General features: G+C 47.0%; 2 protein-coding genes across 2 annotated transcripts; one reads left to right on the forward strand and one right to left on the reverse strand.

Moving 5' to 3' along the window:
• Window positions 1-9,057: 9,057 nt before the first annotated feature.
• LOC138279265 (vomeronasal type-2 receptor 26-like) lies at window positions 9,058-138,576 on the forward strand. Its single transcript, XM_069219392.1, has 7 exons — window positions 9,058-9,378; window positions 66,168-66,371; window positions 81,481-81,717; window positions 88,772-88,835; window positions 89,139-89,386; window positions 116,045-116,168; window positions 137,025-138,576. Exons 1-7 carry the CDS (start codon window positions 9,058-9,060, stop codon window positions 137,927-137,929), a joined length of 2,103 nt encoding a protein of 700 aa, XP_069075493.1. The 3' UTR covers window positions 137,930-138,576.
• Window positions 138,577-209,838: 71,262 nt separating this feature from the next.
• On the reverse strand, window positions 209,839-257,820 carry LOC138283067 (prostate stem cell antigen-like). Its single transcript, XM_069221214.1, has 4 exons — window positions 256,939-257,820; window positions 233,186-233,305; window positions 226,672-226,857; window positions 209,839-210,202 (listed from the first exon to the last, which is right to left on the reverse strand). Exons 1-3 carry the CDS (start codon window positions 256,988-256,990, stop codon window positions 226,673-226,675), a joined length of 357 nt encoding a protein of 118 aa, XP_069077315.1. The 5' UTR covers window positions 256,991-257,820; the 3' UTR covers window positions 209,839-210,202; window position 226,672.
• Window positions 257,821-288,358: the final 30,538 nt, after the last annotated feature.

Genomic DNA, 288,358 nt, shown 5'->3' on the forward strand with positions numbered 1-288,358 from the left:
TAACGCTGATCCTGCCGCCTTCTCGACTGTTTTCCTGCTTGTGCATGCTGTGGGGGTAGCCTGCCTCCTCTCTGCACCAGAAGCTCCGAAGAAATCTCCCGTGGGTCGACGGAATCTTCCCCCTGCAACCGCAGGCACCAAAAAGCTGCATTACCGGTCCCTTGGGTCTCCTCTCAGAACGACGAGCGAGGTCCCTCGAATCCAGCGACTCTGTCCAAGTGACCCCCACAGTCCAGTGACTCTTCAGCCCAAGTTTGGTGGAGGTAAGTCCTTGCCTCACCTCGCTGGGCTGCATTGCTGGGAACCGCGACTTTGCAGCTACTCCGGCCCCTGTGCACTTCCGGCAGAAATCCTTCGTGCACAGCCAAGCCTGGGTCCACGGCACTCTAACCTGCATTGCACGACTTTCTAAGTTGGTCTCCGGCGACGTGGGACTCCTTTGTGCAACTTCGGCGAGCACCGTTTCACGCATCCTCGTAGTGCCTGTTTCTGGCACTTCTCCGGGTGCTACCTGCTTCAGTGAGGGCTCTTTGTCTTGCTCGACGTCCCCTCTCTCTTCAGGTCCAATTTGCGACCTCCTGGTCCCTCCTGGGCCCCAGCAGCGTCCAAAAACGCCAAACGCACGAATTGCGCCTAGCAAGGCTTGTTGGCGTCCTTTCGGCGGGAAAACACTTCTGCACACTTTCCAAGGCGAGAGGGATCCGTCCACCAAAGGGGAAGTCTCTAGCCCTTTTCGTTCCTGCAAAAACCTCAGCTTCTTCTGTCCAGTCGAAGCTTCTTTGCACCCGCAGCTGGCATTTCCTGGGCATCTGCCCATCTCCGACTTGCTTGTGACTTTTGGACTTGGTCCCCTTGTTCCACAGGCACCCTAGATTGGAAATCCACAGTTGTTGCATTGCTGGTTTGTGTCTTTCCTGCATTATTCCTCTAACACGACTATTTTGTCCTTAGGGGAACTTTAGTGCACTTTGCACTCACTTTTCAGGGTCTTGGGGAGGGTTATTTTTCTAACTCTCACTATTTTCTAATAGTCCCAGCGACCCTCTACAAGGTCACATAGGTTTGGGGTCCATTCGTGGTTCGCATTCCACTTTTGGAGTATATGGTTTGTGTTGCCCCTATCCCTATGTTTCCCCATTGCATCCTATTGTAACTATACATTGTTTGCACTGTTTTCTAAGACTATACTGCATATTTTTGCTATTGTGTATATATATCTTGTGTATATTTCCTATCCTCTCACTGAGGGTACACTCTAAGATACTTTGGCATATTGTCATAAAAATAAAGTACCTTTATTTTTAGTATAACTGTGTATTGTGTTTTCTTATGATATTGTGCATATGACACTAAGTGGTACTGTGGTAGCTTCACACGTCTCCTAGTTCAGCCTAAGCTGCTCTGCTAAGCTACCATTATCTATCAGCCTAAGCTGCTAGACACCCTATACACTAATAAGGGATAACTGGGCCTGGTGCAAGGTGCAAGTACCCCTTGGTACTCACTACAAGCCAGTCCAGCCTCCTACATTGGTTGTGCAGTGGTGGGATAAGTGCTTGAGACTACTTACCACTCTTGTCATTGTACTTTTCATAAGAGAAAAATATACAAAACAAGGTCAGTATATATACACATAGCCAAAAAGTTTTGCATTTCCTCTTTTCACTCTTTTCTAAGTGCTGAAAAGTACTCCTAAACTTTCAAAAAGTTCTTAAAAGTTTTAAAAGTTTTTTTCTGTCTTTCCAAAAAGTTCTGAAAACTTTTTTCTCTCTATCACTTTAACTCTCTCTAAAAAATGTCTGGCACAGGCCAAAGTGTTGATCTGTCCAAACTTGCATATGACAACCTTAGCTGGAAAAGAGCAAGGAGTCTCTGTATAGAGAGAGGTTTGAGTGTAGGGAAGAATCCTGCCTTGGAACTGTTAATTAACATGCTTAGAGAACAGGATAAGGCCAGAGTTGGCCCATCTGTTGAAAAAGTACCTAATAGTTCCCAATCTGATTCAGGGACTCCCCCAGGAAAAGATTCAGGAAAGAAACTTCCTAGCCTGCCCATTACTAGACAATCTAGCATAGATGGTAATGATGATGAGCCACACCAAAGAAATAGTGTTGTCTCACATCATAGCAAAAGCATTTATTTTCACCATACTGGTAGTAATGTTTCTGTAAACCAAGCTGTTAAGTTGGCTTCTGTAAGGGACAGGTCTCCTTCTGTTCATTCCCATCATAGCTCTGTTTCTAGAAATGTCCCTCCCACCAACCCTGATGACAGAATGTTAGAGAGGGAACTCAATAAGTTGAGGGTGGAACAAACCAGACTGAAGCTTAAAAAGCAACAGCTGGATTTGGATAGACAGTCTTTTGAATTAGAGAAGGAAAGACAGAAGTTGGGTTTAGATACCCATGGTGGCAGCAGCAGTATTCCCCATAGTCATCCTGCAAAAGAGCATGATTCCAGGAATCTGCACAAGATAGTTCCCCCTTATAAGGAGGGGGATGACATTAACAAGTGGTTTGCTGCACTTGAGAGGGCCTGTGTTGTACAGGATGTCCCTCAAAGGCAGTGGGCTGCTATCCTATGGCTATCATTTAGTGGAAAAGGTAGGGATAGGCTCCTTACTGTGAAAGAAAATGATGCTAATAATTTCCAAGTTCTTAAGAATGCACTACTGGATGGTTATGGCTTAACCACTGAACAGTACAGGATAAAGTTCAGAGAGCCCAAAAAGGAGTCTTCACAAGACTGGGTTGATTTCATTGACCATTCAGTGAAGGCCTTGGAGGGGTGGTTACATGGCAGTAAAGTTACTGATTATGAAAGCCTGTATAACACAATCCTGAGAGAGCATATACTTAATAATTGTGTGTCTGATTTGTTGCACCAGTACCTGGTAGACTCTGATCTGACCTCTCCCCAAGAATTGGGAAAGAAGGCAGACAAATGGGTCAGAACAAGGGTGAACAGAAAAGTTCATACAGGGGGTGACAAAGATGGCAATAAGAAGAAAGATGATGAAAAATTTCAAGATAAGCATGGGGATAAGGGTAAAACCAAAGATCCCACTTCAAATCTTAAACACTCTTCAGAGGGTGGGGATAAAACTAATTCTTCCTCTTCTTCCCAACCTGCACACATTAAAAAGCCTTGGTGCTTTGTGTGTAAAAACAGAGGCCATAGGCCAGGGGATAAGTCCTGTCCAGGTAAACCCCCTGAGCCTACCACCACTAATACATCAAGCTCTAGTGCCCCTAGCAGTAGTGGTACTAGTGGTGGGACTGCTGGCAACAGTCAAGCAAAGGGTGTAGTTGGGTTCACTTATGGGTCCATAGTGGAAACTGATGTAATCAGTCCCAAGACAGTTTCTGTCACACCTAGTGGCATTGGCCTTGCCACACTGGCTGCTTGTCCCCTTACAATGGATAAGTACAGGCAGACAGTTTCAATAAATGGTGTTGAGGCCTTGGCCTACAGGGACACAGGTGCCAGTTTCACTTTGGTGACTGAAAACTTAGTGCACCCTGATCAACACATCATTGGACAACAGTATAAGATTATTGATGTCCATAACTCCACTAAGTTTCTTCCCTTAGCTATAATTCAGTTTAGTTGGGGTGGAGTTACTGGCCCTAAGCAGGTGGTGGTATCACCTAGCTTACCTGTAGACTGTCTCTTAGGTAATGACCTAGAGGCCTCAGGTTGGGCTGGTGTAGAGTTTTATGCCCATGCAGCCATGCTAGGCATCCCTGAGGAATTGTTCCCTCTCATTTCAAGTGAAATGAAAAAGCAAAGGAGAGAAGGCCTGAAAACTCAGGATCCCTCTCCATCAACAGGGAAAAAGGGTATCACTGTATCCCCTAACCACCCTACCATTCAGGATACTATTCCTGTGGTGGGAGAAACCTCTCCTGGGGTGGCACCTGTTCCAGGGGAATCATCAGCTGGCAAAGCTGGACTCCCTGAGGTGGAAGTACCTCTCTGTGGGATAACTAACATTGGTGAGAAAAAGAGCACCATTTTAGTTAACATGGAGCATCCCTCCAACCCTCCCAGAGAAACTTTAGTGCAGAAACCCTGCACTACCTCACAACACTTAGGACAGCATCCCTGCCCTAGTGTGGAGCTCATAGGACAGCATCCCTGCCCTGCTCCAACTCAAGAGAAACAGCATCCCTGTTCTCTCTTCCAGCCAGATGGACAAAGTTTTTGCCCAGCTATGGCTTTTCTGAGACAGCATCCCTGTCTGGCATTTCCATCATTACAAATAGGTTCAGTGGATAATTCCCACTGCTCTAAACTAAAACTTACTGATAGAAACTCTGAAAATACATCTTCACATTGTTGGTTAGCTAAAAAACTTCAAACAGGGTGGTTTACATCCCCACAGGGAAGTAACCATATAGTGGATGATAAAGGGAGTAACCAGTCTATTGCAGAGCTACTCTCTACTTATCACCACTTAGACAATAAAGTCTCAACTGGCCAAGGTTAGCCTTATTGTCCTTCGTTTGGGGGGGGGGTTGTGTGAGAAGGTAGCCTCTTTCTAGCCTTGTTACCCCCACTTTTGGCCTGTTTGTGAGTGTATGTCAGACTGTTTGTCACTGTTTTCACTGTCTCACTGGGATCCTGATAGCCAGGCCTCAGTGCTCATAGTGAAAACACTATATTTTCAGTATGGTTGTTATGTGTCACTGGGATCCTGCTGGTCAGGACCCCAGTGCTCATAGGTTTGTGGCCTATATGTATGTGTCACTGGGACCCTGTCACACAGGGCCCCAGTGCTCATAGGTGTGCATGTATATGTTCCCTGTGTGGTGCCTAACTGTCTCACTGAGGCTCTGCTAACCAGAACCTCAGTGGTTATGCTCTCTCATTACTTTCAAATTGTCACTAACAGGCTAGTGACCAATGTTACCAATTTACATTGGCTTACTGGAACACCCTTATAATTCCCTAGTATATGGTACTGAGGTACCCAGGGTATTGGGGTTCCAGGAGATCCCTATGGGCTGCAGCATTTCTTTTGCCACCCATAGGGAGCTCTGACAATTCTTACACAGGCCTGCCACTGCAGCCTGAGTGAAATAACGTCCACGTTATTTCACAGCCATTTTACACTGCACTTAAGTAACTTATAAGTCACCTATATGTCTAACCTTTACCTGGTAAAGGTTAGGTGCAAAGTTACTTAGTGTGAGGGCACCCTGGCACTAGCCAAGGTGCCCCCACATTGTTCAGAGCCAATTCCCTGAACTTTGTGAGTGCGGGGACACCATTACACGCGTGCACTACATATAGGTCACTACCTATATGTAGCTTCACCATGGTAACTCCGAATATGGCCATGTAACATGTCTATGATCATGGAATTGCCCCCTCTATACCATCCTGGCATAGTTGGCACAATCCCATGATCCCAGTGGTCTGTAGCACAGACCCTGGTACTGCCAAACTGCCCTTCCTGGGGTTTCACTGCAGCTGCTGCTGCTGCCAACCCCTCAGACAGGCAGCTGCCCTCCCGGGGTCCAGCCAGGCCTGGCCCAGGATGGCAGAACAAAGAACTTCCTCTGAGAGAGGGTGTGACACCCTCTCCCTTTGGAAAATGGTGTGAAGGCAGGGGAGGAGTAGCCTCCCCCAGCCTCTGGAAATGCTTTGTTGGGCACAGATGTGCCCAATTCTGCATAAGCCAGTCTACACCGGTTCAGGGACCCCTTAGCCCCTGCTCTGGCGCGAAACTGGACAAAGGAAAGGGGAGTGACCACTCCCCTGACCTGCACCTCCCCTGGGAGGTGTCCAGAGCTCCTCCAGTGTGCTCCAGACCTCTGCCATCTTGGAAACAGAGGTGCTGCTGGCACACTGGACTGCTCTGAGTGGCCAGTGCCACCAGGTGACGTCAGAGACTCCTGCTGATAGGCTCCTTCAGGTGTTAGTAGCCTTTCCTCTCTCCTAGGTAGCCAAACCCTCTTTTCTGGCTATTTAGGGTCTCTGTCTCTGGGGAAACTTTAGATAACGAATGCATGAGCTCAGCCGAGTTCCTCTGCATCTCTCTCTTCACCTTCTGATAAGGAATCGACCGCTGACCGCGCTGGAAGCCTGCAAACCTGCAACATAGTAGCAAAGACGACTACTGCAACTCTGTAACGCTGATCCTGCCGCCTTCTCGACTGTTTTCCTGCTTGTGCATGCTGTGGGGGTAGCCTGCCTCCTCTCTGCACCAGAAGCTCCGAAGAAATCTCCCGTGGGTCGACTGAATCTTCCCCCTGCAACCGCAGGCACCAAAAAGCTGCATTACCGGTCCCTTGGGTCTCCTCTCAGAACGACGAGCGAGGTCCCTCGAATCCAGCGACTCTGTCCAAGTGACCCCCACAGTCCAGTGACTCTTCAGCCCAAGTTTGGTGGAGGTAAGTCCTTGCCTCACCTCGCTGGGCTGCATTGCTGGGAACCGCGACTTTGCAGCTACTCCGGCCCCTGTGCACTTCCGGCGGAAATCCTTGGGTCCACGGCACTCTAACCTGCATTGCACGACTTTCTAAGTTGGTCTTTGGCGACGTGGGACTCCTTTGTGCAACTTCGGCGAGCACCGTTTCACGCATCCTCGTAGTGCCTGTTTCTGGCACTTCTCCGGGTGCTACCTGCTTCAGTGAGGGCTCTTTGTCTTGCTCGACGTCCCCTCTCTCTTCAGGTCCAATTTGCGACCTCCTGGTCCCTCCTGGGCCCCAGCAGCGTCCAAAAACGCCAAACGCACGAATTGCGCCTAGCAAGGCTTGTTGGCGTCCTTTCGGCGGGAAAACACTTCTGCACGACTCTCCAAGGCGAGAGGGATCCGTCCACCAAAGGGGAAGTCTCTAGCCCTTTTCGTTCCTGCAGAAACCTCAGCTTCTTCTGTCCAGTCGAAGCTTCTTTGCACCCGCAGCTGGCATTTCCTGGGCATCTGCCCATCTCTGACTTGCTTGTGACTTTTGAACTTGGTCCCCTTGTTCCACAGGCACCCTAGATTGGAAATCCACAGTTGTTGCATTGCTGGTTTGTGTCTTTCCTGCATTATTCCTCTAACACGACTATTTTGTCCTTAGGGGAACTTTAGTGCACTTTGCACTCACTTTTCAGGGTCTTGGGGAGGGTTATTTTTCTAACTCTCACTATTTTCTAATAGTCCCAGCGACCCTCTACAAGGTCACATAGGTTTGGGGTCCATTTGTGGTTCGCATTCCACTTTTGGAGTATATGGTTTGTGTTGCCCCTATCCCTATGTTTCCCCATTGCATCCTATTGTAACTATACATTGTTTGCACTGTTTTCTAAGACTATACTGCATATTTTTGCTATTGTGTATATATATCTTGTGTATATTTCCTATCCTCTCACTGAGGGTACACTCTAAGATACTTTGGCATATTGTCATAAAAATAAAGTACCTTTATTTTTAGTATAACTGTGTATTGTGTTTTCTTATGATATTGTGCATATGACACTAAGTGGTACTGTGGTAGCTTCACACGTCTCCTAGTTCAGCCTAAGCTGCTCTGCTAAGCTACCATTATCTATCAGCCTAAGCTGCTAGACACCCTATACACTAATAAGGGATAACTGGGCCTGGTGCAAGGTGCAAGTACCCCTTGGTACTCACTACAAGCCAGTCCAGCCTCCTACACCTTGGACCCGAAAACTGCCCTAGGCAACAGGTTTATCCTGGTTTTGGTGTACCATGCCACCCGCTATCCAGAGGTAATCCCTCTAAGGACAGTGACTTCACCGGTAGTGACCAGAGTTCTGATGGGGATATTTACCCGTGTGGGGTTCCCAAAGGAGGTTGTGTCTGACAGAGGCACAAACTTCATGTCAGTGTGGAGTAACCTAACAGTTTATCATCCCTTACCATCCTCAAACCAATGGGCTTGTTGAGAGATTCAAAAAGACCCTAAAAGGCATGATTACTGGCCTACCTGAGGCCATGTGGCGTAAGTGGGGCGTCCTCTTGTTATGCCTTCTCTTTGCTTATAGGGAAGTGCCCCAGAAAGGGGTGGGGTTCAGCCCCTTTGATCTCATCTATGGTCACCCTGTCAGGGGACCACTAAGCATAATCAAGGAGGGTTGGGAGAAATCTCCCAAGAAACTTCCCCAGGATGTGGTCAGTCACATGCTTGCCCTTCACAACCAGACACAGCATTTCTGGAAACAGGCCAAGAGCAACCTTGAGACCAGTCCAGAGTTGATGAAGGAGTGGTATGACCAGAAGGCCACTCTGGAGAATTCTCACCTGGTGACAAAGTATGGGTGATGGAGCCAGTAGAGCCTAGAGCTCTCCAGGACCGCTGGACTGGCCCATTCGAAGTGAAGGAGCGAAAGGAGAAGGCCACTTACCTAGTGGACCTCAAGTCCCCTAGAAACCCCCTAAGGGTTCTCCACCATAACAGGCTGAAGCCTCATTTTGAGAGGTCTGACATCAGTCTGCTCCTTGTGACATATGAGGGCATGAAAGAGGAGAGTGAGCCTCTCCCCGACCTCCTCTCTGCCAAAGAAAGTGATGGGTCAGTGGAGGGTGTTGATCTCTCTGACTCCCTGACTCCAGAACAGAGAGGAGACTGCTATGAGTTATTGGAGTAGTTCTATTCCCTGTTTTGCCTCACTCCTGGACTCACCCACTTGTGTGTCCATGATATTGACACGGAGACAGTCCCCCTGTAAAGAACAACATTTACAGGTTGTCAGACAAGGTGAAGGCCAGCATCAAGGAGGAAGTCGCCAAGATGCTGGCCCTAGGGATTATTGAGAAGCCAGTAGTCCCTGGGCTAGCCCTGTGGTGCTGGTACCAAAGGCTGCTGCACCCGGTGCCAAGCCAGAACTCCGGTTCTACGTGGACTACCGGGGTCTCAACTCAGTCACACGGACTGACGCTCACCCCATCCCTGAGCTGATGAGCTCGTAGACAGACTAGGCGCTGCCAAATTCCTCAGTACTTTTGATGTCACATCAGGGTACTGGCAGATCGCCTTGACTGAGGCGGCTAAAGAGAGATTTGTATTTTCCACGCCTGAGGGCCGGTACCAATTCCTGGTGATGCCCTTTGGGTTGAGAAATGCCCCCGCTACCTACGAACTGTTGGTTAACGGGGTCCTAGCTGGCAAGGAGGCCTTCTGCGCAGCCTACCTAGACGACATTGACATCTATAATTCCAGCTGGGAAGAACACCTGCTCCACCTCAAGGAGGTGCTTCAGGCCCTGCAACAGGCAGGCCTGACCATGAAGGCCAGTAAGTACCAGATTGGGCAGGTTTCCGCTGTGTACTTGGGACACCTAGTAGGTGGTGGCAAGGTGCAACCCCTCCAGGCCAAGATTGAAACTGTCAAGGCCTGGCAATCACCTAGAACCCAAACTGAGGTGAGGGCCTTCTTAGGCCTCACTGGTTATTACCAGAGGTTTGTCAAGGGCTATGGAACCATTGTGCCAACCTTGACAGAACTGACATCCAAGAAACAACCTAGGTTGATGAATTGGACAGAGGCTTGTCAGAAAGCCTTTGACTCCCTGAAGGAAGCCATGTGCACGGCCCGTGCTCAAGGCACCTGACTACTCCAAAGAATTTAATGTGCAGACAGACGCTTCAGAGCATGGCATATGGGCAGTTCTAGCACAGCTAAATGAGAAGGGTCTAGATCAACCAGTAGTCCTTTTTAGCAGAAGACTATTACCATGGGAACAGAGGTGGAGTGCTATTGAGAGAGAAGCATTTGCTGTAGTCTGGGCACTGAAGAAGCTGAAACCATACCTGTTTGGGACTCACTTCCGGGTTCAGACATACCACAGGCCCTTCAGATGGGTCATACAGATGAGGGGCGACAATCCTAAACTCTTGAGGTGGTCCATTTCCCTACAGGGGATGGACTTTACAGTGGAGTATCGCCTGGGGATTGACCATGCCAACGCTGATGGTTTCTCCAGATAATTCCCCATTAGCGATGAGAGCTCCCAGGACATTGGGTAGCTCTCCCCACTTTCAGCTGGGGGGACACATGTTAGACCTGACAGCCTTAGAGTGGTCACCCCTAACTTTTTCCCTGCCTCCCTCCACTTTTCGGACACTGTTTTTGCTGGTTTTAGGACTCTGTACACTTTACCACTGCTAACCAGTGCTAAAGTGCATATGCTTTCTCCCTTAAAACAAAACATGTTGACATTGGTTTATACCCAATTGGCTTATTTAATCTACTTGTAAGTCCCCAGTAAAGCACACCACATGTGCCCATGGCCTATAGATTAAATGCTACTTTTGGGCCTGCAGCACTGATTGTGCCGCCCACCTAGCTAGCCTCTTAACCATGCCCCAGACCTACCATTGCAAGGCCTGTGTGTGCAGTTTCACTGTCACTTCGACTTGGCATTTAAAGGTACTTCCCAAACCTTAAACTCCCCTTTTTCTACATATAAGCCACCCCTAAGGTAGGCCCTAGATAACCCATAGGGCAGGGTGCTATGTAGATAAAAGGCAGGACATGTACCTTTGCAGTTTCTATGTCCTGGTAGTGTAAAAGTCCTACATTTGTTTTTACACTGCTGTGAGGCCTGTTCCTTTCATAGGCTAACATTAGGGCTACCCTCATATAGTGTTGAGTGGTAGATCCTGATCTGAAAGAAGTAACAAGGTCATATTTAGTATGGCTAGAATGGTAATACAAAGTCCTGCTGACTGGTGAAGTTGGATTTAATATTACTATTTTAGAAATGCCACTTTTAGAAAGTGAGCATTTCTCTACACCTAAATCCTTCTGTGCCTTACAATCCACGTCTGGCTTGGTTAGTTGACAGCTCCCTTGTGTATTCTACTCAGACAAACCCCAAACACAGGATGCTCAGTCACACTTGCACACATCTGCATATTGAATGGGCCTTCCTGGGCTGGGAGGGTGGAGGGCCTGACACTTACATGTCAAAGGACACAAGCCTTCCCTCACACAAAGGACTGCCACACCCCCTACTGGGACCCTGGCAGACAGGATGGAACTGAAAGGGGACCTTGTGCACTTCTAAGCCACTCTTTGAAGTCTCCCCAATTCAAAGGCACATTTGGGTATTTAAGCAGGGTCTCTGACCCTAGCAACTCAGACACCTCTGGACAAGATACCACTGGAGAAGAATCCCTGAATCAGAAATTGCAGGTTGCCAAGAGGAACTGCCTGGCTGCCCAAAGGACTCACCTGACTGCTTTTCTGCAAAGGACTGCTGCCCTGCTGTTGCCCTGCTGTCTTGCTGTCCTCTGGCTCTGCTGAGAAGTGCTCTCCAAGGGCTTGGATAGAGCTTGCCTCCTGTTCCTTGAAGTCTCAGTACCAAAAAGACTTCATCCTGCAAAAGAACTCCTTGTGTGGTGAAAAATCGATGCACAGCCTGCAAGAAACGACGCACAGCCTGCATTGCGGTAAACAATTCACGGCATGCCGAACCGGAACGATGCAGCCCGGTTCCCCGAGAAGAGATTGATACAGCGCCAGCATTGTGACCGTAAAATCGACGCAGAGCCCATTGGATCAACGCACAGCCGAGGCGGAACAATGAAGTCCGACTTCTAGAGAAGAAGAATCGATGCAGCACCTGCCGCGCAATAGATTTTTCCATGCAACGCCCACCGGATCGACACAGCGCATGTGACTTCGCCCTACACGCCCAGGATTTCAAAGCATCATCCCCGGGGCGTCCAAAAATCCCGCAACCCGAAGAGGGTCCATGTCCGCGTGCCAAAAATCGGCGTAAAGCCTTCCCTGCGTGAAAAATAACGATGCATCGTCTGTGTGCGCCCAGAGAAATCGACGCACAGCTCTCTATTTTCCACGCATCTCCTCTGCTGCGGTCCTTCACGGAGATTTTGAAAGCAAACCAGATACTTTGTGCTTGCATGAGACACTTGTTGCTTTTTAAAGACTAAAGATACTTTATATCATTTCCACAGTGATATTTTGACATATACTTATAGAACCTTGATCGTTTTGACCTGCATTTAACCAGATAAATATTATATATTTTTCTAAACACTGTGTGGTGATATACTGTGTTATTGTATGAGTTATTGCACAAATACTTTACACATTGCCTTCTAAGTTAAGCCTGACTGCTCAGTGCCAAGCTACCAGAGGGTGGGCACAGGATAATTTGGACTGTGTGTGACTTACCCTGACTACAGTGAGGGTCCTTGCTTTGACAGGGGGTAACCTGACTGCCAACCAAAGACTCCATTTCTAACAGTTGTACTTTCATATTTTGCACCAGCAATGATGGTCAGGCTACAAAAAATGCCGAAAAAGCAGCCTTTGGTCATATGAACAAAAATGACAACATGTAACCTTGGACCAGAGTACTCAAGGTGAACGTATTATGCTGCTTACAACGCAGTTCCTTTTTTTCCTTTTTTCTATTGCATTTTGAAAAATGTGTTATTATGTGAGTCCATTAATAATACCACTCCATTACCACACAGTAGTGCATGCGTACAGGTAGAGAAATGAGGTGGAGCAATAAATGAGCATCTTAACAGTGAGCATGAGAAACATATTACTATATCGCTGTTGTATCCTCACAGTCGTTCCAGGAAAGCTAGAAGCTAGCAACAATGTCTGGAACATACAAGGGAGTGCAGAATTATTAGGCAAGTAGTATTTTTGAGGATTAATTTTATTATTGAACAACAACCATGTTCTCAATGAACCCAAAAAACTCATTAATATCAAAGCTGAATATTTTTGGAAGTAGTTTGTAGTTTGTTTTTAGTTTTAGCTATGTTAGGGGGATATCTGTGTGTGCAGGTGACTATTACTGTGCATAATTATTAGGCAACTTAACAAAAAAAAATATATACCCATTTCAATTATTTATTATTACCAGTGAAACCAATATAACATCTCAACATTCACAAATATACATTTCTGACATTCAAAAACAAAACAAAAACAAATCAGTGACCAATATAGCCACCTTTCTTTGCAAGGACACTCAAAAGCCTGCCATCCATGGATTCTGTCAGTGTTTTGATCTGTTCACCATCAACATTACGTGCAGCAGCAACCACAGCCTCCCAGACACTGTTCAGAGAGGTGTACTGTTTTCCCTCCTTGTAAATCTCACATTTGATGATGGACCACAGGTTCTCAATGGGGTTCAGATCAGGTGAACAAGGAGGCCATGTCATTAGATTTCCTTCTTTTATACCCTTTCTTTCCAGCCACGCTGTGGAGTACTTGGACGCGTGTGATGGAGCATTGTCCTGCATGAAAATCATGTTTTTCTTGAAGGATGCAGACTTCTTCCTGTACCACTGCTTGAAGAAGGTGTCTTCCAGGAACTGGCAGTAGGACTGGGAGTTGAGCTCGACTCCATCCTCAACCCGAAAAGGCCCCACAAGCTCATCTTTGATGATACCAGCCCAAACCAGTACTCCACCTCCACCTTGCTGGCGTCTGAGTCGGACTGGAGCTCTCTGCCCTTTACTAATCCAGCCACGGGCCCATCCATCTGGCCCATCAAGACTCATTCTCATTTCATCAGTCCATAAAACCTTAGAAAAATCAGTCTTGAGATATTTCTTGGCCCAGTCTTGACGTTTCAGCTTGTGTGTCTTGTTCAGTGGTGGTCGTCTTTCAGCCTTTCTTACCTTGGCCATGTCTCTGAGTATTGCACACCTTGTGCTTTTGGGCACTCCAGTGATGTTGCAGCTCTGAAATATGGCCAAACTGGTGGCAAGTGGCATTGTGGCAGCTGCACGCTTGACTTTTCTCAGTTCATGGGCAGTTATTTTGCGCCTTGGTTTTTCCACACGCTTCTTGCGACCCTGTTGACTATTTTGAATGAAACGCTTGATTGTTCGATGATCACGCTTCAGAAGCTTTGCAATTTTAAGAGTGCTGCATCCCTCTGCAAGATATCTCACTATTTTTGACTTTTCTGAGCCTGTCAAGTCCTTCTTTTGACCCATTTTGCCAAAGGAAAGGAAGTTGCCTAATAATTATGCACACCTGATATAGGGTGTTGATGTCATTAGACCACACCCCTTCTCATTACAGAGATGCACATCACCTAATATGCTTAATTGGTAGTAGGCTTTCGAGCCTAAACAGCTTGGAGTAAGACAACATGCATAAAGAGGATGATGTGGTCAAAATACTCATTCGCCTAATAATTCTGCACTCCCTGTATGTCTAGGACTCTTCGGACCAATCAGTATCTGGAAACTACATAACTCTCTGGTTATCAGAGGAGAAGGTCCATTGCCTGGGATCTCATAGCCGAAGAAAGGGAGCTTCTGTTCAGTGCCTCAAGTTTTGTGAGTTTCGCTGTTGTAACCGGTAGAGCCCGTTGATGATAAAGGGTCCCTATAATATGGATCAAGACACGTGAGAGGAGGTCAATGAGTTGATAAGGAGCAAAAAAGAAAGGACAGACAGGTAGATTGCAGATAATGGAGCTATCTGTGGCCAAATATTGGCGAAGACGTGGGTTGTCATTTAGTTTATAAATCACCAGATCGTGGAAGGGTGTTTCTGTCAGTGCCTGTTGTATTTCAAATATCTGATCTCTAATAATGTAAGTGAGAACACATTATAGCCCACTGCTGAGGGCTATACCAGATATTAAAGGCCCCGAATCCGAGTTGTAGGCCCGAACCGGGAGAGGGCATTTAACAACTGACAGAAGCAGAAGGGCTATAAAGCTATTGAAATATTCATCCACTCAGAGTGGAAAGGTCTACATTTTTAAAGGGAAAACAAGAAGACAAACATCTGAATGTTGGAACTCAGGGCTTAAAACAACCATTATAAGCCTGGAGCCACTCCACTGCCTTCAATGGAGCTCTCAACATTCCAATGTGCTAGCAGTCTTTCATTATATTGTTTCATACACTTTCAGTCCTTAGGTGAAATCTATAGCGCCTTGAGAACCGCACGGGTGAGTAGCGCGCTTTATAAATATTTATGATTTGATTCACTATTTAGTCTTCACAGATTGGTAAGAGTGAATGAACTGATAGAGTCAAATTGGACCACCATGATATATTGAGTTACAGTTGAGATTAGTTTTGTAATTGTAATTACCAGTAAGTTGTGATTGCTTTATATCATGACTGTAGCACATACATGAATTTTGAGTACTGAAATCTAAGTGGTGGATCCTGGGAAATAGTCTCATTTGATTAGTGTATACTAAGCTTCGGCTGTGCCACAGCTCCGATATTGATTTATTTAAGAGATAATACTAATTTATCTTCTTTATTAATCTTTTCATATCAAGTGAGAATATATTGTATGCAATTATTGCAAACAACCATTAGACATTTATCACAAGATAAGCATATTGTATGAGCATATATTAAATTCACACGGATTTATGTTTTGTGAAATATAATTTAAGCAATGGAATACATTTTTAAATATTGAAACTGCATTCTGGACAGAATAGGCGCCTCTAACAATTATTTTTTATATATTCCATTAATGTTGAATGAGAGTAACCATCACCTTAGACAGCACTTAGTGCAGGATATGATCTCAAATTACAATTTTTCTGTAGTATAACTAATTTAAACATTAATTCTTAATCATGTAAATTATCGAATTAATGTAATATTAAATTTTTTATTGATCTTTTAATTTGCTGAATAGTATACTAATTGTTATTAAATGTGTACTCATGTATTAATTGTTTTATTTAATAATTACATTAATTTATAGCATTTTTAATTATTGTTCTTGTTTGTTAGTGGATTGTTTTGGGTAGTAGGGTGAGGTGTGAATTTATTTTAAATATTTTAATTCATTTTTATATTTATTAAATTACATTTGTAATATTGCATTTTTTGTTTTTCCATCACATTTAATTATATATATATTTCTATAATGAATATATTTTTATTTAAATGTATTGAAATAGCTTTAATTTGTTAGTTATTTAAATGTTTTTTTTAATGGCATGGTATGTCAAACCCTGCCAAAATCCAGCATTGTCAATCAATCAGATAATTTCTTAAGCGCACTACTCACCCGGTATGGTTTCAAGGCGCTGGGGATGGGGGGTGAGGGGGGCAGGCGGTTACTGCTCGAAAAGCCATGTTTTTAGGTGCTTTCTGAAGGTTGGTGGGGAGGGAGTTCCAGGTCTTGGCGGCGAGGTGGGAGAAGGATCTGCCCTCGGAGGTGGTGCGTTGGATGCGGGGACTGTAGCGAGGGCGAGGTCGGCGGAGCAGAGTCGCCAAGTTGGTACGTGGAAGTTGACTCGTTCATTGAGGTAGGGCGGTCCAGTGTCGTGGAGGGCTTTATGAGCATGGACAAGGATTTTGAAAATTATCCTTTTGTTGATGGGCAGCCAGTGTAGGGATCTGAGGTGCGTGGATATGTGTTCATGGTGAGGGAGGTCGAGGATGAGACGTGCGGCTGCGTTCTGGATTCGCTGGAGTTTTCTTTGAAGCTTGGATGTGGTTCCTGCGTAGAGGGTGTTGCCATAGTCCAGTCTGCTGCTTATGAGGGCGTAGGTGACTGTTTTTCTTGTTTCTAAAGGGATCTATTTGAAAGGTTTGCGTAGCATGCAAAGGGTGTTGAAGCAGGAGGATGATATGGCGTTGAGTTGCTGGGTCATGGAAAGAGACGAGTCCAGAATGATGCCAAGGTTGCATGCGTGGGTGGTGGGTGTTGGGGGGTGGTCCGAGGTTGGTGGGCCACCAGGAGTCGTTCCATGCTGTCTTGTTGGGGCCGAAGATGATGATCTCTGTTTTGTCTGAGTTCAATTTGAGGTGGCTTGTTCAGTTAGCAATGGCGAGCAGTCCGGCGTGCAGGTTATTCTTGGCGGTGGCTGGGTTTCTAGTGAGGGAGATGATGAGCTGGGTGTTGTCAGCGTATGAAATGATGTTGATGCCGTGGGGGCGGAGGATGTTGGCGAGAGGAGTCATGTAGATGTTGAAGAGGGTGGGGCTGAGGGAGGATCCTTGGGGGACCCCACAGATGATCTTGGTGGCTGTAGACCGGAAAGGAGGGAGGCAAACTTTTTGGGTTCTTTCGGAGAGGAAGGAGGTGAGCCAGTCCAGGGCTTTGTGGTGAATTCCGGCATCGAAAAGGTGTGCGCGGAGGGTTTGGTGGCATACAGTGTCAAAAGCTGCAGAGAGGTCTAGGAGGATGAGGGCGACGGTCTCGCCCTTGTCCACTCTGGTCCTGATGTCGTCTGTGCAGGCGATGAGGGCGGTCTCAGTGCTGTGGTTCTTGCAGAATCCAGACTGGGAGACGTTGAGTATGTTGTTCCTACTGTTGCTTAAATTGGAGTGGGAAAAGCAAATCGACACCCTCCAGAATCTAACACTTTCCCTGTTTTTGCCTGTGCTGAATTGGGAATATGAATTCTAACCTTTCCAAAGTCAAAACCTCCCCTACTGTTGTTCAGGATGGAGTGAAATAGTAACTGAACCCACTCTAAAGTCAAACATGTTCCCTGCTGTTGCTTCAATTGGAAGAGTCCAGAAGTGGCCAGTAAGGTGAAAAAGTCTGTTCTCACCAACGGCATCAAGCCCTCATCCCTTGTATCCCGGGGTTTCCAATGCAGTAAACCTGCTGCACCCTCTTCTTAGAAGGGAGGCTTTGGGAAGTCACCTCTCAATCAACGATGACGCCTTCCCCACCTAAACCACAGCAGATTTCCAAGTCATTACTATATGGAACTGTCCCATAAAAGAGCTAAACATGAATTAGTATGTAAATGAACTCATCACACAAACAGACTGCTCTTTCTTTAGCAATAATTAACAGTGTTTTGTGGTGACATTTATGGGCACAGTATGGGGCATATATCCAAGCCCTTTGTGCCTCCTTGTGCCGCCCTAGCATCATTTATTTTAAGCTAAGAAGGCGTTAAGGAGGCCCCCACCATGCGTCATATTTACTAAGTGGCACAATGCATGCATTGCGTCACTTTGTAACTCCTTGCGCCACATTATACCTGCACCAGGTATAATGTATGAAGGGGGGGCATTCCCACGCAAGGAGGCCCAAACAAATGGTGCCATTTTTTCTGTCATTTCTAATACCTGCTCAGGGCAGAGGTTAAAGTGATGCTGCCGTTATACCCTAGGAGAGCACCCTGACCTTTGCTGGACTAACAAACAACAATTTTGACGCTAGTCCAGCAAAGCGCCATAATAGCGTAAAACAATTTGACACTATTGTCCTAATGTCTCCTATGCTGTACTGTATAGTAAATACAGTACTACCATGGTGACGTTAGGGGGCGCAAGGCAACGCAAGAAAAGTGGCGCATCAGAGCTGATGCACCACGTTCTTGTAAATATGTATTTAATACATAGTATTGTCCATTACCAATGCCCACACTTTCATTAGATATACATTTCAATTTGCAAAAGAAATGAGTTCTCTTAAAGAAACACCTGAAAAAGAAACCTGTAAATTGTAAAGAACACTGTGCTATAAAGTCTGCACAGTTCTGGGATGAACTAACACATTTTCTGGCTACACATCCCATTGGAGTTTGGGGGAGTGGTGCATTTTGTAATATATTGGGCAGTAACATTGATACAAACATTTTGGGATTTCGGTACATTTTAACAAGGATCCTTGGGGCACTACAGCTATGAACCTTTTAGACAGGTGGCCTTTGGTATGAGTGCCCCAGATATTTCTGACCATAGAGTAAACCCTGTACATGCAGGCAACAGAAACACACATTAGTTGAATGTACTGCATATAATCATAAATTGCAATAAGGTATACATATCCTGTACAATTTAAACAGTTCAAATCTAGCAGAATTTAAAATAGGAAACTTTACTCTAATAATTGCACAGGCATATTTTGGTGTAGTAAGCCAAATTCAAAATCTGACTTTTATTCCCCGGCACTTTTAAATAGGTGCTGATTATTACACCCAATGAATTCAGACAACTGTGGTGGCAGGTCTTATAAGTTCCAATAATGGGGGCCTAGAGGTAAATGATACCTATAAAGAATACTATGCTTTATCAAAATATGGTACGGTATAAAGACTTCTTTCCAGGGGATAAGGTGGAGTGAGAAAGCTTTCTTCGCAAGGATGCTCTAGAAGGTCCAATGGCAAATAGGACATTTTATAACTCAACAGTTTGATTACATTGTGAATAATTAGTAGGATGCTATATACATTTACATTGTGATGGTAACTTCAGTCTCGGGCAGGGCTATTAAAGTCAGTGCAGCTTTATAAACTTAAGCTACATAGCATTTCTTTTCAATTACGGGCTTCATCATTTTACTTTAACTGATCCGGAAGCAATGCCAGGGGGACTATGATGGGGAGTCAAGCCTGTCCCACATTAGCAGGCACTCCATTATAGAAGGCCTGATTTCAGGGGTGCAACATTTAAAAACTAAACACTCAATATACTTGGTGTTTCCCATTGTTTTGGTACCTTTTTCCTCTATGTCCATTATAGCACACTTTCCAGTTTGCTTAAATTTCCAGCTGTTTTAGCAATGTCCAGCTAATCTCACTATGCTTAGAACTATAATATCTAGCACTCTACATTTAGCCTCAGTTATACTGTCAATTAACGTTGTACTCTTTCACAATATCATGAAGAGGCACACATTGCCAATGTCCTTTTTTATCAAACTTTTGTTGTTTTCTTTAACAATGCATCCACCACACAACGTTGTTTCTCATAAAGCTTCTTGAACACACTTAATAACATTCATAATGTTTCCTTCATCATAGCACATATCCTAGTCTGGCTCCTGCTAGTTGGGCTCACTCTGTAAAGTCTCTTCAATGGGGTCAGGCATTCTATAGTGTTTATCTGACACCAAATTCAACCCTGTAGTCTGCTCACAAATGAGAAGGCTTCTGTGATGACAGACAGAGGCAGTGTGTGGTAGATCCAGTGATACAAAGCTGATAACAGGAGCAGGCGAGATAGTTTGTCTCTGTCTTTCTCTGTCTCAGCCCACTTCTCTGCCTCTCCGCACATTCTTTGCTTATCAGAAGCCACCTGATGACCCGAGCTCTTGTCTCCACTGGGGACTTCAGCAGAAAGCTTATAATTCCCTTTTAGACTTGTCAGCCATCCATTAAAGATTAGCCAAGTGTGGACTTGGTAATTAAATGTTTGTTACAGACAGTACCCGGAAACAAGTGTCAGGGGAGTAGTTGGAGAGAAGAGAAACATCACAATAGCCTCTTCAGGCTCCCATTTAAAAAAAATAAAATGTTTAACTAGTGTGTAGCTGTTCTGCTTAGCTTCAAATCGAGAGGGAACAAAGCCAAAGAATGCAGCACTCTTAGTCTGAGTGATGAATTTATTAAGGTACTTCGCAGATCTCAAACGAAAGCAAACAAAAATATGAACATGAGCATTTAACTTGAATGCATAAACAACATGTAGATACCAAAATCATCACAGCAGTTAAAAAATGATAGGCAGAAAAAGTGCAATACGTCAACAATGAATATGTGCAATGTATATTTATATATGCATAATAAAGATAGATAATTAAGAATTAAAATGCATCGCCATAGGGGTTGATTTCTTCATCCTTGTCAACATCAAGCCGAGGAGCCCTGGACTGCTGAGGCAGTAGGAGATCCTTCCAACATGAAATATTTTAACCTGAACTATGCATCTACATTCAGGAGAACTCATTCTAACTCAGTGCCAAGCCTCACCACCTTATATACCTTAAACAAACCCAGGAGGAAGGTTCTGGCAACCTCCCCCTCCCTTTGCGTAAGTTATGAAATTCAAGTGCTTGCTGTGCTTTCTCTATCATGTACCTTCCACCCCCCATATTTTGTAACTTTGTGCTAGGAAGAAGATCATAAACACATTCTGTGTGGAAAGCAAGCTGTACATGAAAAACCCTGCACAACTACAGTGGCCCCTGCGCTGTCTTAGCACACACCAGAACGCGAAGCAAAAATTCGTGGGTGAAAGGATAAAAAATACTCCCATGTATTTGTGGTTGACTGGTAATACACATTTATCACAAGGTGGTACCGACGTAATGGAGAATGCTCGAAGGTGCTGGGCAAGATTTGTATAGGGTACATCACATGCTTCTCCGTATTCACCCTTGATTCCCACCTCTCAGATGCTGGGGGGGTCCCAGCTAGCTGTACGACACAACTTGACACCTTGGACGACAGGGGGGATCACAACGTTGGGGGATCTTTTTGAAGAAGGGACTATTATGTCCTATGCAGACATTATGGAACTTGCAGATCTGGGACCAGGCCATTTTTTGACTTACCATGCCACTCTTCGATTACTACTTGAAACATAGGGTATTGGTGAAACACAACCATCACAGTCGCCCGTGCTGCATACTTTGCTATTAGATGTTGGCCAGAAAAGAATAATAACACTGTTATACACAGCACTGCATACTAACACTGACACCACTACCAATGGAGCACTGGCTTGGTGAAATGCTGTCCTCTCTCAACAACTTACCCCATCTCAATGGGCAGCTGTATTCAGGCAGGTAAAGGAGGTCTCCCGAAATCCTCGATTCCGATATATGCAGTTCAATTACATACATCAGGCCTACCTATCCACATATCGTTTAAGTCGCATGTTCCCCGACTCTGCGCCCCAATGCCCAAGGTGCGGGCTAAAAGCAGCAGTATTTTATCATATGGTGTGGGAATGCCCCCCAGTGCTAAATGCATAGCAGTCAGTTACTGCCCAGATTACAGAGATAACAGAACATCAGCTGATTCCTACCCCTGAGTCGTGCCTATTGGGTATGCAACCCAAAAAAAGGAAAGATAGATATCTCCATAGATTCATTGATCTGGAGTTGGTTCTGTTTAAGAGGCAATTAGCTATGCAATGGAAGGCACCCATTATGCCGGACATTACTAAGTGGTCCCATACAGTCCTGAGATGGGCAAAGACAGAGGCAAGAGTCTTGAGTTCGCTGCAAGATAAGGGCCAATCATGCATGGACGGTGAAGATTGGGATGCATTAGTGGTGCAATGGGAAGCTAAGGATGAAATGTATCCACCATGATGGGGGCTACACTACACACAACACATTTTTGGCTATACTTCCGTCAAGCACACTATAATTACAGTCATCAACAGTATTTATGATTCCACCACAAACACCAACCTGATGCCTTATTTTTCTAAAGTTCTCCTTAATCCAGCGTACATTGAACAGGCAATGATTCACCCTTTTTGAAGTGCCATGTCCACAGGAACTGAGACAGCTATATATACTGTTTTTATGTGATTGTTATAAGATCTGTATGGTATATATGCATTTTGTTGTGCAAAATGTGATGCCCAACCGACTGCCACCTCACTCCCTCCCTAAAGTTATTGTTCTATGATCTGCGATTGTTAATGTTTGTGGTTCGATGCACTAATAAAAAGATTTGAAAAAAAAAGTAGCACTTCAAACCACAACCCATGCCTGTTATTGGAGCCTAAAAGTAGTGTCCAAATCGGATTGGCATTTAAAACTCTTTGACATGCTTTAATCCCTCCTTTTTATTACATATAATTCATCCCTAAGGTAAGTCCTAGGTAGCCGTAGGGCAGGGTGCTGCATACTTAAAAGGTAGGACAGCTACTTTTTAGTTTTACATGTCCTAGTAGTGAAACACTTCCAAGTTTGTTTTTTCACTACTGTGAGGCCTACTCCACCTATAGGATAACATTGGGGATGCCTTATTAGATTTAATATGCTGTAATTGCTAAACCATTGGTGGTTATATAACATGTTTGGTATCCATTAACTTGTAATAATAAATCCTCTCTAAAGGTAAAGTCAGGTTTGTCATTACAGGTGGTTTGAAAATGCCACATTTAGAAAGTTGCCATTTTCCTTCCCTTAGCCCTCAGTGCCTGCAGCCTGCCTTAGGTCACATGACTGGGCTGAGTCTTTGTGAATTCAGCACAGACTGTCACACAACAGTGGGACAGCAGAGCCTGAATGGGCCATTAAGTGACTTGATGGGGGGCAGAGCTAGGCGCAGCCCCACTTGCACCTGAATACGCTAGGCTCTGCCACCGCACTATACCCTTAATAACCCTGTATTGTCAGTGTAGCCATCTAGGAACAAAGGCGGGGAGAAAGAAAACAGCTGGAACTTCAGTAATACTATATAAGTACAGCGATTGTGTACTTATATAGTATGATTCTAAGACTCATTTATGTACGGCTGGCCTTAAATTTGTAATAAAACTTTTGAACTAGAACTTCTGCCTCTGAGATTCATTGTGTGCCCAAATGGGTTTCACTGTTAATTTATGAAAAGGTGTTGTTTTGTTTCTCCTTACCTCTCAGAAATCCTAAAAAGATTCAATGGAACAAGAGAAAACTAGAAAAAGGGCCAGATGCATTCTCAAGTCCGAGTCCAGAGACATGTAAAACCCAAATAACTGATTTAGGTTATGATTTGCAATGTGGATGGGTGGAGACTTCGTACCATATGAACAAAGCTTTCTTAAGGTTGCAAACTGTCTGATTCGAAGAATCAGGTCATTTGAGTACACAAAAAAGCTTTTTTTAATGTACAAAGCCCTATTTGCAATTTCATAACCTAATACTGAATTGCAAATTAGGTTTGCAACTCGGTATTAGGAAGACGCGTGTCTAGGGCGTGGAAAGTTTTGGGGCGATCCGTCAAGCGGGAGCCAAGAAAAGGGGGGTCAAAAAAAGTGCATTATCCATCCCACGTTAATCTTCATAGACTCTTTAGACATACCTTCTACTCGAATAGCTGGACGGATTTACACCAAATTTGGCAGAAAGGTAGTTTTTGGGCCGCAGAACACGCTTTTTCTTATTTGGTGTAAATTTGTTCAGTACTTTTAGAGGTGCGAACACTTCGCAAATCCTCCCGATCCCGTGCAGAGATCTGATTGGCTGCTAACACTTCAACCAAGAAGTGTTAATAGCTATTTTGAGACGCAGCTTCAACTGAGTCCCAATAAAAAGGTTAAACAAAAGATATGGAGGCAGTTTAGGAATACCCCTGGGACCTAGCCAGGGCAAAAAAGCATTTTTTGAATTCATTGTTAAATTTGCAGATACATGCAAATTTTGCTGTGAATGTTTTTAAAAAATAAAGCGCGGTCTCCCACACTTGCTTTACCTTTTGCCCCCAGTGAGCCAATTCCTGGGGGCATGCTTATTTATATTGTTGAGGAGGGGGCACACAGGTCCCTCCTCGTAGGGCTTTCAAAAGCCCCGGGGACCACCTAACCAATAAAAATGTGGGGGTGCTGCACAGACGCACCCAGGCCCATGGGACACCACCTCCCTGGCGCAAGAACAAAGACATAAATGAGGGGGGGGGGCGCCTCCTGGGCCCTGGGACTGCCATCTCCAGAGGCTGCAAAATAAAATGAATAGCAGGCCCCGGGGACCACCATCTTCCCAGAGCTATGTTTGATACCTATACAGGGGGAACTGTCGGTCCCCCAGTGCCTGGGGGATCACCACCTCCCCAGGACAACATATCAAAAAGATAATAGGGGGTATCTGCAGGACCATTACCTCCCCAGGACTACAATTTATAAAAGTATGCCGGCCCACCCCAGGCCGTGGGGATCACCATCTCTCCTGGTCGATAATTTGTAAAAGTACAGGGGTCCACATGGATCCCCCCAGACCCTGTGGACCCCCACCTCCCTAGGGCTGCAATAAGATTTCTGGAAGGGGTTGGTGCAGACCCCGGCCCCAGGGATGACAGACCTCCCCAGTGCTAAATAGATAAGAAGCCATACATGGCTGGGTACGCCCAGCCCCCAGGGCCAGCTCCTGCTACCTCCCGAGGTGCCCACTCTAGGGAGGTAGCTGTTTGTTTGACAGGAGCTGTGACAGCTCCCTCCAAGAAAAAGCAAACACTCCGCTTCCAGCAAGTGGGAGCATTAAAAATGTTCCTGCTTGTCGGAAGCAGAGATTTCATCTCCTTCACTGTCCGCAGACATGCAGTCAGGGAAAGAGATGAAATTATTGCTCCCGCACTCAGGGAGCTGCTATTTTCAGCAGGTCCCTGCATGTAGGAGCAATGCCAGCTCTGCAGGAGACAGGAGCCGACTGGGACCGCGTGGGCTTTGAGGCTCCCCCCGCTATCCCCATAAGTTTATACTGGGTGCCCTGGGCACTCAGGAACATGTGGCCGGGCTCTGAGCAATTGAATACTTGAGGCCGAAATCAGCCTAGGGAGGGGAGCCATTTGGTCCTTGTGGCAACCCAATAAATATTTTAAAAACAGCCCCAGGGAGGCAGTGGTCAATGGGGCCCCAGGAGGTCTGTGCAGCCCCCCTAAGTATTTTTTTTATTGTGAAGCCCTGGGGAGGTGGTTTCCAGGGTCCAGGGGTCTGTGCAGCCCCTCCATATATTTATTCAACATTGTCCTGGTGGAATGTGGTCCATGGGGCCTGAGGGGGGTTTGCGTGGCCCTCCAACCATTTTTATTAGGTAGCCCCAGGGAAATGCTGTTCCCCAAGGGCACAGGAGTGGCCTGTGCGGCCCCCTTAAACATATATATTTAATGCTGTCCCCCTTTAAGGTCAAATCCCCTTCAGCATTACGTGGTGCGGGGTTTGAAGCTTAAAAGGAGTTTACCGCAGGGCCTGGCCGCAGGCCGTGCATGGCGCTGGGTTGGTGTGGTTAATGGGGTTGACCGCATATATGTGTGTGTGTGTTGCCCAGTAGCAGTCATTGGGTAGTAACATTTACAATTGTGTTTCCATATTTCCATAGGAAATGCCTTTTTTGTGTTGCTAATAACTCTGGCGTAGTTCGACAAGTCTCAGCTAAACTTTTTTTTTAAAGTGCTACAGTTTGATTATTTTGTACAGGGAAAGCTTTGGGGTGATCCGTCAAGAGGGGTCTGAGAAAAAGAGGGGATCACAAACCACATTTTCCCTATACATTTTAGACTACATGCCAGGCCACTGAACGGATTTATGCCACATTTGGCAGAAAGCTTGACCTTGGCCTGGGAATACTGCTTTTTGTGTTTTGGTGTAAATATGTTCACAAATTTCACACATTTTGGAGAAATTGAGGTCCAAAAATTTTTTTATATTTCGGACTGCAGATTCTTTGTGGATCCTACGCGAAGGATCTGCAGATCCGCAATCCACATGTTGCATTGTGATTGATTGGCCGCAACTTGAACAGCAAATTGCGGCCACCATCTTAGGATTTGGTCCTGATGTCCTTGGTTACATTTTTTAAAAAGGTGGAAGGGGGTAGGGTAGAGGTACCTTGTGCCGGGTGTTGTGAAGAGACTATCTGTGTACTGGAACCTGATAATTAAGAAACTTTTTTAATCATATGGTGAATTTGCAGATCCATAGTGGCGCTCAGCGAGGCCCATGGAAAAAAAATGTGCATGAAGATACATGTGCACCTTAATAGAAACACAGACAGTCACACAGACACCTATAGCCACATATGTCTTTCCATTGTGTCAGCCTTCTTCTGTAGGTGTTTTACATCTTTCACAATGTCTACCAAGCAGCAGCAGAAGAAGAAAATAAAGATGATGAAGCATGACCACTACAGGAAAGGAAGAGACATTACAAGTGAAACTAGTACAGGAAGAAGGAAACAGAAACACACAATATTGGTAACAGTACACAGCATTTCTTAGAAATATAAATAGTTAAATCAGACTTTCACAAAAGGATGTATTGAAAAAGAAAGGTACTTTAAATCAAAAAAGTCACAGAAGAGTAGAGATAGTAGAAATCGTCAGAAAGAGTTTGTTGATAGCATTATAGAAAATTATTTTGCACTCAGAAGGAGGTTATTCTTTCTGATCCTCCACCGGTAAAGTCTTTAGGTATATTGACCTCTTCTGTAAAGAAAAGTGCAGGGAAAAGGTGCAGATCACTTAGGCCAACTTTTGCAACATTTTTGATGGGGAGTAGAAACATACCTCAAGTAGCAAGGCTTAATTTAATGAAGAAAATTATTTTTAAAGCAATAACTTTTTGCTTGCTGTTGTTACAGATGGTCACACATATGAGGTCAAATAAGGTACAGCCATACTGAAGGAAAAAACAGTACCTAGAAATGTACATGAAGTAATCAAGAATTACATTTTACATTGACGTCCATCAGCTCCAGTGTACGAGTGGCAGAGAAGCAGTTCCTGTAGCATAAAGCAAGAATCAACTGGCAGGCTTAAAGTATTCTTAGTAAAGTTTCATAATGTAACTTCAAAAAAGAAAAGTGTGGATTTTCCAAACTTTAGATCCTTTAAGAGTGATAATAATTTTTAAACTGCAAGGCCAAACATTGGCTTGCCCATCTAAATACATATGTGATAGTATATTCCATCATTTTGGGATGCTATCTGTTCATTATTCAAACATGTGCAATCTAGTTAGAAGGCTATATTTTGTCACAAATCCTGTTCTACATTGAGATGTTTTAAATAAAGCTCTTTTAAATGGTGCTGTGGCTAAAATTACTAGTGTATCTGAAGAGATCCAAATATCTTACCTTGAACCAGAAAGGCAGACAGAAGTACATGAAGTATTTGTACCATTTACTTCAAAGAGTAACAATACTTGTTCTACATTAGATAACTTCAGTTAAAAAAAAGACAAATGGAAGATACATCTGCTGATATTCAAAACAAGATATGTGTTTGCTGCCGACATACTACAAAGCACAAACAAGAAAAGTAGAAATATCATGATAAAAGTAAAGAGGAAGATCTTATTAAACTTGCCCTATATTTAACTGCAGAGGCACAGCTTCATTGATGTGTAAATCAATTAGTGTGCAAATACTGTATCACTAAACATGGTAATCATGAAATGCCTGCTGGAGGTATTAACAATGACTTAGAAATGTTTCCAGTTCCTCTAGAACTGAAATATCTAAATGTGTATGATGATTTTTGATTCAAACTGTGCACCCTTTTCAAGCCATAGTTGGAATGAAGACAATACTGTAAAATTACCTCAAAGTGAGTGAGTTATTGAAAGGTCTAAAAGGAAAAGTGCTTTCACCACAATATTTTAAAGAAAACATTTACATTCTTGGGACAGATTGAGAAGTAGAGGCACCATTAGTGGTTTTTAGGAAATGGTGTCAAATAAAAGAAACAGATTTGTTAGGATTTGGTCAGTATAGACAAAGTAAAAAAGCCATAGAATATCTCAAAAGAGAAAACAGTCTATTAAGATATGGATGTTGATCAGCATGTGACTTAACTGGGCACACAGTCTAAATCTAACGAGAGTGGTCCGAGTACAGATCAACTACACTGTATTCAGAAGATCCCAGGTTTAGACAAACTATTTCTTATCTGTTTCACCTTGTCTTTGAAAGTGAACTGTGAGTGTTGTCATATGCTGTCTCCATATCGCAGTATATAACATGTGAGATCCCGTAGATATTAAGTTTGTGGCAGGCAATTCCACAATTTCATTGCTGTGACACATAGGCCCTCATGATGACATTGGCGGTAAGTACCGCTTACAGCCATGCTGAATGCCGCCAACATACTGCCGCCGCCGCGGATCACTGCTACCCATATTATGACACACACATAGCAATCTGTCACTATACAACCACAAACACAAGTCCGCCAACCCAAAGGTCGGTGATAAACTGGCGGTAGCAAAACCCACACCGTTACGCCAACAGAACTACGCCCACAACATTATGACCCATGAATCACCGCGGCGGACATTCAATGGCAGTAAACCATTGGCGCTACATACTGCTGCGCTCAAAATACATACACACACATACAAAACTACACCACATTGGACAATTCAAACTACACACACCTGACACACATACACACACCACACCCACACCACTATAAAACACACACCCACATTACCCACAACCCTTTACGACTACAAACAAGTGCGACAAGAGAGATAGCAAGACCACAGACAAGACCACAGCCACACACCACCATCACATATACACCATCCACGCACCTTACATCATAAACCCCAACACATCACCCCACACACCCTCACCCACACCACTCACACTACACTCATGGCACCACAATGACACCCTAGATTCTCTGAGGAGGAGCTGCGGGTCATGGTGGAGGAAATCATCTGGGCAGAGCCACAGCTATTCAGATCCCAGGTGCAGAAGACATCCATTGCTAGGAAGATGGAGCTATGGTGGAGAATCGTGGACAGGGTCAATGCCGTGGTACAGCACCCCAGAACAAGGGATGACATCAGGAAGAGGTGGAAGACCTACAGGGGAAGGTGTATTCCACAGCAGCAAGACACCAAATAGCTGTAAAGAGGACTGGCGGTGCATCCCCACCTCCTCCCCCACAACTCACAGCATGGGAGGAGCAAGTCTTGGAAATACTGCATCCTGAGGGCCTGGCTGGAGTCGGAGGAGGACTGTACTCTACTAAGTCAATTCCCTACCTGCATGCCATCACATACCCTCACCCTCACTCCCATCACTCCACTACATCCCACACACTCCACCATCACATCTCACTAATCCCAATGCCAAGCTCTGCATGCTGTACCAATGCATGGACACCCCTCATGGCCCTGCATGGACAATCATCACAAAAGCCTGCACAAGACAGAGAACTTACAATCCCACCATACACTAACATACACAAGTAAAAGCTGGCATGGCAAAACCTTCCATAGAGGGGAAGCCAGGGATGTACAATATGTCATACAGATTAACCATAACACATCATTTACATCCCCACAGGTACCCCAGCCAATGTCACTGGAGAGGAGGTGCCAGCACTATCCAGTCCACCAACAGAAGAGGCCCACAGTGATGGCAGTAACTCTGGTCTTCAGGATCTGGACAATCTACCTGGGCCATCAGGGACCACTGGCCAGCCGGTTACCCAAGCCCAGTCAAAGACCACCACATAGCCTCCCCCATCAGGAAACACCAGCACAGCACCCACCCAGCGTACCCACACCTCTGTCCCAGGACACATCAATCAGCAGTGTGTCCACCTGTACGGGAACCCAAGGCCACACCTCTTACACAAGACAATCAGGGACCTGAGGTAAGTGGCAGAGGGCACACGGTTCAGGGGAAAGAGGCACAGGCCACCAGGGACACTGGGAGGACTGCTGTGTGCCAGGGAGAGGACAGGCTCAGGGAACCGACTCTCCAGGAGGCACTCTCCAAGATCCTGGTAGTCTACCAACATTCCAAGGACGCGATGGGCCAGATCCTGGACAACGTGCAGGAGAACAGGTGGCTGCAGGAGGGACAGTACCAGGGGATCAGGGAAGACTTGCAGGCCATCAACAACACCCTGATCTCCATATCAGGGGTGCTGGCAGACTACGAACAGCGTCTGTTTTCAAGTGCAGACCAAGAAAGCTGTTGAAGGCGGAATTAAAGGAATTTTTGATGTTTTTTGTCTCTACATAGCTACATAAGAACTTTGATCAAGTAGAAGGGTTATATGCTGCTAAAATCTGGAATTTACAAAAATGATGACACGTTTTCTGTAAACCATTAAGAATTACCCATATAAATCCATGTAAAAAAATTCTGAATAATAGATGTGTTACCGGCTAGTAGAATTGTTCAGTCCTGAAGATGACCCACAAATGATTTATGTCTCTACATAGGGTCGAAACGTTGACTATATTGTATGTGGATTAAATATACAAGATGACTTCATGACACCTGGAATAAAGGGGTCCCATTGAAGGTGGCTTTTTTCTTAGGTTTTTTAATCACATTCTGTATATATTGTATATAACACTTTGCCACTTTAATATCACATTATCACTTTCACTGCACCGTTATTATAGGAGCACCTAATTTTGAATAGTAGAAGTTAAGTTTTTATAAGTGAAAGAATTTTTTTGCTAAAATAAATAAAAGGTGACAGGAACCAATCTGAGGCTATTATATTTCAGACACCAGGAGTATTTGTCATATCACCAACATCTGTAAAATGAATACCGAGAGGGAACAGTAAGTGGGCATTGAATTGGGAAATACCAGCATGCCAATGCCACACAGAATACAAACAAAGTCATTGAAATGTAAAGTTACACTGTCTTACCTGCGTGTCATTGGAAGTATTGCCGGGTCACAGATGTTCTGTTGTCCTCATCTTCATCCTCTGCCTCCTCATTCTCACTGTACACAGGGTCAAAAGCTGTCACAGGGGCATCTCCAGTCTCCTCCTCCTGCAGAAAAGGTACATAGCGTCTGAGGGCCAGGTTATGCAACAGGCAGCATGCCACTACTATCTGGCAGACCTTCTTGGGTGAGTAGCACAGGGATCCACCGGTTAGATGGAGGCACCGAAACCTGGCCTTCAGGAGGACAAAGGTTCTCTCAATTATCCTTCTGGTTCGCCCATGTGCCTCATTATAACGTTCTTCTGCCCTTGTCCTGGCATTCCTCACAAGGGTCAGCAACCATGATAGGTTTGGGTAACCAGAGTCACCTGCAATTATTGAGGGACAACATTTCGCCACACACTATCCTATATGGCCCACACCATACCCATACACCAACATATACTGGGTGGGAATCAGGGCTCACCTATTAGCCACACCCTGTGCCTCTGTAGTTGGGACATCTCATTTGGGATGCTGCTATTCCTCAGGACAAAGGCATCATGGACTGACCCAGGATACTTAGCACTGACATGGGAGATGTACTGATCCACCAAGCACACCAACTGCACATTCATGAAGTGAAACTCTTTATGATTCCTGAACAACTGTTCATTGAGGCGGGGGGTACAAATGCAATATGTTCTCCATCAATCACCACAATTATATTGGGGATATGTCCCATTGCATAAAACACGGCCTTCACAGTGGCCAAATCCTCAACCTGGGGAATGCAATGTAGCTGCACATGTGTTTTATCAGGGCAGACAATACTCTTGTCAGCACTATTGAGAACATTGGCTATGACATTCCTGCTGCCAAGCCCAGTGTCACTTGGAAAGAACCAGTAGCCAGGAAATGGAGTACCAATAGCACTTGCTCAAGAGGGGGATCCCAGTGGGGTGACAGATAGCAGATATCAGGTCAGGCTCCAATTGGGCACACAGCTCTATGATTGTGGCCTTGTCCAGTCTATAGGTGAGTATTATATGCCTGTCCTCCAGTGTAGCCAAGTCCACCAGGGGTATGTACACGGGGGATTGTCTCCTTCTCCTATTCATTTGCAGCGGTAGGAATCTATGGGACAAAAGAGTGAGGAGCCTGTCACAAACTGAACAATGGAGCCACAACAGTAGTTTGCATTCTGTAAACATGTAATGGGTCAGTGTGATTTGTCCAGTATGTGCCTATTTCTCCTGTGATGCAGCACTATTCCACAGGGCTGTCCCCCCATGAAATGGAGTCCACCTGTCCTGTGTGGAGGGACAGGTGGAAGTGAGGTAATTCCGCTGACGTTGTGCGCCGTGGCGGGACGCGGTCAGGAACCGCCGTGCAAATTGTCTTGGTTATTATTGGGCCCTATGGGGTACAGTGGCCAATGGTGATCTACGCCGCCGGTGACGGTATGCACCGCCGCAAACGTGACCGCTATTTTCTAACTGATCTCTCACTTGTTACCTGACCTTCCATAGGAGAGGACCTACACTGCATGTGCTGCTGTGACCTGTGCCTGGAACCTACCATGGCCCGTGTGACTGGGGAAAGGGCCCCAGCCTTCACTTCGGAGGACTTGGAGAGACTGGTGGATGGGGTCCTACCCCAATACGGACTGTTGTATGGGCCTCCAGACCAACAGGTGAGTACACTGTGGGCACGATGCATGTGGCATGAATACATGGAGGTGTGTGTGAAGGCATTGTGTAAGGGGGGAGGGATGTCCTCCTGGCTGGGTACACATTGAATGCTGGGCTATGTGTGTGCCAATAGTGCTGTAAACGGGTATGGTGGGCCATATGTGTAACTTGCTGGACTGTTTGTCTAATGGTGTTCTCCTGTCTTTATTGCCTCTGCAGATCAGCGCCCATCAAAAGAAGGATATATGGCGTGCCATCGCCAAGGATATGCGGACCTTGGGGTCTATGGCAGGCGGAGCATCCACTGTCGCAAACGGTGGGAGGACCTGAGACGCTGGGCACAGAAGACCGCAGACGCCCAGCTGGGGATGGCCTCCCAATGAGGAAGGGGTGCCCGTCGAACCCTGATCCCCCTGATGGCCCGCATACTGGCGGTGGCCTATCCAGAGCTGGATGGGCGGTTGAGGGCAACACAGCAGCCACAAGTGGGTGAGTACAGTGGCTATCATTTCAACTTACGCCTGATGGGGTGATATCCGTGTGGTGGTTGTGTGTCCTCGGTTGCCCCTGGCCAGGCCAGACATAGCAGCATAGGTCCTCTGGTGGCTAGGGGTCTGAAGGGAAAATAATGCCAACCTAGCTTGTTATCATCCACTACTGGCCAGGGCTGCGTGGGTCCCAGGTGTGCTGCAGTTGGTGGTGTGTGCCCCTCCTCATACCTGGCTAGCAATATCACTGGTAGTGCAATGCATAGTGCGTAGGCCTGTTCCCTGTGTGTGAGGGTGCTGTGTACGCCAACGGTGGTGTTAGTGCAGTCATTGATCCAGTGTATCCTTTGTCTCTCTCTCCCCTTTCTTGTTTTGTTATCCTGTCCTTATGTGCATTAGAATCATCTGGAGGAGGAGCGGAGGCACCGGTGACAGAGGAAGCTGCATCCCACAGGACCCTGGAGGCAGAGTCCACTGATGCTGAGGGTACTAATGAGATGAGGCCGAGGGGAGCACCACGGCAGAGACTGGAAGGGACAATACAGACTCTAATACCTCTTCGATGGGAGCTACCTGGTGGCGGCGGACATCTCTGCGACCATCCCAGCTACAGGTACAGCCGCCACCCCCGTACCAGCACCGACCTCCCAGCAGCCCCTCAGCGAGTTGCCCATGCCCGCTCAACCAGGAGGGTGGGCATCTCCTTCGCCCCAAGCACCTCAGGCCCTGCCCCAGTGAGCCCTCCTACCCTGAGTGAGGAGGCTATTGACCTCCTTAGATCCATCTCTGTAGGGCAGTCAACCATTGTGAATGCCATCCTGGGGTCGGCAGCCCAGATGCAACAATCTAATGCATTCCTGGAGGGCATTCACACTGGATTGGCGGCCCAACAGAGACGGATCCAGGCTCTAGCCTCTTCTCTGATGGCAGCCATTGTCCCTGTTTCTACGGTCCCCCCTCCAACTTCCACTTCCCAGTCCCATTCTCCTCAACCCCAGCCCATCCCAAGCACACAGCCTGATGAGCATGCACACAGGACAACACAAGCACCACTCTTCATCCTACAGGCACTCACACAAACACCATCCAGTTGCAGACACAACAACATCCACTATTTCCTCTCCTCTCTCTCCCCCTCTTCCTCCTCCTCCACCTCCCACCCTGTTACGTCCACACTCACACCTGCATGCACTACATCATCATCCACTACCTGCATCATCACCACACCAAGCAGAACACACACCTCACTGGCAGACACCTCCACAACATCCATGCACACGTCCCCTGTGTCCTCTCCCACCGTGTCTGTCCCCCCTCCTAAGGTACACAAACGCAGGCACTCAGACACCCAACAGCCATCCACCTCACAACAGCATACAGCCCATGCACCTGCACCCAAATCCAGCAGACAAACACCTCCAACAACCACTACCTCATTCCCATTACTTCTCCCACTTCCCTCCCCAATGTCCCTAAAAAGCTTTTCCTTTCAACCATTGACCTCTTCCCTACCCCCCGGTCCTGCACATATGGCCAGGGTATCAAGAACCCAGCCAAGCACCTCAGCCACACAGTCCACGGGCCCAGTTCCTTCCGCACCTACTCGTGGTGGAAAGGATTCCAGGCCACAAATACTGAAGGAGCCTGCACCTGCCATCAAACAGGGGAAGGAGCCTGCACCAGCCAGCCAAAAGGGGAAGGAGCCTGCACCAGCCAGCAGAAAGCGGAAGGAGCCTGCATCAGCCAGCAGAAAGGGGAAGGAGCCTGCACCAGCAAGCAAGAAGGGGAAGGAGTCTGCACCAGCCAGCAAGAAGGGGAAGGAGCCTGCTCCAGCAAGCAAGAAGGGGAAGGAGCCTGCACCATTAAGCAAGAAGGGGAAGGAGCCTGCACCATTAAGCAGTAATGGGAAGGAACCTGCACCAGCAGCTGTCACAGAGCCCCCACCACCAACCGTGGTTGTGCAGCCATCAGTGAGTGCAGGGGCTGAGCAGGAGCCTCCCACTACCTCCACTACCACCACAGTGCAGCCCTCACAGGGTGCAGGGGCTGAGCAGGGGCCTCCCACTACCACCACCACCACAGTGCAGCCATCACAGGGTGCAGGGGCTGAGCAGGAGCCTCCCACCACCACCACAGTGCAGGCATCGCAAGGTGCAGGGGCTGAGCAGGAACCTCCCACTACCACCACCACCACCACAGTGCAGCCATCACAGGGTACAGGGGCTGAGCAGGAACCTCCCACTACCACCACCACCACCACAGTGCAGCCATGGCAGGGTGCAGGTGCTGAGCAGGAGCCTCCCACTACCACCACCACAGTGCAGCTTTCACCACCGGCGGACGCAATGTGATCCAGCCTCCCTGGGCTGCTGTGTGGCCCCTCCAGAACCAGTGGGGAAGACACCCACTCCAGAAACTGTGGCCTTGCACTCCCCAGGACAAAAAGCACAGGGCATGTTGCCCCCTCCAGAACCAGTGGGGAAAACACCCACTTGAGAGACTGTGGCCTTGCACTCCCCAGGACCAAGCAATGGGCATGTTGCCCCTCCAGAACCAGTGGGCAAGTCACCCACCTGAGAGACTGTGGCCTTGCCCTCCCCAGGAAAAAAGCAATGGGCATGTTGCCCCTCCAGAACCAGTGGGCAAGTCACCCACCTGAGAGACTGTGGCCTTGCCCTCCCCAGGACAAAGCAATGGGCTTGTTGCCCCCTCCAGAACCAGTGGTCTGGTTTCCGCATCCGGCTGAGGTGCCCCCCCTTCCCCTGAGGTGCCTGCCTATTTGCCAACTGATGCCCCTGCAGTGTTCTCTCCGTATTGATGCAGGTAACAAGTGAGGCCTTGGACTTTGCCCTGCGGCCATGTGGCCTCCAGGAACTGAGGACTGGGCAGTGTCCCTTTTTTGTACATTTGTACATATCTGTTGCATTGGCAAAATTATTATTAATATTGTGTTGATCTTATTACAATCACTTTAGTAAATTCCTGTTGTCCTTGCATTATTCAGCCGATTTATGGGGATAAATTGTAAATTGTTTTCTTGGGCAGCTGGTTGTCTGTATGTTGTGTGTGTATGGTGTGTGTGTTGTGCGTGTGTGTGTCACTGTCATTTTCCTCCCCCCCCCCCTTGTGTGCTAGGTGGCTGTACTCACTGTCGTCGTCTTCACTGATGTTGGTGTTCGTGGTGGAGCATGACGTAGAATATCATCGGGAATACTTGCAGTTCTGGTTGCATGGCGGCATGGTTCTTCCCTGTGTTTCCAATGGTGAGTCCTTTAACTTCTGTGATGTGTTTCCACCAGGCTTTTGATGGCGTTGGTACCACCCCCGAAATCTGGCGGATTGTCTTGTCATAATATGGTGGGTGTAACTTTGACTTCCACATGGATGTAGGCAGCTACCGCCATGGTGACTGTGGTTTCCGCCCTGGTGGTCGGTGTGGTACATTGGCTGTCTTTCAGAGATCTTTCCGGCATGGTCATAATTTGGTGGAAGTTTCCGCCAGACTGTTGGCAGTATTACCTCTACTTTATCACCGACCACCAGGGTCATAATGAGGGCCAATGTACCATATGCTCAGGATCCTCACCATACATGTGTGCCAACAAAAGGTAACTTAGAATCTGCTGACTTCTAGGAATGGTCTGTGTCCCACTCTTTCAACTGCGCTACCACTGAAGGACCCCCCTGCCAAGGCAGCTACACTGACCTTATTGAGGAAATATTAGAAACCCTACTAGACATCCTTCGATCCTAGCGAAGCAAAATATTCATATACAATTTCAATAGATTTTAAGAAGTCCTTAAATTCAGGGACCAGGTCCAGAGAGCGGTGGATGTCATTGATCGTACAAGTACAGTACTTCACAGAACAACGGGAAACCCTAATTAAAGAGGAATATAAAATCCATTATGGTGGGATCTTAAGAATGGCCCCCTCTTATCCACAGAAGTGGACTTTACCAAGTTTGAGTCAGAATCCATATACAGTCCATTTGAAGCTATCAAGTGTTCTAATGGGGTATAGAAGGTCCATAACCCTAAGTATGTTGATGTGTCAGATCCTTTCCATTCCCAGGGAAAAACAACATCATCCATGTGCCAATGAAGGAGTAACCCAAGCTGAGAGGCTAGAATTGCAGAAGAATAAGTTCAGTGAAAGAGAACAGATCCTCCTCCATAGAAAACTCCATGTTTTTATAGCTCTAGGTCAAGACACTGGGTGGCACCTATTTTGTTAGTTGTCCCCTTTGGTCACTAAGGACATCATCTAAACTTCTATCCTCAAAGGAAGAAGAAAAACTGAAACACTATTCAGGGGAAATCTCTCTGCTGGTACAATGCAGGTCATTAGAAGGCTGGAGAGCTGCCCCCACTTATTGCACCATGTGGTGGATCTAAGAACCCAAAGCTGTTGCATCATGAACCACAGACTTTCTGGTGCATTTGGTGGGGTGAGAGAGGAACGAGAGAATGAGTGATGAGGAAATGTCTTTTATTTTGGGAATGCTTACAGATGTCCAATTAATGCCAAATATAGCAGATAATAGTCGCTGTTATCTTCACATTTTTCATAGAGCATCCCACTGACCTTCAACCCTAGGAACAGGATGGACAGGCTGAAAAGGCAAAACACTGATCCCTTGGTCTGTCTTGTAACATCAGGAAATACTGGAGGAATTGATGCAGGTCCACACAGAAACACCTTTCAGCAACCTAAGTAGTGCAAGAGGTATACAGTGAAACTATTAAACTGTGAGCAGGACCAAGATGGGGGACAATTAGGTTACCTCAGTTTTCCCACCTCATGAACACGACCCAGAAACAAGCATTATCCCTAGAGCCAGTGCCAGATAGAGGGAGAGAGGAGTTCGGAATGCACGGCAGGTGCTCGTTCTCTCCAGGGCTTGGATGGTCCCAGATTTGTGATAGATATGGAGATAAGAGAAGGTAGAGGTGCCCGATGTTGCATCCAATATGTCACCTGAAATGTAGGACAGAATTGGCCCCTCACAGGGCATAGGTGGTGAACAGGGGGGAGGTGTTCTGTTTATCTCAAACATTAAATCTATTGGCACCATTTGGCTCTAAACCACTGGATTTTTATATCACTAGCAAGATCCACACCCATGAACGGTGCCAGGCTTATCAGCACAGGAATTGCTGCATGAGTGTTGGGGAATATCCCTCTGGAGATCTAGTAATTATAAAATAAACATCACAGCAGAACATGAGAAGACTTCTGCATATAAGATATCCTATGTATTAAAGATTTAACACACAGAACACAGTAATTTCAGAACCGACATGTCTGTCGGGCTGGGGTGGGGGGCTAGACCTTTGGGCCCCACAATTTGGGCCAGAAATGGTCTTCTTCCTGTGGCCCCTGTTGGACCCAGTAAATAGAGACACTTACGGGTCATTTGATAGAGTCAGGAATTTATTGGCAAATGGGAGGGGAGAGTAATTGGGAGCCCAGGGAAATTCCAGTGTGATATCAGTGACTGGTACCAACGTGGGCCAATGGTGCAATGGGATTGGGCTCTGCAGGATCTGAGTTGGCCATCTAGGGGGCACCGGTCACCTTAGGCCCAAAAGCTTTAAGCTACTGTTCTTCCAGATAGGAAAACCGATGGTCTCAGCGGAGTTTAGGATTGGTACATGAAGTGGCTGAAGCTCTGGAACCCTGGTTCTGGGCCATCACGGCCTCCTGAACAAGGCTGACGTGCAGAGGCATTGATCCCCACTTTTAAGACACCCCAAACAGTATTTTTATACATTTTATAGCTATAGAAGCTGCTATGTTTGAGGTTCTTAAGCCAAAAGGAAAGTCAACTATAGATAAGAAATTACCCTAGATTGCAGAGACTTTATACTAAATTATTCCATTACACACAAACACACCTGCAGAACTGTCAGAGCCTAGGAGGTAGTACTATGGCTTAGGTACAGGTAATTTGGTACCCAAACATCTGGAGAATGGCACTGAGATGCAGCAACCTCTGACAAGATCAAACATATAATGCGGAAGAGGGCAGAAGTGGTGAACATGAGGACCCCGGATCAAGCAATCAAACAGCGTATGGACCCTGGCCAGGGGGAAAGCAGAACTTAATGTCCTTTGAAGTATAGGCCTTCCCTGGGTCATATGGCAAACCTGAGTGAGAGGTACCTCCATGGTTGTAGAGTGAATGGAGATACCAGAACAACCCTATGTGCACACACTTCTGGCGTGATAGCAAGGTCTCCATTGCATTAGCCTGTTCGGCCTGTGGTAAAATACAACCAAACTGACCCACAAGGCTACCAGGGAGGGTGTCCTCCTTGGGACGCTCAAATTGCACCAGCGAAGAAAAATAAATGCTGCCACATCAATGAATAGCAGTAAAGGATATAGAAGTAACATAGAGATTTTTGAGAATTCATCAAGAAGCCACATCATTAGAATGAAAGGGTCTCCAGAGAAAGTGGAAAGCACAGACATAGAAGGCTTTGAGACAAAGCTAATCCCGCACATAATCCTGTATGGTGAAAGTAGCTCAGTCAAGCCCAATCAAGTACAAAATGAGGGTTGCCAGAGAGAATATCCCATTGCATTTTGAGGGACAGCTGACACTTTTGAGCATGTCCTTCTGGTTACTATACAGGAGCACAGGTAATCACTGACTATCTAAAAAAAAAAGGCATCAGATATAGTTATAAGATTTTAGGAGGGTTTGCACAGGGAATTCGATGAATGGCATGCAAATGACAGGTAATATAATGAGCTCACAAGAATCTTGGCAGATGCTGAATGGGCGTTTCGGAAGGGGGTGGAGGGGGGCAACTAGTTCCAGTGTATTTACATGCACTGCTGTAGTTGGATGGATGAGACCAAACATTGAAGGGCATACAGGAGATAAGGATCCTTTAGAAATTATGGGAGCCTTTTGTCAGTTTCCCTAAGTACTGCCTACTGGTGCATGGTAGGCATGAAGGGAGGGACTTCAGGCTTTCTTGCAGAAGACAAGGACATCTCTGGGTGAGGCCTGCTAATAGACTCCATTCCAAGATCAAGGCAGAAACTACTGGCTACTGTTGTGGGAGCTGCGGATGTTTGCCTCTGCTGTCCGGTGGCCTGGCCTAGCATGGCTCGATAAACTGGATCAAGTACAACCTTTTCAGTATTCCACCCTCTGTAGTAGCGATTGTGAGCAGCCTCAGGCTTTTCAGCAAAGTTAGTGTGGGGATGCACAAGCTCAGCACCTAAAACCCACCCAGATCAAGCTCCAGCCCAGGGAAAGCAGAGATTGCACACCCTACACTCATGTGGGAATTTCTAATTCACAGATGTGAGTCTTAGATGTGTCAAAGTGGGTCCACTCCCTCTACGTCTTCTACCCTCCTTCTACCTCTGTGATTGTCTCAGGGTCATCAGAGTTTGTCCATAGCCTTTGATAAGTTGCCCCCACTCCTCTTAACACACATAGGGCCTCATTAACGAGGAAATGGTGCAGCGCAGTGGCCCAAGCGATCTTGTGGCGCCAAGCTGTCTCATTTTCAGAGCGCAGGGATGTGGCGTATTTAGAAGAATACTGCACATCCCTGTGTTCTCCCATGCACCGGCACTAAATTAGCTGCCTAGCACCAGTGCAGGCACTCTTGCCCTATAGTGCAATGGTGCCTGCATTGCGGGAATGATTGTTTATGTGCAGGAAGGTGTCCCTTCCTGCACATAAACAATCAATGATGGAGATTTTCTCTTTCTATGTGGACTGCAGGATGCAGCCCACATAGAAAAAGCAAAAACAAGAAGAAATTAAAGTATTTCTCCTCGTTGAGCCATGCTAGTGCCGCCCCTGGGGTAGGGTTAGTTTTTGGTGCTGCCTCGGCTTTATGTTTTCTCGTAAATCTGGGGAAGGGTCAAAATACAATGGGTGTTGCAGTGGAACACCCAGATCAACATCCATTGCACTCCCCTTTCACGCAAAGTGATTCGTATAAAGGAGCTGTATTTACAAGGCGGTGTTAAACCACAAAAAGTGGCTTAACACTGCCTTGTAAATATGGAAAAGAGCACAGCGCCACCGGAGTACCACGGAAAGTCATGCTCCGGTGGTGCTGAGAGGCATTTATTATCTGCAAGCTACTCAGTAGCAGCCTGCGAGCTACTGGTAACTTTCAAGCAACCTGTTGGAGACCCCTGCTCTAGATCATGGAGTCTCTCACCCACCCTCATTTCTAGCAGCATAGAAGCTGTGCTGGCTCGTCCTACAGTGGTGGCCTCACCAGCAATAAGTGTGACCTTCCCCATACAGCATGCTGCTGTCCTGCTGGATTAGAGCAGATGCATGGTAAGCAATGGGTCCTTCGGAAAGCTGTGGCAGTGCCCTTGGCAATGGACCATTTCCAGGCACTGATGTAGGTCAGTGCGGGTGAGACTGCAGGCCATGTACTGGTACTTTCATGAGTTTCTTGTGGTCACTTAAAGTGGGGACTCCCTGGTATAGTGCTCACTTCATGGCTGCACACTTCTAAACGCTGTCCTGGGAAGCACTGGTAGTCACCCAATCGACTGCTGCCTTTTTCAGTGCCTCAGTGCCAGGCACTATCTTCAGCACATAGTGCCACAAGGCAACAACCTCAAACCGTTTCAGCAGCTTTGCATTGGAGCACCTCTGGGCAGTGCAGGGTCCTGTAATCATTATGAGGCCCATTAAATTTGGTATTCTTTACTTCTGGGGAGCAGTCAGAACCACAACACACAGATTGACAGTGATGCATTCACTCCACACAAGCTCTTGCACATTCACACAGCGGATGCCCGAACCAGGCACTTACCCAGACTTCAGCTGGGTCTCCCAATCAACACAGAGCTCCTGGTGCTTTGGCAGTGATATTAGAGATAATTCAAGGAGATTACCCAACACACTGCTGCATGGTTGTTGCTCCTTCGAAGAATCTGCACCAAGAGATCACTGCTTGCGATTGTGTTGCTCATGTTTGTGTGTGAGCCTCTGTTAGACAGCCTGGGTCAGTTACTGCAGTCACTACCACAATCAGCTCTCCCCTACAGGTTTGGCACTCCTTTCCCTCTTACACAGGAAGGAGTCCTTGGTCACCAGAACAAGATCAGCAGATCCTCTTTACTCCAGGTGATGATCCTTCACCTCTAGACAGTCAAGTTCTCTGTGGGTGGGGGGACTTGGTCAAAGAGCAATAGCAACTGAAACAACAAGTGGGTCAGCAGTTTCCACTTTTATATGGTTTTCACAGACAGAGAATGCATTTTGTAAAGCTGCCTTCACTGAACCAGTTTTGGTTGCTTTCTCTTTCATGTGTCCCAGCCAGGCCATCTTCCTGTCACAGTCTTTGTCTTGAGTGATGCTCTGCACAACAGAGCAGTCTGCAAGTGAAGCACCCACCCTAGAGCCACAAGAGAGGCAGGGGCAGGATGCCCATCAGAAGTGACGTTTAATGCATGCCTTTAACATAGCATTGAATTCTTGTCGTTTTTTGGAACTGGTTTGAAAGTCTTTCCATATGCACTTTTTAGGAAACGGTTTCACAGCTGTTTTTTGAGAAAACTGTGAAGTGTACCACATTAAAAGACATGTTGTTGGGACACGACAGTGCTAAATCTTTGATGATTTATTCAACATTGAAGATACCCTAGATATAATTTTGCAAAATTTGCACTACTCTGCAACGTGCAGACTCTAACATTTTGAAACAAAGACCCATATTTATCAAAAAATCATGCAACGCGGCAAGCTATCTTGGTTGCTGTGTGAAAGAGAAAGGGCAGGAATGAGCTGTATGGCGCTTTCCTGTCCTTTCCTAGTGCTGGCACATTATTTACTGCCTAGTGCCAACGCAGGCACCCTGGCACAATACTGCAAGGGTGCCTGTGTGGAAGGCAGAATTGTTTTTGTGCAGGAAGGGGCACATTCCTGTACAAAAGGCAATCCTCAGAGGAGTTTTCCTCTTTCTAGGTATGCTGTAGGAAAGAGGAAACAATGAGGAACAATAATTATATTTCTCCTCGTTGTGCCTCTAAAAGGGCGGCATATATTTCTGATCGATTCTCAGCTCTACTAATGTTGGAAAATCTGGGAATGTACAAAATCCATGGATGGCTGTGAGAAAGTAGCCTCTTTCTAGCCTTGTTACCCCCACTTTTGGCCTGTTTGTGAGTGTATGTCAGGGTGTTTGTCACTGTTTTCACTGTCTCACTGGGATCCTGATAGCCAGGCCCCAGTGCTCATAGGTTTGGGGCCTATATATATGTGTCACTGGGACCCTGTCACACAGGGCCCCAGTGCTCATAGGTGTGCATGTGTATGTTCCCTGTGTGGTGCCTAACTGTCTCACTAAGGCTCTGCTAACCAGAACCTCAGTGGTTATGCTCTCTCATTACTTTTAAATTGTCACTAACAGGCTAGTGACCAATTTTACCAATTCACATTGGCTTACTGGAACACCCTTATAATTCCCTAGTATATGGTACTGAGGTACCCAGGGTATTGGGGTTCCAGGAGATCCCTATGGGCTGCAGCATTTCTTTTGCCACCCATAGGGAGCTCTGACAATTCTTACACAGGCCTGCCACTGCAGCCTGAGTGAAATAATGCCCACATTATTTCACAGCCATTTTCACTGCACTTAAGTAACTTATAAGTCACCTATATGTCTATCCTTTACCTGGTAAAGGTTAGGTGCAAAGTTACTTAGTGTGTGGGCACCCTGGCACTAGCCAAGGTGCCCCCACATTGTTCAGGGCAAATTCCCCGACTTTGTGAGTGCGGGGACACCATTACATGCGTGCACTACACATAGGTCACTAGCTATGTGTAGCTTCACAATGGTAACTCCGAATATGGCCATGTAACATGTCTAAGATCATGGAATTGCCCCCTCTATACCATCCTGGCATAGTTGGCACAATTCCATGCTCCCAGTGGTCTGTAGCACAGACCCTGGTACTGCCAAACTGCCTTTTCTGGGGTTACACTGCAGCTGCTGCTGCTGCCAACCCCACAGACAGGCTTCTGCCCTCCTGGGATCCAGCCAGGCCTGGCCCAGGATGGCAGAACAAAGGACTTCCTTAGAGAGGGGGTGTTACACCCTCTCCCTTTGGAAAATGGTGTGAAGGCAGGGGAGGAGTAGCCTCCCCCAGCCTCTGGAAATGCTTTGTTGGGCACAGAGGTGCCCAATTCTGCATAAGCCAGTTTGCACCGGTTCAGGGACCCCTCAGCCTTGCCTGGGCGCGAAACTGTACAAAGGAAAGGGGAGTGACCACTCCCCTGACCTGCACCTCCCCTGGGAGGTGCCCAGAGCTCCTCCAGTGTGCTCCAGACCTCTGCCATCTTGGAAACAGAGGTGCTGCTGGCACACTGGACTGCTCTGAGTGGCCAGTGCCCTCTGCTGACGTCAGGGACTCCTTCTGATAGGCTCCTTCAGGTGTTGCTAGCCTATCCTTTGTCCTTAGTAGCCAAACCCTCTTTTCTGGCTATTTAGGGTCTATTTCTTTGGGGATTCCTCAGATAACGAATGCAAGAGCTCATCAGAGTTCCTCTGCATCTCTCTCTTCACCTTCTGCCAAGAAATCGACTGCTGACCGCGCTGGAAGCCTGCAAAACTGCAACAAAGTAGCTAAGACGACTACTGCAACATTGTAACGCCGCTCCTGCTGCCTTCTCGACTGTTTTTCTTGGTGGTGCATCCTGTGGGGGTAGTCTGCCTCCTCTCTGCATCAGAAGCTGCGAAGAAATCTCCCGTGGGTCGACGGAATCTTCCCCCTGCCAACGCAGGCACCAAAAAGCTGCATCACGGTCCCTTGGGTCTCCTCTCACGATGACGAACGAGGTCCCTTGAATCCAGCAAGACTGTCCAAGTGACCCCTACGGTCCAGTGACTCTTCAGTCCAAGTTTGGTGGAGGTAAGTCCTTGCCTCCCCACGCCAGACTGCATTGTTGGTTTTCGCGACTTTTGCAACTTCTCCAGCTTCCGTGCACTTTCGGCGGAAATCCTTTGTGCACCCCCAAGTTGGGGTCCCCAGCACTCTAACCTGCATTGCACGACTTCCTAAGTTTGTCTCCGGCGACGTGGGACTCCTTTGTGTAACTTCAGGCAAGCACCGTTACACGCATCCTTGTAGTGCCTGTTTCTGGCACTTCTCCGGGTGCTATCTGCTGCTGTGAGGGGTTCTTGTCTTGCTCGACGTCCCCTCTACCTCCTGGTCCAATTTGCACTGTCCTGGTCCATCCTGGGCCACAGCAGCCTCCAAAAACGCTAAGAGCATGACTTGCAGCTAGCAAGGCTTGTTGGCGTCCATCCGGCGGGAAAACACTTCTGCACGACTCTCCAAGGCGTGGGGGATCCATCCTCCAAAGGGGAAGTCTCTAGCCCTTGTCGTTCCAGTAGTATTCACAGTTCTTCAGTCCAGTAAGAGCTTCTTTGCACCAACAGTTGGCATTTCTTGGGCATCTGCCCATCTCCGACTTGCTTGTGACTTTTGGACTCGGTCCCCTTTTTCCACAGGTACCCTCGATTGGAAATCCATTGTTGTTGCATTGCTGAGTTGTGTTTTCCTTGCATTTTTCCTCTATCACGACTTCTGTGTCTTTAGGGGAACTTCAGTGCACTTTGCACTCACTTTTCAGGGTCTTGGGGTGGGGTATTTTTCTAACCGTTACTATTTTCTAATAGTCCCAGCGACCCTCTACAAGGTCACATAGGTTTGGGGTCCATTCGTGATTCGCATTCCACTTTTGGAGTATATGGTTTGTGTTGCCCCTATCCCTATGTGCCTACATTGCATCCTATTGTAATTTTACACTGTTTGCACTGTTTTCTAAGACTATACTGCATATTTTTGGTATTGTGTACATATATCTTGTGTATATTTCTTATCCTCATACTGAGGGTACTCACTGAGATACTTTTGGCATATTGTCATAAAAATAAAGTACCTTTATTTTTAGTATAACTGTGTATTGTGTTTTCTTATGATATTGTGCATAATCATTTGTGGTACTGTGGTAGCTTCACACGTCTCCTAGTTCAGCCTAAGCTGCTCTGCTAAGCTACCATTATCTATCAGCCTAAGCTGCTAGACACCCTATACACTAATAAGGGATACCTGGGCCTGGTGCAAGGTGTAAGTACCCCTTGGTACTCACTACAAGCCAGTCCAGCCTCCTACAATGGCTGTGTGGGAACACCCACTCTTTACCTATGCCCGCCTCCTTGCCGCAGAGTCATGTACAAAATCGTATTTTCCAACAGAAGTCTCACATGGTCTAACACTATTGAAATAACATCAATAGTCCGCAGATTTTCACCTTCACATACACATCATTGAAAAAAGATGCCACAGCCCAGTCTCAGCATGGGCCCTTCAGATTAACACCATATTTATCAAGTACTTTAGGAATATTAGACTCTCGGTTACAAGGGCATTGTGCCACTGGAGCGTCACTTTCACCAGCCTTCCGATGGCGCAATACCTGCCCCATAGTTACAAAGCTGCGTTAAGCCACTTTGTGGCGTCAAGCTTCTTTGTAAATACGGCCCTTTTACACACATCACTTCGAGTGAAAGGGGTGTGCAATGGGTGTTGCTGTGGGCATGCAACATGACATGAGATACCTGGAGATTACGCTACAGGACATCACTGTAATGCTGGGGAGCAGACAGGACGTCACAACATTATAAAACCAAGTCTTAGCCGGGCCTGTCGGTGCATGGGGTCCTGATCCATCTGTTAAACCCAAGCACAAGGAGGTGATAAGGGGTCCTGATCCATCTGTTAAACCCAAGCACAAGGAGGTGCTAAGGGGGCCTGATCCATCTCTCAAACCCAAGCAGAAGGAGGTGCTAAGGGGGCCTGCATTTACGATTGGTAGTACAACTCCTTTTCCGGGAACGGTTCCTCCTACTCTAGGGAGATCAACACAAATACAAGTGGTCACACCTCATCCCATTTCCATAGCGGCTCAGAAACGCTTCTATGGTGATAATAGTAAATTTGGTGTTTTTCTTAATCAATGTAATTTACACTTTATGGCCAGATCAGTAGCCTTTCCTGATGATGCCTCTAAGGTGGTCTTTATTGTGTCCTATTTAGTGCTGGCCAGTGTTCTATCCTGTTCGTGGAAAACGATGATCCTATCTTACACAACTTTATAGCCTTTAAAAATACCAGGCAAAGAATGTTTGCTCGCCGCACCTTCGCACTCCGCTAGCCGTAGATAGGGCACTCCTGAGTTTGAAAGAGGGTAGCTCTGAGTTGCTTCATTATGTAACCACATTCAACCGTTTGCTTATCGAAGCCGCGTGGCCCGAGACCAAGAAGATATCCGTATATTATCACGGTTTACATGCGATGATTTAAAGGTTTTAATATCGCAACTGGTGGATCCATCTGGAGAGATGGGGCATTCACAGGCATGGTAGTAAAACTGAATTCCTGGTTAGTAGAGCGGAAATCGGAATAAGGACGTTGTGGGAGACACCAGTATCTGATACTTAGAGAAAAGCCTAGGAATGAAATATAGGAAAATACAAGGGCAACAGAACTAATGCAAATAGGTTCTCAATCAAGTCTGTAGAATTCCATGGAGTGGAAATCTGTGAGCTCCGCCCAGGCCTACTGTACAACAATTTCACATCACCTTACATTCATTTTGGCAACAGGCCTACTTTGAACTCGCAAAAGCTAAAGACAGGTACAAGCAAGTGGCATTGACCACCAGAAGCGGCTTATGTAACAGGAGACAAAATCTGGCTATCCATGAGGAATACGAAGTAAAGGTCATCTTGGATTCTGGTAGGACCAGGGGGCGATTGTACTACCTTGTAGACTGGAAGGGGTTTGGTCCCGGAAAATGCTCCTCGGAATGACTCTCTCATGTCCTTCATGCCCCTAGGTTGGTCCATTGAAGCTTCATTCAGCAACGCTAATGTTGGGTCTTCTATCTTGGAAGGTGTACTGTCTGGATTCAGGCTGAGAGCGCGTCCAGGACTTTCCACTCTTGAATATCTGCTTTCTGGTTAGTGGTATGTGACTTTCTTCAGTCAGCTTCTTCCGGGACCTGATGCATATAAAAGTCAGGTTCTCTTACCCGTAAAATATACGCCTCTTGTTTGCTTCCTGAAGCTGTTGCGGCTGCCCTAGACAATGTGCTGGGCAAGTGGTTACCTTCTCTGCTGTCTGTGGACTGTATGAGGAACAGGGCTAGGAGCTCTTTGCTAAAACACACCAGTTGCTGTGTGTCATATGTGCAGGAGCGCGCTACACCGCCATTGAGTCATTTATTTCACACACACGGGAGCACATTTGAAGTGCACTTCTTGCTGGTGTCCACCATGGAGGAGTGTGATGACACCATCTTTCCTCATCCTTTCCACACGCACCGGAGCGTGTTTCACATTGATCTTCTTGTTGGTGTCCATACGCGTAGATGAGCGACGACACCACTATATACCCATCATTCACACACAAGAGCATGTTTTCCTTGTTTGCAGAAAGGTGTCTATGCATGCATTAACGCATGGACACTGCTATTTGTCAGTTTACACATGTGCAGGAGCGCGCTTAATTTTATTGATCTCCATGTCTAAGTGCTGCTTTTGCTCATCCAACCATCACAGATATTCCCTTTCTTGCTTATCAGGTGGACATCTTTCATTAGATACGGGTGAAGGACACAGGAAGGGGGTTAACATGATTCACAGGTACTGAACCTGTTCTTCCTTGTGTAAGATTCAGCAGAGCTTACCCGCAGGGACTACTACACAGGAACACCCAGAACCTTCTCCCCTTACTCCACCTCCTTTCTTGTCTGGATTACATACAATCACAAGTAAGGAGAAAAGGGTCTGAGGAGTTTTGTTTATGTTGTCTCTGCAAGATCATGTCACAAACAGAAGGTAAGTTCCGAGTGACGTGATACAGACCGTGGCCACAGGAGGAGCGAAGAGACAGCCCAATGCGAACTGTTGACCATCTAATGCACCTTTGAAGAATACATGTCAACCATCTACATTGATAACTATGGCCTCTACTACAAATGCAATGCCTGCTTTACACCAAAATAATGCACTCCTTGCATATTATGAGTATTTGGTGCCAATTAACCGTCCACGCCACTTACGTTGGAGACATAGGACTTCAGTTTGGGTGATGCACATTTCTTGCAAGAAAACTATTTGAATTTGCCATAATGTCAGGGTAGAGTGTGTTTTGCACAGTTTCTTTACAGAGGACATCCATCTGACATTCCATGTTATGATTGCATACAATGGTTTGTGGTTAACATTAAAACAACCGTGTGCAGGGATTTTGCATATTGCGTCATGAGCAACGCAAAGTAAAAAGTGCCACACAGTAAGAGTCGAGCGGGAGGTAGTGTGACTCACACGGTATGTAACAAAGAAAAACATGCACACCCAAAGGACAGATCCCCCAAATGATCTGTCCAACCCAAGCTAAGATATGTCTTGGTACGTGGAGTTCTATAGTCCAAACCATGGGTTAGGCAATCTATAGTGGGAGTGAGCGCAGTAAACCTCCGCAGGTCCACTCATCCTGGAGATGGCCAAGGTGAACAATCTTAGATTTCAAGGAGCAACATAGTACTCCTCGTGTCTAAGGAGTATGGTGATAACATGGAGAAAACCTGCAATGGAAACCATCAATTAGTTACTTAGAAAACTACCACCAATTAGCCAATCACTGAGTTAAGGGACATGTAAAAAGCAGAGCAACCCCTATTCAGAATTATCAGATAATATCGCTTGCAGTTTATAAGGTGAGAAGAGGCACCGGACAGATTCCAACTCGGTATTGTCAGAAGGAAGGACATTGCCGAATCCTGGAGATTCAGAGAGCAGCGATGGAGTAGATGTCGAATTGTTCAGCACAGCCATCGTTGCATCATGACGCACCTGTGGATCTGGGAGGATCTGGGAGGATCTGGGAGGATCTGGGAGGATGAAGGCCCACCAATGCTGGCAATTGAGGTCCATGTCAGTGCAATCTATTACACAGCGGATTCAGAATCACTGCAGAGTCACTGTGCCATTGTTAACCAAATACTTATCTTCTCAATGCTGGGACATTGATTGGTCAGTCGAAAAGGGATTCTGTTGGCCTCCAACCATCTGGAGCTTCACAGGGAACAGCAGTGCATGTTTTACACCCAGGATCAACTGATGGGGCTTCCAAGTATTCCCCCAAGAGTATGGGTACACACTATTATAAACAAACAAGTGGTTCCTTTAGAAGAAACTTGTACACACTTTAGGATTACAATAGGACTGGTATCAAAGGAATCCACTTAAACATAAATCAAAGTGAATCAATCAAAGTAAACTATTAGTAAATACGTTGTATGCAACATTAAAATATAAAGGTTTTTTTATATAGAGTACAAATTAGTCCCACATTATATATTTCAATAGATCATCAAAAGCACAGTGCATCTTCATTCAGAGCCATTTATTTAAAGCAAAACCGATATCAAATAATCCCAAAATGTAGATACCAGTGTGATTGTTGGTGAATAATGTTGCTCAGTATATCCATCTAACCAGAAGCAGTCTCATAACTGTTGAATGTACAGTTCAGTCTGGTCATGGCCAAGATAAAGGTCAGAGTATGCACTGTCGACGTTTCAGTCTCAATTGGCTAAAATGTCTGTGAGACCATCTTCAGGACCACGGGGCAAGAACAAATCCAATAGGGCACTCCCCTGAGAAACCTAGCAAAACCCTGAAGTACCAATAAAACAGGCATAGAATCACCAGGGGTGCGTGGGCGTGGATTGGTCAGGTTGGGGATCACATTTGTTGTATATGGAGGTAAATGTATCACTGCAGTAGTGGGTGAGCGAGAGACAGAGATCCTGCGACGGGGTGACAGTCAGGGAGCTGGTGGAGAGGAAGTGAAGTCCTTCTTTCCTTCATTATTGGTGAGAATAATATTGGCATCTATGGAGCTGCCCTTAATTCTTGGCTTGACAGACGGAAGCCTAATGTTCATGAAGGATCACATTAACCTCAAGGCATCAGGGTCAGACAGGGGTGAGGGATTGTGACTCCTGCAGAGGAAGACAACTGGATGGTGCAAGGGTGTCTGCCTCGTGGGGATGGTTGTTTTTGTAGAGGAAGGGACACCTTTCTGCACAAAAGTAATCAATGGAGTTGATTTCCTCCTTCTATGTGTGCTGCAGAATGTAGCACACATATGAAGGGGAAAAAACAGGGATAAATAATGTTATTTTTCCCCAATGCGCCTCCCTTACTCCAACCCCGGGGAGCCATAGGCTTTTGACGCATTCCCAGGTTTACGATTTCTCATAAATCTGGCAATGTGTTGAATGCCATGGGTGTTATGTGGGAATACCCACTGTAACTCCCATTGCACACGTCACTAACGCAGTGTGAGGCAACGCAGTGACTTGCGCTGTCTCCCTCCATATCTACAAGGCCATGAAAAGCCATGCAGGGTGGCTTTACTTGGCCTTGAAGATATGGCTGTGCAGTTTGCACCGACAGAGTATCACAAAAGTGACACTCCGGTGGTGCAGTGGGCCTTGTAAACATGGCCCAGAGTCTTAACAATATATAGAAAAACTATTAACCCTTCCCCCCCACCACACATGTCAGCAAAAGCCTACTTAGAATTGGTCATAAAAAGAGAATCAAGAAACAGAAGAATGATCCAGAGATCACAACAAATTCAGATCCCTGAAAGAATAAACTGACAACCCACTCTTGTGTTGTCCTTCTCACGTACTTCCACCAGATGTCACCCAAGATGCTGTCACTCTCATGATTACAGGTGGCTCTGAGAACTATTGAAACTTTGGATCCCTAAAACTATATACCCACCCCACCAAACACCTAATACCACACTGGCAGGAGGCACTGGATTATAGTCCAAGTACCAGGGATAGAACCTTCCTGCCCCAAAATCGTGGTAACCAATGACCTCTTTGTACTTGGGTCAGATGAATCTAAGCAATGCTAGGACCCCAGCAAGTGTGCTGACCCACATAAAATTCCAACAAATATTTTAAAAAATGAACTAAGCCCAGGGATGAGCAGAATGGCGGAGGTAGGGTGGGTCACTCCCACCTTTTTTAAGTTATATATTTGATGAATGAAGGAATTGTTGAAGTTGCTGTTGCCAGAGATCAGTATTTCTTAATGTCTCCATGTCACAGACAAGAATACCTCCTCTCCACCAATCTCCCCTTTTACTTGTCACATTTCCCTTCCTTTTTCTTCACCGCCATAAAGGAAGAAAGCCTTGCTTGGTAGGCAGGGATACAACTCTTGTTAGTTGCAATACAATCACCAGACATCATAGTAGCTGGCCGCACTCCCTTCCTAGAGGCACCACTTCCTTATCCCCTCACCAATACTCTGTCCTCTCCCTCCCAGGGAGTAAGTAAGTTGCTAATCCTTTACCAACAAACAAACATCAGGGATGCATGTGTGACCACTAAGCTTACATGCTGCAACAAACCACTTACTCTGGTTTCTCTTAATGTGAGTAGTAGGAGTCACAGATTAGGGTGAGAGAAGTTCGCTTAATCCGCTTTTGCATAAATACACAAAATTGTGGCACAATTCATGCCACATTTTACTGCGAAAGGTGTCCTTGCGTCAGTTATTGGAGCAATGATGCATTTAAACAAGAGCATTTTGAACTACAGTCCTTTGCATTCTGTTTTTCCATACAATCACAGTATATTTTTACAGTGAATTGCATCTTTTAAGGTAAACTTTTTACAGCAAATAGCAAAGAGGGGTAAGACATATTGTTTTAAATTCTGTATAATTAGCATGAAACAAAATTCCCAAAATTATATAAATCACACCAGAGTAATTTCAATTTCGATCAAGCCTTATCACTTTATCAATCACAAGAAAGTACTATTTTACATAGCCACACTGAATAAGTGCAACAAACTGAAAAGGGGTTGGGTGGGAAAGGTCATTAGTAGTAGCAGGGCCCACGGAATGACAGAACCCTCATTGAAGTGACTGACGGCAGCTCTGCAGAGTGACATGATGTGGGACTCACCCCTCCACAAACATAAGGCAAAAGAATGACAGACTATGTTCCCTGAGACTGAAGCTGGAGAAGAAAGAGTTTGGTCTCAAAACATTGTTCTGAAATAAGACAGAACATTCCTTCACTAAAATTATGCCATTACGAGCAAGGAGAGAAGGTCAGCAAATCCGTTGTCAAACATCCCTTTGAAAGTGCTGCTGCCTGCTCAGAGTTGTAAAAATGCCCAACTCGGGCCAAAGCTGACTGTGCTGACATAGGGGCTGATTTACACTTTGTCAGATGTCTCCGTCGCAAACAAGATGGATATCCCACCCTCCGTATTCCAAGTACATTATGCTCTGGCACTTGTCACGTGGCTGACAGGACATGAACACATTCGTGATTGAATAACCCATCCACCAAAGTCTGATCCTGGTCTTAGTATGGGTTGTGATCCTTTTCAAGAAAGGGAGAACACTCTTAGAGGGTGGTATCACTATTGAGGAAATTGAAGAGGTGATTGCTGAACTACCTCACAGAAAGGCACTGGAAGCCAGGGGCCTACTCAGCACATTCTATAAAATCACCAGGCTGTGGTATCGAGGCTACCTGTGCCTGGGTAACCAGGTGGCCACTGGTGTTCTGGAATGCAGGGGTGCAATGTAGTGGGGGATGAGAGTTGGAGCTGATATTGGTGGTGTATGGAATAGTAGAATAAATATTCTTTACACTGGCCTTTGGTCCCGTAGGGCAGTTGTGAGGTTTTCATGAAAGCAGAAACCTAGTTAGAAAGGAAGTTTTCACAGAGAATTTAAGAAAGCAAGCATCATATCACTCCCAAAACCACACCCAAAACCACACCGAATCACGTGGAATGTTCTTATTATAGACTAATATCACTTCTCAATGCTTATGTCAAAAGCTATAGTATCGCTTGAAAAAGATCATTGTGAGTTGAATACATGATTCGCAAGTGGGATTCATGCCTGGTTGCATGTCCAGAAACCCTCCATGACCCTGACAAAATGTACAATGTGCTATAGAGTGCTGGCAACAGATTCAACTGAGTCCAATGCATTACCTCTTTTGTACACTAATTAGAATTTGGGTTTGTCCAACTTTAAATCCAAGGTGAAATTGCTGTACATATAAACATCAGCATAAATAGACTGGCTTCTTACAAAAACACCTTCCAAATCAGTAAGGGAACAACGCAAGGACTCTGGCATCAACTTTCACTTTGTCTGAGAAGCAGACTATGGCCCTCATTACAACCCTGACGGTAAATGCTGCTTATCGCCGTGCAGAAGACCGCCAACATACCGCTGCGGCCGTGGAATTCCGCTACAGCTATTACGATCCACAGCTCGGAATCCGCCATAATACAGACACCCACCCAAGTCCGCCACACCAAAGGTCAGTGATAAACTGGCGATAACAAAACCGACACCATCACACCAACAGGAATATGCCCACACTATCACGACCTATGAATCTACGCGGCGGTCTTTCAACTGCAGTATTCCATTGGCGGTACACACCGCCGCGCTCAAAATACACACACATTTACAAAACACAATCACATTGAACAAATCGAAATACACACACCTGCCACACATACACATACACACACCACACCCACACACCCAATCCAATACAAAACACACACCCACATCACCCACAAACCCTTACTACCAGAATTCTGATACCACACCAGAGAGAGACACCACCATAAACAACACCAGCATCAACAGACACACAACACCATCACTTGCACAACATCCACGCACCTCAAACAACACACAACAACACACCCCCTCACACATCACAACACACACCACCTCACACATCACCCACAGCACATCATGGCACCTCAACGACACCCCAGGTTCTCTGAGGAGGTGCTCAGGGTCATGGTGGAGGAAATCGTCCGGGTAGAGCCACAGCTATTCGGATCACAGGAGCAGCACACCTCCATTGCAAGGAAGATGGAGCTATGGTGCAGAATCTTCTACAGAGTCAACGCAGTGGGACAGCACCCCAGAACACAGGATGACATCAGGAAGAGGTGGAACGACCTACGGGGGAAGGTGCGTTCCGTGGTCTCGAGACACGAGATTGCTGTACAGAGGACTGGCGGTGGACCCCCACCTCCTCCCCCACAACTAACAACATGGGAGGAGCAGGTTTTGGCAATACTGCATCCTGAGGGCCTCGCAGGAGTAGCAGGAGGACTGGACTCTGGTAAGTCAAAGCTTTACTATTATATCCCCCACCCTACCTGCATGCCATCACATACTCCCACCCTCACCCTCACCCCCATCACTCCAACACCTCACTTATGCCCCACTATCACAACCCACCCATCCCAACACCAAGCCCTGCATGCAATACCAAAGCATGGACACCCATCATCAAAGCATGTCCACTACAGATACCCACACAGACCCCAAACCAAATATCACACAAGGACCAAGACAAGAAGGCAAGCACTGGAGTACAGGGTCACTCACCCATTGCACACAATGACACACACAGATGCAATTATCATGCCTTTACACCCCTGCAGGACCCCAACCCAACGTCACCGGACAGGAGGTACCAGACATATCCAGTCCCCCCACAGAAGAGACCCACAGTGATGACAGCAGCTCTACACAACTGGATCAAGATGACCAGCCCGGCCCATCAGGGACCTCGGGACAGTCGGTTCCCCTGACACTGGCACAAGCCACCACAGACCCTCCCCCCTCAGGAAACACCAGCACAGCACCCACCCAGCAGGCCCATCCCTCTGTCCCCAGGACAGGTCAATCAGCAGTGTGTCCACCACTACAGGGAACCCAGGCAAACCCACCAACCCAAGAAAATCAGGGACCTGGGGGCAGTGGGCACACAGTTCAGGGGACAGAGGTTCAGGAAAGCAGGGAAACTTGAGGACTGCTGTGCGACAGGGGGAGGACAGGCCCAGGGAACCCACTCTCCACGAGGCCCTCTCCAACATCATGGGAGCTTACCATCATTCCCAGGAGACGATGGCAACGGTACTGGCCAAGTTTCAGGAGACCCAGCGGCTGCAGGAGGAACACTATCTGGGGATCAGGGAGGACCTGAAGTCCATTAACAACACCCTGGTCACCATTGCAGGTGTGCTGCAAGACCTTGTCAACATCAGGAGGGGCACTGTGGCACAACAAGGGGCCCCTGACACTAGCCTGGACGATGAGCAGCCCTCCACCTCCGCCGGCGCTAGCGGACAGGAGGCACCGCCACAGGAACAACAGGACACCAGCACCTCACCCCATGCAGAAGGAGAACCACCCCAAAAACGGTCCCTGAGATCCAGGAACAAGACAGAGAACATTGCCAAGACCCCTGCCAGGAAATGAGACCCCCCCTGAATGTCACCCTTCTGTCCCACTTTGTCACCCTGTCCATACTTCAACTGCCATTGCTCCACTTCCTATGCCCCTTTGGACAATGCACCTGTGAAACAAATAGACTGGACTCGCCATGGACATTCCTAGACCATGACCCCACCCATTTTACAACCCCCTCCACTTATTTGCACAGAAATAAACACACTTCAATCACAAAACAATCTGGAGTCAGTCTGTGCTTTCACAAACGTGTAATTGCAATAACCATGGAATATAGCGATGTCAATTTAATTGTTCACATACCGATGTAACACAGCTGTAGGGCTGGAGAAAATATAGCAGAAGGCACAAAGTGGGACCCACATCTGTGAAATGGAAAGGCAAAGTGACAAGTCAGGGTCCATACACTGAGTGAAAATGACAGACTTATGCTAGCTCTAACAATAGTATGAGATGTGGGAGGCAGTGACATCTTCTTACCTGTGTCTCACTGGAAGTATTGCATGATTATGTTGTTTCTGTTGTCAATATTCTCTTCTTCTGCCTCCTCTTCTTCACTGTCCACAGGCCCCACAGCTACCACAAGACCACTAGCTGGACCATCCTCCTGCAGAAAAGGCACCTGCCGTCGCAAAGCCAGGTTGTGCAGCATACAGCAGGCCACGATGATCTGGCACACCTTCTTTGGTGAGTAGTAGAGAGAACCACCTGTCATATGGAGGCACAGGAACCTGGCCTTCAGGAGGCCGAAGGTGCGTTCAATCACCCTCCTAGTTCGCCCTTGTCCTGGGATTTCTCACTGGATCAGTAGCCATGACAGGTTGGGGTAACCAGAGTCACCTGCAAATGTCGAGGGAAAACTGTTAGACACACACTAACCCACAGGGACAACCCCATACCCAGAAAACTATTCACACTGTATAGGGTCCTTGTCCTCACCTATTAGCCACACACGTTGCCTCTGGTGTTGGCCCATCACATAAGGGATGCTGCTATTCCTCAGAATGTAAGCGTCATGCACTGAGCCAGTGTTCTGTCTTCCTACTTATCTCGTATCTGAGCTTACAGAACCTCTCTGGAATGCACTTCTGAGTTCAAAGAAGACCTTTATTGTTGTTAATTCTTCCCCACCCACAAGTTCTTGAGAGACGAATTAATAGACTTCAAGCACACGTTCAAATGAGTAAAAGTAGTCACAGCAATGAAAACAAAATATATCACAGTACTTCTCAGTTGCAATGTACACAGCAGATTATATATTCAATGCAAAGCAAAACAATAAAATTCATCACCGTATGAGACCTATCTTCAGCTTCATCTTTCTGGGGTCTGCAAGTTGATGACTCTGGTCAACTGCGAGAAAGAGATTATCTCCCCACATGGGAGACTGGCAACTGGCTCCAAGTTCCAGCCTGAAGTCAAGCATTGAATCTAAATCTCTGAAGCCCCAAGTCATCCTTACAAAAGCGTGCCCCCTCCCCTCAGACTCGGGAAAACAACGCAAGCCTTTGGAGACTGGCCAGATCTCCTAGACTTCTCCTCTTCCCAAGCCTGAACAGAAAGGAAAACACCAAATGTACTCTCTCTTATCAGGTCTAGTCTAGTGTGAAGAAAACAGCTTGGTTTATCTTGTGGAAAAACACAGCTTGGAAAAATACAGCTTGGATTCTCAACTGCAATGTCTAACTCCACGTTAAAGCCAATAGGCAGCTAAGCTGAATATCAAATGTAATGTCTAATATCATGTCAAAGCCAATAGGTAGAATACAGAAAATAATGGCTAATGCCATGTCAAAGCCAATAGGCTGCTAGGCTGAACAAAACATATAATGTGCTACTGTTGAACATTGAGCAACTAATATGCGCAGTGGTGAAACACAAAGTCATTGGTCAAACACAATTAATAGCATCACAGCCAGGAAATTTGGCATTCACATGGGAGATGTACTGGTCGGCCAAACACACCATCTGCAAATTCATAGAATGGTAGCTCTTCCGGTTTCTGTACACCTGTTCACTCCTGCGGGGGGTACCAGGGCACCTATGATGTTGGGGATAAGTCACAGGGCATAGAAGTCACCTTTCACTGTGGGCAAATCCTCCACCTGAGGGAACACGATGTAGCTGCGCATGTGTTTCAGCAGGGCAGACAACACTCTGGATAACACGTTAGAGAACATTGGCTGGGACATCCCTGATGCAATGGCCACTGTTGTTTGAAAGGAACCACTTGCCAGGAAATGGAGTACTGACAGGACCTGCACTAGAGGGGGGATTCCTGTGGGATGGCGGATAGCTCTCATCAGGTCTGGCTCCAACTGGGCACACAGTTCATGGATTGTTGCACAATCAAGTCTGTAGGTGACTATTACGTGTCTCTCTTCCATTGTCGACAGGTCCACCAGCAGTCTGTACACCGGAGGATGCCGCCATCTCATCACCTGCCCCAGCAGACGTGCCCTATGGACGAGAACAGCGAGCAGAGAGTCAGCCAACACTGAGGTATCACAAAATGTCATATGCACACATTTATTAATCCGCAATGTGCCTGTTACTGTGTGTATTCAAGGCCTACATTGGTGTGACGCAGTTAATATTAATGAAATGGCGGCTACCTGACCTGTAAGGTGGGACAAGGGGATATGAGGTAACTGCGCTGGCGTTGTACACCGTCGTGGTAGGCGGTCAAAGACCGCGGCGCAATCCTGCATTGGTTAACATTGGACCCTATGGGTCAGAGGAGCCAATGACGATGTATGCCGGCGTGTGACGGTACGCACCGCCGCAGACGTGAATGCCATTTTCTGTCTGTTCACTTACTTGATACCTGACCTTCAACAGGAGAGGACCTACACTGCAAGTGCTGCTGTGACCTCAGTCTGGAAGCGACGATGGCTCATGTGTCTGGGGAAAGGGCCCCTGCCTTCACTTCGGAGGAGTTGGAGAAACTAGTGGATGGGGTCCTCCCCCAGTACACACAACGTTTCGGTCCTCCAGACAAACAGGTGAGTACACTGTGAGCATGCTGTATGGGCAATGCCTGTTTGGAGTGGTGTGGATGGAAGATAAATGGGGGGGGCTGAGGCCTGCATGTGCGGACGGTGAGTGTATGTGCGTCAGGGCAAGGGTGGGAACGGGGGCCAATGAGTATGACGGTCTGGACGGGTAAAGATTTCCCTTTTCCCCTGTACTATTCCTCTAGGTCACCAACCAGAAGAAGGCTATTTGGCGTGCCATCGCCAAGGACGTCCGGACCCTGGGGGTCCACCACAGATGGAGCACCTACTGCCGTAAAAGATGGGAGGACCTTTGCCGCTGGAGCAAGAAGACGGCGGAGGCCCAGCTGGGGATGGCCTCCCAATGTGGGAGGGGAGCCCATCGCACCATGACCCCCCTGATGTTCCGGACCCTGGCGGTGGCGTATCCAGAGTTGGATGGGCGCTTGAGGGCATCACAGCAGCCACAAGGGGATGAGTACACTCTCATTCAGCTGACTCTGCACGCATTACGAGGTGTCTTCACTGGGTTCTCTAGGCCAGGGCGACGTTTGTAGGCAAGGTCCCTTGTGAGGCAGGCTATGTGGCACACCAACCCCAACAGTGGTTAGTGCCGTCTACACCTAGTCAGGCTCCTGTGACTTCCATGTGTGCAGCAATCGGGCTTAGGCCTTGTACCCCATGGGCATGGGATTAATCTAGGAAGTATAAGTGCATGGCGTAGTGCAGAGGGCTGCTGTGTCTGTTGTGTCTGCCAACGGTAGTGGTGTTGCATGCACTGAGCATGTCTTTCTTCTGTCTTCCCCCCCCCTTTTTTGTGGTCTCCCTGTTCTTGTGTGCAATAGCATCATCAGGCGGAGGAGTATTGGCACCGGAGCAGGAGGGAGCTGCATCCCACTTGGCCCTGGAGGGCGAAACAACGGAGTCTGAAGCCACCAGTGGGACGGAGGGCGAGGGCAGCTCCACGGCGGGGACAGGAGCAGACCGCAGTGACAGCAACTCCTCCGCTGATGGGAGCTCCCTTGAGGTGGCGGGCCCCTCTGTGCCCCCCGCATCAACAGGTACAGCCGCCACCCCCCCTACCAGCACCGCCCTCCAAGCAGCCCCTCAGCATGTGTCCCGTGCCCGCTCACCCAGGAGGGTGGGCATCTCCTTCGCCCCAGGCACCTCAGGCCCTGCCCCAGTCAGCCCTGCTGCCCTCAGGGAGGAGGCTATTGACCTCCTGAGATTCCTCACTGTTGGGCAGTCTACCATTCTGAATGCCATCCAGGGTGTTGAGAGGCATTTGCAACAAACAAATGCATACCTGGAGGGCATTCATTCTGGGCAGGCAGCCCAACAGAGAGCATTTCAGGCTCTGGCCTCAGCACTGATGGCAGCCATTGTCCCTGTGTCCAGCCTCCCCCCTCCAACTTCCTCCACCCATACCCAATCCCCTGTACCTCAGCCTATCCCAAACACACCATCAGACCAGCATGCACACACATCAACACACAAGAGTGGCTCAGGCAAACATAAGGACCACACATCTCACAGGCACTCACATAAGCATCATACCCATGCACACATACTAACTTCCACTGCCTCCATTGTGTCCCCCTCCTCCACGTCTCACTCCTCCTTCCCAGTCTCATCTCCACTCACATCTGCATGCACTACATCCTCAGCCACTACCTCCATCACCAGCACGCCCATCACCACACACTGCTCACGTGCACTCACCGCACCCACTACCATTCACACATCCCCAGTGTCCTCTTCCAGTGTGTCTGTGAGCCCTCCTCCCAAAGTACACAAATGCAGGCACACACCCACCCAACAGCCATCCACCTCACAACAGTCTCCAGCCCATGCACCTTCACCCAAATTCAGCAGACGTACACCTCCTACAACCACTACCTCCACTCCCAAACCCCCTCCATCTACCCATCCCAGTGTGTCTAAAAAACTTTTCCTGTCAAATATTGACCTCCTCCCCACACCTCCCCCCCGTCCTTCCCCTAGGACCAGGCTTTCCAGGTCCAAGCCCAGCACCTCAGCCACCACATCCCCAGACACAGTGCTGCCAGCAACTGCGGGGTCATGGAGTGCGCCAACCATCAGGTCTGCCAGTGTGACACGGAGCGAGGGCAAGGACATTCCACCACCTGCCAAGGTGAAAAAGGTGCCCACATCCCGGAGGAAGAAGCCGAAAACACCTGCCACCAAGGGGTCAGGGAAAACGAAAGGGGATAGTGGCAAGACACCATCAAAGGTGGGGAAGGACCAGAAACTGAAGGGCAGGTCAGGAGAGGGCATGGTGGCACGGACTGAGGGACCAGTGTCACACCTTCTGTCCACATCAACGCCAACCTGTATGGCGGAGAAAACCGCCACCTGCACCGCCACAGACCCCGCCGCCAGCACCGCCGCCACAGACCCCGCAGCCAGCACCGCCGCCACAGACCCCGCCGCCCGCACCGCCACCACAGACCCAGCAGCCAGCACCGCCGCCACAGACCCCGCCGCCAGCACCGCCGCCACAGACCCCGCAGCCAGCACTGCTGCCACAGATCAGGCAGCCAGCACCACCGCCACAGAACCCGCCGCCAGCACCGCCGCGACTGACACCGCCGCAAGCACCGCCAGCAGCTCTGGGACATCCTCAGACAGTGGCACCACCGCAGACATGGCTACCATCCCCAGTGGTCAGTCGTCTGAGGCTGGTGGTGAGTTCCATGACCCTGGGCAGCTTCCATGAAGCATCACTGTCATCACAGTTGTCACCTGCATATGGAATGCGAAGCCGCAGCAGTGTTAGGTATGCCTCTGCCTCCATGGCGTATCATCCTACCTGTACCTCGGCAATCTCGTGGCACACACACCCAGGCGAGTGTATTGTTCCAGCCACAATGCACGTGGAGCACTCTGGGCACAAAGCCCCCTCCAGAACCAGTGGAGAAAGGCATCCACTACCTCAGTCCTTGGCCGGATGAAGCACTCTGGGCACAAAGCCCCCTCCAGAACCAGTGGAGTATCTCATCCACTACCTCAGTCCTTGCCAGGATGAAGCACTCTGGGCACAAAACCCACGCCAGAACCAGTGGAGACTGTTATCCACTTGAGAGACTGTGGCTTTGCACTCCCCAGGATAAAGCAGTGGGCAAACCACCCACTGAAAAGACTTGAGAGACTGTGGCTTTGCACTTCCCAGGATAAAGCAGTGGGCAAACCACCCACTGGAGAGACTTGAGAGACTGTGGCTTTGCACTCCCCAGGATAAGGCAGTGGGCAAACCACCCACTGAAAAGACTTGAGAGACTGTGGCTTTGCACTCCCCAGGATACATCAATGGGCATGGAGCCCCCTCGTGGAGCAGTGGTGTTGTGCGTTCATCAGGCTGAGGTACCCCCCTCCCCCTGAGGTGCCTGTATATTTTCTATGTGATGCCCCTCCAGTGTTCTCTCCATTTGGAGTCAGGTATCATCTGTGGGCCTCACCCATGCATTTTGGGCCCAGTGGTCCAAGGACAATGATCGGTGCACTATCCGGACTTGTGTAGTTGGTGTACATAATTGTACATACTGGATTTTGACTTTTGACTAATGGATTTTTATTGATTACAAGCGTTATAATCATTTCCTTTTGTCCTTGCGTTCTCCCAGTGGGGGGGGTGAAGGGGTATATTTGTATTGTTGCAGCATGTATTTGTGTATATGGTGTTGGGGGCGAGGGTGGGGGTGGGGATGTTGCAGGCTGTTTGTGTGTGTCACTCTCTTTTCCCTCCCCCCTCCCCTGTGTTGTAGATGCAGTACTCACCGTGGTTGTCGCTGCCGTCATTGGAGCTCCTGGTAGAGGAGCAGGAAGACCATCGCCGGCAGTATCTGCAATTCGGGCTCCATGGCGTCCTGGTTCCTCGTGGGGTGTGGAGAGGTGAGTGTTTTCCCTTCTGTGTACTGTTTCCGCCGTGTTTTTATTCCCGTTGGTTCCACCCCAGAAAGGGTGGCGGATAGGCGTGGTGTGATAGGGTGGGTGGTACATTGTCTCCAGCCTGTCTGTTGGCGGTGTCCGCCACGCTGTTTGTTTGTACCGCCTTGGCGGTCGGAGTGTTAAAGTGGCTGGCTATGTTGGCGGTTTCCACCACGGTCGGAATCCCATTTTTTTTCCTCCGGCCTGTTGGCAGTATTACTGCCGCTTTAACACCGACTGCCAGGGTTGTAATGAGGGCCTATGTTGGAGGCTTGTCAACCTCCAATCCTGTCCAGTATGTCTTACATAGAGAGGGGTAGAGCCATGCCTGTATGGTACACTGAACACACATGTACTCTCGACAGTGGCTGAACAAGAAACTAAAGTTAGTTATGAAACACTTTTGTATGCAGAATACTCAATCGAAGTCTTGACCGCACTTCTGGACACCCATGACAGGGAACTTAGGGACGCATGCCTGAAGACTCCACACACATGGTACTTGACACAAACTAAGCTCATCAGAGCACCTTTAAGCCCTAAAGATCTCTGTTGGAGAGGTGGCTCACCAGCGTGTGGCCTATTACATGTATAATGGGCCCGCTCTAAATTACTAGTCTACTGGTAAAAAGCTTCTAAACCATATCCAACTCCGATTTTTCATCCTGCAAAATTACTCCTCTTACACCACTTATGTAGAAGATATCACCTTCCATGGGCACCACAGTACATCTCCCACACTATCCTGGGGCTAGAAATACATCTTCAAACACTGGAAGAGAGCGACCCACCAACAGTGTTAGAAAGAAGTAGTGGCCCATAAACGCAAAATGTAAAAACAAAAAGATCGGGAGGCTCTATTCATTCATATATCTGATGTTTATCTCAGTTACTGCAAGGATAACACTTAGCAGTAGCTGGGATGGAACCTAGTAATGGTGTGGGATCACCCTAAAATCTACCTCTGACTGTTCTGCCCCAGCACCCTTGATCAACAGGCCCAATGTAAATTGAGAAGAGTAATACATAAGTGTGTGGACCACTCAATAAGTTAGCTAGATTAGGAAAACCTTAAAGAATTTTATTACAAATTATTTAAAAAAATAGGGAGTACAGAATAAAAGTTAAATGTCATGAAGGTGTAAATGCAGAGTACATGATCAGAAATCAAAATTACTCTAAATCCCAAATGAGCAGCACAATTAAAGCAGAAACCAACAACATCCCTAGAGGAAAGAGAAAAGTCTCTCATAAATTGGACAGAATCTTTGGTGAAAAAGGAAAGTCATCTGGCTCACCCCAAAATCACAGCTTTTTATACAGATGTTATGAATAGGTACTAAACAAGGACTGCAAGGCTAGTGTGGTGTGAGTATTGATAACACATGTTTCACAAATCAGAAGCAGAAGCATCACCAGTGATGAACTCGTCATAGGAAGTCCAGCTAATGTGCAACATGTCAAAAGAGCGGGCTGTACCCAGGAAGAAGCAAGCTAACCCCGCAACAGACTCAAAGTGGAAGAGACCTTGAGCTATTACAACTGGAACAGCACCTAGAAAGTGTCATCCACAATGAATGCACAGCTGGGAAAATACCTCGTTACGTCACAGTGTCCTGTGCTCTGGGAAGGCTGTGGGTAAAGATGCCAACCAGTGAGACATTGATTGGAAGGGGAAGTGATCAGGAGCCAGATGAACCACAACAATCACAATGGAGACCTGGTCAAATGTGGCAAAACTCAATCACATTAATAAAGACACTTCTAAATGTCAATTCAGATCATTTTAAGGGAATGTGATTGATTCAGCATTTCTGACTATAACTCATCATAAAAATCAATAATACTCAGAATAAGTTGGTACCTAAAACTGTGCATAGGAAATATCTTGGTAATACCGCGGCAGAAACCCTACAATTATTACCGGCCTTCTTACTCCTCCAGGACTAATGCAAGAACTATCACCAAATCACCCATTTCAATATCCCAGAGACTTTTTAATATCCCATAATATGCGGCAACTCAAGCAGGTTTAGAAAATGCATCTATTACATTTTCACTCAAGAGGTTACCTGAGCATCTTCTTAAAATGACATTGATTGGGCTGAATCCGGGTGACTTGGCCTGCACTAGGGGTAAGACCTGGTTGCAAGCAGGATCCAGGGAAAAGCACTTTCCTGTGAGTAGAAATGCCAGGCTTTGGATCTCCAGTTTACAGATTGATAAAGTAGAAAAGTTAGGTTTCAGCAAGTTATATATGTGACAAATGTTCATTACTCATATTAGTTCACAAAAAGGAATTCAAAGATTTTTTTTAATCTTAAAATGTTTAATCATAGTGACATCTGAAATGTGTTACATAAGTGTGAGTGAAGCAGTTTTAAAATACCTTGGGAAAATAGAATTGCTTCAGGTATGTTATGTTTCGTATCTAGTCTGTTTTTAGAACAACTACCTCCATCTGAAGCTAAAGTACATTTTGTTAGAGTGGTGACTTTGATCCCCTCTTGGCCAGAATGTTGCTAGACTTCTTATCATGTTTCTTTTCTTTCCTTATTTGTTTTCATCCTTGCAGATCAGTTATGGGGCTCTGAACCCTGTATTCAGTGACAAGATGAGTTTTCCCACGTTTTACCAGACAGTCCCAAACGAGCTCTCTTTCTTCTCTGGAGTTGCTCAGCTGTTGAGACATTTCGGGTGGACCTGGGTGGGGATCCTGACAACGGATGATGACAGCGGGGAGCTAGCGCTGCGAGAACTGAGGGTGGTGGTACCCCAGGTTGGAGGCTGCGTCGAGTTTTCCTATATGATTCCCGCTTATCCTTCTAGCTCTGACCCCCGGAACCTCAATACAGTCATGGAAGCTGTTAGGAGATGTACGGCACAGGTGATCATTCTCTACAGCACCCCGACAAGTGTTGTTCATTATTTTTCATACCCTAAATGGGAGATGTTGCCTCGAAAAGTTTGGATTCTTTCAGTGGCTCTATCTAATACATTAGAGTATGAAATGATATCAAATATATTCAATGGAAGTCTAGTGTTTTCAATCCAGAAAGGAGAAATTTTGGGATTTCGTAGTTTTCTCCATGGTGTTACTCCATTAAAGTTTCCAGATGATTCTGCTCTCGCACATCTATGGCTGATTAATTTCTATTGCATTTTAATGGATAAGGATATTCAGAATGCAACAGCTTATTCATCTGAAAGTCACTGCTCAGGAAAGGAGACATTTCAAATGTTACTTTCGTATCACACAATGAACTATGCACAGATATATAGTGTTTACAAGGCTGTCTATGGACTGGCACATGCCTTGCATGGCATGTATTCATCTCACCCCGCAGCAGGAAAGGAAAGTGCTGCTAGGAGCTCGATGAAGGAACACCAACCGTGGCAGGTAAACATGTGTCACATGCAGAATGGAGGCCAAGGGCAGCTCTTACATTTTAACTTACTTTCGTTAACAATCTGAAAGCCTTCTCTAGGGGACCAGATTGTTAAATGAGGTGGGGGAGAGTGTACACTTAGGAAGGTGATCCGAGAAAAAGAACTTTATTCGAATGTTAGAGACAATCAGAAATGTACAGTAGCTAAATATATGTAAAAAACTCATTAAAAATGCATTGATTTACACCAATGTATGACAGATTTAACACGTAAAACAAAAACCCTCATCTGCAAGCATTAGCATGACACACCAGACCACTAGTAACATTGTATCTTCTTATAAAGGAAGTAAAAACTGCCAACTGTAGCTTTCATAATATTTACAAAAAATGTGAAATACACCAGTGACTGATGCCGAGCACCATCTCAGTGACAGACACATATGCTAGAGTTCCTGTTTCCCCTAAAGCAAAGCAAAGTAAATGGGAATGGTTCCAGGTATGAACTTAAGTAATAAAACCCTTTACCAATAGCCTGGGGCCAACTTCAGAGAGGGCTGTGGACCAGCTCAGGTTTCCACAACAGCATAATGTCTCACTGGTGGTTTGAGAAATGTATGTCCTTCCCTAGATGAACACCTATGGCCTCATTTACAAGAAAGTGATGGTTCGACATCAATGCATGAGATTTCTTGTGCCTGTCGCACATCCCTTAACGACACCATAGATGCGCTGCATTTACAATGCAGAGCTCCATGGCACACGTTTCACAGATGCGTCAGATTTTCTGATGCATCTGCTGGCGCTAGAGTGACGCATTTATGGAGTTGCGTTGTTAAACTGACACAAATCCAGCAATGGGAGGAGAGTCCCATTGGAAAAAGCCCTACGTCTATTTTACGCCTGGTCTGAACAGGCGATAACATTTTGACGCACTGAAGTCATAGAGTGATGCAATGTGTTAAGCAAAGGTTAATTTTGTGACTTTTTGTGGTTCATCTTGACAAGAATCGTGGATGTTGGTAGAGTAGGGCTTCCATCCCTGACAGCCAAAAACTCAATTTCTTACAATTACAATTATACTCTCCTTTCTTCACTGTAACAGTTAAAGAAAGTAAAAGGAAAAACCATGGGCCACTCATAGCGCAGAATGTCCTTCATAGACTCTTGTATACTCATGCCCCTCTTTCTTAACTGCTCCTGCAGCAGAAAAGATAAGTACCACAAGTTCTCTGACTCCAAGGGATCGGGTGCATAATGAGAAACTTTTCATTGTACTTGGATTGGTTAACCTTTATTGCATAATTGAGTGCTATTGATCACCTGAAAACACCCAGCACTCCTTATCCATTGTTCTAGCCCCCTGGCAGTCACTCCCCAGGATTGAACCTCCACAGTGTTGTCTGCCAGCCACAAAAGGGTGCTCTCCCCTTGTTTGGGTGGTACGACTTCGATTTCTTCCCCTCTATTGCTGCCAAGATGTTGTGCTTCCACTCTGCTGATTCCCAGATACCTTTAGGGACAGCGCATCATACTGGATCCTTTGCTTGCTTGCTTCACCTGCAGCAAGCTACCCTGTGCACTGGATCTATATTCCTTCCCTGAGCAGCACTACAATTGTCACCAGATCAGGTCTATAACTGTACACAATCCATAATATTATTATACAATTAAACATACGGGTAAGACAACCCAAGCATGCATACCCCAAAGTGACAGTGGGTGGTTTGGTGTCCCGGAGCATTTACTCACCAAGCGAGCTCCCTAGATCCCCATATCTACCATGCAGAGGTCAGATCTCTCATATATCGAGGAGAAATAGGTCTCATTCCTCCCAAGAGACAAATAGTTCTGCGAAGAGGTGGACCAACATGTAGTAGCCTCAGCCATGTACCCATGAGGGGAAAATGATGAAACTCTCCAATGGTTGATCAAACACCGCCCTCTTCAGGAAGATACCTCCAGACCTCTCTAGCCCCACAACCTCAGTGGTAGCCTGGCAAAATAGTCACAAGTGGGAGGGAGAAAAGGAAACATGACCAGAACTTGGACCTAGATGCCTTTGATAGGCTAAAAAAGGACATCATATCACACACACACTCCCTGACAGCGAACATCCATGCCCTTTACCCCTTGTACTCTTCTAACTCCATGTTTGATATACTTGACCAAGCGGACATCCTGCACCCCCCTCCTCAAAGTGGATCCTGTCTGAGAAAGAAGCCATTTATGCAGCAGCCGCCTCAGGAAGCCACTAGATAAAGAGGTCTGAGCCCACCTAACAGTAGAGTGATGGATTGGAAGGTCACGATGAAACCACAGATAGATATTAGGATGGCAACCTTTCCGGCTAAAAAATCCCAGGACTCCAAGAAAGGAATAGACTGCTCTCAACGGTCATGACAACATAAGTTGTGAGATATTGTGGGCCACAGCCCCCCTCAACAAAATCATTGACAAGGTTGATGAGGCCAAAGAATCAGGATCCCTTATCTCTTCACAGATGTCATCAGGCTGGGCCCAGGGAGCAGTAATGTTCTTAGGCAGTGATAACTGTGCCCTTTGATGAATAGGCATTGTCCACGTTTGATTAGACATATTCTCAAATTAGTGGACCTGGCCACTTGTAAAACAGGGGCTATAGTCCAGGGAAACCTGTTTGGTGATCCATTCCTTAAGGAATTGCGGAAATCTATCTCCAGATTTACATTCTTGGGTGTGACTCAAGCCTAAATTGAAAGAATAATTCTCCAACAAGTTTTTCCTTCAGCCGGTCATGGTAGAGGGTGCTCGACCTGCTACTTTTAGTCAACCTTCCCTGAGGTCAGTGGCAGGACCAATTAGGAGGATAGTTCCCTTCCAGAGTTTTTCAATACCACTGTGGTTAAAGAGACAGTTTCTGTTGAAACAATACACCCAAAACCACTACCCTTAGATATAAGGATTATCCTATCTTCCCAGTGGAAAGCAGGAGGGCAATTGGCAGCATGGCAACAATCACAAAAGCAGTCCAGGGAGTTGTTTATGCCACCCAGCAGCAGCAGGTAGCAGGGCAACCGCAGATGAGTCCTTTGCGCAGTCCAGCAGTCCTTTGAGCAGAGGCCCAGTCCCAGTTTCCAAAAGTGTTCTCCAAATCATGTGGTGAGAGCCTCTACACTTATACTCTAAGCTTGTCAAAGGTGGGGAAGCAGTTTCCAGCCAGATCTTACCAGTTTGGAGAATTTCCCTTATCTCCTACCCTGGCTCCAGACATCAGTGGGGGTAAATGAGCCCTTTGTATGAGGGCAGGACAGTGCCAACTCAAGTCTAAAGTGTGAATGACCCTGTTACACCTAACACCCTGGTCATGGTTTCCCCTATCTTTTTGCCTCTGCTTCCTGTATTTTTGACTGTTTTCTGCACTTCGTTTTTGCTGGTTTTTGGTACTCTGGGCACTTTACCACAGCTGACCAATGCTAAAGTACAAGTGCTCCCTGTGTAAATTGTGAATACAATTGGTTATCCCTGATTGGCACATTTGATTTACTAGTAAGGCCCTGGGCACTAGAGGTGCCCAGGGCCTAAATCAAATGCTACTAGTGGGCCTGCAGCACTTGTTGTGCCACCCATATGAGTAGTCCTGTAAACATGTCTCAGACCTGCCATTGCAGTGTCTGTATGCAGTCTTGCACTGCCAATTCCACCTGGCAAGCATAACCATTTGCCAGGCCCAAACCTTTCATTTTAGTACATGTAAGGTAGGCCATAGGCAGCCCCATAAACAGGGTGCAGTGTATTTACAAGGTAGGACATGTACTGGTGTGTTCTACATGTCCTGATAGTGAAATACTGCCAAATTCGTATTTCACTATAGCAAGGCCTATCTCTCCCATAGGTTAACATGGGGATTGCCTTTAAACATCTTTGAGGTGCAGTTTTCCATTCAGAGCAGATAGAGAAATGGAGTTTGGGGTCTCTGAACTCAAAATTCAAAAATACATCTTTTTGTGAAGTTGGTTTTTAGATTTTCTGTACAAAAATACCACATGTAGAAAGTGGGCCTTTTCCTACTTAACCATTCAGTGCCTCTGCTTGGCTGCTGAGTACACATCTGGGTTAGACTGACAGTTGGGCTGTTTGTGAATTGACTCTAGACAGTGGCACAAAGGGAGCTGAGGTGTGTCCTGTATATCCTGATGAGTTTTCCTGGGCTAGAGTGAGAGGGAGGAGCTGACACCTGCACTTGAAAGGGTTGTGTCTGTTCCCTCACAATACAGTCTCCAACCCCCTAGAGTGTGGCTGGGGCAGGGCAAAGGCAGAAATTAGTATATGTTTTGGACTGCTGACCCCACAATTTGAGAACACTTCTATATCAAGAGGAGCCACTGCCAAGGAGAAGAGCTGAAGAGCTGTTAGGAGGAGTACTGCCCCTTAGCTGTGTGTTCTTTGCTCGGTTGGTCTGTAGTTGCTGCTTCTGCTTTAGAGAGGACAAAGATTGATCTTTGCTGTGTACACTGCTTGTGAAGTTTCTGCAAGGACTTTTAGTGAGCTTGCCTCCTGTTCTGAAGTCTCACAGACATTAAAGACTTCACATGCCAGCACCTGGGCCCTGACTTGCTAAGCGATGCCAGAGCCAGTCCCTGGGACCTTAGAAGTGGAAGCTGGTAACCTGCAGGGAGAAATCCATGCACCGCTGCTTGTACATCAGAAAAATCAATGCAGCACCTTCCTTGCGGCTGGAGAATTGACGCAGCACCTGTTCTCAACATGGACCATTCGCACAGCGCATCGGAATTTCCCACACACTGCCCCTGGGCGTCAAAGTCTTCAACATCACCGCAGAGACCTGAGGCTGCTTGTCCGGAAACTGATGCATCCCTTCCCTGTGGAATCAACACATCCCTTACCCGTCAGAGAAAGAAACAATTTACAGCCTCACTTGTGAGTAAAGGATCAAAGCTTTGCTTGCTTTTCCGATGCCGGTGCGCCCCTGCGGTTTGTTTTTTTACGCATACCAGGTACTTCGTGCCAAACAGCACATCCATTGATTTCTATGGATTAAGACTCCTTTTACTTTAAACATTAATATCTTTGCTTGTGTATGTTGAATTTTTATTGTTTTGGTCTTGTTCGATTTAGATTAATATTGGGTATTTTTCTAAATTGGTGTGGAGTCCTTGTGTGATGTTTTCACTGTGTAACAGTATGAGTTTGTGCCTGACTGCTTGTCAAAAGCTACCAAGGGGGTGAGCAAGGGCTATCTGAGTTGTGCATCTCCCTTACCCTGACTAGAGTAAGGGTTCCTACTTGGACAGAGTGCAAACGGACTGCCAACTAGTGACCCCATTTCTACCAGACCCTCCCTCTCTGCCACCCCAGGAAGACCATCAGTATATAAATGAATGCAGATTTAACCCTGTCACACCCAACCCTCCCTGATAGATGGCTGTCTGGGGAGTATGCACAAAGTGGAGCTGTTACCATGCCCTAGACGTGGGTTGGAATCAGGATGCAAAACACCTCAGTTGTAAGCACAGAGAAATGCCCACTTTCTAAGTCGTGGGTCCCTTGTGGTCCATTTCAGTGAGGATCTGGCCTTGCAGTTTGGGCCGGACTGTTCCCATTGGTGCAGGATCAAAACTAATTTTCATAAGGCTGGGTTCAAATTGAGGTGGCATGGTGTTCTGCTCTTCTTCAAACTGAGAGGGAATGAAGTGAAAGGAATGCAAAGAATGCAGCACTTTTAGTCTGAGTAATAAATTTATTAAGGCACTTCCCAGGTTACACGAAGATAATAACGTGAGCACTCACTGTGAATGCAGCAATACATGTGCAACTCTTAAAATAATAACAGGAGTAGAATAATAATAATCAAAGAATATGCAATACATCAACAAATAATGAGTATATATCAATATATATATAGTTACTACGTATTTATGGATTCACACAGCAAAACGAAATAACAGTAATTAAAAATGCATCAACATGGGGCTTGAACCCAACATCATAATTTGCCTGCCAATGTCAGGTTGTGGGACCCTTCACACCCTAAACAAAAGAGAACACCCCCAATGGGATTACTCTCTGGGCAATGCGTCCATTCCTAGAGATGAGTTCCTTCTATCTCAGGCATCAAGTTTCTCCGCCTTATATTCTTTAAACAAGCTTAAGAGGAAGGTTCTAGAAACCCCCCTGTAGGAGGCTGACCTGGCTTATAGTGGGTTCCAGTTCCAGTTATCCCTTGTTAGTGTAGAAGAGGTGTTTCTAGCAGGTGAGGCTGATAGAAGGTAGCTATGGCAAAGCAGCTTAGGCTGAACTAGGAGACATGCAAAGCTCCTACTATACCACTGGTGTCATATGCACAATATCATAAGAAAACACAATATACAGAGTTACTAAAAATAAAGGTACTTTATTTTTATGACAATATGCCACAAGTATCTCAGTGAGTACCCTCAGTATGAGGATAGCAAATATATACAAGATATATGTACACAATACCAAAAATATGCAGTATAGTCTTAGAAAACAGTGCAAACAATGTATAGTTACAATAGGATGCAATGGGGACACATAGGGATAGGGGCAACACAAACCATATACTCCAAAAGTGGAATGCGAACCACGAATGGACCCCAGACCTATGTGAGCTTGTAGAGGGTCGCTGGGACTATAAAAAAACAGGGAGGGTTAGAAAAGTACCCCACCCCAAGACCCTGAAAAGCAGGCGTAAAGTACACCTACTACCCCCAGAGAGCACAGAAGTCGTGATAGGGGGATTCTGCAAGAAGGACAAGCACCAGCAGTGCACTGACAACGGATTTCCAGACCTGGGTACCTGTAAGACAAGGGGACCAATAGTCGCAACAGTGTCCCGGGGGGGCAGGAGCCCCGGAAACCCCGGATGAAGATGCAAGGAGGCTGCCTCCGGTTGGAAGAAGCTTAGAGTTGTGCAAGAAAGAAGAGGACTAGGGACTTCTCCTTTGGAAGACTGATGTCGCACGTCGCGATGAAGCTTACAGACGTGTTCCTGTGCAGAATGACCGCCAACAAGCCTTGCTAGATGCAAGAGTTGCGCTAGAGGTTTTTGGGTGCTGCAGGGGCCCAGGAGGGACCAGGATGTCGCCACTTGGAGGAAGAGACAGAGGGGGCACTCAGCAACTCGGAGAGCCATCACAGAAGCAGGCAGCACCCGTAGAAGTACCCCAACAGGCACTTGGAAGAAGAGTGAACTGGAGTCCACGCAAAGTTACAAAAGGGAGTCCCACCACGTCTGATGCCAACTCAGCGAGCTGGGCACTGCAGGACGGAGCGCTGGGGACCCAGGCTAGGCTGTGCACGAAGGAAATCCTGGAAGAGTGCACAGGAGCCGGAGCAGCTGCAAATCATGGGGAACACAGCTTTGCAGTCTAGCGTGGGGTGGCAAGGACTTACCTCCACCAAACTTGGACTGAAGAGTCACTGGACTGTGGGAGTCACTTGGACAGAGTTGCTGTGTGCCAGGGACCACGCTCGTCAGGATGAGAGGGGACCCAGAGGACCAGTGATGCAGTCTTTTGGTGCCTGCATTAGCAGGGGGAAGATTCCGTCGACCCACAGGAGATTTCTTCGGAGCTTCTGGTGCAGAGTGAAGGCAGGCTACCGTCAGAGCATACACCACCTGGAAACAGTTGAGAAAGCCGGCAGGATGAGGCGCTACAATGTTGCTGGTAGTCGTCTGGCTACTTTGTTGCGGTTTTGCAGGCGTCCTGGAGCAGTCAGCGGTCGATCCTTTGGTAGAAGGTGAAGAGGGAGATGCAGAGGAACTCTGATGAGCTCTTGCATTCGTTATCTGAAGAATACCCCAGAGGAGAGAACCTAAATAGTCAGAAAAAGAGGTTTTGCTACCAAGACAGGAGGTTTGGCTACCAAGAAAGGTAAGAGCCTATCAGATGGGGTCTCTGACGTCACCTGCTGGCACTGGCCACTCAGAGCAGTCCAGTGTGCCTGCAACACCTCTGAATCCAAGATGGCAGAGGTCTGGGACACACTGGAGGAGCTCTGGGCACCTCCCCTGGAGGTGCAGGTCAGGGGAGTGGTCACTCCCCTTTCCTTTGTCCAGTTTCGTACCAGAGCAGGGCTGGGGGATCCCTGAACCGGTGTAGACTGGCTTATGTAGAGACGGGCAGCATCTGTGCCCATCAAAGCATTTCCAGAGGCTGGGGGAGCCTACTCCCCCCTATCCCTTCTCAGCTTTTCCAAAGGGAGAGGGTGTAACACCCTCTCTCTGAGGAAGTCCTTTGTTCTGCCTTCCTGGGCCAGGCCTGGCTGGACCCCAGGGGGGCAGAAACCTGTCTGAGGGGTTGGCAGCAGCAGCTGCAGTGAAACCCCGGAAAGGCAGTTTGGCAGTACACAGGTTCTGTGCTAGAGACCCGGGGGATCATGGAATTGTCTCCCTAATACCAGAATGGTATTGGGGTGACAATTCCATGATCTTAGACATGTTACATGGACATGTTCGGAGTTACCATTGTGACGCTACACATAGGTAGTGACCTATGTATAGTGCATGCGTGTAATGGTGTCCCCGCACTCACAAAGTCCGGGGAATTTGCCCTGAACTATGTGGGGGCACCTTGGCTAGTGGCAGGGTGCCCACACACTAAGTAACTTTGCACCCAAGCTTCACCCAGTGAAGGTTAGACATATAGGTGACTTATAAGTTACTTATGTGCAGTGAAAAATGGCTGTGAAATTACGTGGACGTTATTTCACTCAGGCTGCAGTGGCAGGCCTGTGTAAGAATTGTCAGAGCTCCCTATGGGTGGCAAAAGAAATGCTGCAGCCCATAGGGATCTCCTGGAACCCCAATACCCTGGGTACCTCAGTACCATATACTAGGGAATTATAAGGGTGTTCCAGTATGCCAATGTGAATTGGTGAAATTGGTCACTAGCCTATAGTGACAAATTTGGAAAGCAGAGAGAGCATAACAACTGAGGTTCTGGATAGCAGAGCCTCAGTGAGACAGTTAGTCATAACACACACTAACAGGGCACACTTATGAGCACTGGTGCCCTGGCTGGCAGGGTCCCAGTGACACAGGCAAAAACAAACATACACACAAGTAAGAATGGGGGTAACATGCCAGGCAAGATGGTACTTTCCTACACCTAATATTAGATTCCAGGGTGTTAATAAGAGTCCACTCTAAGATAAAAGTGTGAAGCAGGACACCCCAGGCATCAGATTGCTAGTGTATTAGTGTATTAGTGTCTTTATCTGAATGTAAATCAGTTAACAAACGAGACAGACAATTTAGTATTAATATCTCCACACAAAATGAACTTGAACTCTCTGAAAGATGACTTCATCAGTACACGGACACTTTTTGTCGTATTAAATAGTCCATCCAAAGTCTGAGTACTCTTGTAAGAAAAATAAACATTATAAAAAATTTACCAAATAACATATAAAGGTATTACAAACAATATGCAAGAAATATTTGACACAACCAAGAATTTCAGTAATAAAAAGCCAACAAACACCTTAAACCAAGTGGATGGCCCCTCTCCTTTGGTCTAGCAGGACTTGATGAAACAGCATTATTGGCATAAAAATATAACTGTCAAAAAAGAGATGTGAAGGGGGCCTGGTTTAGTGAAACAAAATAATTTCATAGCAGTTCATGAAAGATTTCAATTCTATAAAGACCATCTTTCTAATAATCCTTCAATACTATAAGGAATTCATTATACCAGTAGGAGGGTGTCTGTTACATAATCAGAGACGCCAATAATACTTCCTGGGGTAGGGTTAAGGTATCAATCCACTTGATCAAGGGCCTCCAAACACTGAAATCTGTCTTGTAATGGTAAACCAAACTCAGGGACATCAGAAGCAGCATTCCCGGGTGATGACCTTTCAGCACAGTGATGGAAGCGGACGAAAGATGGAGGAGAGAGGTAAAACCTCAGTTGTACTACATTTAGGTGACTAGCTGTAAGTGTAAAACAACAGGATTGTAATATATATGTTTTTTGAAGACAATGACATCACCGTTGGGTTCCTTTTCTGGTTTCTTTTCTGATTACGCATGACTCATAGACATGGTTGAATTTATGTTGAATTATTCTCCAGACCAAAAGACAGCACAAACAACACTTGTAACCATTGGCTAGCAGTCCCAAACTGCTGTGCCGCAGAAAGCTCTCCCCCATGTGCCACCTCCCACGTCCAATGGAACTTGTACCCAATGCCGCCTCCAACATCCAATGGAACTTTTACCCAATGCCAACTCCCATGTTGTGGAGAAGTGTGGCTCAATGGTTAGAGTGACACACCCTAATGCATAGGTCTGTCCCGGGGCCAGGGTTCAATTCCTTCTGCGGTGGGTCTTGGGCTCAATTTCCTTGGACCTGATAATTCTTGTCTTGGTGCCAATCTAATCATGGGTCTAACTCTGGGCAATAGCTTACTTAATCTCCACAATGGTCCCAGCAGTGCTGGGATTCCTGGCTTCACCTTGGGGATGCTCAGGAGTGGGCACTTCACAGGGAAAGCTAGGAAGGGTTCCACAGCGGTATGCATACAGTGCCAAGAAGCCTGACTTACCGGTTAAAAGAGCGCTATACAAGTACTAAGTTTACAGCTTTTTTTTATGTCCAAAGGAACTTTTACCAAATGGCGCCTCCCACGTCCAATGGAACTTGTACCCAATGCCGCCTCCAACATCCAATGGAACTTTTACCCAATGCCACTTCCCACATCCAATGGAACTTGTACCCAATGCCGCCTCCCATGGTTGCAATAATATTTTCAAAAAACAACAATCACGCTTCAAAGATATATTTGTAGGACCAATACAAGCAACCCTTCTAACCATTAAAATTTGACCAGGATTGTAGGCATTAACATCCAGGTTTTTGAACAGCTTTTTTTACCTCTATTGTTTCCCCTGGAGTTTGTGGACGCAAACTGGGGACATTATCAAGAATCAGAACATAGGGGCAAGCAGCAGGATGCAAACACAGAGTTGGCATGAAAGTGTTTGGAGTTCTGCTGTCAATGTAAAGCACCCAACAAGCTCTGGGCCCTGCTAAAAATAAGATGACAAATAAGGGGGCTCTGACGTAACACGAATAATTGCAGGTATAGAAGTTGAAGGAGAGTCCTCCACCACTGTTACTTTTGGGTTGGGGGCATACAGGGTCAGAGGTGATGGGGGCATGTAGTTTACTGGAGGTGGTGGCTCTTGAGAGACCATTTTTGAGGTAGTAAGACATAACTCCAAGTGTTCAACCTGTACTAAAAGTAGATGGAATAAGCCTTTCACAGTGGAGCCAAGTTGGGTGCATAACTACTGTGTGAACTCAGTAAAGTTCAAAGTACAGTACAGCACACAGGCATCATCCTCTGCGGTAACAGGCACATCCCAGTGAGACCAGAATTCAATTGAAGTATGAGATTATGGCAAACGATGTGACTTGGATCAAAAGCAGAACTCCTCTCTGCTCAAGAGAGATTCACAGAAAATTTACAGAGTTACGGACTTTTAACGTATTATCACAAGGACTATTTAGAAAGCTGATACCGGATCACTGCTCTAACCTGCTCTAGCACAGAATGAGACCTGGAATTCAATCATAAAATGCCAGACACCTGGGGCCATGTTTGTGTCCAAGTCACACAGTGCAGCGCAACATGTCACCTCGCTGTGCTGCACCGCACAACAGGGAAAGGGCAGAAATGTGTCAAATTTAAAAGACTATAGCACATGCCTGTTGTTTCCCATGCGCTGGCAGCCTTTTGTCTGCCTAGCGCCAACACAGGTATCCTTGAGCCATGCTGCATGGCTGCCTGCTTTTCATGCAGGATTTGTGCAGGAAGAAATGAGGAGAAATAGAGATCAAGTGTAAGATTTTGGCCCATCCCCAGGTTTACAAGTTCTTGTAAATCTGGGTATGCCTCAGAATCCATAGGTGTTGCGTGCCAACACCCACACAATGCCCATGGAACACCTTCCCAAGGCAGAGTAATGCTTCCCAGTGATTTGAGCTGCAGTGCATTACTCCAGATTTTTGAAGCACACGCAAAGTGGCTTTGCATGGCTTAAAAAATCAGACTTAAGTTTGTGTTGCTCGTGCACCACACTGCGTGGTGCAAGAGCAACACAAACCCGATCATAAATATGGTACCTGGTTCTAACAATCCTAGACCTTGAAAAGAAGTACTTGTGTGAGATACCCAGCTATTGATCAACACAATCTGCAGCCAGCAGCTTGAAAAAGAGACTCATAGACTCAGAAGACCATTCTCATTGTGATAATATAAGGATTGACAGAATTGCTGAGACAGAAGAAAGAGAAGATATGATTACCCTCTAGACAGATTTTTTACCACATCTATTCAATATCAAGATGACAAGCTGTTGGGCTTTTAGTGGGCACTTAAAATTACACTTGATTCTCAAATAACTCTAGGGGGCTGATTCCTATAATTGCATGCCTGCTACGACATCAGCACATAATAATAATACTGGCAGCTAAAAAGAATAAAAATAATTTTCTATATAATGGACAATCTATATTGATATCAGTAGACAGGTCCACAAACACCAATATCATAAGGAAGAATTTCCTTGCTTTCAGGCTAGTTGGCTGATTGAAGGCAGCAAAAGTGACAATTCTCATGGATGGAAGAACAACAGAATCCACAGCCCTAGGAAACGGTAAAACTAAATCGACTTCCTCAATTGAGGTGCTGGAGACACTGTACTGCTGCATCATCGTGGTCCCGCTCCTCTCGAGTACACAAGAAACCTGATGTGTTCTAAACGTTTGACTGCAAACCAAGAGAATGATCAGGAAGAAATCAGGCAAGGAAAGCCTTGAGAAGATAGTCGAAGGGGCACATAGTGACAGTTCCCACCTGACCTTCCAAACACAAAATAAAAAACATATAAATTACTTCAGTCCGTGTATTTATTTAAAAAGATGTGACAGGTACAAGTTCAGTTAAGCGACATAGTTATGTTTCATTAATATTTAGGAACAATAACGGAAAAGCATGCGATTGTCAATGTCCCTACTAGAAACCCAATCCTGTTAAGTACAGAATAGTTGCACTACACATCAGAAGACTGCAATGCACTCTAAGACCATTATATAGTAATACTCAAATGCCTGGGATACAGGAGTTCATATTCTAAGAATACCATTAATGCTCTGCAGGAAATACACCAACACATTACACCCAGAAAATATGACATCATTCCCCATTGTCTATAAAAACATGCACTACCTAAATCTACCTTATTCATGTTATTCAAAATCAATCCCAAAGGCTAACTGTTCTTTCAGTCACTTCCCTTGAAGACAGACTCCCATTATCAATCAGCAAAGGTACATACAAGCTTCACAGTATACCTCTTCCTCAGACATGACATCGATAGATAAACCAGTGCCATTAAATATCTCTTCCCTCAATGTGCACAGATGAATCTCTTTTGTCTAAAGACATATGATCTTACAATGCTAGTGCACAAAAGGCACAGACACAGCCCTGTTACAAGAAGCCCACTTTCCAAATATTGACTACACTATGTTGAAAAGTGACCGTGTTGAAACTGTTGTAAGTAGGGAAAAGACAGAAAACCACAGTAAGTAAGGAAACAGAAAGCACACCTGCAAAGAGAGGTGGAGTCACCATAATATTAAAGAAAACCCTAACCCCATACAATACAACACACATGGACAAATCCCAAACGGCGATGTAGCCTAGTAAACTTAAAAGTATAGATAATATTCTTCATAGGATAAATGTGTGTTCCTAACACAAATAAAAGCAAGTTATTTACTCAACTAAATAACAGACTTTTAGTCAGATAAAAGTGATCCTATGATGTTAAAGTTTTTCTATTTTAAAAGTCTTCTTGGCTAGCGCTGGCCACCTACAGAACTACAAACTAAATAAGGTAAATGATCAGATTCCTATATGTAAGCAAACTTGAAGTTAATTTTGAGATGAACAGAGAGTAACAGAAGCTGAATATTTCAGATCATGGAGATTACTACATACACAGGAAAGAAATGGAATCATTTACTCAAAGAAAATGAGGAAGCTGAAAATACTGTTGCCAGGAACATACATGACTAAAAAGAGGTGGAAGAGAAGAATATAAGACGAAAGCGGAGGGCATCAATCCATAACAATATGTAGGCTTTGCACAGCTAAATAAAAAGTGCTCTTCTATGGCATGGTTTGTAAAATTGTGGTTTGAGCATTTAAAGTAACATTTGTAGAGTTACAGAATTTGCCCAATTTTTTTTAGGTCTGATACAAAGACCTTTATCGTCTCAGAAATACTGCTCACCATTGTTTTTTGAAAATGTGAATACTTCTGAAATGCCAATAAATAAATAGTGCAATAGAACCAATGCATGCCACAGCGGTAGTCCTGGATGGTTCTAGGTTGTGTGTTTAACCCAAGATCTAGGCATACACTTGATCGACTGAGCTTGTGTTTTTATTATTTAGCTTAACAGCTTCCTCCAGAAGGTACATTTCAAAACTGCTGCTGGGGATGAAGTATCTTTTCATGGCAGACGGACGCTACAAGAAAAGTATGATATTTTGAACTTTGTTTACAGTAAGCCCTTCACCTTCACAGCCTTTAAGGTTGGACATTTAGATCTCTCTGCCCCAGCGGGTCAGCAGCTTCTCATCAACCAGAGCTCCATCCGTTGGCCTTTGGGTGGTCACCACTTGAAAAAGGTTAGTGCATTATGATCCATATAATCTTTTGGCATTCAGAGGGCTATCTGAACTGGTTCAGTGTAATATCAACCATGACTCCATATTGTGACACACACTGCAACAATGTTAAACTTTTAAAGTGAAAAGTAATCTAAAGTGCAAATGCTTTGAAGCAACTTCTGACTAGCTTCTAAGAGTGTTTTTTAAGTCATGAGTCAGTGAGCACAGACTTTTAAACACATTCACTACAGCAATACTTGTTAAGTTCAAAATCAAGAGAGAGATACTCTCCAGCCCACATTCTGAACACAGTCTCTTCAGCCATGAAGGATGCTAAGAAAGATGATGATTCAGTGAAAGGGAAACAATGGAACACACTATTCTGAGCACATCCTCCCTAGTACTAATAATGCTAGTGACAGCTCAGTGAGTTAGAAGTCAGAGAGTACATCATTAGTAGCACTTTCTTCCGGGTACAAGTAGTGCTAATTCAAGTGATGATTCAATGAGTTTGAAGTTACAGAGAACACCATTCTAAGCATAACCTTTCCGGTTACTAATAATGCTGTTATTTTTAAAAGTTTTAAAAGGTGTTTTGTTGACGCAAATTAAAATACATTTGTTTTAAAATATACATAGCATAAATTGCAATGCAATAATGTTTAAATAGAAAAATATCCGCTTGTTAGAAAAACAACTTGAAATCTAATGAAATACTAAACAGTTTGGGCAAAATACGAAGGAAGAAAGAACTAAGAAATATAAGGAAAACGTGTGTTTCAATGTAAGCAATGAATACATTTATATAGCAAGGGCCAGATTTACAAGGCCCGAGCACCGCTTAACGCCACACTAGCATCATTTTACTACGCTAAAGTGGCGTTAAGGAGGCCATTCTCCTTTGCCATATTTACAGCGGCGCAATGCTTGCATTGTGAAACTTTGTAACCCCTTGTGCCACATGATGCCTGCACCAGGCATAATGTATGCAAAGGGGGCGTTCTCACGCAGGGAGGCCCATAAAAATGAAGTAGTGAAATGTACAACATTTTAATGAGCCATTTTTTGCATCATTTTTACTGCCTGCCAAGATCAATCATTAAAATGATGCACCCATTGTTGTCAATGCCACCCCCTTTACTTTGCAGGATTAGGGCCACAATTTATGGCGCTAATCCTGCAAAGTATCACAGTAGCATCATTCATTTTGACGCTATTTTCTTAACATGTGCCGTGGTGCGCCGTATTGTGTCATTAGGGGGGCGCAGGGGGTGCAAGTAAAGTGGCGTGTCACAGCTGATGTGCCACTTTCTCGTAAATCTATATAAATCTATATGTGTAATACTACAAACAAGAGAATAAATTCAAGGATGTTTGGGATTTTATTCACTACTCGGATGATGGACTTTCTTCCTTAAAGCTGAGTTATCTAATTAAAATGTGACTGGTGACCACACATGTTCTGTTCTCATTTTAAGGCAAATAGAAGAAAAATAGGACCCATCCAATCCATGGTTACGGCAGATGGCTTACCACCGGGCTTGAAAGGCTATTTGACTACAATTTTAAAAAGATTTTGGGCCAGATGTATCAAACAATTTTGCATTCGCAAACGGAGCAGATCGCAAAATTCGACCATTTGCAAATGCAAAAATGCCTTTCAAGATTTATGAAAGGCATTTGCAGTGCAATTTCAAGGAATCGCTAAAATAGCAATTCCCTGAAATTGCGACTCCATTTAGGGAATCGCAAATTGCGTTTCTCTAAATAAGAAATCGCAAATAGGGAATTCCTATTTGTGATTTCCAAAGCACACGTATCATGCATTTCCTAAATGGGAATTGGGCATTTAGGAAATGCAATTACCACCAAATCCAATTTGGTGGTAAGCATGTGCAATTTTAAAAAATGCATTATAAATGAATTTTTAAAAATGACATGTAGCGCACACATGCCCCTAGGACATGTGTGCGGTTCACAAGTCCACAAATATTTTCTGGGGGTGCATCAAATGGGCCTTAGGCCCCCAGCACCCTGGGCTTTGCATTACCTAATTTGCGAATTCCTAACAAGAATTTGTAAATTAGGTAATGCAAAACCATTCACACCTAAGGGCCTACAGGCCCACAGGGATGAATGGAGTCCCATTCCCTAATTGCGATTCAGTAGTAGCGATTGCGATTTTTAAGAAATCGCTGTTTCTTAAAAATGGATATTTAGGAAATACAAACCGGGACTTTGATACATCTGGCCCTTTGTAATTTGTAAAAATTTAACCACTATCAAAAGGTCTCCGATAATAACGTTTGATGAAAACTGTTTCCATTCTTCCGAGAGACCTCCTAAAAGCTTCCTAAATTTCCTTTCATGGTACCTTTGACTGATGCCGCTAACCATAAATGTAAATATTTAATAGTTTTAGAATTCTGAGTGTAGTCAGTAACAAGGAAATCCTGCTTAAAACAACGAGAGTTGAGAAATGACATCTCACATGTACCAGAATTTAATTAATATCCTGAAACCGAAGAGTCAGTTTGTATTTCATTTAGAAAAGCAAGTAAAGATGAGAGTGGGTTTGAAACAAATAATAAAATCATTAGCATATGCATCTGCTTTGATTTGTTTCTCTCAATACTGATAATCTTGAATTGTTGCATTACACTGAATTCTGGGTAAAAAAGGTTTCATTATTAGAATAAACAAAATAGGGACACAGAGTGACCTTTTCTTATACCACTTATAGCAATGTATATTGATTAGAAATTAACCCATGAACAAAAATAGTTGTATTAGAGGGTTGAATAAACAAAATAAATTAATTTTACAAAGTTAGAGCCAAAGCTGTTCCATTTGAGTGTTTCATGGGCAAACATACACAATCAAAAGCCTTTCCTGCATCAAGAGTTAATGCCACAAGAGAATCGTTATTTATGGGGCTTATTGAGAGTATTACAAAATGTATCATGTATTAGCAGAAATAAATATTGTTTTGAAAAAAAAACATGTTTACTCTGTGCCTAATAACGTAGGAAAAAAGGATTCTGATGTACGGCAAGGGTTTTTTTAAAACAAGATATAATCTAGATTATTTATTGAAATGAGCCTATAATATCTGCATAATTGGATGTCCTTACCCTCCTATGTGAATAAACAAATTGACCAAATCTAAAACAGAATCATCAGCTTTGCCAATCGAGGAAAAAGTCTGTATTAAGTCAAAACATTTAGGCAAAATAATGTAAAAAAATATTTTTAAAATCAACAATGAATCCATCTGGACATGAAGCTTTAGAGATATTATCTATGGAAATGTCTTTCTCTAAAAGGGAGAAATCCATCTGCATCTTAAACATATCTAAAGAGGAAGGACAAGCGTTAATCTAGTCTGCGGTCTGTAAATGCTTAGGAGTATATAAAAGTTAATATTAATTAACAAATTCTTTACAAAACTGAATCTCTCAAAATAGTAGCATTAATATTATATAAGACTGATTAAGGAAATAAAATAAATCTTTTTAAATACATCTCAAAAGAAACATTAAAGCATTCACACAATAAAAGGGAATTAGTAAAACACCATCTTCTATTAACCATAGCCATGGGCAATATGTCCAACTCAATACCAGCTGAAGCATGATTTGAAATTGAACGTCTTTCGGTTTGTAACTAATATTAGAAAAAAACATTTGACAAAAACACATAATCAATCCTTGATTGGCTATGATAAATAGGGGAAGAATATGTGTATGCCTTTAGCGTGAGATTAGAAATTCTCCAAGGGTCAATTAATGCTGTCTGTTTTACTATATTGAGGAATTCTTTTAAACATAATAACTACACTATTCAGTTTCCTCTATCATAAGAAAAAACAAACCTGTCCTACCCAATTGTATTAATTTCATTACCTCCAACTCTGGAAGATGGATTTCTTGGATGAAAGTTTGAAAAGATGTGCCAATACTCTGTAGAAGCACATTTACTAAGTTTTTTGGTTGGTGTTGCATCATTTTTATGTTGCAGGACTGGCACAAAATCATTTTTGGCATTTACTAAGGCTTGCAAATCCATCTTGCGTGGCTTTGCTTCAGATTAATAGATGTAAAATAATGCAAAACAGTGCAAAATGCCATGCATTGGGGAGGTGTCATACGAAGAAGCATAGTTATTCCATGTGTCCACCCATGGATTTTGGTGCATTGCCAGATTTACAGAGACCTGTAAACCTGGAAATGCATCAAAAAGCTACGGCTCCCTGAAGCAGGTGTGATGAGGAGAAATATCTTTAATTCTCCTTGTTACTTCCTCTTTATATTTGTTCTGCATTCTGTAACAAGCATATACAGAGGAAAATGCCTCTAAGGGTTGTTTTGCGAGGTCCTTCGTCAACTAACAGTGCACCAGCACAGGAAGAACGCTGAAGAGCTTCACATGTCTCTTACTACATATGGCGCTATTTACTCTCTCCCATTCACACAGTGCAGTGACTTGTCCTGCTGCACCGCGATGCAACTTGTTAGATAATACGTCCCTCTGTTTCTTAAATGGAGATCTCACCCCCGTACGGTTCCATGGAATCACTCTAATACGATAATAAGCAACAGAACAGTTAGGTCATATAATATCACATTAGATTTAAAGTAAATCCTGTATACTGCAAACCATCGAAAAATCAAACAGGAATGTTAAAATAAAAGATAACAAGACATGGCAAAACAAATACATAAAAAGTAAAAATATTATGGAAAGAGAAGGTAAGTAGAAACATACTTACAAAGAAGAGATTAAAAAATATACTTTTAAGACATAAATCTGGGAAAGATGGAAACATAGGTTGAGGATGACACATCTAGGCTTCACAAGAGGTCAGGAACTTAACGGTGAGATAAGATACTTGCCAGGGAGTATAATAAGACAAGTAGGTGAATCTGCAGAACAAAAGAGAAGACAGAAAGGTAAAGTACATTAGAAATAGAAAGAGAAGGAAAATATGTTATATCTGAAACAACTATTCCCATTGAAGAAAAAAGAATGCATTATAAGGAGGAGACAATAATTTGAAGCTCAAGAATTTAGACGTTTTCATCTCCCCTTATCTTGTCTTATTCAATTAAGTGACTTTGAAGGCCGTACAGTATCATTTACTAGCACTAGCTGTCCACGTAATGAGGGCCTTAAGAGTAAATTTGTTAGATTAGAGAAGTTGAAAAAGAATGAATTACCTAAGTGGTGGGACGGAACTACATTAAAACAGTATATTAAATTGAATCGAATTCCTAGGGGATTAAGGTCCCAGATTTTTCCTACTTACAATGATCTTGATAATGACTTACTAAACTTATGGGATAAGGAACTGACTTCAAGTTCCATGAGGTTGATGGAAATTCTAATTACTAATTCAGAAAGGAAAGTGGCCTTACTTGAGAAAGAAATTACTTTACTAGAGGGTGAAATTAAGGAACTGAATCTTCCAGAAGCCACCGAAAAGAATTATAGGATTTTGGAGGAAGTTTTATTGAAATATCAGGAGGAGATTATGCAAAGAAAAACTAGGAAACTTAAACGAGACGAGAGAGGTTATCAAACGGGTAGAGTTTTTACGTTCGCAAGGAAGTATGATCACTTGGTCCACACAAATCCCCCTAGACGGGAATCTCAAACCTCCATTTCTTCCGGCTCCACTTCTTTAAGTGTACCAGTGTCGAGTGAGAGTGATACGGAAGGTGGAGTGAGTACCTCAGCACAGATACAGTGTGATAGTAGGAGTTTTTTTTACAGGAGCTTCTGAGGATGAAACAAAGTCATCGGGATCAAAGTAGGCAAAAACAAATCACAGGAAAACCAGAAGGGGCAGGAGAGGAGGAAAATCCAACAGATAGACTAGGCATGAAAACCAGGTCCAGGGACAAAAGATTGTGAGGTCTACAAATGATTCAGATATCAATATAGTTAATCTATTGGATTTGACATTATCACCTGAAGCAATATCACTCCTTGAGAGGGGTTAAGCTTTTGCCCTAGCAGCCGTGGTGACTTATGCAGATTAAAGATCGACCTATTTAAATTTGTTAGGCGTTTAAAATTGAAAAAATACTTCAAACTAAACCCAACAGGTATGGCAAGGAGGGATAACTCTGTACAGAACTTGGAGATCAACACACTTTCAATTAAGGAGGTATTTGATATTGCTACATTGCTATCCATTTCTGAACAGGAGGAGATCCCTATTATTTTCTCACAAATTTTGAGTCATTTGGATATTACACATGATATTCGTACCAGTAGTGGTCGGAAAAATAAATGGGACCCTAAGTCCTTGGAAAACAGGAATTTGGATATTTGTTTTGATTTGGTATGAAGGGACATGGATTTACATATATCTCGTAATAGATTGTATAGTAAACCCACCAACCTAAGTCAGGGTGAGCAACGAGTACTTAAAGACTTAAAGCAAAACAAGAGTATTATGATAAGACAAGCCGACAAGGGTGGGAATGGGGTTATAATGAATAGAACAGACTATGAGAATGAGATATTGTCACAGTTAAATGATGAGAAATGTTTTGAAAAGATTGGTTTTAATCCAACGCTCAAGTTGTGTGGTAATATCAATAAGAAACTGGAAATTTGGTACCAATCAAGTTTATTGAGTAGGGATGAGTTTTTGTATCTTAAGGTTGACAGACCAAGATTTCCATGTTTCTACACCTTACCCAAAATTCATAAGAGATTACCTTTTCCTCCAGGCAGACCAATAGTCTCAGGTATCGCTGGTCCTACTGAAAAACTTTCTGAATATGTAGATGTATTTTTGAAACCTATGGTACAAAATTTGCTATCATATATTAAGGATACAATGCATGTCTTAAGTATTCTTAGCGATGTGGAATGGGATGAGCATATGCTATTTGTTACCTTAGATGTGGAATCTTTGTATACATGTATAAGACTTGATGTGGGGATGGAAGCAATTGAGTGGTTTTTGAACAAGAAATCTGCAAGTCTATGGGAACACACAAGGATGCTATTAGACATGATTTCCTTGATTCTCAACAATAATTTTTTTCTTTTTAAGCAAGACTGGTATCAACAGAAACAGGGGGTGGCCATGTGCTCCAGGTTTTCCCCTTCTTATGCAGGTTTGTTCATGGGCCTGTTTGAGAAGAGGTGGATCTGGTGTCCTGGTGCTTCTCCTTGGCAAACTTACATATTTTATTGGCGGCGTTACATTGACAATTGTCTAATGATTTGGACAGGCAGAGTCAATCAGTAGATGGAATTTTGGGAATTCTTGAATTCCAATAATATGAATGTAAAGTTCACATATAATTACAGTGCAAAACAGATAGAATTTTTGGATGTTGAGCTATTTATAGAGGATGGTCAAATACAGAGCAGATTATTCCGTAAGTCTACAGTGTGCAATTCTGTATTGCATGCAGGGAGTGCACACCCTAAACACCAAGTGGAATCGATTCCATATGGGGAGATGATAAGAGAACGTAGGAATTGTAGTAAGGATGTGGAATTTGAGGAATGTATTAAGGAGATGGGTAAACGATTTGAGGTAAGAGCCTACCAGAAATCGGTCATTAAGAAGGCTCAAGATAGGGTAAGACGTGTGCCTAGGCAGGTCACACTTCAATCTAGGTATAACTCTACTCAGAAGCAAGATGAAATTGAGGCGAAGGTGAGATTAATAACTGACTTCACTGATACTACTCATATATTGAGGAAATTTGTTTCCAAACTTTGGCATGTTTTACACCAGGATGAAATAGTGAGGGAATTTGTGACACATAAGCCAACATTCACATATCAGAAGGGGCGATCTTTGAAAGATATTCTCAGACTCAGTTTTCCTAAAACTACACCAAAGAGGTACTGGTTATCAGCTCAGCAAATAGGCTTCTTTAAGTGTGGTCATTGTGGACTCTGTAAATGGGCTTGCCATGGGAAAAAAGACTTCTCTAATAAGTTGGGTCAGACATTCACGATCAGGTCGAGCATTAATTGTAACACATCTTATGTGGTCTATTTAGTTCTATGTAGGTGTGAACAATTTTATGTAGGGAGCACAATTCGGACCCTTAGAATGAGAATTGGAGAACATGCGAGAGCGTTGGCACACCAGGATGTTAGATATCCTTTGGTGGCACATATGATGAGTTGCGAGTTTCAAAATACATGGTGCATATTTGAGTTCTTTGGTTGTGAACAGATACTGAAAGACCCGAGGGGGGGCAATAGGGCATTGGCACTCAGGAGAAAAGAGGCAATGTGGATAATGCGCCTTAGGGTGGTGGAAGATAGATTAAACACAGACCGGGAATTGGAATATTTTCTGGCGGAATAGTTCAAAACTAAAGAATGGAGGGAATTAGAGATGTTCTTGCCTATTTGAATAAATACACGAATGTCATTTCATATGTATTTAACACAATTGTGCATCATAATATTACTGAATGCTATGTATTTTTTGTTAATACTGTTTACTTTAGTATTTTGGCACTAAATATTTTGTTCATTAGGTATTATTGTACATGTTGTAATTTCAAAATAGGACTTTCGATATCAATTCCATCAAATAGACTGAGACTTTCTATCTATACGTTCTGTGGTAAGAAAACCGAGATAATTCTGGGAGTGCACTCCTGTCACGATTCCATCTATAATCAGCTAGGGCAATGGACTTTTGAAATGGGTTTCTTCTTTTTTAATTTTTCCTTCTTCTGTCTATATTTTAATAGATGTTATCTGCCCTCTGCTTATTCACAAACTCTTTTCAGCTTTCTGACAGTATTAAATTTTCTTCTATATTTCTGTTTTTAACATGCACTTTGGGGTGATATATTGTGATACATGTTACGCTATAACACTTTTACTAACACGCGTAATCCCAGAGTTTGGTACTGATCGAGCAGTATCAAATGAGACTATATTTTGGAGTCCTATCTTTATTTCTATTAAGGACTAGACGGAGTAGTCCTTTCTCTATTGTTCTGTTTCACTTTGTTGAAATAGGGGTGTTAGAAATGGGGTTTTTGGTTGGCAGTCAGGTTGCCCTCTGTCCAAGCAAGAACCCTCACTCTAGTCAGGGTAAGTCACACATAATCCAAAATCAGCCTGTGCCCACCCTCTGGTAGCTTGGCACGAGCAGTCAGGCTTAACTTAGAAGGCAATGTGTAAAGCATTTGTGCAATAAATCATACAATACCATAATATAACACCACAAAAATACACCACACAGTGTTTAGAAAAATATATAATATTTATCTGGGTCAAAACGATCAAAGTTGCAATATGAATTTGTAAAGATATCACTGAAAAGTGATATAAAGTGTCTTAAGTCTTTAGAAAGCAAACAAAGTCTCTTTCAAACACAAAGTACCTGGTTTCTGGTGGAAAATCTCCTCAGAGGGCCACGGGAGAAGAGATACGTGGAAAACTGGTGTGTGCGTCGATTTCTCCTCAGCACACACGGACTTGCGTCGTTATTTTCCACGCGGGGAGTCGTGCGTCGTTTTCCGGCGTGCGGACAGTCTCTTTCTGTGGATCGCGGGGAGTACCAGATGTCCCGGGTCTGTGCGTGGATTTTCCTGCTTGTTTTCCGGCTGCGCGTCGTTCTGCGGGGCTGCGCGTCGAAGTTTCGATCTCACGGCAGGCGTTGCGTTGATTTCTCCTGGGGAGTCGGGCGGCGTTGTCCTTGCGAGGCCGTGCGTCAAAGTTTTGATCTCACGGCAGGCGTCGCATCGATTTCTCCTTGGAAGTCGGGCGGCGTTGTCCTTGCGAGGCCGTGCGTCAAAGTTTTGATCTCACGGCAGGCGTCGCGTTGATTTCTCCGGGGAAGTCGGGTGGCGTTGTCCTTGCAAGGCCGTGCGTCAAAGTTTCGGTCGTCCCGAAGGCGTCGCGTCGTTCAGCATCAGTGTGCGGCGTTTTTCTTGCCGCGGAACAAGCTGTGCGTCGAAATTTTCGCCGCACGGAGCGTCCAAGTGGAAGAGAGAAGTCTTTTTGGTCCTGAGACTTCAGGGAACAGGTGGCAAGCTCTATCCAAGCCCTTGGAGAGCACTTTTACAGCCAGACAAGAGTTCAGCAAGGCAGCAGGCCAACAGCAAGGCAGCAGTCCTTTGTAGAAAAGCAGACAGGTGAGTCCTTTGAGCAGCCAGGCAGTTCTTCTTGGCAGGATGTCGTTTCTGGTTCAGGTTTCTTCTCCAGCAAGTGTCTGATGAGGTAGGGCAGAGGCCCTGTTTTATACTAAGTTGTGCCTTTGAAGTGGGGGTGACTTCAAAGAGTGTCTAAGAAATGCACCAAGCCCCCTTTCAGTTCAATCCTGTCTGCCAGAGTCCCAGTAGGGGGTGTGGCAGTCCTTTGTGTGAGGGCAGGCCCTCCACCCTCCCAGCCCAGGAAGACCCATTCAAAATGCAGATGTATGCAAGTGAGGCTGAGTACCCTGTGTTTGGGGTGTGTCTGAGTGAATGCACAAGGAGCTGTCAACTAAACCTAGCCAGACGTGGATTGAAAGGCACAACAAGATTTTAGTGCAAAGAAATGCTCACTTTCTAAAAGTGGCATTTCTAGAATAGTAATATTAAATCCGACTTCACCAGTCAGCAGGACTTTATATTACCATTCTGGCCATACTAAATATGACCTTCCTGCTCCTTTCAGATCAGCAGCTGCCACTTCAACAATGTATGAGGGCAGCCCCAATGTTAGCCTATGAAGGGAGCAGGCCTCACAGTAGTGTGAAAACGAATTTAGGAGTTTTACACTACCAGGACATATAACCACACAAGTACATGTCCTGCCTTTTACCCACACAGCACCCGGCTCTAGGGGTTACCTAGGGCACTCATTAGGGGTGACTTATGTATAGAAAAAGGGGAGTTCTAGGCTTGGCAAGTACCTTTAAATGCCAAGTCGAAGTGGCAGTGAAACTGCACACACAGGCCTTGCAATGGCAGGCCTGAGACAAGGTTAAGGGGCTACTGAAGTGGGTGGCACAACCAGTGCTGCAGGCCCACTAGTAGCCTTTAATCTACATGCCCTAGGCACATGTAGTGCACTCTACTAGGGACTTACAAGTAAATTAAACAGTCAATCATGGATAAACCAATCAATAGTACAATTTACACAGAGAGCATATGCACTTTAGCACTGGTTAGCAGTGGTAAAGTGCCCAGAGGTCAAAAGCCAACAACAACAGGCCAGAAAAAATAGGAGGAAGGAGGCAAAAAGTTTGGGGATGACCCTGTCAAAAAGCCAGGTCCAACAAGGGGGCTTACGGACGCGGCGCCGATCGTGTACTCGCGTCCGTTTGGAGAAAGTTTTACCGGTCGCCAAAACGGGTGATATTTTCAGACACCGGAATGTCACGGCTCTAAGGTAAAGATTAACTTATGAAGGGAATAGCGACAGAATACGGCATACGCCGAAAAATTGCACAGAGTTTTGTTTACAGTGTATTCGTGACTCCGTTATCGATATTTATTCTAAATTTGTTGTACCATCTACAATTCTTTGATCAGCAGGCAATTGCCTTGGAAGTGTCGGTATTCACAAACTACTTTTGCTATGAATTACTGGTACTCGTTACTTTTTACTTATTTATCAATCCACCTGTTTTGCAATGGTGGGGCTTATGGAGATGGTGCGCGTTGTATGTCAGTAAAAGTGGCTGTTTCTGTGCACAAGACTAACACATTGGTGTAGTTCCGTTTCTGCATTTGGGTTTTGGAGTTGTTATTCACAAAATAGGTGAGTTGGACTGAGACAAGCTTTAATTAATGACACGGGTACATCGGTGTATTTAATTTAAAATTGATATACTGAGATACTAACGTCTTATCACTCTTGGGTTGTGGTATAATCATGTGGCAGTAGATACTGAGTGTGGTTTGGTTTTTCAGGTTTCAGTGAATTTTTTTATATGTAGGAGGAATTTTAATTATGGATTGGTTAATGGTGAGTGAGAACTACTTTCGCTATGAATTACAGATGGTCCTTTGTAATTGAGGAAAGCGACTAAAATCTCAGCCCTGATGAAGTCATTTGACGAAACATGTGTTGGCTGTGAGGACGTTATGGAAAGGATGGACTAACTATTGTGACTGTAATTGTGACATGGAAGAGACGAACCAATAATCTAATCAATGGAAATTCAACATCACCATGAAGTAAGCTGGGAGAGGATGGACTAAAGTGACTCGAAGGGATTTATAAGTTTAGAGTGAAAAGACAAATTGTGGGAAGAACACAACTTTTATGTCAAGATGACTCACAATATTCGATGGAATTTGGGATATAATTGCAATAAATATTTGAGTTTGGAATAATTTTTGTGACAAAATATTGAATAATAGAGATTCCTAATATAAAATAAAGTTTCAGAGTGAAATATTTAAATGTTAACGATTTCTTTGATGTCATTATTAAATTATTTTGTGATTCTGTGGAGGTCTTTTTCAATGCTGGCATAGTCAAAGTTAATAATTGATACAAGATATATTTTGTCATAAGGTGATATTAACGAGTGCCACAGTATTGCATTAGATTTTGAATAGTTGCACAAAGGGCTGATTATGGGAAGTCTTGCATGCAAAAAAAAAATATTTACTGACTAAGATACCTGTTTTCTTATTGTAGCTGCAGAAATTACCTTATGTAAATCCGTGTTTTGCAAAAAACAATTATAACTCTTCTTGGTTTACTGTGTGAAACAGACACAGGTCCCAGTCCCAGGCTATGAGCTCTTTGGATGTTGATAATGGAAACATTGGTCATGTCCTAAACTTCATGGAAGAGTGAAAGATCACAATAGGGTCACTGCCCTTACCTCTCTCCTTTAATCCATGAGCTCTGAGATTGGCTCACCTGTTTCAGCGTTCTAAGCCTTCCATGTGTTTTAAAGGGATGTGATCACAAAGTGAACAGATAGAAGAGTGATTCCAGCATCTTTTAGGTCTGAAACACTATGTTCCACTTGCGAGTCTCTTTTTAGGTCTGCACAAAAATATATGTGTAATATATTTATTTAAAGGGGTTTTCAGCAAGCTGTCTTCATCCACTGGCCCTTTGGTGTATCATTCAAATGTTGCTTCCTTCCACTACACCATGGGGCTGGAGGCCGGCCTACTTCAGACCCTGGATAACTTTACTTTGAGTAAGAACATTTTGCTCTTGCACAAGCAGCATATCAGCACACTGGTTAGTTCTCTTCAGTGTCAGTGTGTTTTTATTTTTACTTCTTTATTACTTTGGTGTTGCCTTTGTGTTGAGAGTCTGATGAAATGGCAGGACTCTTCTTACCAGCTCTTACAAGGCACAATCCAGTTGTATCACCTCCTGCTGATGGTATTGTACATTTCTGTTTGGAGTGGCCTTTTCATCTGATTGCTCCCATTAATTTGTTTTTTTAATATGTGTGCAATTAAATGCATTTCTAACTGCACTCCTGTATGTTGTGCTGGTATGTATTTCAATTGAGAAATATAGTTATTTGTAAACCAGTTTAGTTTGTATGTCCCGCTCATATGACTTTTTCGTTTGTTTTCAGTGCTCTTGTATGTTGTTGTTTGTAAATCAATTTAGGTTATGTGTCCTGCTTGTATAACTTTCTAAATTCTTCTAGTGCTCCTGTATGTGGTGACTATAAAGACAATTAACTTTTAAGTTATTAACTTTAGACCTGCTGCTAATTCAAATACCCTGTTCTATCTATCTATCTATCTATCTATCTATCTATCTATCTATCTATCTATCTATCTATCTATCTATCTATCTATCTATCTATCTGTCTAATTACCCTTCAAATACCCTGTTCTATCTATCTATCTATCTATCTATCTATCTATCTATCTATCTATCTATCTATCTATCTATCTATCTATCTATCTATCTATCTATCTATCTATCTATCTATCTGTCTAATTACCCCTCTGTCTATCCCTCGATCAATCCCTCGATCTATCTATCTACCCCTCTGTCTATCCCTCTATCTATCCCTCTATCTATCCCTCTATCTAACCCTCTATCTAACCCTCTATCTATCTATCTGTCTATCACTCTATCTATCTATCCGACTGTCTATCTAATTACCCCTCTGTCTATCCCTCGATCTATCCCTCGATCTATCTATCTATCCCTCTATCTATCCCTCTATCTATCCCTCTATCTATCCCTCTATCTAACCCTCTATCTAACCCTCTATCAATCTATCTGTCTATCACTGTATCTATCTATCTATCTATCTATCTATCTATCTATCTATCTATCAATCCAATACTATCTCTCTTTGCAATCCTTCTTTTTACCTATCTTCTTATCTATTTGTAATGAAGTTTTACAAAGACATTGCAAAGAATACATTAGCAAAGAGACTGGCAGCCAGCGGTAGATCAATTGCCTTTTTTAGGTCTGGTGTTATCCAAGACCTTTTGATTTTGCTAAAATTATGTGTATACATAATTAAATATAGAGCTTTTCTGACATACATCCTCCATAAGTCTGTTAATGTGTCTTTTACATGTATCTTCCACGCATCCGGCATGCATCATGGCACAATGAGGCAGTCCCCTTCAGCCATTGGCTTACTTTGTTGCGAGTTATGGCATGCTGCCCATTCACAAGGAGTATAGCGACATACAAAGTTTTTCTCTTCAGTGCTAGGGGTTTCTATAGTAATATGTGATTTCTGCAGATGAACACTCTTGCCGTAAGCCATTTTTTTTAGATTGATGATGGCCCACCAGCTAACCCAACAAAAATGTTTTGCAACAATTGGCAAGCCAAAAGGCTGTGGGCCAGTGACAGACCTCTTTGTTTTGCCAGTGCTTGTTTGTACATGTACCCACTTGTCATCTAAAGTTTGTAATCTCTTATTTGTTTCCTCTAAACATAGATGCATTGGTTGTATTTGTTGTAGAAGTAGTTCCACAGAATTTGGTAAAGCTATTTTTCTGGTGAGGATGGATCTTTCTTTAATCGTTTGACAGTACCACCACTTAACTAGTACCAATTTTGTGGCTAGCAGAAGGGTTGGTGTTGGAGATGAGCTGATGAGAGCCCTTCTTGCTTAGTTGGCGTATTGTTCCCATTGTGAAAAGTTGTTACTAGCATAATCTGTCAAGTTCTAATAAATAGATTTGGTTGATGGTGCTGTAGCCATTTTAAGTTTTCTCAGTTTAGCTAGATACATAATGGAGACAATGAATCAGGGATGGCTAGCTACTTTAAACATTGGTGGGACACGGTGCAATAAAACTCACCGAGATGCAGCTGGCCAGTGCTCCTCTTCTGGAAGATTAGCAGGAAGAGGAAGAAAGGTGGTTAACTTTGTGCATGCCAATGCAGCCAATCCTGTTTTCAGCATGAAAGCAGCTCCAGGATTGGATGGAGCAGGCTAACCCGGAGCTCATTTTCAGTCTGGGGACCTGTGTCTGCAATCTCCCGGCTGTTTTACAGTGATTGCTTTCTCTGAAGTGCGCATGTCAGTTAGGCTGGCCTAAGGCAGCCGGCAGATCTGAGATGTGCACTGAGCACCTGCAGATGTCATCCTGCAGTGCGCAGGAATCTGCCCCGCCCCCACCATCACACTTCTGCAATCGTGGCCAGCGGCACACAGAATAATAAAACTGTAATATCCATTTATTAATCAGTGTTTACATGCTTGCAGCAGGTGGGGCGATGCATCTCCACCTCAGTGGACGAGCCGCTGCGAAGAAGCAAGACAAGCCAGTAATGAAACAGTTAAAAACATTTAAAATATGTGCCTGACTGAAACAAGACAATCAACATTTGACATTGGTGCAAAACCTGCATTATTGGTCCAGTATTCCTACTGAAAAAGCAAGTTTTGAAAAGTAATAAGCCGCTAGCAAATGAAGAAATAAATGCAGCATGTAGTGAGGAGGAAAGTCTTGAAAAAGAACAATTGCATCCTTATTGATAAGTGCACCGAGCACCTATTGTGCAGGAAATGGATGGTATTGTGCCAGAGAGCGCGCACTGAGCAGCACACACAAAGCACCTTGTCTATCAGGGAAAGGACCACATTCAGCTCATGGACCACTCATAAGCCTTGCCTGTGATGTATGAGCTGTTTGCGTGCCATCAGAGGTGCTCTATGTAGGAAGGTAGCCTCTTTCTAGCCTTGTTACCCGCACTTTTGGCCTGTTTGTGAGTATATGCCAGGGTGTTTTTACTGTCTCACTGGAATCCTGCTAGCTAGGGCCTCAGTGCTTATAGTGGAAACCCTATTTGTTAGTGTGTTTTATATGTCTTACTGGGACCCTGCTAGCCAGGGCCCCAGTGCTCATAGGTTGTGGCCTGAATGTGTTCCCTGTTTCGTGCCTAACTGTGTCACTGAGGCTCTGCTAACCAGAACCTCAGTGCTTATGCTCTCTCTGTCTTTAAAATTGTCACTGCAGGCTAGTGACCATTTTTACCAATTCCGATTGGCACACTGGAACATCCTTATAATTCCCTAGTATATGGTACCTAGGTACCCAGGGTATTGGGATTCTAGGAGATCCCTATGGGCTGCAGCATTTCTTTTGCCACCCATAGGGAGCTCAGACAATTCTTACACAGGCCTGCCACTGCAGCCTGAGTGAAATAACGTCCACGTTATTTCACAGCCATTTTACACTGCACTTAAGTAAGGTATAAGTCACCTATATGTCTAACCCTCACTTGGTGAAGGTTAGGTGCAAAGTTACTAAGTGTGAAGGGACCCTGGCACTAGCCAAGGTGCCCCCACATTGTTCAGGGCAATTTTCCCGGACTTTGTGAGTGCGGGGACACCATTACACGTGTGCACTACATATAGGTCAGTACCTATATGTAGCTTCACAATGGTATCTCCGAATATGGCCATGTAACATGTCTAAGATCATGGAATTGTCCCCCCGTGCCAAATATGGTATTAAGGTGCCAATCCCATGCATCCCCGGGGCTCCAGCATGGACCCCGGGCACTGCCAAACTGCCTTTCCGGGGTTTCCACTGCAGCTGCTGCTGCTGCCAACCCCACAGACACGTTTCTGCCCCCCTTGGCTCTGGGCAGCCCAGTCCCAGGAAGGCAGAACAAAGGATTTCCTCTGAGAGAGGGTGTTGCACCCTCTCCCTTTAGAAATAGGTTTGAAGGGCTGGGGAGGAGTAGCCTCCCCCAGCCTCTGGAAATGCTTTGATGGGCACAGATGGTGCCCATCTCTGCATAAGCCAGTCTACACCGGTTCAGGGATCCCCCAGCCCTGCTCTGGCACGAAACTGGACAAAGGAAAGGGGAGTGACCACTCCCCTGACCTGCACCTCCCAGACTGGTGCCCAGAGCTCCTCCAGTGTGCCCCAGACCTCTGCCATCTTCGATTCAGAGGTGTTGGAGGCACAATGGACTGCTCTGTGTGGCCAGTGCCAGCAGGTGACATCAGAGACCCCCTCTGATAGGTTCTTACCTCTCTTGGTAGCCAAACCTCCTTTCTTGGTAGCCAAACCTCCTCTTCTGGCTATTTAGGGTCTCTCCTCTGGGGTATTCTTCAGATAAGGAATGCAAGAGCTCACCAGAGTTCCTCTGCACTTCCCTCTTCTACTTCTGCCAAGGATCAACTGCTGACTGCTCCAGGACGCCTGCAAAACCACAACAAAGTAGCAAGATGACTACCAGCAACATTGTAGCGTCTAATCCTTCCAGCTTTCTCGACTTCTACCTGGTGGTGCATGCTCTGAGGGCTGTTTGCCTTCACCCTGCATGGAAGTCCCGAAGAAATCTCCTGTGGGTTGACGGAGTCTTCCCCCTGCTAACGCAGGCACCAAACTTCTTCAGCACCGGTCCTCTGGGTCCCCTCTCATCCTGACGAGCGTGATCCCTGGAACACAGGAGCTAGATCCAAGTGACCCCCACAGTCCAGTGGTCCTTCAGTCCAAGTTTGGTGGAGGTAAGTCCTTGCCTCCCCACGCTAGATGCCAAAACTGTTTACTACGTGATCTGCAGCTGCTCCGGCTTCTGTGCACTTTTCCAAGGATTCCTTTGTGCACAGCCTAGCCAGGGTCCCCAGCACTCCGTCCTGCATTGCCCAACTTGCTGAGTTGTACTCCAACGTCGTGGGACCCTCCTTTGTGACTCTGAGACAACTGCTGTCCTCAGGTCTTCCAAGTGCCTGCGCCGGTACTTCTGCGGGTGATGCCCGCTTCTGCAGGGGCCTCTCTGGGTTGCTGAGCGCCCCCTCTGTCTCCTCCTCCAAGTGGCGACATCCTGGTCCCTCCTGGGCCCCAGCAGCACCCAAAAACCTCAACCACGACTCTTGCAGCTAGCAAGGCTTGATTGCGGTATTTCTGCCTGGAAACACTTCTGCAACCTCCAGCACATCATGGGACATCTTCCATCCAAAGGAGAAGTTCCTAGCCCTTTTTGTTGTTGCAGAATCATTGGCTTCTTCCATCCGGAGGCAGCCTTCTTGCACCTTCATCTGGGGTTTCCTGGGCTCCTGCCCCCCCGGACACTATTGCGACTCTTAGACTTGGTCCCCTTCCTTTACAGGTCTTCAGGTCCAGGAATCCGTCTTCAGTGTTTTGCTGTTGCTTGTGGTTCTTGCAGAATCCCCTATCACGACTATTGTGTCTTTCTGGGGTAGTAGGGTAACTTTACTCCTACTTTTCAGGGTCTTGGGGTGGGGTATTGTGGACACCCTTACTGTTTTCTTACAGTCCCAGCGACCCTCTACAAGCTCCCATAGGTCTGGGGTCCATTTGTGATTCGCATTCCACTTTTGGAGTATATGGTTTGTGTTGCCCCTAGACCTATGTTTGCCTATTGCATCCTATTGTGATTCTACATTGTTTGCACTACTTTTCTTACTGTTACTTACCTGTTTTGGGTTTGTGTACATATAACTTGTGTATATTACTTACCTCCTAATTGAGGGTATTCTCTGAGATACTTTTGCCATATTGTCACTAAAATAAAGTACCTTTATTTTTAGTAAGTCTGGGTATTGTGTTTTCTTGTGATATTGTGCTATATGATATAAGTGGTATAGTAGGAGCTTTGCATGTCTCCTAGTTCAGCCTAAGCTGCTCTGCTATAGCTACCTCTATCAGCCTAAGCTGCTAGAAACACCTCTATTCTACTAATAAGGGAAAACTGGACCTGGCACAGAGTGTAAGTACCACAAGGTACTCACTATAAGCCAGGCCAGCCGCCTACAAGCACCGCAGAGCGGATCTTGCTTAGATTGATAAATGGTGAGTGACACTCAAAACACCTCCCCATTCCACTCTCAGAGTGCTGAGTACATTGAAAAAAGGACAAAATGTCAGTAGCATGGGACTGGATGGAGTGGGAAAGGCAGGGAGGAAGAAGAAGGGGGGGAGAATTGTTTGGGCAATTGACACTGTCCATGGGGAGGATACTCAGTTCTCTCATTATCAATGGCATCAGTTGTTATCTTTAAGACATTGGCTGTTGCCCAAACAAAAGACCATGTCTGGCAGCCTTTCCCAGCATACATTTAAGTAGGAAGGGTGAAAGGTAGTTCATGAACTACTCATGGTTATGGAGAGTCATACTGGTCAATGTATGTGGGCTCAACATGTCCTGCAGATGACATTGCTTGAGAAATAATGGCACAAACTCTTCAAACTTATTAGAGTCCCTGATGTTTCTTGTGCACTCACCCTACCACAAACCATCCACTAGCTATCCTAGACATCATAATGTGTCTCTGTAGGAGGCTGGCCTGGTTTGTAGTGGGTACCTAAGGTACTTACACCTTATACCAGGTCCAGTTATCCCTTATTAGTGAAATGTAGGCAGTGTCTAGCAGCTAGGGTGTCTAGAGGAGCTGTGGATGAGCAGCCAAGGTTTATCTAGGAGACATGCAAAACTCTTGCAATATCACTGTAGTCACACAGTACTTACACACATGAGAGAAAATACTCAGTGTTACAAAAATAAAGGTACTTTATTTTGGTGACACAAATGCCAAAAATACCATGTAGACTAATCTCCCTTAGGAGGTAGTAATACACAAATTATATACACTAGTATGCAGTAATAGGCATACAAACTGTGAGAAAACAGTGCAAATAGTGAAAATCACAATAGTTAGAAATGGGCTTGTGGAAACACAAACCATATACTAGGAAAGTGGAATGCGAATATCGGTTTCCCACCTAGACAAGTGTAGTGTGTAGAGGGGCACTGGGAGTATTCGAAAACACCAAAGGTAAGTAATAGAACCCACCCCAGAACCCAGGAAAGCAGGAGTAAATCACATTAACTTTCCTAGAAGACACAAGAACACGAGAAAGAAGAGACTGCAAGACACCAACAGTGGATTCCTGGACCTGAAGACCTGTGGAAGAAGGGGACCAAGTACAAGAAGCACAGAAGGGTCCAGGGAAAACAGGAGCCCCTGCTAACCCAGATGAAGGTGCAAAAGAAGAACCACCATTAAAGAACAACAGTCAGTAAGGCACCCACGAAGACGGATGCGGGATCATGGTTGGTGCAGGTGATGTCCCATGCTGGATGGAAGATTGCAGTCTGGTTTGTGTTGCTGGATACTGCCAACAAGCCTTGGCACGCGCAAAGCTTGCGGTTAGTGGAAAATGGCACTATCCGGGACCAGGAGGGACCTGGTAGACTCTACCCAGGAGTGGGAGTCAGAGGGGGCTCTCAGCAACTCACAGAGGCCACAGAGGACCAGGCACTGAGCACAGGAGTCCCACAGCATGGGGACAAAGAAGGTGTAAAAGGAGGCCCACGCAACACTACAACAAAGGATCCCATGCTGTTGGAGAACCACTCAGGAAGCTGTGCGTCGCAGGATAGAGTGCTGGGGGCTTGAGCAGCACGGTGCATGAAGAACTTTGTGGAAGGATTCCAACAAGCCTTGGCAACTGCAAACCATGCGGTTCACGGGGTACTGTCTTGTGTGGGGAGGCAACCTATTACCTCCACCAAAGTTGGACAGCAGGACATCAGGACCGTCGGGACCACTTCAGTGCACCCTCCGTGATGCAGGATCCAACACAACTCATCAGGAGAGGGGATCCACGCAGCCGGTCATGCAGGCTGAAGGCAGGCTGTTCTCTGAGGATGTACAACCGGGAAACAGTTGCAGTTGCTGGCAAGAGCTGAAGATACCATGTTGCAGAAGTCGTTTTTGCTTCTTTTTTTGCAGTTTGTAGATTTCCTGGAGGTTCCAGATGCAGTTTCTTCGATGAGAAGGTGAAGTAAAGGATGCAGAGGATTAGTGCTGGAATCTTGCAATCCGAAACTGCAGAACCACCCAAAGGAGATACCCTAAATAGCCCTGAAAGGGGGATTGGTCAGCTAAACAGGTAAGCACCTATCAGGGGAGGGCTTTGACATCATCTGCTGGCACTGGCCACTCAGTTTCTCTCACATTTCCCTACCAACTTGGAATCCAAGATGGCAAAACCCAGGGACACTCTGGAGGAGCTCTGAGCACCACCCCTGGGGTGGTGATGGGTGGTGATGGACAGGGGAGTGGTCACTCCCATTTCCTTTGTCCAGTTTCGTGCTAGAGCAGGGGCTGGGCATCTCTGAACAGGTGTAGACTGGAGTATGCATGAAGTGCAGCAGATGTGCCCTTCAAAGCATTTCCAGTGGCTTGGGAAGGCTACCCCTCCCAAGCCTGTAACACCTATTTCCAAAGGGAGAGGGTGTAACACCCCTCTCCCAAAGGAAATCCTTTGTTCTGCCTTCCTGGGCTTGAGTTTCTCAAGGAACAGAAGGGCAGAAACCTGTCTGAGAGGTGGCAGCAGCTGGGGCTGCCTGGAAAACCTCAGAAGGCTGGAATGGCAATACTGGGGGTCCTGTAAGAAGCCCCCAGAGTGCATGGAATCATACAACGAATGCTTGCAAAAGCCTTGGGGTATGATTCCAACATACTTGATACCAAACATGTCTATGTTCGGAGTTACCATTATGTAGCTGGACATAGGTAGTGACTTATGTCCAGTACACGCATAAAATAGCATCCCCACAAGTCTGGTAAAATGGTCATGGAGGTTGTGGGGGCACCTCTGCTAGTGCAGGGGTGCCCTCACACACAGGTACTCTGCACCCTGCCCTTAGGGCTGGAGGGCTGCTATAGGGGTGACTTATAAGTGACCTGGTGGAGTGTAAATAGCAGTGAAAGGGTGCATGCACCTTTTTACGCAGGCTGCAATGGCAGTCCTGCAGAAGCCTTTGCATGGGCTCCCTATGGGTGACAAAAGATATGCTGTAGTCCATTGGGATCCCCTAGAACTCCAATGCCCTGGATACCTAGGTACCATATACTAGGGACTTGTAAGGGGGACCCAGTATGCCAATTGTGGGTGAAATACTGGGTTACCAGTAAGTAGTGACAAATTTAGGAAAAGCAAGGGCATAAGCACTGGGGCCCAGGTTAGCACCCTACATGGCCATTGTGGGGGTGGGCATGACTCCAGTCTTTACTAAGACAGGAGTCATGTCTATGGGGGTTTTATGTAAAAAAAATGATGCTGGTCTAGTTATAGGCATTTTTATGCCTCTGACCATACTAGCGTCATCCTTTGACACACAACCTCCTGTTCCCCCTATGCCTCCCCCACCCGGCTAGCATCCTTTTTCATGATGCTGGCTGTGCCTTACTGCTGGCTACCGTCATTCCATTAATATGACATCTGCCAGCGTCTTGGAATGGCGCTAGCCGGTGGCATACTTTTTCACGCAAAACTGTGTTTGCCCGCTGGGTGGTAGGAAAGTTGTGCCAGCGCGGTGATCCTACAAAGAAAAGTGAGGAAAATATGATTTTTTTAAAGCTAAATTTAAGGTTTGCAAGGCATTCTGGGTAAGAAAATTTTGGGGGATCCGTGCAAGCCACACCTCCCTGGACTCCACCGGTTGTCTAGTTTTAAACAATGCCTGGGTTTGGTAGGTTTCCCTAGATGACCGCCGCACTCGGGACCAAAAACGCAGGTGCCCCCCCTGCAAAAACAGGTAGTTCTGTAATAGATCATATTGATGTGTCCACATCCTTCTGTTATTTTCCAGACATTCAAATTGTGAAAAGAAACGCCCTTAGGTTATGCTAAAAAGACCCCTCACCCACTAACCTAGTTGGTGGCATGCTTCTTTATCGGGGTCCCACCCAAGACACCTAGCATCTCATGGGTGTGCTTCGACGCCTGATTACAGCGGAGCAGAGTTTTACATTTGTAATTTTACCACTCGTACTGGTTGGATTTGGCACGAGGGTGAGTGATGGTTCAATAGATCAAATTATATTAACATGAGATTTCACAAAAATGAAATGCACTGTAAATAACTGAAAGGCCACAAAACGGAACCATTGACTCACAGCTTGTGAGCTGTAAAGCCACGTCAAGGCATCAACCGCTTTACAGTCTTCACAACACCTTCATACGTGACATGGACAAGACCATTCACGCCTCCAGCCACGGGCCCAGCACATTACACTCACATCAACAGACAGCGCCATTCAAGGGCCCATCACTTTCATATGCTCACATGCCTGACACAGCAATCATACCAGCTGACGGAGTCTGTGGACTGGCGTTTGGCTAGCAGTGTGTTGTTGTGGCTAACAGCAAGTCACTATTTACACACCGCCAGCCACGCGCCACTCCACGCACACCGCTAGCCACGCGCTGTAGGAGGCTGGCCTGGTTTGTAGTGGGTACCTTGGGTACTTACACCTTACACCAGGTCCAGTTATCCCTTGTTAGTGAATGTAGTAGTGTTCTAGCAGCTTAGGCTGATAGAGGTAGCTATAGCAGAGCAGAGCAGCTTAGGCTGAACTAGGAGACATGCAAAGCTCATGCAATACCACTTATAGTTACACAGTACCTATACACAAGTAAAGACAATACTCAGTGTTACCAAAAATAAAGGTATTTATTTGGGTGACACAGTACCAAAAATATCTTAGAGACAATACTCCTTCTGGAGGTAAGTATTGTGCACAATATATACACTGGACACCAAAATTAGACAAGTAAATAGTCATAGAACAATGCAAACAGTAGGAAATCCTATAGAATGCAATGGGAGAAAATAGGTCTAGGGGCAACACAAACCATAGACTAAGAAAGTGGAATGTGAATCACAAATTCCCCCCTAGACAAGTGTAGTGTGTGCAGAATTGCTGGGAGAGTAAGAATACAGTAAAGGTAAGTAAATTACCCCACCCCAGAGCCCAGAAATGCAGGAGTAAAGTACTGGAAGTTTCCTTAGGACACACTACACCTCATTTTTGGGATTTTGCCGCAGCCAACCAAGTCTGCAAAGAACAACTGCTAGATTATTGGACCTGAAGACCTGTAAAGGAAGGGGACCAAGTCCAAGAGTCGCGATAGTGTTCGGGGGGGGGTACCAAGTCCAGAAGTCGAAAGAAGTTCCAGGAAGGACAGGAGCCCCTGCCAACACATAAGAGGGTGCAAAAGAAGAGTTCCTGGTTAGTTGAAGACTGCAGAAATGCACCCTAGGAAGATGCCAGAGGGTTCCTGCATGATGCAAAAGATGTCCCACGGCGGAAGATTGTTGCAGATGAGATTTCGTGTTGGAAGGCGCCAACATGCCTTGGCTACAACAAAAGTGCGTTTTTCATCAAAATGGAGCAGGATGGACCCAGGAGGAACCTGAGGGCCTCAACTCTATGTGAGGAGGAAGACGGGGCTCTCAGCACTTTCGAGAGCCTCAGGATACCAGCCAGCACCCCCAGAAGCCGCAAGATCCGGGTTCAAAGGAGGTGCAAAATGCGGTTGATGCAGCACAACAAATGAAGGTCCCACGCCGCTGGAGATCAACTCATCCAGTTGTGGATCACAGGATGGAGTGCTGGGGACCTGGGCCAGGCTGTGCAGAAAGGAATTTTGCAAAGACTGCACAGAGGCCTCAGGAGGCGAAGAAGACAAAGTACACAGGGGTACCATCGGTCTTGGGGAAGGCAAGGTCTTACCTCTTCCAAATTGCATCAGCAGGACCTCAAGACAGTCTATGTTGTTGATGTCCACCCTCTGTGTCCTTAGGAGCATTGTGAGAGGAGTCCCAGGGTACCGGTCGTCATCTTGGAAGATGCCTGCTTGGAGCAGGGGAGTAACTCTGTCACTCCACGGGAGATTTCTTCGGTCCTTCTCGTGTAGGATTAAGACAGGGAGTCCCCAGAGCGTGCACACCATGGAAACTGTTGCAGTTGCTGACTTGGAGCTGAGGTTGCTGAAGAAAAGTGTCTCTTGTAGACACTTTGTTGCAGATACAGCATTTCTTGGAGCAGGCCGCGGTTGATCCGAGGTCAGAAGAGTCTGAAGCTGTTGAAGAGGATTCCTGAAGGAAACTTGCAAGCAGAATCTGAAGATAACCATTGCAAGCAGAATCTGAAGAGAACCCACAGGAGTGACCCTAAATAGCCCTGAAAAGGGGGATTGGCTACCTTATCAGATAAGGACCTCTCAGGAGGGGTCTCTGACGTCACCTGCTGGCACTGGCCACTCAGAACCCTCCAGAGTGCGCCCACACCTTGCAAAGCAAGATGGCTGGAGTCTGGGACACACTGGAGGAGCTCTGGGCACCATCCCTGGGGTGGTGATGGACAGGGGAGTGGTCACTCCCCTTTCCTTTGTCCAGTTTCCCGCCAGAGCAGGGGAGAAGTGGTCCCTGAACCAGTGTAGACTGGTTTATCCAAGGAGGGCACCATCTTTGCCCTTCAAAGCATTACCAGAGGCTGGGGGAGGCTACTCCTCCCGAGCCCTTCTCACCTTTTCCAAAGGGAGAGGGTGTAACACCCTCTCTCAGAGGAAATCCTTTGTTCTGCCTTCCTGGGCCAGGGCTGGGGGGCAGAAACCTGTCTGAGGGGTTGGCAGCAGCTGCAGTGAAACCCCGGAAAGGCAGTTTGGCAGTACCCGGGTTCTGTGCTAGAGACCCGGGGGATCATGTTACATGGCCATGTTCGGAGTTACCATTGTGACGCTGCACATAGGTGGTGCCCTATGTGTAGGGCATGCGTGTAATGGTGTCCCCGCACTCACAAAGTTCGGGAAATGTGCCCTGAAGAATGTGGGGGCACCTTGGCTAGTGCCAGGGTGCCCACACACTAAGTAACTTTGCACCCAACCTTCACCCAGTGAAGGTTAGACATATAGGTGACTTATAAGTTACTTATGTGCAGTGAAAAATGGCCGTCAGTCTCATAATCATGGTCAGAGACGACTCAAAAAGCATACCAACAACCTGCTGAGCAGTCACCCTGCATCTAGCCATGATCCTTTCTAAGATGAGTAACTTGACAAATGTGCCAACAACAACCAACACTGAATAAAATAAGTAATAAAGAAAGTGTGGGTTTATCACAAAGAGTTATGTACTCAAAAACTATACCACTCACTTGCTTGAAAAAGCTAGACTCACCAGCAACTAATCTGCACAGACACAGCAATCACCAATGATATCCCACTGAAAAGGAAAATGAAAAGTAAATTACACATAAGACAACACAAATATCATTGTGCACAAGTCTAAGGACAATTTCACACACAATCCAGCATTTAGTACACCATTTACAAAAACGGAATTCATGCATGGCAACAAAATGCTTTTGGAGTAAATATTTTTTCTTACCCAGAACATGCAACTATGCAAAATGCAGGTCAACCACTCCCAAAACCACAAGGAGTCACAGGAGGCAAAAGCTCTGAACTAGAACAAAAAGGAGAAATAAACCATTATAGTCACAAATGCAAATACTTTGCCAGTTGACAGACACACCACCACCAAACATTTTGAAATTTTCCCTGGTGTCTAGTGGTTTCTGCCCCCCTTGGGGCAGATGAGCCTAAAAAAACTAGGCTGATCTGCCACTAAGGGGGGCAGAAAAGGCCAACAGTTATGTGCCTCCTTTGGGGATGGCCCTTGCCCAAGGGGCCACCCCCCACCAAGAAAACAGAAAACAAATGAATCACTGGTGCCTTAGTGGCTTCTGCCCCCCTTAGGGGCAGATGGGCCTAAAAAGTATAGGCTGATCTGGCTAACAGTCATGTGTTCTCTTTGGGGGGCAACCCTTACCCAAGGGGTTGCCCCCACACACACAAAAAAACAGATACAAAAACAATCCCAGGTGCCTTAGTGGATTCTTCCTCCCTTGGGGGCAGATGGGCCTAAAAATAATAGGCCGATCTGCCCCCAAGAGGGGCAGAAATGTCCAACAGTTGTGTAGCTCCTTTGTGGAGCAACCCTTACCCAAGAGGTCACCCCCTCACACACAAACCCCCCCCCCCAAAATAAATGTGGCGTCTCTGTGGCTTCTAGGGCCAGATAGGCCTAAAAATAAGAGGCCGCTCTGCCCCCAAGGGGGGAAGAAATGGCCAACAGTCATGTGCCCCCTTTCGGGGGGCAACCCTTGCCCAAGGGGTCCACCCAAGAAACCAAAAACTCACAAACACACAACAATCCCTGGATCCTAGTAGGTTTTGTCCCCCCCACCCCTGCCAGGGCCAGATCAGTCAAAGAAATGGCTGATCTAGCCCTGGGGGGGGCAGAAACATTTAAAAATTGATCGCCCCCAGGACAGCAACCCTTGCCCAAGGGGTCCCGATCCTAAAAATAAAAGTAAAAATAATCCCTGGTCTCTAGTGGGTTTCAACCCCCCACCCCACTGAGGGATAGATCAGCCGATCTAGCCCCCAGGGTGGGCTGGAACCTGGATCAATTATTCCCCCCTCCGCCCCCCCCATCCTGGGAGCGACCCCTGCCTAAGGTATCTCTCCCCAAAATAAAGAAAAAAACATCCCTGGTGTCTAGTGGGAGGATTCCTGCTCGACGATTGCGGGCCTTCCCCTGTGTCTGATTCCCCCCTCCCAACAAACCCCCCAAAAGACTGAAAGGACATCCTTTTTCTTGGATGCGCTGGAAGCAAATGGCTTCTAGCGCTTCCCCGTCATCAGATTGCCGAGGGAGGGGTCGTAGGTGGCAGAGGAAGCGCTTCCCCTGCCACCCGTGACTGGGGGGTGTGGATGGGCAGCCAACGGGGAGCGCTAGCTTTCCCCCATGGGCCAGGTACAGGACTAGCTGGTCTCGTCCTCGGCGCACGGTGACCGTGGCCGATGGTGAGATCAGCTCGTCCACGGCGCCCTAGGAGTTAAAGATGTCACAGGCCTGCTATTGCAAAGTCTGTGTGTGATGTTTTAACTGCCATTTTGACCTAGCAAAGAAAACCTATCACCAGGCCCAAACCTTCCTTTTTAATTCATCTAAGTCAACCTGGAGTTTAAAACCCTAATTTATGGTGAAGTCAGATTTTAAATTACAATTTTGAAAATTACATTAGATGCCTGCAGCCTGTACCTGGGTAACATGACGGGGCAGACCTGACAGCTTTTTGTATTCCTCCTAGACAGCCACACACAGTAGGGAGCTTAGGTGTGGCTTGATGGGCTATCACTGGCAGGATGGGAGGAAGAAGTTGAGCACAGCCCCACTTACATCTGAATAGATTGTGTCCTGCCTCCAGACAAAGGGCTGCACACCCCCTGTAGTTAAGGTGGAGCCAGGACAAGGGAGGCAGGGTGTCCAGGAAATTCAAAGGGGAAACCTCTAGAAGCTTTTCCCCCACTTCAAAGTCACAGCTGGATATACATCTCAGTACCAACTCTTCAGTACACCTCTGGATCTGAGGATACTTTTACAGGAAGAAGGACTGCTGTGCTGTTGAAAGGACTGCCACTCTGCTAAATTGCTGCTCTGATAGGACTCCTGCCCTGATGTGCTACCTTGCTTACTGCTGTCTTTTTGCCTGGGTTAGAAGAGAACTGGACTTGCAACTTCACCCTTTAATCCAGGACACCAGAGTGACTCCACAGTATAGCCTCCCAAATCATCCTGCACCAGTCCCTGGACCTTACTACACTAAGTTCCTGACCCCCAAGTGGTGCCCCTCAGGTCTTGGGCCCATGGTGTGGCTCAGTGAACTGAAATAAAGCTTTTGAGCTTTTCGCGACCACAGACGGTCCAGTTAGCACTGCGACCTTGCCGCTCGCACCACAATGCTACGTGAAGCTCCGTCAGTCTGAATAGTTGTGCTCTAGCATTGATCACTCGTGGCAGATGCCAACTCCATCCGGTTACACCGACAGCCTCTCACAACGCTCTCTGTGCTCTTTGGGGCCCTCTTCAATGTGAACGGGACTCTTGGCAAGGATTTCAGAAGCTAAACTTCAGTGGGCCTATCCTGGTGACTGTATCTGACCTGTGCTCTATTGTGGTCCGTCTGAAAGTGTGACTTTGACCCGATCCAGAGCAACCAGTTATCCCAAAATGGCGCTTTATGCTTTTTTTCCACACTGCCATGGGATTCTTTTTTGATGTATATTCAGTGTTGTACAAAAACTTTACACATTGCCTATAAGTTATGCCTGACTGCTCTGGGCCAAGCTACTAGGGATTCAGCACAGGTGAATTTTGGGTTGGCTTGTGCCTTGCCCTGACAGGGATTGTGGTTGCTGCTTGACCAGAGCTCACACCCCAGTCAACCACTAACACAATTTCTTACATTTCCTCATTGGATCAATGCTGGGTTTGAAACTAATAATCAATTACAATTCATTTGGCAAGACTCAATGAGCAACCCCCTGCAATTAGCTGCAATAAGAGAGAGGGTGGTCTGCAAGGGACAGCAAAACATCGTCCCAGCGATTGAATTCCAGATTTGAAACCTTTTTATTTTTAAAGTAGCCATGTTTCTTAAGAAAACATTTTAAAAATCTCAAGGGGATCACTCAATAGGCCCTTAAGCCAGTGCAGACTCCTCTAAGGCCAACACACCAGTTCGGAACGGAGAAATGGTCTCAAGAGAACGTGTTGCTGTTTATGAATCAGTTACTACCACAAGTGAGTTGGTAACTCATCAAGGGTTTGCAACAAGAAGTGCACACACAAACCATTGATTAATGCAATGCTGACTCACTATTTAGAAGAAACACAGGTTTCATGTCAGTTCCAAACTGTGATTTGCTAGATGTTGGTAATCCCAATTTCAGATTCAGGAAAAGTTTCCAAAGTTTTCTGAATCAAAGAACGGGTTTACTTCATTAGAATATGCGATTTTGTCGTCGTTGGACTCTTGCTCTAGGCAAGACTGCTGGTTTAAGGATGACAGTACTTATGTTTGTAGGTGACTATGCCAGTCCTACAACAAATCGCAACTGTCGTCCCAACCCTTCCGGCTCACAAGTAGTACCTCACTAAGAACCCAAACAGTAAAAGGTGATTTGTGGCAGCCTCTACGCATGGACTCAAGAGTATGAAATCCCAGGGAGCGTCATGGTTAAACGGAGATTACCCCTTTCTCACATTAACAACATGTCTCAATCACACACAGGCAATGAAGAAGATGCAGTAAAGTTTCAATAGGTTTGATAGTTGCATGGGCTGCAATGATTAGGATAATGAACAGTGCAAGAAACAGAATGGTAAAGACAAGAGTCATTAATACAGAGACCCCTACCATCTTGCAACATCATGGAATAACATGAAGTGTGTAATATGTCCTAATACCCTAGCATGATAGGCCTAACCTCTAACCTAAAAGAGAGCTAGGTATGTTAAACCTAATCTGCCAATGCCATGTCGATGAGAAGAGCCCCCAAACCTCATTACCTTTAAAGGAGGTCTCTAGCTCAGACTCTGTAGGAACACGAAGGCTGGGTCAGCGTCAAGGCGACGTGCAGCATCGATAGCAGCGATGGCATCTGGTCGGAATCCCTCTATCTGTTAAAGTAAGGAGTATTTATAAAGATCTACTTGGACCCCTGACGTAGGTTTGTTCCCCAACAATAGATAAGAAGGCGTGCTTGGGACGGTAATTAATATAAACAATTCCCTCGAAAGCATGAAGAGGGAAAGTAGCCAATGTGAACACCTACAGTTTGTTTGTCTTTGTCGCTTGATCTTGACACCTTAGCGCAGTGACACTGATAACGCAAACTAAAACATGGGCCTAACTCAAAACAAGGCAGCCATCTTAAAAGATTTAATTAAATAAATGCGCTAAAACAGAGCAAGCTAAGTAGGGTAAAAGTCACTGGGTGACGGGGGCACGATTCTCCAAGCCACAGGCTAAGCTAACTCCAATGTCCCATTAAAACAAACTAGGATTCACTACAATTTTGCAGTCAGAACCAGTGATTTTCTCAATTATAGGATTTGCAACCTTAAAATCCCTAAGTACATCTGACCCTAAGTGAGCCATGTTTGCAAACAAGTACACCTCCTTCAGTATAATTCAGAGGTGTGTTATCAATAGTGTATCAGGCGTAAAGGGACTATGATCATTTGACAACAAAACGTATAATCCCACGAAGCACACAAAAGCATTCTGGTAATGCCACAAAAGGTTTAGCCAAAATTTAAACCTAAAATAGTTTAAGTTTAGTATAGTTCAACTTAAATCCCATTTGCAATACATAATTCTCTTATTTCAACTGAAGACAAACCTTAATGTTCATGTATGTTATAGAAACTTATGTAGCGAATGGGGAGGTTAGTCCATAATGGCTCACCTGATTCTCTAGCACAAATATGTATATCCAAAGTGCTAATAAAGAAGTTTGAGTATATAGAGATGCGAGGAAAGCCCTGCATCAAGAAGACAAGCTTTCACATTTGTCCAAAGAGTGAGCAATAACTGTGCAGCTCAGTGATTCCAGTGAATCAATGGGTGAAGGACATACTCTTCATCTTTACCACAGAATGCCCTTCGTCATGTCCAATCTTCTGGTGGAAATGATATGTTAGAATCTTTGTGGTAACACAAATACTCAAGTGTCTAACTACCCTCATGCAAGCTGATGACTCCAGTGGTTCCCCATTGGTTAGCAGCTTAAACCTTGGAAGTTTAACTGTGTGACAGAGATCAAAATATATAATGAATAGGTTAATTTCATAAAGGTAGAAGATTGGGAAGACATTTTCACCCATGCACATTTAACTTTACTCCTAGACATAAATATATACCCAAATGAAGTAGAACAACTCCACTACTACTATCGCTAGTAAGCTGAGATCTCTGCCTGTACTGTTTGGAACTGTCTGGCATTAAGGTCCAGGTAGGCCCATTTCCATGGGAAAACACCATGGAATGGGCACAAACATGCCCACCCCAACCCCCAGCAACACCACCACCCACACCACAGGGACACCACTGGAGGAGGGAGCCCAGCACAGTTAAGTTGGAGGTAAGTTTTTTTGTGTGTGGTGTGCCAGCGGGGACCCCTTACATGGGGCCCCCTTCCTGGCACAGGGTAGGTTGGGCATGCCCTGGGGACACTGGTCCCCTGTGGTGGGCATTGGGGTGGTGGTAATGAATCCTGACTAAAATTGTGCATCATAAAATGAGGGTATATTTTTGCTGCAAACCAGTCTAGCGTAATTTTTTACTCTAGACGCCATTTCGCCTAACGCCAGTCCAGCCTGGCTAGCTTAATTTTCTTTGATGTTAGCCAGTCCTTAGCCCCATCGTGCGCCATTTTTTAAATATGGCGCACGGATGGTGCTATGGAATGGCATTAGCTTGTGCTAAAAAAAATGACGGACAACTGCGTTAGCGCAGTTGTGCGTCATTTTTCCTAAATATGGGAATGAGTCTATTAAAGGCTGTAATTATAACTGAGTACTCCTATCACTGACTGTATGTGAGAGTGAATGGGTGTGTAAGTGGATGTATCATAAAGTGAGTGGGTGTGTCAGTTTTGTATATTGGACAATGAGTGGATGTGTTATTACTTGTGTTGGTGAATTAGTGGATGTTGTAGTAGCTACATTGCTGACTGACAGGGTGTATAAGTGCCTTTGCATGTCAGTCAGTGGGTGTGTGAGTGGTTTTATAATTGAGTGATTATGGGTGTTAGTGATTGTATTGAGGACTGAGTGGGTATGTTAGTGACTGAATGGGTGAATGTGTGGATGTGTTAGTGGTTGTGCAGTTGACTCACTTGAATGTGTTGTTAGATGAGTGATGTAATAAGTGTTTTTTCTGATCCTTTGTATGAGTGTATCAGTGGGTGTGTTAACTGCTGTACAGGTGTATGAGTGGATATGTAACTAGCTGTACAATTCTCCTAATATGTGAGTTCATACTGTATGGGTGACCAAGTTGTTCTGCTGGTGACTTATTAAGTGCATGAACATCTGTATATCACTAGTTTTATCTATGTGTGAAGAAAAATATGTGAGTAGTTGTGTGTGCATAGACATAGAAGAATTTCTATGTGTGAATGAGTGGGTGTGTCAGTGCATGGATGATGTCATCAGTGATGTCATTTGAGATGTCACCAGTGATGTCATCAGTGATGTCACTGACCATGTCACAAATTATGTAATCTGTGAGGCGCAAGTTAAAGTTAGCTAAGGTAACTATATCTCCTATTTTGAATTATTTTAGAATTTGTGATGGTTATAACAGTGTTATAACATACTTGCATTGGTTTAAGTGTGATTCTCTTGCAGTACATTTGACTAAGAAAAGCTGTCTATGTTTAGGTACAATAATTGTTATTCCAAAGTGATTTGGAGACAAAGATTTAAAAATCATCACTAACAACTTAGTATTCATGCTAAAATCCTATAGCTTATGCCTTTGTTGTAATTGTAATTTATTGTGACAAGATTTCTTGAGGAAATGTTGAATTTTTCTTGAGGAATGATGAATTTTTATTGAGGTTGTAATTTATTTTAATCCGTACTTTTATGACACTTTTAAGTAAAATAAAAATGACGATGATGATGCATGGACATGTGCAGTTTGTAACTTACTACAAGGCTTGTTTGGAATTGATCCTCTTGGTTGGAGCGTCGTATTGTGTGCAACGCCTCCTTTCCATCAGTGGTGGAAACATGTGTCCATCAGGCTGTTTACCCATTGATGAATCAGCTCACTAACAAGAGAGCTTGTTTCTGATTGGTTGCAGCAATGAACGCAGCAAGTAAATTGCAGCCTGCCATTTATTCAATTTAATTACAGTGTAGCCACAACAAGGAGAAACTCACATCTGTGAAGATTTTCTTACTTGGTTGGATTAAAGCAAGGGCTGGCATGCACATGGAGTTCAGCCAGTATATAACTATGGAGTATTTTTCAAATATCAAAAAAGGAAACCTTGCTTTGTGGAGGTAGGCAACCATCACCGATCCACCATATGTAAGGATGTGGGACTGCACCAATGTTTTGAGCTCCAATGGAAATAAATGATTGTGGTCAGATATAAGTCTAAGCCTGTCAATATGTGGCCAATGTACAAATGAAGCACTGCAGATATAATGCTTTTTCTTCATGTTATTTTTGTCTTAGACACCCCGCTCAGCCTGCAGTCAGACCTGTCTCCCTGGGTACCGTAGAGTTCCAATAGAGGGGAAGCCCATCTGCTGCTACTCCTGTGTGCATTGTGCAGATGGAGAGTTCTCAAACCAGACTGGTGAGTGAAACATTCACACTGTAAATCTCACATTAAGTATATGTCAATCACTGGACAGAAAACACTCGCTAATATTGACGGAAGGTGAATAGTGCCTGCAGCATACATATGCAAGGGGCTGTCACAAACAACATTCTTCCTTTGTTAGCTCATAGGTAGTTTTTACTTTTATACATACAGTACCAACTTGCATCATTTATAGAAGTAGGATAATGGTTTCAGCCTTCTTTACAACTGCACACTTGAAAACAATACATCAACACTGCCATACTTTACACACTACGCAGTTACATACAATTATATGTTGGGTAGTTAATACAAAACATCAGTAATAGGTTGTATAAATTACATTGAAACTTTACCTACAACGTGTGGCATGCTTCAGCACTAAGAACCATGCTAGTGGGATACATGTGATTTATTGGCTGATCAATGTGTGCCCTTGACTTGGAATTATGTTGTAATTAATAGCCTGATGGGGCACTCCAGCACTCAAAGACGTACCAGAACTGTTGCTTGGAAAGTCTGATATAACTTTTGGTCACATTGCCTGAAGTAGATCTCGTTGTTGGACTCTCCCTCCTAGGTGAGACTGCTGTTTTATGAATGACAGCATTTTTGTTTGTAGGCGACTAAGCCATTCCTATAACAAGTTTCAACTCTCAGCCCAACTGTAGGAGGCTGGACTGGCTTGTAGTGAGTACCAAGGGGTACTTACACCTTGCACCAGGCCCAGGTATCCCTTATTAGTGTGTAGGGTGTCTAGCAGATTAGGCTGATAGATAATGGTAGCTTAGCAGAGCAGCTTAGGCTGAACTAGGAGACGAGTGAAGCTCCTACAGTACCCCTAGGGTCACTTGCACAATATCATAAGAAAACACAATACACAGATATACTAAAAATAAAGGTACTTTATTTTTATGACAATATGCCAAAGTATCTCAGTGAGTACCCTCAGTATGAGGATAGCAAATATACACAAGATATATGTACACAATACCAAAAATATGCAGTATAGTCTTAGAAAACAGTGCAAACAATGTATAGTTCCAATAGGATGTAATGGGGACACATAGGGATAGGGGGCACCCAAACCATATACTCCAAAAGTTGAATGCGAACCACGAATGGACCCCAAACCTATGTGACCTTGTAGAGGGTCGCTGGGACTGTAAGAAAACAGTTAGGGTTAGAAAAATAGCCCACCCCAAGACCCTGAAAAGTGAGTGCAAAGTGCACTAAAGTTCCCCAAAGAGCACAGAAGTCGTGATAGGGGAATTCTGCAAGAAAGACACAAACCAGCAATGCAACAATGATGGATTTCCAGTCGAGGGTACCTGTGGGACAAGGGGACCAAGTCCAAAAGTCACAAGCAAGTCGGAGATGGGCAGATGCCCAGGAAATGCCAGCTGTGGGTGCAAAGAAGCTGCTACTAGGCAGTAGAAGCTGAGGATTCTGAAAGAATGACAAAGGCTAGAAACATCCCCTTTGGAGAATGAATGTCGAACGTCGTGAAAAGTCGTGCAGAAGTGTTTTCCTGAAGAAAGACTGCAAACAAGCCTTGCTAGCTGCAAATCGCGTGGTAAGGGTTTTTGGATGCTGCTGTGGCCCAGGAGGGACCAGGATGTGGCCAATTGCGTCTGGGGACAGAGGTGGCGTCGAGCAAGACAGGAAGCCCTCTCAGAAGCAGGCAGCACCCGCAGAAGTGCCAGAACAGGCTCTACAAAGAGGAGTAAAACGGTGCTCACCCGAAGTTGCACAAAGGAGCCCCACGCTGCCGGAGGACAACTTAGAAAGTCGTGCAATGCAGGTTAGAGTGCCGTGGACCCAGGCTTGGCTGTGCCCAAAGGATTTCCGCCAGAAGTGCACAGAGGCCGGAGTAGCTGCAAAAGAAGCGGTTCCCAGCAATGCAGTCTGGCGTGGGGAGGCAAGGCCTTACCTCCACCAAACTTGGACTGAAGAGTCACTGGACTGTGGGAGTCACATGCACAGAGTTGCTGGAATCAAGGGACCTCGCACGTCGTGCTGAGAGGAGACCCAGAGTACCGGTAATGCAGTTCTTTGGTACCTGCGGTTGCAGGGGGAAGATTCCGTCGACCCACTGGAGATTTCTTCGGAGCTTCTAGTGCAGAGAGGAGGCAGACTACCCCCACAGCATGCTCCACCAGTAAAACAGTCGAGAAGGCGGCAGGATCAGCGTTACAGAGTTGCAGTAGTCGTCTTTGCTACTTTGTTGCAGTTTTGCAGGCTTCCAGCGCGGTCAGCAGTCGATTCCTTGGCAGAAGGTGAAGAGAGAGATGCAGAGGAACTCTGATGAGCTCTTGCATTCGTTATCTAAGGAATTCCCCAAAGCAGAGACCCTAAATAGCCAGAAAAGAGGGTTTGGCTACTTAGGAGAGAGGATAGGCTAGCAACACCTGAAGGAGCCTATCAGAAGGAGTCTCTGACGTCACCTGCTGGCACTGGCCACTCAGAGCAGTCCAGTGTGCCAGCTGCACCTCTGTTTCCAAGATGGCAGAGGTCTGGAGCACACTGGAGGAGCTCTGGGCACCTCCCAGGGGAGGTGCAGGTCAGGGGAGTGGTCACTCCCCTTTCCTTTGTCCAGTTTCGCGCCAGAGCAGGGCTGAGGGGTACCTGAACCGGTGTAGACCTATGTGTAGTGCACGCATGTAATGGTGTCCCCGCACTCACAAAGTCCGGGGAATTTGCCCTGAACGATGTGGGAGCACTCTGGCTAGTGCCAGGGTGCCCACACACTAAGTAACTTAGCACCCAACCTTTACTAAGTAAAGGTTAGGCATATAGGTGACTTATAAGTTACTTAAGTGCAGTGAAAATGGCTGTGAAATAATGTGTGCATTATTTCACTCAGGCTGCAGTGGCAGGCCTGTGTAAGAATTGTCAGAGCTCCCTATGGGTGGCAAAAGAAATGCTGCAGCCCATAGGGATCTCCTGGAACCCCAATACCCTGGGTACCTCAGTACCATATACTACGGAATTATAAGGGTGTTCCAGTATGCCAATGTGACTTGGTGAAATTGGTCACTAGCCTGTTAGTGACAATTTGGAAAGAAATGAGAGAGCATAACCACTGAGGTTCTGGATAGCAGAGCCTCAGTGAGACAGTTAGTCCTAACACAGGTAACACAGTCAGGCACACTTATGAGCACTGGGGCCCTGGCTGGCAGGGTCCCAGTGACACATACAACTAAAACAACATATATACAGTGAAAAATGGGGGTAACATGCCAGGCAAGATGGTACTTTCCTACACCAACCCTGCCAGCTCACAAGCAGTACCTCACCAAAAACCCAAAGAGTAAAAGGTGATTTCTGGTAGCCTTACGCATGGACTCTAGAATGCGACATCTCAGGGAAGTTGTGGAGACAAAGACCCCCACCATCTTGCAATAAACATGAGATGTGAAACCCTAGCATAGAAAACCTAAAACCTAACCTAATGAGAGCTAGGTGTGATAAACGTAATCCGCCAGTACCATGTCCATGAGAGTGCCCCCCCCAACCCTTGTTACCTTGCAATGAGGTCTAGGTCACACTCCGTGGGGATACAAAGCTGGTTTCTGCAGCAAGGTGACATGCAGCATAGATAGTCTTGATGGCATCTGGAAGGAATCACTTTGATAACCTTGACTGTGTGAGATCTATTTATACAGAGCTTGTAGGACCCCTGACCCAGGTATGTCCCCAAACAATAGGTAAGGGGCAGGCTTGTGGCAGCAATTATTTAAAGAGTAAAAAGTACATCATGTTCCGGTCACACGGAGGTGGGAAAGGGGCATGAAGTGCATAATGCACTTCATATGTCCTCAAACCTGCATATATTCTGTTTTTCTGGCTCTTAGTATGTCAATCTCTCTGCTGTGGCGGTCTTTAATAGGGATTTAGGTTTATCCCTGGCTTTCTTTATCAGGGGACAGAAACCTTGTTTGTGATGCGTAGGATGTTAATGAGCTGGGTTGGTTACTTTTGTCTGTCATCTGTCATTGCAGACATAATGGATTGCTGCAGTTCAATTTGTGTAAGTTCTCATCAGTCAAATACATTTTCTAGTTTATCCAGTTCTTGGAACTCTCTTGTCATCTACTGTGATGATCTTGACAGCTCCATTAGTCTTTAATTTTAGTTCCTTTTGGACCAATTTTGGACTTAGCGCCAGAATTGTTCCCTATTTATTTTATGATGAAAGGAAAGGTCATCTGAGATATATATTCTATTTCCTTGAAGGTGTATAGACCATTCTTAGTGGCAGCTTGTATGACAGGCCCAGCTTGTTGGTGTCTAACAAAGCATGCAATAATTGTGCAAAGTATCACGCAGTATATCATGTGATGGGCACGTTTGAATTCATAAGATGGCAAAAAGGTCTTCTATAGAATTCGGATATCAAGGTTTTGAGAAATAGTGTTGTTGGCTGACTGGGGTGTGAACCCTGGTCAAGCAACAGCCACAATCCCTTGCAGGGTGTACCACAAAAAGTCACCAAATTAACCTTTGCTTAAACCTGGGTAGCTTGCCACCAACAGCAAATAGGCTTAACTTAAAGGCAATGTGTACATTAGTTATTAGGCACACAAACAGTAATAAAGTGAAAACGCAACATAAAAAAAATCCCAAACCAATTTAGAAAAACGTTACATTATTTGAGACCAAAATGGCAAAAATCCAATCAGTAGAACTAAAATTATGCATTTTTAAAGTTTAAATTTCAAAATAGCACCTAAAATATCAAAGCGCCAACAGTGCACATCTGGTTGTGCGAGGAAAGGTCAAAGTCAAAAGTTAAGGCTGACCACCATGGAGTGCAGTTTGCACACAAGAAGTGAGTTTTACCAAGTCAGCTCTTACCTTCAGACTTAGAAAAAATTCTGAAGTAAAAAGTATTAGAATGTAGAAGTTCAGTGGGGCAAGGCTTCAGGAGTGTCTGAGGGAGGGAGTGTTGTTGTCAGATGGCCATGGAGCAAAGCCACAACAAAAAGTTTAAGGTTCGGACTCAGTCACAAAAAATGGAAGTAAAACATTTCCACTGAGATGAAGCAGAGGGCGGTAGCCGAAGACAGTTCCACGAGGTCGGATAGCCCTTTTGCGAAGGACCGTTGAAATGGATTTGCTGCTGTGAAGAAAACATTGTGGGGAAGCAGAGAAATCAGTAAAACCTCTGATGCACCTTGGATGGATAGGCAAGAAGGTTGACCCCAGTCTCCACTTGGTTCTCAGAGGACTATTTAGCCCAGTTTTGTTCCCAGTTTTGGGAATTGGCCATCTGGGCCCCTTACCACCACAACCAAGGGTCAAGGAGTGGATGGATATCACTTGGAGGTTCAGGACTCACTCTCGCTGGGTCCAGGTGTGGGATCAAGAAGGTGGGAGCCTGTTATGTCCCTATGGCTCTGAATAGAAGGCTGACAAACTAGCCCGTAGAGTTACATCTTATAGTCCTGGGTGCAGGTGAAAATGCATGGCAGGGCTTGACTCTGAGGGTTGAAGATAGGCTCTAGGGAGCAAAGCAGTCCTTCCAGATACAGCAGCAGTTTGTCAGTATAGATATCAGTAGAGTCCTGTAGATAGAGTTCTTTCACTGGCCCAGTAGTGAACTGAACAGTGGGTCTGAAAGTTCTATTTTTAGACCCTAGTGCCCTTCTCCTGAAAGGTTAGAAACATTTCTAGAAATGTTGTTTGAAGATCGTATGACTGTATGGGGGGGAGTCACCAAGTCTAACTGTCAGCTACACCCAGTCATGTGACCCAAGACAGGCTGCAGGCACAAAGGGATATGGTCAGGAAAATGCCAACTTTCTAGATGTAGCATTTTCAAACCTGTAATGAAAAATCTGACTTGACTATTAAAAAGGGTTTATTGTTACAATTCCATAGGTACCAAACATGATATATCCATCTCCTCTCAATTAGGAATTACAGCTTATGAAATGTAATAACAAATCCACAATGTTATCCTATTGGAAGAGTAGTCCTCACGATAGTGAAAAACAACTTTGGGAGTTTTTCAATACCAGGACATATGAAACTTAAAAATACATGTCCTACCTTTTAATTACACAACACCCTGCCCTAAGGGCTGCCTAATGCCTACCTAAAGGGTGACACATATAATAAAAGGAGAGTTTAAGGCTTGGGAAGGAGTTTACATGCCAAGTCGACATGGCAGTGTGACACTGCACTCAGGCTGCAATGGCAGGCCTGGGACAAGTTTCAGATTGCTCCTTGGGTGGGTGGCACAATAAGTGCCGCAGGTCCACTGGTAGAATTTAATTTACAAGCTCTGGGTATCTGGTAAACAATTCTACAAGGAACTTACAAGTAAATTAAATATGCCAGTTCAGTATATGCCAATCAAACCATGTTCAGGGAAGTGAGCACAGGCACTTTAGCACTGGTTAGCAATGGTAAAGTTCACATAGAGTCCTCAGGCCAACAGAAGAAAAATCCAACAAAATATGGGGCACGTAGGCAGGAAATGTTTGGGGGAAGACCACCCTAAATCTGACAGGTCTAACATGTCTCCTCCAGCTGAAAGTGGGGAGAACTACCCAACCACCTGGAAGTTCTCATCACTGAAGCAGAAGAACCTAGTGAAACCATCAGCATTGGCATGGTCTGACCCATGCCAATGCTCCATCATAAAGTCCATTCCCTAGAGAGGAATGGACCCCTCCCCAACAATTTTTAATTCCCACCTCTCATTTGCAACAGCCACCTGAGGTGCCTGTGTACTGAACACAGAAGTGAGTCCCAAACAGGTAGGGTCTCAGCTTCTTCAGTGCTCAGACCATAGTAAAGTCTTCTTTCTCAATAAAACTTCACCTCTGTTCCCTGGGAATTAACCTCCTAGACATGAAATCTACAGGTTTGTCCAGGGCCTCATCACTGAGTTCTGAAAGAACTGCCACTATGCCATGTTCTGAAGCATCCTTTTGTACTATAAATTTCTTGGAAAAGTCAGGGGTCTTGAAAACAGGTCCTGTGAACATGGCCTATTTTAGGGAGTAAAAGGCTTTCTGGCAATCCTCTACCCATGTCATCTTTCTTGGCTGCTTCTTGGAAGTCAGCTCAATCAAAGGGGAAACAATGGCACCATACCCTTTGACAAATCTCCTGGAATATATTGTGAGGCACAGGAAGGCCCTCACCTCACTTTATGTTTTTGAGGTGTTCCAGGCCAGAATGGTCTCTAGTTTTGTCCTGGAGGGGCTGCACTTTACCCCCGCCCATAAGGTGCCCCAAGTACACCACAGACCCCTGCCCTATCTGGCACTTACTGGCCTTGATAGTCAGTCCTTCATTCTGCAGGGCCTGAAGAACTTCCTGCAGGTGAAAGAGGTGGTCCTTCCAGCTGCTATTTAAGACAGCTAGGTCATCCAGGTAAGCAGCACTGAAGGCCTTCAAACCAGCCACAATCCGGTTTGCCAGCATCTGTAATGTGACAAGAGAATTTTTCTGTACAAAGGGTATCACTTTTATTTGAAAGTGTCCTTCTGGAGTGGAGAAGGCTAAACCCTTTCTAGCTCCTTTGATTAGGGCATTCTGCTAGCACCCTGAAGTTAAATCAAAGGTACTCAGGAACTTGGCAGCACCTAACCTATCAAGGAGTGGATCAGCTTTGCGGATGGGTTTAGCATCAATCTTGGTGACTGAGTTGAGCCCCCTATAGTCCTCACAGAACAGGAGTTCTGGGGCAATGCTCGGTGGGGCAGCTTTTTGTACCAGCACCACTGGGCTGGACCAGGGGCTACTGGAGTGCTCAATCACACCTAACTCCAACATCTTGGAAACTTCCTTCGTGATGTTGGTCCTCACTTTGTCAAGCAACTAGTATATTTTGTTTTTCAGTGGGGAGTGTGTGTCTCCTGTATCATTGTAATAGGTACACAAATGTGTCAGGCCAAGTGTAAGAGAAAACAGAGAGGAAAGCTTCCCCAACAATTGGTGACAGTCCTTCTAGTGTTCTGGGGTCAGGGAATGGGAAAGGTTGACACCCTCCTCTGACCCAACTTTCCCTTTTCCAGATGGGAGATCAAGGAGGTATTTACTTTAGTCTTCCTCTCCATCATCTGTAACCATCACCATCGCGACGTCAGACCTTCTTAACCCCTTGGGTGACAAGGACGTAATGGTTCGTCCTTGGCTGCACTGCTAGGGTGCCGAGAACGTAAATGGTACGTCCTGGAACCGGCGATTGGGGGAAGCGCTAGCGCTCCCTCTGAGGGCCTCTCATGGGCCCAGCTGGAAGAAGAATCGCTTCCCCTTGCACCTCCAAACCCCTCCTACCCCACCAGTGACTTCTGATGACTGCAGCGTGCAATTGTGCGCTGATCTCATCAGAGGTCGCCTGCACCGCACTGGAAGCTGGAAACTTGCATTTCTTTACCGATCAGGGGCTGGGGGCAGGCAGCGATCAGGCTCCAGAAATGCCCAATAGACACCAGGGATTTTTTGTTTATGTGTGTTTATTGTGTTTTACATATGAGGGAAGTGGCCCCTTAGGCAAGGGCAGCTCCCCAGGGCCACTCCCCAAGGGGGCATTTTATTATTAGGTCTTTTCTGCCCGCCTGGCTGCAGATCGGCCTATTTTAATTAGCCCGATTTGCCCCCAGGGGGGCAGAACCCACTAGACTCCAGGGAGATTTTCATTTTTTTTTTTTTAAATGAAGAAGGGGAGCAACCCCTTAAGCAAGAGTCGCTACCCTGGGGGGCAATTATTTATTAGGCCATTCCTGCCCCCTCCGAGGGCAGGTCGGCCTATTTTAATTAGGCCGATAGCCACTAGGCACCAGGGTTAATTTTGTAAAAAAATTTTTTAGAGGTGGGGTGCTACCCCTTAGGCAAGGGTCACTCCACTGGGGGGCAAATTGTTTTTAGGCCAATTTTTAAAGGCCAATTCGCCCCCAAGGGGGACAGAAACAACTAGACACCAGGGATTTTTTTTTTTACGTCAGCTTCACACAAGGGGAGCGACCCCTTAGGCAAGGGGCGCTCCTCTGTGAGCCCCTTTTGGTGGCAGATGGGCCTTTTTTAATTAGGCCGATCTGCCCCCAAGGGGGGCGGAAACCACTAGGCACCAGGGATTTTTTTTTTTTTTTTTTTTTACAGATGGGGAGCGACCCCTTAGGCAAGGTTTACTCCCCATGGGGGCACATTACTGTTGGCCATTTCTGCCACCTTTGGGGGCAGATCGGTCTATTTTTGTATGGGGGCAAAAAGCTCAATAGACACCAGGGAAGAATTTTTTTCAAAAAAAGAGGGTGAGGGTATGGCCATACCCCCACCCCGAATAAATGGGGACAAAGTTGTTCTGACCACTGGTGGGCAGATGGGGAAATTACCCCCAATCCACTCCGCAGGGGGAAGGGGGCAGAAAGCTTTCTAGATGCCAGGGAATTAAAAAAAAAGAAATAGTGGGGTGGTGGCTACCAACCAGTATGGGCATGGGCATGGGCAAGACTGAAGGGGGTAACAGTCTTTCAGCTCTCCCCCAGCACACTAAAACATCTTATCCCATGACAAGCAAGAGGACATTTGATTATTTTGGGTTTTGGTTTTACATTTGGGCCATGAGAGCTTGTCTAACTCTCAGAATTGCCCCACTTGGAATGGTGAGGTCCGCACTTTTTGGACTTTGGGATGCTGCCATGTAGAAAAATCTACGAGACCTTGACACATCTGAAAACTAAACATCTGGGTGACTCCAGGACGGTGTGCTTCACATGCAACCCACACAATTTTCTTACCCACAATGCCCTGCAAACCTCCAACTTGAAAGCTTGAAATCACACATTTTCCCACATTTTTGTGATGGAACCATCCGGAATCTGCAGGAATCCACAAAATTCCTGCCACCCAGCATTGTCGCATCTATACCGATAACAATTCTGCCCCACTTGTCAACCTAAAAACATTTGTTTTCAAACTGCCCTTTTGGACCCGCTTTCGACATGTTATGGGATCTTCCCTGTCACAGGCACTTGGCCCACCTACACAAGTGAGGTATCATTTTTACAGGGCAACTTATGGGAACGTTAGGTCATAGGAACTTTGTGCCGGTGCGGGGATCCCACACAGAAGTGTGGTAAATATTTTATTTTTTTAAGCTAAATTTGAGGTTTGCTGAGGATTCTGGGTAAGAAAACACTGGGGGATCCATGCAAGTCACACCTCCCTGGACTCCCTCGGGTGTCTAGTTTTCAGAAATGTCTGGGTTTGGTAGGTTTCACTAGATGGCTGCTGAGGCCAGGACCGAAAACGCAGGTGTCCCCTCCCTCAAAAACAGGTAGTTTAGTAATTGATAATTTTGATGTGTCCACGTAGTGTTTTGGGGCATTGCCTGTTGCAGGCACTAGGCCTACCCACACAAGTGAGGTACCATTTTTATTGGGAGACTTGGGGAAATGCTGGGTGGAAGGAAATTTGTGGCACCTCTCAGATTCCAGAACTTTTTGTCACCGAAATGTGAGAAAAAAGTGTTTTTGTTTTGCCAGATTTTGAGGTTTCCAAAGGATTCTGGGTAAGAGAACCTGGTGAGAGCTCCACAAGTCACCCCATCCTGGATTTCCCTAGGTGTGTAGTTTTAGAAAATGCACAGGTTTGGTAGGTTTCCCTATGTGCCGGCTGAGCTAGAGGCCAAAATCCACAGATAGGCACTTTGCAAAAAACAGGTCTATTTCCTTTGGGAAAATGTGATGTGTCCATGTTGTGTTTTGGGGCATTTCCTGTCAGGGCAACTAGGCCTACCCACACAAGTGAGGCACCATTTTTTTCTGGAGACTAGAGGAAATTCCGGGTGGAAGGAAATTTGTGGCTCCTCTCAGATTCCAGAAATTTCTGTCACCAAAATGTGAAGAAAAAGTGTATTTGTTTTGCCAAACTTTGAGGTTTGCAAAGGATTCTGGGTAACAGAACCTGGTGAGAGTCCCACAAGTCACCCCATCTTGGATTCCCTAGGTGTCTAGTTTTAGAAAATGCACAGGTGTGGTAGGTTTCCCTATATGCCGGCTGAGCTAGAGGCCAAAATCCACAGCTAGGCACTTTGCAAAAAACAGGTCTGTTTTCTTTGGGAAAACGTGATGTGTTCATGTTGTCTTTTGGGGCATTTCCTGTCGTGGGCACTAGGCCTACCCACACAAGTGAGGTACTATTTTTATCTGGAGACTAGGAGGAATGCTAGGCGGAAGGACATTTGTGGCTCCTCTCAGATTTCAGAACGTTCTGTCACCGAAATATGAGGGAAAAGTGTTTTTTGTGCAAAGTTTTGAGGTTTGCAAAGGATTCTGGGTAACAGAACCTGATGAGAGCCCCACAAGTCACACCATTTTAAAAGGTGTCTAGTTTTAATTTTTTTTTAGTTTTGCTAGGTTTCCCTAGGTGCCGGCTGCACTAAAGGCCAAAATCTACAGCTAGGCACTTTCGAAAAAAACACCTCAGATTTCAAAGTACAAATGTGATGTGTCCATGTTGTGTTTCCTGTTGTGGGCATTAGGCCTACTCATGCAAGTGAGGTACCATTTTTAGCGGGAGACTTGGGGGAACACAGAATAACAGAACAAGTGTTTTTGCCTCTTGTCTTTTGCAAAAAAATGTCCTTCCAAATGTAAGATGGTGTGTAAAAAAGACAACTATTTGAGAAATGCCCTGTAATTCACATGCTGTTATGGGCACCCCGGAATGCAGAGATGTGCAAATAACCACTGCTTCTCAACACCTTATCTTGTGCCCACTTTGGAAATACAAAGGTTTTTACCTATTTTTCACTCTTTATATTTCACCAAATTAATTGCTATATACCCGGCATACAATGAAACCGATTGCAAGGTGAAGCTCCTTTATTGGCTCTGGGTGCCCAGGAGTCCTCATGAACCTACATGCCCTATATATCCCCGCAACCAGAAGAGTCCAGCAGACATAACGGTATATTGGTTATGAAAATCTGACATCACAGGATAAAGTTACAGAGTAAAATGTGGAGAGCAATGGCTGTTATTGTACCTCAATTTCAATATTTGTTTTTATTTCAGCTCTTCTTTTCTGTAAGAAAACCTTGTAGTATCTACACAAATGACCCCTCGCTGTATTCAACATTTTGTCTACTTTTCAGAAATGTTTAGCTGTCCTAGGTCCAGCATTGGTTTTACACCCATTTCTGTCACTAACTGGAAGGAGGCTAAAAGCACAAAACATTCTAAAAATGGGGTTTGTCCCAGTAAAATGCCAAAATTGTGTTGAAAAATGTGGTTTTCAGATTCATGTCTGCCTGTTCCTCAAAGCTGGGAAGATGGCAATTTTAGCACCGCAAAGCCTTTATTAATGCGATTTTCAGGGGAAAAAGCACAAGCCTTCTTCTGCAGCCCTTTTTCCCATTTAAAAAAAAATTGGTGTGGATAGCTTCTGTGGACAAAAAGTTATGGGTGCCTAAGCGCAAACTGCCCCAAATAGCCAAAAAAAGGCCTGGCATCTGAGGGGAAAAAGACCTGGCAGCGAAGGGGTTAACCAGACTGAGATGACCACTTACAGAGTACTAATCCAAAATCTCAAAGGAGCTAAATCCAACCTCCTTCTGTAGTACATCCCTGAGTGCAAAAAGCAGGCATGGAAAGAGGACCCCCCACTACTGCCTCATGGGCTCAGGCAGGCCCATAATCATGCCCTTCAGGGTCTTGTTGAATTTCTCAACAAGTCCATTTGTTTGTGGATGGTGGGATGTGGAAAACATGTAACTTCACACTCTTTCTTCCACAACAAATGCATGCACACAGACATAAAGTCGGTGCTCCTGTCAGACACCACTTCTTGGGCAAACCCACTATGGTGAAAATCCCCATCTGAGCCCTGAGCCCTAGCCACTGCAGATATAGTTGCAACCCTCAGAGATATAGCCTCTGAGTACCTAGTGGGATGTTCCACCAAGACCAGGATAAACATATTGCCAGACTCTGTGGTGGGGCCAGGGGCCCTAGAATGTCAAGGCCCATCCTTTCAAAGGGGATGCAAGAGAGTAATGGGAGATTTAAGCGTGTTGTATGTCTTACCACAGTCCTGGCAGGTCAAGCAAGTCCTACAGAATGTATGGGAGGAAATCATCATCTAAGGTCAGTAGAAGGTGTGATCAAGCCTGGAGAAGATCTTTTTCTGCCCTAGATGTGCTGTCAGTGATATCTCATGAGCCAGCCCCAGTGCGAAGGCCTTGTACCATTGGGAAACTACCAGTGCCCATGTTGCTCCATGCATAGATGCCTTAGGCTCACTATACAGGAGGTCAATCTCCCAATAGATGTGGTAATCTCCAGAGGTATCATCAGCTGCCTGGGCTTTAGCCTGTTGTCTCATGTCCTCCAGAAATGGGCACCCCCTCTGTGCCTTACAGAACTCCTTTCTGGTGGTCCCCCTTCTGCTTTCTATCCAGCAAGCTCGGACAGGTCACCAAGGGAGACAATGCCCTCCCCAGAGGGCATGAGGGCAGCCTCATTAGGCGTCCCATTCACCTCATCTGTCGGACATTCAGGGGCTTGTTTCCCATGTCCTCTGCCCCTCACTCTTTTGGCAGGGCCATTTTTCCAGGCTCCAGGCATATTTAACTCCCTTTCTGGGCAGCCAAGGACCTGGTGGTCACACTAACCCACGCAGGAAACCCTAACATTTTCAGGTGTTACCGTACTCTACTTCTTTCCAGGCAGTGTGCTGTAGCTCATTCCTTAAGAGTGACAGCAGTTTTCAGAAGACGTGACCCGCCCCCTACACTCAAAGGGAACTAGAACAACGGGGTAGTGGCTCTCCAGGTTGTTCTCACTACAACCTGGTTGAGTGTATTGAGAGTCACTTGCTCTGAGAACACCAGATGACACCTTACTGTAGTCATACTGACTCCTGTGCCCCTCAGACCCTCCACCCTCTGCCTATTAATGGTGAACCACTCCATACACTTTGCAGTATGGGATGGCATACAGGCTTTGGGCACCATCTCCATTTCACCCAGGAACACTAGGGTAACCTCACTGATTTCCTCACCACTAACTGGGGCCATCTCCTCTCCAAGCACTACACTAGCCAACCCTAGAGGTTTTCCTCCAGGTTAAGGCTGTGCCCATTGGGGCACTTGGGATCACCATTTTAATGCCCATACTAATAACATTCATAGCACTTGGGAGTAGACTTAGTTTTTTTTAGCCAGAGAAGCTTTTCGTCTGGTTCCCAGTTTAGGATTGGGACCCTTTCCATTGAGAACTATGTTGGGAGCCTTGAGGGAACTCCTTTTTATCTCACCCTCCTTCCTCTAGTAAGAACCCTGACCACTCTTTTTGGAGTCTTTCCCCCGATATCTCCTTGGACACCCTGGTGCTGGCCCACAGGTCTGCCCCCTCAGCAAGCTTCCTGGGTCAGGCAGCTTGCTATCTACCAGGAACTGGTGAAGCTCTATAAAACAAGTAGTGAGCATGTGTTCCCTTCGAAATCAGGTTGTATAGCCAATTGAAATCATGTACCTTACTGCTCCTCACCCAGATCCTCAGTGTCTTGCTGGAGTAATCTAAGAAGTCCACCCAGGAGTGGTTTGGACATTTGTGGCTGTCTCTGAATCTCTATCTGTATTTCTCAGGGTTCAGCCCAAATTTGGTAAGAAGAATGGGCTTTATGGGGGCATACTTGGTCTGATACTCTACCTCCAGTGTCAGAAATGTGTCCCTCCATACTGGTGGCATGTATCTCCACAAGCTACACCCCTAGTACTCCTCTGGGACCTTGTGTACCCTCTAAACGTCCTCAGAAGCTGAGAACAGTTTATCTATATCATCTCCCACAGCATGACTGGGAACCAGGTCCTTCGGTATCCAGACTCTCACCTTTCTCACCTCTACTGGTATGCTGCCACCAATTACTGCTGGTCTCCACTTTCTTGGCTTTTTATGTATAGCTCCTTGAATTTGAGTTCATGTGCCATCCTTTTTCCTCTATCCTCAGCTTGGCCAGCTCCAGCTTTTTCTTTCTCTCCTCCCTCCTGTCCTCCAGCACCATTTGTGAAAGGCCCCTGGAAGACATACTGTTCCCTGCCCCATCCTGGGCATCCCTGCATCCTTATTCTCCTCCTGGGGGAAGGGCAGCCCTTCTTGCAGCTCAGGGTTCTCCTCTGGGTCCTGGTCCTCATCCTCATTTGGCCCCAGGTCCCCCTCAGGGTCATCCTACACTGTCACTGCTTGTAGCCTCTTGATGTCCTGATATAGAGGGCTATATATACATCCACTTGTTCAGCTTTCTTGCCCACATTCAACTCCGTTTCCTTGAAGAGCCACTGCAGCTCAACACTAGTGAGGTTGTCAATATTCATCAGCTCCATCTTCAAGCTTGTACAGGAAGGTAGGGTACTTAAATTAGAAAAAATAAAAACAACCAATGGAGACTAAGGAGAATTTAAAAAGGAGTCAATATAATGTCAAAATATTTATCTGGGATTTGTGTGTCACTGTACAGTTCTGTAGAAACACAAGTCATGATCCACACCACAAATCACCAATGTGGGAAATTGGGTTGTTGGTGGACTGGGGTCTGAGACATGTTCAAGCAACAGCCTCAAATCACTTACAGGGTGAACCACAAAAAAGTCACTAAATTAGCCTGTGCTTAACCTTGGGTAGCTTGGCACAAAATGAAGGAGACTTAACTTAGAGCCAATGTGTAAAATAGTTATGCAGCCCATAAACTGTAATAAAGTGAAAACACAAAACAAGCAAAATCCCAAACCAATTTAGAAACATAGAGTAAATTATAAAACATTATTTGACAACAAAATGACAAAAATCAAATCAGTAGAGGCAGAGTTATGAATTTTTAAAGTTTAAAGTTCAAAATAGCGCCTAAGAGATCAAAGCGCCTACTATGGATATCTGGTTGTGCAAGACTGGGTCATGGCTGTTAAGTTAAGTCCGACCACGATGGAGTGCGGTTCAGATACAAGAAGTGAATTGGTCTGGGTTAGCGGTTACCTTCGGACTTCGAAAAATATCTGAAGGAAAATGTCTGACATGATTGAAGTTCAGCAAGGCTGCAGGAGTGCTTGAGGAGGGAGTGTTGTCATCAGATGGCCATGTAGCAAAGCCACAGTGAAGAGTGAAGAGTTTTACCATTGGACTTAGTTTCTGAAATAGAAGTCCAGAATCTCCAGCAGGACGAAGCACTAGGTTGTAACCAAGGACAAATCCACAAGGTCAGATACCCCTTTGGCGAAAGACCACTGAAATGGATTTGCTGCTGCGGAGAAGAATGTAGCGAGAGAAACCACAAAGTCAATCCAACTGGCCATGGACCTTGGACAAAAAGGCAAGCAGATTCTTCCCAGTCCGCTCCTTGTTCTCTGAGTCATTTTTGGACCAATTTTGTCTTAGCCCTCAGTTTTGGGAAATGGTCATCTGTGCACCTTTAGCATTACAGGCAAAGGACCAGGTGTGGATGGAGACCTCTTGGGGGTTCAGGACTCACTCAGGCTGGGTCCAAGTGTGAATTCTAGATGGTGGGAGCTTCTTATCTCCCAGCGGCTATTAACGGGAGGCCAGCAAACTAGCCCTTGGAGTCACCTTTGGTAGCCGTGGGTAAAGATGTAGATGCAGGGCTCAACAGCACAGCTGGCCTCTGAAGGTTCAAGGCAGGGTCCAGGCAGCAAACTAGTCCTTCCAGTTACAGAATCAGTCTGATAGAGTGCACAGCAGGCAGTCCTTTGACAGTCTATCCTCAGTTCTAGTAGTGAACTGAAAAGAGGACCTGTCCATCCTATTTTTATATCCTGGTGCCCTTCTCCTGGTAGGTGGGAGACATTTCTTGAAAAGGTTCCTTGAAGTTCCTAGAATCTCCTGACTCCTCTGCCCTAACTCCAAGCTGGCTGCAGTGACAATACTGGGTGCTAAGCCTATTGTGAGGAGACAGCACACTGCTTATTCAGGTGCATGTGGAGCTGTGCTCAGCTCCAAACCCCCATCCTGTCAGTTGACGGCCCACTGAGGCACACCTAACCCCATTATTGTGTGACTGTCTGGGAGGAATTCATATAGACTGACTGTCAGCTACACCCAGCCATGTGACACAAAACAGGCTATAGGCACAAAGGGCTAAGGACAGAAAAATGTTAACTTTCTAAAAGTGGCATTTTCAAATTTGCAATGAAAAGTCGACTTTACCATTAAAGGGGGTCAATTGTTACAATTCCATAGGTACCAAACATAATATATCACCTCCTCTCAATTAGGACATACAGCTTATTAAATGTAATAGGGAATCCCCAATGTTATCCTATAGAAGGGGTATGCCTCACAGTAGAGAAAAACAAGTTTGGGATCTTTACACTACTAGGACATGTAAAACCTATAAGTACATGTCCTACTTTTTAATTACACAGGACCCTGGTCTATGGGCTACCGAAGACATACTGTAGTAGTGACTTACATGTGATGCAAGTGGAGTTTAAGGCTTGACAAGGGGGTTTTAATGCCAATTCGACATGGTAGTGTGACAATGAACTTATGCTGCAATGACAGGATAGGGGGAAGTTTTTGATTGCTACTTAGGTGGGTGATGCAGTAAGTGCTAAGTGCCTACTGGCAGAAGTGTATTTACAGGCCCTGAGTATGTGGTATACCATTCTACAAGGGACGTACAAGTAAACTAATTCATTATATGCCAGTTCAGTGTAAACTAATCAAACCATGTTTAGGGAAATGAGCTCAAGCACTTTTTTGCATTGACAAAGTTCACAGAATCCTACGGCCAACAGAAGTAATTAAAACAGTACAAATTGGAGGTAACCACCCTAAGACTGACAGGTGTAAAAATGCTCATCAGAACATCATATATTCTATTTTTCCATGCCTACTGGGATGCCATGAAAGCACACCTTATGTCTTTGGGATATATCTCCTAATTAAATGAGTTTCTGGCACAATTGCCAGGACCTCTTTGCCCCAGTCATAGATATTGTTCAGTGTGGATTCCAGACTTTTAGACCATTTGTAGGAAGCTGACCTGATGTGGGGTGGACATCTATGGTGTTATCACCTTATACAAGGTCCAGATATCCCCTGTTAGTGAAGTGTAGGAAGTGTGTAAGAACCCAGGGCTCTCTAGAGGTAGCTTATACAATACCACTATAATACACAAAAACTTTTCACACATGAAAGAACGACACAGTGTTACAAAAATAAAGGTTCTTTAATATAGCAACACAACACTAGAATACTTATAGGCAGCCCCACCCCCAACTAGAGGCAAGTACGCACTAATTATATACACAGTAGCAAACAGTTATTAGCATAGAAACAACAAGCATTGGCAATACTTAGTGAAAATAGTGAGGGCCTTAGGGGAGTGCCAAACCATAAACTAAGAAAGCGGAATGCAAGATACAGTCCCTGACCCAAGGATGTGGAGTTGTTAAAGTTGCGCTGGAAGAACTAAGAACCCCAAGAGGTGAGTACTTGTGTCACCCCCAGCAACCAGGAGAGCAGAGGTAAGTACCAGCTCTCCCCAAGGACTAACAGGAGGAATTGGAAAAAGGATTGTGAAAGAACAGGACCAGTCTAGAAGAAACCAACGGTGGATTCTGAAAAAAAAGGACCTGTAAAAGAAGGGGACAGAGTCCAGTCCACAATGGAGTGTTCATTGGGGCAGGAGCTACTACCCACCCCTCTGTGGATAAAGAACCAGGCCAATGGGGAGAGAAGACCAGCTGTGGAGTCCAGCAGCCAAAGAGGAGTCCTTGGAGTGGTGCAGATGTTGTCCCACGTCGATCATCGGGTTGACGATGGTAGCGTTGGCAAATGCAAGAGGAGCAAAAGAAGAGTTGCAAGGCTGAAGAGGACCAGCAAGACCCAGGGTAATCAACCCTTGGAGGGGAGTCTGAGGTGACCCTCGGCAGTTGGGAAGCCAATAGAAGCAGTCGCAGCCCCCACAGGCAACCCACTGGCAGCAGGCACAGTAAGTTGCAGTGAGGCCGAGTCAGCACACCTCAAGAGGAGTCCCATGTCACTGGAGCAGCAGAGAGGAGACTGTGTTTGGCAGGAAGAAGTGCTGGGGGCTGGGACTACTCGGATCCTGAAAATACCTTGGAGCAGGAGCAAAAAGCCTTGGTACCTGCAAGAATCATGGTGCACAGAGGTACTGTCCTGCAAGGAGAGGCAAGGACTTACCATCTATTGGTTAGCTGGCAGAGAGGACCACAGGGACCAATCCAGACCACCAACTGTGGTGCAGGATCCACACAGTTCCAGAGAAGGGCAGATCCATGCAGCTGGTGCAGGGGATTGACTCCTTCACTCCAAGGGGGTTTCCTTCTTGCTTCTCAGTGCAGGCTGAAGTCTCGCCAATCTCAGAGGATGCACAGCCGTAGAAGTGTTGCAGTTGCTGGAAGAAGCCAGTGAAACAATGTTGCAAAGTGAAGTCATTGTCGGGGTTACAGCTTGTCGGTTCCTGAAGAGTCCAGTTGTTGTTACAGTGGCCAGAAGATGAAGTAAACAATGCAGAGGAGTCCTGCTGGGTCTTGCATGTCTAATCTGGGTGCCCACCCTCAAGGAAGTCCCCAAATAGCCGTAAAAGGTGATTTGGTCACCTAGTAAGGTGACCACCTATCAGGCGGGGGTTCCAACGTCAATTGCCTGACCTGGCCACTTAGATGCTCCCAAGAGCCTCTGCACATCTGGGTTTCAAGGTGGCTGAATCAAGTGGCCACCTAAAGGAGCTCTGGGCACCACCCCTGAGGTGGCGATTGACATGGGAGTGGTCCCTCCCCTTTCCTTTTTCCAGTTTCAAACCAGAGCAGGAACCGGGGTCCCTGAGCTGGTGCAAACTAGTTTATGCATGGAGGGCACCAAATGTGCCCTTCAAAGCAAGCTGGTGGCTTGGGGAGCCTGCCCCTCCCAAGCCTTGTGACACCCATTTCCAAGCAGGCCCCAGAGTGCATGGAATCATACAACTAACACTGGCAACAGTATTGGGGTATGATTCTGACATGTTTGATACCAAACATGCCCAGGTTTGGAGTTACCATTATGTAGTTGGACAACAGGTACTGACCTGTGTCCAGTACATGGGTAAACTTGCTTCCCGCACTTACGAAGTCCAGTGCAATGGAACTGGAGTTTGTAGGGACACCTCTGCTCATGCAGGGGTCCCCTCACACACAGGGACCTGCACCCCACCCTCTGGGATAGGAGGACCTACCGTAGAGGTGACTTACTGTGACCTGATGCAGTGACCTGTGGTAAATGGGTGCATGCACCTTTTCACGCATGCGGCAATGGCAGGCCTGCATACACATTTTGCATGGGCTCCCATGGGTGGCACAATACATGGTGTAGCCCATGGGGAACCCCTGGTGCCCCAATGCCCTAGGTACCTAAGTACCATATACTAGGGATTTATAAGGGGGCACCAGTATGCCAATTGTGGGGGGGGTACAAAGTCCTAGGCAACCAAATTTAGAAGGAGAAAGCACAATTACTGGGGTCCTGATTAGCAGGATCCCAGTGAAAACAGTCTAAGCATACTGATAGCAGGTACAAAGTGGGGTTAACCATGCCAAAAAGAGTGACTTTCCTACACCATTGTTCTGCTTTTTCACAGTCCGGATTGGAAGTTGACAGTGTCACTTTTTATGGAGTGTATGTAACTGGACAAATCCCCCAGTTCACATTTCAGACTGGAAGCTGTTGAACCCACCATCATCATTTCTCATAGTATGGTTTCCAAAGTGATGACAGTAGATGTAGTGATCTCTGGAGTAGGGGTGGTCTTTCCTCCACTCACAACTTCCCTAAAAATCTACTATGTGCATAATTTGATGTATTTCTTTTATTGTAGACATGGAAAACTGTGTAAAGTGCCCTGAGGACCAGTGGCCAAATGACATGAAGGATGGTTGCCTCCGAAAGGTCACTCTGTTCCTGGCATACAGAGATGTACTTGGAGCGTGTTTGGCCACTACTGCCATTGTCTTCTCCATGTCCACTGCAGGACTACTGGGAATCTTTCTCAGACACCAGAACACACCAATAGTAAAGGCCAATAACCGGGATCTCAGCTACGCACTCCTCATCTTGATAATGCTGACTTTTCTCTGCTCTCTCTTATTCATTGGCCGCCCTGCAGCATTGACCTGTCTTCTCCAACAAGTGGCATTCGGGATTATTTTTACTGTTGCTGTCTCTTGTGTTTTAGCAAAAACCATCACTGTTGTCATTGCCTTTAATGCCACCAGGCCAGGAAGCAGATTAAGCAGATGGCTGGGACCACGGGTGTCCGGCTCGATTGTCCTGTTGGGCACTCTAGGAGAAGTAATAATCTGTATTAATTGGCTGATCACTGCTCCCCCTCGCCCTGGCACAGATATGCAGTCTGAAACTGGGACGATAATCCTGCTGTGTGACCAGGGTTCTATCACATCCTTCTATGCTGTGATTGCCTACATGGGACTTTTGGCCTTTGCTAGTTTTATTGTGGCTTTCCTAGCTAGGAACCTGCCCGACAGATTCAACGAGGCCAAGCACATCACCTTCAGCATGCTGGTGTTCTGCAGCGTCTGGGTCTTCTTCATCCCAGCCTACCTCAGCACTAAGGGCAGGTACATGGTGGCCGTGGAGATCTTCGCCATCTTGGCTTCCAGTGCTGGACTGCTGGGCTGTATATTCATTCCTAAATGTTACATCATTCTGCTCAGGCCAGATAACAACACAAGAGAACATGTAACTTTACAGAGACAATTATAATTTTTAAATCAAAATATGAAGTGACTCATAATTCAATATTAAAAGTTTATATTTATGAGGGATGCAAATATGTATCCTCCTATTGTACAACTATTTGATTGCCAGCAGTAAAGGGTTAATACCACTCCCAGCCATGGATGGGCAGCCAATGGGATTGGTTTTCATTCCTTTGGCTAGAGCTCAATGAGCAGTTATCTATTGTTTGGAAAAATATGAACTGTATGTGTGCAGCTCCAATGTTAGCTTTTTTGTTGTATTTTTGTTATATTCTTGTTTATTTGAGGTTAGTTGTGGTCTCCCACTCTGACAAGTCTCATTATGCAGTGTCTGACTGAAGTTCAATAAATATTCATGGTTTGTCCCGGAGAAGCTTGACCGAGGCAGCCTGAGAAATTCTAAGAGTTATCTTTAAGGCAATGTGTCTGGACATCCAGCCAATTCCTTCTAAGCTTAAAGAAACTTCACAAAATGGATATGTAAATTATAACAATGTATGTGTTTCCTGACAGATGTGGTAGTGATTCCAGGTTCACCCTTCTATGGATGGGTAACGTCTTTAGATGCCTTTGATATAGACATATTCTGCCTTGTTACTGCATGACACACAAATTAAAAGGTTTTGGTGGCACTGCATGTTCTGTGTTTTTGGTGTGATAATAAACTGATTAGCTGTAGTATTTCAGTTTTAAGGTAACAATTAACCCAAAGCATTCCTTATGATTCAGCTAGGAAAACCAGCTCAGAAGTTTCCCTGGGCAGGTACCAGTTTTGCAGTGTGTGCACACCACACAGATACTCACATACCATCTACACATTTTAGGTGTTTCCTCCTGTGCACATCTGGTGTGTTTCACAAAACAGGAATAGGAAATGAAGTGGGACTCTGGTTGAAACACAAGAATCAGTATTCCTATTGTAGCTGATAACTCTAAACACCAGCCAAAGTGGTAAATACCAGCCTCTGACAATCAAATAAGTAGGTTGATTTTTGGCAAGGGTGAGAGGAATAGCCCTAGCAAATGATGCAGCATCCCAAGTATAAACTATCATAAAGACATATAAGGTCCTTGCAGCAGTGATACCTAGTAAGCAAAATAATTAATCTACAAAGGTACTAATACCACTCATGATGAGAAATAAAAAAATAAGGCAGGAAACCCTTTAGATATTGCAGACTTGCGTTTTGTAATAAGTCGTCACTTAGAGAACCTAATTCATATCACAAAATTAAGCCAGATAAGTTCAAAAGTTATGTTTCTACTGAAATATGGCCCAACTATCCAATGGGCAGATTGCTTTCAGAGCACATGAATTCATGATTTGATGTCTTTATTTGATAACACTTTTATGTAACAAGGCCCCAACCGAGTGGGTGATGGCGCATGTCATGTAAGATTTAGTTAAGAAACAATTGGTATAGTGATGCAGAGTTATCCTAATTGAGATACTAGAGCTCATTGCTTATGTTCGCAAAACCAACATATATCACAGTCTTATCTCAGGAAGTGTTGTTGGCTTTTTAGCTCTTCTCTGAAATGTCTGCATGACTGGAAATCCTGAAAGCTATAGAAATGTACTTCAACAAAAACTTGATAATATTATTTTTAAAATTGGCTTAGAGTCCTTCCTAACAGATAGAACTTCCAGAAGGAAAGTGTCAGAACTCTGAGGTAGGTGTTGGTTGCCAGATGCTATCAGTTTATTGGCAAGGTTAGGATCCCCAGAGTGGATTATTCAGTGAATAATGCTGGAGAGTTCATGAATACACCATCCTTTGACAGGGATATATCCAACTGTGACCACAATTGGATAATGTTCCGCAATGTTATGATACTTTCTGCCAGCCTGGACTCTTCATGAAGAGCTGCTTCGAGAGGGGGTAAACCGCAGCTGAGAATTCCTAAAGGTAAGGCATTTCTATAGTTTAGACATAACAGCAGAAATTATTTTAAAACCTCTTTGTAGAAGCCTAAGCTAGCGATGTGCCCTTTGGGCAGAGAGTTGATGTGCTCTAACCTCACATGTACTGGTTTCACTTTGTCTCTTTAAAGACTTTTAACTCTGCAACCTATACCTCACTCTCTTTAATCAATATTTCAACTCTGGTTCCTATACCTCACTCTCTTTAATGTTTTTCTCAACTCTGGCACCTATAACTCACTCTCTTTAATCAATATTTCAACTCTGGTACCTATAACTCACTCTCTTTAATCAATATTTCACTCTGGCACCTCTAACTCTCTATCTTTAATCACTTTCTCAACTCTGGCACCTATAACTCACTCTCTTTAATCAATATTTGGACTCTGGTTCCTATAACTCACTCACTTTAATGTTTTTCTCAACTCTGGCACCTATAACTCACTCTCTTTAATCAATATTTCAACTCTGGCACCTATATCTCACTCTCTTCAATGTTTTTCTCAACTCTGGCACCTATAACTCACTCTCTTTAATCACTTTCTCAACTCTGGCACCTACAACTACTCTCTTTAATCACTTTCTCAACTCTGGCACCTATAACTCCCTTTTGTTAAGTCCGCGGTGGTTGTTCAATTACTAAAAACACTGCTAGCCTGCCAGCTCTCTTTATATAGTGATCAGTCTCTCTACTGCCATTCTTCCAGAAATATTAGGAAGAGCCAGGACCGGATTTAGAATTTGGTGGACAGAGTTTATTCCATCGGGACAGTCGAGGACAGGGTACTCCACGTTTGCGATGCAGTACTAGGTCTGCTAAGCTCTACATTGGGCTGTTAGTTTGTAATCATCTACCTTCTTCTCTACTTATACCCTAGTTGAACACTTCTGGATTCAGGGCATTGCATTGTACAGATTCTGATCTTACTTTAATACCCACCACAAGTACCTCATTTCTATTATCACATCCCTGGCCTCCCTGTGGTATTCAGTACTACCTCCTGATCCTACTGTCTACCACAACCAGTTTCCAGGTTGCAGAATGAGCTCTAAACTGACTCCCCTCCTCAGTTTCATGGTGCTTCTCATTCTCCACCCCTTTTGCCATTCTGATGACTATCCTTCAAGGCCCCACCCTTGGTCCTCTCCTCTCCTTATATTCAACTATTACATCATTGCTTCATGTGATAACACAGAAATATTTCTATGTATTGTCAGCTGAAAGAGGAAACAGATTGTGTCAGCTATCTATACACAATCATTACTTCAGAAAGTCAATTAGATTTTTTTAAATTTTCTCATCCAACATGTTCTGTGAATTCTGTTGCTTTTTCAAGGCTGGATCAAGGAAGGAGGAAGGAAATGAGGAAGGAACTCAGGTGCTTGACAGGTATTTCCTAATAATGGTGTTCAGGTTACACCAAAGCATGCTTTCTATACAGTACACACCACAGGACAATATCTAAAGAGTGCACTAATTTTTCTATTCCAAAATCATCACTATGTCTACCAAACTTCAAACCAATACTACAAAATAATAGAGATGTGAGCAATATTTACAGTCAAAGAAATGTCATGTTAGAGGATTGTTTACAACCAAAGTTTATATCATAATCTATGCAGAGTAGACCTAGGACATTTGACAGATTATTGAAACATATTTACATCAATGAATTAATATGACTTCCAAATATTTTATAACCATTTCACAACACTTATTCTATTCTTATTATTGCATTAAGTGCAATTGCTCACTTTATTTAATAACAATACTTAACCAGTATCATCAAAATATTATGAAGTACTTGCGCTTACTTATGCAACATTTATAAATGTCTTGATAAAACATAAGCGCCATTATTTAATAATATGGGTATGGGCAGGTGTTGGGGGACCTATGGGCATGCTTCCATGGTCAAAAAGCCCACAGGTGCCCTTCCTAGGCCCCAGGGACACCCCCTCCCAAACCAGAGGGACACCACAGGATGGGGGACCGATCCCAGGTAAGTCCCAGTAAGTATTTTGTTTTATTTTTTTATTCCCATTCGGGGGCCCTGACTTGGGGCCCCGTGCATGGCGCTGGCCCCAATGACATTCGTCCCCTGAGCATGGCGATTGGGGTGGTGGGTATGGCTCCTGTCATTACTAAGACAGGAGCCATGTCCATGGGGGTTGTGCGCCAGGAAATGGCGTTACTCTGCTTAGAGGCATTTTTTGCCTCTAAGCAGTGTAGCACCATAATTCGGCACACAACCTCAGGTTCCCCCTACGCCTCCCCCACCCGGTTAGCGCTAATTCAGTTTAGCGTAAAAAAGTATAAATATGGGCTTAAGGCCCTCATTACAACATTGTCGGTAACTACCACCTACCGCCACGGCGACGGCTGCCAACATACCGCCACCGTGGCTACCAGCCGTCCATGTGTATCATGACCACCGACGGTATACCGTCAGAATGCTGGTGGAACACCGCCGACGGTCATGTGTTTTCCACTCAGCTAATGGACCAGCATCTACTGCTAAAGCATTAGCTGAGTTTCCTCTGTAATGTCTACAGTGGGGATGCACATACAATTCTTACATCTACTCAGACCACAATCTAACATAATAACACCAACGGCATGTTACACACTAAGGCAAGACTGGACAGACCTCTGGGTTTAAGCACTGGCAGACCTCAGGGTTTAAGCACTGGTGTATCATTGTACTGTAACCTGTGTAATGTAAAACTAACATTAGTTAAGTTCCTGAAACACTTGCTCTACAACTGTGCACTCTATGAAATTCTAGTTTGGATACCTATATATGGTGTTGATCTCCCTAAAGGCCAATTGTAGTACAATCACACCTTCATCTATTGCAGGACTTACAAAACAGAAAATACTTATCAGACGTACAAGATACAATATGTCCGATGGACTAATAAAGATGTGTTGAGACTACTGATTTCTAACAAGCTACCACAGGAAAAGCCCTATGAGAAATAGTCATTCAGACTTACGTCCTGGTGTACTGATGTTTGCATACACTAGAGCAGAGCTTAGAAGCAGGCCTCCCACCTAGGAGTTGATGGGGATAGCTGGGGGTAGTGCAGAACTAGTTAACACTGGAGGTGTAATTCAGTACAAGCGAAGTACTAAAGGATCAGCTGTAGTAAGAAGTCAAGGTGTTATGTGGGTCCTATTTTGGTAAAAAGACTGAGGGCTTCATTTACAAGAAACGGGTGCATTGGAACCAATGCACCAGTTTTCTTGCACCAGCCCTGGAGCCCTTAATGACACCATTGTAGCACTGTATTTATGATACAGCGATCCAGGGCGCACATTTCCACAGATGCATCAGAACTTCTTTGGTGCTAAACTGACACATTGCTGGACTAGCATAAAAAAATGATGCTACTCCAGCAATGCGTGGAAGGCTCCCATGTTTAAAAGCCCTGTATCAGTTTAAAACCTGCTCTGAGAAGGCGCTACATTTTCGACGCAGTGAAGTCGCAGAACGACGCAGTAAAATGTAGTAAATTTCACTGCACCAGTTCTGCGTGGCTTTTAACATGAGAACGCCCACCCGGCATACATTATACCCGGCACAGGTATAATGTGGCACAGGGCTTTAGAAACTGGTTTAGTGGTCCCATTGTGGCTGTTTGTAAATGTGGCACAATGTAGGGGTCTGCTTGCGCCGCAGCAGTGAAAAAAAAAGTGACACTACGGTGACACAATGCACGTGTAAATAAGCCCCTGAGTGTTTATGATGACAGTGCCTCTGAACGCAGGATTCTGAGTGCAACCCACGATGCTTGGTAGCTGTTGGCCTAACTCCTGGCTAGCTTCCAGTGCCTCACCCAAACCTCCAAGCCTGTCAGGGTGAAAGGTGATTTGTGGCAACCTAAACCCGACACTCTGATTCCTCAGGGAAGTCGTAGAAACAGATCATACACTTTTACTTGGATACTCATGCATGCCAAGGCAAGACACAAGATGTGAACTGGATTTCAATGTGCTTACTGAAGCAATTGAATCCTAACATGTGATGTGATAATAAGGCACATGAAACAGAGCAAGGTAACCAACATTACAGCCAAAGTGAAAAGAATGAACAACTTTACCTTTTTGTGTGTTTCTAGAGAGACTAGAGATTCCTACTAAAACCCTATGTCTAGGTCTAAGAGCATAGTCGTTGTAACCCTCTGCTTGGCCCCACCTAAGGGATTAGCCCCGGGCCCATACCTGAATATAATAACATGGGTCTGCCTGTTGTCTGGATGGCAATCCTCTCAGGAAGTTAGGAAGTCTGCACCAGGATCAGTAAAGCTGTCTGTTGTGTGGTATGCGTCCCAGGATGTTCATGATCGGCATGCCCTCTACCCTCCTGTGTTGTTTATAGAATGACCAAAACAGCATTTTGAGGACAGTTCTGATGTGTGCTGTGTCTTGAGGATAGAAACTGGCTCCTGGTCTGGCAATACAATTTAGCATGTCATGTACCGCACATAGCAGAATTGGACAAAGGTACAGGTTACATGTTGTACAACAGCTGATAAAATGAGCTGCATGAACTCTGCCATCCTAGAAGAGGCCGCTGATAAAGCAATTGATAACAGCAGGCTGGCTGAAAAATATGAATTAAACGTGCATAAATGTAAAAGGCACAAACAGTGAAACTGACCTAAGATGGGGTGCCCAACAAGAGTGCTAAAAGGGTCCTCATGACACTCCCCCCTGCCAGTTTTAGTGTGCAGATCCTAGTAGCCCCTAAAAGGATTAAACTACATAAAAATACACTTCAAAAGCTATAAAAATGTCCAAGTCAACAAGCAGAACACTTCATAAGGGTAGAGACAAATTTTTATTAAACAATAGTTTGTTTGGAAAAAGAAACAGTGCCAAATTGAAAGTCATTGGGATCCTGCATGAGGTAACACATCAGTGGAGATGGACTCAAAGAGGGTCTCCACTTCGACAGACAATATGACCACCAGAGGCTCATCCAAAAGTTAAAAGGAGCACACATGATCCGTAGCCTCAGCCAAAGTTGAGAGGGCAACATTCCGTGCTGTGCCAGGTGCCAGGGCACCGGCAGCCAAATCGACTAGTTCATTGAAGAATAGCTCATAGGAGGTGACATGAAGCAACCACAGTCTCATTGGACACTTCTGGCAATAAACCCTCACCGACAACATCATCAGATTCATTTCCATAAAAAGTACGTGTTGCTGAACAATACACACTTCAATTGCATTCTTGAAAGGGCACCATAAGCAAAAGTAAATAGGCTGCAAACAGCAGAACACTGGTTGAAATGACAATGACCAGTCTTTATCATGTTCTTCCAACAGTGATACTCCAGCGTATTGCATCATACGTTCACAACACAGTTGGGCTGGTGGGAGCTCCATTACTTGTCTTCGTTGAGACGGGGCAGCCATTTGTTAATCGAAAATAGCAACAGCAATATACTACCAATGAATGCCAATATAATCAGAAACCCTTTAAAATCACTTCAAAAAAGTGAGTAGATGGCTGATGGTAATTTTCTAAATACAGTCTTGAATACAGTTACAAATCCAGACCCAATGACCTTTAAAAAAGTGTACAATCCCTACAGTATTAGATGGGTTAAAAATGCGACTCACCAATTCAACAAAGTATCTTGGGAAATTAATATTTGAAAGGGACTATATCTCAGCCGATGACCTTGCCACTTGTACGTCATATGTTTCAAAGGCAGATGTAAGCGCCACTTGTTTTTGAAAGAATGGTGCTTTCAGTCTGATCTGCTTGTCAAAATTGATGTTAGAAGTAGCAATGAGAGGCCACAAGTTGGCTACTTTTAGCTCTTGTGTGGGAGGGAAAATTACATTTCCACAGCAGTTCACTATTTAAGAAACAAAAATCACATACGGACACCTGATCTCACCCCACAAAAGCCTTGTTGACTCAACATTGAGTAAGTCCCATTCAAGCTAACTGAAATACCGGGTGAATCACACAGACGGGAATACTCTTCAAGGAGCAGGCTAAGTTAGCCGGCAACATGTTGCATGCACCGTGCAATGCCACCTGTTTACAAATCATTGAATGGCTTACAGAAGTCTCACATTCACTTCCGCTAAGAAAAGCCTCTTTTTCTACACTCACGCACTTGTAATCGAAAGGCAGTTCCCACACCTCATGAATATAGCTCCCACCTAAATGTTTGAACCGGCCAATAGAAGAATGTTTCAAGCACAAGCTGAATTGAAATGTGGATATTAGCAAGAATATAACCATATGTATTAACCACACTGATGATGGTGCTTCAGATACTGTGAAAAGCAACTTTTCTATATTAAGCATTTTGTACTTAGCTTCCTTTTCCACCATTATTTGTTTCCTTGTAAGGTTGAAAATGGCAAACATCTCTTTAGAGTTCACGTGTTCCCAGGGCAAGCGGTTTGCCTTAAAAGTCCAACTCAGCTGCATAATGGACCTAAGCTGACATTGCTTATGCAAAAATGACATATCATTTTGAATAATGCCAATCGCAGAAAACACAATGTTGTTTAATGTGTAGACACGCGTGGACAGTGTGTTCATACCGTTATCAAGCGCAGCTAATGCTTTCTTTAAGTTTACTGGTCTATTTGCCTTAAACAAGCAGCAGCTTCCATTTGTAAAACCTTCTATATTTTGCTGTATATTATGTACATAAATCTATTTGAGAGTGGTTTATTAGGACCTAACTAGAAATCTTGCATATCAATGGCCTCGGGAGAGAGAAGGGTGTTCATTTACATCTGTTAATGTGTAGTTTTGCAACCATTGCTGACGTAATTTGCCCACACTATATGTGGTGACTATACCTAAATGTTGGTGTGGTTATGTAACAATGGTCCGGTCTGTTGCCCAAAAACCCTGCATGGACTTAAAAAAAAGCACACAACAGCCACTTGTGTCCACAGGCCACAATAACCGCCCATTGGGACCTGAAAGTGTTGAATCAAATGTACTATACCATTGAATCAGCCTTCTGAAAAATTCACAACCATTGCCAATACTGGACACATTCATTTCTCATACTTTTGCTAACCTAAAGCAAGTTGTTTGCTGAACCGTTTTGTTCAGCAAAATAATTTGTAATGGAAATAAAATGCTTTAAATAAGGCTTCCATGCCTTGTACCTGGCAATCTTTCATTCACCAAACTGTTTGTCAGTCGTCTTTTTTCCAATATTCATAGCCTTGTATGGCCAACTGGGAAACATATGAGTCAGAATAAATCAATTTAGTATCTGTAAGTAGGGTTTTTGTTGCTTTTGCTGTTGGCTATTTGAAATAATATGGCTCAGTATTAGCAGCATCAGGGCCAGGAAAATAGGTGACTTATCCTACATATGTTTTGGAACCTTTCCACTGTGTACAATGTTTGTGGATGTACTAGCTCTATGTAGATAATGGTTGCCATAATAATTATAACAGGGCATTTTGCCACAATTTGTTGAGTTCATGTACATATCTTCACTTTCAGATTCAGTATACTATTCAAGCTTGGAAACACAGAAACAACTGTTTTATCTAAAACAACCCCAGGGGCAACAATGTCATTCAAGGAAATTTTAAAAACATATGTAATCTGTAGCAGTTCAGTAGGACCATACTTATAAAAAAGAACTTTATCACAGAAAATCCCGCCAGGAACTTGAACATCAGAAATATTCACTGAGCACAAGTCTCTTCGATCTTTGTGGGAAGACAAATAAGGCGTCAGAGCCTCATCCACCAGTTTAACAGCAGAGCGATCAGGAAGATAATGCCCATGCTTAGGCAACAAGAAGACAATAACAAATGAAACCCATAGGAGAAAAGCAAGAAATGCCAATACAATCCACAGGTAATACCATGGGCGAATCAAATAAGTGCATTTAAGCCAGTTGAAAAGCTTGTAACTGCCAAGTACTGAGGCAACAGTTGATGCTGAAGAAATTGAAGAGAAATCATCTCTGTCAGCTAAATAATCGGGAGCAATCTGTGCAAAAACTGGAACCAGTGGAGGTGGAAGAGAACAGGTAGATATATTCAATGGTGGCTCGTCGTAGACAGTCCCATCAATTTGTGTTGCATTATTAAATTGCAGATTAACATTCTGAACATTTTGTTTATTTGTAGTAGTAACTGGAATCAATAAAAGGTAATTATCTGCCCTCCCCAACCTTGGGGTAACAATTTCAGTGCTGTTTAATGCTAGACGTGGTATCTCTTGTATGGCAGTGAGAGGGGTAAGGGAACTACCCAGGAACCCTTGTGGTCTACTGTGCAGGATCGGCAATATGATGGATTTTCTAGATGATCAATTAAGACAAAGCAGTTGTCTTTGGAACCAGGCAGTGGTGGTAGAATATCAGTTGTTGTACCTTGTAGTCCAAGAACAGGCACCGGTGCCTGGTAGGATGGGCCAAAAGTCTTCTTCATAGGTACATTTTCTTGAAAAAGGTAACCCAAATTTTGAAATCCAGCCTGTGGAAGTTGTTGAATCCCTCATTCCCATAGGTGCAGCATGAGCGGTGAAAGGTTCATCTCATAACTGTTGCAATTCTGTAAAAGAGTGGCACATCCATTTATGTCAAAAGCTGCCACAGCATCAGGACAATCAAGATTTAGAACGTACCTCGGGATGCCGAACAGGACTTTAAATGGGGGTACGGCCTCCCAGTGATTTTCTAAGCAGTTCATTTAATGCTCTCTGGACCCCATATATGTGATGGATCCAACTTCAACCTGATCCTATAACTCTAGCTGTTAAAGATTGCTTTAAGTCTTATTTTTTTCTCTCTACAATAGAATTTTCCTCGGGTGATATAGAGAACAATAATTCACTGCTACACCCGATGTTCCCTAGTCATCCCTGTACGGGCTCGAGGCAAAAGAAGTGCCCTAGTCTGAGTGGAATGCAGCAACTGCCTATGTCCGGATAAAGACCTGCAAAGTTTTAATAACAGTGCGAGCGTCAGTGGATCATTGTGGCCTTACCCTAAAGAATCTTGAACAAGAGTCTCCTGTAGTAGAATCTATATATGCACCATCTGAATTTAAAGGACCGCAATGGTCCAGGTACACATACTGCAATAGGATTATTTGGCACCTTGTGGGGTGTCTGTGGTGAGTGCTTGATGGTGGAACCATTTCTTTGTTGACAGATGTCACACCTAAGGACATCCTGTTTGGCCTGTTTGTATAGGCCCTGCCACCAATAGTGTTTCTGTAAAAGGGAAATGGTAGCTGCCACACCAACATGGCCAGAAGCAACACCCTCATGAGCTGATTTGATCAGTTCTAGCTATGATCTTGGTTGGGGATCACACTATCACCTACCCTTAGTATTGTTGCATACAGAATGTTTTGGGCACAAAAGTGGTCAGAATATTTTGTTGGGTATGCTTTTGGTTAGGGCTTACCATTAGCTGAAGCATTTACAGCAGCCAAAAGTCCACCGTAACAACTGGACATTTGGAAGCTTAATCTGGCAATTAATTCCCTGAGTCAGTAGCAGCTCGTCCTTAAACTTTGCCACTTTCTCCCACAATAACTTGTGTTTTATGGTGTTTCCTTTTGAAACTCTGAACCCATTAAGGCACCAGTAGTGTAGCTTTTCATTGAAGTACACAACAATAATATGAATCGCAGACAATAAGTGTGGGAAATTCAGGATTTGTATGTTCCAACACCAAGATCAATGTTTTGAGCTCCACAGTTTGTTCTGTGCAATCCTCTATGGTCTGTGTGTAGGTTTGTTGAGGATGGAACTCACCATCCCTCTTGACTCTGTAAACAGCTGCACAAGCCATGGAGTATTGGAGTTTGGTACCTACAGCAAGAGGAGCTGAACCGTAAGTGTTGATGATTTATTTATAGTGGTCTAGAGGTATGACATTAGTAGGCATAGGGTATTCAAAATCATATTGGAGAAATTCTTGGGACTGTAGTTTTGGATCAAAAAGATTGTCAACGTCAGTGGCAGTCGAAGAGGTGGCCTACTGTATTAATCTTGGATGCAATGCTATTGTGTTTGGAACGCTAGCTTTAGCAAAAGCCTTATAGGCTGGGACTGGGGTAACTACAATGATGTGCTTACACTGGACTAGTGGTCTCTCCTTGATGACAGCCATCTGAACTGCAGTCAGTATTTCTTCAGTAGCTGCAAAACACATTTCTACATTTGAGTGTGGTTTGCTCGCAATTGGTACTGTGTCACCTTCATTGAATATGATGTATGTGAAACCAATAGTACATGGAGTTATCTGGATGACCAAATTTGTTTTCTTTACACGTGTGTAACTGTTTTGCTTCAAATACGTCAGTTTGTAATAATCTGGGAGTTTGTGTATGTTGTTGTGTTTGCTTGAGAAATCTGGACGTATTAAATTGTAAAGTTGTTTTATGCATTGTGCATAATCTGGTATGTTGGTTCTGCCAAAGTTAAAAAGTCCTAACAAGGATTGTTTAACTCCTTGGTCGGCAAATTCCAATACAATGTGATCTACCCTGGCCAGATGTGTTTTGAGGTTGTCGTCCGTCAGATAAATGTAATCTACATATGACAACGCCTCGGGATCAATATCATGTAATATTGATGTCACATGGCCAGAGAACAATCCTGGACTATTCTTATACCCTTGACCCTGACAGCCTGCCATCTCTGCTTTCAGGTGCTAGATTTTAGCAAGAAAATCTGTTGGAAATGACCAGAATTGTTTTGTATCTTTTACGGGGAATCTTGTTCCAAACAGCTGTGATATGTCATATTTGAATAACAAATGTGCATGTGTCACTGTTTAAATGTCTGTAATCTAACAATAAAATGTAAGAATAGTGCGGCATAGCTATGGGAAACAATGGTTGTTCATTGGTGATACACAGGGTTCAATTACTCCCTGGCACTCCCCGAAACCTTCTTCTTTTCTACACCTTTCTATCTTTACTAGATTTTTATTTGTCCCAGCGTTTTTTCGAACCCTCCTATGCTTCCTTGTTATTATTCTTTTCAGAATAACCTTTAAATTGTGGCTATTTGGTCTGGCCCCCAGATTATCCCGACCTATGCTAGAATAGGTTTTGGAGAAAATCTCATGAACACTAGCAAGCCTATGAATTTTAAAAGATGAAATCCCACTAAAGCGCTTAGAGACTCAATAGTTCCAACAGTGGCTATCACAGCGCCATTGATGAATTTGTTCCCAATAATCCAAAGCCACAGGTGCCTGTCACAGAGTCACACTGACTCCCAGGCACAGTACCTTTGGAAACAAAGAAACCAAGTTGTTTCATGGAGTCATGGAGATGAAGTGTTGCTGGAGCCTGTGTGGCGTCAGGCCCACATGGCATCTGGGGATGTGAGGCGTCGGTTCCGTACTGCAAGGCAGGGGAGGCGGGGCGTCGGTTCCGTCCAGCTGAAGAGGGAACTGGTGCAGCGTCGGTGGCGAGGTGTCGCTTTCAAGTGACCCGGTGGGGTCAATGAATCCAGTTGCTCTAGACATGATTAGTCGACTTTGCAGTGTTGCAATCACACTGCGTGACGTTAGAGGCATTGCAGCAATATCAGACTTGCATTGCAGACTGCGGTTGTTGCGTGCACCTATGTCCACAGAACAGGAGCACACTGCTGCATCAGTTGTGGCGTCGCTGAATTAGTTCCTGGCATCGCTGAAGTCAGAAAACTAGCTAAAAAATAGTAGATGAAGGCCCTCATTCAGACCCTGGCGGTATTCTTACCGCTAGGATGATTGTGGCACTATTACTGCCACCAGGCTGGTGGTGTATACCGCCAAATTCTGAGATTGGTGGGTTGGCTGCAGCCTACCTGCCAATTTACCATCCATACTGCCACGGTGGTATGAGCCCCCGGGCTGGGGATGTGAATCCCCAGTCCGGCAGCCAACAGAGTACCGACCCTGGCATTCTGAGCCAGCCTACCACCATGTTTTCTGTGGTGTTAGCGATGCCACGAAAATGATGGCGGTAGGCCCTACCGGTGACAGGTAATTTTTTCCCTGTTACCGGTAGGTGGCTCCCCCACCCCCCAACACTTACCTGACACCCCCACCCCCCTCCATCCAAACTCAGCCCCCCACCTCCCCTCCTACACACACTAAGCCCCCCACTCCGACATTCAAATACAGCGCACCCCCACCCCAAAACACAGACTAAGCCCTCCACCCTCTCCAATTCATTCACACAGCTCCCCACCCCCTCCAATACAATCACACAGCCTCCTACCCCTCCAAATCATTCACCTTCCCCTCACCCCCATAGACGCACACAGACACCCACCCGCTCCACACATACACCCATTTACTAACACTCATCCATGCACTCATTCATATACACACTGGCATACACTCATCCATACACGCATTTATACACACACTAGTATACACACATTCATACAAGCATTCTTCCAGACATACACACACATCCGTTCACATATTCACACTGCCATGCAGACACGCACTCACTTCACCATTCTTAAACGCATTCACTCAAACGCATACAACCATGCAAACAATAGAACACGCACAGACACATTCACACATTCACTCCGACAAACACACAGACACCCCACACACATGCACAACACCCTTTCACCCTCCCACCCCCCCACCCCTCTCCCCTGTCAGATGATCACCTTACCTGCTTCGGGGAGATCATCCTACAGAGAACATGAAGGGGTGCTGCTACTGCCAGCAGCGTCCCACCAGCAGGATACCCCCAGGCCATTTCATGGCCCAGAATACGATGGGTGGTGTCCTACTGGGGGGCGGGGCAGGTGGTAGTAGCACCAGCTTATCACCATCCACCACAATGAGCAGTGCTGGATTTCCGTCCTTGTGGCAAAAGTCAGGCTGTGCTCATTGTCTGGCGGGTGGATGGGAGCTGCTGTGGCGGTATGTTGGCGGCCATCACTGGGGCGGTAGGCGGTTTTTACCGCCAATGTCTGAATGAGGGCTGAAGTCTTTGCTGTCCCTGATACTTCGGAATAGGAGGCAAGCTCAATCTAAGCCCCCTGGAAAGCACTTTAGGCGGAAAGCAGAGTCCTTCCAGCAAAGTCAGAGGCCAGCACGGCAACAGCAGGGCAGCAGTCCTTCTCAGCATAGCAGTCCAGATGAGTCCTTTGGGTAGCCAGGCAGTTCCTCCGAGTTCAGGTGTTGACCCAGAAGTGTCTGATTTGGTGGGGGAGAGACCCAGTTTATATACCCAAAAATGCCCTTGAAGTGGGGGAAACTTCAAAGAGTGGTTTTGAAATGCACAAGCTCCCCTTTCAGCCCAGTCCTGTCTGCCTGAATCATTGTAGGAGGTTATCAGACCTTTGTGTGAGGGCAGGCCATTGGGCTTTGAAATGTAAGGGAGAACCCCTCCACCCTTCCTGATCCAAGAGACCCATTCAGTATGCAGATGTGACTGAATGTCCTGTGTTTATGGGTGGAATTCACAAGGGGAGCTTGCAACCAGCACACAACAGACCTGGATTTGAGACGGGCTGTAAGGCACAGATGGCAGTAAGTGCAGAGAAATGCCTACTTTCTGAAAGTGGCATCTCTAAAATAGTAATCTTAAATCCAACTTCACCAGCAAGCAGGATTTTCTATTACTATTCTGGAAAAAATACAATACATGACAGGGTTACTCTTTCCAGATGAGAATCTACCACTCAAAAGTATATGAGGGTAGTCCTAATGATAGTCTACGGGAGAAGCAGGCCTCACAACAGTGGAAAATGACTTTAGGAGTTTTTCACTACCAGGACATGTAAAACACATAGTGCAGAGGTCCTGTCTTTTACCTACATAGCACCCTGCCCCATGGTTTACCTAGGGTCTGCCTTAGAGGTGACTTATATGTAAATAAAAAGGGAGCTTAAGGCTTATTAACTAGTTTTAAGTGCCAAGTCGAAGTGACAGTGAAACTACACACACAGGCCTTGCAATGGCATGCCTGAGAGATGGTTAACGGGCTACTTATGTGGGTGGCACAATCAGTGCTGCAGGCCCACTAGTAGCATTTAATTTTCAGGCCTTGGGCACTTGTAGTGCACTTTACTAGGGACCTATAGATAAATTAAATATGCCAGTTGGGTAGGAACCAATGTTAGCATGTTTAGGGGAGAAAGTGTATGTGCTTTACCACTGGTCAGCAGTGGTAAAGTGCACAGAGTCCTAAAACCAGCACAAACAGGATCAGGAAAATGGAAAGAGGCAGGCAAAAAAGCTTGGGGATGACCACTGTAAGGCTGTCAGGTCTAACAGTTACTGTATGAGCTATTGCATAAATACTTTACACATTGCCTTCTAAGTTAAGCCTGCCTGCTCAGTGCCAAGATACCAGAGGGTGAGCACAGGATAATTTGTGTTGTGACTTACGCTGACTAGGATTGTGGTCCCTACTTGGACAAGGGTGTGTACTGCTGCCAACTAAAGACCCAATTTCTAATAGAGGCAAATTCAGTTTCAGAATGATGTTAAGCATGTATTTGGTGTCTTCTACACATGAAGGCATCTGGGCCACTAGTCGCCTCAGAAAGTAGTCAGTGCAGTTTGAGAGTAGTTTGAGAAGTGAAGTGATCCTGGGCATTATTGGCCAGCCAAGAGGGGGATGTCTGCCTTTGTGTATTTTGGATAGAATAGAAAAATAAGTCACTATAGGATTTCTTTTGATTTGCACTTATTCTCTTTTGCTTGAGTGATCAGGAACTGTATGTCCTCTTTAATATTTTTTTGGGGGTTTCTAGCTAATTGTTTATAGTTTCTTGAGTCATTGAGAAGTCCTAAACACTCAGGAGCTTACTTAGAAGCTGCTTCTGCCACTGTTGCATCCTTTTTGCTGCAGTAGTTTGAATGATTGCCAGGGAGGAGCCAGGAGGCCTGGACAGGCTCTGTGAGTCATGATGCTGTAGTAGTTTGATTGCCAGGGAGGGGCCAGGAGGCCTGGGCAGGCTCTGCGAGTCATGATGCTGCAGTAGTTTGATTGGTTGCCAGGAAAGAGCCAGGAGGCCTGGGCAGGCTCTGTGAGTCATGATGCTGCAGTAGTTTGATTGCCAGGGGGGAGCCAGGAGGCCTGGACAGGCTCTGTGAGTCATGATGCTGCAGTAGTTTGATTGCCAGGGAGGAGCCAGGAGGCCTGGGCAGGCTCTGCGTGTCATGATGCTGCAGTAGTTTGATTGATTGCCAGGGAGGAGCCAGGAGGCCTGGACAGGCTCTGTGAGTCATGATGCTGCAGTAGTTTGATTGCCAGGGAGGAGCCAGGAGGCCTGGGCAGGCTCTGTGAGTCATGATGCTGCAGTAGTTTGGTTGCCAGGGAGGAGCCAGGAGGCCTGGTCAGGCTGTGCGTGTCATGATACTGCAGTAGTTTGGTTGCCAGGGAGGGGCCATGAGGCCTGGACAGGCTCTGTGAGTCATGATGCTGCAGTAGTTTGATTAGTTGCCAGGGAGGGGCCATGAGGCCTGGACAGGCTCTGTCAGTCATGATGCTGCAGTAGTTTGATTGGTTGCCAGGAAGGAGCCAGGAGGCCTGGGCAGGCTCTGCGTGTCATGATGCTGCAGTAGTTTGGTTGCCAGGGAGGAGCCAGGAGGCCTGGACAGGCTCTGTGAGTCATGATGCTGCAGTAGTTTGATTGGTTGCCAGGAAGGAGCCAGGAGGCCTGGACAGGCTCTGTGAGTCATGATGCTGCAGTAGTTTGATTGGTTGCCAGGAAGGAGCCAGGAGCCCTGGGCAGTCTGAGTGAGTCATGATGCTGCAGTAGTTTGATTGGTTGCCAGGGGGAGCCAGGAGGCCTGGGCAGTCTCAGTGAGTCATGATGCTGTAGTAGTTTGATTGCCAGGGAGGTGCCAGGAGGCCTGGACAGGCTCTGTGAGTCATGATGCTGCAGTAGTTTGATTGGTTGCCAGGGGGGAGCCAGGAGGCCTGGGCAGGCTCTGTGAGTCATGATGCTGCAGTAGTTTGATTGGTTGCCAGGGGGGAGCCAGGAGGCCTAGGCAGGCTCTGCGTGTCATGATGCTGCAGTAGTTTGGTTGCCAGGGAGGAGCCAGGAGGCCTAGGCAGGCTCTGCGTGTCATGATGCTGCAGTAGTTTGATTGGTTGCCAGGAAGGAGCCAGGAGACCTGGGCAGTCTCTGTGAGTCATGATGCTGCAGTAGTTTGATTGGTTGCCAGGGGGAGCCAGGAGGCCTGGGCAGTCTCAGTGAGTCATGATGCTGTAGTAGTTTGATTGCCAGGGAGGTGCCAGGAGGCCTGGACAGGCTCTGTGAGTCATGATGCTGCAGTAGTTTGATTGGTTGCCAGGGGGGAGCCAGGAGGCCTGGGCAGGCTCTGTGAGTCATGATGCTGCAGTAGTTTGATTGGTTGCCAGGGGGGAGCCAGGAGGCCTGGGCAGGCTCTGCGAGTCATGATGCTGCAGTAGTTTGATTGGTTGCTGTACTGCCATTTGATAAAGTTTTGTTTTGACCAATGACTTTGTGTTTCACCACTGCGCATATTAGTTGCTCAATGTTCACCAGTAGCACATGGTATGTTTTGTTCAGTTTAGCCGCCTATGGGCTTTGACATTGCATTAGTCATTACATTCTGTATTCTGCCTATTGGCTTTGACATGGCATTAGCCATTACTTTCTGTATTCAGTTGAGCCGCCTATGGGCTTTGACATTGCATTAGCCATTACATTCTGTATTCTACCTATTGGCTTTGACATGCTGTATCCAGTCTAGCCGCCTATTGGCTTTGACATTGCATGCCTATTGACTTTGACATGATGTATTCAGTTTAGCTGCCTATTGACTTTGACATGCTATTAGATATTCTGCCTATTGGCTTTGACATGATATTATACATTATATTTTGTATTCAGCTTAACTGCCTATTGGCTTTGACATGATATTATACATTACATTTTATATTCAGCTTAACTGCCTATTGGCTTTGACATGATATTATACATTGCATTTTATATTCAGCTCAGCTGCCTATTGGCTTTGACATGATATTATACATTGCATTTTGTATTCAGCTCAGCTGCCTATGGGCTTTGACATGATATAAGACATTGCATTTTGTATTCAGGTTAGCTGCCTATTGCCTTTAACATGACATTGCATTTGATATTTAGGTTAGCTGCCCATTGCCTTTAACGTGGAGTTAGACATTGCAGTTGAGAATCCAAGCTGTATTTTTCCAAGCTGTGTTTTTGCACAAGATGAACCAAGATGTTTTGTTCTCACAGTAGACTAGACATGATAAGAGAGAGTACATGGGTGTTGTTCTCTCTGCTTGAGCTTGGGAACAGGAGTAGTCTTGGAGACCTGGCCAGTCTCCAAAAGGCTTGCTCAGTTTCCCAGGTCTGAGAGGAGGGGGCACACCTTTGTAACGAATGTAACAGGCTGCAGAGGGTTAGATTCGAATCTGCCGGACCTCGTGCTGGAGCTTGGCGCAGGCTGCCAGCAATCCCGTGTGGGTAGATGAATCTCTCTTTCTCGCGGCTGACAGGGGTCATCAGCTTGCAGACCTTAGAAAGATGAAGCTGTAGATAGTTCCCACACGGTGAAGTATTTGTTTTGCTTTGCATTCAATATCTTATAAATATAACCTGCTGTGTATATTGCAAACTGATATATTTTGTTTGATTAACGCGGACTTGAAAGCTACTAATTCGTCATTCATAAATATTGTGGTTGGGGAAGAATTAACAACAATAAAAGTCTTCTTTGACCTCAGAAGTGCATTTCTGTTGTGTTATGTTAGTGCTTAGAAACTAGATAAGAGGGAAGCACTACAGTTGCCAGGGAGGAGCCAGGAGGCCAGGGTAGGCTCTGCCTGTCATGATGCTGCAGTAGTTTGATTGGTTGCCAGGGGGGAGCCAGGAGGCCTGGGCAGGCTCTGCGAGTCATGATGCTGCAGTAGTTTGATTGGTTGCCAGGGAGGAGCCAGGAGGCCTGGGTAGGCTCTGCGTGTCATGATGCTGCAGTAGTTTGATTGGTTGCCAGGGGGGAGCCAGGAGGCCTGGGCAGGCTCTGCGAGTCATGATGCTGCAGTAGTTTGATTGGTTGCCAGGGGGGAGCCAGGAGGCCTGGGCAGGCTCTGCAAGTCATGATGCTGCAGTAGTTTGATTGGTTGCCAGGGAGGAGCCAGGAGGCCTGGGTAGGCTCTGCGTGTCATGATGCTGCAGTAGTTTGATTGGTTGCCAGGGAGGAGCCAGGAGGCCTGGGCAGGCTCTCTGTGTCATGATGCTGCAGTAGTTTGATTGGTTGCCAGGGAGGAGCCAGGAGGCCTGGTCAGGGAGGCTGCTTGGTTACACATTTAACAGGAGATTCAGGTTGCAGCAGTGTTAAGATAATTCGTAGAGTTTCTCATTGCACAAATTAGTGTAATTTCTGATATTTATGTTTCCCTCGTCTTCATTGCTTAATTTTCGCTTGAGAGAAAGTGTCACTCATAGTCCTTGAATTTCATTTATAATTACTCTGAAATTATGAAAATGTCACACATAAGCAATCGGAAACCTTGGCAGCTGTACACGTGGCAGCATCCTATGAGTGAAAAGTGCCTGGGGTCACGAGGCTTTGAATGTCCCAAACGGAGCAGTGCACGTGTTTATTCTTCGATCTATGTGCACACGCTGAAGAAGTGCTGGGAAGCCCAACAAAGGATTTAAGGAAGAACACTCAGCCCTCCATGGCGCGAGCCAATTCTAGAATGAGTTAAGCTTTAATGTTTGCATTGCCAGACCTTTCACCCATGCAAACGTGCTTTGGCCTCCATTTCTTAACATAAATTCTGTTGCTTTGACATGCGATTGCTACATAGACTTGGGTGTCTATCTACAGTGCTGCATCCTTTACTGGGATACAGTGTTGAAATGTAAGCTGGAAGCCCCATCTTGTGGCTGACCACACATTTGGAATAATTGAACTATACAAACATGCAGCTGTAACTCCAAAGGAGTCTTGAACCTATATAGCAACTTCCAGAAAAATGTTAATTAACTCAAAATTTAATTGAGTAAATTTAGCACTTACCACCCCTGACGAGGCATTGTAGCACATTATGGCAGGTAGCTCAAAGCTCTGGAACCCATGGCTACTCTCTAGTCCAGTGTTACTGGTTATTGTTTGATGTGGGGACTGCTATAATGTGCTCAAGCAAACCATTCCATGCATTCACTTCAGGTTCCTTCTGATAGATTGAATTAATAGGAGTTACGTATGACCATTAATGTGCCGGGAGGGGTATGTGAGCTGATGCAGGATGGGGGCACTCGTAAATGAGCTACAGCAGATTAGGTAGTGCTAGGTTGAAGGTGTAGGACTTTGAAAGGAGGACTGTTGTGATCTTAAAAATCAGTTTTAGGCAATTTGCAGAAATACAATACTAGAGAATAAGGGACACAATTATGTGAAAGAGTAGTTTGTGCTCAAGGAGAGCAGGTGTGTATAGGAGCACTCAGAAGTTTTGGACTTTAGGAGCGTAGAGGAACGTTTTCAGACAGAATGCAATTTGAGGTTGCAAGGCTGCAGGAAGAAACAGTATTTCAGTGTAAAGATAGTTCTATACTAGGATCAGACAGTCTGTCCAACACTAGGGTCCTGTCATACCACGTCTCCTGCCAGGTCAGCTGATCAGTTCAGTGGCTGGAAGTGAAAAGTAATGGCTGGACAGAGATACTCAGTAATCAAGAAAGTCCTGAGGAAAGAACCAGACAAATTCTGGGTGTAAGTGGGTGAAACATGCAGATCTTCGTATGTGGATGTCAGGGCTCTTAATCTATCTCCGTTCTGCATCCCTCTTGTTGTGTTTAATCTTACCCAAGTAGCCACAAAGCTGATAATAAAAACTCTTCACAGGGATACTTGAGATAATTGTATCTTTCTACAGATCCCAGTTAAAAACCTCCTTAAAAGAGCTCCCTTGTTTAAGAGGTTGAGCCCACCCAGACATAATAGGTGCTCTGGGTGAGGACTCGATGATGAAGCATGCCGCTGGAGTATTCTAGTGTGTGAGAGTCCCTTTAAAAAAGGATTCCCACATCAGTAGAGACATCATTCTGGCTCCACTCAATTTTCTTTTGATGGTACTTGCAGCTGGAAGTTGAGCGGACCCATTCATAATATTGAACCTCCCTTGCTTTGTTAATGATGATTGTTAGAAATTGGGTCCCTGGTTGACAGAGGTATGCACATGAACCACAATCCTAGTGACAAACACACCCTAAATGAACCTCTGCTCAGAGGCAATGTGCAAAGAATTCAAACAGTAAAACACTGAAAACACCACACAAAAGTGTACCTGGTTAGGACAATGGAGCTGAATGTAAAGAATCCAACAAGTTCAAAATGAGAGCAATCCAATAAGTAGAACTTGAGCTATGAATATTTAAAGATTAAACCGTAAAACAGAGCTTGGACACAAAAAGCATCAGCCAGGGATATCTGTTCATGCTAAACCGGGGCAAAGTCAACAGTTCAGGCCGACCATGATGAAGCAGATTTGGGCCACCTACAGCAAGGACTTTCTTCACCAACCTCTAGAAGGTGGCAGGTGCATTCATTTATCCAAAGGGCATAACAGTGACCAAATAATGACCACTAGGAGTAGAAAATACTGACCTCTCTTTTGCTCCTGGGGTCAGACCAATCTGCGAGTAACCAGATGTAAAATCAAAAGTACTCAGATATTTGGCTGCCCCTAATCTGTCTATGAGCTCATCAGCTCTTGATCAGCTCTTGGAATTGGGTAGGCATCTGTTTTTGTTACAGAGTTGAGGCCCCTGTAGTCCACACAGAACCTTATTTCCTTTTTCTCTCCTTTTGAGTGCGGCTTGGGGACTAAAACTACTGGGCTAGCCCAGGGACTCTCTGAGGGTTCTATGACACTCAAAACTAGCATCTTTTTGACTTCTGCTTCTATTCTCTCTCTGTCATGGTCAGACATGTCTGTAAATATTGTTTTTGACAGGCAAGCTGTCACCAGTTGTAGGAAAGTACCATCTTGCCTGGCATGTTAGCCCCATATTTCACTGTATGTATGTTGTTTTAGCCCTTGTGTCACTGGGATCCCGCCAGGCAGGACCCCAGTGCTCATAGTATGTGCCCTGTATGTGTTCCCTGTGTGGTGCCTAACTGTATCACTGAGGCTCTGCTAACCAGAACCTCAGTGTTTATTCTCTCTCTGCTTTCTAAATTTGTCACTGCAGGCTAGTGACTAAATTTACCAATTCTCGTTGGCACACTGGTACATCCATATAATTCCCTTGTATGTGGTACTGAGGTGCCCAGGGTATTGGGGTTCCAGGAGATCCCTATGGGCTGCAGCATTTCTTTTGCCAGCAATAGGGAGCTCAGACAATTCTTACACAGGCCTGCCACTGCAGCCTGAGTGAAATAACGTCCACGTTATTTCACAGCCATTTTTCACTGCACATAAGTAACTTATAAGTCACCTATATGTCTAACCTTCACTTAGTGAAGGTTGGGTGCCAAGTTGGAAGCTGAAGTCAAGCACTAGCCAAGGTGCCCCCACATCGTTTAGGGCAAATTCCCCGGACTTTGTGAGTGCGGGGACACCATTACACGTGTGCACTATACATAGGTCACTACCTATGTATAGCGTCACAATGGTAACTCCGAACATGGCCATGTAACATGTCTAAGATCATGGAATTGTCACCCCAATACCATTCTGGTATTGAGGGGACAATTCCATGATCCCCCGGGTCTCTAGCACAGAAACCGTGTACTGCCAAACTGCCTTTCCGGGGTTTCCACTGCAGCTGCTGCTGCTGCCAACCCTCAGACAGGTTTCTGCCCTCCTGGGGTCCAGGCAGCCCTGGCCCAGGAACGCAGAACAAAGGATTTCCTCTGAGAGAGGGTGTTACACCCTCTCCCTTTGGAAATAGGTGTGAAGGGCTGGGGAGGAGTAGCAGCCTCCCCCAGCCTCCGGAAATGCTTTGATGGGCACAGATGGTGCCCATTGCTGCATAAGCCAGTCTACATCGGTTCAGGGATCCCCCAGCCCTGCTCTGGAGCATAACTGGACAAAGGAAAGGGGAGTGACCACTCCCCTGACCAGTACCTCCTAGGGGAGGTGCCCAGAGCTCCTCCAGTGTGTCCCAGAGCTCTGCCATCTTGGAAACAGAGGTGTTGGGGGCACACTGGACTGCTCTGTGTGGCCAGTGCCAGCAGGTGACATAAGAGACTCCCTCTGATGGGCTCTTACCTTTCTTGGTAGCCAATCCTCCTTTCTTGGTAGCCAAACCTCCTTTTCTGGCTATTTAGGGTCTCTCCTCTGGGGAATTCTTCAGATAACCAATGCAAGAGCTCACCCGAGTTCCTCTGCACCTCTCTCTTAGACTTCTGCCAAGGATTGACCGCTGAGTGCTCCAGGACACCTGCAAAACTGCAACAAAGTAGCAAGAAGACTACAAGCGACAATATAGTGCCTAATCTTGCCGGCTTTCTCGACTGTTTCCTGGTGGTGCATGCTTTGGGGGCTGCCTTCCTTCATTCTGCACTGGAAGCCACGAAGAAATCTCCCGTGGGTTGACGGAATCTTCCCCATGCTAAAGCAGGCACCAAACGTCAGCGTCACTGGTACTCTGGACCCCTCTCATCCTCACAAGCGTGGCCCCTGGAATACAGGTTGTGTACCCAAGTGACCCAGACTGTCCAGTGGTCCAACTGTCCACATTTGGAGGAGGTAAGTCCTTGCCTCTCCTCTCCAGACAGTAATCCAGTGCGCCGTGTGAACTGTGGCTGCTAGGGCTTCTGTGCACTTTTGCAAGGAATCCTTTGTGCACAGCCAAGCCTAGGTCCCCAGCAGTCCGTCCTGCATTGCTCAACTCCCTGAGTTGACCTCTGGCTTCGTGGAACCCTCTTTTGTAGTGTTGAGATGACCGCCGTGCTAAGTCTTCTTGAACCCGTGTTCAAGGACTTATGCTGGTGCTACTATCTTATGCATGAGCTCTCTACATTGCTGAGGGCCCCCCTCTGTTTCCTCTCCCAAGTGGCGACATCCTGGTCATTCCTGGGCAGCACCCTTTTTCTTCAAATGTGACCTTTGCAGCTAGCAAGGCTTGTTTGAGGTCGTTTGCCAAATAAACAACTCTGCATCTTCCAGCATTCCTTCGGACATCTTCTGCATGAAGGAGAAGTTCCTAGCACCTTTCGTTGTTGCAGAATCTTCAGCTTCTTCCACCGAGAGGCAGCTATTTTGCACCTTCGTCTAGGGTTTAGTGGGCTCGTGCCGCTCCTGGACACTTTCACGACCCTTGGACTTGGTCCCCTTACTTTGGAGGTCCTCAGGTCCAGGAATACGTCTTCAGTGCTTTGCAGTCTGTTGTGGTCTTTGCAAAATCCTCTATCACGAGTTTAGTGTGTTTTTGGGGAAGTAGCAGCACTTTACTCCTACGTTTCAGGGCCTTGGGGTGGGGTATCTTGGACACCCTTAGTGTTTCCTTACACTCCCAGTGACCCCCTACACACTACACTAGCCTAGGGGTCCATTCGTGGTTCGCATTCCACTTTCTTAGTATATGGTCTGTGTTGCCCTTAGGGCTATTTCAACCTATTGTATTCTGCAGTGCACTACTTTCTGACTGTTTTACTTATCTGATTTTGGTTTGTGTGTATATTTTGTGTATTTTACTTACCTCCTAAGGGAGTATATCCTCTGAGATATTTTGGGCACATTGTCACTAAAATAATAAAGTACCTTTATTTTTAGTAACTCTGAGTATTGTCTTTCTTATGATATGGTACCTATATGATATAAGTGGTATGGTAGGAGCTTTGCATGTCTCGCAGTTCATCCTAAGCTGCTCTGCTATAGCTACCTCTATTAGCCTAAGCAGCTAGAACACTACTAATCTACTAATAAGCGATAACTGGACCTGGCACAAGGTGTAAGTACCATCGGGTACCCATTATGAGCCAGGCCACCTGTTGGACCTGGCCCTTTTACAGGGTAATTCCCCAGACTTTTTGCTTTTTGCATATTTTTCTGACCTTTGTTGGCTGACGTTTTGACTCTGAGCACTTTTTCACTGTTAACCAGTGCTAAAATGCATGTGCTCTCCCTTACAAAATTGGTATGATTCGATTATACCTAATTGGTATATTTAATTTATCTATAAGTCCTTTGTAAAGTGGTATCCCTATACCCAGGGCCTGTAAATTAAATTCTACTAGTGGGCCTACAGCGCTGCTTGCGCCACCCACTGAAGTAGCCTGTCAAACCTATCTAAGGCCTGCTAGTGCAGAGCCTGTGTGCGCAGTTTCCTGCCACAGGGACCTGCATCTAAATTTACTTGCCAGGCCCAGAACTCCCCTTTTACTTCATGTTAGTCACCCCTAAGGTACGCCCTAGCTAGCCCTTTGGGCAGGGTGCCAAGTATGTAGAAGGCAGGACATGTGCCATGTTGCGTGGCCTGTCCTGGTAGTGACAAACAGCCTAACTTGCTGTGAGTGCTGCCCTCTCATAGTATTGCAATGGAAATGCCCTGCCTTAGGTGTAAGGGGTATTGTCTGATTTATGAGGGGTAGCGTAGGCATGTTTGGTATGGTTGTGATAGTGGTGAGAAATGCTGCTTACTGGTGTAGGTGTATTTGTTATTACTATCACAGAAATGCCACTTCTAGAAAGTGCACATTTATCTGTGCTTATGACTTTGGTGTTTTGCGTCTGGGCAGACTGACAGTTGGGGCTTTGTGCATACTTATCAGACAGCCTGAACACAGGGAGGGTGGAGGTGTCACAGAGGTGCATCTACATATTGTAAAGCCTTCCTGGGCTGAGAGAAGGGAGAGGCGGAGCACACCTGCATTTGTAAAGGCTGTGCCCTGGCCTCACACAACAGGGTTGTTTACCCCCCACTGATGTTTGGAGCCTGTGCTGCAGGAGAGAAAGGGCACTCCCAGAACCAGTTGTACCCCCTCTCCGGGCCATTGTAAAACACACTGTAAACCTAGTATAAGTACAGGGGAATTTTCCCCACATTTTAGACATCTTTTAGACATTCTTGAGACTCCAGGAACCTTACCTGAAGCTGGACAGGATGCTGTTGAAAGGACTCATCAGGACACCTTTGACTGATGCTGCTGTGCTGACCTGTGACCTGCCTGGTCACAAGGAGGAACTGCCACTGCTTGCACCCCCTTGTTGTGCTGACCTGCTGCTGGGTTCTCCAGCCCTGCGCCCCCGTCCTCATCAGTTGTCTCCAGAGGCAGGGTGCTGTGGCCCCTGACTTCTGTACATTTCTTCCAGCACGAGGAGTGCTGTTGTTGCTGCCTAGCGCTTGGGAGCGCTCTCTGGCGCCCATAAAAGCGCTTTTCTAAAAGCGTGCTTTTATTGCCAGAAAAAAATCACCGCCACAGCCCGGGCTGCAGATTTGCTGATAGCACTTTGAAGAGCTCTCTCTTCATTGCCCCCAAATCACCGCCGCAACCCGGGCATCTCAAGTATAGTTAACGCAAGGACCTCGCTCCGCCCAGTGCCCCCGGGGCACGTGAAGAAGTAAAGTGGATCAAGCGTGCTCTTCTCTGCACCCCCGGAGCACCAGCTGCCTCTGATCTTCCTGGGATCACTGCAACGGCCCGGGAAGCTCCTCCAATTACTCGCGCAACGCATCGGGTGCAGCCGAGTGTTTACTCGGGCCCCAGGAGGGGTCCAACCCTTCCGAGCCTCAATGCAGGACTCGGGGGAGGGCATGGGGAGTGCCCCCTTCCCCTGGTCTCTGCTGTAGGAGCAGGACACTCCTTTTCTCTTTACAAAGAAACGGGCATTGTTGGGAAACCGGGAAGGGAGACCTCAACGGAGGTCCCTTGCACCTAATTGTTGCTGGGCCTCGCCTGGCCCCCACCCTGAGGACAGGGTGTGCGGAGGCCGAGGCAGGCCCCCATTCAAATCGCGGGCCACCAGAGGGGCCCGTTTCCTACTAAGCGAGGGTGCAGACCGCCCCTCTCCCCCAGGAGACCCGGGTGGCCCCCGTTTCATGCATAGGAGTGCCGGGCGCCCCATCCTCCTCTTTCCAGGCACTAGGAGTGCCTTTATCTCAAAAAAAGGTACTCTTTTTGCGTAATCTATGATTTCCCAATGTCCCTGCAGTGGGCATTATGGATATATTTTTTCATGACTTGCCAGATGTAATCATGTTCCTTTTATGGGCATGTATGATGTATTCAAGACAAGTGCATAGAATTCTTACTGTAATTCCTGACTACTGCTTATGTTGCAGAATCCTGAGTACTTATGTGTTCTAATGTGACAACTGCGTATTCTTGCAGGGTATTAGTAACTTGTGTAACGTTCTGACAACTGCTAAGGTAGCAGGGTATTACTGACGTGTAATGTTGGTCTAATTATGTTTTGTGCAATACAGTTTATTTCAACATAGCTCAGTGTTGTGTTTACTTTGTGGTGTACATCTTGTGTCACATGTGTTGTGTGTGTTGTGCAAACACTTGAAACATTGCCTCTGGGATAGGCCTGACTGCTTGTGCCAAGCTATCAATGGGGTGAGCAGGTGTTATCTTGGACGTGTAACTCCCTTGCCCTGACTAGAGTGGGTAGGTTCCGCCTGGCTGAGGTGCATACCCTAGCCAATCAGAAACCCCATTTCTAACCCCACCTATTTGGTAGACCTGAGCACTGCCAGGAGTCCCCTTAGGGTGCTCCATGGCAATCGCCTTAAACCTTATTATGACAGGGCTGACTTAACCCTGCTCATGGCAACTGATGAGGGGCAGGAAGAAGAGAGTGACCCTCTCCCTGACCTTTTCTCCATCACTGAAGCTAATGGCTTAATGGAGGGAGTTGTGCTTGCAGATTACCTTACTGCTGAGCAGAAGGACAACTGCATAAATCTCTTAGATCAGTTTTCTGACCTCTTCTCACTGATCCCAGGTACAACTACCTGGTGTGAGCACACAATCGACACTGGAGACAGTTTGCCTGTCAAAAGCAAGATTTATAGGCAGCCTGACCGTGTCAGAGATTGCATAAAACAAGAGGTAAAGAAAAGGTTAGATCTGGGAGTGACTGAGCCTTCTGAAAGCCCATGGACTATCCCAGTGGTGCTTGTCCCCAAACCTCATAGTAAAGATGGTAAAAAAGGACATGAGGTTTTGTGTTGACTATAGAGGTCTAAATCAAGTAACCAAAACTGATGCTCACCCTATACCCAGGGCAAATGAGCTAATAGATACACTGGCTTCTGCCAAATATCTAAGCACTTTTGACTTAACTGCAGAGTACTGGCTGATTATGTTGTCAGAAGATGCTAAACCTTAAACAGCATTTTCTACCACTGGGGGGCACTATCAGTTCACTGTTATGCCCTTTGGATTGAAAAATGCACCTGCCACATTTCAGAGGTTGGCGAATGCAGTCCTGCAAGGATTGGAAGCCTTTAGTGCAGCATATCTAGATGATATAGCTGTCTTTAGCTCCAACTGGGATGATCACCTGGTCCACCTGTGGAAAGTTTTGGAGGCCCTGCAAAAGGCAGGCCTCACTATCAAGACTTCAAAGAGCAAGATAGGGCAGGGGAAAGTGGTTTATCTGGGCCACCTGGTAGGTGGAGAACAGATTGCACCACTGCAGGGGAAGATCCAAACCATCATGGAATGGGATCCCCCTACAACTCACACCCAGGTGAGAGCCTTCCTAGGCCTCACAGGGTTCTATAGGAGGATCATTAAGAACTTTGGCTCCATTGCAGCCCCTCTTAATGACCTCATCAGCAAAAAGATGCCTATAAAGGCATTGTGGACAGCTAGCTGTCAAAAGGCTTTTGATGAGCTCACACAGGCCATGTGCTCTGCACCTGTCCTAAAAAGCCCTTGTTACTCCAAGAAATTCATAGTCCAGACTGATGCTTCTGAATTAGGGGTAGGGGCAGTTCTATCACAGCTTAACACTGAGGGCTAGGATCAAGCAGTTGCTTTTATCAGCAGGAGGTTGACCCCTAGAGAAAAGTGTTGGTCTGCCATAGAGAGGGAGGCCTTTGCTGTGGTCTCGGCACTGAAGAAGTTCAGACCATACCTGTGTGGTACTGACTTTATTGTTCAGACAGACAACAAACCTCTATTATGGCTTAAACAAATGAAAGGTGAAAACCTTAAATTGTTGAGGTGGTCCATCTCCCTACAGGGATTGGACTATACAGTAGAACATAGACCTGGGAGTACCCACTTCAATGCAGATGGACTCTCCAGATATTTCCACTTAGACAATGAAGACTCATCTGGGCAAGGTTAGCCTAGTTGTCTCTTGTTTGGGGGGGGGGAGGTTTGTGTAGGAAAGTACCATCTTGCCTGGCATGTTACATTTTTATGTATGTAAGTTTGTTTTTGCCTGTCTCACTGGAATCCTGCTAGCCAGGACCCCAGTGCTCATAGTTTGTGTCCTGAATGTGTGTACCTGTGTAGTGACTAACTGTGTCACTGAGGCTCTGCTAACCAGAACCTCAGTGCTTATGCTCTCTCTGCCTTTAAATTTAATTTATAAATTTATAGGCTAGTGACCATTTCCACCAATTTCAATTGGCACACTGAAACACCCTTATAATTCCCTAGTATATGTTACCTAGGGACCCAGGGTATTGGGGTTCCAGGAGATCCCTACGGGCTGCAGCATTTCTTTTGCCACCCATAGGGAGCTCAGACAAATCTTACACAGGACTGTCACTGCAGCCTGAGTAAAAAAAATGCACACGTTATTTCACAGCCATTTTACACTGCACTTAAGTAACTTATAAGCCTCCTATATGTCTAACCCTCACTTAGTGAAGGTTAGGTGCAATGTTACTAAGTGTGAGGGCACCCCTGTACTAGGAAAGGTGTCCCCACATAGTTCAGGGCCATTTCCATGGAATTTGTGAGTGTGGGGACGCCATTACATGCGTGCACTACATATAGGTCAATACCTATATGTAGCTTCACAATGGTAACTCTGAATATGCCATGTAACATGTCTAAGATCATGGAATTGTCCCCCCATTCCAAATTTGGCATTGGGGAGCAAATTCCATGCATCCTGGGGGCTCCACCATGGACCCCCAGTACTGCCAAACCAGCTCTCTGAGGCTTGCACTGCAGCTACAGCTGCTGCCACCTCACAGACAGGGTTCTGCCCTCCTGTGGTCTGGGCAGCCCAGTCCCAGGAAAGAAGAACAAAGGATTTCCTCTGAGAGCAGGGTGTTACACCCTCTCCCTTTAGAAATAGGTGTTACAGGCTGGGGAGGGGTAGCCTCCCTCAGCCTCTGGAAATGCTTTGAAGGGCACAGATGGTGCCCTCCTTGCATAAACCAGTCTACACTGGTTCAGAGACCCCTTCTCCCCTGCTCTGGTGGGAAGCTGGACAAAGGAAGGGGGAGTGGCCACTCCCCTGTCCATCACCACCCCAGGGGGTGGTGCCCAGAGCTCCTCCAGTGTGTCCCAGATTTCAGCCATCTTGCTTTGCAAGGTGTGGGGGCACTCTGGAGGGCTCTGAGTGGCCAGTGCCAGCAGGTGACGTCAGAGACCCCTCCTGATAGGTCCATCCCTGATAAGGTAGCCAATCCCCCTCTCAGGGCTACTTAGGGTCTCTCCTGTAGGTTCTCTTCAGATTCTGCTTGCAAGATTCCTTCAGGAATCCTCTGCAACAACTTCAGACTCTTCTGACCTTGGATCAACCACAGCCTGCTCCAAGAAACGCTGTAACTGCAACAAAGTGTCCACAAGAGACACTTTTCTTCAGCTCCCGTTGATTGACGGAGTCACTCCCCTGCTCCAAGCAGGCACCTTCCAAGGTGAAGACTGGTACCCTGGGACTCCTCTTACGGTGACGAGCGTGCACCTAAGGTCACAGAGGGGGGGCCAACATCGACCTAGACTGTCTTGAGGTCCTGCTGACACAATATGGAGGAGGTAAGACATTGCCTTCCCCGAGAATGATGGTACCCCACCTGAGGCCTCTGTGCAATCTTTGCAAAATGCCTTCGTGCATAGCCTGGCACAGGTCCCCACCACTCCACCCTGTGACGCTCAACTCGCTGAGTTGTTCTCTAGTGGCATGGGATCTTCTTTTGTTCTGCTGCATCAACCACATTTTGCACCTCTTTGTACCCAGATCCTGCGGCTTCTAGGGGTGCTGGCTGGCATCCTGAGGGCTCTCTAAAGTGCTGAGAGCCCCCTCTTCCTCCTCACACAGAGTTGAGGCCCCCAGGTCCCTCCTGGGTCCATCCAGCGCCATTTTGAGGAAAACCTACTTTTGCAGGTCTTCAGGTCCAATAATCCAGCAGTTGTTCTTCGCAGACTTGTTTGGCTGCTGCAAAATCCCAAAAACGAGGTGTAGTTTGTCCTAAGGAAGCTTGCAGTACTTTACTCCTGCTTTTCTGGGCTCTGGGGTGGGGTAATTTAGTTACATTTACTCTATTGTATTCTTACTCTCCCAGCGATTCTGCACACACTGCACTTGTCTAGGGAGGAATTCGTGATCCACATTCAACTTTTTTAGTATATGGTTTGTGTTGCCCCTAGACCTATTTTCCCCCATTGCATTCTATAGGATTTCCTACTGTTTGCATTGTTCTATGACTATTTACTTGTCTAATTTCGATGTCTAGTGTATATATTGTGTATATATTGTGTATAATACTTACCTCCAGCAGGAGTATTGTCTCTAAGATATTTTTGGTACTAAATACCTTTATTTTTGGTAACACTGAGTTTTGTCTTTAATTGTATATAAGTACTGTGTAACTATAAGTGGTATTGCACGAGCTTTGCATCTCTCCTAGTTTTAGCCTAAACTGCTCTGCTACAGCTACCTCTATCAGCCTAAGCTGCTAGAACACTACTACATTTCACTAAAAAGGGATAACTGGACCTGGTATAAGGTGTAAGTACTGAAGGTACCCACTACAAACCAGGCCAGCCTCCTACACTGACGACCACAGCCATAGATATGGCCCCATCAATATCACCCTCCGAGCTGTGTGAGGACTATTTGGGAACACTGTCTTAATACACGCCAATGGATGGACGCAACAGTGGCGATGGCACAGCCAGACATAGAGGCAGAGACCTGGAGAGACTGCCAGGACCCCATGGAGACGGAGACCAGTCGATTTCAGCTGTTGCGCACCACACCAAACAATCAGACAGAGACAAGTCCCGCTCCCCTCTCAAGCCTATGACTACACCCGCCTGAAATTTCGGCAGCTGAGCAGATCAAATGTGCACCAGAGACAGAGGCGGGCCGTGAGTACTATACCCCAGACTGTAGGAAGGCACGTCTCCTACTGCATGTTCGTACAACCTATAGGTCAAAATGACCGGCCTCTGAAATTATATTGAGGGGTGCATGTACGCTCTCACTGCATGTTCCACCGTTTAATTACTGCCTCACACGGTAATGTCTCCTCTCCTCTATTGCTATCTACACCATCACACATTTCGCAACTCACTTGTCTCTCTAGGGTGGGTATGAGCTGGGGTAAGGATGGATCTATGTCAATTTCAAGTTCTGTTCATCGTTGCAGATGATGATGTTGTATACACCTCCTAAATCTGAACTATATCCTACAGCCAAGGATGCCCCACTGTTTCTGCTGCTACGGGCAAGGTTCAGTAGGACACCCCGGACTGTTGGCGCCCACCTCTATTAGCACCTCCCCTCAGAGACCAAGGACTGGTATCATAGCCTCAATCGGCACCCGCACACCTCCCCTACCCACCTCCTGTTCCCAATTCACCCCCTCCCCTAATAGGTGAGCTAGGGGTTCCGGCCTTTGATTTTGAAGTGGGCATTCTTACCCCTCTATGCGCCCAAGGGCCTCCCCATACTGTGCCCCACCTTGAATGCTCGCTTGTTTGTTATCGTTGCCTTTTATCTTCTGGATATCGGACGCCCCTGAACCCCTCCCCCCAGCTGGCCCCTCCCTCTCTCCCACCTCTGCTTGCCCTCTCAGCACACTCCCCTCTGGTCACCTATGGGACTCATCCGCAGACGCATTGGCTCCACAGGCTCGAACCTGCAGTCTACAGCTCTGAGTCATTGGGGATTTGTTCCCCACTAAAACTAGTTCCCTTTGTCATCTCAACCAACTTTTTCTTTGTTTCCCTGTCCCCTCCACACACCGTTCTTCCTCCCTCTCAACTCAGATAGAGCGATAATGACGAATGTGATAGCCGACCACGGTCTAGTAGACTTTTGGAGACTAATACATCCAGCAGAAAAGGAATATACTTTTCTTTCATCAGTGCATGGGACCCAACCCAGACTGGACTATTTCCTTGTGTCGCAAACACTGGTGCCGCAGATAGGGGATGCGTGGATACTAGAGGGTGCTCTCTCCGATCACTCGCCGGTTACAATCTATGTGGACCTAGGTCTTCCCTTCCAGGACGCAAGCCCTGGTGCTTTGCCACACACCGCAAGTCCCAGGGCAAAACACAGCTACGATCGCATGTATTCACCTACCTGCAAGACAATCAAGATTCCGTCCCTTCCCCATGACTTATATGGGCGGCCGCAAAGGTGACCTTGCGGGGGGCAAATGATGAGAGACGTGGCCTTAGCCAATAGGCAAAGAGCAGCTTGTCAAACTGAGTTGGAAGATGCCATTACCCAGCTGTATAATGACAAACCCTTACCAGAGGTACGCAGACGCCTCGAGACAGCGTGGATGACCTTCAGTGAATTATTTACCTCCCAAGTCGAATATGCATTGCAACACTTACAGGGATGACACTACGAACAGGGGGGAAAGGCGGGCAGCTTCGCCAGCGGGAAGGAGTACAGGATATTCCTGCAATTCGTTCTGCATCAGGTGAAATCCTCACTCGCCCACAAGATATAGTCAGAGAGTTTGCGAACTATTATTCAGAACCTATACACACCGGAAACGGAGACCAGCCCTGCCCAATTAGAATCCGATCTAAACAGTGCCCATCTTCCATAATTGACAGATGAAGGAAGGGCCCTAGTAGGTGGGGAAATCAGTAAGATCCAAATCACGCAGGCTATAACTAACCTCCCACTCCGTACATCCACAGGAGAGGATGGCTTCCCTGCGGAATTCTACAAATGGACTGGTTAGGAGACGGTAGATCTCCTCTATGATGCCTTCTGGGAGGCTAGATGTGAAGGGTCACTGGGCTCTATCTCCAACAGAGCAGTGATAGCGGTCCTGCCTAACCCTGGATGAGACCCTCTCATATGCAGCAGCTACCACCCTATATCCCTCTTAAATAGTGATGTCAAAATTCTCGCCAGTATCCTTGCATCTCACCTGCAAAAAGTCCTACTGGCCTTAATACATCCCACGTAAGTGGGATTTGTCCCAGGACGTATCTCCAGGAATCATCTCCGTCTCCTTTCTCATGTCTTATGGGAAGCCAGGGACAGGCTGGAGGAATCCCTAGCACTATCCCTTGACGTTGAAAAAGCGTTTGACCTTATCAAGTGGGACTACTGGTTCGCAACACTACGGAAATTTGGACCAGGTGACCCTTTCATAGCCTTGGTCTGATTACTCTATGATTGCCCCCCAGAGTGCAGGTTAATTGCGGCAGCTTCATATCCGATTCTTTTCTAATGCGCAGAGGGACAAGACAGGGATGTCCGCTCTCACCTATCTTGTTCCTCTTAGCCATGGAACAGTTGGCGGCCGCCATTCGCCAATCTCAGCTCATCACCAGACTCTGCGTGCAAGGGATGGTGGCCAGGATATACCTTTATGCAGAGGATATTCTACTCACTCTAACAAACTTGGATCACTCCATTACGGCCCTGCTAGACGGCGTTGACGGATTTGTGGCTAAATTAGGGTACCGAGTGAACTGAAACAAAAGTGAGGCACTACCCCTTTCCACCCACACCACAAGAGCAGCAATCCAAGTCTTCCCCTTCCACTGGACGCCATCCTGACTTAAATATCTGAGGATCCTTGTAAACAGAGGACTGGACTGCATGGTGACGGAGCCCAACGTGGAATGCAAATGTCGGTCTCCCACCTAGTCAAGTGTAGTGTCTAGAGGGGCACTGGGAGTATTAGAAAACACCAAAGGTAAGTAATAGAACCCACCCCAGAGCCCAGGAAAGCAGGAATAAAACACAATAACTTCCCTAGAACACAAAAGAACACGAGACAGTGGATTCCTGGACCTGAGGACCTGTGGAAGAAGGGGACCAACTCCAAGAAGCGCAGAAGAGTCCAGGGAGAACAGGAGCCCCTGCTAACCCGGATGAAGGTGCAAAAGAAGAACCAACGGTGTAGAAGAACAGTCAGGATTGCACCCAGGAAGACGGAGTCGGGTTCCTGGTTGGTGCAGATGATGTCCCATGCTGGATGGAGGATTGCAGTCTGGTTTGCGTCGCTGTATTCCACCAACAAGCCTTGGCACATGCAAAGCTTGCGGTTAGCAGAAAATGGTGCTGCCCGGGACCAGGAGGGACCTGGTGGACTCCGAGGACGCTCTCAACTCAGAGAGCCCATAGAAGACCAGGCAGCGTGCATAGGAGTCCAACAGCACGGGGACAAAGAAGGTGCCAAAGGGGCCCACGCAGCACAACCAAGGCTCCTACGCCACCGGAGAACCACTCAGGAACCTGTGCATTGCAGGAAGGAGTGCTGGGGGCCGGAGCTGCACGGCACACAAAGAACTTCGTGGAAGGATGCCAACAAGCCTTGGCAACTGTAAAACAGTGCATGGGGGTAATGTCTTGCGTGGGGAGGCAAGCTCTTACCTCCACCAAAGTCGGACAGTTGGAAGAGAGGACCGTCAGGATCACTTCAGTCTACCACCCGTGATGCAGGATCCACACAGCTCAGCAGGAGAGGGACTCCACGCAGCCGGTCATCATTGCAGTTGGTGCCTGCAGAAGTGACTCCTTCACCCCCAGGGAGATTCCCTCGCTCTTCTGGTGCAGGCTGAAGATGGGCTGTCCTCAGAGGATGAACGACCAGGAAACAGTGGCAGTTGCTGGCAGCAGCTGAAGACACAATGTTGCAGAAGACGGCTTGCTTCTTTGTTGCAGTTTGTAGAGTTCCTGGCGGGTCCATATGCAGTTTCTTCCGTGAGAAGTTGAAGTGGAGGATGCCGAGGATTCCTGCTGGAGTCTTGCAATCCAAATCTGAAGAGCCATCCAAAAGAGAGACCCTAAATAGCCCTGAAAGGGGGATTGGTCACCTAACGAGGTAAGCACCTATCAGGGGAGGGCTCTGACTTCACCTGCTGACACTGGCCACTCAGATTCTCCTAGAGTTCTCTGCCAATCTTGAATCCAAGATGGCAAAACCCAGGGACGTTCAGGAGGAGCTCTGAGCACCACCCCTTGGGTGGTGATGGACAGGTCACTCCCCTTTCCTTTGTCCAGTTTTGCGCCAGAGTAGGGACTGGGGGTCCCTGAGCCGGTGTAGACTGGATTATGCAAAGAGGGCTTGGGAAGGCCACCACTCCCAAGCCTGTAACACCTATTTCCAAAGGGAGAGGGTGTGTATCACCCCTCTCCCAAAGGAAATGCCTTCCTGGGCTTGAGCTGCTGAAGCAACAGGAGGGCAGAAACCTTTCTGAGAGGTGGCAGCAGCTGGGGCTGCCTGGAAAACCTCAGAAGGATGAAATGGCAGTACTGGGGGACCTTTAAGGAGCCCCCAGAGTGCATGGAATCATACAACCAATTCTTGCAAAAACATGGGGGTATGATTCCTACAGGTTTGATACCAAACATGCCTATGTTTGGAGTTACCATTATGTAGCTGGACATAGGTAGTGGCCTATATCCAGTACACGTGTACAATGGCATCCCCGCACTCACGAAGTCCAGGACAATGGTCCTGGAGGTTGTGAGGGCACCTCTGCTAGTGCAGGGATGCCCTCACACACTGGTACTCTGCACCCTGCCCTCAGGACTGGAGTGCCTGCTTTAGGGGTGACCTAGAAGTGACCTGGTGCAGTGTAAATGGCAGTGAAAGGGTGCATGCACCTTTTCACGCAGGCTGCAATGGCAGTCCTGCAGAAGCCTTTGCATGGGCTCCCTATGGGTGGCAAACTATATGCTGCAGCCAATAGGGATCTCCTGGCACCCCAATGCCCTGAGTACCTAAGTACCATATACTAGGGACTTATAAGGGAGTACCGTATGCCACCTGTGGGTGAAATACTGGGCTACCAGTATGCAACAACCATAATTTAAGGGAGAGAGCATAACTACTGGGGTCATGATTAGTAGGATCCCAGTAGACACAGTCAAACACACGGACAAACAGGCCAAAAGTGGGGGTAAACAAGCTAGAGAGAGGCCACTTTCCTACATACCCTTAAGGGGTTCCTGGGGTTTTGAGGTTCACCAAGTAGGGGGCCTCCTCTTTTCTCTCATTTAACTCACAAGGCCAGAGTTTCTTTATCTAATGGGTGGCTTCTAAGTTCTCAAAAGCCTTTTTTTTTTTAGAAAGCTTGTATAGGAAGGTTGAGTATTGTGCAGTGATATTGGTTAGGCTTCCCTGTGCACAAAGGTCCAAAAGATGGTCCTTGGATTCACAATTCTAAATCCTTATCTCAGTCCTGGTAGTGTGGTAAAGAGCAGTCAGGCTTTACTAGCAGAACATGTTAAACATTTCAGAGTAACAACATAGATGATAAGTAATTGACACGACTCAAAAGAAATCAGACACCGATTAGTAAAAATACAGCAGATTTTTATATTAATTTAGACACCAAAACAAAGTAAATCAGATATGTATAACGCCAGTTATGGATTTTTAAAGTGAAAAATAATTCAACACAGTTCAGCCTCAGACCTTAGGATCCCTACGTAGGAGGTAATTCTACCAATAAATCAGGTGATCTCCATAGGTGTCACTAGCTCCATGGGCCTCAGCTTGGCAATGCAAATCCTCCAGAGTTGGTTACTCTTTATGTGTTTTACTGAACTCCTCCCTGGTGGGCCCACCCTCAACTTACAAACGAGTCAGCTCAGCCAGGATTCCCAGGGCAGTTATGTCCTCCTTGGTCATCTCCAGGGCAGCGCCTGAGGGTCCACTTCAACCTAGAACACAGGTGTTTCAGGGACAGGTTTGTCATACCCCTTGCCTTTCTCTAGCTTGGCAGCTGCCTGGGTTATTTTTCCATGCTCCAGATCTCATTTGCTTCCTGCTTGGGCAGCCATGGACTTTGTGGCCAGGCACACCCACTGAGGCAACAATAACATCTCCAGATGTGACCTGAGCTCTGCTTCTTTCCAGATTGTATGCTCTAGTTTACTGATTCAGAGACACCCTACAAGCATGTCAAGTCTTACAGCTACCTTTAGAGAACCTGAGACCCCTCCCCACTAAAAGGGGACCAGAGTCACTAAGTATTGGCTCTCCTGGCTGTCTGCCACTACAGCCTGTTGGAATGTATTGGCTATTGTTGGACAGTGGATTTTTGGTATGGGCAGGGCAGGTAAGTATCTACACTTAGCAACAGGCCACTAACCCCCACTAGGTTCAGTTAGGTCTCAATACATTATCTCCAGCTTAACCCTTAGTAGTTTGGCAATGATCAACAAGGCTTAACTTAGGAGACAAACTATGTAAAGCATTCAAATATCACAAAACAGTAATTAAATAAAACACACGATCCCCTTAGCTGCTGGGCCTTTCCCCTACCCCCCCAGTGCTGACCCCTTTTTGGCTATTTGGGGTAGTTCGTGCTTAGGACTTCATAACCTTTCCACGCCAAATTAGCTTCCTTTTTTTCCAATATCCTAGGGATTCTAAAGGTACCCAGAGTTGTTTGTGGGCTCCCTTGAGGGAAAAAGGGCTGCAGAAGAAAGCATGTGTTTTTTCCCTGAAAACTTCAAAGGGTTTCCGGTACTAAAATCACCATCTTCCCAGCTTTCAGGAACAGGCAGACTTGAATCAGAAAACCACATTTTTCAACACAATTTTGGCATTTTACTAGGACACCCCATTTTTACTATTTTTTTGTGCTTTTAGCCTCTTTCCAATTAGTGACAGAAATGGGTACGAAACCAATGCTGGATCCCAGACAGCTAAACATTTTTGAAAAGTAGACAAAATTCTGAATGTAGCAAGGGGTCATTTGTGTAGATCCTACAAGGTTTTCCTACAGAAAATAACAGCTGAAATCAAAACAAATATTGAAATTGAGGTGAAAAAAACTGCTATTTTTCTCCACGTTTTACTCTGTAACTTTTTCCTGCGATAATATAATTAATATACCGTTATGTCTGCTGGACTCTTCTGGTTAGATGTTGAGAAGCAGTGGTTATTTGCACATCTCTGAATTCCGGGGTGCCCATACTAGCATGTGAATTACAGGGCATTTCTCAAATAGACTTATTTTTTACACACAGTCTTACATTTGGAAGGAAACCATGTAGAGAAAGACAAGGGGCAATAACACTTGTTCTTCTATTCTGTGTTCCCCCAAGTCTCCCAATAAAAATGGTACCTCACTTGTGTAGGTAGGCCTAATGCCCGCGACAGGAAACGCAACATGGACACATCACATTTTTACATTGAAATCTTACGTGTTTTTTGGAAAGTGCCTAGCTGTGGATTTTGGCCTCTTGCTCAGCCGACACCTAGGGAAACCTACCAAACCTGTGCATGTTTGAAAACTAGACACCTTGGGGAATCCAGAATGGGGTAACTTGTGGGGCTCTAACCAGGTTCTGTTACCCAGAATCCTTTTCAAACCTCAAAATTTGGCAAAAAAACACTTTTCACTCAGACTTCGGTGCCGCAAAGTTCTGGAATCTGAGAAGAACCGCAAACTTCCTTCCACCTAGCATTCCCCCAAGTCTCCTGATAAAAATGGTACCTTACGTGTGTGGGTAGGCCTAGTGCCCACAACAGGAAATGCCCTAAAACACAACGTGGACACATCACATTTTTCCAATGAAAACAGACGTGTTTTTTGCAAATTGTCTAGCTGTGGATTTTGGCCTCTAGCTCAGCAGGCACCAAGGGAAACCTAGCAAACCTATAGATTTTTTAAAACTGGACATCTCGGGGAATTCAGAATGGGGTAACTTGTGGAGCTTTCACCAGGTTCTGTTACCCAGAATCCTTTGCAAACCTCAAAATATGGCAAAAAAAACACTTTTTTCTCACATTTCAGTGATGGAAAATTCTGGAATCTGAGTAGCCACAAATTTCCTTCCATCCATCCAAGCCCTCTAGTGGGGTTTTCTGGCTCTCAGCTGTGATCGAGGGCAAGGAAACCGGTTCAGGAAGGCCTCGTTTGAAAGGGGAGAATCTCCCCTTTCAAACAAGGCCTTCTAGAATGTCGTGGAGGCCCGTTTGGGCCTATTTTCCCCACCGGAGCAGGAAGCAACCTTACAGGCTCTTCCTGCTCCACTGGGGAAAACAAATAGTGACATCAGCGCACCTTGTGGTGCGACGGTGTCACAAAGGGGCGGGTAGGGGGGTGGGGAGAGACAAGGAAGATCTTCTGTGTCTCCCTGGGTTTTGTTAGTTAAAAAATAATCCTTCGTTGCGACGCATCAGAGGCAGGCTCCTTCCCCTTTTGATGACCACTTCCTGGGAAGTCAGGCAAAAATCATTCTTCAAAAATCCAACATGGCTGAAAATTATTTTTGGAGGTTAGATCTGGCTGAGCCCACCCACTGGTGTGAATAAAAATCACATCCTCTCCTAATCTAATCAAGAGGGCACCTAATTGTCTGGGGTTGGAGGAAATGGGTGAGGTCCTGAGCTGCTCCAAATGTCTTGCCCTGCCTTGGAAGACCAAGCGTTTGGCTGCTCTCCCCCCATCCCGTTTTATCATCTGCTGAGGCAGATCTCCTCCCCCAAGCACATCCTTTGTGTTACGCCCAGGCCACTTCATACCTCATCAAGGCAGCCCGGCCAGGCTGCCAGAGGCTGGCCAATCAGAGAAGGGCACTACAGAGCTGAAGTTGGCAACTTTCAGGTAGAATTTTAAAACTCTTTACCTGAACTAGTTATATTAAATCCAACAATGGCAAGTTGTGGGATTAATTATAACAATTAATTAGATAGCAAACTCAAGGTATCTGTCTCTTATGGGGACATTGTTAATTAAAACAAAGTCTCTCCATGTTAGTCTATGGAGGCTAGTCACTACAGTGAATGATCAAAACATATTTGTCCATTTTACCTCACCAGGACTTATAAAACAATTGTTATAAGGTACCTGCTTATAGTTCCATGGAACCCAAGCCTAGGAGCACTTAGGGTACACCTTAGGGGTGACATATATGTACAAATAAGGTAGGTTAAGACTTTGGAAGTAATTTTAATTCCAAAGTCAAAATTGCATATAATGTTAGTTTAAAAGCAGCTAGCAATGGAGGCCTGCCTTTAAAATGACACTGGGCACCTCAGCAGTGCACCTGTGGGTACACTATATATGCTGGGGTCTCTAAATCTACATGCCCCACCAAATACTAGGGTCTTGTAAGTAGCTTGTTACTGCCAATTATAATTAACCTTATCTGCATATATGCTTTACCCAGAGCACTTGCCCTGGGACAGGGGAGCAGTACTCAGGGTACAGCCAAGAGTCAGTAACCACCAGTATCTGTCCAAAACATTTGGAGGTGACCATAGCAAAAAGGAGGAATTTCTTACAGGGAATTCCTGCTCTGAGGACACAAAAGTTCTTACAATAGTCATGCAGACTCCTTTTTTGATCAGAGCTTACACCCTCTGGCCATTGATGGTGACGGTAATACCACCAACAGGCCAGCGGTAAAAAAAAATGGGATTACGACCCTGGTGGTAACCGCTAACACAGACAGACGCTTTAGCACACCGACCGCCAGGGTGGTAACAGCTGCTGGGCTGGAGACTTTAGTCTCTAGCCCGGCAGGCGTCACAATCCCACCCTCGGGATTACAACCCGGCCTACCGCCATGGTTTTCGTGCCAATCATACTGCCACAAAAACCATGGCGGTAGGCACTATCAGTGCCAGGAAATCCCATCCCTGGCATTGATTGGGGTCTCCCCCACTCCCAACCCCCTCCCCCTCCTTCACTTCCACCCTCCCCCCGCACATATACACACCCACATGCGCATCCATATACACACATGCATACCCACATCCATGCACACATACCCACACACCGCAACACACACCAACATACCTTGTCGCACACGAGCATTCACAACACACAACATACACTCACATTCAGTCATTCACGCACTCATTCAACGTGACTCATACCCGCATGCACGCATACCAAACCATAAACACACACCCCCACACAACACCCCCATGCACGCACACAACACCCCCCTCTCCTGTCGGAGAACCCAACTTACCTGCTTGCAGGGGGTCCACTGGCTGGAGACGGGACGCAGCGCTGCTTTCAGCCACAGTGTCCACCAGCAAAACACAGCCAGGCCGTATCATTGCTCATGATACGGTCAGCGGTGTTTTGCTAGCATGCTAGTGGTGCTGTCAGCAGTGGCACCTTACCGCCGCCATGACCGTCTGTGGTATTCCGTCAGCCTTCTGGCGGAATACCGTCGACGGTCATAATACGGCTGGACAGCTGGTAGCCACAGCGGCGGTATGCTGGGGGCTGTGGTGGTAGGCGGAAGTTACCACCAAAGTAATAATGAGGGCCTTGGTATCCTCTTCACGTGCCCATACTTCTAATACTGCCGGCACTTTAGGACAAACTTACCTGTCTTTTCAAAGAAGTCATTTTTTTGGGTCACATTGGGATGGGTCTCCTACCCCTGAGAACTACTATGGGGCCTTGCGAGAACTGCTTGTTTTTATTTGTTTTTTTCTTTTCTTTCTTCTGGAACAGAACACATTCCATTTCTTTGGGAGTACCACCCACTCCCCAGATGGCTTTTTGGATGCTCTGGTTCTGACTCAGTGAACCGCCTCCTTTACGAGCTTCCTGGGGTCAGTGGGGTTTCTTTGTTGGTACTGCTCTGTAAAGCATACTGAAGCCTTTATATAGTAAAAGAAAAGGAAGTGACATCCAACATCACACGACTGGAAACACAGAGGATTGGAAAATCCAGAAAGGAATCAAGGAAGAAACAGTCATCATGGAAAGCTAAGAACAACATAACCTAAACTTGACTACCTGCAGAACGCTTTAAAAACAGGCAGCTGCAAACCCACACAAGCAGCTAGGATCTCTGGAACACAAGGGAGGGCAGTTCCAGGTGAGTACAATGCGAAGCCTGCAGCTGCGGGCTTCACGTGGTGTTTTCTGAGACCCAGGAACCGGCCTTTGAAAATCCAAGAATCAAAAATCTCACTAACGTCATTACTCTGGTCCTCCATTTAACATACCAGGAGGGAAATTTAGATGTAAAGAATCAGGCACAAAAGGATTCATTTGGGTGATTTGAGAAACAGGGTGAATCTTACATGAGTTAGGGAGACAAAGCCTAAAGGCAACAAGATTGATTTGTTTGGTATTACAAAGGGACCCAACAAATTTGAGGACAAAACCAGACTGCCAATTTTCTAATGAGTAAGAGCCTAGAAGGCAGTCAAACTTCTGCCCCATCTTAAAGTTTGGGACAGATCTTATTCTATCAGTTCTAGACTTCATAGCAGTTTTAGAGTTTTGTAAATTAGAATTTTGTACTTTTCTTTTAGAGTTAAGTCTCTCTAAGAAAACTTCAGCAACAGGCAAAGAGGACTGGACAATGGAGGAGATGGAAAGAAATGAGGATGGACTTCCTGAATACAGCTGGATACGGAAACCTTGGCAGCAGGGTGAACAGAGTTGTTATAGGCGAACTGGGTCAATGGTAAGAATTTTGCGTAGTTGTTTTGATTGGCATTGCAGAAACACCTCAGATATTGTTCAAGATTCTAGCTGACCCTTTCAGTTTTTCCATTAGATTGCGAATGGAATCCTGAGGACATGAGATTGATGGGTACACAGAGTAGAGGAAACACCAGAACCTAAAAGTGTACTGAAAGCCCGTCTGAGATTGTAATGTTGTGGATCACATACAGGTAGGATATATCAGCCATGATGGCAGATAGACGCCTCCAGAACAAAGAAAAGTGAGACATTTAGAAAAGAGGCCTATCTTGACCATGACCACTCTGTTACCTGATGAAGGGGGTAAGCCTACATCAACGTTGGTGGGCATGAAAAAGGATGGAGCAAGCCAAAAGGCTTTTTGTGGACTGTCTTGGATTGTGCACAAACAAGACATAATTCAACACAAAAGCTCAACATCCTAGTGAACAGTAGGCCATAAGAAGAAACTTAGGACAAGTTCTATTGTTGACTTAACCCCACGATGACCTGCTACAGCAGTGGCAAGACATTTCCAGAACTTCATTTTGAAGGGCCTTAGGAGAGATCAAGAGAAGCCGCTGGACAAAACATAGATTCTGGCAGAAGGACAAGGGGACTTGACTTTGCAGAACATCAAGATTTTCTCAACATGAGCATCTCTCACTTGCTGTAAAAAGGACCTTGGGATGAAGCAGGAGGACAGGAGTCACATGCTGTAAAAGGACCTTGGCAGAAAGCAGAATGACAGGAGCAAAATTACAGAATCCTCATTCACAATGTCCTGTCTAGACTAGGCATCGGCAGGAAAGAAATGTGAGTAACAGAAATCATATGGTGAAAATAAACAGACCCAGCAAGCTTGTCTGCTCTTTCTACCGTTCATATTCTGCAGAAAATGAAAGCTTTAATTGTCCACCAAACCATCAAAGAAGTCATTTTTTTGGGTCACATTGGGATGGGTATGGGATGGGATGAGAGCTTTAATTGTCCACCAAACCACAAAATGTTTGCATGGTCCCATTTAAAATATGTCACCACTCAATATGAGTGGGCCAAGAGCTTACATTCCAGAATTGAATACCAATGCTCACATAAATTCAGGACATGAGAGAGAGAAAAAGGGGATGCTCCAGGTTGTCCTCCTCTTGGAACTGACCTAGCATTGCTCCTACAGCAAAATGTGAATATAGGGAAGGGCCTCTTTTGACATCGTCTCCCCCCATATGCACACTTTCTGCCTGGCGACTGGTGCAATTTCAACTGAACGTGCTCTGGGTCCCTGCTAAAAAGGACCCCAGTGTCAGATCTTGTTCCCTAAAACTCCACAGATGTTGCTTTTCCCTATTGGCAAACCTTTAGTTGCCACTCTATGTCCTAGTAAATGGGACCCCTGGTACCTAGGGCATGGGGTACTAAAGGAAGGCCCCTGAGGGCTGCAGAACAGACTGTGCCACCAGGGAGACCCTCTCGCATAAGTGTACACAGTACTGCCTTCACAGGCTGCGTGTCTTAGTGCAGACCTAAAATGAAAACATGACATATCACACAGCCTATGTACCTTGCCTCCTGCACACTGCATGCAATATATGGAAGTCACCCCTCTGGCAGGCCTTTCAGCCCTAAAGGCAGGGTGCATTATATTGCATGGGAGGGCATACCTGCATGAGCACATATGCCCCTGCTATATTTTTGTTGATTTTCAGACACAGTAAGCGAAAAATTCAACTATTTAAATTACATGTGTGGGACACTGGTCATTATGAGTTCCTTAGCTACATGATGGCGTCACTGATAATAGGAATGTGAAGTATCAAACATCTCGTATTAATAACCCTCACTGAATCCAGTGATGAATTTATTAATTCATGCACTCAGAGGGCAGTTTAGAGGTGCCACCTTGAAACTTACCAACTCCTAGAGTGTGCACTGACTGGTCAGAACCAGTGCAGCCACTTGAGACAGAGTTCTGTCCCCCTGAGGTAAGACTCAATATTCTTGAGACCTCAGAACAAAGGCCTGCTCTGGGCAGAGTTGTGAACTCCTTTCCCCAGCAGGATGGACATTCCAGGGCAGGGAGCTGCAAAGGCCTTGCCGCCATTGAAATGCACCCCAGGCCTCTCCAAATGGTGGAGGAGTCTGACCCCCAGTTCATGAACCCACTTCTGGAGGCAGGACTGATGGAAAAATAAGGTAAATTAGGAGTGTCCACTCGCACCCCTAGGGTGGACGAGCTGAAGTGAACACTACTTTTTGAATTCCTCCATCTTACATGGAAGGAATTAGGCCAATAGAATTAGGGCTATGCCACTTCCCAAAGGAAGTGGTCATAGGAAAGGTGTTGTCACCCTAAAGGTGAGTAAGCCTCTTGGCTACCACCTAGCACTCCCTATAATGTCCCTAAATGCAATATTTAGGTGTCACCCCTGAACCCCAGAATCAGATTCCTGTCAACCTAAGAAGAGCTGAACAAAACAAGCTGCCCAGCAGAGAAGACCGAAGACACCAACTGACATGGCATTAGTCCTATTGGCTTGTCTGTAGCCTTCAAAGAAACCTGCACCTAGAAGATGACTGTCCTGCAGCCCAGCGACCTCCAAAGACTTGGAGGACTGCCTGCTTTCAATAAAGAACTCCTGTGGACAGTGGACCAAACATCACCAAAGACGTGTGCCTGACGAACCACGAAACCGCCACCTAGAACTACCTCTGCACCCAACACTCATGGTCAGAGTCCAAGTGGCCCACCAGTCCAGTGAAGGTTCCCAGCACTTCTGACCAAGAATGCATTGTGGGCTGACCTGCGTCCGACTCCACAGCAGCACCTGCAGCCGAAATCCGAGGGCTGCCCCTAACCGCGACCTTTCCAGTAAGATATTTCTGAAACCAAGACACCCCTGCACAAGGAGCCCATGGGCCATAGGGAGCTAGACTGTTGTTGTCCCTACAACCACTGGCATTTTAACTTACCTGGGCAGCTGTGGGTTGACCTCTCCTGGTCCTGTGGCCAGAACCTGTAGCCTGTTTCTGAAAGTGATCTCCTGCATTGACTAACATTGTCAGACAGAGGCTGTGTTGGTGCTCTGCACCCTGCTGTGGGTGTAAGTTTGCTGCTGCCTTGGAGCTGCAGCAGATAAGCCCTGTCTCCATTGGATAGCATGGGGTGCCCAACACTGTGTTGGCACACTGCACCTGACCGCCCCTGTGCTGCTGAGGATGTAAGTTTGATGTTGCCTTGTGGCCCCTCTGGTGCTCGCCTCAACCCCCAGAGACTGCCTCTGACACCATCTGTACTTACCAGGGAGCAGCGAGTCTTCAGTCCACCCCTCCGTCTCCATTGACTGACACCGGGCACAGACTCAGACGTCGACCTTGACACCCAGACGCCCCTGAGGTGCTGTGGCTGCCCCCTTGGTACCAACCTGAATCTTGCTCGGTGCTAGCCTGAAACTCTGAAGACTGGGGTTGTAAGTTGTGTACTTACCTGAGAAACTGCATTCTTGTATCTCTTCCATGGGCTAACATTGAAGACTCTGAAATTGCACTGTGTCAATTTTTGAAACAGCAATGTATTTTTAATTTCAAAACTGCTTACCTTAAAATGAAGTTATTTGGTTCAAAGCATATATAAAAGCAACTGTTATTTTTCTAAATTGGTCTCTTATTTATTGTTTTAGTGTGTCAATATTTGCCTCTGAGAGTTCAATAAATGCTTAACACGCCTCCCTGATAAGCCTAGCTGCTCGCCCACAGTACTACAAAAAGGGGACTAGAGCTATCTATTTTGTTTCTGCAAACCTTCGGAGATCCACTGGACTCTCTGGTGGGTGTGCTTCATTTTAGTGCACTATATAGAGAGCCATCTTCTACAGTGACGCATCCGTAACCACAATAAACTTGCTGAATGGATGCGAGTGTTTGAGAATAGGAGACTGACAAAGGCCTCCTCGGTTTTAATAGCCCAAGAAAAATATTTAGTTAAGGTCTCCTTCAAAGGGGCAGATATATGGCTACTCATGTCAGAAGATTTTTTCTTCTGCCAAAAAAGTTAACCTGTCCTAACAAGCTCAGGGTCTCTCCTTGATGAAGTTAGGAGTGGGTCAGTCTTAGATGGCAGATTTTAAGAGGCATTATAGATAACTGACTCTCAGAAAGGCGATACCCCAAATACTCAATTTCTATTTTTAGAAACTCACACTTCTCTGTGTTTCAGAATCGATGGTTTCCCCTGAAGCACTTAAGGATAGACAAATATGGGCTCAGTGTTCAGGAGGGGAAGCCAAAAAGATCAGTATGTCTTCCAGGTGCACCACGAGAAACTGGTTCAGAAGGACATCAGAGAATATGCTATTAATGAATTTCTGGAAAACTGCTGAAGCATCTGTAAGTCCAAAGGGTATGAGCGTACCCCTAAAGGCCATCTTTCACTCAGCACCCTTCTTTATCCGGAACAGATGGAGAGCTCCATGGAGGTCAAACTTTGGGAAATATTTAACACCCCACAAAAACTCAAGGATGTCCTTAATGTTGACCTTATTCAATCCACAATAATTGTGGACTTCTGCGGAACAAGGAAGAGAGAAGCTCCAGCTAGGGATACTCATCACACTATCAATTAGGCCATTCTAAAGCGTTTCATCCAAATATTATTTCAGAACCTGCTTCTCGTGCATGGAAAGAGTACATTCTGCTACAGGGAATAATCTAATGGCACAATCCAAACTGTATGTGGAGGGAGTGACACAGAAGTAGGCCTCTGTAAGACATCAAAAAACTCTAGAAAAGCCATAGGAATGGACTGGGAAGAAATAGAGATGACCCTGGTCTCCTATTTAACATAGGGATTGTGTCATTCCAGCCAGGGTATCCCCAACACAATGACACAGTTTAGAGAGCTGGTTAGATGAAAGGCAGGCATCTCTTTATCATTGCCTAAAAACACTAACAAAAGAATCCTTACATGTAATCAGGTCTGGGTCTTCTGCTGTCCAATGATTGGGTGATGATTTCAATAAGCCACAGTGTCACCACACATTGGAATATGTGGCAGGCAAGTGCCCTTGAGAAGCTCCCACCTTCTCAAGAGGAAAAAAAAACAAAGGTGTGAAAAATCTCCTTGCGGGATGAAGACTTCAGAGGATGGAAGAAAATCAGGAATGCAATAACTGATAATGGAATTCTTCCAGAGTGAGGAGTCCGGATCAGCAAGGGGAAGGAGAGGATGCAAGCATAGAAACAGCTTTGATGTGACGCACCCTCCAGCAGGACGGAAGTCTTTCTGTAGTAAACAGACAGGAAAAGGTAAAGATTTCAAATATCATGCAAAAGGAACTACAAAAAATTGACAAAACAGCAATAAATCAAGGAAGAAACAGCCATGATGGAACAGAGAAAGAAAACCTGGACCAGACTAGTCACAGAGCATCTTTAAAAGGCAGCTGCCCTTAGACAGTGATCACTGTTTTGGTGCTGGAGCACAGGAGCACGAGGAACAGCAGACCCAAGTCAGTGAAAACCACTGACCACAGCTGCTGCCTTCATGCAGCGTATCCTGAGACCTGGGAGCTGAGAAACCAATCAAGACACCACAGTTTTTCAACGCTCAGGTGTCCGAGACACCAGGATTGCAACATAGTGTAACAAGAGTACTCATTCTTCACATTTCTGGATTCCTTTGTTCCTAGTTCCTCCCTTCACTGTCCACTTTGTCCTAACTTTTGAAGCCTAGAATATGCTGTTGGTCTGCATTGATAAGATGTATCCTTTATTGCCCTTTTACTTTGTGCCCTTACGCAGGTTAGCTGTCTGCCCCAATGTAGACTTTTACTAACATCTGTGTACCAGATTGGGGCTCAGTGCACTTCATGTCTATGTTGTCACATCCTAGCTCAGGCACTCACGTGCAGCGCCATTCCAACTTTAACTCCATGTGTCGCTGTGGCTTTACATACCAAAGCACAGACACTATTTGAAGTGCTCCATCTCTTGCTCATATTCTTCTAATGTTCTCCTTTGCAGTAATCCTTTTTGTTATCTAGAAAAGGCAGTTAGGCCAAAAGTGTTTAATATTGGCCCAAAGCTTAGAGTAAGTGCTGGAGCCTGGCTTCCTCCAAACTACTTTGAATTTCTTAAGAAAAACCAATATAAGCTAAAGACTGTAAACAGGCCAGACCTATTGAGACACACATTTACAAAATAGTAACCTAAATCTGCTCTGCTCAGGACACAAAGTGCTGTCCAAGAAGAGAGCATCCCTGTCAGGGGAAAAGGCCTTTCTATTGGGGTACGTGTCAATTACCTGACATAAACCAAGATCATTGCATAGTGTTGTTTTACATTAGGTTAACATATTGTCAACCCAATTTCAAAGTCATATTGCAAAAGATAATGGCTGATGCTTTATTTCATATTTAAAAGTTGTTTTCATTGATTGTCTTACTACTTGTTTTGCTCTCTCTAGTCTCTGATGTATTAGATTGTAATAAAACCTTTTCTTGAGCATCCTCTTACCTTTTGGGATTATGGTTGTGCCATTACATTTCCAATAGAAATAGAAAATATAATATTTAAAAGTCTACTTAGACTTAAAATTTTATATAGAAACCATTATGTCACTGATATAAGATATGATATTTAATACTAATTCTTCATGGTTTGCATGCTTCTCACTTTATGTTTTTAAATGGTTGCATAGGTAAGATACACTTATGAATGATTATTACAAGCATGTTTAACAGTAATAAATGCTTTCATTATGCACTGTAACATTTGTGATTTGCATGCCATTTTGTCAACTGTCTCATTCTGAACATCAACAATATCATGGTAAAGAATATTGCGGACAGAATATCGAGGGACAATACATCAAAAAGTGCAGATATGGAAGTATAGATTCACTTTTCCTAATTCTACATTTACATACCTTGAAGATATATGTACATTACATATACTTTTGGTGCAGACACAGTATACATAGCCCTTTTGGCCAAAAAGTCTTGAATTTCCTGCCAAGAGATGGACAGCTCTTCTTCCATCAGTCGCTCTGGGAGATGGTGGAAAGGTGAAGTAGAGAGGCAGTAAAGGGTGACATATCACCTTTTGGGACTATCTGCAGAACCGCCTATCTGATGTGATGGTCTGCTAACCCAGCAAGAATCATCCTATCCAGCCACCAACTGGGTGGCTGTGCTCCCCTAAGGACACACTAACAGGGTTTGGCAGGTGGGACTGCAGGTGGAGTACAATAGACTGAGTGGCTCGCTGACCCTGACCACGGGGCAGTAGGCACCAAGGCCATCATGGACATCACTTGAAAAATAGATTGACCACAGCCAGGTGTGACGATGAATGGCAACACTCGTCACAATGGCTGGCCCAGTGGAATTAGTGTTTCCAAGCCACAATGATTGTGAACTTGGCCACATCACAATTTTTCTGTATCGCTTGGGTTAGGACAGGTCAGAGGTTTTCTAGGACACCGGGGAGTAATGAGCCACCAAATCTCAAAAAGCATTGGAATAACGGCTCAGGAGGAAGCTGCCATTTAAGGACCTGAGGACCTAGCTGGTGGAAGAAAATACCCTCTTCCCAAAGATCTGCCTTGTTTGGACTCCTTGTTGGGGAAAGTGGTTAGAAATGTATTTAAGTGACTGACCTGCAGACACTTACACCACCAAGCGTTCAGGAGAGTGTTACAGAGACAAAAGTGGAGGGCTGCCCAAGGGCAGTGGACTCACAATTTGACAGTTTGACGATGAACTGAGGATCGGAGCAAGATTTGTCCCAGGTCCCTAAGAGTGTATCTATAAGTTCCTCATTGAAGGGCAAGAGGGGTCAGCATGTTTGCCTTGACTGCAGCACTTCAATCAAGCCATTGGCTTTGACATCTAAGGTAGGGAGCTGGAACTTGAGCTGCTCTACACATGGTTATCGCGTAAGAAGCACTCTTTTTAGTGGCAGGGCCGGAGGGGTGAGAGAAGTCCCGACTCAGGGGAAGTATCAAGGCCACTGGGTTCTTGAAGGTAATTTTACCAATTGTCTTCATAGTATGGTTGCCCTATTTCAACACCTGCACCATAATCATTGCCCAAATCTGTACGAAGTAACAAATGCAACGTCTGTGGCGGTAGCAAGTCAAGTGGGGGAAGTGGCACTTATTTAATATGAAAAATATCTTATCGTTTTTTCCAAGTTTAATAAACATTTTTACTTTATTATTTCTTATGGGCCTTCATTTTCAGTCCCAGTTTCTATTATTTTCCATAGGAGGCAGCCGCAGTATCAGTGGTTGGTCGTGTGTGGTGCTGGTCTCACTACATCTCCTTTTTGGCAGTAGTATATTTTCACTCATTAAATTAGCTCTATGTTGGGTTGTATCTAGATACGTGCACGAGGCATCTCATGCATCGGGGTGTGATGTGGTTTGCAAAGGTGGACGGGGAGGATTCAATGTATGGCAGTTTGGAGGGCTGGAGTTACAAACAAGAGGCGAGCTGTCTTTGCCTGCTGTTACCGAAAATAAACTTGAATTCACAACTTACCGAGTAGCGACTTCTCTTCAGTGGTGACAAGCGTAAAAGCAGGATTCCCATGCGTGTTTCATGAAACTGTGGCGCTACACCGGTGGGAAGCGGTGGAGCTGTCTTCATCGGTAAGCGTTGCTGGGACGGCTCATTCGTCGGAGTAGGTGCACTTTTCGATGGTATTTTATCACCGCTCGAAGCAACCAGATATCTGCAAGGAATGGTATTTGGGATGGGCTTGGGCACGGGCTTTAAGTAGTAGCACGAGGTTCAATTCATGCTTCTCCAGTCCAACGTCACAACATCAGTGCCGTCAGTGTGCATTTGTGGTAATACGCACACCAACCCCTGACACATTACGGCCATTTTATTTTGGAAAATGTAATCAAGCGCGTTAAGCTTGAGTAACACGCGTGTCCACAGTGACATGCACACTGTTCAGGCAATTTTGACCATAACAACTGGATTGTCTGTCGGTGTACGCCATTTTGGGCTGGGAAATATTGAACAATATTGCGCTCATTAGTCAAGTGCCTCAAACTTGAATTAAGTTCGAGTTTTAGCACAACATGTGTGTCTACGGTGATGCGCGCACCACTGAAGCAGTTTGGAAAATAACAAAAAACCTCATATGATCGTTCTGAAAATAACAATTTGCAATTTGATGTTGGTAAACTGGCTCATTATTCAAGCACATCAACTTGAATATAATACGTGCGTGTCATCGGTGATGCGTACACCATTGAAGTGGTATTCCTCTTGATAACAGACATACAACAGGAAGTGAATGATACATTAGGATTCTGTTTTGGTCATTTCACGAAGAGATTTTATTAGATTGTTTACCTTGTATAGTCATCCACAAAGCACAATGCAACAATCTATCTTGCCACGTTCAGCATTTGTTCCCAACACAGCTTGACTGGATTCTGACTGGGAACAGTGGAAGGAAGCATTTGAAGCGTATTTAGATGCACTGAAAGGTGAAAGTTTCACACACAAAAGGAAATTTGCAATATTAAGACATTGTTTGGGTACCGAAGGTCGGAAAATACGTAAACAGTTACCCAAAGAATTGGTATTAGTAATCGAGGGTGAAGGAGATGGAGTTGAAGATGAATATGAGACTGTGATTAAGTTTGGACTCCAGATTTAAAAAGTGCAAAAATGTCATGTTAGAAAGACATAAATTCTATAGGAGAGTGCAAGTAGAAGGTGAGACAGCATCTAGCTATGTGGGCGTATTAAGGATTTTAGCTGTCTCCTGTGAATATAAGCAGTGTGAAGAGGATATGATAAGAGATGAATTAGTAGAGAAGACAAATAATAAGAAAGTGCAAGAAGCTTTATTATCTACACCCAATCTAACGTTACAAAAGGTGATAGAAGTGGCCACTAGAATTGAAAGCACTATGTCCTTTATAGAACAAATGGCGATTACGTAGAATAAAACACAACCTCAACTACAAGGTGTACTTGCTGTTAAAACTAAAAATAAAAAGATTGTAAACAGGGAAAATCAACTGAGGCAGAATACAAGTAGTAAACCAGAAAGGAAGTTGTGAGAAGGTAGCCTCTTTCTAGCCTTATTACCCCCACTTTTGGCATGTTTGTGAGTGTATGTCAGGGTGTTTTCACTGTCTCACTGGGATCCTGCTAGCCAGGGCCCAGTGCTCATAGTGAAAACCCTATGTTTTCAGTGTGTTTGTTATGTGTCACTGGGAGCCTGCTAGTCAGGACCCCAGTGCTCATAACTTTGAGCCTATATGTATGTGCTCCCTGTGTGGTGCCTAACTGTCTCACTGAGGCTCTGCTAACCAGAACCTCAGTGGTTATGCTCTCTCATTTCTTTCAAATTGTCACTAACAGGCTAGTGACCAATTTCACCAATTTACATTGGCTTACTGGAACACCCTTATAATTCCCTAGTATATGGTACTGAGGTACCCAGGGTATTGGGGTTCCAGGAGATCCATATGGGCTGCAGCATTTCTTTTGCCACCCATAGGGAGCTCTGACAATTCTTACACAGGCCTGCCACTGCAGCCTGAGTGAAATAATGCACACATTATTTCACAGCCATTTTTCACTGCACTTAAGTAACTTATAAGTCACCTATATGTCTAACCTTTACCTGGTAAAGGTTAGGTGCAAAGTTACTTAGTGTGTGGGCAACCTGGCACTAGCCAAGTGCCCCCACATTGTTCAGGGCCAATTCCCCAGACTTTGTGAGTGCGGGGACACCATTACACGCGTGCACTACATATAGGTCACTACCTATATGTAGCTTCACAATGGTAACTCCGAATATGGCCACGTAACATGTCTAAGATCATGGAATTGCCCCCTCTATGCCATCCTGGCATAGTTGGCACAATCCCATGATCCCAGTGGTCTGTAGCACAGACCCTGGTACTGCCAAACTGCCTTTCCTGGGGTTTCACTGCAGCTGCTGCTGCTGCCAACCCCTCAGACAGGCTTCTGCCCCCCTGGGGTCAAGCCAGGCTTGTCCCAGGATGGCAGAACAAAGGACTTCCTCTGAGAGAGGGTGTTACACCCTCTCCCTTTGGAAAATGGTGTGAAGGCAGGGGAGGAGTAGCCTCCCCCAGCCTCTGGAAATGCTTTCATGGGCACAGATGTGCCCAATTCTGCATAAGTCAGTCTACACCGGTTCAGGGGACCCCTTAGCCCTGCTCTGGCGCGAAACTGGACAAAGGAAAGGGGAGTGACCACTCCCCTGACCTGCACCTCCCCTGGGAGGTGTCCAGAGCTCCTCCAGTGTGCTCCAGACCTCTGCCATCTTGGAAACAGAGGTGCTGCTGGCACACTGGACTGCTCTGAGTGGCCAGTGCCACCAGGTGACGTCAGAGACTCCTTCTGATAGGCTCCTTCAGGTGTTCCTAGCCTATCCTCTCTCCTAGGTAGCCAAACCCTCTTTTCTGGCTATTTAGGGTCTCTGTCTCTGGGGAAACTTTAGATAACGAATGCAAGAGCTCATCAGAGTTCCTCTGCATCTCTCTCTTCACCTTCTGCCAAGGAATCGACTGCTGACCGCGCTGGAAGCCTGCAAAACTGCAACATAGTAGCAAAGATGACTACTGCAACTCTGTAACGCTGATCCTGCCGCCTTCTCGACTGTTTTCCTGGTGGTGCATGCTGTGGGGGTAGTCTGCCTCCTCTCTGCACTAGAAGCTCTGAAGAAATCTCCCGTGGGTCGACGGAATCTTCCCCCTGCTACCGCAGGCACCAAAAAGCTGCATTACCGGTCCCTTGGGTCTCCTCTCAGCACGACGAGCGAGGTCCCTTGAATCCAGCAACTCTGTCCAAGTGACTCCCACAGTCCAGTGACTCTTCAGTCCAAGTTTGGTGGAGGTAAGTCTTTGCCTCCCCACGCCAGACTGCATTGTTGGAAACTGCGTCTTTTGCAACTACTCCGGCTTCCGTGCACTTCCGGCGGAAATCCTTTGTGCACAGCCAAGCCTGGGTCCACGGCACTCTAACCTGCATTGCACGACTTTCTAAGTTGGTCTCCGGCGACGTGGGACTCCTTTGTGCAACTTCGGCGAGCACCGTTTCACGCATACTTGTAGTGCCTGTTTCTGGCACTTCTGCGGGTGCTACCTGCTGCTGAGAGGGCTCCATGTCTTGCTCGACGTCCCTTCTCTCTCCTGACGCAATTTGCGACATCCTGGTCCCTCCTGGGCTATAGCAGCATCCAAAAACGCTTACCGCACGATTTGCAGCTAGCAAGGCTTGTTGGCGGTCTTTCAGCGGGAAAACACTTCTGCACGACTCTCCACGGCGAGAGGGATCCGTCCACCAAAGGGGAAGTCTCTAGCCTTTTTCGTTCCTGCAGAAACCTCAGCTTCTTCTGTCCAGTAGAAGCTTCTTTGCACCCACAGCTGGCATTTCCTGGGCATCTGGCCATCTCCGATTTGCTTGTGACTTTTGGACTTGGTCCCCTTGTTCCACAGGTACCCTAGATTGGAAATCCATCGTTGTTGCATTGCTGGTTTGTGTCTTTCCTGCATTATTCCCCTATCACGACTTCTTTGTCCTTTGGGGAACTTCAGTGCACTTTGCACTCACTTTTCAGGGTCTTGGGGAGGGCTATTTTTCTAACCCTTACTATTTTCTAATAGTCCCAGCGACCCTTTACAAGGTCACATAGGTTTGGGGTCCATTCGTGGTTCACATTCCACTTTTGGAGTATATGGATTGTGTTGCCCCTATCCCTATGTGTCCCCATTGCATCCTATTGTAACTATACATTGTTTGCACTGTTTTCTAAGACTATACTGCATATTTTTGGTATTGTGTACATATAACTTGTGTATAATTGCTATCCTCATACTGAGGGTACTCACTGAGATACTTTGGCATATTGTCATAAAAATAAAGTACCTTTATTTTTAGTATATCTGTGTATTGTGTTTTCTTATGATATTGTGCAAGTGACACTAGTGGTACTGTAGGAGCTTCACTCGTCTCCTAGTTCAGCCTAAGCTGCTCTGCTAAGCTACCATTATCTATCAGCCTATGCTGCTAGACACCCTATACACTAATAAGGGATAACTGGGCCTGGTGCAAGGTGCAAGTACCCCTTGGTACTCACTACAAGCCAGTCCAGCCTCCTACAGAAGTATTCAAGCAGACTGTTAGAAATGGGGTCTTTGGTGGGAAGTCAGGTTACCCCCTGTCCAAGCAAGGACCCTCACTCTACTGAAGGTAAGTCACACACAATCTAAATTATCCTGTGCCCACCCTCTGGTAGCTTGGCACTGAGCAGTCAGGCTTAACTTAGAAGGCAATGTGTAAAGTATTTGTGCAATAAATCATGCAATAAAACAGTATAGCACCACAAAAATACACCACACAGTGGTTAGAAAAATATATAATATTTATCTGATAAAATGCAGGTCAAAATGATTAAGATGCAATAAGTATATGTTGACAATATCACTGTAAAAATGATATAAAGTGTCTTCAGTCTTTTAAAAGCAATAAATGTCTCTTACAAGCACAAAGTACCTGGTTTGCGTTCAAAATCTCAGAAGAACCGCAGAGGAGGAGATGCGTGGAAAACAGGGAGGTGTGCGTCAATTTCTTGGGCCGCACACAGCGATGCGTTGTTTAGTTTCCACGCAGGGACGGCTGTGCATCGATTTGCGGTGCTCGGTCGTGGATCCTCTTCGTGTTGCGGAATGTTCAGACGCTCTGGGGATGATTTGTGGATTCCGGCGCTGACAGTACGAAGTCACAGAAGCTGTGTCGATCCGGTGGGCTTTGCGTGGAAATTTCTACTGCACAGCAGGTGCTGCCTCGATTCCGGCTCAGCTGTGCGTCGATCCAGTGGGCCGTGCCTCGAATTTCCGGTCCCTACGCTGGCACTGCGTCGATCTCCTCGTTGCGAAGTCGGGCTGCGTCGTTCTGGTTCGGCGTGTGGTGAATTTTTCACCACAATGCTGGCTGTGCGTTGTTCTGGCAGGCTGTGCATCGATTTTCGCCGCACAAGGAGTCCTTCTTCTAGAGATGAAGTATTTTTGGTCCTGAGACTTCAGGGAACAGGAGGCAAGCTCTATCTAAGTCCTTTGAGAGCACTTCTCACCACAGCCAGGGAGCAGCAAGGCAGCAGTCATTCACAGAAAGCAGTCAGGTGAGTCAGCTGGGCAGCCAGGCAGTTCTTCTTGGCAGTATGCAGGTTCTGGTTCAGGTTCTCTTCTCAGGAAGTGTCTCCGTTGGTAGGGGCAGAGGCCCTGTTTAAATACCCAAATGTGCCTTTGAAGTGGGGGAGACTTCAAAGAGTGGCTTAGATGTGCACAAGGTCCCCTTTCAGTTCAATCCCGTCTGCCTGGATCCCAGTACGGGGTGTGCCAGTCCTTTGTGTGAGGGCAGGCTACTGTCTTTTGACATGTAAGTGTCAGGCCCTCCACCCTCCCAGCGCAGGAAGACCCATTCAAAATGCAGAGTGCAAGTGAGGCCGAGTATCCTGTGTTTGGGGTGTGTCTGAGTGAATGCACAAGGGAGCTGTCAACTGAACCCAGCCAGACGTGGATTGTAAGGCATAGAAGGATTTAAGTGCAGAGAAATGCTCACTTTATAAAAAGGGCATTTCTAAAATAGTAATATTAAATCCAACTTTACTAGTCAGCAGGATTTTGTATCACCATTCTGGCCATACTAAATATGGCGTTCCTACTCCTTTCAGATCAGCGGCTACTACTCAAACAGTATATGAGGGTAGCCCCAATGTTAGCCTATGAAAGGAGCAGGCCTCCCAGCAGTGTAAAAACACATTTAGGAGTCTTACACTACGAGGACATGTAAACTACACAGGTACATGTCCTGCCTTTTGCCTGCACAGCACCCTGCCCTATGGGTTACCTAGGGCATACCTTAGGGGTGACTTATAAGTAGAAAAGGGGAGTTTTAGGCTTGGCAAGTACTATTAAATGCCAAGTTGAATTGGCAGTGAAACTGCACAAACAGGCCTTGCAATGGCAGGCCTGAAACATGGTTAAGGAGCTACTTAGGTGGGTGGCACAATCAGTGCTGCAGGCCCACTAGTAGCATTTAATCTACAGGCCCTGGGCACATATAGTGTGCTTTACTAGGGACTTATAAGTAAATTAAATAATCCAATTGGGTATGATCCAATGTCATCATGTTTAAAGGGAGAGAGCATATGCACTTTAGCACTGTTAGCAGTGGGAGCAGTGGTGACGTGTGCAGAGTCTTAAAACCAGCAAAAACAGTATCCAAAAAGTAGAGGGAGGCAGGCAACAAATTAGGGGGGGACCACCCTAAGGCTGTCAGGTCTAACACAGACGATAGAGTGCTACAGATGTGGTAGTATGTCTCATATTGGTAATGCCAAGATATGTACTGCTATTGATAAAACTTGTGCCAAATGTTTTAAAAAGGGACACTTTGCGAGAGTGTGTAAGCCAAGTCAACCAAATTTGAACAAAGTGAATGGTATAGATTTGAACAATGAACCACCATCCAGTGAAGAAAATGAAATGTGTGTCATTAGTGATACTAAGTCACCAGTGTATGAATTGACTGTAGAAGGACCAAGAAGACCTTTTTGCCAAGTGGTAATTAATGGAATAGAAGTGAGAGTTATTGCAGATTCAGGATTTCCATTCATATTCTGGAGTGAAACAAAATGGAATGAGCTATCCAGAAATCAGGGATCTGCTTTAAGACATTCCAATATACAACCAGTGGGATATGGTGGGAAGACCATTGAGATTGTATATGAATTTAATGCCGAATTGAAATTCAAAAGTAATGTGACACAAGGAACTGTATATGTAGCCAAGGATGAGGCATTTCTTCTTGGATGGCTCAACCAGGGGAATCTAGAGGTACTGTTAGATCCAAACAATCCTGAACAAATTATACTGAAATGAGAGAACATGCACGTGTCAACCATTAAGGATAATAAATGGGAACACCAATATCCAGAAATATTTAAAAGTGAAGTGGGCTTGTTCAAGGGATTTTTTCACAAAATAAAAGTCAGAGAATGTTCAACCGAAGGTACATAAAATACGTAAAGTGCATTTACCTTTGAGGGAAGATTTAAAAAAAAAAAAAGAATTGGACAAGCTGTGCAAGAACAATATCATTGAGCCTATTGACTCGTCAGACTGGGTGGCACCAGTAGTTTTAGCCCAAAAAGCCAACGGATCTTTACTGATTTGTGTGGACTTACGAGACTTGAATGAACAAATATGGGTAGATCAATATCCATTGCCCAACATATCTGAAATGTTGTCATTTATCAAAGGTGGAAAAATATTTTCTTTATTGGATATGACGTTGGCATATAACCAGATTAATTTACACCCCAGCTCAAGGCATTACACAGCATTTATAACTCCTTTGAGGTTATTTCAATTTAAATGCATACCTTTTGGGCTGGCATAGTGTGAGAAAGTAGCCTCTTTCTAGCCTTGTTACCCCCACTTTTGGCCTGTTTGTGAGTGTATGTCAGGGTGTTTTCACTGTCTCACTGGGATCCTGCTAGCCAGGGCCCAGTGCTCATAGTGAAAACCCTATGTTTTCAGTGTGTTTGTTATGTGTCACTGGGAGCCTGCTAGTCAGGACCCCAGTGCTCATAAGTTTGTGGCCTATATGTATGTGTTCCCTGTGTGGTGCCTAACTGTCTCACTGAGGCTCTGCTAACCAGAACCTCAGTGGTTATGCTCTCTCGTTTCTTTCAAATTGTCACTAACAGGCTAGTGACCAATTTTACCAATTTACATTGGCTTACTGGAACACCCTTATAATTCCCTAGTATATGGTACTGAGGTACCCAGGGTATTGGGGTTCCAGGAGATCCCTATGGGCTGCAGCATTTCTTTTCCCACCCATAGGGAGCTCTGACAATTCTTACACAGGCCTGCCACTGCAGCCTGAGTGAAATAACGTCCACGTTATTTCACAGCCATTTTACACTGCACTTAAGTAACTTATAAGTCACCTATATGTCTAACCTTTACCTGGTAAACGTTAGGTGCAAAGTTACTCAGTGTGAGGGCACCCTGGCACTAGCCAAGGTGCCCCCATATTGTTCAGGGCCAATTCCCTGAACTTTGTGAGTGCGGGGACACCATTACACGCGTGCACTACATATAGGTCACTACCTATATGTAGCTTCACAATGGTAACTCCGAATATGGCCATGTAACATGTCTAAAATCATGGAATTGCCCCCTCTATGCCATCCTGGCATTGTTGGCACAATCCCATGATCCCAGTGGTCTGTAGCACAGACCCTGGTACTGCCAAACTGCCTTTCCTGGGGTTTCCCTGCAGCTGCTGCCAACCCCTCAGACAGGTTTCTGCCCCCCTGGGGTCACGCCAGGCTTGTCCCAGGATGGCAGAACAAAGGACTTCCTCTGAGAGAGGGTGTTACACCCTCTCCCTTTGGAAAATGGTGTGAAGGCAGGGGAGGAGTAGCCTCCCCCAGCCTCTGGAAATGCTTTCTTGGGCACAGATGTGCCCAATTCTGCATAAGCCAGTCTACACCGGTTCAGGGACCCCTTAGCCCCTGCTCTGGCGGGAAACTGGACAAAGGAAAGGGGAGTGACCACTCCCCTGACCTGCACCTCCCCTGGGAGGTGTCCAGAGCACCTCCAGTGTGCTCCAGACCTCTGCCATCTTGGAAACAGAGGTGCTGCCAGCACACTGGACTGCTCTGAGTGGCCAGTGCCACCAGGTGACGTCAGAGACTCCTTCTGATAGGCTCCTTCAGGTGTTAGTAGCCTATCCTCTCTCCTAAGTAGCCAAACCCTCTTTTCTGGCTATTTAGGGTCTCTGTCTCTGGGGAAACTTTAGATAACGAATGCAAGAGCTCATCAGAGTTCCTCTGCATCTCTCTCTTCACCTTCTGATAAGGAATCGACTGCTGACCGCGCTGGAAGCCTGCAAAACTGCAACAAAGTAGCTAAGACGACTACTGCAACTCTGTAACGCTGATCCTGCCGCCTTCTCGACTGTTTTCCTGCTTCTGCATGCTGTGGGGGTAGTCTGCCTCCTCTCTGCACCAGAAGCTCCGAAGAAATCTCCCGTGGGTCGACGGAATCTTCCCCCTGCAACCGCAGGCACCAAAAAGCTGCATTACCGGTCCCTTGGGTCTCCTCTCAGCACGACGAGCGAGGTCCCTCGAATCCAGCAACTCTGTCCAAGTGACCCCCACAGTCCAGTGACTCTTCAGTCCAAGTTTGGTGGAGGTAAGTCCTTGCCTTACCTCGCTGGGCTGCATTGCTGGGAAACGCGACTTTTGCAGCTACTCCGGCCCCTGTGCACTTCCGGCGGAAATCCTTTGTGCACAGCCAAGCCTGGGTCCACAGCACTCTAACCTGCATTGCACGACTTTCTAAGTTGGTCTCCGGCGACGTGGGACTCCTTTGTGCAACTTCGGCGAGCACCGTTTCACGCATCCTCGTAGTGCCTGTTTCTGGCACTTCTCCGGGTGCTACCTGCTTCCGAGAGGGCTCCTTGTCTTGCGCGACGTCCCTTCTCTCTCCTGGTCCAATTTGCGACCTCCTGGTCCCTCCTGGGCCTCAGCAGCGTCCAAAAACGGTAACCGCACGATTTGCCGCTAGCAAGGCTTGTTGGCGTTCTTTCGGCGGGAAAACACTTCTGCACGACTCTCCACCGTGAGAGGGATACGTCCACCATAGGGGAAGTCTCTAGCCCTTTTTGTTCCTGCAGAAACCGCAGCTTCTTCTGTCCAGTAGAAGCTTCTTTGCACCCGCAGCTGGCATTTCCTGGGCAACTGCCCATCTCCGACTTGCTTGTGACTTTTGGACTTGGTCCCCTTGTTCCACAGGTACCCTAGATTGGAAATCCACAGTTGTTGCATTGTTGGTTGGTGTCTTTCCTGCATTATTCCTCTATCACGACTTCTTGTCTTTTGGGGAACTTTAGTGCACTTTGCACTCACTTTTCAGGGTCTTGGGGAGGGCTAATTTTCTAACTCTCACTATTTTCTAATAGTCCCAGCGACCCTCTACAAGGTCACATAGGTTTGGGGTCCATTCGTGGTTCACATTCCACTTTTGGAGTATATGGTTTGTGTTGCCCCTATCCCTATGTGTCCCCATTGCATCCTATTGTAACTATACATTGTTTGCACTGTTTTCTAAGACTATACTGCATATTTTTGGTATTGTGTACATATAACTTGTGTATAATTGCTATCCTCATACTGAGGGTACTCACTGAGATACTTTGGCATATTGTCATAAAAATAAAGTACCTTTATTTTTAGTATATCTGTGTATTGTGTTTTCTTATGATATTGTGCAAGTGACACTTGTGGTACTGTAGTAGCTTCACACGTCTCCTAGTTCAGCCTAAGCTGCTCTGCTAAGCTACCATTATCTATCAGCCTAAGCTGCTAGACACCCTATACACTAATAAGGGATACCTGGGCCTGGTGCAAGGTGCAAGTACCCCTTGGTACTCACTACAAGCCAGTCTAGCCTCCTACATTGGTTGTGCAGCGGTGGGATAAGTGCTTTGAGACTACTTACCACTCTTGTCATTGTACTTTTCATAAGAGAAAAATATACAAAACAAGTTCAGTGTGTGTACACATTGCTAAAAAGTTTTGCATTTCCTCTTTTCACTCTTTTCTAAAGTGCTGAAAAGTACTTCTAAACTTTCAAAAAGTTCTTAAAAGTTTAAAAAGTTTTTTTCTGTCTTTCTAAAAAGTTCTGAAAACTTTTTTCTCTTTTTCTATCACTTTAACTCTCTCTAAAAATGTCTGGCACAGGCCAAAATGTTGACCTGTCTAAGATTGCATATGATCACCTTAGCTGGAAAGGAGCAAGGAGTCTCTGCATAGAGAGAGGTTTGAGTGTAGGGAAGAATCCTTCCTTGGAACTATTGCTTAATATGCTTAGAGAACAAGATAAGGCCAAGGTGGCCACATCTGTTGAAAAAGTAGCAAATGGTTCTCAATCTGATCCAGGGACACCCCCAGGTAAAGGTTCAGGAAAGAAACTTCTTAGCCTTCCCATTACAAGACAGTCTAGCATAGTTGGTACTGAGGTGGAGTCACATCATACAGATGATGTGCTTTCACATTACACTGTCAGCCAAGCTGTTAGGGTGCCCTCTGTAAGGGACAGGTCTCCTTCTGTCCATTCTCACCATACTTCTGTGTCTAGGAATGTCCCTCCCACCCACCCTGATGACAGAATGTTAGAAAGGGAGCTCAATAGATTGAGAGTGGAGCAATCCAGACTTGAGCTTAAACAGCAACAGCTGGATTTAGATAGACAATCCTTAGAAGTAGAGAAGGAAAGACAGAAATTGGGTTTTGAAACCCATGGTGGCAGCAGCAGTATTCCCCATAGTCATCCTGTAAAAGAGCATGATTCCAGGAATCTGCACAAGATAGTTCCCCCTTATAAGGAGGGGGATGACATTAACAAGTGGTTTGCTGCACTTGAGAGGGCCTGTGTTGTACAAGATGTCCCTCAAAGGCAGTGGGCTGCTATCCTATGGCTATCATTTAGTGGAAAAGGTAGGGATAGGCTCCTTACTGTGAAAGAAAGTGATGCCAATAATTTTACAGTTCTTAAGAATGCACTCCTGGATGGTTATGGCTTAACCACTGAACAATACAGGATAACGTTCAGAGAGACCAAAAAGGAGTCTTCACAAGACTGGGTTGATTTTGTTGACCATTCAGTGAAGGCCTTGGAGGGGTGGTTACATGGCAGTAAAGTTACTGATTATGACAGCCTGTATAACTTGATCCTGAGAGAGCATATTCTTAATAATTGTGTGTCTGATTTGTTGCACCAGTACCTGGTAGACTCTGATCTGACCTCTCCCCAAGAATTGGGAAAGAAGGCAGACAAATGGGTCAGAACAAGGGTGAACAGAAAAGTTCATACAGGGGGTGACAAAGATGGCAATAAGAAGAAAGATGGTGAAAAATCTCAAGATAAGCATGGGGATAAGGGTAAAACCAAAGATCCTTCTTCAAATCTTAAACACTCTTCAGAGGGTGGGGATAAAACAAATTCTTCCTCTTCTTCTCAACCCACACACATTAAAAAGCCTTGGTGCTTTGTGTGTAAAAACAAAGGCCATAGGCCAGGGGATAAGTCCTGTCCAGGTAAACCCCCTGAGCCTACCACCACTAATACATCAAGCTCTAGTGCCCCTAGCAGTAGTGGTACTAGTGGTGGGACTGCTGGCAACAGTCAAGTTAAGGGTGTAGTTGGGTTCACTTATGGGTCCATAGTAGAAACTGGGGTAGTCAGTCCCAATACAGTTTCTGTCACACCTAGTGGCATTGGCCTTGCCACACTGGCTGCTTGTCCCCTTACAATGGATAAGTACAGGCAGACAGTTTCAATAAATGGTGTTGAGGCCTTGGCCTACAGGGACACAGGTGCCAGTATCACTTTGGTGACTGAAAACCTAGTGCATCCTGAACAACACATCATTGGACAACAGTATAAGATTATTGATGTCCATAACTCCACTAAGTTTCTTCCCTTAGCTATAATTCAGTTTAGTTGGGGTGGAGTTACTGGCCCTAAGCAAGTGGTGGTATCACCTAGCTTACCTGTAGATTGTCTCTTAGGTAATGACCTAGAGGCCTCAGGTTGGGCTGATGTAGAGTTTTATGCCCATGCAGCCATGCTGGGCATCCCAGAGGAATTGTTCCCTCTCATTTCTACTGAAATGAAAAAGCAAAGGAGAGAAGGCCTGAAAACTCAGGATCCCTCTCCAACAACAGGTAAAAGGGGTATCACAGTATCCCCTAACCACCCTACCATTCAGGATACCATTCCTGTGGTGGGAGAAACCTCTCCTGGGCTGGCACCTGTTCCAAGGGAATCATCAGCTGGCATAGCTGTACTCCCTGAGGTGGAAGTACCTCTCTGTGGGATAACTAACATTGGTGACAAAAAGAGCACCATTTTAGTTAACATGGAGCATCCCTCCAACCCTCCCAGAGAAACTTTAGTGCAGAAAGCCTGCACTGCCTCACTACACTTAGGACAGCATCCTTGCCCTAGTGTGGAGCTCATAGGACAGCATCCCTGCCCTTCTCCAAATAAAGAGAAACCGCATCCCTGTTCTCTCTTCCAGCCATATGGACAAAGTTTTTGCCCAGCTATGGCTTTACTGAGACAGCATCCCTGTCTGGCATTTCCATCACTACAAATAGGTTCAGTGGACAATTCCCACTGCTCTAAACTAAAACTTACTGATAGAAACTCTGAAAATACATCTTCACATTGTTGCCTAGCTAAAAATCTTCAAACAGGGTGGTTTACATCCCCACAGGGAAGTAACCATATAGTGGATGATAAAGGGAGTAACCAGTCTATTGCAGAGCTACTCTCTACTTATCACCACTTAGACAGTAAAGTCTCAACTGGCCAAGGTTAGCCTTATTGTCCTTCGTTTGGGGGGGGTTGTGTGAGAAAGTAGCCTCTTTCTAGCCTTGTTACCCCCACTTTTGGCCTGTTTGTGAGTGTATGTCAGGGTGTTTTCACTGTCTCACTGGGATCCTGCTAGCCAGGGCCCAGTGCTCATAGTGAAAACCCTATGTTTTCAGTGTGTTTGTTATGTGTCACTGGGAGCCTGCTAGTCAGGACCCCAGTGCTCATAAGTTTGTGGCCTATATGTATGTGTTCCCTGTGTGGTGCCTAACTGTCTCACTGAGGCTCTGCTAACCAGAACCTCAGTGGTTATGCTCTCTCATTTCTTTCAAATTGTCACTAACAGGCTAGTGACCAATTTTACCAATTTACATTGGCTTACTGGAACACCCTTATAATTCCCTAGTATATGGTACTGAGGTACCCAGGGTATTGGGGTTCCAGGAGATCCCTATGGGCTGCAGCATTTCTTTTGCCACCCATAGGGAGCTCTGACAATTCTTACACAGGCCTGCCACTGCAGCCTGAGTGAAATAACGTCCACGTTATTTCACAGCCATTTTTACACTGCACTTAAGTAACTTATAAGTCACCTATATGTCTAACCTTTACCTGGTAAAGGTTAGGTGCAAAGTTACTTAGTGTGAGGGCACCCTGGCACTAGCCAAGGTGCCCCCACATTGTTCAGAGCCAATTCCCTGAACTTTGTGAGTGCGGGGACACCATTACACGCGTGCACTACATATAGGTCACTACCTATATGTAGCTTCACCATGGTAACTCCGAATATGGCCATGTTACATGTCTATGATCATGGAATTGCCCCCTCTATGCCACAATTCCATGATCCCAGTGGTCTGTAGCACAGACCCTGGTACTGCCAAACTGCCCTTCCTGGGGTTTCACTGCAGCTGCTGCTGCTGCCAACCCCTCAGACAGGCATCTGCCCTCCTGGGGTCCAGCCAGGCCTGGCCCAGGATGGCAGAACAAAGAACGTCCTCTGAGAGAGGGTGTGACACCCTCTCCCTTTGGAAAATGGTGTGAAGGCAGGGGAGGAGTAGCCTCCCCCAGCCTCTGGAAATGTTTTCTTGGGCACAGATGTGCCCAATTCTGCATAAGCCAGTCTACACCGGTTCAGGGACCCCTTAGCCCCTGCTCTGGCGCGAAACTGGACAAAGGAAAGGGGAGTGACCACTCCCCTGACCTGCACCTCCCCTGGGAGGTGTCCAGAGCTCCTCCAGTGTGCTCCAGACCTCTGCCATCTTGGAAACAGAGGTGCTGCTGGCACACTTGACTGCTCGGAGTGGCCAGTGCCACCAGGTGACGTCAGAGACTCCTGCTGATAGGCTCCTTCAGGTGTTAGTAGCCTATCCTCTCTCCTAGGTAGCCAAACCCTCTTTTCTGGCTATTTAGGGTCTCTGTCTCTGGGGAAACTTTAGATAACGAATGCATGAGCTCAGCCGAGTTCCTCTGCATCTCTCTCTTCACCTTCTGATAAGGAATCGACCGCTGACCGCGCTGGAAGCCTGCAAACCTGCAACATAGTAGCAAAGACGACTACTGCAACTCTGTAACGCTGATCCTGCCGCCTTCTCGACTGTTTTCCTGCTTGTGCATGCTGTGGGGATAGTCTGCCTCCTCTCTGCACCAGAAGCTCCGAAGAAATCTCCCGTGGGTCGACGGAATCTTCCCCCTGCAACCGCAGGCACCAAAAAGCTGCATTACCGGTCCCTTGGGTCTCCTCTCAGCACGACGAGCGAGGTCCCTCGAATCCAGCGACTCTGTCCAAGTGACCCCCACAGTCCAGTGACTCTTCAGCCCAAGTTTGGTGGAGTTAAGTCCTTGCCTCACCTTGCTGGGCTGCATTGCTGGGAACCGCGACTTTGCAGCTACTCCGGCCCCTGTGCACTTCCGGCGGAAATCCTTCGTGCACAGCCAAGCCTGGGTCCACGGCACTCTAACCTGCATTGCACGACTTTCTAAGTTGGTCTCCGGCGACGTGGGACTCCTTTGTGCAACTTCGGCGAGCACCGTTTCACGCATCCTCGTAGTGCCTGTTTCTGGCACTTCTCCGGGGGCTACCTGCTTCAGTGAGGGCTCTTTGTCTTGCTCGACGTCCCCTTTCTCTTCAGGTCCAATTTGCGACCTCCTGGGCCTCAGCAGCGTCCAAAAACGCCAAACGCACGATTTGCGTCTAGCAAGGCTTGTTGGCGTCCTTCCGGCGGGAAAACACTTCTGCACGACTCTCCAAGGCGAGAGGGATCCGTCCACCAAAGGGGAAGTCTCTAGCCCTTTTCGTTCCTGCAGAAACCTCAGCTTCTTCTGTCCAGTCGAAGCTTCTTTGCACCCGCAGCTGGCATTTCCTGGGCATCTGCCCATCTCCGACTTGCTTGTGACTTTTGGACTTTCCACAAGTACCCTAGATTGGAAATCCACAGTTGTTGCATTGCTGGTTTGTGTCTTTCCTGCATTATTCCTCTAACACAACTACTTTGTCCTTAGGGGAACTTTAGTGCACTTTGCACTCACTTTTCAGGGTCTTGGGGAGGGTTATTTTTCTAACTCTCACTATTTTCTAATAGTCCCAGCGACCCTCTACAAGGTCACATAGGTTTGGGGTCCATTCGTGGTTCGCATTCCACTTTTGGAGTATATGGTTTGTGTTGCCCCTATCCCTATGTTTCCCCATTGCATCCTATTGTAACTATACATTGTTTGCACTATTTTCTAAGACTATACTGCATATTTTTGCTATTGTGTATATATATCTTGTGTATATTTCCTATCCTCTCACTGAGGGTACACTCTAAGATACTTTGGCATATTGTCATAAAAATAAAGTACCTTTATTTTTAGTATAACTGTGTATTGTGTTTTCTTATGATATTGTGCATATGACACTAAGTGGTACTGTAGTAGCTTCACACGTCTCCTAGTTCAGCCTAAGCTGCTCTGCTAAGCTACCATTATCTATCAGCCTAAGCTGCTAGACACCCTATACACTAATAAGGGATAACTGGGCCTGGTGCAAGGTGCAAGTACCCCTTGGTACTCACTACAAGCCAGTCCAGCCTCCTACAACATGGTTATGTTCAATTGTAAGGGGGGGAAGATGTGTTAGGTTGTATTTTGATATGTGCACAAGGCATCTTGTGCATTGGAGTGTGATATGGATTGTGAAGGTGGACGGGGAGGATTCGATGTGTAACGATTTGGAGGGCTGGAGTTACGCATGAGAGGCGAGCTGTCTTTACCTGCTGTTACGGAAAATAAACTTGAATTCATAACTTACCGAGTTGCGACTTCTCTTCACTCTACCTTCTGTTTTAACGGAGGAGACATGCAAGTATACACTTACTGGGGAACATGTACTGACTTGTAAGGTAAAATTTTCAAATGGGGTAATAATGCTCTTTCAAACTGATGAATAAGAAAAGAGAATCACCATTAATTAAATGCTCATTCTACCATCAATTTCATTTACATGCATTTCTCTAGATTGCAAAGAATGTGAATGGGTCTTAGTATCTGTATAGTGCTGACCTGTGTGATCTTGCAATGTAGTTATAGAGTTGTTGCAATTTGAGATGAATTGCAATCTGGAGCTTGCATGCATGTTAGCACGGTGCACGAGTGAGTGCATTGGTAGAGTTTGGTGTGGTGTAGTTCATGACCGTCAAAGATGTGCACTAACTGCATCACTGCAGACTTGATGCAAAGGCCTCAGTTAAGATAAGATACTCCCCTATATGGACTACCTGGTTCAATACTAGGGAAGGTGCACAGTCATTGTAGAATCTCTTGTGAAGGCCACGGTAGGACTGTTTCAGATCTGTTTGTGGTTTCAGAGTCCCACAAACCACGCGCTGTGAAGAATACACGTGAAATATTGTGCCTATCTGTACCATGTTATACAGTGAGGTTTCCTTTAGTCTGAAGATGCCAGAAGTGCCACAGGGGCAAGGGTTGGAGCAGCAGAAGTGCTGCAGCTACACCACCCTTTTGGGAGAGAGTAGGAAAATAACACCTTGAGAGGCCAAGAAGAGGCAGAAGGACACCAGGCATCACTGATAAGAGTCATCAATCCCAGCATCTGAGGTGTCAGCAATGCAATGCTTGTGACCACAACACCACTCACCATCCTCCCAGGCACCTGTATGTATTGGATGCCACCTCACATGACTGTGGGGAACCCAAGAGACCACAACACCACTTACAATCCTCCAGGCACTTGTATGTATTGGATGCCACCTCACATGACTGTGGGGAGTCCAAGAGACCACAACACCACTTACCATCCTCCCAGGCACCTGTATGCATTGGATGCCACCTCACATGACTGTGGGGAACCGAAGAGCAGCTGACTGCAGCCTTGTTGTGTGAGATGGCAGAGTTCCCACAAGGATCTTAAATCTTAAAACCCTAGTCTTCTAGGGAGAATGTCTGCTGCATTTGTCAGGTTAGATCAAACAGCAAGGCCTTCCCCAAAGAAAGGGCACATCCTATGTGTGTAACACTAATCCCAAAACAATACAGTTGAGACATAAAGAACTTAGAGCAAACAAGTTAGTAAGAATAGCAATAAAATACGAAAAATATGGCACTAATAAAGGCAATCCAAAGCAGAATTACATTATAAAAGCATTCAGTTTGAGAATCAGTGGGCTCGTTCATTCAGTGATATGCGCTGGAAATCTGGGTGAAGGACCAGGATGTCAGTGTTGGTCTCAATCATTACAAGTTACATATGACAAAGATTGTGTAAATCATTTTTATTTATTTAAAGAACTAAAATATGTTCACATCTAATGGATTATACAGAATAAGAGAGTAAAGTGATACTGATCAGGCAGAAAGAGCAACAGTCTATTTCATCAATTTAATGGCACAGTACTGGTAATACTGCATTGTTTTTTCTTTCATTCAATAGTTGAGCAATCAAAAGAAAAAAGTATTGAGTAAAAGTCATTCTTCATTCCCCAATATTCACATATTTTCATTAATTCACACTTTAAGGGGGGGCTTGTGGCTGATGGAGGTTCTTTGGCTCTGGGACTGCTCTGCCCCAGGGTCCTGTCTCTCCCGCAACATCGACAGGGACACGCACAGCTCACCACAATGCTGAAAGAAGACATTTATAATTGAAATATTTACAAGACAACAGAATAACGGTCTCAAAAATGTTATTTAACAGCAGATTAGCTTTACAATACCAGGAGTATTATTTATTTACAATAACACAATTGTGATCTATATCAGTGGGCACAGATGTGGCAACTCACAGAGCTCTGCTGCTGCGGTTCATCTGCAGTCAAATCTGAAATGTGTGAATATACCATTCAAAACCTTCCAGTATCCCTTGTTGTTAGAACATGGGCCTCTATGTGGCAGGTACACACCCTAGTCCAAGTAGGGACCAGCATCTTAGTCAGGGTAAGTCACTACACAACCTAAATTATCCTGGGCTCACCCTCGGGTAACTTGGCACAGAGAAGGAACGCTTACCTTAGAAGGAAATGTGTGAAGTATCTGTGCAGAAACTCATACAGTAACAGTGAAAACACAAAAAGTACTCCACACCAGTTTAGGAAAAAAGATAATATTAATCTGAATAAAATAAGACTAAAGCAATAAAATCCAATATGCACAAGTCACGTTTGAAAGATTAAATGAGTCTCAATACTTAAGAATCAGGGGTTGTATCCTTTTAACACAGTTCCTGGGATGCATCTAATAAACGACACACTGAGGCCGCAGAGGAGATGTGTTGAAAAATAAGGCGCTGCGTCGGATTATCCGGCAGCGCAAAGACGAGTTGTTTCTTTCCACACTACAAGGTGATGCGTTGATTTCCAGGTGCGCAGCCTTGGTTCCTCACTGAGATATGGGGATATTTTGACGCCCAGGGAAAATACCCAACACGCTGGTAAGAAGAAGCAGGCGCTGCGTCCATCTGGTAGGCGACACATCAATTTTTCAGCCACGAGGCAGGCACTGCATCGATTTCTACAGGCGTTGCATCAGTTTTCCGACACATTGGGATGTTCTTCTCTTGGGTGGAGTCTTTGTGCCCTGAGACTTCAGAACAGGAAGTAAGCTCAATCCAAGCCCTAGAAGAACACTTGTAGGGAAGGCAGAGTCCTTCCAGCAGTCAGGGGCCAGCAGGCAGCAGGGCAACAAGCAGGGCAGCAGTCCTTCTCAGCAAAGCAGTCCAGATGAGTCCTTAGGGCGGCCAAGCAGTCCCTCTGACAGAGTCCAGTTGTAGATCCAGAAGTGTCTGATTTGGTGGGGTTAGAGGCCTAGTGTATTTACTCAGAAATGCCTTTGAAATAGGGGAAACTTCAAAGAGTGGTTTTGTGGTGTACAGGTTCCCCTTTCAACCCAGCCCTGTCTGCCAGGATCCCTGTGGGGGGTTATCAGTCCTTTGTGTGAGTCCACTGGCCTTTGTAGTGTAAGAGCAAGGCCCTCCACCCTTCCTGACCAGGGAGACCCTTTTAGTATGCAGATGTTACTGTGTGTCCTGTGTTTATAGCTGTCTGGGTGGCATGCACAAGGGGAGCTGTCAACCAGCACAGACCAGACGTGGATTGGAGACAGGCTGTAAGGCACAGATGGCAGTAAGTGCAGAGAAATGCCCACTTTCTAAAAGTGGCATTTCTGAAATAGTAATATTAAATCCAACTTCACCACTAAGCAGCATTTTCTATTACCATTCTGGCCATACTAAACATGATAGGGCTAACTCCTTTCAGATCAGACTCTACAACTTAAAAGTATATAAAAGCAGTTCTAATGCTGGCCTATGAGAGGAGCAGGCCTCACAGTAGTGAGAAACAAATATGTGTGTTTTTCACTACTAGGACATGTAAGACACATAAGTACATCTCCTGCCTTTTACTTACACAGCTGCCTGCTCTATGGGTTACACAGGTCCTCCTTTAGGGTGACTTTTATGCAGAAAAGGGGGTGTTTTAGGCTTAGCAAGTAGTTTGAAATGCCAAGTCGAAGTGGCAGTGAAACTACACAGACAGGCCTTGCAATGGCAGGCGTGGGACATGGTTAAGGGGCCACTTATGTGGGTGGCACAATCGGTGCTGCAGGCCCAGAAGTAGCATGTAATGTACAGGCCCTGGGCACATCTAGTGCACTTCACTAGGGTCTTACAGGTAAATTAAATATGCTAATTGGGTATGAGCCAATGTTACCATGTTTTAGCAAGAGAGCACATCCACTTTAGCACTGGTTAGTAGCGGTAAAATATTCAGAGTCCTAAAGCCAACAAAAATGATGCCAGACAAAAAAATGGAGGAAGGCAAAATGTTTGGGGTGACACTTCAGAAAGGGACATTTTCCCTCACTTTTACACCACAAATTCAATTAATGCAAAATGTGCCTTGGTGCAGTGCTTCCATTTTTATCCTGTGATACACAGCAGCTAGCAGTTGTATATCTATGCACTATATCCAGGGTGGTACTTGATGGCGCTTGTGGGACCTCTTTGTATCTATCCATGTTGTTATACATTTTAAACTCAACCAGAGGGGCTTTCTAGAGAGGGAAAGCTGGCAAATTCAAAAGAGACGATTAGAGCACAGCTAGAGGCAAGCCAGGATCTGGCTTTGCCATATTAGCAAAAGCATGAGCGGAACCAACCAAAGAATATGGATGCAAATCTTTATGGAAAATAGGACAAAATTCTTCAAAAAATAGTTGTGATTAGCCTTTGTTTGACTCTTCTGATAAACATGTCTGAATTAAAAGCTGATTTATGGGTGGCAAGGGTGAAATGTAATATTCTGAACATAACAGTAGATGGCAGAAGAGTGCACAGCATGTGAATTTACAACTATACGCCACATGTTCACTGCTGAAGGCAGGTGACAATTTCTTTGTATTAATGGACAACAACCATCTCTCCTGTCCGTGTGTACAGACCCGTGACTGCCAGGAGGCTGGTCTCTACACTGGCAGAGACGCCCACAGAGCCGCTGCCAGCACAAGCCTGCTATTTTCTCCATAATTGAAAGAGCCACGTCTGGCCTTAGTGGAGCCCTAAGGGTGGTGGGGGGCGGATGCCAGAATGGAAAGATGTCAGGTGTTGTGCTTTTGGGGATAGCTGAAGGCAAGTGTCAGGTATTGTTCTTGAAGAATGGTGAGGAATGTGTTCCTAATGAAGGAGGAGAGGGAATAGTGTCTTACCTGTAACTCCAGTTCTCCCGTAAGGGTATTTCCATGATAGTCATAAGCATTGACTAACCGGAGCACTTTTTCCAATATAACTTCTTAAGTGTTCATGTTCGCCTTACTTCAGGAAGTCCTGCAAAGTCACTTAAGAATGTCCATCTGCAGCCTAGAGGAAAAGCTACAGTGTCCAAAATACTTCATCCAGTTTGCTTTAAAAAAAAGGACAAAGTTAAGACACATGCATTCAAATGCATGAATGAGTTTAAACTTTTGCAGAAAAAAATCCCTCACAAACCTTTTCATATTGCAAAACAATGATGGCGTGCAGGGCAGTGTAGCCCATAGGCTGCCATTATCAATGAAGAAAAAGGAGACTGTGAATTGAAGAACTGGCAGTCAATTGCTTATTGGCTAACTGATAGGTAAATACAAATAGAAGAAACTATCCATCTAGAGATAGTTTGTTTGGAAGCAGCCATGCCTGTTCTCATTGGTCCATAGCCATAAATAAATGATCAGATTGTCTAATGTCTATCGTTTTATCCAAATAGAATTTTAGAACTCTTTTTAGATCTAAAGAGTGTAGAGCTCTTTCTGCTTGCGTGGCAGGTTTGGGAAAAAACGTAGGAAGTGAAATAGTCTAATTAATGTGTAAATCAGAAACCACCTTTGGCAGAAAACTAGGATGGGTTCTCAAAACTACCCTATTGTCGTGGAACACTGTGTAAGGCTCTTTTGCACAGAGATCTTGAATTTCGCTTACTCTGCGCGCTGAGGTAATAGCTACAAGAAAAGCTGTTTTCCATGTGATACGTAGTGTGGAGTGTAGACTTATGTATGGGCTCAAAAGGTGGACCAATCAGTTTTGAAAGTACCACATTTAGCTCCCAGGGAGTAGAGGGTGAACGAACAGGGGGAAAAACTTTTCTTAAGCCCTCTAAAAAAATCCTTAACAGGCATTTGAAAAAAGGATGTCTGAGAAGGCGATTTTCTATAAGCATTTATAGCGGCAAGATATACTTTTATTGATGAAAACCGCAAACCTGATTTTGCCAGATGGAGGAGATAAGGTAAAATGACATCCTCCTGACCCAGAATCAGATGTAAATTATTCTGGATGCGCCACATATAAAATCTTTCCCATTTAAACGCATATGTGCATCTCGTTGATGGGCGTTTGAACTCCTTGAGAATGTCCATGCATTCCTGCGAAAGGCCTAAATGGCCATATTGGAGGAATTCAGGAGCGATGCTGTCAAGCTCAATGACGGAAGGTTGGGATGGAGTATTTTCCCCTCAAGCTTGTGAAGGGGATCAGGTCTGCACGGCAATCTCATGTGTGTTTTCTCTGAGAGATGAAGTAGGTCCACCTACCACCACTGGCGAGGCCACGCAGGGGCTATTAAGATCATCCTGGTCCTGGCTCTTTCGAGCTTGTTGATGACCCTCTAATTCTGAAGAACGGGAGGAAACACAAGCAGAAAACTTTCTGACAAGGTGAACAAGCAAAGAGTTTGTCTGACTGGAAGAGGGATTTCAGTGCTAGATGGACTGCTCTGAGTTCCAACATGTTTATATGATAAAGTTGTTCCTTGTTCGACCACAGGCCCTGAACTTGTAAGGGACTCATGTGGGCCCCCCAACCCTGAGAGGAAGCATCTTTGATTAAAGTTTGTGCCGGAAGCTCTTGGTGAAAAATAACTCCAATCCGTAAATTGCTGTTTCTGCATCCACCATCGGAGGGATTGTTTGACTTCCCTTGAGAGAAGTATCTTGTCGTCCCATTGGTTGGAATATTGAGACCACTGTTCTTCCTGAACTTGCTGTAGAGGTCTCATGTGCAGCCTGGCATTGAGAACAATGAAGATGCAATTGGCCATTGATCCTAGTAGCGATGTCATTTTTCTGGCTGATGGGCGAGGAGTGCAGATGACAATTCAACATTTTATATTGATTGAGTATAACCTTTCCTCCAAAGGATACACTTTTGCGTGGTTTGTAGCCAGTGTCGCTCCTAAGTAATGGATGCTTTGAGTTGGTATCTGTGTGGATTTTTTAATGTTGATCTGTAAACCCAGAGTTTGCAGAGTTTGGCAGCAAGGCTGATAATGCTGTTGCGATAGTTCTAGGAAAGCACTTCTGATTAGCCAGTCATCTAGGTATGGATAGACAAAAATTTGCTTCCTTCTCAGATGTGCAGCACCTACTGCCTAACATTTCGAGAATGGTTTGGGGACTGATTGTAGGCCAAATGGTAAGACTTTGTATTGGTAGTGCTTGGATGCTACCCTGAAGCGCAGATATCTCTGATGTTTTCTTGCGAGTGGAATATGGAAGTAGGCATCCTGAAGGTTTATGGAGCACATACAGTCCCCCTTGATGGAGTTGGGGGTAAATCTGATGAAGAGCAAGAATTCTGAATTTTTCTTTTTGGATTAACTTTTTCAGGAGTCGCAGGTCTAAGATTGGCCTGTATTCTTGAGACATGCCTTTCTTCTGGATGAATAAAAAACATGAATAGACTCCTGTGCCCCACTGCGAGAGTGGAACCTCCTCTATTGCTTCTTTTTGTAGTAACATGTCTACTTCCCTTTGCAACAAGCTCTGTTGATGGTGGAATGTTGCTTTCAGTGGTACTTCTGGTGGAGGGGATTTGAACTTGAGTGCATAACCATTCTCATCAATGTTCAAAACCCAGTTGTTGTTTGCTATTTCGAGCCATTCTTAAATACTTGGTAATGCTTCCCTCCACCAGAGCGGGAGACAGAGAAGAGGGAAACTGGGACTCATTGTTTTGACTGTCCTTTGGAGGAGGATGCAGAAGGACAGGGAGCATATTTTCCTCTTCCTTGTCAGCGAGGATAGTGATGCAACCAAATGTATTGTTTTTACTGTGGCACCCACTAATCGGTCTATTGCACATGATGTTGGTCATAGGGTCTGTATCTTCTTTGGACTGTTTCCATTTTTCAAAGCCCACAGCATCGGGTGGTGCAGTTGAGAATGAAGCAGTGGCATGAGTCTTTTTTGCAGCTGCCACAATCACCGAATCTGGAGAAGGATCTGATTGGAGGAATAAAGGGTCTATTTTTTTTTTGTTTGTTTTTTAAGACTTAGGGGTTCATTCCGACCCCGGGGCCGGAGGAAGCACCGCCAACAGGCTGGTGGTGCTTCAGGGGCAATTCTGACCGCAGCGGTAAAGCCGCGGTCAGAAAAGGGAAACCAGCGGTTTCCCGCCGGTTTTCCCCTGCCCCAGGGAATCCTCCACGGCGGCGCTGCAAGCAGCGCCGCCATGGGGATTCCGACCCCCTTCCCGCCAGCCTGTTCCTGACGGTTTACACCGCCAGGAAGAGGCTGGCGGGAACGGGTGTCGTGGGGCCCCCTAACAGGGCCCCATTAAGATTTTCAGTGTCTGCAAAGCAGACACTGAAAATCGCGACGGGTGCCACTGCACCCGTCGAACACCAGCAACTCCGCCGGCTCCATTCGGAGCTGGCTTCATCGTTGCTGGGGCTTTCCCGTTGGGCGGGCGGGCGGCCTTTTGGTGGTCTCCGCCCGGCGGGCGGCGCCCGCCGGGGTCGGAATGACCCCCTTCATGGCACACCTCGAACAGACACTGGAGTAAGAAAAGTCTGCATGGCAGGTTAAAGGAGGCCATGTACTAAAGGTAGCAGTGGCCTGGAAGAAGACCTGTGATGGAGAGTTTAAAAAAAGGATCGACTAAGTAGACACAGGTGATGCAATGTCAATGTTTAGTTTTGTGGCCCCTCTGATTAGGACATCATTGAATGTAACCAGGTCATCCACAGTGGAAACTCTAGGTGGAGGGGAGTCTGACAGCAGTGGTGAATAGTCCCTTATGGAGGAATGAGAAGTCAAAGACCAAGAGGGTGATCTAGGCCTTCTTCAAGACCTGGAACAGTAGTGGTGACGTGACATGGACCAAGAAGATCTAGATGGAGATCTATAAGATTGTGGGTGCTAACTCGGTGTTTCCCTCCGAGTGGACTCTATAAGGAAGTACCATCTTGCCTGGCATGTTACCCCCATTTTTACTTGTGTGTCAGTTTGTTTTCACTTGTATCACTGGGACCCTGCTAGCCAGGATCCCAGGGCTCATAGTTTGTGGCCCATATGTGTTCCCTGTGTGGTGCCTAACTGTATCACTGAGACTCTGCGAACCAGAACCTCAGTGTTTATGCTCTCACTGCTTTTAAAATTGTCACTCCAGGCTTGTGACCATTTTCACCAATTCTGATTGGCACACTGGAACACCCTTATAATTCCCTAGTATATGGTACCTAGGTACCCAGGGTATTGGGGTTCCATGAGATCCCCATGCGCTGCAGCATTTCTTTTGCCACCCATAGGGAGCTCTGACAATTCTTATACAGGACTGCCACTGCAGCCTGAGTGAAATAACGTCCACGTTATTTCACAGCCATTTTACACTGCACTTAAGTAACTTATAAGTCACCTATATGTCTGACCCTCACTTGGTGAAGGTTAGGTGCAAAGTTACTAAGTTTGAGGGCACCCTGGCACTAGCCAAGGTGCCCCCACATTGTTCAGGGCAATTTCCACGGACTTTGTGAGTGCTGGGACACCATTACACGCGTGCACTACATATAGGTCACTACCTATATGTAGCTTCACAATGGTAACTCCGAATATGGCCATGTAACATGTCTAAGATCATGGAATTGTCCCCCCATGCCAAATCTGGTATTGGGGTGCCAATCCCATGCATCCCCGGGGCTCCAGCATGGACCCCGGGTACTACCAAACTAGCTCTCTGGGGTTTTCTCTGCAGCTACCGCTGCTGCCAACCCTCAGACAGGTTTCTGCCCTCCTGGGGTCTGGGCAGCCCAGTCCCAGGAAGGGAGCACAAAGCATTTCCTCTGAGAGAGGGTGTTACACCCTCCCCCTTTGGAAATAGGTGTTAAGGGCCTGAGAGGAGTAGCCTCTGGGAATGCTTTGAAGGGCACAGAATGTGCCCTCCTTGCATAAATCAGTCTACACTGGTTCAGGGATCCCCCAGCCCTGCTCTGGCGCGAAATTGGACAAAGGAAAGGGGAGTGACCACTCCCCTGTCCATCACCACCCCAGGGGTGTTGCCTAGAGCTCCTCCAGTGTGTCCCAGACCTCTGCCATCTTGAATGCAGAGGTGTGAGGGCACAATGAAGGCCTCTGAGTGGGCAGTGCCAGCAGGTGATGTCAGAGACCCCTCCTGATAGGCTCTTACCTGGTTAAGTAGCCAGTCTGCCTCTGAGGGATATTTAGGGTCTCTCCTTTGGGTTTCTCTTCAGATAACAAATGCAAGAGCTCATCCGTGTTCCTCTGCATCTCCCTCTTTGACTTCTGCCAAGGATTGACAGCTGACTTCTCCAGGACGCCTGAAACACCGCAACGAAGTAGCAAGAAGACTACCAGCAACATTGTAGCGCCTAATCCTGCCAGCTTTCTCGACTGTTTCCTGGTGGTGCATGCTCTGAGGGCTGTCTGCCTTCACCCTGCACTGGAAGCCAAGAAGAAATCTCCTGTGGGTCGACAGAATCTTCCCCCTGCTAACACAGGCACCAACCTTTTGCATCACCGGTCCTCTGGGTCCCCTCTCATCTTGATGAGGGTGGTCCCTGGAACACAGGAATGGATCCAAGTGACCCCGACAGTCCAGTGGTCCTTCTGTCCAAATATGGTGGAGGTAAGTCCTTGCCTCCCCACGCCAGACAGTAATCCTGTGTACTGCGTGATCTGCAGCTGCTAGGGATTCTGTGCACTTTTGCAAGGATTCCTTCATGCACAGCCTAGCCCAGGTCCCCCACACTCCGTCCTGCATTGCTCAACTCGCTGAGTTGACCACCGGCTTCGTGGGACCCTCTTTTGTTGTGTTGAGGTGACCGCCTGTTCAAGTGGTTCTGTGGGTGCTGCCTGCTTCTGCATGGGCTCTCTCTGTTGCTGAGTGCCCCCTCTGTCTCTTCCTCCAAGGGGTGACCTCCTGGTCCTTCCTAGGCCCGGGCAGCACCCATTATCTTCAACTGAGACTCTTGCCGATAGCAAGGCTTGTTTACAGTTTTTCTGCATGGAAACAACTCTGCATCCTCCAGCACGCTGTGGGAAATCTTCTGACCAAAGGAGAAGTTCTTGGCACCTTCCGCTGTTGCAGAATCTTCAGCTTCTTCCACCCGGGGGAGCCCTTTTGCATCTTCATCCTGGATTGGTGGGCTCCTGCCCCCCCTGGATACTTGCGTGACTCTTGGACTTGGTCCCGTTCCTTTACAGGTCCTCAGGTCCAGGAATCCTTCTTCAGTGCTTTGCAGTCATTTGTTGTCTTTGCAGAATCCCCTATCTCAACTTTACTGTCTTTCTGGGGTAGTAGGGTAACTTTACTCCTACTTTTCAGGGTCTTGGGGTGGAGTATCTTGGACACCCATAGTGTTTTCTTACACTCCCAGCGACCCTCTACACACTACACTAGGCCTGGGGTCCATTCATGGTTCGCATTCCACTTTTGGAGTATATGGTTTGTGTTGCCCCTAGGCCTATTGCATCCTATTGTGTTCTATAGTGTGTGCGCTAATTTTCTAACTGTTTACTTACCTGATTTTGGTTTGTGTGTATATTTTACTTACCTCCTAAGGGTGTATATCCTCTGAGATACTTTTGGCATATTGTCACTAAAATAAAGTACCTTTATTTGTGGTAACTCTGAGTATTGTGTTTCTTATGATACAGTGATATATGATATAAGTGGCACAGTAGGAGATTTGCATGTCTCCTAGTTCAGCCTAGGCTGCTCTGCTATAGCTACCTCTATCAGCCTAATCTGCCAGAACACTACTAATCTACTAATAACTGGACCTGGCACAAGGTGTTCGTACCACTAGGTACCCACTATAAGCCAGGAGAGCCTTCTACAGACTCCTAGACTTTTGTGGCATCCTTGATGGTGTATGCGGAGGCGTAGGTACTCTGGATAGGGAATAGGTTCTTGAATAATTCAAACCTGGAGTCCGATGTCGTTGAGGGAGACGCGGAGATTGTAGTGGGGACTTATCTGTCCCTGGTGCCGTCTCTTCATGAACAGATCTGAAGTCTGAGGAAAGAGATCTGCTTCTCGATGTAGAGAATCTTGGTTGCAACGTCGATGTGGGTCTGTCTCTCTGTCGACTCAGACTCACTTGACGTCAACCTTCTCCCAACGTCGATATGGGAACCTCAGCAGGTGGAGTCAACGTCAGTTGTCTTGGCGTCAAATCCTGTGCCATCGACATATCTTGTGGCATAGGTGAGCCTGCCGCCGACGATATATGTTGTCTGTTCATTATCGTTTTCTCTTCAATGAAACACAGTACCGCGTTCGATGCCTCATTTCTTTCTGAGTTTTCAGAAATTCTGGAGTTCTTTTTCATATTTATTAAAAGGAAAACTTAACAAATATTAAACTTGTTTTTAACTCTTTCACATAGGGTGCATGTATAAATGTTATGTGCTCTGTGGTCCCCGCACGCGGGTGGGAATCATTCAGTGCTTATGACTATTGATAAGGATCCCCTGGAAGAGAAAAGGTGTTACCACTTTCGACAGGAAAGAGGTCCTAGTGTGAAGCACCAGTTTGCCCAGATGAACTGACAAGAATGGAGGCTTGGAGGATAAAGCCTGCAGCTCACTCACCCTCCAGGCAGATGTAATTGCTACAGGAAATGCTGGTTTAGTTGTGAGCTCAAAAGGAGCACACATCAAGAATGTGAGGAAAAAATTATGGTCCCATTGAGGCACAATAAAATGGAAAGCGGGTAACATTTGTACAAGACCATTCAGAAATTCAGAAGGTTGGTCATGCAGCCACAAGAAGGCAGACAGAGCCGAAAGATAACCTTTCAGAGTTCCCAAAGCAGAGCCCTGCTTACAATAAAACGCCTGGTTACAATAAAAAGTAGAATATCATAAAGGGAGACAGAAAGTGGATCGATGGACTTTTCTCAACAATTTGATACATATGTCCCCCATCTGCAGGCATATACTGTCTTGATGAAGGAAAGCCTGGCTGGCAGAATAACATTGAAGACATCAGGGCGGAAGGTCAAAGCCTATCAACTGTGGCCGCTCAGTATCCACGCAAGAAGGTGAAGAGTTGATAGGTTCAGGCGGATGACCTTCCCCTGCCGCTGTGACAGAAGATCATCCCAAAGGGGCAGCCTAATGGAGGATCAACACATGTTCAGAAGTCCAGGATACCAGACTCACCGTGCCCAGGCCAGAGCCACATAGATGACTTCGGCCCTGTCATTCCTGATCTGCTTGAGAACTCTGGGCATGAGTGGTATGCGCAAAAGGCCGGAGCTCCACTCTGGATTTAAAGCGTCGCCAAGCAAGAACTGCCTTGAAAACTCCAGCATGCAAAACTACTGATATTGCGTGGCCTCAGTGGAGGCAAACAGATCTCACCAAGGCTCTCCCCACTGCTGAAAGAGACCTTGTGCCACCTCTGGATGGAAACGCCACTTGTGACCTGCTGGGCATCGACGGCTGAGTTTGTCTGCTCTGGCATTCAAGGATCAAGGAACATGCCAGATGATAAAACACCAGGGATATGCTCTACTGTTCCAGCCATGTCCAGAGATGCAGGGCCTCTTGACAGATGGACCTAGACTCCACCCTGCCCTGTTGCAGTACCAGATGGTGGTGGTGGTTGTCCATGAACACCTGCAATAGCCTACCCTGGATGGAGAGTATCAAGGCCTTTAATGCCAGTCCGATCGCACGGAGCTCCAGCATGCTGACACAGAGTAAAAATTCCACCAGAAGCCAGAGTCCTCTGATCTCCACCTTTCCCAGATGGCCTCCGCATCCCTGGAGTGATGCATGAGTCACTCCAGTGATTAAGTCCTCCAAGGACCCTTGAGACTGAATCTAATGGAGCTGGAGTTCTTCCTGCAGTGGTTTCATTTTTAGTTGTGCTGGAGGCACCAGGTTTATTTGTGAGGAAATCATCCCTAGCAGCGACTTGAAGAGCCTCACAGAAACTGACTTTTTTGGCATATATTTAAATCCATGGCAGTTAATCCTCGCTGTCAATCTTTTGAGAGACAGACCTTGTTTGTGACCGTATCGATCTTTGCACCCAGAAATCATCTTGTGCGATGGAATTAGAGATAAGTTTTAGAGATTCATTGTTTGCCCCAGATTGTGGAATAACGTCAAACAGGCGTTGGTGGCCTGAGAAGCCTGCTGTGATGGTGGCACTTTAAGCAGTCCATCATCCAGATGGGAAAGATTCGGAAGCCTTGCCAGCAAAGTTGCGCTGTCCCTGCTCAAGGCATTTCGTAAAGATTCGGAGGGGCTGATTTCAATCCGAAAGGTAGAACCCTGAACTGATGGGTACCGGATACGGTAAAGCAGAGGTACTTGCAATGCCTGGGATGAATAGGAATGTGAAGGTAGGCATGCTAGAGATCCGGCGATGTAATCTCTGTTGTTGAGAAGGTGTAAGATGACTGAGAGGGTTATCATTCGGAAGGACTGTTTGTGCAGAAACTTGCTCAACTCTGCGCTCTAAGATTGGTCTCCATTCCTCAGTCTTTTTTCTCACCAGGAAGAATCAGGAGTAAAAACTTAGGCCTTTCTGGTGTGCAGGAACCTTCTCTACTGCCCCTTTGAAAAGCATTAGAGGAACTTCTAATTTCAATAAAGGAAGATGAGGTGGATGTGCTCCTCTCAGGGGATGATTTGGGAGTTTCTGCACAAACTGCAGGGTGTGACAGGAACACACTATGTCCAACACCCATTTGTCTGAAGTTATTTTCTTCCATTGATGCACGTAATGGGAAATGTTTGTGCCAACTTGGTTGCAATGAGGGGAAAAAATTGAAGCAGGTACCACATGGAAATCATTGTTTGCAGCCGGTGTCCCGACCTCGGGGGGGCTGTTTCTGCCTGCCTCCTTGCCTGTTGTATGCTGCTGCGGGTGGCTGATGATACGTAAACCTGAACTGTGACGAAGACTGCTGTTGTCTCTGATAACCACCTCTGTAGGATGTAAAACCTCTACCCTGGCTCCTTGGAAGGGCACTCTTCTATATTGCAGAGAACCAAGAGATTTAGCAGTATCAGTGTGTTCTGATAGCTAGCAAAGCATTGTCTATGTGCTTGCCAAATAAACTCTCTCTTTCATAGGCCATATGTAAAATTCTGGACTGCACCTCTGGTCTAAAGGAGGTGGACTTTAGCAATGCCTGACAGGGCAATACCAGTGCTCCTTTCTGTAAACAGCCCTCTATATCTTGTTATTACCTTGTCACATGTGCTGTGCATTTAAAGGCAAAGATCAAATGGCAGGCTGTGTCTTCTGAAGGAGCTTGGTGTTTTTTTCTTTTCTTTCTCTGATTTAAAAGTGGAAGACTTTTTGTGACAATCTTGATAGATACTGGGGGTAGAAAAGTTTTTTTTCTTCTTTCTAGCACATAACATTTAAATGAACTGTACAAATATTTCAGACTATATCAGAATTAGGAACACACCATGAAGCATATTTTTGTTAATTCTAAAGTGTGCAGAAACAAATACATCAATATGATCAAAACAAACCAATACACTAGGGGCCAGATGTAGCAAAGGGTTTTTCCCATTCTGTGTCAATGGGAAAATGTGTTCGTACATATGGCCCTAGGTGGTCCCATTTTCAGAACTATAATTTGTGCGCTGTATAGGTTTTTTTTCGTAAAACTGTAAGCCTGTGCAAATTTAATGGTAATTTCAACTGAAAATGTGTTGACTGTAATGGCAGTGTGCTACCACACCATACATACGCCACTCCATCCTATTTTACTTTACACCACTCCACGCCTCTCTGCGCTACTCCAATCTCCTCTATGCCAATGCACTCTAGACCACTCCAATATACTCTACACAACTCCACTGTACAACACTGCACTGTGTGCTACAACACTCTATAACAATACACTCTACACCAATACACTCTACTCTGTAACACTCAACTCTATGCCACTGCACTTTGTGCCAACCCACTGTACACCATTCTATTCTGCACCACTGCACTCTATGCCAGTGCACTCTACAGACTTTACTCAATGTCATTACACTCTATTCTACACCACTGCACTCTACCCTGCTCCACTACACTCTACAATATACTCTCTACCACTCCTCTGTGCACCACTTTATGGCACTGCATTCTCTGCCACTCTACGCCACTGCATTGTACGACGCTGCATTCACTGCTGAACTCTACGCCAATGCACTCTACACCAATCCACACCATTGCACCCTACCCCATGCCACTGCAATCTACTCCACTCTACTGCCTCTCCTCTCACTAAACCCCCGCTGAAGGAGAGAGCACCCCTCCGCTGAAGGAGAGGGCACTCCCCCGCTGAAGGAGAGGGTACCACCCACCCCCACCCCACTGCAGGTGAGGGAATCGCCCGCTAGCTGCAAAAGAGGGCACTTTGTCGGCTGCAGGAGAGGGCACTAGTACCTTCTGGGCACCAACTCCCCCCTGCCGGAGAGGGTGCCCGATCAGGGGTGTACTGACTACTCACATCGACGTCAATTCACCACAATGTCCGGGGTAGTGGAACTGACATCAGGTACCCTTTGACCTCAATTTCCACTCAGACACATACAAATTCACACTTACACACACCCTCACATAAACACACTCTCGGGCGCAACACGCACACAACATTCATTTAAAAGCATTTTAATTACGTCAGCTGCCATGGAAGGGCATATTCAAGCTAATTGTACCCCATTTTTATTACACTAATAGTGAATAATATGTTTTAATTCACTATTAGTGTTATAAAAATTGACTGAAAAAAAGAGAGCTGAGTCCCAACTGACATCCATAAGGACGAGATGCCACTGTGCTCCTGGTACTTAATTTGACAGCTCTGAGGCCAGAGGCCAGGGGTCGCAAATGCAGTGCCAGGGGTCGCAAAGGGTAAGCCAGGGGTTGCACTTCAAACCCCGGCGACCCCTAAATGATGTCCATGTCTACTCGAACACATTCAGAGTCCTGTCTGCTTGGCATGCCGTGTCTGTTGCCTGAGCACTTCCTTTGGTGCTAGGCCTGCCCCCCCCCCCTTGTGCAAGTGAAACACTACTACTTGGACAAGGAGTGTCCTCTTAGCTTATGCACACATCGTCCTTCGAGTTTGTGTAAGTACAGGAGGCACCTCACTTTCAAAGTGTTCTGGCGTTTTCCTACATGGTCTGTCTGGTCTCTTTAGGTGCTCTGTGTACTTGAGCTTGGGCTGAGCTGTATGCTGAATCCTGGGAGCTATGTGTTCAGATGATGCAGCAATTCAGAGATCATGATGCCATTAACATGTCCAAGGCGCGTGTGGAAGGTGTCTCTCTGAGTCAGACCCAGATCGGCTACCTTTATTTCAAGGGTGAGTGTAGCATTTGTTCGAAAGTATATTTTCCCATAAAGTGCTTCAGTGGAGTGAATTAAAGCCTTCCTATTGTAAAACAGCCAACTCAGAGTGTCTCATGACAGGTGTGAGTTCCACCTCTTTCTTTGCAGCCTGGTACTTGCAGTTTATGTGAAGAACTACAAATACCTAATGCAATGGATGAACATCTAGTGACCTCTCCTGAACAATGTGGGGTCCTTCTGTGGCATGCAAAGTCTAAGGGCCTGTGGAGAAGGGACCCTTAACGCTTCCTCAAGAGTTTTAAGTATGTGTGTATATATCTTTGTGTGTGTATGAATGTTCGTATTTAATAAGGATGAGTGTATGTGTATCTGTGTGTGAATGTATGTATGTATGTGTGAATGTATCTTTATGTGTTAATGAGTATATGGATGTATATCGTATGGATGGTATGTATATGTATGTGTGTGAATAGATGGATGGTGTAAGTATGCATGTGTGAAGGTATAGATCAGTGTGTGTATTTATATGTATGTATATATGCATGTGTGCATGATTGTATGTGTGTTTGTGTACATATATGTGCATGTAGTGGGGTATATGTACTGAAGACCCATTCAGGGTCATTTTCTGCTCCAGATGCAATAGTTCTCCCCCACTCAGGCTTCTGCAGGTCTCTCATTACCTCATTCTGTGCCAATGCTGTCCCAGCTCAGGCATTTCCCTGCATCATGGAGCCAGAAGTTACCTCCTCTGTTGTAGTTTCACCCTCCTGCCTGCCTTCCTGTTCTACAGTCTGCATTCCACAGCACATGTGGGCATCCAGCTTTTGCTTGTATTGATGGCATCCTATAACTTCTAGCTCTGCTTTGATCACTAAACAAGGTCTTTTGCCCCAGTTCTGAGTCCCCAATGATACACAGATGTTCCACAGAGGTGTCCCGTATGTTTACTCCTTCCTCTTCGGGATGACACTGCATGATCTGCTGTGGCCTGCCTTACCTTACAGCCCAGCTCTGAGCAGGAGCGCGCAGGCAGCCATGGCTAGCGAGATCACCGTGTAGCTGATTCTCACACTATTCGCTCCGCTTTCATTGCACAGGTCTGTTTTGCAGCAGGTGGTAGAAGAGAGAGCATCTGAGGCCTCATGGCACAGTGACTGGCAGGTCTTTGAGATCACGCTTACCCCTGAAAAGACATAGTAAAAAGACTATTCAGCATGCTCTTACAGACCTCATGTTGTTTCTCACATTCAAATTCCTTTCCACATTCACTGCCCTATGAACAGCAAGTGTTGATGCAGGAGGTTCTGTTTTCTTCGCATCGGTGAACAGCCTAAGATGAAGCGGACAACTTGATTTGCTACATTGAACATCATCACCCAATCAGATCCCACTCCCACCGCTTGCTGCCCCAGTAGATGAGATGCGCATCATTGCTCCTCTACCGGTGAATAAGCTCAAATTGAAAACAGCTGCAATTAATAGGCCAGTGTTCCGCAGGTGCTGACTTTTTTCATACACATTGTATAGACCCTTCGTAAAAATGACCAACTCGATGACCAGTTATGGTGCCAGTTCATGCAATCATAACAACTGTGGTTGGCCAACAAACATCGACCGCAGCCTCCTGCCAAGAAACTAAATTTTCTACAGGACTAGTCTAAGAGAGTTCCTAATGCTGATCCAACCTGCACAGAACTCGTGTCCCCTACTTCGAGTGCTCGGTCTCCTGGTGCACAAGGCACCCAAACACTTTATTTACTGAACTCAGATTCCACCTCCTTGGCTGTAACTCTTCAACCCAGGACACATTCCTAGAGTTGGATCTTCTTTTACAAACTGTAGCTAACTATGCATTGGGGCTGAGTTCATGCTGGAGTGTAGGCAGGGTGCTCCCTTTCTGGTTTTCCTGCTAAAACATCTTGCTTATGAATGATGTGGAAAGTGAGTTAGTAGCGGTAGCTGAGACAAGCAACCTTAAAACATTAAGTTTAATTAGGTAGTGAGTGGTTGATTGAGACCTCACCGAGTAATAATGTCACTATTCTGTATCAAGTCCAGAAAGGCTTCTTTAAATCACATCTCAGTGCTGGGCAGCTGTGGCATTGACCAGTTAGACTCAACCCAACGAAGAACAGGTGTAAAACATTTATCAGTACCAAACAAATCTATTAAAACACAACACAATAAAAAAAACACTTCAATGTATAAACATAATATATCTTTTTCTGTTTAAATAGACACTGTGAGGTTATTTCCATAAATCACTGTAACTCACTGCAAACATTTTCTAAAAAAAAAAGAAAGCTTTTCACTATTAGTGGTCGTCCATGAGCCCCGACCGTGAGGGTTCGGCCAAAGTAAAACTTTCAGGCTGACGGTGGAGCACAGATTCGTAAGGAGGCACAGGCGTGGTCATGTCAGGCTTATATCTCCGCACATAGAAACTTTTCTGGTTGTTCTCCTCAGTGAATGGCTGTCAGGGACCCCTGCAGCTTGACTCTAGCACTGGGCCTGACGTCTGCAGACAGGTGAATACCATCAGACTGACGGGGCCTTAGTGCTCAATGACGGTCGAGGCTACCCATAAATGATGCAGTATTCTAAGACTCAGGCTCTGTGCCCAAACACTGTTATGGTTTGCTTTAGGCTCTCAATGTGCAGCTCTGGGTGGGAGGAAAAGATGGGGCGACAAAGGATGCACTCTAGCACCAGCCAAGGGTTCAGGACCTGTTAGGCACCTCTTGGGGGACAGGACTATCTCACAGGCTACACCAGCAAAGCCTACGGCAAGTCCAGAGACAACTGGTCAGCTGGGCCCTTTGCAGGTGCAGACTTCTTGAGCTCTTGTGTCCCTGAAGCTTAACAGGAGGTTAACCAGCTAACCCATGGAGTCCACTCCCTAGTCCTTGGTACGAGTAGAAACAGGACCAGCCCACGGGATCTTTCGCCATGAAGCCCTTCTCTTCCTGAAGTCTTGCTGTGGTTCCCCTGCTGCAGCAGGGGCACCTTCCTCGGTGCCGCCTTTCTTTCTGAGGTCCATAGGTTCAGAAGGTGCAGTCCTTCTGTCCTTTCAGAGCCCAGCAGTGTTCTGAGGATGCAAGCCAGGGGTGCTACTTTTATAGTAATGTTATGCACCCTTACATCATTTCCTGTGCGGTTGGCACTAAACAATCTCACCGTAAGCCTCTGCCCAAATCCAAGGGTCAGGCTCCTTCTTCACTGGGTCAGAGCTGTGGGCACACCTCTGAGTTGGGTCCAGTATAATCAGTCACCACTCCTGGACAACCGGTTCTACAACAGGTTCCCCCCTTAGAAGGGATGCTAGCTGTCTACCTACACAAAGGAGCAGTCAAGGCCACGGCGTGACTTGCATTTACCTTTCAGGAGCTGAAGCTGGGCCATCTGAGGCCACTGTCCTCTGGCCATCTTGTCAGGAGGAGGTCACACGTCTTCCCACCAGCAGGCCCTCTGATCCCCTTTACCGAGAGCCAACCACACCTAATGGCAGGGGGGCAGCAGGGTGTTAACTGCTGCAGTGAGAAGGAAATGGCTTCTACAGTTTTGGCATTCCTCGAAAAAATATACTCACTTATTCGCTATGAAAATCAGATTTTATAAGGGTGCACTGGCCCGTTCTGGCAAGAGAGGTCAAGCTGGCAAGAAAACAGGTATCCTCTTCATTCGGAAAGTGGATAAGCAGTAATCCTGCTTTTAAATCTTGGTTTTACCTGGTCACTTTTGCTGTGCATTCAAAGACAGATCAACTGTCAGCTTTTGCCTTCTTACAAACTTCTCCTTATGTTGCCCTGGAGATTTGGGTTTCCTTTCTTTCTCTGACTTCAAAGTTAGAGGTTTTTCTAAAGTGAAATGTCTGACAGTCATGCTCGGGTAAATGGAGTGTGTTTTTGGAACACACAATAACATTTTATAAAGAGTGTGTAAATAAATTGTACAAATATTTCAAAATATATCAATAGTTAGGAGAGCACTTTTGTAATTCTGAAGTGTGATTTTTAATGGATCAAAACAAATTAGAACCTGAGGAGCAAATGATAAATATTTGCTGAAACCACATATTATCATCTGTACCCTGTATAGTGCTGTCAGTGGGAACGTTTGTGGCCATTTCAGTGGGAAGTGTGTTGTCTGTAAATAACTACTTCCACATCATGTATTACTTACATTTATTAAAATTGAGGGTTTTTAAACATGAATTGAGAAACCTTCCTGCCCCGCCCTGATGAAAATATTAATAGTGAACTAAGCAGCAAGAGGGAGGGGGCATGTTTACATAATATGTGCACTAGATTCTTATTATATAGGAGCAAACATTTGGTTCTATTAAATCAAACGAGTTTTTGTATACAGTAGACATGCTGAAGTCATATTTGTAGGTGTTCTCCTACGAGATAATGAAGAATAAAGTGACTCTAATATAATATTTGCTCAGGACCACACAATTTGTTTAAGGGTCAACAGCATTACAGTAAGGTTGGGCAGAGTATTCAAGTCACGAGACCTGGTAACATTTTCAATATTTCTCAGTCTGTTTGGGGCAAGAAAGTGGTGACTTTCAAAGTCACCTTTATATTAAAAGCTACCTTAAATACGACTTTAGCAATAACTCGTGTTTGTTGTCACAATTCATTTGATAACTCGAAATGTCACTTTTGGTGGTCCCAAAATTGAGGTTAACAGTTAGTGTTGCCCTAGTGTAACCGCATGTGTAGGCAATGGGACTACCAGACTTGCTACAGTGAAAATGACAAACGTGTGTCCTATCAGGACATGTGAAGTATAAAAGAAACACGTCCTTCTGATTATTTACCAACCTGCCCTTTGAGCTCAGAGGAAGGGTTGGAGTTGGGAAAAGTGATTTGTTTGCCATGTGGAGTTGGCAGTTTAAAGCTGCCCCATTGGGCTGCAGAGACACATCTGGAGCAATGTGTTTACTTTGGAACTGCTGTGGTGGCAGAGAGAGACCTGCAGTGCACTAGTGGCATGTAACTTCTAAGCGCTGGATACACACTTGTACCATACACCAGGGACACGTATGCAAGTCACATTCATCAATCGGGTATTAGCCAACAGTAGGGTACATTTGAAAGATCCCGGCACATCCTCTGGGACCCGGTTAGCGGGGCCCAGTGCACTGCAGAGTCAAAAAGCCAACAGCATCAGTCCCAATAAATTGGGGGGTGATCATACGAAAAGATTCCTTTGCTTTCGGTGACCAATGCGCACATCTGGACAACGCTGGATCTGGTTCTGGAAGGTTGATAACCTGTTGTAGCGGGGGGAAACCAAACCTCTGGTTACAGCGCACACTGTTCCATCTACTCCTCAAACAGGATTTTCCAACCAACCCCACACAAGAGCAATCAAACATCCATCTCAGTCAGGTGCTATGAAAACATCTGGCATTTTGTCACAACCTATTCTGCAACAATGAAAACCTCCAATCAGTGGGAGTGTGTGAATCTCGAAAAAATAATTCTGCCGTGATATTTCACCCTCATTGGACAACTTGGCCCCACTGAGATCCAGAAAACCAAAGATGGGGATCAGGAACCTATTAAATATTGGCCTGGCGCGGGAACAGCGAACTAGCTTCAGCATGAATGTCCTCGGGTCGCGCCCCCCTCTCCCTCGCAGTGTATAAATCTGACACAATTATGGATTCAGGGAGCTCTGCTTTCCTACCACTGTCCAGAGGGCTCTTCGTTTTTATAATCACTAAGAAAGGCACATGTGTTTTACCTACATTGCTGGATATAGTTATTTTTGCTTCCGGATCCACTGGGGCTGCCACGTCCAAGGGCCTGTGATTCATCTGATTGCACCTTGACCGGGCGTTGGGTGTTACTGGTGATGGTGAGTGCAACAGACAATTTATAGGGATTGGAGAGGTCAATTGCATGGGGCATTCTGTGACAGGTTGGGTTGTTAGAAGGGTTAACAATTTTTTAGCTTTGACAATCTCAGGGATACAATAGACGACTTCTGGGTGGACTGGCATCCCTTGAAAAACAACACTGCGATGGTGGCCACCTTGGTGGATCCACGGTCTTCTGCGTACCACCAGATTGCACTTGACGTTAAGCTTGCATGTTCTAGGGCACGCCTTACAGATGAGCCGCAGCTTTGTCTCCCCTACAAAGCGCAATGTATCCGCTAAACGTCCACATTGTAACCTACTTCCAAAAAGATATTCTTGCATATTCAAGGATATTGGAGGAGGAATGAGATTCTGTACTTAGAGGTGTTCATGGTTCTGAAACAAAGTGGCCTTACGATTAATGGTGAAAAGTTCAATATGGGTCAAGCGGGAGTGGACTGTTTGGGTCACTAAACTGACCGCGACGGGAGGAGAGCTAAAGAGGCGGTAAACCACCTCCCTTGTCCAAATGGTAAAGACCAATTGCATTCTTTCCCAGGCCTACGGGAGTATTAGGCCAATAAAAGAAACATTTGAATGGAGGACACAGTGTGAGTGATACTTTGGTAATCTTAGCAAAGAAGGGAGTAAAGCTCTTGCACGAAGACCTTTCGACATAATAGAAGCCACGGACAGGAGACAAAGAGGTGGAGGTGTTGGTCTTTGATACCTTCACTCTCGAAAGTAGACAAACTATTAGATGTGTTTACCACCACAGCAGCGGGTCATACGAGCACTCGATTGGCCAAAAGGTTGTTCCACTGCAAGAGTGTTCATTTAAAGCGGACCACGCAGCACCTACTGAAAATGTAATGGCAACTGTGCGGCAACTGAAGCAAACGTGTGCATTGATGTGGCCGATATGGGACACATTAGTATGAGCACAATGCTCTGCCATCTGAAAGCAGTCTTTCCATGGCCTGTTCTCAGCAAACAAACTTTATGCTATTTTGTGTAATTGAGTGATCTTATAGCATTTGATTGTGATGTGAGGGGGTGCATGCTACTTTGTGCATTCCAAAGAGTTCCTGTGTTCATTCTACCCAGTGTCCCACGTCCCATAAGCTGTAGATCCTTTGAGTTTAATAGACTTAGTCCCACAAAGAGAATGTGGAACGAGTCTCCCTGGCACCTGCTGCGAGCACCCATCATGCATTCATCAATATAATGGCAATGGACATTCATTCATCGATTGCCAGGTTATTTCAGAAGCCTTCTCTCACAGCCAATGGGCATTCAACAGGAGGAAGCTGATGTGCCCTCCCATCTCTGGTGCCCTCGCTTGCACATTTGTCCTACTTCTGAGGGCATTTACCTCCGCCCATGCGGGCTCCTGGTTGAACACCCTTCAGTAATTTACTCATCCCAACACTTCCTAGGTCCTCAGACAGGAAGGTGGATTCCACTGTCCTGGCTGAAGACCTGGGAGAATTTGGCACTGCAGGGTCCCAACGCCCTCCTCAGGACATGATACATATTTATTCTTGGAGAGCTATGCAACCTTTCTGACATGGTGCGGTTTCCAGCCCTTGAAGAGGCATGGCTCGGACCTCAGAAGCTTCTCAACACTTACCATGAGGGTTCTTAGAGATGAAGGTTTCACAGAAGAAGTTTCCAGTAGGGCAATCTGCAGGTTTCAGACATTCAGCATTGCTGGTCTGAGTGAGGCATGTGTAGCACCTCAACGAATCCACTGTGAAATGAAAAGAGACCGCGATTTAGTGATGAGGTTGGTGTGAGTGTCAGTCCCCCTTCCCCAAACAGAAGAGAAAGCAGCGTCAAAGTAACCATAGGTGGGCCCATGGGCTCGAGGGCCCCAGCGGGATCCTCAGAAGGCAGGTAAGGCGAAGTTTATTTGAAAGAATAAAGTCTTAGTTACAGGTGGCAGCTCAATGCTTTGTCAACACCCACCAGGAGCAACATCCTGCCACTGAGCCCACTCTCTCCTACTGATTCCTCCAGGCATCCATGAGCATCCTATGACATCTCACAGAGCAGCAGGGATGCTGCTCCTGCGGGTGGGAGGATGGGGTGTTACTCGTATCCTGTAACTATGCTGAATATACCTCCACCTTATAACCAATCATTATTTACACACACTGCACCTTTCAAAGCCAGCCATGGCAGCTCTCTGGTCTGACCAAACCAATCCCAAGGGTTGTGCCAGTGCTTAGAAACTACTTGCTATACACAGTGCTGTCCTGCGATTCATTATAATTTCCTTCATTTCAAAACGAGACTTCACCTTGGAATCAGCCTTTAACCTCTGAGCAAATAAACTGATCGTCCGAGCACTGTACAAAGGCCACAAGCGTTATCGGAGGACATCCCAAAGACCACCTTCAAATTCACTGTAATTCCAGTGATATGTGGCCAGGGAGTGTCACTGCAACTGCTCTGATGATGGATTCATCCCTGTACCCACCTCTACCTCAGCCACCGCTGTCGATCACGTGAAAGGCTTAGACAGAGCTTCCTTCTTCAAACCAGTGCATAGACCATCTAAGGAGCCCCACCATAAACATGTGAACTCAGGCGTCAATTCACAGAAATAAACACATGCAAAGCAATGAACTAACTAAAGAGATAGGAGGTAATGGCACCCAGATCATCTCAGCTAACAAAAGAGCCCAACTGATGATTTCTAAATCATGGTCCACCACTCTGACCCCTCCTCTGAATCACTTTGATGACCTCTGTGTGCCCTTAACCCAAACATTCACCAACCCAGGAGGATTCAGATCAGTCTCCTGGATCCCTCACCCATGATCAGCAGTACTTCAGAGGGGTGGTGCCCTTCTTCAGCCCTAGAGGACATGCTCCATTTTAGGATACCCATTTGATGCAAATATAGATACTAACAAATATATATGGAAATCAATGGAGTAATTATTGGTCTTCCTTAAAGTCAGACATTCTCAACCCCTTCTCGTCTTATGTTGAACAATCATAATTTAGGACAAAAGGCACCTACTGTCGCTCTGTTGGTGCTACTGAAAATCTCTCGTTTATCACTGATAGGGGGAGGGTTGCGTTAATATTTTCTGTCCTAATGGAGAAAAGTGGCCACGTTTGCTATGCTGTGTTGCACAATGGGGGGAAACAGTAGAGCCCTGCCCACTGCGGTTGTCGTCCACAGCGCTAGCACTCTAATAAGGTATGCAGACTGTACAGAGACGTATGCACTGTCTAGTAAACAATCTGCTCTGGAAGCAGATCCTTCCAGTACAAATTCCTATGCTTAGAACAACCTACCCCTTCACCACGCCTGCTTCAATGCAAAGCAGGATCTGACTGTTTTAGTAAACTTGGCTTTGCAACAAGCCCTAGGAGTAGTTGTGCTGATTCACCCGAGCGACACCACAATAACATCGCCTCAATGCAAAGTGAAGCACAGCGGAGGGAACCACCTTTTGCACTCAGAAAAAGGCCCCTGTCCAGTGTAAAACACCTTTCGAGCTGGAAAGTACTTTGTGTTGCTTTCAATTAGTTACTGACTGAATAAAGCAACAATACATTTGTAGCCATTACACGCAGGTCAGCCTGTTAGGCACCAGTCAGGTCTCACGTATGACATCGATTCTAGGTTGTGGGTTCAGATTTTGTTTGTTACTAATAATTAGTCTTCCTTTGATGAGCTGACAGATCCACACCACCCTGTACAGATTATCCATAAGTGGTGTTGCCAACTTTCTCAGAGGAAAATACCATATATTTTGTACATGATTTGAGGTTAGGGGATTATACTTGCTTGTAATGCTCAAACCATACCTTACACCAGTGTCATGTTGATCCCTACAATTAGCAAAATGCCTGCTAATTCGTCTAGGTCACGTGACCACCAAATCGGATTCACTTCCGTGCGTGATTCAAGTAATTACACAAAACATTGGCAAAATTGCACAGGATTATTGTAGGAAAGTACCATCTTACCTGGCATGTTACCCCCATTTTTACATGTATGTCAGTTTGTTTTTGCCTGTCTCACTGGGATCCTGCTAGCCAGGACCCCAGTGCTCATAGTTTGTGGCCTGAATGTGTATAACTGTGTAGTGACTAACTGTATCACTGAGGCTCTGCTAATGAGAACCTCAGTGTTTATGCTCTCTCTGCCTTTAAATGTGTCACTATAGGCTAGTGACCACTTTTACCAATTTCAATTGGCACACTGGAACACCCTTATAATTCCCTAGTATATGGTTCCTAGGTACCCAGGATATTGGGGTTCCAAGAGATCCCTATGGGCTGCAGCATTTCTTTTGCCACCCATAGGGAGCTCTGACAATTCTTACACAGGCCTGCCACTGCAGCCTGAGTGAAATAACACACACTATATTTCACAGCCATTTTCACTGCACTTAAGTAACTCATAAGTCACCTATATGTCTAACCTTCACTTGCTGAAGGTTAGATGCAAAGTTACTAAGTGTGAGGGCACCCTGGCACTAGCCAAGGTGCCCCCACATTGTTCAGAACCAATTCCCTGAACTTTGTGAGTGCGGGGACACCATTACACGCGTGCACTACATATAGCTCAATACCTATGTGTAGCTTCACAATGGTAACTCCGAGCATGGCCGTGTAACATGTCTAAGATCATGGAATTGTCCCCCATGCCAAATCTGGTATTGGGGTGCCAATCCCATGCATCCCCGGGGCTCCAGCATGGACCCCGGGTACTGCCAAACTAGCTCTCTGGGGTTTTACTGCAGCTACCACTGCTGCCAACCCTCAGACAGGTTTCTGCCCTCCTGGGGTCTGGGCAGCCCAGTTCTAGGAAGGCAGAACAAAGGATTTCCTCTGAGAGAGGGTGTTACACAATCTCCCTTTGGAAATAGGTGTGAAGGCAGGGGAGGAGTAGCCTCTCCCAGCCTCTGGAAATGCTTTGAAGGGCACAGATGGTGCCCTCCTTGCATAAGCCTGTCTACACCGGTTTAGGGAACCCCCAGTCCCTGCTCTGGTGCAAAACTGGACAAAGGAAAGGGGAGTGACCACTCCCCTGACCTGCACCTCCCCTGGGAGGTGTCCAGAGCTCCTCCAGTGTGTCTCAGACCTCTGCCAACTTGTTTCAGAGGTGTGAGGGCACTGTGTCAGCAGGTGAGATCAGAGACCCCTCCTGATAGGTGCTTACCTGACTAGGTGGCCAATTCTCCTCTGAGAACTATTTAGGGTCTCTCCAGTGGGCTTTTCCTCAGATAACGATGTGTAAGAATTCACCAGCGTTCCTCTGAATCTCTCTCTTCGACTTCTGCCACGGATCAACTGCTGACTGCTCCAGGATGCCTGCAAAACTGTAACAAAGTAGCAAGAAGGCTACCAGCGACATTGTAGCGCCTAATCCTGGCGGCATTCTCGACTGTTTCCTGGTGGTGCATGGTCTGGGGGCTGTCTGTCTTAACCCTGCACCGGAAGCCATGAGGAAATCTCCTGTGGATCGACGGAATCTTCCCCCTGCTACAGCAGGCACCAAACTTCAGCTTCACAGGTACTCTGGGACCCTTCTCATCCTGACGAGCATGGCCCCTGGAACACAGGTGGTGGACCCAAGTGACCCAGACTGTCCAAATTTGGAGGAGGGAAGTCCTTGCCTCCCCTCTCCAGACAGTAATCCTGTGCACCACGTAATTTGCAGCTACAAGGGCTTCTGTGCACATTTCCAAGACATCCTGCATGCAAAGCTGAGCCTAGGTCCCCAGCACTCTGTCCTGCCATGCTCAGCTCCTTGAGTTGATCTCCGGTGTCGTGGGACCTCAATTTGCAGTGTTGAGACAACCGATGTTCCAAGACTTCTGCAGGTGCAACCTTCTTGTGTGTGGGCTCTCTAAGTTGCTGAGTGCCCCCTCTGTCTCCTCTTCCAAGTGGCGACATCCTGGTCCTTCGTGGGCCTGGGCAGCACCCTTTTTCTTCAATCATGACTCTTGCAGCTAGCAACGCTTTTTTGTGGTATTTTGCCAAAGAAACAACTCTGCATCCTCCAGCACGCCGTGGGACATCTTCTGCACGAAGGAGAAGTTCTAACCACTTTTCGTTGTTGCAGAATCTTCAGCTTCTTCCATCCGGAGGCAGCCATTTTGCACCTTCATCCGGGGTTTAGTGGGCTCCTGCCCCCACTGGACACTTATGTGACTCTTGGACTTGGTCCCCTTCCTTTACAGGTCCAGGAATCTGTCTTCAGTTCTTTGCAGTCTATTGTGATCTTTGCAAAATCCTCTATTACGACTTTAGTGTGTTTCTGGGGAAATAGTAGTACTTTACTCCTACTTTCCAGGGTCTTGGGGTGGAGTATCTTGGACACCCTTAGTGTTTGCTTACACTCCCAGCAACCCTCTACACACCACACTAGCCTAGGGGTCCATTTGTGGTTCGCATTCCACTTTCTTGGTATACGGTTTGTGTTGCCCCTACGCCTATTGCATGCTATTGTATTCTAACAGTGTTTGCACTACTGTCTGACTGTTTTACTTACCTGATTTGGTTTTCTGTGTATATTTTGTGTATTTTACTTACCTCCTAAGGGAGTATATCCTCTGAGATATTTTTGGCACATTGTCACTAAAATAAAGTACCTTTATTTTTTATTGACACAGAGTATTGTCTTTCTTATGATATAGTACCTATATAAGTGGTATTGCATGAGCTTTGCATCTCTCCTAATTCAGACTTGGCTGCTCCGCTATAGCTACTTCTATCAGCCTAAGCTGCTAGAACACTACTAATCTACTAATAGGGGATAACTGGACCTGGCAAAAGGTGTAGGTATCATTGGTACCCACTATAAGCCAGGCCAGCCTCCCTCAAATCTTACCAGAGTCTGCCGGGCATGGCCAATGGACAAGATGCTCAGTGTGCATTTTGGCCAAAGGGTTGCTGATTGTAAAGCCTTACTGAATTTCAGAACCAGCACTGTAGGATTAAACCACTAGGCTGCATTGAGACTTACAATTTCTGAAGGAAGTGCTCAATGGGCCTCTGGAATATGGACCGATTAATACCCGACAGCCTTAATGTGGTCATCCCCCAACTTTTTTGCCTGCCTCCCTCCACTTTATTGACACTGTTTTTGCTGGTTTTAGGACTCTGCACACTTTACCACTGCTAACCAGTGCTAAAGTGAATATGCTCTCTCCCTTAAACATGGTAAGATTGGTTCATCCCCAATTGGCATATTTGATTTACTTCTTAGTCTCTAGTAAAGTGCACTACATGTGCCCAGGGTCTGTAAATTAAATGCTACTAGTGGGCCTGCAGCACTGATTGTGCCACCACAAAAGTAGCCCCTTAACCATATCTCAGGCCTGCCCATTGCAAGGCCTGTGTGTACTGTTTCACTGCCACTTCGACTTGGCAAGCCTTAAACTCCTCTTTTTCTACATATAGGTCACCCCTAAAGTAGGCCCTAGGTAACCCTTAGGGCAGCATGCTATGTAGGTAAAAGGCAGGACATGTACACATGTGTTTTAAATGTCCTGGTAGGAAAAAACATATTTCCACTACTGTGAGGCCGGCTCCTTTCATAGGCTAGAATTAGGTCTGCCCTCACACTTTTTGAGTGGTAGATTCTGATCTAAAAGGGGTAACCAAGTCATATTTAGTTTGGCCAGAATGGTAATAGAAAATCCTGCTTATTGGTGAGGTTGAATTTTATCTAACTATTTTTGAAATACCGCTTTTAGAAAGTGAGCATTTCTCTGCACTTAAAAACATCTGTGCCTTGCAGCCTGTCTCCAATCAATGTCTGAGTTGGGCTGGTTGACAGCTCCCTTGTGCATTTCACGCAGACAACCACAAACACAGGACACCCAGTCACACCTCCACTCATGCATTTTGAATGGGACTTCCTGGGCTGGAGGAGTGGAGGGCCTGACACTTCCATTTCAAAGACTAGTGGCCTGCCCTCACACAATGGACTGCCAAACCCCCTACTGGGACCCTGGAAAACAGGACTGCACTGAAAGGGGAATTTGTGCACTTCAAAACCACTCTTTAAAGTCTCCCCCACTTCAAAGGCATTTTGGGTATATAAACTGGGTCTCTGACCCCACAATTTCAGACACTTCTGGACCTGCACTTGCACTCTGTCAGAAGACCTGCTTGGCTGCCCAAACGACTCTCTGGACTGCTTTGCTGTAAAGGTCTGCTGCCCTGCTGGGCTCTGACTGTGCTGGAAAGACTCTGCCTTCTCACCAAAGTGGACTCCAAGGGCTTGGATTGAGCTTGCATCATGTTCTGGGGTCTCAGGGACTACAAAGACTTCCACTGCTAGCTCTGTGCTAATACACCAACTTCAGCGACTTCCGAATTACTTCAGAAACACCAGCGACACCACAGCCTGCTCCCACTCCATGGACCTCGCAGCACGCAATGACCTCGACCTGCAACGCAAGTCCGACTTTGCAGCGACTTCGCTGATGTCACCCGGGGCGAACACGACCCAGCGAAGTCGACACATCACGTCCAGACGAACCAGAACCAGTGACTCCGCCGGGTCGCAAGGAATTGACGCATCGCCGATGACGCTGCATCATCTCCCCTGCATCCAGACAGAACCGACACCACACCTCCACCTGTTTTGCAGCGTGGAACCAAGGCCTCTCTTGTCGGACGCCGTAAGGGACTGACGCCGCACCGACTCCACCGACGCCTCTTTCCGACTCCGTGTGTCATCCTTGTAAAATGTACTGTACTTTGGGGGGGGATGGGGTCCGTGTGACTCAGTGACCGGCACCAGTGGTGTCGGATTTGTTGGGAACGACTCCGTCAACTACACCATGATAGCCCCAGTTGGAGCTATTGTGTTTTCTAGGTGCATCAGTTGTATTTAGTCTTTAAAAAATCCTAACTTTGCTTGTGAACATTGGATTTTCATTGTTTCAACAGTATCTGATTCAGATAAATATTATCTATTTTTCTAAACCTGTGTGGTGTATTTTAGTGGTGTTTTCACTGCGTTACTGTATGATTTATTGCACAAATACTTTACACATTGCTTCTAAATTAAGCCTGACTGCTTACCCAGACTAGGATTGTGGTCCCTACTTGGAGAAGGGTGCATACCTCTGCCAACTAGAGACCCCATTTCTAACACGTATGATAGCTGCAAATTATACTCTGACTCAGATGAGCAGTTTAGGGATATTCACACCAAGAGCCAGTAAGCGCATGGGAGCCATGCTACAAAATGTCATGAGAAAGCAATGTCTTTTCTTTCCATATTATCAATAGGCTGGGTGGAATTTGTAGAGACAAAGGTAGGTTAATCCACAATTTAGGAGCTAGGAAGGAAGAGTGTGTCTGCCAGTCCCCAGGCACTGAACTGTAGGAATCACAAGGAGTGTGCTTAGCTATAGATCTAACAATCTGTGCAGGTAACAAAGATGAACATGGGCGTCGGTTGAAGTGCGGTTTACATCTAAAACAATCAGATCAACTCAAAGATCACTCCCTTGCTTTAACAACCTGTTGGAAATGGCCCTTTTTGCAGGGTTATCCCCAAACTTTTTGCCTTCTTCCTCCTATTTTTTATGATCTGTTTAGCTGAATTATTGTCTCTGCGCACTTTACCACTGCAGATCAGTGCTAAAGTGCAAGTGCTCCCTGTATAAATTACATTGGTCACTGGTTTATCCGTAATTGGCATATTTGATTTACTAGTAAGTGCACACTGTGTACCCAGGGTCTATAAATCAAATGCTACTAGTTGGCCTGCAGCACTGATTGTGGCACCCACAGGGGTAGCCCTGTAAACATGTCTCAGATCTGCCACTGCAGTGTCTATGTGTGGGTAGGTTTGTTCTGCCAATTCACCCTGACAAGTGTACTCATTTGATAGGCCCAAACCTTCCCTTTTACTACATGTACCTCACTCCTAAGGAAGGCCCTAGGTAGCCCCATGGGAAGTGTATTTAAAAAGATAGGACATGTACTGGTGTGTTTTACCTGTCCTGATAGTGAAATACTGCCAAATTCGTTTTTCACTATTGCAAGGCCTATCTCTCACATAGATTAACATGGGGACTGCCTTTAAATATCTTTCAAGTGCAGTTTCCCATTGGGAGCAGATAGAGGTTTGGGGTTTGGGGCGTCTGAACTCACAATTTAAAAATACATCTTGTGGTTGACTTGGTTTCTAGATTCTCTGTTTGAAAATGACACTTTTAGAAAATAGGCATTTTCTTGCTTAACCATTTTGTGTCTCTGCCTTGCCTCTGGAATCCATGTTGGGGTCAGAGTGACAGTTGGGCTGTTTGTGAATTCCCTCTAGACAGTGACACAAAGGGAGCTGAGGTGTGTCCTGTATATCCTGATATGCCACCTGGGCTAGAGTGGGGTGGGAAGAGCTGGCACATACACCTGAAAGGGCTCTGCCCATCCTCACACAAAGCAGTCTCCAACCACCTGGTGTGTGTCTGGGGTCAGGCCTGGGCAATGCAGAATCATGTGAACAACATATTTTCCTTTGAAGTTTGCCAACTTCAAAGGCAGACATGAGAATAAGTAGGGGACTCAAAATCCCAGACTTTTACAACACTTTCGGATCAAGAGGATCCTCTGCCAAGGAGAAAGAGCTGAAGAGCTGGAGGATGAGTACTGCCCCTTTGCTCTGTGGGCTATGCTGGGCTGGCCTACAGTTGCTGCTTCTGCCTTAAAGAGGATAATGACTGGACTTTGTGGTATATCCAGCTTGTGCAGTTTCTCCAAGGGCTTGTCATAGAGCTTGCCTCCTATTGGGAGTCTCAGGGATATCAAAGACTTCAGGTTCTTTTGTCTACAGCACTGGGAAACTGGGTGTTTTGTGCTGCAACAGAAAAAAAAACACCACGATGCCATCAGCGACGCCGCTGCCTGCACCATGGCCTGACAACGAAGCACGAATCTGTGCCCCGCTTTGCACCGCAACCCTGGTCTCAACAGCACCGCCATCTGATGCCGTCACCTGTGGGCCCCACACTCCACATCGCCTCGCTCACACCGCAGCCTTGGTATCCCCAAAGAAGATATTCTATGCTGACACCAACAACGCTGCCTGCACTGCAGCCTAAGGACACCATTTGTGTTGTATACGGAGCACCGTCTCATCCTGGACAACAGTCCCGGTCCACCGATGCCATTGACTAAACCGCGACCCGTGGGCACCACACGGAGCCTGCCCCACAGTTTATCGCCACCTTGGACCTACAGACAACAGCGCCTCAGCATCTACAACACCGCTGCCTGCACCGCAACCTGGAAACACCGCACATCGCACTGCCCAGTTCACACTGCAGCCCTGGTCTCACTGACGCCTCAGGACACTGTCACCACGCCGCTACCAACACCGTGATCTGTGGCACCGCACATCGGATCTTCCCGCATCGCTCCACAGGCCCGACGCCATCAATGTCAGTGCTCCTGACTTCATCAGCCAGGAGTTTGATCTGCAAAGCGTGTGACTTTAAGGGCCCGATGACCTCTGCACCAATCTCCGGAACAACCCCCATCAACGCCGCACTCCAGGTCTCATCGCGAGGATCACAATGCCCTACATTTCCAAGGTACTGTTTGTGGGTCTTCCCGACACCGTAGCTGGCCCACGTCCCCCCCAGTTGGCCTGAAATGGTGGATTTGTTGTTCACAACGCCGTGATAGCCCCAGACAGAGCTATCAACTTCAAGGAACTGTATTTTTAAGTACTTCTTGCAAAACCTATATCTTTATTACTTTATGTTGGATTTTTCTCATTTTGGTCATACAGATAAATATTGGCTATTTTTCTAAAACTGGTGTGGTGTCTTTTTTCACTGTATTATTGTGGGTTATGGCATATACTTTACACATTGCTTCTGAGATAAGCCTGACTGCTCGTGCCAAGCTTGGACAGGGTGTAAACTGACTGCCAACTAGAGATCCCATTTCTAACACAACCTAAAACAGAAATAGGACTAAAATACATATTTCTACTGAAGACTAGAATGCTAACTTCACAGAATAGGGCAACAGTGGGTGTCATGCTGCTGGTAAAACACGCAACAGCTTGCTTCTGTTTTTAACGCCTAGGCAGTTGTAACTAAGGGCAACAATCAATAACTTGGACTCTGGTGCCTCCACTTCTAGATATCGGGATTCCATTTCCATCAATATGTTACTTAAATAACACCTGAACTGTGTCACCAGTGTGGAAACATTGCCTTGTATGCAGCAGGTGTCAGTTACCACAGGCACCTGTATAAAAAGCAGGTATGAGAGTGGAAGAGTCCAGGCTGAAGCTTAAACAGCAACAGCTGGCTCTAGACAGGGAATCTTTAGACTTAGAATAAGAAAGACAGGGGTTGGGGTTAGGACCCCATGGTGGCAGCAGCAGTATTCCAGATAGTAATCCTGTGAAAGAGCATGATTCTAGGAATCTGCATAAGATAGTTCCCCCTTACAAGGAGGGGGATGACATTAACAAGTGGTTTGCTGCACTTGAGAGGGCCTGTGTTGTACAGGGGGTCCCTCAAAGGCAGTGGGCTGCTATCCTATGGCTATCTTTCAGTGGAAAGGGTAGGGATAGGCTCCTTACTGTGAAGGAAAGTGATGCCAATAATTTTACAGTTTTGAAGAATGCACTCTTGGATGGATTTGGCTTAACCACTGAACAATACAGGATTAAGTTCAGAGAAACCAGAAAAGAGTCCTCACAAGACTGGGTAGACTTTGTTGACTATTCAGTGAAGGCCTTGGAGGGGTGGTTACATGGCAGTAAAGTTTCTGACTCTGAAAGCCTGTACAATCTAATCTTGAGAGAGCATATTCTGAATAACTGTGTGTCTGATTTGTTACACCAATATCTAGTGGACTCAGATCTGACCTCTCCTCAAGAATTGGGAAAGAAGGCAGACAAATGGATCAGAACAAGAGTGAACAGAAACGTTCATACAGGTGGTGACAAGGATGGCAAGAAGAAAGATGGTGAGAAATCTCAGGATAAGCATGGGGATAAAGGTAAAACCAAAGATCCTTCTTCAAATCCTAAACACTCCTCAGGGGGTGGGGATAAAACAAATTCTTCCTCTTCTTCTTCACAACCTACACACATTAAAAAGCCTCGGTGCTTTGTGTGTAAAAAGTACCCCCTGAGCCTACCACCACTAATACTTCAAGCTCTAGTGCCCTAGCAGTAGTGGTAATAGTGTTGGGACTGCTGGCAACAGTCAAACTAAGGGTGTAGTTGGGTTCACTTATGGGTCCATCATAGAAACTGGGGTAGTCAGTCCGAAGACAGTTTGTCACACCTAGTGGCATTGGCCTTGCCACACTGGCTGCTTGTCCCCTTACAATGGATAAGTACTGGGCAGACAGTTTCAATACATGGTGTTGAGGCCCAAGCCTACAGGGACACAGGTGCCAGTATCACTTTGGTGACTGAAAACCTGGTGGCCCCTGAAAAACACATCATTGGACAACAGTACAAGATTATTGATGTCCATAACTCCACTAAGTTTCTTCCCTTAGCTATAGTTCAGCTTAGTTGGGGTGGAGTTACTGGCCCTAAGCAGGTGGTAGTGTCACCTAGCTTACCTGTAGACTGTCTCTTAGGTAATGACCTAGAGGCCTCAGGTTGGGCTGATGTAGAGTTTTATGCCCATGCAGCCATGCTGGGCATCCCTGAGGAATTGTTCCCTCTCATTTCTACTGAAATGAAAAAGCAAAGGAGAGAAGAAAACCTGAAAACTCAGGATCCCTCTCCAAAAACAGGTAAAAAGGGTATCACAGTATCCCCTAACCACCCTGCCATTCAGGATACCATTCCTGTGGTGGGAGAAACCTCTCCTGGGGTGGCACCTGTTCCAAGGGAATCATCAGCTGGCATAGCTGTACTCCCTGAGGTGGAAGTACCTCTCTGTGGGATAACTCATATTGGTGAGAAAAAGAGCACCATTTTAGTTAACATGGAGCATCCCTCCAACCCTCCCAGAGAAACTTTAGTGCAGAAACCCTGCACTGCCTCACAACACTTAGGACAGCAGCCCTGCCCTAGTGTGGAGCTCATAGGACAGCACCCCTGCCCTGCTCCAACTCAAGAGAAACAGCATCCCTGTTCTCTCTTCCAGCCATATGGACAAAGTTTTTGCCCAGCTATGGCTTTACTGAGACAGCATCCCTGTCTGGCATTCTCATCACTAGAAATAGGTCCAGTGGACAATTTCCACTTCTCTAAACTAAAACTTACTGATAGAAACTCTGAAAATCCATCTTCACATTGTTGCTTAGCTAAAAAACTTCAAACAGGGTGGTTTACATCCCCACAGGGAAGTAACCATATAGTGGATGATAAAGGGAGTAACCAGTCTATTGCAGAGCTACTCTCTACTTATCACCACTTAGACAATAAAGTCTCAACTGGCCAAGGTTAGCCTTATTATCCTTCGTTTGGGGGGTGGGGGGTTGTGTGAGAAAGTAGCCTCTTTCTAGCCTTGTTACCCCCACTTTTGGCCTGTTTGTGAGTATATGTCAGGGTGTTTTCACTGTCTCATTGGGATCCTGCTAGCCAGGGCCCAGTGCTCATAGTGAAAACCCTATGTAGTGGGTACCAAGGGGTACTTACACTCTGTACCAGGTCCATTTATCCCTTATTAGTGTAGAAGAGGTGTTTCTAGCAGCTTAGGCTGATAGAAGGTAGATATAGCAGAGCAGCTTAGGCTGAACTAGGAGACATGCAAAGCTCCTACTATACCACTGGTGTCATATGTACAATATCATAAGAAAACACAATATACAGATATACTAAAAATAAAGGTACTTTATTTTTATGACAATATGCCAAAAGTATATCAGTGAGTACACTCCGTATGAGGATGCCAACTATACACAAGGTATATGTACACAATACCAAAAATATGCAGTAATAGCAAAAGGAAGTAATGCAAGCAATGTAAAGTTACAGTAGATTGCAATAGGAGCACATAGGTATAGGGGCAACACAAACCATATACTCCAAAAGTGGAATGCAAACCACGAATGGACCCCAAACCTATGTGAGCTTGTAGAGGGTCACTGGGACTGTAAGAAAACAGTGAGGGTTAGAAAAATAGCCCACCCCAAGACCCTGAAAAGTAGGTGTAAAGTGCACCTATAACCCCCAGAGAGCACAGAAGTCGTGATAGGGGGATTCTGCAAGGAAGACCAACACCAGCAAAGCAACAACAGTGGATTTCCGGACCTGAGTACCTGTGAAACAAGGGGACTAAGTCCAAAAGTCGCAACAATGTCGAGAGTGGGCAGATGCCCAGGAAATGCCAGCTGAGGGTGCAAAGAAGCTGCCACCGGATGGAAGAAGCTTTGGTTTCTGCAAGAACGAAGAGGACTAGGAACTTCCCCTTTGGAGGACGGATGTCCCACGTCATGAAGAAGCTTGCAGATGTGTTCCCACGCAGAAATACCGCAAACAAGCCTTGCTAGCGGCAAGGGTCGCGGTTAGGGTTTTTGGATGCTGCTGTGGCCCAGGAGGGACCAGGATGTCGCCACTTGGATGAGGAGACAGAGGGGTTGCCCAGCAAGTCAGGGAGCCCTCACAGAAGCAGGCAGCACCCGCAGAAGTACCAAAACAGGCACTTAGAAGAGGAGTGAACCGGAGTCCACCCGAAGTCACAAAAGAGAGTCCCACGACGCCGGAGGAGAACTCATAAGGTTGTGCACTGCAGGTTAGAGTGTTGGGGACCCAGGCTTGGCTGTGCACAAAGGAAATCCTGGAAGAGTGCACAGGAGCCGGAGCAGCTGCAAATCACGCGGTACCCAGCAATGCAGTCTAGCGTGGGGAGGCAACGACTTACCTCCACCAAACTTGGACTGAAGAGTCACTGGACTGTGGGAGTCACTTGGACAGAGTTGCTGAGCTCCAGGGGCCACGCTCGTCGTGCTGAGAGGGGACCCAGAGGAACAGTGATGCAGTCTTTTGTTGCCTGCAGTTGCAGGGGGAAGATTCCGTCGTCCCACGGGAGATTTCTTAAGAGCTCCTGGTGCAGAAAGGAGGCAGGCTACCCCAGAGCATGCACCACCAGGAAATAGTCGAGAAGGCGGCAGGATCAGCGATACAAGGTTGCTGTAGTCGTCTTTGCTACTTTGTTGATGTTTTGCAGGCGTCCTGAGCAGTCAGCGGTCGATCCTTTGGCAGAAGGTGAAGAGATAGATGCAGAGGAACTCTGGTGAGCTCTTGCATTCGGTATCTGAAGAATTCCCCAAAGCAGAGACCCTAAATAGCCAGAAAAGGAGGTTTGGCTACATAGAAAGGAGGATAGGCTAGTAACACAGGTAAGAGCCTATCAGAAGGAGTCTCTGACGTCACCTGCTGGCCCTGACCACTCAGAGCAGTCCAGTGTGCCAGCACACCTCTGAATCCAAGATGGCAGAGGTCTGGGGCACGCTGGAGGAGCTCTGGGCACCTCCCCTGGGAGGTGCAGGTCAGGGGAGTGGTCACTCCCCTTTCCTTTGTCCATTTTCGTGCCAGAGCAAGGCTGGGGGATCCCTGAACCGGTGTAGACTGGCTTATGCAGAGATGGGCACCATCTGTGCCCATCAAAGCATTTCCAGAGGCTGGGGGAGGCTACTCCTCCCCAGCCCTGACACCTTTTTCCAAAGGGAGAGGGTGTAACACCCTCTCTCTGAGGAAGTCCTTTGTTCTGCCTTCCTGGGCCAGGCCTGGATGGACCCCAGGAGGGCAGAACAATGTGGGGGCACCTTGGCTAGTGCCAGGGTGCCCACACACTAAGTAACTTAGCACCCAACCTTCACCAGGGGAAGTTAGACATATAGGTGACTTATAAGTTACTTAAGTGCAGTGGTAAATGGCTGTGAAATAATGTGGACGTTATTTCACTCAGGCTGTAGTGGCAGGCCTGAGTAAGAATTGTCAGAGCTCCCTATGGGTGGCAAAAGAAATGCTGCAGCCCATAGGGATCTCCTGGAACACCAATAACCTGGGTACCTCAGTACCATATACTAGGGAATTATAAGGGTGTTCCAGTATGCCAATGTGAATTGGTCACTAGCCTGTTAGTGACAATTTAGAAAGCAGAAAGAGCATAACCACTGAGGTTCTGGTTAGCAGAACCTCAACAAGTCATCACACAGGGAACACATACAGGGCACACTTATGAGCACTGGGGCCCTGGCTGGCAGGGTCCCAGTGACACATACACTAAAACAACATGTATACAGTGAAATATGGGGGTAACCTGCCAGGCAAGATGGTACTTTCCTACAAGAAGCAGCAGTGTGCGCCTTCCCTCATCACACAACAGATGCAGGACGAGAAGCAGCAGTATGTGCCTGCCCTCATCACACAACAGATGCAGGATGATTAGCAGCAGTGTGTGACTGCCCTCATCACACAGCAGATACAGGACGAGAAGCAGCAGTGTGTGCCTACCCTCATGACACAACAGATACAGGGCGAGAAGCAGCAGTGTGCGCCCTCATCACACAACAGATACAGGGCGAGAAGCAGCAGTGTGCCTGTCCTCATCACACAACAGATGCAGGACGAGAAGCAGCAGTGTGGGCCTGCCCTTATCACACAGCAGATGCAGGGCGAGAAGCAGCAGTGTGCACCTTCCCTCATCACACAACAGATACAGGGCGAGAAGCAGCAGTGTGCGCCCTCATCACACAACAGATACAGGGCGAGAAGCAGCAGTGTGCCTGTCCTCATCACACAACAGATGCAGGACGAGAAGCAGCAGTGTGGGCCTGCCCTTATCACACAGCAGATGCATGGCGAGAAGCAGCAGTGTGCACCTTCCCTCATCACACAACAGATACAGGGCTAGAAGCAGCGGTGTGTGCATGCAACATCACACAACAGATACAGGGCGAGAAGCAGCAGTGTGCCTGCCCTCATCACACAACAGATACAGGGCAAGAAGCAGCGGTGTGTGCCTGCCCTCATCACACAACAGATGCAGGGCAAGAAGCAGCGGTTTGTGCCTGCCCTCATCACACAACAGATGCAGGACGAGAAGCAGCAGTGTGCCTGCCCTCATCACAGGACGAGAAGCAGCAGTGTGTGCCTGCCCTCATCACACAACAGATGCAGGACGAGAAGCAGCAGTGTGTGCCTGCCCTCATTACACAACAGATACAGGGCGAGAAGCAGCAGTGTGCCCCTTCCCTCATCACACAACAGATACAGGGCAAGAAGCACCAGTGTGCACCCTCATCACACAACAGATACAGGGCAAGAAGCAGCAGTGTGCCTGCCCTCATCACACAACAGATACAGGGCAAGAAGCAGCAGTGTGCGCCCTCATCACACAACAGATGCAGGACGAGAAGCAGCAGTGTGTGCCCTCATCACACAACAGATACAGGGCCAGAAGCAGCAATGTGTGCCTGCCCTCATCACACAACAGATACAGGGCGAGAAGCAGCAGTGTGCCCCTTCCCTCATCACACAACAGATACAGGGCAAGAAGCAGCAGTGTGCGCCCTCATCAGAACAGATGCAGGACGAGAAGCAGCAGTGTGTGCCCTCATCACACAACAGATACAGGGCCAGAAGCAGCAGTGTGCCTGCCCTCATCACACAACAGATACAGGGCAAGAAGTAGCAGTGTGCACCCTCATCACACAACAGATTCAGGACGAGAAGCAGCAGTGTGTGCCTGCCCTCATCACACGACAGATAGAGGGCGAGAAGCAGCAGTGTGCCTGCCCTCATCACACAAAAGATACAGGATGAGAAGCAGCAGTGTGCGCCTGCCTTCATCACACAACAGACACAGGACGAGAAGCAGCAGTGTGCGCCATCATCACACAACAGATGCAGGGAGAGAAGCAGCAGTGTGCGCCTTCCCTCATCACACAACAGATGCAGGGCGAGAAGCAGCAGTGTGCCCCTACCCTCATCACACAACAGATACAGGGCGAGAAGCAGCAGTGTGCGCCTGCCTTCATCACACAACAGATGCAGGGAGAGAAGCAGCAGTGTGCGCCTTCCCTCATCACACAACAGATACAGGGCGAGAAGCAGCAGTGTGCGCCTGCCTTCATCACACAACAGATGCAGGGCGAGAAGCAGCAGTGTGTGCCTGCCCTCATCATACAACAGATACAGGACGAGAAGCAGCAGTGTGTGACTGCCCTCATCACACACCAGATACAGGGAAAGAAGCAGCAGTGTGCCTGCCCTCATCACACAACAGATACAGGGCAAGAAGCAGCAGTGTGCGCCCCCATCACACAACAGATGCAGGGCTAGAAGCAGCAGTGTGCGCCTGTCTTCATCACACAACAGATACAGGGCAAGAAGCAGCAGTGTGCGCCCTCATCACACAACAGATACAGGGCGAGAAGCAGCAGTGTGAGCCTTCTCTCATCACACAACAGATGCAGGACGAGAAGCAGCAGTGCTCCTGCCCTCATCACACAACAGATAAAGGGCAAGAAGCAGCAGTGTGCGCCCTCATCACACAACAGATACAGGGCAAGAAGCAGCTGTGTGCGTCTTCACCACACAACAGGTACAGGGCGAGAAGCAGCAGCGCGGCTGCCCTCATCACACAACAGATGCAGGACGAGAAGCAGCAGTGTGCCTGCCCTCATCACACAGCAGATGCAGGGCAAGAAGCAGCAGTGTGCACCCTCATCACACAACAGATACAGGGCGAGAAGCAGCAGTGTGCGCCCTCATCACAAAACAGATACAGGGCGAGAAGCAGCAGTGTGAGCCTTCCCTCATCACACAACAGCTGCAGGACGAGAAGCAGCAGTGTGCGCCTGCCTTCATCACACAACAGATACAGGACGAGAAGCAGCAGTGTGTGCCCTCATCACACAACAGATGCAGGGCGAGAAGCAGCAGTGTGTGCCTGCCCTCATCATACAACAGATACAGGACGAGAAGCAGCAGTGTGTGACTGCCCTCATCACACAACAGATGCAGGACGAGAAGCAGCAGTGTGCGCCCTCATCACACAACAGATGCAGGGCGAGAAGCAGCAGTGCGTGCCCTCATCACACAACAGATATAGGGCGAGAAGCAGCAGTGTGCCTGCCCTCATCACACAATAGATACAGGGTGAGAAGCAGCAGTGTGCACCTTCCCTCATCACACAACAGATGCAGGGCGAGAAGCAGCAGTGTGTGCCCTCATCACACAGATGCCGGGCGAGAAGCAGCAGTGCTTGCCTTTGCCACAAAAGAGGTGCAGGGCGAAATGCAGAGGTGCCTGCCTTTATCATAAAATAGGTGCAGGACAAGAAACAGCCATTCCTGCCTCCATCACAAAACAGATACAGAGCGAGAAGCAGCATTGTGAGCCTGCCTTCATCACACAACAGATGCAGGACGAGAAGCAGCAGTGTGTGCATGCTCTCATCACACAATAGATGCAGGACGAGAAGCAGCAGTGTGCGCCTTCACCACACAACAGGTACAGGGCGAGAAGCAGCAGCGCGCCTGCCCTCATCACACAACAGATGCAGGACGAGAAACAGCAGTGTGTGCATGCCCTCATCACACAACAGATGAAGGATGAGAAGCAGCAGTGTGCGCCTTCACCACATAACAGATACAGGGCGAGAAGCAGCAGTGCGCCTGCCCTCATCACACAACAGATACCGGGCAAGAAGCAGCAGTGTGCGCCCTCATCACACACCAGATACAGGGCGAAAAGCAGCAGTGTGAGCCTTCTCTCATCACACAACAGATGCAGGACGAGAAGCAGCAGTGCTCCTGCCCTCATCACACAACAGATACAGGGCAAGAAGCAGCAGTGTGCGCCCTCATCACACAACAGATACAGGACGAGAAGCAGCTGTGTGCGCCTTCACCACACAACAGGTACAGGGCGAGAAGCAGCAGCGTGCCTGCCCTCATCACACAACAGATGCAGGACGAGAAGCAGCAGTGTGCCTGCCCTCATCACACAGCAGATGCAGGGCAAGAAGCAGCAGTGTGCGCCCTCATCACACAACAGATACAGGGCGAGAAGCAGCAGTGTGCGCCCTCATCACAAAACAGATACAGGGCGAGAAGCAGCAGTGTGAGCCTTCCCTCATCACACAACAGCTGCAGGACGAGAAGCAGCAGTGCTCCTGCCCTCATCACACAACAGATACAGGGGGAGAAGCAGCAGTGTGTGCCTTCATCACACAACAGATGCAGGGCAAGATGCAGCAGTGTGTGCCTGCCTTCATCACACAACAGATACAGGGCGAGAAGCAGCAGTGTGAGCCTGCCTTCATCACACAACAGATGCAGGACGAGAAGCAGCAGTGTGAGCCTGCCTTCATCACACAACAGATGCAGGACGAGAAGCAGCAGTGTGCCTGCCCTCATCACACAACAGATACAGGGCGAGAAGCAGCAGTGTGAGCCTTCCCTCATCACACAACAGATGCAGGACGAGAAGCAGCAGTGCTCCTGCCCTCATCACACAACAGATACAGGATGAGAAGCAGCAGTGTGAGCCTGCCCTCATCACACAACAGATACAGGGCAAGAAGCAGCAGTGTGCGCCTTCATCACACAACAGATGCAGGAAGAGAAGCAGCAGTGTGTGCATGCCCTCATTACACAACAGATGCAGGACGAGAAGCAGCAGTGTCCGCCTTCACCACACAACAGGTACAGGGCGAGAAGCAGCAGTGCGCCTGCCCTCATCACACAACAGATGCAGGACGAGAAGCAGCAGTGTGTGCATGCCCTCATCACACAACAGATGCAGGACGAGAAGCAGCAGTGTGCGCCTTCACCACACAACAGGTACAGGGCGAGAAGCAGCAGTGCGCCTGCCCTCATCACACAACAGATACAAGGCAAGAAACAGCAGTGTGCGCCCTCATCACACAACAGATGCAGGACGAGAAGCAGCAGTGTGCGCCTTCACCACATAACAGGTACAGGGCGAGAAGCAGCAGTGTGAGCCTGCCCTCATCACACAACAGATGCAGGACGAGAAGCAGCAGTGCTCCTGCCCTCATCACACAACAGATACAGGGGGAGAAGCAGCAGTGTGCGCCTGCCCTCATCACACAACAGATACAGGGCAAGAAGCAGCAGTGTGTGCCTGCCCTCATCACACAACAGGTACAGGACGAGAAGCAGCAGTGTGGGCCTGCCTTCATCACACAACAGATACAGGGCGCGAAGCAGAAGTGTGAGCCTGTATCACAAAACAGATGCAGGGTGAGAAGCAGCAATGCCTGCCCTCATCACACAACAGATGCAGGGCTAGAAGCAGCAATGCCTGCTCTCATCACACAACAGATACAGGGCGAGAAGCAGCAGTGTGTCTGCCCTCATCACACAACAGATACAGGGTGAGAAGCAGCAGTGTGTGCCTACCCTCATGACACAACAGATACAGGGCAAGAAGCAGCAGTGTGAGCCCTCATCACACAACAGATACAGGGCGAGAAGCAGCAGTGTGCGCCTTCATCACACAACAGATGCAGGACGAGAAGCAGCAGTGTGTGCCTGTATCACAAAACAGAAGCAAGGTAAGAAGCATTTGAGAGAAGGGGGAAGAACAAGTGGGGACACGGAGAGGGGCAGAAGGAGATGAGTGAGGATAGGAGGGAAAGAGGTGGCAGAGGGAGAAGAATGAGAACAAGAGGAGAGAGAGGGATTGGGCAGAAGGAGAAGGAGGATAGGAGGAGGGAAAAGGGACAGAAAGAAAAATGAGGATTGGAGGAGGGAGAGAGGGGGCAGAAGGAGAATGAAAACAGGCATGAGGGCAGAAGGAGAAGAATGAGGATAGGAGGAGGGAAATAGGTGTCAGAAAGAGAGGAATGGGGACTGGAGGAGGGCGAGAGGGGGCAGGAGGAGAAGAATGAAAACAACAAGAGAGAGGCGGGGTAGAAGGAGAAGAATGCAGATTGGAGGAGGGGCAGAGGGCAGAAGGAGAAGAATGAGGATAGGAAGGAGAGAGGGGGCACAAGGTGAAGAATGAAAACAGGCATGAGAGGGTAGAAGGAGAAGAATGAGGATAGGAGGGAGAGAGGGGGCACAAGGTGAAGGAGGATCGGTGGAGAGAGGGCAGAAAGAGAAGAATGAGGATAGGAGGGGCGCAAGGGGGCAGAAGGAGAGGCGTGAGCATAAGAGGAAGGAGAGAGGGCAGAAGGAGAAGAATGAATATAAGAGGAAGGAGAGAGGGGCAGAAGGAGAAGAATGATTATAAGAGGAAGGAGAGAGGGGCAGAAAGAGAAGAATGATTATAAGAGGAAGGAGAGAGGGGCAGAAAGAGAAGAATGATTATAAGAGGAAGGAGAGAGGGGCAGAAGGAGAAGAACGAATATAAGAGGAAGGAGAGAGGGGCAGAAAGAGAAGAACGAGGCTAGGAGGGAGCTGGTGGGCCGAATGAGAAGAATGAGCATAGGAGGAGGGAGAAAGGGGCAGAAGTTGGTGGCAAGAGGATAGGGCAGAGACAAGGTTGGTATGAGGGGGTGAGGTAACAGAAGGAAGAGAAAAGAGGGGTGGCAGGACTGTGGCAAGGGGCAAAAAACAGAGGGTGCCAGGGCTGAGGCAAGCTCCGCAGGGCTGAAGTGGGCTTTCCATTTCCTTGTAAAACATTACTAGTAGTGCATCTCTAATCCAAGAAAAGACAGCCACATTCAAAGCTTTTACCAACTTAACACCACTAGCGGACCTCGACCTTGCATACAGTCTATTCAAACACACACCAGCAGCCAAGGGTCTCTTTCCTTCAGCAAGTCTCCCCTGAGGTGGGCACTGAGGTCTCACCTCACCTTAGAACCAGAGGACAAAAACATCTGCTTCATCCCAAGCACATGTGCTGCCTGTCCCCATGTCATGTAGGGTGACACAATCAACATGTGCAAGAGTACAGACGTTCTCAGCTACCCCAAACATGTGTGAACCCAAACACGCCTGATCCCATACACGCTAGATCCCATTCACGCCAGATCCCAAACACTCCAACCACGCCAGATCCCAAACACGCCAGATCCCAAACATTTCAAACACGCCAAATCCCAAACACGCCAGATCCCAAACACTCCAAACACGCCAGATCCCAAACACTCTAAATACTCCAGATCTCAAACACGCCAGATCCCAAACACTCCAAACATGTGTGATCCCAAATACGCCTGATCCCAAACACGCCAGATCCCAAACACTCCAAACACGCCAGATCCCAAACACTCCAAACATGTGTGATCCCAAATACGCCTGATCCCAAACACGCCAGATCCCAAACACTCCAGATCCCAAACACTCCAAACATGCGTGATCCCAAATACTCAACATACGTGATCCAAAATATGCCTGATCCCAAACGCTCATGAACCCAAGTACTCCAAACACGCGTGCTTCCTGAAACCCCCCACCATGTGGCAGCCTGTACTAGGTTCTGTGGTGGGCTGTGTCCCAACACTCACAGCAACTAACTCACCAGGCTGGAGACAGAGACATTCAGGAAGTAGAAGACAAGACCCCATGATCCGATGCCCCCCGGCACCCGCAGCTCGCGCCTCCCAACCCCGGCATACCCTCCACTCCCCACCTTCATGGAAGGCCCTCTCCACACACCACATGGATCCCCTCTGGTGGTGCCCCTTGCCCTCTCCGCACCCCCTGCAACAGCCACTGTTCCTCTGTCCCGGGCCGTGGCTACCAATCCTACCAGTGGCACTGGAGTCCAGGCGTCCGAAGGGCCCAGTGCACCCCAATTATGTCTATTTAACCAACAAACCAGGAGATTTGATTCAATTTATTTTGCTTTTATTGGGATCTCTGGCACGCTTGTCACCCCAATGTCTCTGCGCCTCGCCAGTGCCCTCACACATTCTCCCCCCTCTGCATGGTAATACGTTTTGTGCTATAAATCACAGTACACACATCCAATGTCGTGTTAATTATTTTGGGAGCCCGAGACAAGGCATATTTGGGGGCCCTGTACAGAACAAATTGTGTTATTTACCCATGGCCTACTAATTAAAGTCACCATAATGTCAGCCAGTAATAAATTACATGTTAAACTAACAGGATCACACAAAAACAGATGAAAGATGTCTTGCTCGGGACCCCACAAAATCCTAAAGATGACACGGGTAGAGAGATATAGTCAGAGGTAGAGGGGGCAGAAAGGGAGGGGGAGAGTATTGTCAGAGTGAGAGAGAATTCAGGTTCCAAGGGTTCCCTTTAAAAGGTAGGGGACCGGGCAACTGCCCACTTTGCCCATCCTTTAAAACGTCTCTGCATATATGTGCTGGTAAACATCATACACTGTGGTAGGATACAAAGACATACATTACAGATGAGCAGTTCCTTGCGAATAATAAAGCTTGTCTTTGCCACTTGAGACGTCGTTGTAAACTCGTGTATGAAAAGTACAGGCGTCCTTACCCGTGCCCAGGAGGAGGGCGGCGGCCAGGAGAGAGGGCACCACCGCCTGCATCTCTTCCAGGGGTTGGAGGGAGACAGCCTGTGCCCGTGTCCGATGCCCGTGTGTAGGCTGTGGGGGTGCCGGGCGCTGGCTGTCTGAGAGGATGTGTGGATGCTGAATGTGTGGTGCCTGGGTGTGCTCTGTCCTGAGTCCGCAGGGGGAGGTCTCTTGGGTTGTTTGCTGAGAGACGGCTGTGTGGTGTGTGTGTGCTGAATGTATGGTGCCTGGGTGTGCTCTGTTCCTGAGTCCGCAGGGGGAGGTCTCTGTTCCTGAGTCCGCAGGGGGAGGTCTCTGTTCCTGAGTCCTCAGGGGGAGGTCTCTTAGGGTGTTTGCTGTGAGACGGCTGTGTGGTGGATGCGTGGATGCTGAATGTGTGGTGCCTGGGTGTGCTCCGTTCCTGAGTCCGCAGGGGGAGGTCTCTTAGGGTGTTTGCTGTGAGACGGCTGTGTGGTGGATGCGTGGATGCTGAATGTGTGGTGCCTGGGTGTGCTCCGTTCCTGAGTCCGCAGGGGGAGGTCTCTGTTCCTGAGTCCGCAGGGGGAGGTCTCTTAGGGTGTTTGCTGAGAGACGGCTGTGTGGTGGGTGTGTGTATGCTGAATGTGTGGTGCCTGGGTGTGCTCCGTTCCTGAGTCCGCAGGGGGAGGTCTCTGTTCCTGAGTCCGCAGGGGGAGGTCTCTTGGGTTGTTTGCTGAGAGACGGCTGTGTGGTGTGTGTGTGTGTATGCTGAATGTGGTGCCTGGGTGTGCTCCGTTCCTGAGTCCGCAGGGGGAGGTCTCTTAGGGTGTTAGCTGTGAGACGACTGTGTGGTGGGTGTGTGTATGCTGAATGTGTGGTGGGTGTGTGTGCTCTGTTCCTGAGTCCGCAGGGGGAGGTCTCTTAGGGTGTTTGCTGTGAGACTGTGTGTGGTGGGTGTGCCACCGTGATGACGCCCGTGGATGCGAGGGTGGGTTTTATATAGACTCCCAGTGCTGTCTCCACGCAGACCGTCGGGTGGCAGCACCGCGCAGATCGTGTTGCAGGCGCATGAACAGTTAATATTCTTGGGCGATGTATCATTCTATTCTGCAGAAAGCGCTTTATTGTTGGGCGCCTGGAGACACCAAGCTAAAGAAGGGCAGAGTATCCGCGGTTCAGAGTCCAGACTGCTGCATAGATCTACAGCATGGGCACTGCATGCACCCCGCATCAACATCTAGCGCTGAGCAGCGGCCCTAGTTAGCATGTTAGTGAGGCGCTATATGAAGATATCCGCTTTACAAACTACACACGGGGCTTCCGTTAGGCTCTCTGCTGCTTCATGCGTGTATCCATGCCTCGGCTAACGCGTGTAGCGCCTCGAAGCGCCCAGACGCGGTTGTGCCACGACAAATACATTCCAGTAATGTCGCTAACCCCGGATTGCTGCCTCGGTTTCTGTGTGCACACTCAGGGTGTCCGTGAGGGTCCACACTCAGGGTCTGAAAGCTCCTAGGGGCCCCTGCATGCGAACCCCACATGGTGCCGGCTTGAGAACGCGGCAGGCTGCGAGAACTCACACAGGTTCTTACTTTCGTCGAACGAGGATGAAAATGACCTGAAAAAGAGTTTCTGTGCGTGGTTTTTCCGATAAAAAAAAAAAAAAAAAGAGAGATACATTTACAGGATACCCGCCGCTCCCTAGCTTTTTTTTCTCTTCTCGTGCAGTATTTTTTGAACTTAGTTTCGTGCAAGCAGCTGGCATACGTTTTGGAGAGATCTATCCGACGCATATATTGAAAAGGAAATCAATTAGTTGTGAGCCCTCCTTGCACACAGGCGTTCATTTCTGCGCAAGTGTGAGCAGAGGTTGTTAGGTGTCCCCTGTCACTTGTGAGATGTGGGTTACTAAGAGGGGCTTGTGGCCCGCCCATTGCTCACCATTCACTGGTATCACTGTCACTCTGACTTGCCGCTGCCTAACTGGCCAGCATGTGCCAGTTTCACTTCCTCTTGTGTGTGGAGCATGGACCAAGTACTGCTTGCTTTATCTTGATTGGTGTCCTTCCGCTGCCCCTGCTGTGACTGAGGTACTATTTATCTTTCTTCTTCCCTGGACATTCCTTGTTACCTGTGGTAGGGGGCTCTTGGCACTCAGACCCACCAATTCTTCAAACAGTGACATTTATTTATAAGTTAGCAGCTCTCCTCCTGACCCGGGCACTCCAGACCTCAAGCCTTCCCGATCCCGCGTACTCCTGACCCTGGCGTCATTGACCCGAGGCTCCCTTGACCACAGCCTTCCTCACCACGGGCGCCTCTCACCCCGGACACCTCTCACCCCAGGCCCTCCATACCCTGAGCTCCCCTTACCCCTGTGCCCTCCTCATCCTGGGCCTTCCAGACTCGGGCTCCCTCACCCTAGCCCTCTGAAGGCTGTCCTGTCATAGGCTGAGTGCCAGTCAGCTTCTAGACGCTACAGCCGGAGTAGGGATTTCAGCAGAGTGCCATGCTTCCCTAGTCAGCCACACAGAATTATTTCTAATATTATATCCATAACACACAGGGTGATAACACAGAAATAAGGAATGCCACTAAGAAGACATAAAAAACACGGGGTCCAAAATTGTTTTCACAATAATCATCAAAAGGTTGAAAAAAGCAGCGTCACATCCTTTAGGCAGCAATAAAAAAACCCTACTGTGTCCCAGTTTAATTGTTAGTTTCCTTGTTTTGTATAATTCTCCATTATACGTTCCCGACAGAGGTAAGCTGAAGCCCCCCACTATATTTGGCAGCCTGCGTCAGGGTCTCCTGGGAGGCTGTGAAGTAACAACACTCACATCAGCAAACTCGCCAGGGTGAAGACAGAAACACAGTAAGGAAAATACAAGACCCAATGGGACTACAGGACCCAGCCCTCACTCCTCCTCCTCCTCCTCCTTGCTCCTCCTCCTCCTTCTTACTCCTCCTCCTCCCCCTCCCTCCTCACTCCTCCTCCTCCTCCTCCTTCCTCCTCTCTCCTCCTCCTCCTCCTCACTCCTGCTCCTCCTCACTCCTGCTCCTCCTCACTCCTGCTCCTCCTCCTCACTCCTCCTTAGCAGAGTGGAGTATCCACGGTGTGGAAACTCACTGCTATTACAGACAACACATTTTTGATTGAAATGACCATTACATTTCACATACCTAGTTTTTCAAATAATACTATACACTTTGCAGACAATAATGTATGGAAATTGCATCATCTAATGTAATGATTTGTTTTAATAATATAAAGGTATTTGTTTCCAGCACAGTTCAGAACCAAATTGTGCTTCATTCATTCTCCTAATTCTGATATATTCTAAAATCCTTGCAGTTTATTTAAATGTTGTCATGTGATAGAAAAAAAAAACTCTCCTACCCCCAGTATCCAGCAAGATTGTTGCATAAATAGAAAGAAAAATAAACACTGAGTTCCCACCAAAAAGAGTGCCTGACATTTGACCTTGTTCTTTCCATGCACAGCAAATGTGATGAGATCAGAACAACATTTACAGGCCTGTTTACAGAAAGGGAGAACTCGGAAGGATACTGTAAATAAGGTTTGGGCAAGGGAAGGGACAAACTCAAGCTGGATAGCCTAAAACAGATAAAGCCAGCAAATTGAAAGTAACAAAATTTGAGTTACAAACCACAAAGCCAATGGCAAGCAATGGGCGGAATACATTTGCAAGGAAGCTCTATGAATGTACTTAAAGTGACTGCCTTGCGATACTTTGTGGGGAAAGGGCAGTATTTTAGTCCAGTCTGTATCTTGCAGAGGTTTGGCCACATCAATTACCCAGGTAGTATGACGAGAAGACCTGCAGTGGGGTCCATGCTGCAGGAAAGGTCTGTACACTCATCTTATCAGTTTGCCACCAGTCCTTGTGGTGTAGAGCTTTTGCTTCAACTCATGTAGGGTTAGTGCTAGTTGGCAGACATGAAATGGGACATTTAATGATTGTCCAAGGTGGTTGTAAGTAAGGAGTTGACCGGGGTGAAGACTGTAGTCTGCCACAAGGGTTTGGAAATTTAGTAGCTTGCTGCCCACAAACAAATCCCCCAATTTTAAGATACCAGCAGCATGCCACTGACGGAGTTGCTCTGAGCACAGCCGTCCTGTGCAAGTTGGAAGGCTTGGCAAAGGTAGTGCAGCAGCACAGGGTTTCTTCGTGTCCATGAGTTTACAGGTTCAGCAAGGCAAGGGAAATCTGTGCATGAAAACCTCGGATGGTGAAACTTAGAATGGTCAGTAGCGCAGTAAGCCCTCCTTAAGTCTTTACGGTCATGCGGGGGGGGCGGCAGACATCCAGCGAGCCACCCACTGGACCTGTGCAGCTGAATAATAGCTATTTAAGTCCAGAAGGACTAATCCACCTGCAGCCACGGGTAGCTTTAGTGTGGAAAGAGCTACCCGACAGCACCCCAGCGACCACATCAGATGTTTGGCTTGTCTGAAGAAGGAACGCAGGACAAGCAGAGGAAGGTTTGTAAAATAATACTATCATCGGAATAGCACACCATCTTCACTAGTGCCACGTGGCCTACCGCAGAACGCAGAAGAGAAGACCAAAAAGCAAACTGAGCTTGGAGGGACTGCGATGCTCTGCGGAGAGATCCATCCTGCAAATCAGTGGGGGAATGGTAGATATTAATCACTCAGTATCAAAAGGTAACTTGTTTTCAGTTCAACCGGAGGTCAAATTGTATACAAAGGGGAAAACAGTGCCATATGCTAAAGAAAGACTAATTACATTTTACATTTTTTACATTTTGTTTGTTCAATTTACATCCCAAATAATTTGAAGATTCTATGTGCACCTGACACTTAGGGGTAACCCAGAAAACTACTTTGGCTTTTGTCCACTTGCAAAATCATTTTAAGACATGGACAAAGCGAGCAATGCCTTGCACAACCTTGAAAGCAGTCTGGCCCCTGCTCACCCTGAACAAGCACAAACAGCGTACCATTGCACCAGAAAAGTTTGCCAAGGTGAGTGGATGCTTCTTGTTCAACCACTTGGCAGTGCCTCTTCTGTTTCTCGCCTGTCTGCAGAGACAACTCCCCAGGTATGCAATACCTTCCAGTAGTCTTGGTGGATCCATCTTATCTGATTTTAGGAATTGTCCCACAGTGTTCTTCTCTTCCTTATTCATCCAGTCCTTAGCAACAACCCTTTGAATCAGTTGCCGTGGATCTCCTATTTGATCTCAATGTCAGCCTCCTCTTTTATTATCTTTGATTGGTAGTCCAGGCTCCCAGTTCTGCGATAAAAGTAAAGTCCCAGACATGTACTCTAGTGCTGTGAGAGTACAAACAAGTTGTGGGTGTAGGAGGCTGGACTGGCTTGTAGTGAGTACCTAGGGGTACTTGCACCTTGCACCAGGCCCAGTTATCCCTTATTAGTGTATAGGGTGTCTAGCAGCTTAGGCTGATAGATAATGGTAGCTTAGCAGAGCAGCTTAGGCTGAACTAGGAGACGTGTGAAGCTACTACAGTACCACAAGTGTCACTTGCACAATATCATAAGAAAACACAATACACAGTTATACTAAAAATAAAGGTACTTTATTTTTATGACAATATGCCAAAGTATCTTAGAGTGTACCCTCAGTGAGAGGATAGGAAATATACACAAGATATATATACACAATAGAAAAAAATATGCAGTATAGTCTTAGAAAACAGTGCAAACAATGTATAGTTACAATAGAATGCAATGGGGACACATAGGGATAGGGGCAACACAAACCATATACTCCAAAAGTGGAATGCGAACCACGAATGGACCCCAAACCTATGTGACCTTGTAGAGGGTCGCTGGGACTATTAGAAAATAGTGAGAGTTAGAAAAATAACCCTCCCCAAGACCCTGAAAAGTGAGTGCAAAGTGCACTAAAGTTCCCCTAAGGATAAAGAAGTCGTGTTAGAGGAATAGTGCAGGAAAGACACAAACCAACAATGCAACAACGATGGATTTCCAATCTAGGGTACCTGTGGAACAAGGGGACCAAGTCCAAAAGTCACAAGCAAGTCGGAGATGGGCATATGCCCAGGAAATGCCAGCTGTGGATGCAAAGAAGCTTCTACTGGACAGAAGAAGCTGAGGTTTCTGCAGGAACGAAAAGGGCTAGAGACTTCCCCTTTGGTGGACGGATCCCTCTCGCCGTGGAGAGTCGTGCAGAAGTGTTTTCCCGCTGAAAGAACGCCAACAAGCCTTGCTAGCTGCAAATCGTGCGGTTAGCGTTTTTGGATGCTACTGTGGCCCAGGAGGGACCAGGAGGTCGCAAATTGGACCAGGAGGTAGAGGGGACGTCAAGCAATGCCAGCGCCTTGAGACCCTTTATGGGTGAGTAGCGCGCTTTATAAATGCGAATGATTGATTGATTGATTGAGCAAGACAAGGAGCCCTCTTAGCAGCAGGTAGCACCCGGAGAAGTGCCAGAAACAGGCACTACGAGGATGCGTGAAACGGTGCTCACCCGAAGTTACACAAAGGAGTCCCACGTCGCCGGAGACCAACTTAGAAAGTCGTGCAATGCAGGTTAGAGTGCCGTGGACCCAGGCTTGGCTGTGCACAAAGGATTTCCGCCGGAAGTGCACAGGGGCCGGAGTAGCTGCAAAAGTCGCGGTTCCCAGCAATGCAGTCTAGCGAGGTGAGGCAAGGACTTACCTCCACCAAACTTGGACTGAAGAGTCACTGGACTGTGGGAGTCACTTGGACAGGGTTGCTGGATTCGAGGGACCTCGCTCGTCGTGCTGAGAGGAGACCCAAGGGACCGGTAATGCAGCTTTTTGGTGCCTGCGGTTGCAGGGGGAAGATTCCGTCGACCCACGGGAGATTTCTTCGGAGCTTCTAGTGCAGAGAGGAGGCAGACTACCCCCACAGCATGCACCACCAGGAAAACAGTCGAGAAGGCGGCAGGATCAGCGTTACAGAGTTGCAGTAGTCGTCTTTGCTACTATGTTGCAGGTTTGCAGGCTTCCAGCGCGGTCAGCAGTCGATTCCTTGGCAGAAGGTGAAGAGAGAGATGCAGAGGAACTCGGATGAGCTCTTGCATTCGTTATCTAAAGTTTCCCCAGAGACAGAGACCCTAAATAGCCAGAAAAGAGGGTTTGGCTACTTAGGAGAGAGGATAGGCTAGCAACACCTGAAGGAGCCTATCAGAAGGAGTCTCTGACGTCACCTGGTGGCACTGGCCACTCAGAGCAGTCCAGTGTGCCAGCAGCACCTCTGTTTCCAAGATGGCAGAGGTCTGGAGCACACTGGAGGAGCTCTGGACACCTCCCAGGGGAGGTGCAGGTCAGGGGAGTGGTCACTCCCCTTTCCTTTGTCCAGTTTCGCGCCAGAGCAGGGCTAAGGGGTCCCCTGAACCGATGTAGACTGGCTTATGCAGAATTGGGCACATCTGTGCCCAAGAAAGCATTTCCAGAGGCTGGGGGAGGCTACTCCTCCCCTGCCTTCACACCATTTTCCAAAGGGAGAGGGTGTAACACCCTCTCTCAGAGGAAGTCCTTTGTTCTGCCATCCTGGGACAAGCCTGGCTTGACCCCAGGGGGGCAGAAACCTGTCTGAGGGGTTGGCAGCAGCTGCAGTGAAACCCCAGGAAAGGCAGTTTGGCAGTACCAGGGTCTGTGCTACAGACCACTGGGATCATGGGTTTGTGCCAACTATGCCAGGATGGCATAGAGGGGGCAATTCCATGATCATAGACATGTTACATGGCCATATTCGGAGTTACCATTGTGAAGCTACATATAGGTAGTGACCTATATGTAGTGCACGCGTGTAATGGTGTCCCCACACTCACAAAGTCCGGGGAATTGGCCCTGAACAATGTGGGGGCACCTTGGCTAGTGCCAGGGTGCCCTCACACTAAGTAACTTTGCACCTAACCTTTACCAGGTAAAGGTTAGACATATAGGTGACTTATAAGTTACTTAAGTGCAGTGGTAAATGGCTGTGAAATAACGTGGACGTTATTTCACTCAGGCTGCAGTGGCAGGCCTGTGTAAGAATTGTCAGAGCTCCCTATGGGTGGCAAAAGAAATGCTGCAGCCCATAGGGATCTCCTGGAACCCCAATACCCTGGGTACCTCAGTACCATATACTAGGGAATTATAAGGGTGTTCCAATATGCCAATGTAAATTGGTCACTAGCCTGTTAGTGACAATTTGTACAGAGAGAGCATAACCACTGAGGTGCTGGTTAGCAGAGCCTCAGTGAGACAGTTAGGCACCACACAGGGAACACATACATATAGGCCACAAACTTATGAGCACTGGGGTCCTGACTAGCAGGGTCCCAGTGACACATAACAAACATACTGAAAACATAGGGTTTTCACTATGAACACTGGGCCCTGGCTGGCAGGATCCTAGTGAGACAGTGAAAACACCCTGACATACACTCACAAACAGGCCTAAAGTGGGGGTAACAAGGCTAGAAAGAGGTTACTTTCTCACAGTGGGTACCTAATATCCTGACATTAGGTGTGAGACTGTCGCCCACACCATCTGACCTGCCTCATTAAATTTGTTTTAGGTTGAAAGTCCATGGGCGGTTGGGTTAAAACAGATGTTTTTGTTCAATTTGTTTGAACTAGCATAAGGTTAATTACCTTAATGTTTCCTAAGCTGTTTGCCAGGGGTTTTAAAATGTTTGGAACCATAATTAAAATGTTGCTGTTGCTTTCTTTCCAAGAAAGAGTGGGTACATTTGGGTAGGAGTGACGCCATTACAGTGCTGAAAGGCATTAATTTACTACTGAACAAGGATGCAGCGTGACACCTGAATGTGGCATACCAGGAGGCAGTCACAAAAACAGCACAGTGAATAAATAGTGCTATGTTGAAAAAAGAGTAAATAAATGGGGTATAGTCTCTCTTGGGTGTGTGTGTGTGTAAAACTGAGGTTGTTCCTGAATTTTTGTCCTGAATTTTTTTACTGTCCTGTGCAGAACTGGCCTCGATGCCATGTGGTCACCCTGGTGGTGCAGCGGCACCAGGGCCCAGGGGTATGAGGGACCTCTCCACATTAACACCGCATGTACCCCCTCTGGTGATACCTCCTACCCTTCTTGCACCTCCTGATCCACCCACCGTCCCTCTGCGCGTATCTATCAGTGGTGCAGCGGCACCAGAGCCGTGGGGTGTGCGAGCCCTGTCCACACAGCACCACTTGGGCTCCCTCTGGTGATGCCCCTTGCCTTTCTTGCACACCCTGGTCCACCCACCGCCCCTCTGCTTGTATAGATCAGTGGTGCAGTGGCACCGGGCCATGGGGTGTGCGAGCCCTGTCAGCACCTCATGGGCTCCCTCTGGTGATGCCCCTGGCCCTTCTTGCACCCCCTGGTCCACCCACCGTCCCTCTGCGCGTATCTATCAATGGTGCAGCGGGTGCAGTGGCACCGGGCCATGGGGTGTGCGAGCCTTGTCATCACCTCATGGGCTCCCTCTGGTGATGCCCCTTACCCTTCTTGCACCCTCTGGTCCACCCACCGTCCCTCTACGCGTATCTATCAGTGGTGCAGCGGGTGCAGCGGCACCAGGGCCGTGGGGTGTGCGAGCCCTGTCCACACAGCACCACTTGGGCTCCCTCTGGTGATGCCCCTTACCCTTCTTGCACCCTCTGGTCCACCCACCGCCCCTCTGCTTGTATCTATCAATGGTGCAGCGGGTGCAGTGGCACCGGGCCATGGGGTGTGCGAGCCTTGTCATCACCTCATGGGCTCCCTCTGGTGATGCCCCTGGCCCTTCTTGCACCCCCTGGTCCACCCACCGCCCCTCTGCTTGTATAGATCAGTGGTGCAGCAGGTGCAGTGGCACCAGGGCCGTGGGGTGTGCGAGCCCTGTCAGCACCTCATGGGCTCCCTCTGGTGATGCCCCTTGCCCTTCTTGCACCCTCTGGTCCACCCACCGTCCCTCTGCGCGTATCTATCAGTGGTGCAGCGGGTGCAGCGGCACCAGGGCCGTGGGGTGTGCGAGCCCTGTCAGCACCTCATGGGCTCCCTCTGGTGATGCCCCTTGCCCTCGTTGCACCCCCTGGTCCACCCACCGCCCCTCTGCTTGTATCTATCAGTGGTGCAGCGGGTGCAGTGGCACCAGGGCCGTGGGGTGTGCGAGCCCTGTCAGCACCTCATGGGCTCCCTCTGGTGATGCCCCTTGCCCTCGTTGCACCCCCTGGTCCACCCACCGCCCCTCTGCTTGTATCTATCAGTGGTGCAGCGGGTGCAGTGGCACCAGGGCCGTGGGGTGTGCGAGCCCTGTCAGCACCTCATGGGCTCCCTCTGGTGATGCCCCTTACCCTTCTTGCACCCCCTGGTCCACCCACCGCCCCTCTGCTTGTATCTATCAATGGTGCAGCGGGTGCAGTGGCACCGGGCCATGGGGTGTGCGAGCCCTGTCAGCACCTCATGGGCTCCCTCTGGTGATGCCCCTTGCCCTCGTTGCACCCCCTGGTCCACCCACCGCCCCTCTGCTTGTATCTATCAGTGGTGCAGCGGGTGCAGTGGCACCAGGGCCGTGGGGTGTGCGAGCCCTGTCAGCACCTCATGGGCTCCCTCTGGTGATGCCCCTTGCCCTTCTTGCACCCCCTGGTCCACCCACCGTCCCTCTGCTTGTATCTATCAGTGGTGCAGCGGGTGCAGTGGCACCGGGCCATGGGGTGTGCGAGCCCTGTCCACACAGCACCACTTGGGCTCCCTCTGGTGATGCCCCTTACCCTTCTTGCACCCCCTGGTCCACCCACCGTCCCTCTACGCGTATCTATCAGTGGTGCAGCGGGTGCAGCGGCACCGGGCCAAGGGGTGTGCGAGCCCTGTCCACACAGCACCACTTGGGCTCCCTCTGGTGATGCCCCTTACCCTTCTTGCACCCTCTGGTCCACCCACCGCCCCTCTGCTTGTATCTATCAATGGTGCAGCGGGTGCAGTGGCACCGGGCCATGGGGTGTGCGAGCCCTGTCAGCACCTCATGGGCTCCCTCTGGTGATGCCCCTTGCCCTTCTTGCACCCCCTGGTCCACCCACCGTCCCTCTGCGCGTATCTATCAGTGGTGCAGCGGGTGCAGTGGCACCAGGGCCATGGGGTGTGCGAGCCCTGTCAGCACCTCATGGGCTCCCTCTGGTGATGCCCCTTGCCCTTCTTGCACCCCCTGGTCCACCCACCGCCCCTCTGCTTGTATCTATCAATGGTGCAGCGGGTGCAGTGGCACCGGGCCATGGGGTGTGCGAGCCCTGTCAGCACCTCATGGGCTCCCTCTGGTGATGCCCCTTGCCCTCGTTGCACCCCCTGGTCCACCCACCGCCCCTCTGCTTGTATCTATCAGTGGTGCAGCGGGTGCAGTGGCACCAGGGCCGTGGGGTGTGCGAGCCCTGTCAGCACCTCATGGGCTCCCTCTGGTGATGCCCCTTGCCCTTCTTGCACCCCCTGGCCCACCCACCGTCCCTCTACGCGTATCTATCAGTGGTGCAGCGGGTGCAGTGGCACCAGGGCCGTGGGGTGTGCGATCCCTGTCAGCACCTCATGGGCTCCCTCTGGTGACGCCCCTTGCCCTTCTTGCACCCCCTGGTCCACCCACCGCCCCTCTGCTTGTATCTATCAGTGGTGCAGCGGGTGCAGTGGCACCAGGGCCGTGGGGTGTGCGAGCCCTGTCCACACAGCACCACTTGGGCTCCCTCTGGTGATGCCCCTTACCCTTCTTGCACCCCCTGGCCCACCCACCGTCCCTCTGCGCGTATCTATCAGTGGTGCAGCGGGTGCAGTGGCACCAGGGCCATGGGGTGTGCGAGCCCTGTCAGCACCTCATGGGCTCCCTCTGGTGATGCCCCTTACCCTTCTTGCACCCCCTGGTCCACCCACCGCCCCTCTGCTTGTATCTATCAATGGTGCAGCGGGTGCAGCGGCACCGGGCCATGGGGTGTGCGAGCCCTGTCAGCACCTCATGGGCTCCCTCTGGTGATGCCCCTTGCCCTCGTTGCACCCCCTGGTCCACCCACCGCCCCTCTGCTTGTATCTATCAGTGGTGCAGCGGGTGCAGTGGCACCGGGCCATGGGGTGTGCGAGCCCTGTCCACACAGCACCACTTGGGCTCCCTCTGGTGATGCCCCTTACCCTTCTTGCACCCCCTGGTCCACCCACCGTCCCTCTACGCGTATCTATCAACGGTGCAGCGGGTGCAGTGGCACCGGGCCATGGGGTGTGCGAGCCCTGTCCACACAGCACCACTTGGGCTCCCTCTGGTGATGCCCCTTACCCTTCTTGCACCCTCTGGTCCACCCACCGCCCCTCTGCTTGTATCTATCAGTGGTGCAGCGGGTGCAGTGGCACCAGGGCCGTGGGGTGTGCGAGCCCTGTCCACACAGCACCACTTGGGCTCCCTCTGGTGATGCCCCTTACCCTTCTTGCACCCCCTGGCCCACCCACCGTCCCTCTGCGCGTATCTATCAGTGGTGCAGCGGGTGCAGTGGCACCAGGGCCATGGGGTGTGCGAGCCCTGTCAGCACCTCATGGGCTCCCTCTGGTGATGCCCCTTACCCTTCTTGCACCCCCTGGTCCACCCACCGTCCCTCTACGCGTATCTATCAACGGTGCAGCGGGTGCAGTGGCACCGGGCCATGGGGTGTGCGAGCCCTGTCCACACAGCACCACTTGGGCTCCCTCTGGTGATGCCCCTTACCCTTCTTGCACCCTCTGGTCCACCCACCGCCCCTCTGCGCGTATCTATCAGTGGTGCAGCGGGTGCAGTGGCACCAGGGCCATGGGGTGTGCGAGCCCTGTCAGCACCTCATGGGCTCCCTCTGGTGATGCCCCTTGCCCTTCTTGCACCCCCTGGTCCACCCACCGCCCCTCTGCGCGTATCTATCAATGGTGCAGCGGGTGCAGTGGCACCGGGCCATGGGGTGTGCGAGCCCTGTCAGCACCTCATGGGCTCCCTCTGGTGATGCCCCTTGCCCTTCTTGCACCCCCTGGTCCACCCACCGCCCCTCTGCTTGTATCTATCAGTGGTGCAGCGGGTGCAGCGGCACCAGGGCCGTGGGGTGTGCGAGCCCTGTCAGCACCTCATGGGCTCCCTCTGGTGACGCCTCCTACCCTCCCTGCAGCATCAACCGCCCCTCTGCGTAGGGCTCAGCGGGTGCAGTGGCACCGGGGCCCACGGGTGTGAAGGGCCCGGCCTGCCCCAATTATGTATTTATTTTAAACTCACAAGGTAGGAGGTTTAAGGCCGCTCGTTCCGCTTGCACTGGGGCCCTGGCTGTGTCCCCCCCCCGTGGCGCGCGCAGACACCGCTGCGCCTCTGTGCCAGGCTGCACGGGTCCCCCTCAGCCGGGCGGGCGCGAGGCCGCGGGCAGTGCCGGGTGTGCGGGCGCCTCACCTGCGCCCAGGAGGGAGGACACCGCCGGCCGCATCTCTGCCGGGGCGGAGGGTGAGCGGCTGCGGGGCCGGTCCGGCGCCTCCGGTCTCCTCAGACCGCGGCTCTGACGCACTCGGCGTTCGCTTCTTACCGTTATACCGCGTTATGCGGCAGCACAGCTCCCATTGGACAGCTCGGCCCCCGTCCTATTATGGAGGCGGGCCGTGATTGGCTGCTCTTTTGACCTCGAGTGCTGCTGCCCCATGGTTGGTCAAGGAGGTGCTCCCTCTCTTTTCATTGGCCAGCCTGATTGGGTGCAAGTCTCAGTTGCTGGATGTGCCCTGTGAGGGGTGGGCTAAAGGTGGGGGGAGGGTACAGAGCACGCGCTCTCCTCTCCCATTGGACCGCCTCGGGCAGCTGAAGCTGGCTCTGATTGGCTGCAGGTCTGACAGCTCTGCTCTGGGGCAGAGCCCTTTCTCTGCTTACCAGCACTGGGGTACAGTCTGTGGCCTTGGAGAGTCGTGGCATCTTAAAAGAGTCACAGCCGCCAAGCTTCCCATGTTAATGACTGATGTGCTCCTGCAGCCCAGGATTTTCCCTTTGAACTCTGACACTGGGAGTCTTCTTTTATAGTGGAATGAACAACACTACAGGTCCCAAAATGCAAAGAAAAACCCTGGAGTGGAGCAGCAAATCAAACATGGAACTAGGAAACTTGGCAAAGCTGAAGTGTGCTTAATATGGTACGACACTTGCTAGGCCTCCAACCTAGGGACAAACTAAAGGTGTTTAATTGGATCACCAAAGCCAACCAATGCTTTATAGGAAAAGAGGGCCTGATTCTACAGTTTGTCAGAGAGGTTACCCCATCACAAACATGACAGATATCCCGCCCACCATATTATAATCCCATTATAGCCAATGGAACTCATAACACGGTAGACGGGATGTCCGTCACAATTCTGACAGACTAACCCATCCCCCAAACTCTAAATCAGGCACTGAATTTTCAGCAGTATGTAGTGGTTCAAACATGATCTTAACGTCTCCTGGTATGATTAACAGGTAGCTCGAGTTTAAATTCCCACTGTGGGCTTCCAACTGGTTAATTATTTCAGATTCTATAGGGCCCCTTTTTGAACAGCAGTAAACATTATACACTGGATTTGCAGGTCACGGCTATCCAAGGTTTTAACTCTGATCACCAATACATCAATAGAATCAATGTCAACTGTTTCAATTCATCCTGACAAACAACTCTAGACCCAAGTTACCAAATCCCAGACAGACAACCCATAGCATTCCTAGTGGATCCCCAGAAAGACTCAGGTGGCATTTTACTCTCACGGTGTCAGTCCTCGCCACCAAATTACCTTGGTTGGCATTCCTTATCTAATGAAAGGATTATTGATAGATCCTTGGAATGTTGGGAGGTTGACTGAAAACTATGGAGTGGCTCTGGGCTTGTAATGGCTGGTAGAAGCCTTTTGCTCCAATATTCAAATTTTTGCCTTTATGTTTCTCCGTTTTTAATTTAGAACATACTACCCTAAGTAGATAGAATGTTAAAATAGCCTTATATCCATCTGCCTTGGACTATACAGATTGTTCCCTTTGTTATTCAGACCTATAACTCAGGTTCAAGGCCTTCAACAGCCAGTATTGCCCTCGGCAGCGGGCTATAATGATATAGTGAACTTTCACCTTTGCTATGGCCTACTCCCAGTTTTGGGATGCTCCTCATTGAAACTGACTTGTAATTCAATTCCACTTGAGTGCAGATCTTGTGAGCAGTGAGGTTCACCCTCCTTCCATTGGTGTCCAAATCTACAGAGTGCTGACACCAGGAAACAGCCTGCGACTGCCATACGGCACGGTTTCTGCATAAACTCTGCTTACTGATCCTTTTGTAAAGCTTCTCAATGACAAGCTGAGATTGTTCTTCTTTATCCTTCAATCATTCGTCGTCAGATGCTCTTCATGTCCCTTTTCTCTTTCATTGCCAGCGGGTGATTTTTATCCAGAGCACACTTCCAAACCTTTACATTCTTGTCAGTCACACGATTCTCCAATTTTCATTTCAATACAGTGATTGTTCCAGTTAGATCTAAAATTATTGTTTTTAAGTCTTTATTTCATCACTCAAATCCATAATAACATGGCCTGTTACTTCTTTGTGGGAGAGCGCTAGAGCCAACTCTAACACTCTACCCCACACTCCAGCACTCTCCACCACTCTATGCCACTCCACTATAAGAAACTCTATGCCACTCCAATACAGTCTACTTCATGGCACTTGTAGGAAGCTGGCTCTGTATATACTATATAAAAATGAGATATAGGCCCTCGTTACAACCCTGGCGGTCAGTGATAAAGCGGCGGTAATACCGCCAACAGGCTGGCGGTAAAAGAAATGGAATCACAACCATGGCAGAAACCACCAACACAGACAGCCACTTTAACCCTCCGACCACCACGGCAGTAGAAACAAACACCGCGGCGGTAACCGCCAACAGACAGGCAGAAGACAATGTACCGTCCACTCTATTATGATACACCAATCCGCCAGCTTTTCCGAGGTGGTACCAATGCCATCAAAAGCATGGCAGAAACAGGACTTGGAACGGAAACCACTCACCTCTCAACACCCAACAAGGAACCAGGACGCCATGGAGCCCGAGTTACAGGTGTTACCAATGTTGGTTTACCTCCTCTTCTACCAGGAACATCAAAGACGGCGGCGACGACCAAGGTGAGTACTGCACCTAGCACACAGGGGAGGGGGGAGGAAAAAGAGAATGACACACACATGCAACACGCAACACCCCCACCCCCACCAACACACACTTAAACACATGCAGCAACATTACATTGACACCCCCTGACCCCCTGGAAGATCGCAAGGACCAAATGAAATGATTGTAATGAGTGTAATCATCGAAAATCCTGACATGCCAACATAAATTGAAAATATCAGTATATACAAATATTCACAGTATGTACACAAGTCCGAATACTGTTTCATCACATGTCCGTGGACCAGTGGTCCCAAAAAGCCCACACATGACACCGGCCTCAAAACAGAGAGAACACTGCTGGGGCATTAGGTCGAAAAAAACCAGGCACCTCTGGGGAAGGGGAGGGGGGCACCTCAGCCGGATGATGGGACAGTGCCACTGCTCCACGAGAGGGCTCCATGCCCACTGCTTGGTCCTGGGGAGTGCAAAGCCACAGTCTCTCAAGTCTCTCCAGTGGGTGGGTTGCCCACTGCTTTATCCTGGGGAGTGCAAAGCCATAGTCTCTCAAGTCTCTCAAGTGGTTCTGGAGGGGGCATGGTGTCCAGAGTGCTTCATCCTGCCAAGGACTGGGGTAGTGGATGCTGTTCTCCACTGGTTCTGGAGGGGGCCTGGTGCCCAGAGTGCTTCATCCTGCCAAGGACTGGGTGAGTGGATGCTGTTCTCCACTGGTTCTGGAGGGGACATGGTGCCCAGAGTGCTGCAGGTGAGGTGTGGCAGTTCCCATTCCCTCACCTGGGTGCCTGAGCCACAAGATTTTCTGTGAACAAGTAGCATGATCCTCTATGGCGGCAGAGATACACTCCTCCCTGCGGCGACTTAGCCTGCCAACTGCTTGTACTGCCAATGCTGGTTGGGGTGCCTCATGTACTCTGTGCAGGGTCCAGGACTTCTCCTGCAGCCTCGGATGACTGCCTACTGGGGATGATGCTGATGTCGGCTGAGGTGGCACTGGCTGGGCACGTTGAGGGGCAGGTGGCGGTGTTTGCGGTGGTGTCTGTGGCGGTGTCTACGGCAGTGTCTGTGGCGGAGATGCTGCCGGTGGTGCTGGTGTCAGTACCTGAGGAGGGAGACAGCAGGACGTCTCCTGCAGCCTTGGGCGGTTGCGCACTGGGTATGATGCTGGGGACTGTAGCAGAGGCAGCAGACATGAAGGTGGTGGTGCAGGTGGCGGTGAAGGTGGTGGTGCAGGTGGTGGTGCAAGTGGCGGTGGCCACCGCCGTACAGGTTGCTGTACTGTCTTGCAGAATGGGTGACACCAGTCCCTCACTCTGAGGCTCCGTACCCTGAACTGACTTCCCTTTGGCCTTGTGTCCCTTCCCCACCTTGGAAGTCGCTGCAGGGACCTTGGCACTGTCCTCTTTTGTCTTGGAGGAGGCCTTGCTGGGTGGTTGGTGCGGCTTTTCCCGACGGCATGTGGGCCCCTTCTTCACCTTGGCAGGTGGCAAGATAGGGTGATCCTTGGCCTCACTAGGTGGCACACTGGCAGCCCGGATGGGTGCCGCACGCGATGTTGCTGGACTTGCAGTGACCACAGTGCTCAAGGATTTTGTGGCAGAGGTGCTGGGCTGGGATCTGGACATCCTGGCCCTAGGGGAAGGACGGGGGGGGAGGTGTAGGGAAGAGGTCAGTGTTAGCCAGGAAAAGTTTCTTTGACACACTGGGACAGGAAGATGGAGGGGGTTTGGGAGTGGAGGAAGAGGTAGTGTTTGTAAGAGGTGGACGTCTGCTGAGTTTGGGTGAAGGTGCATGGGCTGGAGGCTGTTGTGAGGTGGATGGCTGTTGAGTGGGTGTGTGCCTGCATTTGTGTACTTTGGAGGAGGGCTCACAGACACACTGGGAGAGGACACAGGGGACATGTGCATGATAGTGGGGATTGCACGTGAGCGGTGTGTGGTGATGGGCATGCTGGTGATGGAGTTAATGGCTGAGGATGTACTGCATGCAGGTGTGAGTGGAGACGAGACTGGGAGGGACGTGGAGGACGTGGAGGAGGGGGACACAGTGGAGGCAGTGGATGTTGGTGTGCCTGCATGGGTATGGTGCTTGTGTGAGTGCCTGTGGGATGTGTGGTGCTTATGTTTGCCTGAGCCACTTTTTTGTGTTGATGAGTGTGCATGCTTGTCTGATGGTGTGCTTGGGATAGGCTGAGGTAGAGTGGAAGTTGGAGGGGGAAGGCTGGACACAGGGACAATGGCTGCCATCAGTGCTGGGCCAGAGCCTGAAATGCTCTCTGTTGGGCTGCCACGCCAAAATGAATGCCCTCCAGGTATGCATTTGTTTGCTGCAAATGCCTCTCGACACTCTGGATGGCATTCAGTAAGTGTTGGAAGGTGGGTAATTAGTTGTGTGGCCTGCACAAGTAACGAGTCCGCACACGACCGCCACTGGGAACCAAACACCCCATTGTAGCGCTTGAGTAGCGTTGCAGAGCAGTCCAAGGCTTACTCAAGGGAGATGGTGTGGGCTAGTAATCCCCATTCACAAGCACGCAAGCATGACTCTTAATAAATGAATGTCCAGCCTGTGCTTTTTCTTTTGATAAAGTAAAAGTACATTTATTATTCACACACACTACTCAATACTATGCAACAATCTACAAATATATACAAAGTGATAAAGTCACTCTGGACCAACAGTATGTAATCATTCAGGTCTCCTTAAGGGAGAATATAATCCAACAACCCACATGGCAAAACAATCCCAGTGCCCCCCTTGCGACATTTGAACATTCTGACAGTATTCAACAACACAGTGCAATGATAACACCTACATTTGTGAATAAATACTTTCATCCTGCCAAGATGTGACTGACAGTATCATTATTCAAATTAGCATAATCAGGGAACATAAGAGACCAAATTCTAGCATTATAACCATCAGGATTACTTTTAGATTACTTTTGATTACTTTGATATTACTTTTGGATTATTCTTTCTGAACCATAAAATAACAGTAGAATACATGGGACCATACCAACCTACACCTATGGTAAGCACCCTTGCACAACCAGGAACACAAGTTCACTGAAGCTTGTATTTCAAACATCCCTCTAACCCTGGAGGGGTTATCTCTCATGTGTCCCACCCTACCTAGGGTGGGGACACCAACAGATGTTGGGGGGAGGCTGCGCTGCTCCTGCAGCTCCCCCTGTCTCCCAGTTCTCCGTTGGTGGTGGCCCCCATCTCCATGGGACTACCACAGGCGTTTTAGGGGCTCAAAAGCAGCCCCTGCCCCGCAAAGCATGCTGGGGCGGCTGCATAATTGATGAGCGGCTCTCCCGCAGAGAGGGGAGAGCTGTGATTCCTTTTCTGTTCTGCTTTTCCTTTTGCTTTTTGCTTTTTTGGGGGTGCCGGTCCCACCCAGCCACCCCCCACACCAAAACAAGGATCCCTCATGGGAGGGCGGCTCAGGGAGCCCACCCCTGGCCGCCCCTGCCGGCTCCCCGCACGGCCAGCACCTCCGGGTGCTGCCGCGGGAACCGGCCAGCTGATGTGGAGTCTGCCCGCTCCAGCGGGCAGACTCGGGATGCTGGCGGCCACTCGGGCCGCGTGGGGGGGAGTGCAGCGGCACTCCCCCTGCCTCCTGGCGTCATCGGGGCCCCGGGATGGGGTCCGGAGCCCCTCCTCTCCACGACGGGGAGCGCGACGGCGCTCCCCGGAGTCCTCCTGTTCTCGGGGCCCCGGGATGGGGTCCGGGACCCCTCTCCGTAGGGGGGAGCGCGACGGCGCTCCCCCAGGCCCTCTTCTGCGCGGAGCCCCAGGATGGGGTCCGGGGCCCCTCCGGCCATTTTCACGGGGAGCGCGACGGCGCTCCCCGGCTTTTCTCCGGCTGGGGGTGCGCGACGGCGCACCCCCACTCCCGCCTCTTCTCGGGGCCCCGGGATGGGGTCCAGGGCCCCATGGGACCATCTTCACGGGGAGCGCGACGGTGCTCCCCGACTTCCCTTCTGCTGGGGGATGCGCGACGGCGCCCCCCCCCCATTCACCCTTTCTTCACGGGGAGCGCAACGGCGCTCCCCGGCTTGTCTTCGCCGCAGGGGGCCCCGGGATGGGGTCCGGGGTCCCCTTTCCACAGCGGCAGGGGGGTGCGCGACGGCGCCCCCCCTTCTTAAACCTCCAAAGGACCAGGCTTCACGGGGCCCCGGGATGGGGTCCAGGGTCCCTTTCTCTTCTGCGAGCGGGAGTGCGACAGCACCCCCCTTGCTCCTCTTTCTCCTGGATAGCCCCCAGGCCCTGGCCCACCCTGGGGGCACAGTCTCAAGCAGCTGCGGAGCTCCACGCGCTTCGTAGCTGCTTTCACAAAGGTCAAAGGTCGCCATTCTTTGTCCTGTGATATCTCGGGCCCCCAAGGGCCAATTTTCTTCATTCTTGTGTCGTTCCACTCCTGGTGACAAGCCCTTGCCACCAGGAGTACTCTCCTTAGGCCTCCTGGCCTGGAAGGGTCCCAGATCCTCGGAGCCAGTCCCACTGACTCCTGCGCCACTCTTTCCTCTGGGTTCCCTTTTTTCCTTCTGGGCAGCGCGCTCTCCTTGCGCCAGCCCAGTCCTTCCCCCAACTAGTCCTCTGGGGGGGTAAGGGGGCCAGCTTGCCTGGCCCTGGCATTCGCCTCGCTGGCCTGGGATCCTTCAGGGGCAGAGTCCCTGCCCCATGGGCAGTCAGGAGGTTCTTCCTTCCAGTTGTCCATGACGCCCGTCTGCAGTCCCAGTGTCCAGCAGTGAAGCACAGCCAAGAGAGAGAGCTCTCCCCTGTGCAGGACCTTTTAAGTGGGGGCGGAAGTGTCCAGCAGGTCTGCACCTCTGGCCTATCCAGATGTGCCACATCACTTCCTTGCTCCCATCCCCTCCTTCTTGCACAGTCTTCTGGGATAGCTCAAGATGGCATCCTCCAGGAGTTAGTTGCCACATGTGCTATGAAAGTCTCAGTCCCTCTTACCTGACATTCCTCGCAGGGCTTCTCCAGCCTGCTCCTGGCACTGAATGACAGCTGGCTGATTGATGCTAGGCCCTGCTCCAGCAACTGGACAGAGCAGTAATTGGCCCTAATCCTGAGCTGAGGCAGAGAAATATGACATCCCTGGATGACCCATAAGTTGTACAACTATGCTCCTGTAACCTACTGCATCATTCTTTTCTTACAGGTTACAGTGTACTTTGGTGTGACTCTGGTCTCGGTGGACCCCAGAGAACTGGAGTTGCACCCTAGGCCCTCCTTTCCCATTGACATTCAATGGAGTATCCCCCAATGCAAATACCTTAAGCACCCTGACATTGGCATTGAACTGGGTGTCCCTACAGTGAAAAGACAGTAAACACCCTGACTCTCCCTCACATGTGTACACCCCTCTCATGAGACCTACTCCAGGTCACCACCCACTCTGCATAGTTCCTCCTGCACCAGGACTATCTAAGCGCAGTTCTAGGGCTGCGCACACTAGGAATCCTCCTCCCACAGCCCTCACATGGGTGCACATCCATGCGCCCACATGATCACATGTAACCTGCCTGGGGCCTCCTGCCTTGCTGCGCCACAGCAGCCTGTCCTTAGCACGGCGACACCAGCGGTAAACACGTGCAGTCCATTTTACCATGTGTTTATTGTGCGGGAGTCACCTCATAGGAGGCTTCCTCACAGTAAACAGTCAAAAACCAGGTGGTCAAAAATCGAAAAATCAGGGCAGTCCTGATGGTCAGAACCGTCCTCTAACAGTAAGGTTGACTGCCGAACAGTGAGGGATCTCAGGAGGTAAATAGCCTCCTCACTGAGGGCAGCAGGGCTCAGTGAGGCAGGGCCTGAGGTGCCTGGGGCAAAGGAGATGCCCACCTGTAGGAGGCTGGCCTGGCTTGTAGTGGGTACCAAGGGGTACTTACACTCTGTACCAGGTCCAGTTATCCCTTATTAGTGTAGAAGAGGTGTTTCTAGCAGCTTAGGCTGATAGAAGGTAGCTATAGCAGAGCAGCTTAGGCTGAACTAGGAGACATGCGAAGCTCCTACTATACCACTGGTGTCATATGCGCAATATCATAAGAAAACACAATAGACAGATATACTAAAAATAAAGGTACTTTATTTTTATGATAATATGCCAAAAGTATCTCAGTGGGTACCCTCAGTATGAGGATGACAAATATACACAAGATATATGTACACAATACCAAAATATGCAGTAATAGCAAAAGGAAGTAATGCAAGCAATGTAAAGTTACAGTAGATTGCAATAGGAGCACATAGGTATAGGGGCAACACAAACCATATACTCCAAAAGTGGAATGCGAACCACGAATGGACCCCAAACCTATGTGAGCTTGTAGAGGGTCGCTGGGACTGTAAGAAAACAGTGAGGGTTAGAAAAATAACCCACCCCAAGACCCTGAAAAGTAGGTGTAAAGTGCACCTATAATCCCCAGAGAGCACAGAAGACGTGATAGGGGGTTTCTGCAAGGAAGACCAACACCAGCAAACAACAACAGTGGATTTCCGGACCTGAGTACCTGTGAAACAAGGGGACCAAGTCCAAGAGTCGCGACAATGTCGAGAGTGGGCAGATGCCCAGGAAATGCCAGCTGAGTGTGCAAGGAAGCTGCCAGTTGGTGGAGGAAGCACGAAGAGGACTAGGAACTTTCCCTTCGGAGGATGGATGTCGCACGTCACGAAGAAGCTTGCAAAGGTGTTCCCACGCAGAAAGACCACAAACAAGCCTTGCTAGCTGCAAGTGTTGCGGTTAGGGTTTTTGGATGCTGCTGTGGCCCAGGAGGGACCAGGATGTCGCCACTTGGATGAGGAGACAGAGGGGGCGCCCAGCAAGTCATGGAGCCCTCCTAGAAGCAGGCAGCACCCACAGAAGTACCGGAGCAGGCACTTGGGAGAGGAGTGAACCGGAGTCTACTCAAAGTCAGAAAAGGGAGTCCCACGACGCCGGAGGACAACTCAGAAGGTTGTGCACTGCCGGTTGGAGTGTCGGAGACCCAGGCTTGGCTGTGCAAGAAGGAAATTATGGAAGAGTGCACAGGAACCGGAGCAGCTGCAAATCACGCGGTACCCAGCAATGCAGTCTAGCGTGGGGAGGCAAGGACTTACCTCCACCAAACTTGGACTGAAGAGTAACTGAACTGTGGGAGTCACTTGGACAGAGTTGCTGAGTTCCAGGGACCACACTCGTCGTGCTGAGAGGGGACCCAGAGGACTGGTGATGCAGTCTTTTGTTGCCTGTGGTTGCAAGGGGAAGATTCCATCGACCCACAGGAGATTTCTTCAGAGCTCCTGGTGCAAGAAGGAGGCAGGCTACCCCCAGAGCATGCACCACCAGGAAACAGGCGAGAAAGCCAGCAGGATGAAGCGATACAAGGTTGCAGGCTTCGTCTTTGCTACTTTATTGCGGTTTTTCAGGCGTCCTGAGCAGTCAGCGGTCGATCCTTTGGCAGAAGGTGAAGAGAGAAGTGCAGAGGAACTCTGGTGAGCTCTTGCATTCGGTATCTGAAGAATTCCCCAAAGCAGAGACCCTAAATAGCCAGAAAAGGAGGTTTGGCCACCTAGGAAGGAGGATAGGCTAGTAAGAAAGGTAAGAGCCTGTCAGAAGGAGTCTCTGACGTCACCTGATGGACCTGGCCACTCAGAGCAGTCCAGTGTGCCAGCACACCTCTGAATCCAAGATGGCAGAGGTCTGGGGCACGCTGGAGGAGCTCTGGGCACCTCCCCTGGGAGGTGGAGGTCAGGGGAGTGGTCACTCCCCTTTCCTTTCTCCAGTTTCGTGCCAGAGCAGAGATGGGGGATCCCTGAAACGGTGTAGACTCGCTTATGCAGAGATGGGCACCATCTGTGCCCATCAAAGCATTTCTAGAGGCTGGGGGAGGCTACTCCTCCCCAGTCCTGACACCTTTTTCCAAACGGAGAGGGTGTAACACCCTCTCTCTCAGGAAGTCCTTTGTTCTGCCTTCCTGGGCCAGGCCTGGCTGGACCCCAGGGGAGCATAAACCTGTCTGAGGGTTTGGCAGCAGCTGCAGTGAAACCCCGGGAAAGGCTGTTTGGCAGTACCCGGATTCTGTGCTAGAGACCCGGGGGATCATGGAATTGTCTCCCCAATGCCAGAATGGCATTGGGGTGACAATTCCATGATCTTAGACATGTTACATGGCCATGTTCGCAGTTACCATTGTGACGCTATACATAGGGAGTGACCTATGTATAGTGCACGCGGGTAATGGTGTTCCCGCACTCACAAAGTCCGGGGAATTTGCCCTGAGCGCTGTGGGGGCACCTTGGCTAGTGCCAGGGTGCCCTCACACTAAGTAACTTTGCACCCAACCTTCACCAGGTGAAGGTTAGACATATAGGTGACTTATAAGTTACTTATGTGCAGTGTAAAATGGCTGTGAAATAACGTGGGCATTATTTCACTCAGGCTGCACTGGCAGGCCTGTGTAAGAATTGTCAGATCTCCCTCTGGGTGGAAAAAGAAATGCTGCAGCCCATAGGGATCTCCTGGAACCCCAATACCCTGGGTACCTCAGTACCATATACTAGGGCATTATAAGGGTGTTCCAGTATGCCAATGTGAATTAGTGAAATTGGTCACTAGCCCGTTAGTGACAATTTGTACAGAGAGAGCATAACCACTGAGGTTCTGGTTAGCAGAGCCTCAGTGAGACAGTTAGGCATCACACAGAGAACGCATACATATAGGCCACAAACTTATGAGTACTGGGGTCCTGGCTAGCAGGGTCACAGTGACACATAACAAACATACTGAAAACATAGGGTTTTCACTATGAGCACTGGGCCCTGGCTAGCAGGATCCCAGTGAGACAGTGAAAACACCCTGACATAAACTCACAAACAGGCCAAAAGTGGGGGTAAAAGGGCTAGAAAGAGGCTACTTTCTCACAGTAGCCGACTGACCAGTGGTCCCTGATGGGATGGGGAGTTCATCCAGATCAAGACCTCCAATGTTGCTGTCATCACTGAGGGGATCTTCTGGTTGGGGACTGGGTTGCCGTGGCACCTTCATGCCGCTGACACTGGCTGGGGCACCTGTGGGGATGTGAGTGATTAGTTAGGGTAATTGTCTGTCACACATTGTGCATTTCTACCATTCCCAATTATATTGGTGTTGTCCTCCCACCTTTAGAAGTGTATGGTGATGGATTGTGGGATTGGTAGTTCTCCATGATGTCCATGCATTGCCGGTGTGTGTGCATGCTGAGCTGGTAGGGATGTGCTTGCCGTGTGTATGGCGGTAGGGGTAGACATTTAGGTGTGGTAATTAAGGTGGTGCACTGTGTGGGATGGAGTGGGATAAAGGGAGACAAGGTGAGGGGGGTGAGATGGCATACAGGTATGGGGTGGGGGTAGGATGGTAATCGTGACTCACTAGTGTCCAGTCCTCCGGCTACTCCAGTGAGGCCCTCAGGATGCAGTATTGCCAAGACTTGCTCCTTCCATGCTGTCAGCTGTGGGGGTGGAGGCGGGGGCCCACCGCCAGTCCTCCTGATGGCGAGCTGGTGCCTTGTTGCAATGGAACACACCTTTCCCCGTAGGTCGTTCCACCTTTTCTGAATGTCATCCCTTGTGCGTGGATGTTTTCCCACAGCGTTCACCCTCTCCACGATCCTCTGATATAGCTCCATCCTCCTGGCAATGGAGATCTGCTGTACCTGTGCTCCAAATAGTTGTGACTCTACCCTGACTATTTCCTCCACCATCACCTGCAACTCCTCATCAGTGAAACGGGGGTACCTTTGTGGGGACATGGGTGTTGTGTGGTGTGTGTGTGTGATGTGCAGAGGGTGTAGAGTAATGTGGTGGGGTGTGTGGTGTGTGTGGTGCGTGACGGATGAATGGGTAATTGTGGTGTATGTGTGCAGTTGTCTCTGGGATTGGCGTGGCAAGGTGTAGCGGTCTTCTCGTGTTTGCAAAACTTTATGGGTGATGTGTAGGGTGTTATATGGTGCTGTTGGTGGGTGTGTGGGTGTGTGTATTTGTGTCAGGTGTGGGTTTTTTGTTGTTGCCAATGTTGTCTTTTTTTGTTTTTGGGCGGCCATTCCAGCCGCGGCGGTGTGCACGCCAATGGTTTACCGCCGTGGGTCATTATTTGGAGGGCATTGTTTTGTTGGTGTAACGGTATGGGTGCTAGTTCTGTCAGTTTATCATATTCGTTGGATCTGGTGGATTTGTGGTTGTGGCTGGTTTATGTCGGTTTGGTGCGTGTATGTCATAATCTGGCGGACGGATGTTCGCTTCCGTGGCAGTATGTTGGTGGCCATCACTGCAGTGGTATTCAGAATTTACCACCAATGTCATAATGAGGGCCACAGTCTTGTAACAATGGAGTACTGCTAAACAGATGGAGACCTGTTGATGGAAGGATAGGCAAGAAATCCCCAGGAAGCGAAGAATAGTCTTTAGCCTGATACCCATATCTCCTGCAGAGATCTAAATCCAAATCAGGCAGGGTAAAGTCTTGGGGACCGGTAACAGGAGTCCCTATGGCCCTGAAGAGGAACCAAGATTCTAGGAGAACTTCTGCTGACTTAGGAAATCTTCAGAGGGACTCAACTGGTGGAGAAGGGCTTACTAGCAGAAGGGGGAGGAGGGAGCGGGGGGCGCAGCGTTTCTGAATGTTCTGAGTGTTCTGTAGAGGGGACTCAAAGGTGAGCTATGTTCTCTGCTCCTCCCCTCAATCTTTTATGGATGGAGTGGTCCTCCTTTGAGACCCCCTTGGACAAGGTTCCACTCAGCTCCAGACCGTCTGTCATGCCGAGGGGGAGGTCACGCTTTGACTCCACGTAAGAGATTTTTTCTTTTTCCCATAGAGTAAATATTTGATTCTGGCCCTTCAACTGAAAGGCCGGATTGACCTTATTCCGAACGGGGTTGGATTTAGGTTTTACACATGTCCTTCCTGAGAGCAGGCGCCCTGAGCGAAGTTTTTTTAAGGTCATAATTTTGCCTCTTCAATGAGCCACTGGCACCAAATAGAGGCAAAGGGGTGATGAAGTGGTCTCTCACTTTATTCAAGGGCAGTAATTCCAGTGAGGACTTAGGGGCCCATCCACCCGGACTCTTCTCCTCTCCGGGGTGGTCCCAATTTACTGTTCCCTAAAAAACACTTTAAACCGCAGTCAATGCACTTCCACAGCGCTCTACTGCTTTGTGTCCATCAATACCCCGGGGTGAGCGGAGCAGGAAAAGCAATGCTTGGCAAGCCACACTGGCCTAATGCCAGCTGCTTCTGCTCCTAACAAGCTGCCTGCTGCCTAGTGCTTCCTGCTCGCCACTGGCACTCCAAACTCCAAACTTCAGGTTCTGCCGGGGGCGCCAGGCACTGCGCCACTCACTTGGAGCTCACGCGGGACCATTTCTCCTTTAGTCCTCAACAAACCTTTGAAATTCCAGCCCCCTCTTTGATCCAGTAACATGGGCTGGGTGCCGGTGGCAACGCAATATAGGGTTGACTAGGGTGAACACTAAAGCCGCAAGCCCACCAACCCCCGCTCTTTGTCCGAATGCTATTACGGGGAGGGCAAGCAGCTTGAGAACAGGGGCCGAACAGGGGCCAAGTCAGTCAAGGGGTTATTGCGGTGGCAATGGTAAAGGAAGTCCAGGAGCAGAGCCTCGAGGAGCGAGGTTATCAGAAATAAGAGGCAGGGGATTAATTAACCAGGTTCTTATGACAAAGTTGGCTTTAGTCTTATAACCTGAAAGGTTGGCTATGAGAAAATAAGTCCAGGAGCAGAGCCTCGGGGAGCCGGGGACGTAGGAGACTCACCTTTTCTGCACCCTGGTTTTGGTGGCACGATGGAAAGCCAAGCTTGCAGGGTAGGCGACGGCAGAGGCTGATCCGGCTTCCTGCAGCAGGGCAGAATGGGGTAACGGGCCAGGCCAGGTGGGATGGCAGGCAGGCAGTCTGGCAATCAGAGGGGGAAGTGGAATGTTGTGAGCACGGTGCAGTCAGGGCAGCTCAGTCAGAACTTGGCCGGACACCTGGAGCTGCAAGGCTGATGCTCCACCTTCTTCCTCTTTCTTTCGCCTCCTCCATGAACCTATGACTTGCTGGGTTCCCGGTACATTTCTCTGCGGCGGCCTTCTCAGCACCTCCGTGGCCCAGCACCACGCTCTGGGCCCAGTGGCCTCTGCTGCTCCCTATGCTCCCGGCAGCTTCCCAGCAGCTTCCCAGCAGCTCGCCAGCGGCGTCTAACCTGTGGCACAGAGGCCCTGCTGCCATTCTCCATGCCCAGCGGTCTCCACACTCAGTGTCACTGCATCACTGCGTCTTCGTAGCTCCTAAGGTGTGGTCATTAACAGCTAAGAGATAATGAGAAGTCATTTGAGTGTTGTACGCTGATGAATAAAGACTCTGACTACAAGCACCGTGTGTGGTGTGTTCTTGTGCATGCTCCTGGGCTGGGGAGGACGAGACAGTCAAGTACCCTTAAATTTGGTGCATCTGTCAGCATATCTGCAGAACTTTCTGAATGATCTCCTGTCTTGCTAGGGCTGGAGAATGGGGAGGACATTGCAGTGCCAATGCTGAGGGCTGTGGTTCTATACATATATGCAAAGGTTCTGAACCAAGCAGTAGATGTAAGTACTGTATGCAGGTTTGAGGCTGGGCCTTCACAAACTCTGTTAACCATATTCCAGAAACGTATATTGTCCTTGTGTATTAAAGACAATATAAGGGTTTCTCAGGCTTTAAGTTCTACATGCTCTTGTTGAATTTGATGAAGCACCTGTATTCCTGTCTCAATCAATCAATCAATCAGAATTTGTAAAACACGACTAATCACCTGACATGGTATCCAGGCTTTTGCATGACGAAAAAACAAGGAGAAGGCACACAATAGCTGTAGATGGGCTCCACCCTCATCTATAGGGTGTCTTGTTCTTAGCTTAGTTGTTAAAGCCTGCTCCAGCTTTGGGCACTCAGAAACAAACCATACTATTTTGATTCTTATGGGGGACAGCCTGGAGCAGGAGTTAGCCTTGAGTGGATAGTTGCCAGCAGGGCCTGTTAATCTCATTGGTATGTCACATTTCTGAATGATAACCAGGTTAGATGTTTCCTTCTGATCTAGAATGTGATCTCTTTCGATTTTTCTAAAGACATGGCAGCAGTTTTATTCTATGACTCCAAGTGCAACATGCAATCTACTAAACTCTCCTGCTAGCCAGATCTAAAGGTGTGCTGTGCCCAATAATCCGAAGGAGTGTAGCCATTAAGGGGATAGACATCATTCAACAAGAGAAAAGCACTGAAATACTGTCCTAAAGTTCCAAACTCGGGAATCAGGGTTGGGGTCCTCTCCCTGCCTCCAGCCTGGCCTGGTCAACCATAGATAGATCTGGCTTGGTTTTGAAATCCCCACATACTACAATAATGGGAGGGCAAGGCTTAGTCCCTGGGTTAGATAAGTGTGATCGGTTCCGTGCCTTGTCGATACAAGAGCCAATGACTGATGAAAGGCGTCTCTGGCTTCCTGGTGGTTGTAGGAGGCTGGACTGGCTTGTAGTGAGTACCAAGAGGTACTTGCACCTTGCACCAGGCCCAGTTATCCCTTATTAGTGTATAGGGTGTCTAGCAGCATAGGCTGATAGATAATGATAGCTTAGCAGAGCAGCTTAGGCTGAACTAGGAGACGTGTGAAGCTACCACAGTACCACAAGTGTCACTTGCACAATATCATAAGAAAACACAATACACAGTTATACTAAAAATAAAGGTACTTTATTTTTATGACAATATGCCAAAGTATCTTAGAGTGTACCCTCAGTAAGAGGATAGGAAATATACACAAGTTATATGTACACAATACCAAAAATATGCAGTATAGTCTTAGAAAACAGTGCAAACAATGTATAGTTACAATAGGATGCAATGGGGACACATAGGGATAGGGGCAACACAAACCATATACTCCAAAAGTGGAATGTGAACCACGAATGGACCCCAAACCTATGTGACCTTGTAGAGGGTCGCTGGGACTATTAGAAAATAGTGAGGGTTAGAAAAATGGCCCACCCCAAGACCCTGAAAAGTGAGTGCAAAGTGCACTGAAGTTCCCCAAAAGACAAAGATGTCGTGATACAGGAATAATACAGGAAAGGCACAAACCAACAATGCAACAACTGTGGATTTCCAATCTAGGGTACCTGTGGAACAAGGGGACCAAGTCCAAAAGTCACAAGCAAGTCGGAGACGGGCAGATGCCCAGGAAATGCCAGCTGTGGGTGCAAAGAAGCTTCTACTGGACAGAAGAAGCTGAGGTTTCTGCAGGAACAAAAAGGGCTAGAGACTTCCCCTTTGGTGGACGGCTCTCTCCTGCCGTGGACAGTTGAGCAAAAGTGTTTTCCCGCCAAAAGAACGCCAACAAGCCTTGCTAGCTGCAAATCGTGCGGTTAGTGTTTTTGGACGCTGCTGTGGCCCAAGAGGGACCAGGAGGTCGCAAATTGGACCAGGAGAGAGAGGGGATGTCGAGCAAAACAAGGAACCCTCTCAGCAGCAGGTAGCACCCGGAGAAGTGCCAAAAACAGGCATTAAAAGGATGCATGAAACGGTGCTCGCCGAAGTTGCACAAAGGAGTCCCACGTCGCTGGAGACCAACTTAGAAAGTCGTACAATGCAGGTTAGAGTGCCGTGGACCCAGGCTTGGCAGTGCACAAAGGATTTCCGCCGGAAGTGCACGGAAGCCGGAGTAGTTGCAAAAGACGCGGTTTCCAACAATGCAGTCTGGCGTGGGGAGGCAAGGACTTACCTCCACCAAACTTGGACTGTAGAGTCACTGGACTGTGGGAGTCACTGGGACAGAGTTGCTGGATTCAAGGGACCTCGCTCGTTGTGCTGAGAGGAGACCCAAGGGACCGGTAATGCAGCTTTTTGGTGCCTGCGGTTGCAGGGGGAAGATTCCGTCGACCCACGGGAGATTTCTTCGGAGCTTCTAGTGCAGAGAGGAGGCAGACTACCCCCACAGCATGCACCACCAGGAAAACAGTCGAGAAGGCGGCAGGATCAGCGTTACAGAGTTGCAGTAGTCGTCTTAGCTACTATGTTGCAGTTTTGCAGGCTTCCAGCGCGGTCAGCAGTCGATTCCTTGGCAGAAGGTGAAGAGAGAGATGCAGAGGAACTCTGATGAGCTCTTGCATTCGTTATCTAAAGTTTCCCCAGAGACAGAGACCCTAAATAGCCAGAAAATAGGGTTTGGCTACTTAGGAGAGAGGATAGGCTAGCAACACCTGGAGGAGCCTATCAGAAGGAGT

Source organism: Pleurodeles waltl, chromosome 2_2 (genome assembly GCF_031143425.1).
Source record: "Pleurodeles waltl isolate 20211129_DDA chromosome 2_2, aPleWal1.hap1.20221129, whole genome shotgun sequence".
NCBI classification, from domain to species: domain Eukaryota; kingdom Metazoa; phylum Chordata; class Amphibia; order Caudata; family Salamandridae; genus Pleurodeles; species Pleurodeles waltl.

Excerpts from the sequence above, each read along its gene's own strand:
- LOC138279265 (XM_069219392.1), top strand. The coding sequence starts at position 9,058 with ATGCCCTTTGGGTTGAGAAATGCCCCCGCTACCTACGAACTGTTGGTT. Across the intron at positions 66,372-81,480 it reads TGAGGGTGGTGGTACCCCAG|CTTAACAGCTTCCTCCAGAA; the intron begins GTTGGAGGCTGC and ends TTTATTATTTAG. Across the intron at positions 81,718-88,771 it reads GTGGTCACCACTTGAAAAAG|CAAGACTGGTATCAACAGAA; the intron begins GTTAGTGCATTA and ends TTTCTTTTTAAG.
- LOC138283067 (XM_069221214.1), bottom strand. The coding sequence starts at position 256,990 with ATGCAGGCGGTGGTGCCCTCTCTCCTGGCCGCCGCCCTCCTCCTGGGC. Across the intron at positions 233,306-256,938 it reads CGCCCTCCTCCTGGGCACGG|TGGATTCGTTGAGGTGCTAC; the intron begins GTAAGGACGCCT and ends TTCATTTCACAG. Across the intron at positions 226,858-233,185 it reads CATCTCTAAGAACCCTCATG|GGGTAAGCGTGATCTCAAAG; the intron begins GTAAGTGTTGAG and ends ATGTCTTTTCAG.